This window comes from Eutrigla gurnardus (genome assembly GCF_963514095.1).
Source record: "Eutrigla gurnardus genome assembly, chromosome: 15".
Taxonomy (NCBI): Eukaryota; Metazoa; Chordata; class Actinopteri; order Perciformes; family Triglidae; genus Eutrigla; species Eutrigla gurnardus.
This window is the reverse complement of record NC_139938.1, coordinates 8,964,679-9,170,653: the sequence shown is the minus strand read 5'-3', so window position 1 is coordinate 9,170,653 and position 205,975 is coordinate 8,964,679. Positions and strand designations below refer to the sequence as shown.

Sequence of the window (205,975 nt, the reverse complement as noted above, 5' to 3'; positions counted from 1 at the left end):
AATCCACTTCACAACTAAGAAGCCTCATCTTGGTTTTAGTTGGCAAGAAAAATAATGCAGCTGTTATTTTATTTTAGAAGTTTAATCTTGTAAAATATCAATATGTTGCAGCAGCAGCAGTGTGTATGGAAAGGGCTGTTGTTAAATTAACTCCTTATCTGACTTTTATAGTCTCAACCATTTTATTTAACAGCCGAGCAGACATGTCTGTGATAACAGCATATTGGCTGATTTCCCTGTTCCGACAGCACGTGAAGGCAGCACGGAGACAGCGCAGCTCCTCCGCTCCAGTCAGTACTCCGTCTGCACTCCGAGCTGTTCTGCTCTCTCGTTGCACGGTGGACGAGCCAGCGGACCGGTCTTCGGTAGAAATCAGGTCCTGTGCTCCCATGAAAGACCACCCAGTCGGGAGGAAGCGTTTTAAGAGGACGATAGAACCGAACAGAAACAGCTGGACGCGTCTCGTGAGCCTGGTTGTCCCGGATAGCCGTTTTGTTTCGTCTCAGCCTCGCTGTGAGTCCGACACTGGCGCGTTTTCCGGCTAGTCTCTTCTTGTTCTTCCTGGAGCTGTGATGAAGATAGACGTGAACCGCGGCGAAGCGCCAAATTGAAGTTAAACTTATCACGAAGCGACCACAGCCTCAACAAAACAGGTACGCTAACTCGAATTTAGCTCAGCCAGGCTAACTCACTCCATGCTGGTGGTGGGTGCCTAGACTTGGAGCTGGTGTTTGAGGGGGGTGAGAGTGAGAGTGAGAGAAGGGGTCTCCCCTGCTATTCATGGATAATCCTGCCAGCATGCACAAGCTCGTTTGAAAATAGGGCAGTTTAACGTTGCTCGTCTTACAACAGCATCTCAGTCCCCACGAGACGTGGCTGTGAGGCCATGATGAAGTCACTCATTTGTTGTGTTACCAAACCCTACCAACAGCAAGAAACCAGGGTCCTCCTTTCAGTGAACATCCAGTAAGTATGACCTCAATGTCCTCACAGGGAAAGAGTTAATCTAGTATCTTTCTGGATCTAGTATCTGCATTTAGTATCTGGATCTAGTGTATGGATCTAGTGTATGGATCTATATTATCTAAATCTAGTTTATGGATCTAGTTTATGGACATAGTATCTGGATCCCGTGTCTGGATCCAGTTTATGGATCTAGTTAATGGACGTAGTATGTAGTTTATGGATCTAGTATCTGAATCTAGTTTATGGACCTAGAATCTGATTCTAGTTTATGGACCTAGTATCTGGATCTAGTTTATGGATTAGTATTTGGATGTAGTTTCTGGATCAAGTATCTGGCCTTCTCTGAAAGTAGTTTAACTTGATGTTTAATCCTAAATGAGCAGCGATACATTAGGGACAAAGTGAGCCACACCCCCTCATGTTATTTGATACACAGTTCCCATGGTCTTCTGATAACTCACTCCCTGTATTAGATTACTGTTTCATCAGCTATGCATAGAGGCCTCCTTATTTAACCAACTACACACAGGGAGGGCTGCCCTGTAGGCCTGTCACAATAACCCCAATATTGTAATACTGTATTGACAAGCCAACCACAGGGGATGGCATGCAACTCCCACAACTACAGTTTTTCCTTTCTTTCATGATACTAGGCCCTTCTAGTGTTACACTTCAATGTGTGTGTATTGACTATAAGGATGCACCGATACCAGCATCGGGTATCAATCCGATGTTGTGCCTGTGTACTTATACTAGTAATCGTAAAGGTGCTCCAATACTACCACGCTGATACTTTGTGGCAGCGACATAAGGTAGGCGGCGGAGCAGGAGCAATGTCAACTGTGACGTGATTCACAGCTGTAGCGCTGTCTGACGCTCTCTGATGCTCTCTGATGCTAATGGTGGGGCTAACTGCTACATTCATGGCTGTAACGTGTCGGACACCAGCCCTTGTACGCTCCCTTTCACCGTGGAAATATCACTCCTTTTTTCCACCCCGTCTTCAAACGCTATGGAGACAGAAAGGGGTGATAGAATGTTCCTCTGAAGATGCAACGGAGGTCATCACAGAGCGCAACAGAGACGAGGCGAGCTGGCCTCTTTGTGAACGGAACATTGCCATCAAGTCATTGCTGGTTTTTTTGTGATCAAGTTTTTTTTAATTTGACATACAGAAAAAACAATATAATATACTTGTCCATTGTACATAGAAGGGCTGAGCAACATTGAAAAACAAATAGATTCATCAGTATCTCACTTCTATATCGATAGGTGCGGCTGTGACTAAGAGGTAGAGTGAGTCGTCCAATCAGAAGATTGGCAGTTCGAATCCCGGCTCCTCCAGTCTGCATGCCGAAGTGTCCTTGGGCAAGATACTGAACCCCCAAACTGCCCCCGGTGCTGCACCATCGGTATGTGAATGTGTATGAATGACTTAGATCATGATGTGCAGGCAGCTCCTCTGGAATCAGTGTATGAATGTGTGTAAACGGGTAAAAGTTACTGAATGTAGTGTAAAGAGAGAAAATGAGTAGCTAGTTAGCTAGAAAAGCGCTATATAAATGCAGGTCCATTTACCATTTACATAAACCATTGGAGTCGCCCACAAACAGTCCACAGCAAACAAATCAGCGAAAAACCCACAGGAATGAAACAAAACTACACTAATGATAAACTAAATAACTCAAACCAAAGGTGGCCCTTACCCTCAACCCACCCACGCCACCCCCTTAATAGACCTCCTTAAATATACATTGACAAATGTGTATCTGTTTGACAGAAAGAGGGGAAGAAAACAAAAAACAATCCCCCCCCAGCCACTGAGAGTTCCATATTAACAACATCAATAAAAGTATACAGCCAATGAGATAATGGTAGATTACGTGTTGGATTCCAGCGTACTATTCATTTTTTTTTTTTTGGCTGCTGTTAAGCCAGCCAGAAATTTATGTTTTTGTACTTCAAAATCCAAGATCCTTGTTTATATGGTAGAAACGTTTTCCCAGAAGAGAGATTTTTCCTTACAGAACCAGAACATGTGCATAAATGTTCCAACATGACATTCCTTGAATAGGTTGCAAATTGGTGACATAATGAGCTTCATTAGGAATCTTTTGTGGGGATGAGATGAGTTCAGTGTAAGAAATTAAAATGGACTTGCTGATGATTGGGGTTTTTAGAAGTTTTAGTTATGCATTTCCAAATATTATCCTAGTTCAAAAGGTCATTCCCCGTCAGGTGTACACAATCATTGGTCCATGTCCTTCCAATATATGGAGGGTTGTGAGAAGAGAAAGAAAACGGAGAATACAGTGTGGAAACAAATCCTGTTTTTTGTACTTGAATTATTCCAGTGTGCATGTAATGTGCACTCAGAGGTTCATTCCAGGGGACACCGTATGCTTTCAGTGAAGTCATTGCTGTTTTGAAGATGTTACCAGGGCGATGGAGCATTTAACAACCTCAGAAGGTTGATCCGAAGAAGATAAAAAGACGGTAGTTGCTTGTACGAGGTCGCCATGTAATGTACTAATATACATGTATATGCATCAACATGTATATTAGAGCTGTCTCAGGGACGCCAGACACTCGGCAAGGAGGAGCCGGGGATCGAACCAGCAATCTTGCGGTTACCAGCTCTACCTCCTGAGCTAATGCCCCCCCCTATTTCTTCTTCACTATTTGCTGTCGGGGGAAGAAAACACTTTGCTACACACAACAAACCAGCTAAATGTTAGGAGCACTGGTGCGACCAAGGAAAATATTTAGCCGCATGTCACTGATTTTTGGTCGCATGTGCACCCAAAATGGTCGCACTCCGGAGCCCTGTATTCTCTGTTACAAGTGAAGATGCCTTACACGTACGGATGTGAATCTTTGGGTGTCTCACAATTCAATTCAATTCCAATCCTTAGGGTCACAATTTGATTCAAAATCGATTCTCGATTCAATTGATTCTTGATTCAAAAATGTATACAATGCATGGTGTGTTAAGGCAAATTATGCCTTTAAAACAATACAGTTTGTATAAGATAATGTGATTTTTAAATAAACTGATTCCAATGATGTAATCACACAAAGGCAAACTTAAGACAAAAGGTAACATTTATTCATGCTAAACAAATAAAAACGTACTTACTGTACAAGAAATAACTTGCATAAATAAAATAAAAGCTTAGGCCAGCTGCCCCTTTCTTCCAGAAGTAAGTCTCAACTCTGAGTGACTACAAGAATAAGTTCATTTTGATCGCGCTATTCCAGTGTAGGCATGTCAGTTTTCAGCTTGTGTAGCGGCAACTGCAGGAGCCTCTGTTTTTCCTGCAGGGTAGCGATGCTGCTGCAGTGGAAAAATCCGGTGATGCACCTAATCCTCCCAAGCAGCCGCAACACTGAATGTAACTTCAGAGCTCGCTGAGTGGCGAGGTTTAGAGTACCGGTGCGAAACACTTGATGTGTGTCAATCTGTGCCGCAGCAAGCATATTGGCAGCGAATTTGGTGATTGTCACAGATAACGCTAACGTTAGCTTCCATTCGTCGATGACAGAGTGAAACGACTCATTCATGTTCACAGCCGTGTGGCTTTCATGCATCACCCTCGTTTGTAAACACGAGACTCAAGCTGCCAGGCATCCGTGATGTAATGAGCGGTGAATGTAATGACAGCCTGGGTCGCTCTGGATGTCCAGGCATCACAGGTCAGAGCTACTCTGGTTGCTTTGGCCAGGGCTTCCGTGACTTTTGCCTTTGTTTCATTGTAAAGCTCAGGTACTGCTTTCTCTGTAAAACGCTGACGTGATGGTATGACATACTTTGGCTCAATGGTCTTGATCAGGAATCTAAATCCTGCGTTCTCGACTACGCTGTAGGGACGCAGGTCCTTTGACATTAAAACAGGCAATGGATTTAGTTATTTTTTTGGCCCGTTGAGAGTTGGCTGGGAGTTTGTTGACAAATTGGTGTAGTGTACGTTGGCTGGCTGCTGGAGGTGGCTGTTGTTCCGCCGTTGCTCCTTTTAACTCTGGGTTTGTAGTTTCCAAAGTACTTCACTTTCGTTTTGCAAACCTTGCATACTGAATGACTCATGTCGAGCTGCTGTGTCGCAGGGAGATAATAAAACCATAATGAGTTCAAACTCCTGCCTTCACTGAAGATGGGACTGGCTGAATTTGTTGCTCCTCCATAGCTCCTGCCCCTCTTCACTGTACAGTTGCGCTGCGTCTTTTTTTTTTTTTTTTTTTCAAGGTTGTTGCAACGCTGTGTACGGAAGCCCGTGGGGGCACGCAGAAAGACGGGGGAACGCAAATAAAAAAAAATCCACTTTTGAAGTTTATGAATCGATTCAGAATTGTGGATGATTAGATTCATGATTCTTATGTGAATCGATTTTTCCCCCACCCCTACTTGTCCCTAAATGTCTTTTCAATGTGTGTGGAGGACATCATCAGGAAATCATCATGCTGTCATAAACCTGGAATCTACTGAGTCAAAACAAAGCCTGCAAATATAAATCGTAGCCAGCCTGCTGCATCCAACCAAAGTCAGCTGTAGCAATATGCCATCCTGTGCTCCATGTCTGTTCAGTGTTTTAAAGGCTACATACCACCAAGCCTGAAAAACAGTACTAGGGAAACAGTGAGAATTATATCCCAGCCTGTGTTCTTAGGAAAGCCAGCTCTGTCCTGGGCTGCTCGCTCGACCCAGTGGAGGTGGTTGGTGACAGGAGGGTGATAGCGAATCCATCATCCATGTTGGATTTTTTTTGCTGCTAAAACTAGGATTTAGTTGGTGAATAAGTTGTTGGAGGTCATGTTTCTCAGGTCCATGCTAGTGTATTCAGGCACAGTCGTGTTAATGTTCTGTGTTTCTGGCGACATGGCACCACATTTTCGTTACTGGTCAAATAGTGCTGGTAGAGCAGGCTGCTACTGGTTCTGTGTCGTCTTTTCAGACACATTGTCATTATCCTGTTGAATTAATGTCTCTTAACATTAGACAGGTAGGACTGATAGCGTTAGCTGCCGAGCTCCATCATTACGTTACAGTTCTTTATTAGCCGTTAGCTGCTCGTGTAATGATTACTCAACATACGTAACTGTTTAAAGTTTCAATTTGATTGAAACGGGAGCTTTGCTGACTCCCACAAAGTTCCCCATAAAGACTAGGGTGTTAGTCTTTAAGGTGCTTCGCCAACTTTGTTTTCTGCTACTCGACTTTGTCTCCACCACTTTAGCAATGTTAGCATATCGGCTCGTTTACATCCTTATCCTTTCCATGGTCATTAGCCTCGTATGCTAAATACTTCCAAATGGCACTTTTGCTTTGTTAAAGTGATGGTTCGGAGTAATATGCACCCTAGGTAATTTCCACCATGACATCCAGCCAAATACCCCTCAGAAGCATTTGTAGCGATGGTCAACATTGGTCAAGATAGGGCGATCAGCCGAATGGCTTAGTACTAGCACGATTGTACAGTGTGTATATCTTGTAAATTACCCCAGTAATAATGCATGGAATGTTACCAAACTTCTGCAGTAGTACACATAGTAGTACACATAGGGTCTGTACTCACAAAACGAGGCATTTGAAAGTTTGTAAGTACACCACAAGTTTATTTAAAAGAACACCTGCCTGATAGCTTCTATCCTCGGCTGCTAACACTACCGCAGCGTAGACACCACTTCTGTGTTTACCCAGCCAATGCCGTCACGTGAGTTTCACGTGAGAGTATGAAAAAGTATCGCAAAATTTTTATAAATGCTTGTATTATCAGGTCAACACATTTTTATAAATGCTTATATTATCAGGTCAACAAGTGTTGACAAGTGTTGACCTGATAATACAAGCATTTATAAAAATTCAGCGAAACATTTTCTGATAGTACTAACAGAGAAACTAAGTTTCAGTTGGAAGCTACAAAAGTCCTGAGAGCGGAACACAGACTTTTAAAAACGTCTTTGCTGCTCAGATATGAGTCTCTCACAGTGGGGAGAAGGGGGGCTGTCCTGGGCCGCGTCGCCCCACCGCTGTCACTCAGCCCCGCAAGAGCTGCTGCTGACAGACTGGCAGAGACGAACGGAGTTGGTGTGGACTTAATGATAGCTTGTAAGTGCTGCTCACGTCTCGTGTTAACAATAGCCTGTTAATATTACATAAGAAAAACAAAAACTCAGGCCAGCAGCGGGAAACTTTCTGCCACCACTGGACAGGAGTGTGGGACAAGAGTTAATCTAGTTGTTTGGGACGATGCGTTGACACAAATTATTCGTGTCGACGTACTTATGTAGTCGATTACGAATGGAAACAGTCATGCTGTATAATAAGTGTTCTGTTCTGATGGCATAAATTAGGCCTAGTTCTTGGTCGTTGTAAATCTTCTATGTTTCTGCAACCTAGCTTTCAATGCCCTCTCTGTTCACTTTCCTTGTTCTTCATATAAAGGGAAAAAAACGATTAACTATTTTTCACACACACGGGCCAGCCGCGTGTCTTCACTGTGCCTGGGACTTGAGATAAAGATTGTCTTTATGGTGTATATATATATTTTTTTAGTTAATTATTATTTTATTAGTCTAATTGGGTGGGGAGAAAGCCATGCGATAATCAGAAATATATATATTATAGCAAACTAGGCCTAAGAAACAAATGTTAAAAAGTAAAAAAAAAAAAATGCAACACGTGGCTGCTGTACTGTATGTGTATATTGCCAAAAGTATCTGCTCACCTGCATCTGCGCCACCTGAGTCCGTGGCATGCTTTACACCACTGTATCCGACGCTTTGCTGATGTATGGCTTGGATGCAGCGGCTCGGCCATGGAAACCTATTCCATGAAGCCTTCTATGCACTGTTCTTGAGCTAATCTGAAGGCCACATGAAGTTTGGAGGTCTGTAGCGATTGACTCAGCAGAAAGTTGTTGACCTCTGTGCACTATGCGCTTGAGCATCCGCTGACCCCGCTCCATCATTTTACGTGGCCCACCATTTCTTGGCTGAGTTGCTGTCGTTCCCAATCGCTTCCACTTTGTTATAATCCCACTGACAGTTGACTGTGGAATATTTAGGAGCGAGGACATTTCACGACTGGACTTGTTGCACAGGTGGCATCCTATCACAGTACCACGCTGGAATTCACTGAGCTCCTGAGAGCGACCCATTCTTTCCCAAATCTTTGTAGAAACAGCCGTATGCTGAGGTGCTTGCTTTTATACACCTGTGGCCATGGAAGTGATTGGAACATCTGATTTCAATTATTTGGATGGGTGAGTGAATACTTTCGGCAATATAGTGTGTGTATGTTGATGTAGCTAAAGTGCAACATGGAGCTTTAAGATATAGACAAAAAAAACCCAGGAGAATTTCTGAATAAACAAACACACCGTTTCTTACCTGCCCCATATCCTTGTTGCACTATTCATCAAGAGCATTCTTAACAGATTTCTGTCATTCAAACAACTCGCAATTGTAGTTGAAAACGTCCTTAATAAAAAAGGTCTCCTTGCCCCCACCACACCCCGGGACAACTGTACGGGTGTTCCCCCTTGATGGCTGGCCTACATATACATCACCATTATATTATCTTTACCACAACAGGGCTCTTTAATACATGTCAATGAAAGGTACGCATTACAGTAATGAATGCCATTTAGCTAAGCTAGCTTACAGTCATGCATTTGTGACAAAAAGTCATTTAAAAAACATTAAATACTATTTTTGTACCAGACAATGAACTGTGCCACATAATAGTGTTAGTGTACTTTCAAATAAAAGCAGATTTTTTATTAGGTTTTGAGAGCAGCAGATGGTGTAAATTGTTGATAGAACCCTATAAAATGTGTCAGCAAAGGTTATTGAGTCAGTGGCGCACGTGCATTAAAGGAAAGTGACACTGTATGGCGCATTGATGTGTTTTTTAAGAAATAATGGAATTAACCAAAACTGATATCCTTAAGGTGGACAATTAGTTAACAAAAGATGAAAACACTGAGCTGACCATCTTTCCAAGCTCAACTGCTTGTTTATACAATAGAGACAACATCTGATGGTGTCTGCTGGTCACTACATCACATTCCATAGATCCAGCATCAAGTAATGACTAAGTAGGTAAAGGAAAGATAATTAATAACGGCTAGAAAATTACATACCTTTAATGTAATGCAGCCTTTAAAACCAGGAAATGACAGCATGCCTATGATATGTCGTTTTTTTCTCCTGTTATGCAACCAAGTGCTTTTTTTGTTGTCTCACTATTTACATGAAACCTCCTGCACTCTCAAAGGTCTCCTTGTTTGTCTTCATTCTTGGTAGCCATGCACAAAGCCAGACACGACCTCTGACTCTGGCTTTAGATACTGACACATTGTGTGTGGCTGAGCATCCTTTGTTATTCCTTTCCGCATGTTCATTAATTATGCATAATGTGTACGCTACTATTCTCTAGCCGTGTCCCACACATACACAGAGCTGCAGACTGTCATTCATAGAGTGAAAAAGCATCTTGCTCCGAGCTCTGTGCAAAGTCCAAGTCTTCTGAGGATGCCGTGACATTCCCAAAGGAGATTCCATTCCCCTGTAAACAATCCTGGCATTGACATAGGCACTGATTAGTGAGTTGCCAGGGTTTTTCCCTACAATGGCTCAGCAGAGGACAAGAATAATATATTGACAAAATGGGGTACTCATTCAGGACTTTTTTTTTTTGGCAACAAGTTGTAGAATGTGGAGAATATAAAATACAAAGGCCACAACAAAAGTGAGAGATGCACAACCAACTTATAAACAAAAGTAACATTTATTAAGCAAATGTGCAAACATAGAAACAAGGAGGTGTGTAAGTAAGCATCGGTGGTGTATGAAGATGTATGAATGCAATGAAGAATGTGTGGTGCATGTTTTCAGTGTCTAACAGAGGAAAAGCTAAATGAACAAATCATCGTGGTGAAGGGAATGGCACACTGGTCTCTGGGATGGCAGGGTTAAATAGGCTGGGAGGACTGGCCAGGGACCCCCAGTTACTCAATCAGTAAGACCTGCAGAGGAGCAGAGCAACATGCTCTGGGCCGTCACAATGATGAAAAGGTCCAAAAAGTACTGATACATGAACTGAAATCTGGTGCGCTGTCACCGCTTTCTGCTATGTTATAACAAACATCCCGGACACATCATAATTGCAAACGGGAGACTATTGCTAACCGAGTTGTAGTAATAAGAGGTGGGCAAAAACATTGATTCATGAAAAAAAAAAAAAAAAAAAATGTGATTCTTATTATCTATAATTCTAAATCGATTCATAATATCCCAAAATGTACTTTTTAAAACGCTGTTTTCCATCTCACCATGCACTTCGCAGCTTGAACTCTATTAATTTTTAATGGAAAACACATTTTTCACTGCAGATTTTGGGACCGTTGTAAAAAATGCAATACGACCCAAAGGGCAATGCTGTAGGGGGCGGGTATAACCCACACCACTGAAAGCTATATTTCATATCAGCTACCACCAAAAGTGGTAGCTGATATGAAACTTCTTCAGGTGTTTTTGAACTACCTCCACTCTCTGGACTGGAGTCATACCAACCTTGACAGATGGGTCAAATGTGATTTGTGATCACATGTCTTAAATTGCATTTTGATTTTATCTGGATATGAGCCATTTGAAATGACAAGTGTTCATGTGCCTATACTGTAGATGGCAGCTTTCTGTTGTTGCAAATGCAGTCAAAAATAATTGACACAAGAGATGCTACACTTGGGCAGAGGATTCGTTTCAGCTGAACCTGCCAGTATTTTCAGCTTAGCCATCCAGGAGATTTATGTCAACGGGTACTGGATAAATCACTTATTTATTAGTGTTTGTCACAATGAGTCAGCATGCTGTGCTGGGGGCAGGCTGACGTTTCTCCCCTCTACACAGAGGTGGTGACACGCCCCAGCAAAGCACTTCCAGTGTTTCCCATACATAGACCAATGTGTGACGCAGCGCCACAGAATCAACACCGAACCAAATTGATTCTGGGTTTTTTTCAACGTGATTTTTAAATATAAATATTGTTCCGTTCATTCATCTCCGCATAGCACTCTTTCTCCCTGTCATTCTCGTTCACACACACACACACACACACCAGTGTTTCCCATACATTGATTTATTTGTGGTGGCCCGCCAGAATATCAACATTGACCGCCACATATTGATTTTATTTGTTCTAACTATTTAAAATTAGTAAAATCTTAGAACTATTCTCTCACCATCTTATCTGCTTTTGTTCTGCAGTGCCAAGTGATTACAATGAACAGCTGCTGCCAAGTTAACATAGCAATTAAAATAATAGTTTCCAGTAAAGCTGTCAAGTAGGATGAGTCTGTGTCAATAATTCAAACTGCAGTTACAAAAAGCAGCTCTATTTAAGAATTATTCAAGTTGAGAATCTTCACTGATGTACATCGTATAATTTGTTGAGAACAAAATTATATCATAATGGTCAATAGAAATCAATAGCATCAACCCATTAATGGCTGATTGTGGGGAGTATGGCCAGATAGCTTTGTGATGGTAGCGGGCGGACTTCAACCACATTAGCTTAAAGACTGTGTATTCAAGCAATATGTGGATTTTAAAACAAGGGGAGAATACATACTTGATTTGCCTATTTCAACACCGCCGAGGCATAAAAGGCCACAAGGCTCAAAACCTATGTGGATGGCAGATGCTCAAAAACATCTGTCCCAGTCACAAAAAAGTCAGTTGTGTCTTGTCTAAATGACTACCGCTTTGTCTCTTTGACCCCAGTGTTTCGAATGGCTTATGAAACCACATATCGTATCCAGCCTACCTGCATCACTGGACCCACACCAATATGCCTATCGCTCCAACAGCTCTAAAGAGGATGCAATATCTACCACCCTGCACTCAGTACTCACCCACCTGGAACAGAGAAACACCTATGCCAGAATCCTTTGTTTACTTACGCTTTGCATTTAATACAATCATGCCGCAAAGACTGATGGAAAAACTTGGGTCTAAAACCCACCATCTGTCACTGGATACTGGACTTCCTGACTGAGAGACCACAGCCAGTACACATGGGGGAAAATATCTCCAACTCCATAACACTGAGCACAGGATCCCCTCAAGGATGTGTGCTCAGCCCACTGCTGACACATGACTGTGTTCACAGGCACAAGGACAACCTGATCGTCAAGTTTTCAGATACTACAGTCGTGGGTATCTTTAACTTTTTGAGAGTTGATGCAGAGACAACAACGTGCTGCTCAATTTGGACAAAACTAAGGAAATGATCGACTTCCGAAGATCACAACCGGAGCACACACCTCCCTGAATCAGCAAGTGGAACGGGTGGAGAACATTAAGTTCCTGAGAGTACAGATCTCTGAAAACCTCTCCTGGTCAAAGAACACCACTGGGTGTAAAAACACGAAGAGAGCCCAATAGAGGCTGTACTTACAAAGGAAACTCAAACTGCCCTCACTTCTGACCAGCATCCTCACTTAATTTTATAGGAGGGCAGTAGAGAGTGTACTGACTTGCCATCTCCACTTGGTTCTCAAGCTGCAGTGCGGTGGACAAAAAGGCCCTGCAGAGGGTGGTAAGAACTGCAGAAAACATCACTCTCTCACTTCCCTCTGTACAGGAGACATTCCTGAGCCGCTGCAGGAACAGGGTCCGGCATGTTGTTAGACTCCTCACACCCTCTAAACACTCATGTTCTGCTGCTACCCTCCAAGAAGCACTACTGTAGCATAAGATGCTCCACCACCAGGCTGCTGAACAGCTTCCTGTCTCAAGCTGTCTGCTAAATGAGCCAGTCCCTTGAATCTAACTGAACTCTGTCTCTATACATGCAGCACAGTTTTTAAATCGGTTTGCACTTTGTCTATTTATTGTGAATATGTTATATCTATTTATTCAGTATGCCAATTTTATTATGTAACTATCATTGATTCATTCAGCCACACGTATTTTATTATAGAGGGGAATGGAAGATGAATGTGTGAAAGGTGTACCTGATCTCAAGAGAAACGCCTTCTCGTTTTGTTGGTACCAGGTGTATTCCAAAATGACAATAATGTTCAGTTTGATTGGATTGATTTGAATTAATTTACTGAAAATCAAGGTGAAAAAAAATTACATCACAGACTGATCCAACTTGTGTGTATTTTGCCAAAACTACTTATAATGTGACTCAGTAGTGTGTTTGGCCCCTTCGGGCCTGTACGCACTCCTGACCTGGGCATGCTCTTGATGAGTCGGCAAGATGGTGTCCTGGGGGATCTCCTCCTAGATCTGGATCAGGGCATCAGTGAGTTCCTGGACAGTCTGTGGCAGTATCTGATACACCGATACATAATGTCCCATAGGTGCTCAATTGAATTAAGGTAGGTCAGGAATTAGAGGGCCAGTCAATGGCATCAATGCCTTCGTCATCCAGGAACTCCCTACATACTCTATCCATGAGGCTGGGCTAGTCCTGCACCTGAAGGAACCCAGGGCCCACTGCACCAGAAGAAACCCAGGACCCACTTCACCAGCGTAAGGTCTCACAATCACTCTCAGAATTTCATCCCGGAACCTAACAGCAGTCAGGGTTTTGGCTATGACATGGAGGTCTGTGCGGCCCTCCAAATATGCCTTCCAATACCACCAGTGATCCAGCACCAAACTGGTCATGCTGGGTGATGTTACAGGCAGCATAACGTTCACTACAGTGTTTCAGGACTGTGTTTTGTTATAGTTCATCCTAATTTACCTGTAGTGTTGGGACCTTAAGGTTTGTGTCTACGAATTCATAGATAATTGAATTTTCTGAACATTGAGATAGTCCTCTGTGTGAAAACACAGTCACACTCAGGCACAGGGGGTCTGGATGTCCTCTCCTCCATCTCCCTGTTGTCCTGATGACTGCTCAACTAGCTGCGACACCCAACTGTGAACTCCAGATTCCACTGTGATTGGTCCGACTGCATTAGACCTCAGAAGTTGCAAATGGCTGAGCTGATTTCTGCTTCTTTCTGCTGAGCAGACCAACTGTGAATCTCTCTTCTTTCTCCTGGGATCTCGACCGGAAAGGGTCTCCCTCTTTTTCTCTCCTGGACTTCACCTGAGAAGCAAGTCCCACAATCAGCCTCCTCCGAACGATTGGGCTATTGGGACCTGCTTCAGCCTACAAGTGACTGCTACAGAGGAACCAGTGCCATGCATTCAAGGTGATCCCAACTATACCTAGTTGGTACCGCTCACCTCCCGCACCACCTCTGGTTCCTTCTGTACCAGATCCCTAAAGCCAGTCTGCAATTCAGGGGATCAGCACGCCCTCTCTTTTTCAGAATAGAAATACGGAGATCTCCTGTCTCTGGGGAAAATGAAGAAATTATGCATGTCCATTCAAATACTACTGTGTATCAAATGATACAAAGCTTAATGCAAATGGGCTATTCATTTTTAATAATATTAGGAATAGGCTACTATACATTTTCCTATTTATTATCTCTCATGCTGTAATGTGGGCCTTTAAACTTACCCTGTGCGTGTCCATGCTCCACCTCGACATGTCCAATTAACATGTTGACCGGCCTCCCTTTCAGCAAAATGCGGCACTAGACAACGCACTCCTTTGTAGAGACGTCTGCGTCGCCGTCAATCATGAATGACGTGCACGTGGCGTTTCCAACCTCCACAGCTGTCTTGTTCTTCAGTGTGTCGGCTATGGCGCCAATAAACTGGACGCATGCCGTATCATTGCTGTAAATTGGATTTACATTCAAGCCATTTTGCACGATATTATCGGCAAGGTATCGGTACTGGCTGATATTGACATTAAAATGTATTATCGGATATCGGATAACACCTCGATATATTATACCGATAAATAAAGACTGCTGCTTCCTTGATTAAATTAGGGGTCATTCCGTGTCATTTCATCAAATGCCTCCCACCTGACCATCTTAGAATGTCCTGAAAAAATGTGAGTACAAAGACACACTTGTTAATAGGACAAATCGAAAATATTAGGTCTCTACTGTCAACAGTTTTCTCATGAAACATCATTGAATGAAGGGTAGTTTAGACGGTTTTTGGCATCATACTCTGAAAAGCCATTTTTAAACGGCATTATCTGGAAAACTATCTCACCTGTGGCCTTCAAAATTTCTACAGTGTATATCTGTTACTAATAGCCTCCAGACATGAAATATCAGGGGTGTAGCTCAATGATAACCTAGTATGGTAGGTACTTAAAATGAGGCTTGTTGAAATAAAGTAGTACATTTGAAGAGTGGCTGAGCTCCCATTTTTACAGATAAAAGACTTCTATCACTTCTGCCTCTATCTCTGGGGTAAGCTTAAACATTCTACAAAATATGGTCTCTCTTAGATTATTAGTTCAGATATTAAGGCTCAAAAATGGAAGTTAACACATCTTTGCCCAACTTCAGAGTCATATTCCAAAAAACTGACAACACGTATCAGGTCCAACCGTACTTTTTATGAAAGATCATATTCTTGTTAAAATCATATTAAAAAATCAGGAGGGTGTTTTGCCTCATTTTGTCGCAGTGATTTTTTAAAGATCCTGATATTGGTGGGGTTTTTGTGGCTGGTTTTGGTACTGCATGTCCTAATAGCCTTCCAGTAAACATCACAGGAGGGCAATTCAAATGTGTTTTTTACCATTTACCAAAGACTTACATGTGCCTAAATGCTACCGATAAATTTAGCCTTACAAAAACATTCAAATGTAGCACAGTTGTAGTTACAGAGGCAATAAGTCCTTGAATGTGAGTTAAACATGGTGAAAGCAGCTTTTAATGTCTTAAACCATGAACAAAAATAGCATAATATTGAAGACTGTACATTTTGTCATACTTTAAGTATATAAATACCACAACCAAATCAAATAATAATCTTAATTTGAGCATAAGATTTTACATTACAGTACAAAAGTCTCCAAATTTTGATATTGAATAACAGTTTGTCTCTATGCTCACTGTGAGGGATCACACATTTTTCATCTTTTCATTTTTCAGACCTAAAGTATGACAAAATGTACAGTCTTCAATATTATGCTATATTTGTTCATAAGACATTAAAAGCTGCATTTCAGCATGTTCAACTCACATTCAAGGACTTATTGCCTCTGTAACTACAACTGTGCTACCTTTTAATGTTTTCGTGAGGCTAAATTTATCAGTAGCATTTAGTCACATGTAAGTCTTTGGTAAATGGTAAAAAACACATTTGAATTGCCCTGCTGTGATGTTTACTTGTAGGATAATAAGACATGCAGTACCAAAAACGGCCACAAAAACCCCACCAATATCAGGATTTTAAAAAATCACTGCGACAAATTGAGGCAAAACACCCTCCCAATTTTTAAATATGATTTTAACAAGAATATGATCTTTCAAAAAAAGTAAGTTTGGACCTGATACGTGTTGTCAGTTTTTTGGAATATGACTCTGAAGTTGGGCAAAGATGTGTTTACTTCCATTTTTGAGCCTTAATATCTGTGAAACTAATCATCTGAGAGAAACCATATTTTGTAGAATGTTTAAGGTAACACCAGAGATAGAGGCAGATGTGATAGAAGTCTTTTATCTGCAAAAATGGGAGCTCAGCCACTCTTCAAATGTACTACTTTATTTCAAAAAGCCTAATTTTAAGTACCTACCATACTAGGTTATCATTGAGCTACATCCCTGATATTAAATGTCTGGAGGCTATTAGTAACAGATATACTCTGTAAAAATGTTGAAGGCCACAGGTGAGATAGTTTTCCAGATATTGCTGTTTAAAAATGGCTTTTCAGAGCATGATGCCAAAAACCGTCTAAACTACCCTTCATTCAATGATGTTTCATGAGAAAACTATTGACAGTAGAGACCTAATATTTTGGATTTGTCCTATTAACAAGTGTGTCTTTGTACTTGAATTTTTTCAGGACATTCTGAGATGGTCAGGTGGGAAGATTTTCAGAAATTTGATGAAATGACACTGAATGACCCTTAGATTAAACGCCCGAGGGCGCGAGGATTGCGTGTGCATATGACCTCTTCAGTTTAGCGTTCAGTGACACAAAAGGAGAAACATTGTTTATTATTATTATTTTATTATTTATTTTGTGCATTGTCACTCAGGGTACTTTGTCCTTTTTCATTATATTTTCAATATTCCAGTGAATTTCATGGGAATTAATAAAATGGAATGGCTGTTTTGAATGAAATAGTTTTCACTCAATTTGTCCTCTGATCAATATCATCTGATGTACAGGTACTTGTTTTTTCATCTTTATTTATATCGCAATATTGTGATACGTATCGTATCGTGACCAAAGTATCGTGATACGTATCGTATCGTGAGGTTCTTGCCAATACTCACCTCTAATCACTAGTCTAAGCCAAATGATTTCAGGCTCCGTCCTATAGGCCGGTACTGGCGTGTTCATGGTAGTGGGTTTGCTCTGTCTTTTGCTGGGAGCCTCACATATTCTGCTGCCTGTGAGAGAAGTTTCCTGAAGCTAACCCATATGTAGTGTAGTTTGCCAAATCCTCTCCTTCATCTCTTGGTACCCAACCACATGTCAGTGTATTAAACAGGCTTATATGACTAACCAGACACAAGTGTAGCAGTTCACAGATGGAAGCCATTGTTTTCACAACTTCAAAGTCTATTTTTCAACTTATAGTGTCATATCATACCCAGGGACACATTTGACTCTGGTTACTGGATCTGCTAATTTCATGTTCCAACATGAACTGTTCCTTCGTATATTCACTCAGCCTCTCGGCTGCTCAGGGTTTACATTTTACATTTACATTTAGGTCATTTAGCAGACGCTTTTGTCCAAAGCGACTTACAATAAGTACATTTGTCAAAAGAAGGAAACAAAGAAACCACGACGTATCATTGCCGATGCAGTAAGAGCTAAAAATAGAACAAGTGCTAGGTCCTCATCTGAGTAAAGTAGTACTTCAAGAGTAACAGTGCTACTGGGTTTACTGGGAGACGGCTAGGAGATGCTACACTACGTTGGTCCACACTGGCTACAGGTAGCGTTAACTGGCTAGTTACGGTGGCAGCTGATGGAGGAATGTTGGTACGGAGTTGAACTGTTGCCTCCAATGCAAAAAGTGAGCTACGTTTGGAGACAGGGAAGTATCTAAACATTAGACATACTTGACAGTGAGAACAGAATTTTTTTTAGATTCTATTTAATATTTTCTTAATTCAGTGTTTAACAATTTAGGAGCATTTTTTCCAAACAAATGGTGTCTAATCATGTGGTTGATGAATAGAAATTCAATAAATCAAGAAGGAAATATGTGAAATGTATTGAAGAAACATTCCTGTAGTTCTAATTCTAATTCCTTTTCATTCAGAGACCCTGCAAATATGCATAAATATGCAAGTTTATGTGCAATAATTTTGGAGGAGTCACAATATACCACCAACTTTTTAAAAGCATTACTTTCCCCCTCAGCGCTTTTTTAAGTTTCACTTTCAGTTGTGAATCAGTTCATTGTTGAACGGTTTCTGATGTGAGATTCTGTTTGTAGCTGCTCATCACATGGATTCTTGCAGGTCGAGTCATTGTTGACAAAACTCAGAAAAGTTGTTCTGCATCTGCAACGTTTTTGACATGGATATTGAACTGCGTTTGTGTGTGTGTTTGTCTCAGCCCCGCCCTTGGTGAAACAGACAGAAGAGATGGTGGATGAAGCGGTGTGCCCGTTTTATTACACTGAACATAGTAGAGACTCAACTTCTTTTTTTTTTTTTTTTTTTTCCTAAATAAAGTTTTTGGAAGTTAGGTGCTCCAGTGTGACCAATGTAAAAAAGTTAGTCTGGAGCCCTGATCTGTGTAGAAACTCTTGGGCTTCGACTTAGCTTAGCTCAGACATCGTCCTCTCTCAAGGTCGGCCGTATTGTGTTTTTTCTGCTGCATCAGCTATTTGTGTGCAAGCTCAGCCTGCTTGCCCTGCCTAGCATACACAAACACAGAGTAACAAGAGCCCACAGCATGCAGGCGCTGCCACACAAGAAGGCTCACTTCCTGTCAGATGGGTTGATCATGTCCTACTTGTTCATTGATCATTTACAGTAACTCAGGACATGAGACCAGTGTGTGCTATATATATATATATATATATATATATATATATATATATATATATCTAATACAAAGCATTATGGCATTTTAACTTAACACTACACTAACACATTAATTTCCATATATTACTAAACCTCGAAAAAGGAGCTGCTGGAGACGCATTGCTCATATACGCATCTTTGAGTCGTTCATTATAAAGTCCAGAAACACTGGGCTCTATTCCCAAAATTGCTTATTTTATTAGGAGATGGAGGATCTGTCCTGGCCCCCTGGTTGATGACATCACCACCAACCATCAGACTCACCCAGAGGTGTTGTCCAATCAGCGGTAAATGCGTACTTGCTTCAGAACGCACAATAGGCATCTTGAAAAGATGCTGGATGTGCTTGTACACAGCAGGTGGCACCCTGCTTTACAAACATACCTCTATAAATAAAACCGCTGAAAATGGTTTAATTCTTGCCAAAACATTACAGCCTATAGCCGAATGCTGTAGATTTTTTGCTTTCAATAATCATTTTTGGTTTGTAGGTTTGTAGGATAATCATGCTGCGCCTTGAACAACACTGCCATGAAATGCACTGAACCATTTCCCCTTCAGCCACCACAACAAAAGGTTGTGCTCCTTCTCCGGATACAGCATCCGCTGAATGAGTAATAGCATCTGTGCATCTTGTTTTAGTGTTATTTTAGATCCACTACTGACGCTACAGAATATAATAGATAATTTGCTGTTGACTTCCTGCAGCAGTCTGCTTCCTACACTTCAGAGCGACTGAAGGTTTCTTTCATTTGCAGTCCCCTTGCTCTTTACTTTAGTTCTCACTCAACTTTTATGTAAGTATTGCGTGCAGTAGTGCTGGGAATCGTCAATCATCTATTTTGGATTTAAATATAATGAAACCAATTCCTATTTGTATGATACAGTCGCTGTGTTACATTACTTAAAATGTGGGAAGATTGCCCAAAATAAAAGAAAAAATTAAAGAAATCAATGCAGCATTGTGATACATCGCATCAATTATTTCTCTTACCTCTAGTGTGCAGGTTCTGTGTCTGCACACGGCCCTGCAGTCTTATGCCCTTTTATGGGCATTGTGTGGCATTTAAATGAGCTAATTAGGAATAACTTTACATTTTTCAAAGACAATGGGAGTCATCAAGATAAAAACACCGATGCAAACATTTCTACGGTTTAAGAACGCGTCATAAAACCGACGTAGACATTTCTTCACAACTTTCTTCAGTACAAATCTAAGAAAACGTAGGAAGTAGGAAGATATTGGTGAATGAGTCCCAATGATTGTATGAACTTTTATCAGCAGTGCATGAATACAGAGTTAACACAGCAGGTGAATCTTTGTCTCCTTTCCTCTGCCTCTAGGCAACATTGCAACTACTAAAATGGATTCGGCCATATTCTGGGTTGAATTGAGACCACAGGATATCAGGGCAGCCAGTGTTGCTGTGTCACTGTTTATGCCAGAATATGCATGTGTACAACGCCAAAGTATAAAACCTACTTTGCAAAGTTCCACCAGCATTACTTGATCTACAGACTACTCACAGAGTCTTTTTTCTCCCTCTTCTCTCATCTTGCTCCCGTTCATTTTCCTCTTTGTCCTTATTCTACACTTTTCCCCCCTTGTTATCCTCCATCTTGTCTCTACATGTGACTTTGTAAATCTCATTCATATTTCTCCCTCCTCATCTACCTCTTCACATCCTCCTCTCCTCCCTTCCCCTCCCCTCGCTCTCTGCTTCTCTGGCAGGCTGCTCATTGCAGTGAGTCAGTATCATGGAGGCAGGCAGCGGGGCTGCCGCAGCGGTGGGGAGTGCTGCACTCGGACTGCTGGGAGCCACAGCCACATCCAGCCATGACATCTCGGACAGGTAAGATCACTGGACACCCTCGGGAATGGACTGGCCTGATTTCCGTCAGGGTGAAAAGAGTAGGAAGAGTGTGTGTTTGTGGAGAAGGACCACACCTCAGGTTGTAGTTTGAGCATGCTAGTTTGTTTTTAGTCAGGCATTGTGGGATTGTGCGTGTGTGTCTGTGTGTGTATGTGTGTGTATCATGTTATGCTCTCTCCATATGTGTCTTCCTCTATCATTACTCTCACTGTATGTGGGGCAAATGCTCCAGGTTTTGACAGTAAAGGGGGTTTATTGCCTCAAGGATAAATGACACCAGGGTATGTGAATGCCGGGGAAAAGGGGGAGGCGTCGGTAGACATGCCTGAGCGCTGTAGCTCTGCCGATAGCGCAGGTTTGCACAGTCACCACCCCACCCTCTATTTAACCCCCACCCCCACTCCCTCAGCCCATAGCAACTGGGCGACAGCCATCAGTAACCGTCACCGCTGGAAACCCCTCATTCAGATTTACTTTACTGACGGGGGAGCCAGTCAACTCCCAGCTGCCTTCATTGAGGGGCCGAATGTATCAGCTTTCAGCTAGTTACGTCATCGCTACAGCTGTACACCCACATGCCCGTGCACTGTCATCATACACACACACACACACACACACATGCACACACACACACACTTTAACACATGTACATTCACAAACATATGGACTTGTATTCAATGCACATGCATGCTTCACTGGGATGTTTTAAGAGAAACTTTTCACACACACAGGCGATAAACTCTCACACAACAAACAGCCATTCATCATTGTTGTTAGCAGCTTCTCTACATGTTTCCCTCATTCATAGCCAGCTCTCTCATCAGCTGTTGGGAGGAGTACCTATCAAATCTCCATGACAGTTGTTATGCGCTTTACACATTATGGAAATTAAGGCTGTGGATCATTTAGTAATTTCTAATTTAGTCACCACTCACAGTAATAAGCAATAATCCAGGTACCAGGTAGCCATGGCTTCTCTATGTTGTAGCTAAGGCGGCATGATGTGGGTTTATTCCTACTGCTGTGTGTGTGTGTGTATGTGTGTGTGTGTGTCTGTGTCTCACTGGCTACACACCAGTGTACGTCTGTCTCTGTTTTTTTCCTCATGTGTGCTGCTGTTATCTATTTTGGACGTTGGGTGGGGATTACCGTTAAGGCCACTCAGCCCCCCCCACCCCCCAGTCCTGAACTGGGTCTAAATCCTGCACCAGGGTTACCATGGCAGCAGCAGCTTAGCATACATTAGTCCAACGTTACTACTGAGAGTGAGTGAAAAGAAGAGATTTTGAGGAGAAAGAGAAGGGAAAGAGATGTTCTCTTCTGCTAAATGGCTTCATGATAATGTCATACTCAGACATACATATAATATATGCAATAGTGTGTGTGTGTGTGTGTTCAGTCTTTTGCACATTGCAGCAAATTATTTCTTTTTTAGAGACGACAGGGTGTGTGTATGGCTGGGGGTGTATTATAAAAGTTGTCCGGTGAGTCCTGGTGGATGGGTCGGATCAGAGGAACAGCAGGCTGGACTGAGGAGGGCAGATTGAGAACAAGAAGCCCCCCTGGAGGTGATGCAGAGACAGAAGATGAAAATGCTGTAAAACTGTAAACTGTTTGTGATTCCCTAATCCAGCCAGACAGATGAAGTCGATGCCAGTAACTAAATGGAACACGAAGCTGCTAATTTAAGGTCCACACAGGCTGCGTGGGGTGTAGAGTTCCCTGTGTTTGTACAGGCCGTCTTAACATAAGTGATATGTTGTTTTTAGTAAATAAAATGTCAGTAAGCTATGCAAGTTGTTTTTCTTTTACTTTAGGTTAAAATCTATAGAATACAAGATTATTTGTATTTTTTAAACTTAAAATCAAGTCATTATGATTTTTTTACATTTTAGTTTATTAAAGATGTGCTACACTATTTATTTCTTCTATCTTCAGACATGTAAATTTAACACAGAAACCTTGACCTGCAGTTGGAACTGTAGCTCAACCAGTGTGTGAAATTATGGATAGTGCCCTCCAAAGTTAATGTTGGTATATTTTCCATACATGTGTTTTACCTAGGTACCTCATATACTGCATGTGTGAAAGAGAGAGTAATTAGGTTGCTCACATACAGTTCTTCTATGTTTTGTTCAAGACCAGCTTACCCACTGTTTAGGTATTTCATTAAATTCAACTGCAGAGGAATATTTATAGACACAACAAGGCATGTAAGAGCCATTTTCAAGTATGGTGTGTGTGTGTGTGTGTGTACACTAATTGTCCACTAGGCATCACCGTTGTCTTCACCTGTATTTAGATAGGAACCTTCAGACAGGTAACAGGTGTTGCTAGTCAGAGGAGCTTTAATAATTTTTGACTGCTATTGAATGCAAGGGTGCGCTGCTCATGTTTGTTTTGTGAACACATGGACACTAAGGGATTATTACCGTTGAGAAATAAATCAACATAAAAACTCAAAGGACGAAGTTGGATTGTATTTTTTCTAACCTGTTACGGGGAGCGGTGAAACTATGAAACGATCGCGTCCGCTGAATAATTAGCCAGTTTTTTATCATTAGCCCATCTAGCAGCCCCTCAGTGGCTTCAAGTTTTAGGCTTAGCCATTATAAGGCGTATTGTAGTTTAGTTTGGCTGGCTGAGCTTTGTCTCATTGGGGAGGACACAGGATATTTAGGGGTATATAGCAGTCAACAGTATGTGTCAAATTGAAGTGGTATACACAATTTTAGAGCTGTTCTCATCCTCAAAATTAATAAATTAGAATTCATTGTGAAAGCCGTATACAGACTTGAAACATTGTGATGGAACTAGATGATGGCCATTCCCATGCTCAGCTGAGTTTTGGGGTGTGTTCTTTGATAGATCTGAAGACATAACAAAAATGGAGCAGGATATTGTGTACATTGTGTTTGTGTCAAGAATGGGAGAGTTTTCCTCAGATTGCCTTGAATGAATTCATCCGGGTTTTGAGTGATCTTCACAGGACACAGTGAACGGATTTGAGCAACTATTCCATGCTCGTGGGTTAGGAGATGGATTAATGGAAGAGAAAGGGATTTCCTTCCCGAGACTAGGAAACTTTCACAACATTAGATGGTCTGCATGGACACAGGAGACTCATTGAGAATTATGGAGGCTATTACCTGCCATTGAAATCCAATTGGCTATTAGTGATGACAATGCCCTGAAACATGTCTGCAGAGAATGCCTTCAGTGTTTCATAGCCAACATGCTTTACATTGGAAACATTGTACGGCTCACCTCCCTCAAGTTCCAGCAAGATAGACTGAATATTGGTGAATCCAAAGATGAGCTCATGGTAGCTACAAATGACTGTTCTAAATGCTGATGCTGACAGGGACAAGGTTGATGTACTGAGAGGTTTAAGTCAGGAGTTTGAAAGCAGATATGAATCCCTCAAGTCATGTGATATTTAATTAATTGATCGTTTTTTTGACCCTTTGACTAGATGTGGAAAGTGCCCTGAAATAACTGTTGTGATATGACACTATAAATAAATGTAATTTAATTTTGTGGGACTGCACAGGGGTGTAGTTGTTAACACTGTTGGGTTTCTTCTGTGTGGAGTTTGCATGTTCTTACCGTGTTAGCGTGGGTTTTCTCTGGCTTCTCCTTCCACAGTTCAAAGGGGGATGGGTATAGGTTCATTGATGACTCTAAAATGTGAGTGTGAATGTCTCTATGTCAGCCCTGTGATAGACTGGTGACCTGTCCGTCTCTACATGTCAGTCCGATACTGATACAGTATCTGCAATAGGCTAAATCGGTCAGGCTCTAATTTATACAGCTGGAAAGTATATAAAAAAATAATAAACATGTAATAATACATGGTGAATAATTCTAGGAAGAACCCGGAAGATGGTTCCACAAAGGAGGAGCTTGATGACTGAAAGCTTTGACACCTGTTTTAATGTTGAGACTTTAGGAACTACAAGTAAGCCTTTATTCTGAGAGCGTAGTGCTCTAGTAGAACAGTAGGGTTTAATGAGCTCTTTAAGATGTGATGGTGCCTGACCATTAAGAGCCTTGTAAGTGAGGAGAAGGATTTTAAATTATATTCTGGATTTTACTGGCAGCCAGTGCAGAGAAGCTAATACAGGAGAAATGTGATCCTTCTTTCTAGTTTTAGTCAGAACTCGGGCTGCAGCATTCTGGACCAGCTGGAGAGACTTGAGAGATTTATTGGAACAGCCTGATAGTAAAGAACTACAATAGTCCAGCCTTGAGGTAACAAAGGCATGGACTAGTTTTTCTGCACTTTTTAGAGACAGCATTGGCCTTATTTTAGTAATGTGACGCAGGTGAAAGTAGGTTGTCCTTGAAGTTTGTTTAATATGCAAGTCAAAGGACAGGTCCTAATCAAAGAGACCTCCAAGGTTTCTTACGGTAGTATTTAAGGCAATGGCATCCCATCAATAGTAGCTATATCTTTAGACAGCGAGCTTTGGAGGAGTTTAGGCCCAAGTACAATAACTTTCATTTTATCTGAGTTTAACATTAGGAAATTGCAGGTCATCTAGGTTTTTATATCATCAATACATGCCTGGAGTTTAACTAGCTGATTGGTTTCTTCAGGCTTGATTGGTAGATATAATTGAGTATCATCTGCATAACAATGGAAGATTATAGAGTGTCTTAGAATTATATTGCCTTAAGGAAGCATATACAGTAAGTTGAAAAGACTTGGTCTGAGCACAGAACCTTGAGGAACACCGTATTTAACTTCAGTGTGCCTGGAGGATTTACATACACAAACTGAGATCGATTGGATGAATATGACTTAAACCAGCTTAATGTGGTTCCATTAATGCCAATTATTTTTTCCAGTCTACATATTAGGATCTCATGGTTAATGGTGTTGAACGCAGCACTTAGATCTAGCAGGTCAAGTACAGAAACCAGTCCTTTGTCAGAAGCAATGAGAAGGTAATTTATAATTTTCACCAGAGCTGTCTCTGTACTATGGTGTTCTCTAAATCCTGACTGGAAGTCCTCAAGTAGACTTCACACAGCTGAGGCGACTACTTTCTCAAGGATCTTAGAGAGAAAATATATATAGATAGATAGATTTATATAGGTCTGTAGTTTGTAGCCTTCCACAATGTTTAGTAGTGTGTTTAGGGAAATTTTTGACCATTCTTCCAGAAGCGTATTTGTGAGGTCACACACTGATGTTGATGGGAAGGCCTGGCTCTCAGTCTCCACTCTAATTCATCCCAAAGGTTTTCCATCGGGTTGAGGTCAGAACTCCAGCCAGTCAAGTTCATCCAACTCTCTCATCCATGTCTTTATACCTTGCTTTGTGCACTGGTGCACAGTCATGTTGGAACAGGGAGGGGCCATCCCCAAACTGTTCCACAAAGTCCCAACATCTCTTGATATGCTGAAGCATTCAGAGTTCCTTTCACTGGAACTAAGGGGCCAAGCCCAGCTCCTGAAAAACAACCCCACACCATAATCCCCCTCTACCAAACTTTACACGTGGCACAATGCAGTCAGACAAGTACCGTTCTCCTGCCAATTGCCAAACCAAGATTTGTCCATCAGATTGCCAGTTGGAGAAGTGTGATTCGTCACTCCAGAGAACGTCTCCACTGCTCTAGAGTCCAGTGGCGGTGTGCTTTACACTAGGGATGTCCCGATCCAGCTTTTTGCACTTCCGATCCGATACCGATATTGTAGCTTTTAGTATCGGCCGATACCGATACCGGCCGATCCAAGCATGTGGAATAATCCACAATGATTGGTAATGAGAAGCTGACCTGTTTATTCTTAACAGGGTTAAATAAACACAAAATAGACAAAATAATAAATAGTCAATTAACCACACAAACTGAATTGGCATCAGTGCTCTGCTCTTGAACAACAAGAGTGTAAACCAAGGCTTAAAAAGCCATCAGTGCAAATATTGTAAACTGTATAAAAAAAGCAAAACACACAGAAAACCTGAGTAGAAAATAAATAGTCAATTTACCACAGACAAACTGAATTGGCATCAGTGCTCTGCTCAAGAGTGTAAACCAAGGCTTAAAAAAACACCTTCTACAGTATTGCTATCTCCTCCACACTTTACTGCTCCATCTCCATCTCCACACTGCCTTCAATTTCTACTGTTTGCCCTGGCTGCAGTCTGAGTATCATGGGGAGATTCTTCTTCACATAGGTGATCATTTCAACATGCTCAGGTGTCAGCCTGCTCCTGTGCTCATCAATGATAAGTGAGACTGCACTAAAAAGCCTCTCAGTCTCAGCACTAGTGCAAGGAGCACAGAGGAACTTGGCTGCTGTTGCTGCCAGGGTGGGTAGTTGAGCCTGATTGTATCCAGTAATGAAAGGGATTGTTCTTACGTCCAAGTGGAGCCTCGCTGAGGTAGCTCTCCAACTGAATCAGTGCCCCTGGGGTGATCTGCTGCTCAGACGGACCTGCTACTACTGTGCTGCTCTCCTCCAGTATTTTGTCGAAGTAGCTGCCCAGGCTGCTGGTTGCGCTTTCAGCCTCCATTCCTGGTGTTTGCCTTGCTGGCTCAGCCTCAGACACATCTTCTCCAGATGGTGGCATGGTCTTCTTCAGCTCTTGTTCCATTTTCATCACCTCTGCCTTTAGTGCCTCCTTTGCCTGATCCAGTCATAAAGATGTATCAATTATTTTACATTGTTTCACCCAGTCTCCACATGTTCATGTTCAATGACAACAAGTAACACACACTTTTCTATTTTTTTTTTCTTATCTATATGAGAATGATCTAGTGGATCGTTATTGAATATTGAAGTACTGACAAAGAAATAAATACCAGCTGTACAGTAAAATATTTTCAATAATAATATACTAAAGCTTAAAACATGCCCAAATAAATATAAACCACTTACTTGTCTTTGTAGCGTGGATCGAGCAGTGTTGCCACGGCGTAGAGGGGTTCAGTTTCCACATGGTAAAAACATGTGTGAACGGCATCGAGTAGTGTGGCCTTCATGGTTTGAATCCCTCGGTGTGCTTCGCTCTCAGTGTCCAGAAAGCATGTCAGGACACGGACAGAGGGGATCACATCGGCTGCTGTGGCGGAGGCTGCACTGACCTCGGCTGTCAGCTCTTGGAAGGGTTTAAGAACTGTCGCTGTTTTCTCCAGCAGCGACCATTGGTTGCCTGTTAAGGTGGCTGGCAGATTGCTGTTGCTATCCGATGCATAGGCCTGCAGTGCCCGCTTAGCATGCAGTAGGCTGTCGATCATCATCTTAGTACTGCTCCATCTGGTTTGTACGTCCTGTTGCAGACGCTTCGGTTCAATGTTCAACTCTTCCTCGACGTCCTTGAGTTCCGAGTAGGCCTTGGGGGAGTGTTTGAAGTGCGTCACAATTCTTCTCCTGTTGGCGATGGCATCGCTTACAGCTCGCTGTGCCAATAGACCGTGGTGGACAACTAGCTGTAAGAGGTGCGCAAAACATCCCAGGCTTGGCACTCCAAGCTGATCCATGGCCTTTTTCATATTGGCCGCGTTATCTCTTAAAATTACATGGAACTTCTTTTTGTCAATCTTCCAGGCACGCAGCATATTTTGCATGGCGTCTGTGATGGCATTCGCTGTGTGTGAGCCTCTGAACTCACGCGCATGTAAAACAGCTCTCTTTGGGGTGAAGTCGGGCCCAATCCAGTGTGCAGTTAAACTCAATAAAGATAAAGGGCGGTGATCACAGCTCCAGATATCCGTTGTGAAACTAAGTGCATTTGCACTCTCCACTTGTTTGGCAATGTAACCTTTAACATCTTTGTGTATCTGGGGGATAGTCTTCTCAACGATGATATGGCGGCTGGGCATGTTGTAGCGTGGTTCAAGGTGTTCGATGGTGCGTCTAAACCCGACTTTACTCATGAGAGATAGTGGCTCGTCATCCAGTATTATTTCCTCGGCAATGACTCTTGTTATTCCCTAGGCTTTGGCACTGTTTTGTGGCAGTTTGTCACGCTTTGCAAAAGTTTCTGCCAGTGTTGGTTGTGTAGGACCTTTCTTTTTCTTGTCTTCGGTTTTCTTTAGAAATTCTTCATGTTGTTTTTGGTGGTATTTGGTGAATGCTTGATCAGGTTGGTCGTATTAAAATATCTTACCGCTTTACCACCACGCTTGACTTTATTGTGGCAAGTATTGTACTCCGCCTCTTCGTCTTTTTCGTCTTTTAGGTAAAATAATCCCACACAGCTAACATTTTTATCGATAACTTTAAATTCTTAGTGGGACATGCACAGACAAGTCCATCTTGTTGTTGTTTAGGGGATGCTGGACAGGTCGCTAGGTGTGCGCTAGGTGTGCTGGAAAACGCGGACCGGAGTTTAAAAAAAGAACTGGATCGGGAGACCGGATTGGGATTTTCCCGTGCAGGCCGATCCGATATTGATATGCATTTTTTTGCTAATATCGGCGGCCGATCCAATCCAAATATCAGATCGGGACATCCCTAATCCTGATGTTATTTCAATTCTTCTTCTATTTCATCTGTAAATAACCGTATATGACATTTAAAGTCATCATGCTCGACTGGTGTATGTTTCATGACATTGGGACTGTAGCAACCCACTGGAAACATCACTTCCTCTTATATATGTTGCTGCGGTAACAGTGTTCAAGGCATCCATCCTCTCAATCTTCAACAATAAGCGTCAGCAATGTCTTGAAGCTTTCTGATCAAAGCGAGGTGGATCAGGCCAATGCATTAGGGGGAGTGCATACAAGAGTAAAAACATGACATTTTCTGTTACCAGTAGGTAGCGCTTTGATTGTGAGTCAATATTGTAGTGCAGATGTGTTCAGGGTTGGACTCTTGTCAAATGTGAAGTTTGGACCAGATTGAACAATGCACACTGAAGTTATAACAGCTTCCAGTATTGCAGTGAAGCATGAAATTAACTCGTGGTAATGGCGCCGGCCTGGCCACGCCCCTTTTACTTATGTAAGAGCTTTTGATAATTTTTCATCTTTGAGGCCTTTAGAACAGGCCCACAAAGTTTGGTAGGAATCAGATCAACAGTATAGGAGGAGTTTGTTAAAAAAACACTGCATGAAAAAGGCGAAAAATTGCTTAAAATTTCACATAAAATGCAAAAAGTTCCTGTTGGGTTTAGGGCTAAAGGTCAAAGCTAAAGGTGATCAATCTCTTAGAAGGAGCGGTAAAAGTGTAAAAGCATGACATTTCCAGCTACCATCAGGTGATCGCAGGTCAATATTGCAGTGCATACATGTTCAGGGTGAGACTCTTATCAATTTTAAGCAGATTGGACATTGCATCTTGAAGTTACAACAACTTCCTGTATGAAAACACCACACACTGGCCACGCCCTTTGACTTTTGCAAGACCTTTTGATAATTTTTCATCAGTACCTGCTGACCAAGTTTGAGGTGAATCTGATAAAGCTGCTAGGACGGGTTTGCCGAAGTATAAAACATGACATTTCCTGTTGCCAGTAGGTGGCACTTTAACTCACCGTGAGTCAATATTGCAGTGCTATGTGTTCAGGGTGGGACCCTCATCAAACAAGTTTGGACTAGATTGGGCAATAGACAATGACATTATAACAGTTTGCAGTTTAGTGGCGAAAGAGCGAACTTCATGGCAGATTGGATCAATGGGGTAGGAGGAGTTTGTTAAAATACAAACCTTTCCTAAACTTTCAGGATATGTTCCAGGGAGATACGTCAACACATGCTGCAAGTTTCGTAATGGCCAAACGGTTATGGAGTTATGGGTATTGATTACCAGAGCCCTGCCGCTCTAATATTCATTGGCTAATAACTCCTGGGGCTGCACGGTAGTGTAGTGGGTAGCACTGTCGCCTCACAGCAAGAGGGTCCCGGGTTCGATTCCCGGGTCGGGTTCGGGTTCGGGTTCGGGTTCCTTCTGTGTGGAGTTTGCATGTTCTCCCCGTGTAAGCATGGGTTCTCTCCGGGTTGTCCGGCTTCCTCCCACAGTCTAAAGACATGCAGGATGGGGATAGGTTAATTGATGACTCTAAAATTGCCTGTAGGAGTGAATGTGAGCATGAATGGTTGTTTGTCTCTACATGTTTACCCTGTGAGACCCCCCCCCCCCCCCCCCCCCCACGACCCTGAATACAGGATAAGCGGTAGACAATGGACGGATAATAACTTCTGAATGCAATGGCCTAAAAAGTCGTTAGGTGGTGCTAGTGAGCCACTTTTTTGTTGCCGAATAGGAATACTTTAAAATCCAGAATTTTCTCACCACCAGTCCCCATGCGCACACCAATTTTGCTCAACTTCAATTTTGTTTCAGTATGACAAGGCGCCTAAAAAGGCGATGGTTTGCGTTAAAATATAATTAGGGCCCAAGCAATGACAACGTCACGACCGACAAGGCCTAATTGAAACTGTGTCGTTTCTTATTATTATTATTATTAGGGCACGAAGCACCAACAACTTCGGTCGCGAAGGCCCTATTGCAATATTTATTAGGGCCCAAAGCACCGACAATGTCAGGGCCCAAAGCACCAACAACGTCAGCTGCAAAGGCCCTATTGTAATTTTGTTTTAATTTTTCTCCTTTTTCTGTTGGATTGCCTTTTTGGGGGCCTCATCATATTCAGAAGTTGGAAAAATTTTGTGTGCGCATGGGGACTGGGGGAAAAAAAATATTATTAAAAGATTTTAGAGGTTTCATAGTTGGCCACAAATACGTGGCTCGCTAGTGCCACCATAACTCCAATTGACACAAAATTTGGTGCACATGGTGAGTGAATTTTGTGAAAAACTCCTAAACTGTACATCCGATTCTCATCAAATCTTCTGTGGATCAAGCTAATCAAGAGTTATCAAAGTGTACATTGTCTGATCTGCTCCAAACTTCACATGTTTGATGAGACTCCCACCACCACACGTCTACACTGCAATATTGACTCGCAGTCAGAGCGCCACCTACTTTTGTGCACTCCTCCTCATGTCTTACCCTGATCCACCTCAAATTTGGTCAGAAAAGCGTCAAGACATTGCCAATGATTCCTGTTCCTGATTGGGAGGATGCCTTGAATGCTATTACCTTGGCGATGCTTTTTCGCTTTTGGTTTCCAGTGGGTTACTACAGTCCCAATGTCATGAAACCTTGTACACCAGTCAAGAATGATGACTTTAAATGTAAAAATTGAAAATTCAGGCACGGGACGACCAGCAACAGGGCGGTGGCCGGGTAGGTGACCGCAGCAGTGACAGGCAGTCGTAGCACTCCCGACTTGCGTGTCTACGAGGGCCCGTGCATCACTGCTTGCTGTTTTAATAATCCTTGCAATTTCAAAAGGTCCTCGCTGGTTCCGATGTTGTTGGTGCTCTGGCCATTATTAAGTTAAAGAGGCCATACTAATATATTGTGAGCTGTCTTAAACATTTCAACAGAGGTTAGGTGTTCAATAATTTAGTACGGCCCCTGAGGGATGAAACATTTAAATGGCCCTTAAGGTGATTAGTTGTTTGAGTCATTCTATATGAAGTTAGTGATATCTCTGAATATTGGACGGTTGGACAAAACAAGCAATTTCAATGTGTATGGGGCCCGGGAAATTGTCATTGTCACTTCTTACAATTTTTTGACATTTACTCAAAAAAACCATTCATTGATTGATCAACACAATAATCACTGGGTCAATGTTTGTGTTGGCTGTAGGGACCTGAGGCCTGGACGTCACCTGGAAGACGACGACATTGTGTCTGAACTGGCTAACATCCATCCCAGAGAGAGACCTGACTGGGAGGAGACCATCAGTGCCATGGTGAGGCACACGCGTGCACACACAGTCATTCTGCTATTCATACATTTGCCGACATGAGCCAGTCCCGGTTTTTAATACATATAGTACATTCAATTCAATTTTATTTAGTGTTATATGATAAAAGAAGTTATCTCAGGACACTTTACACATTGAGCAGGACTAGAACAAGCTCAAGAGTCATATTCAAAATCCCAGCATCACCAGGAGCAAGCATTTCAGCCACAGTGGTGAGAAAAAAAATGCCTTAAAAGGCATTTAGGAAGAAATCTGAAGCAGACCAGGCTCTTGGGTTCTTTGACCCCAATTTTTTCTTTGACCAATAGTCAGGCACCATAAACATGCTAGCAGTAAGATTAAAACCACGGTGTTGGTGCAGTCAGGATCAGGTTCCACCATGATCCAGGGAGACCTGCAAGACAAAAAAAGCACAGGGACCCTGCAAGTTTCAATCAAATCAACCACTCGGGGGCGCTACAGTAAATCAGCCATTTTGTTCTGTTTTGCAGTTTTTGGCCAAGTTTAAGAATTGTTTATAAACAAACTTCTCCTACACTTTATCCGATTGCTGCCAAACCTGCTGAGCCTGTTCTAAAGACCTCATCAATCAAAAATGATCAAAAGCTCTTACATAAGTCAAAGGGTGTGATTGGGCCGGTGCCATGACCGTGAACAAATTTCATCTTTCGCACAAAACTGGAAACTGTTATAACTGCAGTGTACATTGTCCGATCTGCTCCAAACTTCACACGTTTGATGAGAGTCCCACCTTGAACACGTCTGCACTGCAATATTGACTCACAATCAGAGTGTCACCTACTGGCGACAGGAAATGTCATGTTTATACATGTTTATGCATTCCTCCTCGTGTTGGCCTGATCCACCACAAATTGGGTCAGAAATCAATTTTGATTTTATTTGGTGATTGCACAGAAAAGAGCGCATAAGCACTTACACACCTAGTCATCATCACCGAGGATAAAAAACACAAGTCTTATTTCCATTGTGGTCATCATTGCTAATTACTATTGAAGATTGGGAGTGTAGGAGGCAAATGTTGCTTTGTATTCAGCTTGTAATTTCTTTTGTGTAACACTGGCTGCCGCTTGTCTGCAAATTGGTCTCAGGTATATGATAGCAAATACAATGTTGTTGGGAGGGGTTTTGACCTGGATGGGCAAAGGGTTTTTGACCGCTTGAGCAGACGCTTCGCTTGCTACTGGGAGTACTATGCTTGTGGGAACTGCTATGGACAATGTGCTGTGTGGGAACAAATGGGCCACTTTGTATCTCAACATCAAGATTTGTTTACATGTTAGTTTAGCAAAGCCAGGCCTTCCCCGGTCTCAGGCTCCTCAGTAGTTCTGTATTACACCAAACTACTTTAATATTAGTCAAAAACCTGAGCTGAACACATTGATTGCAAGGTAGGTTGTTGATAACATGCTACCCCTGTCCACTCTGCGTCTGAGTCATTCAGAGCTATCATTGCTAAAATACCAATACGAGGAGGAGGAAAGGGGGTTGCCCCATGCCGAACCACTTCAAATTCATAGACGGTGAATACGAAAAAAAAAAATGAATGTTGAGCTCAAAAAGTCATTTGAGGAATTGAAGTACATTTCAACTACAGCAGACATCTGGACTGCACACAATAAAAGTTACATGGGTGTGACAGCACATTGGATCAATCCAAATAACATGGAAAGAGAGAAAGCAGCTCTTGCCTGCAGACAGTTTAAGGGGTATCATACTCATGACGCCATTGCAGTTGAGCTTGACAATATCCACTCAACATATGGGATAACACACAAAATCACAACAGTGACTGATAATGCCTCTAACATTGCTAAAGCATTTAAGAGGGACCAGCCACTTGAGGAGAGTGATTCTGAAGACGATGAAGATGAGGTGGCATTTACAGACATTAATGATGCTCTACACGCAACCGATGATAATGATGGTGATGTTGTGATCACTTTGCCCCCCCCCCACAAGAGATGTGCATCACACACACTAAAGACAAGTGGCTGCTGTCAAAACCTGCAACAAAGGCTATTTACAGAAGTGCTACTGCCCAATGTACAGCCCTATGAAACAAGATGAGTCGATCAACTTTGGTTAATGAAACAGTGGATGAGGTGGTGTCATAATATAATAGAACAATGGCTTTGACTCCTGAACACTGTTGTAACACATTACAAATGGCTTTAACAAACCTTTACCACTAGACCTAAGCCGCCCGGTGCTTCGCTTCCAGGGAAATGTGCAACAATACAACAGTGGCAGACATGTAATTCTATGCACCAGTTAGATGTCTGTGTCTGTTTGTGTATTTTAGGCAAGAAGTGCAGAGATCCCCGAGCTGAGGACGGATCCCCTTATGCGATCATGCAGCAGCAGCACCGCTAGCATGAAGGTCAAGAATGTGAAGAAGTGAGCAGCCACACACACACAGACACACACACAAATCTGCCAGTCTCACATCTCTCTTTCCCTCTGCTCATCTCTATTGAGCGCTGTAGCGCTGTTTTGAGTCTATTTCTGCATCTCCCTCCTCATTTCACTCCCTCTGTTTGCACTGTACTTTCCTTCTAATCCTAGTCAAACACACTCACAATCGTGTGTCATGTTTTCAGACTTTGCTTCACCAAGGGCCACTTCCCAAAACTGGCAGAGTGCGCTCACTTCCACTACGAAAACGTGGACTTTGGCACAATTCAGGTAAAGACCTTAAAGCTTTTCTCCTTAATAAAAATGAAACCCACACAAAATGAAAGTAGTACTGTACAGGGCTCCAGACTACCTTTTTACGTTGGTCGCACTGGTGCAAAAGTTAGGTGCACCCAACATTTTTCCCGGCACCACGATAATACACCTATTACACTTTTTCTTTACAGTTCCCATATACATGGGTAATTTCTTCACACATTATATCAATAGCTATAATTGTGCATGAAGATGTTTTTTTCATTTTAATCTCAACACAAACAATAAATCACAATAACCTCAACTGTTTAAAAATAAACTTAAAATGCTCTTCTTTGTTAATAATAGTGTTATTATCAGTGTTGTTTGAACATTTTTGCTGAACTGGCTGATTGAAATGAAATACAGCACCATGGATGTCAATGATGGTGTACACTGCAGTGTTGGGTAGGAAATGGAGAGACATGTTCATAAAGACTGAAGTATGATTCGTATGTCTCTTCAAATTGACATCAAGCAGAATTAATCATTTTTGCTGTTGATATTATGATGGTTGTTTGATGTATTCTTGAATGCCCAGTATGCTCCAGCATGGTCAAATTTTTTCAGACTTCACACTCAGCTGACTGAGGCTCTTTGTGTAATATCAGTTTGCATTCACTTGTAGGCTACTTCGTACTGCCTGGCAGATTTAGCCTCTTTTCATTTATATTAATATTGTTAACTTAACAATACATCAAACAGAAAATCACTTTGAAACTTTAATGTCATCACATTCAGTTTCTGTCCTAAACTATGCCCAGATTGTTACCAGTCCTTGAAGAAGGGTTGCTTGTTCCTCTGAAGAAAGGTTGCTGTGTTCAGGTTCCTGTGAAGGAAAGTTGCTGTCCTTGAAGTTGTGGATGGAGGACTTTCTAGTGAGATGCGTCTCGACTAGCAATTCTTGTCTTTGTTGCAGAAGCAGGCTCCAACAGCCAGCTTGTTGGCTGTTTTGAGGGCGCTGCTTGGGGACTTGAGACCTGTGGTCCAAATCCCAGGAGAAACAAGAGACCTCTGTTCAGGTCGAGGTCCCAGTAGAAAGAGGGACGAAACCTGTGGTCTGGTGGACATCTCGGTAGAAAGAGGGATGCTTATCAGTCAGACCAAAACGGATTCACCCCTCTGACTTTTTTTATTCACACAGCACTTTACCAGCAGATTATTTCAGTTGCATATAGAGTGTTCAATTCCTTTCCCATCGATGTGTTTGGCCCTTTCACATCTACCATATAAATTATAGGTGTGAAATCATCCTGGACCAAACAGCCGAACCATGATCTGGCGAGTTAAGCTCTCTGGTCCTTATCAAACTAAACTTGCTAGGTTCTGGCAGCCAGGCTATAGTCAGAGGTGGAAAAAGGGAAATAACTCAAAAAATAAAATGGATAACACATGGGGACACAAAATAATGTGGTCCGACATCAGACTTTAACTTTACAAACCAATTAATTGCAAATATAGGGATGCAGCTCACATAACTTATGACAAAACCGAAACTAACCAGATAAAATGTTTGGTGTGAAAGAATGTTTTTTCTATGAGGAAGGGAACTAGATAATAACTATTTTAAAAGTTTTGTGTTTTTCTAGTTTCTATGATTATTGATAACTGTGGAGGTGGTTAAATTATATTTTCCTGTACTCTGAGTTGAGGGATAAGTATAAGTAGTTAATAGTGGGATATATTTGATCCAACACTGTGAACATTACGATTTAGAATAAGTGAGATGAGAACATTTACACAGCAAGTCGGTATTTCAACCTGAAGGTGCGGGATATGAAAGAAGCAGACATTTTTGTGGGTCTGATTGAATACACTATTGAGTTGTATCATGACACGATGTCGGATCCATTGTTACGGTTGCTTCAGCCATTCTAGAGACTAAAATCCTCTGGTACTCTGATTTTGACCATCATTTTCTGTTGCTATTTGTGATCACTTAACTTTTTGTAGGTACTAAGATGCTGGATGGTTATTGGGCTTCTACTTACTATGGTTTTAAATCAACTTTAACTTTAAATTCTTGCCATCAAGTATTGCAGTTTTGTCACTCAGACACTGTTGTCATTATATTATAAACCAGTAGGGGTCAGCTGTCTGTTACATTTATTACACATTGCTGTCAGTAGGGCAGAGAAAGAGAGAACATTTTTTAAAAAGCTGTCAGCTGCAGGTTATTTGTTGATGTTAAGTTAGACCACAGAAACCATCTTTTCATTCCCTGCATGCATAAAGGAAAGAGTTCAGCTAAAAGGAATCGTCTATATAAGTAGGTTGGTATCCCAGCTCTCATACTCACACTGAGCAGCACACCGGTCTTCCTCTAGCTTTCATATTGCTCTTCAAGCTGCTCTGTCTCTCTCCTTTTTTTTTATACCTTTTATAATAAAAATGCCTATACGTGTCTCCAGCTAAAATCGTGCCGAGGCACATATTTAATGGCCCTGGTGTGAGTGCGCCCTTAAGGTGGGCTGACCTTTCAGGTGGACCAGTGCTATTCTCCTTTGAGTGACAAGGTCTCTGAGCTTTTTTATCTTTTAATATATATTTATATATATTAAGTCCCAGTCGGCAACATTTTTTTGATCATATTCACTGAAGCCAACACTATTCTCCGATATACGTGCACGTAGAGCCTGTTGTTTGTTTTGCAAAAACCCAGCTACCCTGTGATTTATCTGATTTAAAATATTTAATCGTTTGACAGCCGTACAAAAAAGCATACATAAAAGCCCCTGAAAACCATCAAAGTTAAAGTTTGGGGGGAAAGTATCCTTAAGTGTCATTGAGTCAATAACTCGTTATCAGGTCTCTTTGTCCCCCCACTTTGAAAGTGGGTAGTGCTGCAACGGTGAGGATCACAGAAACATAATCCATTTTTCTCCAGACCGGAAGACACAAACATAGAGAAGAGCAGACATGAGTGTAATGAATGTCATTTTTGTCAATGCACTAAAACTGAATATAGATGTATGTTTAAGTCATATTCATGTTCTCCTTCAGTAAATTCAGACATTCAGCGAGACAGCAAAAAAACATTACCGGTACCAAATCTGTCAAAAGTACTCGATCTTGGCAGCTTCAATAGATAGATAAATTTACTTCCCTTTCCCCCTTCACACTCGACAAACTGTCCTCTTATCTCCTACCTGAGCTGGCTGTTGGAGGAACAGCTTCTTTCCCGGAGCTCTGAAAGCATTTTTGGAACACCTTACCCCCTTCTGGCTTCCTGAAAATGTAGTTGGGAAAGAAAATCCTCTTGACATTGAGATGCTTTCGGTGTTTCTGCATTCCGTTCATTCTGTAAAACTTGAATGTTGAGTTATCTTGAACATAGTCCATCAACAGCGAGGTGATATGACAGCAGTGTGCAGATTAACCTAAATTAGTAGGATTCCCATATTGACAGTATGATCTCTGCACTAAGGTGGAAATCCATTTTGAGCCCTGCTAAGTGCACGTTCACCTGGGAGGTTATTAGGTCACTGCACTTCAACTTTACATGTGTATGTGTGAAGTCTGTGTGAGTGCAAAAACTCTCACTCATAATGGGATTTGAACCTGCTCAAAATCATGATTTCATCGCCTGACAGCAATCCCTCTGTATGTCCCAATCCCGTTGCCCTCCTCATTGACTTAGTGGATTCATTGTCATAGCTTTAATAATGATTTGAGGTCTGAAGTACTGCAGCAAAGCCCCTCAGGCTGTCCTGCACTCAAACCCCCACTAGATCTGCAGTGTGGCCGAAATATCTCAGCGTGAAAATAGTGCCATGCCATCTTCTCCCATTTTTCTGCAAACTTCCATCTTCAACCAAGGCTTCAACCTTGCTTCTCTGAAATTATATTTCACCATGGAGGATATTGTTGAGTCAAAGTCATCACATTCTTTCTTCTGACTAACTGGTTGAGGTCTGTTTAAATTAGAAAGATGAGAGATGAGGAAGTGTTGAGCTGAGTTGGCCAACCAGCTCTCTTATGTCTCAGACTCGTGAGGAACACCATGGAAGCATTTAAAGGCAGAAAGAGTACGATTTATCAGCTGGGTTAGTGAACACAACATTGAAAGTTGTCCCCTCCCCCCTGGCTAAGCTAGTTAGGGTGCTCTCCAACGGCCCCTTCCAGCTTTCTCTTGGCTGCATGCTAACAATCTGGCACCTGGTTGTCTAGCAGCGACCTTAACACAGCAACATGAGAAGAGGAGGGAGGGAATTTCTTCAAGTTTGGCACAAACATCCAACTGGTCAAAGGTCACTGTGTTCTCGTGAGCTCAGGAACGCCTTCATTTATTATTATTATTATTATTATTATTATTATTATTATTATTATTATTATTATGCTTCTAGTAAAAAAATTTTTTTGTGCATTGGTTTTCTTTTTTTCTGTATCAAGCAATACATAATTTAATAAGGGTTTCTGCGTTTTGCGTTGGAGGCTTTAACTTCAGTTGCGCCATAGCAGAGCAGAGGACTGAATGAACTGGGCCACCATTGGATTATCATTTGATATTCATCACACAGCCTTGAATCAGAGACTGATTTGATGCTCCACAGCAAGACATCCCAGGTAACCGAGGAAGTTTGGGACTATTTTAGCTCAGTGGTGACATGTTCTTCCTGTAAATGTTTAGTGGAAGCAGTTCTAATCCGAGTCACTGCAGGAATGACGGTTGCAGCCATAAAAGTAAGTAAGTAAATTGGTTTGAAGTTGTAGTTGGATTGAACTATGTGGATTCTTAAATTCTTCTTATTTTCGAAAAGAGGTTGAGTGAGTCGTCCTCCAATTGAAAGGTTGGTGGTTCTACTGACCATTAGATCTCTTTTTTTTGAACAGACATTGCAGTTTTTCTAGCAGCACAGGGAGGAATCGCTGGAGTTTGCCTCTCCAGCAATAGGTCTTTTTCATCCATCTCACATGTGGATGACAGATATGAAGTCATCACAGCTGATGCAGCTTTCCCTTTCATATTTGAGCTATTTGGCTGCAACCTGAGAGCTGGTTCTCAAACAGAGGGGAGGCAACAGTTATAATGCAACCTTGCAACTAGACTGTGAGCCACCAGACTGCGTGGTTATTTATCATGTTGTGAATTTTTAATTTCAGAATTTGGTTGCCAGGGTTGATGTAGTTTGCCATGTTTTTGCTGCCCTTGCAATGGATTGTGTAATTGTGTACTTGCAAGAACTGCGGGTTTCCTGAGCTGAGCACTTTGAATGAAATGCCAGTGTGGAAAATGACAGCAGAGGAAGGACTGTGGAAGGAAAGCAAACGGCTCTCCTGTGAGTGCATCTCCTCCCATTTTTTCTCTTCCATCCCGTACTCTCCCTCTCTGCTTCTTTTTAAGCTCCCTCCATCCCTGCTCTTTGTCCTGGGAATGTACCAACCAGCGAAGGGGAAGAGGAGGAGAGAAGGGGGAGGGGTGGGCCAGCATGTCAGGCATGGGAGAGAGAAGGGAAAAGGGAGAGAATAGCATGTGGCGGAGAGGAAAGCAGTCTGTGAGGACGGCAGAAGATCTAGAAGACAAAAAGGAAATGGCTTTTCTTTTCTTTCTTTAGGGGGGGATCTGGTTGTTCTTTCCATTATTTTCTGCTGCTAATTAAAAAGTTCAGTTGGGTCCCAGCCATCAGAGAAGGGAAGAAAAAAAGAGAAAGAAGACGAGGGGATGGCAGGATGGGAGAAAGGGCAAAATGGAGGAGATGAAAGCGGTCCTGTTGTGAAATCCACCAAATAACCACCTGCTGTCATCCAATTCCACCACCACCACCGCCGTTGCTACTACTTTGTCGCCTCCTGCCCTCCATCTCTGAATCCCACACTGGGAGAGCTTACATTGTAAGTGAAAGAGAGTGGAGAGCTCACATTGGCATCCTGCTGAGGGGAGCAGGAGTCTGCAAGACGGGATGTACATTGTGGACAGAGAAGTAGACCAGGGACAGGTGTTGGAGTATTACCCAGGGGCCACTCTGAGTGTGGAGCTGCACAGCATGAAGGGAAGACAATTGCAGGAAATAAAAGGAGTGAAAACCAGACTTAAACTGCTGTGAGTAGAAAAGTCTTTTTGACTGTTCTTTTTGGTTATTTTCTTTCATGCTATTATCCTGATGAAACCATCCGTCCCCTTTTGTCCCTGTGTGCCTGCAGGACTCATTAAAACCGCTTGTGTCAAAATTGTAGCTGTTGGATTTGGCTTTTTTTCCTCTGCAGGAACCTTTGTTAGAGTGACAGTCCAACTTCTTCTCTGTCTTAATTTCTCTTGATTTGGGGAATGTAACAAGCCTGCTTCTATGATATAAACAAGAAGAAAATGCAGTCCAGCCATTATTTGTGTATTTTTTTGCAATATGACCTTAAATAACAAAGGAACAACTTCAGTTTTATTAGTGAAGCTAGAGTGCATAGGAAAGGAGGGGGGTGGTTGTTTTGTTATCTTATGGGAACTTTGCATCCTTTGAATACGTGGCTCTTCAGTTGAATTCTTCTTCCCGAGTTATGTTCCTAAATGTCTACAGGCCACATAAATACTATGCAACCTTTTTGATGATTTTTCTGAACTACTGTCTTTAATCTGTATTGACTTTGACTGTGTGGTTATTGTTGGTGATTTTAACATTCATGTTGACAAACTCCATGACAGAGGGACTAAAGAACTGTGTCATTGTGTCATTGGTATCTATGGACTGATTCAGCATGTGACGGAGCCAACTCATAACAAAGGTCACACCCTGGACTTGATTATGTCCAAGGGTGTTAGCATTTCTAAGGTTGTTGTAACTGACGTTGCTCTTTCTGATCATTCCTGTGTTTTCTTTGAGAGTGCTATCTCTGTGCAGACAAACGATCAAAAAAAATTAATCACAAAATGGTTCATCACAGGAAACACCTGTGAAACATTTATTTAGGTGTGTGTGTGTGTGTGTGTGTGTGTGTATATATATTTGGGTTCCTCCTATGTCGAGTTTGCATATTCTCCCCGTGGGTTCTCTCCGGGTTCTCCAGCTTCCTCCCACAGTCCAAAGATATGCAGGATGGGGATAGGTTAAATGATGACTCTAAATTCCCCTAGGTGTGGATGTGATTGTGAATGGTTGTCTGTCTCTACATGTCAGCCCTGTGATAGACTGGCGACCTGTCCAGGGTGTACCCTGCCTTCGCCCAATGACAGCTGGGATCGGCTCCAGCCCCCCGTGACCCTGAATACAGGATAAGCGGTAGACGATGGATGGATGGAACGTGTGACGGCATTCCACCTGTGAATGTAGCAACTGGCTCAGGAATAAAGTTTAAACTTTTTTTTTTAAACTCTGGCTCAGCAACACTTCAGGTGGGCTGACCATTTAAACTGGCTGACCTTTAAGGTGGACCAGTACTCTGAGTCTCTGAGTATTTTTATTGCAAACTCTGCTCTGTTTGTATCAGGAAAACACAAAGTTTAATGTTTGTCTGATCACCATGTACAACACGAATCACTTATCTTTGTATGCAGATGACATTCTTATTTATGTTGATGACATTTCCACTCAGCTCTCCTTTTTCCTAGAGATTTTTAAAAAAATGTGGGGATATCTCAGGCTATAAAATGCATTGGTCCAAATAAAGATAAATTGGTTATGGTAGATTACTGCATCTAGTGTGATCTGGTCCACGTTGTTTTCACCTGTTTTGTTTGTCTTCTACACTCCAACTGGTCTGCAGTTTGTTTTTAATCAAAATACAAATCGGATCTCACAAAAAAAGGAGTTCTCACACTGGGAAATCATCACAAAAATAATTTGCATTAGTGGATTGGATACAGTTTACTATCCACCTTTTAAGGTGTAAAATAATGGCATTACGTGACTGTAGCTGCTAGTAATAATATAAGAGAACACAAGAATTCTACAATTTGTGGAGATGATTTTTATAGAAATAATAAACTGGATTACATTGAAGGTTCAGTCTAACGTGTGATTTATGTACTGTACCTGAGTTGACTGAAATATGAATTGGACTGATCTTTTGAGAATGGAAGAGTCAAATGTTCAATCAGTTAAAAACTGGTTTGATTGATTTTTTTTAGAATGAATACCATATGAGAGAACGTTATTAAAAAAACAAGACAGAATTTTAATTTATGAAGGAATATGGAATTAAGTTATGTTCCATCTCAAGCGAGCATTAAGGGAAGTATGAGGAAGAGCCTGCACTCAAAACATTACACAACAATACAATCCCATTTAATGGGAGCTTCTTGGGGTGTGGATGTATCTGGTTTATTCTATTAAGATATTTCCTTCATTTAGCACCCATCTTAAAACACTGAATGCATGGATCTTTTCAATAGTTTTTTCATCCAATTTCTTTGATAATGTAGTGTAATGAATCTGTATGTTATATTGTTGTTGGTCTTTGGATTGTGGGCATACAATGACGGACTGATTGACTGCTGAATCATAATGTGGGTTAATGAATTGTGATCCAGGTACACACTGCAGGTACACAACATGTTAGTTTGATGATAATATTAATAAACAAAGAAAGATGCAGTCGTTGCTCATCTCAATCTTTGGGAGGGATGAAGGTTTGACTTGAAGTTTTTCTTTGAGGACATTGCTAAGTGAGATTTGCTCTTAAGATGAAGCTGTAAAAGAAGGCACATCTATCCATCATTCAGTTGGGATCGCTGCCACAGCAGGAACGGAATACTTGTTTCCTCATCTACATTTCATCATTATGGGGACAGTGAGCACTGTTCCACTTAGAGCTTATGAGTGTACACCATTTTAATGCTTTTTAAGGTTACAATTGACATTCATTCCCAGGACAAATTATTCTGCAGTAGCCAAGAATATTCTCCAGCTCCAATTTGCAGTGATGGGAGACGTGGCATCTCATCTCTTCCAGTGGGATGCCATGTGACGTGCGTTGAAGAGAATATACAGCATACTAAATTAAATCAACAGGGATTTTGACAGTTTATAAAATCTATGATTATTATGCTGTCCTCAAATCCACCAGAGTTCAGTTTACCTTGCTGATCATTGAAATGTGGTATTTGTAAGTCTTTCCATTGTTCCAACAATCACCAACTCAGCAGATGTTAAGGTTTGAAAGAGACTGACTGAGGAACCCGAATCGCATGCTAAGAGCACATTCCCCTGTTCAAACAAACCCACATTTAAGCTCTCATTTTGGTGGGAAAATTTCTTATTTTGTTTTACTCCATTTTCCATGTAGTATAGGTTCATCCTCACTTTGTCACTATGGGCAAAAGTGTAGGTTTCCTTTGAATACTGAAGTAAAGGCAATAGTAAAACCTAATATTGCCTTTTCCTTTTTTTTTACAGCAGCTTTTTTTTCAGATTTATTTTAAATATGCTGTAGGTTAAATGATGTGCTGGCACAATTCTCTTTAATTTAATACAATGAGAATAATATTTGTTTGTTGTTTTATGCACATGTCCCTGCCTGTCTGACATGTTTGGCAAATCATGAATAGAATTTCAAATGGAAGTTTTGTACTGGCTATACATGAGTCTGATTCAGACCAACACTCTCGTTTTCTGTCTTTCAGTTGTCCCTCGGGGATGAACAGTGTGAAGTGACACGGAATGGCTATGAGTCCAAGGAGTTGGTGTACTTAGTTCATATTTACTGCCAGGTAAGTGGGCCGTCATGCAGAACTGGATACTATACATACCTAACCTCCCACAGCATTCATACACTTATCATCATATGGTAAATTATCATTATAGCAAACTCCCACACAGATTCCACTCCATGTTTGCAAAAATGTACTGTATGATTTCAACTTTTATCTTAAAAAAGTTTAACACTTTGTGTTCAACCCGTTGACATATCCAGCAGTGCTCCTGTGTGAGAGCAACACATCCAAACCTGGTTATGTGTAGTATGTGAACTTTAACTGAATCATTCATTACAACAATATTTTTGGCAGCATCCACCAGCGTGGTTCTCTAATAATATGGACAGAGGCCTTTCCTTCCTGAGGCACTGGTCTGTCCATGGTGACCTTCTTCTTACAATTAGCTATGCATTCCTTTCTTTGTGTCAAATTGGAGGATGAGAAAAAATCAGTTATGATGACCAGCTGCTCCACCTCCAGTAACATTCCATTCTGTTTTCATGGATTTCCTTCGACAAACCTTGGCAAGTGTAAGGCTGTGTACGTGGAAATTCCGACTTCTTACAGCCATTGGAAAACTGCTAAATGTGGGGTGGGGGGGGGGCAACGTCTGAAAGTGGGGCAGAACAGCATAAAAAGTTCCCTGAGCCCTCCCAGTGTGTCTATGCTAACAACCAGTTCTCAAACAGCACTAGAATCAGCCAGCTGAGTGGTGCACTGCAGTCCCAGTCGCACAAGCCCTGGCCTCAGTACAGACAGATCTTTCTAGGCCAAAGCAAAGCGCTAGTCTCCCAGTGGGTTTTTAAGTTTGGAGGCCAGTCTTACTAGGTGCAGAAGACATAAAAAGTCTATGGAACGACTCTTGACATTGAACGTGATGGATTGAAGAGGACATTATCTCAGTTTGCACTGTTGGCATTTAATCACTCATTATTTTTCAAAGAAGAGCTGAGTAAACATGATGTTCTTTGTTTGTAAAGACATTTCCAGTTTTAAAGTCCATGGGAGACTTCAGAGCCTTTTTTTCTTTGTGTCTTTGTATTAGAGGCAGCTGAGACAATCCCAGTGACAAAAGGGAAGACATCAGGGTCCCAGTAGGTTTTAGTGGGCTTGTCTTTACAATAAATGCAATCCTAAAATAATGTTAACAGTAGATGAGAATATAGAATGGCAAAAGTGGAACTGCACAACCAGAGGAAACAACAGCATAAAGTGTATGGCATAAAAGCATGTATACCATAATGTCAATCACCAGGGAATATAATACAAGAGATTTACTTGAGATAAAACAACACAATATTATAAACTGTTGGTGAACTAGCAGGAGCAGATTTGGTTATTGACAGATAATTATTAATATCAGTAGAATTATTGATATTATTATAAATATAATCAATAAAACGGGGCACCACCCTGACATAAGGGAAACCAAACCTGTACTTGGTCTCAATATAGAGGGGTTTGTACGCAAGTTCCAGAGAGAGAGAGGGAGAGAGAGCGAGAGCGGGCCGGTTGGGCTGCAGCCAGGTGGCGCTATTCTTCTGGGCGTCTAGAAATGGAACAGCTGAGAAAAGGAGGAGGGAGGCCCCAAGTGGACGATATCTTACGAGCCTACTTTAAAGGGTTTGCTTACGTAGAGCCGTAGGTGGAGGCCTCTACGCAATCCACAAAGCTTACAACCTCTCTCTCTCTGTCCATCTGTCTCTCCTATTCTCTCTCTCTCTCCTACGTCGAACTTGTTTTAATGTGATCGCATTCAGTTTCTGTCCTAAGCTATGACCAGATTGTTACCCGTCCTTGAAGAAGGGTAGGTTCTTGGTTGTTCCTTTGAAGAAAGGTTGCTGTCTTCAGGTTGTGGATGGAGGAGTTTCTAGTGAGATGCGTCTCGCCTGGGAATTCTTGTCTTTGTTGCAGAAGCAGGCTCCAACAACCAGCTTGTTGGTTGTTTTGAGGGCGCTGCTTGGGGACTTATTGACAAATAAAAAGTTGAAGTTGAAGTTGCCATGTGATCCATTGTTGAGTGTTGGATACTACCACCAGTACCTGAACGCACCAAGACCAGAAGGGTCTTCAAAATAATCCCACATATTCAGCTAGTTGATCTTGTTTTATGGAAATGAATTGAACAAAGTTACTGTCTGGAAGTTAGGGAAATGTGTTCATTAAGCTTAAACATGAATACGCTGAGAAACACTAAGCAACAATGTAAAGTACACGGATTGTGTAGTATGGGTAATGACCATGGTCCTTAATTAGGTCTCTATCTTTCTGTTACTTGTATAGAAATGTATGGTTGTACAATGATTGTTTATTATCATAACACTCTCTCTTCTTGCTGTCATTCTGAAGGGTCGCAGTTGGATTGTGAAGCGCAGCTATGAAGATTTCCGTATCCTGGACAAGCACCTGCACCTCTGCATCTATGACCGACGGTTCTCACAGCTGCCTGAGCTGCCTCGATTGGACAGTTTGACTGATCAGTCAGAGGTCAGCACTGAAAACACATGTACACACATTTAGTGTATGTTTCACTGCAAACTGAAGCATTCTGTGCTTCAAGCTAAATAATATGGATCAGATTTAGATCCTGTTTTCTTCACTTTTGATCTTGAAAGCAATCCTTATTTGAAGACTATTCTCACATCTATTAGCAGGATTAAATCTCTCTTACTGGAACGTCCAGTACTTGAATGAATGATAACATTTGCTGCCCCTTATACTTTTAGAATTCAAGCTCAGACGATCTCAGTTATCAAGATGAATCCTGTTACTCTGCTCTGATATCCAATATGATCCATTCCACATGGCTTTTATGGTTGGACTTTACAGTTGAAACGCTGCTCCATCACCCCTTCAGTTCCCTGGATTTTCTTTCCCTCCAGTTTGATGCAGCATGAGTCTGGCCATGAGGGCCCTGTAGTGAGTAGTGATAGTACTGCACTTTTAGAGAAGAAGAGCTCAGTTCCTAAAGCCTGGATCTGCACCTGTTCTCAGTTCATGTCATCATGAACTCAAATGTGCAAATGTTTATAAAAACTAAGAATGTGAATAAGAAATATCTCCCAGTCCTCCACTGGGGAGGATGACCAAAGGGGCACCGAGGAGGAACCCATCCCATCCCTAGATGAAAATGAACTGCTAGGGCTATTCCCACAGGACCTGGAGGACTTCCCCCTTCTGGCTCTATAAAAAATTACTTAAACACTCATTCAGCTGTGTAATCAGGAAACACATAACACAAGCAGATAACGCTTTTAATGGGAATTGTACCAGTTGTAACAAGAATGAGTTTAGTATTCTAGACATTACTGCAGTAGCAAGTGACACCATCTGAAGTAAATCTCATGACTGGACGTGTTTTCTGCCATGTTAGTCAGTGTACCAGATGTTGTTGGCTTACCTCTCCCGGCTCTCGGCCATCGCTGACAACAAGATCAACTGTGGGCCCGCCCTCACGTGGATGGAGGTGAGATTGCATTGTCATACTCATGCCTTTAAAAGATCTCACAAAAGGACTGCAAAATTAAGAGAAAAATCAATTAAATTCAGTTTTTTTTAATATAGCCAAATATCACAAATTTGCCACAGAGGACTTAACAATCTGAAGAACATCCTTGCATTAGATATGGAGAAAGTCCTACAACAAAAGTCTTTTAACAGGGAGGAAACATGAAGAAACCTCAGGGAGACACTGGAGGGATGAGCCCCTTTTAGACAGATGATTCCAGCGTAATGGTGGAAAGGTGTGTCAAAATATGCCGCAAACCGGACCGTTTATATAGAACTTTGTAGACCAGTCTGTGTTTAGATAGCACCCCGGCTTTGCAAAACGAGTGAGACATCCCACGCCGGACCGCAGTCTCGTCTATGGACTCGTCGGCCGTGTGACAATTCAATGAGCTTCGGAAATCTCATTAGCTCGATGCATCTTTGCATCTTTGCTCGTCTCGCATATTAACATGACTCTTCAACCGCAAGTGAAGTTGATAAATGCCCTTCCGCCTTAGCGAGCGTTTAGACTGATGACGGGGCAAAATATCAGCGGAATATTCCCGCAACAAAAAGGCAGTCTTAAAGGGACTATGGCCAGAAGGACCCACAGAGGCTAAAATGCAGCCATCACTATGCCACCAAGCTAATTGCATCTCGGTGCTCCTCTGCAATTTGCATGAATTTAAATTAGGTGAATTTTGGTATGAAAAGGGTCACTTTCTATGCAAATGAGTCTCAATACAAACGGTCCAATTCACGAACAGAATTTTAATGTTATCAAAAGAGGTGTTAAATAAGTAATGTTTGACCAATAATGATTCCTTTCAAATTCATACAGGGACCTGGGACTCGAGAGTAGAAATACAATAGTATTGTGGTTACTAGAAACTTGTTATAGATATTGGCAGCAAGTCTAGTGTCATGTTTCTGTGTCTTCCATAGTCATTTGTAAGGGTTGTGTTTGTGTGTGTGTGTGTGTGTGTGTACTAGGTTGACAATAAGGGAAATCATCTGTTGGTCCATGAAGAGTCGTCCATCAATGTGCCAGCTATAGCTGCTGCCCACGTCATCAAGCGTTACATCGGCCAGGCGTCTGACGAGCTGTCCTTCGAGGTGACAACAGTCCACATGCTCTGTCATATTACATAGAATATAGACCTGCACAAGAAATACCACTCTCTTCCTAGTTCTAATGGTAAACTGTCAAAACCCTGCATACCCCGATATATTTTACTTTTTTTAAATATATATATATTTTTTTCTTGCTTTTCTCTTTTAGTTTCTCTACTATGTTTTTGTTATGCAACACACACCAAGGAAAATTACTTGTATATGAAAACCTTCTTGGCAAAAGACCTGATTGTCATATCTGGTGTTCAGCAGTTCAATAGGTCCAGTTTTAGCTCAGTTATCAGCTCTGGATGAATCACTTTACTATCCTCAACACCACAGCTAGTAACTTTAATAAATCATATATGTCAGATATCATATTTGCTCAAACTGTGACAATATTCTGACTGCAGTATGAGACAGATTATCTGTAATGTCTCTGCCTTCTAGTGGCATTTCACCAGGTGTGAACAACCAATCAGATCTGCAGCTGTCAATCACTCAAACTTTCCACCTAGGCAGCGCTGATCAAGTATGAATCCAGATAATGTTACTCTGTTTCTTCTTGCCTCAAACATATTTTAGTGAACTGTTCAGCTGTAAAATGAGGTCAGTGGGCGGTGGCAGTCGGGAAACAATCTTTCTCATTTTACAAAACAGTTAAACGGATCCCGATCCTGTGTTTTAGTTTAGAGAGACGCCTCGGTGCTTCTTGATTTCTGCCATTACGAGCACTTTCACAAATTATCCAGCAAATATGACAAAAAGTTACTTTTATTCAAGTTACCAACTGTTGCTTTAGAAAAATGATAATCCTGCAGCTGAACATTAGCATTCTTGTTGTTTTCTATCCACATGAGTTAAGGGGACAAATCTTCTATGTGCAGGTTGGCGACATCGTGTCTGTGATCGACATGCCCCCTAAAGAAGACACCACATGGTGGAGGGGCAAGCATGGCTTTCAGGTACACCGCTAGTAAAACACTTAACAGGCTGGGAGCAAAAACACCCAAAACACACATTTCATCTTTCTCTGTATTTTCCTTTGGCTGTAAACATTTGTACTTGAGTGTTTCAAGGACAGGGAGAGAAAGTTGCTTTGTAAAGCAGAGTTCAAATCCTCTAAGTTAGTTGAAAGACAAAGCAAAATATGAATCCTTTCCTGTGAAGCTTCTGAGCCGATGACAGGCTGTGTGCCGCTCCGTGTAACGCTGGGGAATTCCTATTTCTACAGCTTTCGGTACAGTAACACATTGAAGATTGTGATGGTTGGGACTTTTGTATCATGTAGCCTTTATATCCTCATGGAACATCATCACACATTATTTAATTTTTGGTAAGAAAACCAACCGTTACATTAACAGCATATTGTATATTACAAGTTATTTTGAAATGAAGGTTAATAATAATAGATTAGGTATGTCAGTGTTAAGTGTGGGAGCATGATGTTTAACGTACTGGTTAGACATTAAAGATGATCCAGGAAGTAACAGATGAATGCGTTTAAAGGCTAATCAGACAACAACATGCACACCAGGACCCTCATTTATCAACAGTGCGTAGAAAAGGTTCTAAATGTTGTTTTACGAATCAAATTTAGAATGTGCGTACGTATAAAAGAAATCCAACATGCGCACACCGGTCATACGCACAGCAGCGTTGTTGAATCCCACATGTTCTAAACCACCATGCTTGTGCACATTTGGGGTCACTTGCATTCAGAAACGCCCCCAATTAACCATATATGGTAACACAACATCTGTTTAAGAAACCACGTGAAAATTCCTTTTTTTCCCTCACTGGCATAACAGAGAGGGAAGAAAAGAAACTTTTCTGCAACAGAAATTGAGGTGCTTGTTGCCGAGGTTGATCCAGCTGTTGTTCAGTTCACTTGGTGTATTATTAGTTATTATTAATACATTGATAGAATGAAACACCTTTCTGTTGACATGATTACATTTGTTGTGTGACAGTATTTTTTATTGCTATGTGGGTGCAGTCTATCGCTCCTATTATATGTATAAATCCAGTGTGAAATCCCTGTGTGATCTCGACTTGTTGTGGATTTGTGTAAGGGAACTGGATGTAGTTTGTGCTCCAACCTCACACTGGAACGTGCTGGTGGCCAGAAAGTACGGTGTGAACCGGACTTGGATGTGCACAGGAATGGCTTTCGTTCATTTCGCTTCTCGCTCCAACATCGGTCCCAAATCACGGCATGAATCTAGCAATATCTGTTTCGGGAAGCAGTTCCTACCCAGAAGTCACTCTGTTCTCTCACCATATAGATTAGCTCTCTCTGAAAACATGCTGCGTAGCCATGCAAGATGAGCCATGTTACATTTTCATACCTGTCATAGGTGTCTGTAATGCATGCTGTCTCGCAATGCTTTCTATTTGCAGTACAAGTTAATGAACTACACTTTTAGTAGGAACGATCGTACGATCCCATTATGCACACAAATGTGCATACGCACTGTTGATAAATGAGGGCCCTGAATTGTTCTCCTCTGGGAAGAACCCACATGTTATCTGGTGTTTTAACACAAAGGGAGCTAATGTGTGTTGCATTTCTGTGACTGGCCACTGCAGCGCCTTGCCGGATGACTGCATGTTGCCTTGCAGCGAAAGTTATGTCACATTCCTTTCCCTTTCATTGGACGACCCTGGTTTTTCTGCATTATGGTTCAGGCTTGTCTGTGCGTCTGTCCCAATGTCTCAAAACACCTGGAGGGAATGTCGTCGTCTTTTGGTACTCAGAGGTCACCATGACATCACAAAACACTTATCGGCCCTAACTCGAGAATAGGTATGCCAATTATGAAGTGAAAGCATGAGCTGTGATGCAAGCACAGAAATAATAAGAGCTATGTAAAAGTATGACTATGAACACTAGGGATGCCATGGTTCTCAATATAATATTGAACTGACGGTACCCCCCCCCTAATACCGACAGCAATAGAGTCCACTACGTGTTTTCCTACACACACGCCCACCCGCAGCAAGAAACCGAACCGAAACTGTAACCCAAGAACCGAGGGGTATTGAACCGTGGGCCAACGGTATCGTTGCGTCCCTTATGAACGCAGGGTTAGCTGTATCATGGAAGTTTCTGTATAAATAAAGTTTACATTTTCAATCTTAAAGTCTAAACAGAAGCAGCGCTGCCAGTAGGCCCATGCTGACCACTTCGCTTTCAGATGAGTGGATTACACAGCTTCTCCCTCTCAACACCTGAAAGCTGTCGACTATGGGCCCATGATTTCCTGCTGCAACTTTTATATACAACAACTACACCTTGTAGATTCAAACTGAAGGGTCACACATCTTGTCCTCCAAACAGGACATGTGTTGACATAGGTATAGTGTCAACATCCCCAATAAAAACATGAAAGTAGCAGCGACTCATTGATGCGTAAGTAGGGGGGAGAATGCAACCCCAAAAGCAGGTTGCAGTTTGCCATGAAATACAAGGAAGAAGGAGATAGCGGCAGAAGCAGAAAAAAAAAACCAATTCTAGTCCCCGAGCAAAGAAAATGAAAGAAATAATAATAATCTGAGATTTAGATAATTCACAATTCATAGTAGAAGTCATATGTGCATGTTTTAACATTTTCTGACAGTTATTTCCTGACCTGTCCTCTGGTGAGGAGGAGCACAGCCACTTACCTAAACCAGAGTTCTGTCTCCCGTCAGATGGCCTGATACCACCATATCACACACACAGACACACACCGCTGCATACCACCTTTGTCCATCAGGAGGCAGTCAATCAGCCCGTGATTAGAGGTTGTGTGTGTTTGTTTCAGAGCAGCAGGTACAAAGAGGATCCACTTGTACATCTGTACCTTTTATGTGTGATGTGGTCAGTTCCACACCACCTGCACACTAAATGTCCAAACCATCTTTGTCGCAGCGTGATCGTATTTCCTGCCACCTCACCCTGCCTGTCTGTCTCACTCCCGTACTCTCTCCAGGTTGGCTTCTTTCCCAGCGAGTGTGTGGAGCTCATAAATGATAAAGTGCCACAGTCCATGACCAACACGGTGCCAAAACCAGGTACTCCTCCTCCTTTTAAAAACTTCACAGGAAAAGTGATCAAAGTATCACCGATGGCATGAATGTCTCACTGATATGGTGGGAGCTTCTGTGTCACACCTTGCCAATAGCTTTCATTATGGTGTCATGAAACTGAATTTCGATCCAAAAAAACCCCAAGAGCGCTAAAGTGGACTTCTGTAATAACGTTACACAACATGAGTGAAGTGCAGTAGACATGGATATTTTCCAACCTGAACATTAGATGTACATGTTAAGGGGCCCCACAAGAAGTCTTTTTATAGAACTGCATCACAATATATATCATTAGTATAAATTAGGGCTGTCAGTCGATACAAATAATAAAAAAAATCTGATTAATCACAAGGTAGCTGTAAGAATATTAAGCCTCTACAAATACCCACAGGGGCACAGATACCCCTTTTTACCAGAGTAAGTAGAATACTTGCATTTCAGTGCAGTCACACTAATATGATTACTTAAAAATACTATTACAGTTCTAACAATAAGTAACACCATCACACACACTCTCCTTAAGTGAGCTGGAGCTGCTGACTTGACACTCACTGTCATGCTCTCTCTCCCTCCACCGGACACTCGCTAACGTTAAGTCATTTATTGATTGTTCCATCTTTGTTTTTTTATACTTGATCGTCCCATCCAGAGAACCAACAGTGTTAATGCATTAAAAAAATGAATGTGTTAACCCCAGCAATTGATCGACATGTGTTAACACGTTAATTTTGACAGCCCTCGTATAAATACAATAGAACTTGAATTAATGAGTATGTTACAGTGAAAAGACCCATAATTCTGACACATCATCTGCTTCGTCTGCAGCGAGAGAAAAAATAGCTCATCTCATTTTGTTCTGACCGAGCCTCTTGATCAAACCTCGTGTACAAATCGGCGTCTTTCAAATGCAAAGATTCATCCCACCAGTATGAATCAGCGTCCCAACCATCCAGCTGGCTTTGGGTGGGCTAGTGGAGCCTCCAACACTCTGGGTTACTCGAGTAGTGTCGTTAAAGTACTGGTTCAACGTCTTTACTCAAGTAAAAGTGAACATGTATAAAGTAAAAAAGTATCCCAATGTCTTTGCAAGGCTAGTTGAATCTCATCATATTAATAAGAAAAGAATTATCAATAATTCCCCTGAAATGCATTAAAACTATAACAAGCCTGTTTTGAAGACGTTAGGAGTAGAAAGTACAGATATTAGTTTTAAGTTAAGTACAGATACCTGAAAGTTCCCCTTAAGTACAACAAGTAACGTATTTGTACTGCACAAGTGATGACACAGCAACAAACTCACCAACCCCACAAGATCAACAGGGCTTGGGTGGCCATGTTATCAAGGTTGAGACTGGGAAGGTGTTTGAGCCTTTCTGACTGCGGCACCGGCCACCACTTCATCCACCTTGTTTGTACATAGCAATAGCAATAGTACGTCTAATATTTGGGTTTATGCAGATGACTCTAAACGATCCAGATCCTAGATGAAGTTCATAATGAACAAACCGTGTGTGCATGTTGTCTACTGAAGCATCATTAATGGCGTTGTTGGATGTGAAGCAGTTTCAGCATGTGTCTTGATTTGCTGCATCTGACTGTGACTCCTCTGCCTCAGCCTCCCCCTGCTCTGGCCTGCAGCCTGCTTCTTGGAGTCTCTTCCCTCCCTGTGCGTGTTGGTATACGCACCTCATTCACCTTTCCACTCACTCACTGGCGCACAAAATGCACTTCATGACATATTATTCATCTGAAAACGATTTCTGGGGGCAGTACACACACAGAAAAGCAACTGTTGCTACTATTTGCACTAGGTTGCTACTGTTTGCACTAGCGCACAGAACTTTTGCATTGTTTTCAATATTGGTCAATAATTTAAAAAAAAATTCTGTTGTCTTGTTTGGTGATGAGTGAGCACTAACCCCATTGACACACCGGCGTTTCCTGTGAGTCACAATAAAAGCAGGAAATGTTAGGTTAAAGGGATATTTTGGAAGGGCGGTTGTTTGAGGTTCTCCATATTCAGTGTTTTACCTGCAGTAGATGCAGTTTAGAGATGGACAGAACGACCAACACAGGAGACACCAACAAAAATCTATATCAGTTTATGTGTACCCTAAATTTAGAATATTTTCAGCGCTTTACCTTGCAGTCATACAGGGGACTCCTTTACTCCTGTGTAGGTCCTCCTGTCTGGTTCTCCAAACTCCATCTAATGTAGGTCACACTGACTATGGATATTTACACCCAAGCTATCCCTTTAATAGAGCTCTGACACCCTATTGCCAGTAAACAATTATGCTGATATCAATCAGATCAAATTACAAACAGTAATGCTCAAAGTTCCTTTAATTGAGTTTATAAATCTTGATATTGTTCTGCATGTCGTGTCACGAAACAGGTTAATCCTTTAAGATCCATATATCATTTCTTTGCAAAGCTACTGAGCTGAAACTGCTCTGTTGTCTAACTTGAAGTGCTTCTCTCCCTCTGCCGATTCTCTCATGTCGCCATCATCCATCCGTCCATCCATCCATCTGTGGGTCCATCTGTCCGTCGGGCTGCATGCAGACTTGGAGATGGAGAGTGTAATACAGGACAGTGCATGGGTGGCCGACCCGCTAAACCACTACAGCCTAAGTTCAGGTAGACAAACATCTTTTGGTGTGCTGCCCCAACCCCCCCAACCAAGACCTAACTCCAGAACCCGAGTGAGGTGTTTGTTTGTGACTCTAACATGACTGCTCTGTACCTGTGATTGGAGCTTCATACTTCCTCATACTTGTTCAAGTTCATTTTTTGATGCAATGTTTTGTTTTTGCAACATTGAAATATATGTTGCAAATAAAAGTCCAGTACTTTAAGACAGTTGTCTTCCAGCTTTTTATAATTCTATGACTTGTCTCTCACAAAAATGACTCGAGACTTGCTTGAGACCTGAAGGTTGAGACTTATTTGAGAGACTTGCACATGTGTGACTCACTACCACCTCTGGTATATAATAACAGATGTAGTAGTATTAACAATAGTAGGAGTAGTAGTATTAACAGTAGTAGTGATATTACGTGTGTGTATATATATATATATATATATATATATATATATAAATACTGCCTAAAAGAGTTTGGGGATTAGACGTAGTGCTGTAAAAATTAAACCCTGAAAGCTGACAGACCACGACACCGCTGACGTGGCGCTAGGTCTAGATTTACTTAATCCTTTTACAATGAGGGGGGCTGTAACCCCACCCATTGAGTGCTAAGCTATGTCCTGCATCAGCCTCCCTGTCCATGGTGACTGAAAGAGCACATTCCTGCAGGGAGCCACACAATGTTGGAAAAGTAGCTCTGGCTATGCCTTGATCCACTCTGCTTACTGCTAACTTTCTGCTGTTGTCCAGTAAAACTATGATAATTGATACCATGCTGCAGGGAGACGCTAGGAGTTCTACTTCCTTCAAAGCTCCATGTGCTTGTGTTGTGTCTCAGTGGAATCAGAAACCAGAGACTGCTGGTGGCTAGAGAGTGATTCCTCCCCAGACAGCCCAATAGAGCAACCAGTTACTGACCCAGATGCAGATCCCCACCCCCGTTCCCATCGTCATCACAGGGTTAGGTCACGTCTGTGGACCAGTTATCTGGGCAGCTGCGAGCATACATGAGCCCAGACAGCTGGCTATGTGAAGAAGAGAAAAAATGGCAGGCATTTGTCCTCCTGTTCCCCAGGATCTCAGACCATTTCCTGGTGCTGGTTTCTGGACTGGGAAACTATGCAAGGCCTCTTGTGTAATGTTTTATGTTCATTTTTTTTGTTGTTGCAAAGCTCTAAAGTGTACAGACATTTAACCAGCAGATTAGGATTTACAGCAAAATCTCAAAAGAGCGTTATCCTGATGTTTCAGACAGCATGCCGGTCGGCTCCAGTATATTGAACATGGCATGCATAATATACTTCCTCTTTCCTTTTTCATTCCGGGATTGACATAGATTGACAAAGCTCTCATCCTGCTATTTGGTATAAGACATCAGGGCAGTAGCTCACTGTGTACAAGTATCTGGTGTATTTCAGCATGTTGCTCATCGTCTCCAGTCCTAAAGGCATCCTCCACATGCTGCGTTACCCCACAGTTACCACATTATTTCCCTATTCAGTTTCCCTCATTGGGTCTGAGTAGTACCTTAGAATTGATCTTAGGTGTTACACTAAGTACGGTACATCATTAAATGTATGCAGAGCCCAGGGACATTTATCTTTGTGTAATTGTTGTTAGTATGTCAAGTTAAGCAATCACATGAGTCTGACTCGTCGTCTTGTGATTCTGTACTTTAGTGTGACTCATGTCTGCTTAGGGACTAGTTAAGGAATGAATCAGGTCATGCTTTTCTGAGTCTGCGAGTCTGCAGTTCTTCCGGTCTGGTCGGGTGAATCAGTGAGTGATCCCAGTGATATACAGTCACAAAACCTCTGCTGCTTCAAGCTACGGCAGAAGTTTAACTCCGCGGAAGTCATTGAACCCACTTCTCTTGTCCGTGTTAACTTCAGCCACTTGCTAGGGTAAACTGATGAACTAGATAATGTTAAAATGTGATTTTACAGGTTTTAAAGAGAGTAGCGAGTCACGCAGTAAATCGTTTGAATTGGTATATTTTGACTGGCAGACTCGACTCACCCGGATCAGTTAAAGGATCCGGGTGATATGAGTGGGTGAGTGAATCTTCTCCCATCTCTACTCAGGAACACTCCTGGCTCCCGATTCACGTTTCCACATCGTTCCAACAGAGGAACTGGTGGAACAAGCTTGGACGTTCTACCAGTTCTACCATACTGGGGGACCATTCAGGCCTCGGCCCCTGCTGTCCTCTCTCCCCTTTGCCCAAGTTGTGGCTGCCTTTTGCCTTCACTGGATCAGAAACAGACAAACAATAGGAGCAGTCTGTGATCTCCCAGAGATCTATGTTAGAACCTCACCTCACCTCACCTGCGCCTTACGCCGCAGCAATAATACACATTTCCCCCCTCCACCACACACACGCACATGTAGTATTATTTGATTCTCTTGAAAGTATTTCCACAACTCTCTAAGGCGGAGAAAATGACTGCTGGGTACTGTGTAGTTTAAGAAGCTTGCAAATCTTTCCCAGACATAGTATGGGATTCATTTGGTTCAAGTTTTTAAGTAGGTATATTTTTTGTCTTGTTTTAAAGGGGAGCAGAGGGTACTGGTATTGGATGTGGAGGGTTTCTAGTTGCCTGGGAGATGGTATTTAAGAATGAAGCATTTGCCTCAAGAAAACTACACATGCATAAAAGGGTTTGCATTAGAGTGTAATTGAAATGCACAATAGAAGAGGCTTGAGCAGCTTGTTTTCACTCTAGTCCACACACGTGTGTGAAAGCTAAGCTGGTGTCAAAGCCACACTTGCTGCTGAGTAGTAAACAGTTGTGGAAGATATCTAAGATGTGTCCTTCCTTCCTTCCCTCCACCCTCAGTGTCTAAGAAGCATGGGAAGCTGATCACGTTCTTGCGCTCCTTCATGAAGTCCAGGCCCACCAAGCAGAAGCTGAAGCAGAGAGGCATCCTCCGGGAGAGGGTGTTCGGCTGCGACCTGGGAGAACACCTCCTCAACTCAGGACATGATGGTGAGAAACATGCCGACGCACCCGAGTGCAGTAGTACTTCCTGAGCTATTTAACTTCAGTGTACAACATGTTATTTAACATGTTACCACCCCAAACAAACCTGCTGTTCCATCCATTCTGTTTTCTGAGCTAGTAGTTTTTAGATGAAGGTCATTGTGTCCCTTCTCAGAGACACATAACACCTGTATGGGAGCAGCGGCTCTGCCAGACCCTGCTGATAGGAATTAACATATTTGCTGGATGTAAGTCCTCACCTACATGTAACTGCTGTCAGCAGCAGCAGGGCATCTGGTAGGGAAACAGACTTTATCCTCTCATTCGTCCTCATTACACCGTGATATCAATTCCATCAGAATAACGTAATGATGCTTGATACATAACTTAATTTCAGTTCATGTTGACACATAATGAAGAGCCATTTAGTCATGTTAACCCTTTTAGTCCTATAATTATAACAGCCTGCCTAGTCCTTTTTGTCCTTTGTTTTTGCAATAAATGTCCTTTTTGCAAATTACTTTGCTCCTTTGTTTTTTCGAGAAATGTAGCTTTCAAAAGCCTTTAAACTTTAAACTGTGTAAAAACAAAAATGTACTTGTATTTTCCTCTGGTTTCTCTTCATAAACAATTGTAAATGTACACGACAAACATCTTTGAGATTGCAGAATTGAAGTTGAACCTGTTGTACATATTCTCCAACAGTTTTGTTTGCTCTGAGCTTTCAGTGTCCACGTTACAGGTTGTTGATTTGTCTCTGCCGAGCTGTTTTTTTTACCTGCAGTGGTATTCCCTAAAACAGTTCCTGTCTTGCTGAAGACAGAGCCCAACATGCACTCCTCACACGTCCAGGGTGTGCTTCCTTAGCAGAGAGTGCACTGTTTCCTCCCCAGACCTGTCTTCTGTCTATTCTCAGTGTCTTTCCTTGGTGTGGACAGGAAAGTGGCCTTGAGTGGGGGGCTTAGGTGGGTCATTGGTGTCTGCTGCTGCTCCTTGTGCACAATAAGATGCTGAAAAACTTCTAGGCCTCTTGGTGATGCAATGAGTGGCCAGGAGGTGCATCACCAGCAGCATCAGTACCTCCTGTACCACTGCTGGTACTGATGGATGGCCCTTCATCAGAAGTATTTAGAAAGATATATCATAAGATTTATCATGCAGACATTTTGGAAATAATCAACTGAGAAATAACTTTATACTTTGCTGCCTGAATTGAAAACATTACAGCAGTGTGAGACAAAGCCAAAAAGAAAAACAACTACAACAAATACGATCAATAAACTATACAAAACAACAGAAAAATACGGAGGATTCAGATCCAAACAATGGGTGAACACAGCTGAAAACACGGCAGAAAACACTTCTAGAACAATCAAAGAAGACTAACACTATTATATATTATGTACAATACTTATTCGCACAGAAACCCCTGCTAAAAGTCCACCATTATTTATTGTTTTTTGCACGTTTGCAAGTCAGACAACTCTTTAAAAGTGTTGTTATTGATGTTTCTTTTGTTGTAATCTTCATTTTAAAAAGTCAGCCCCTCTCTCCCTGTGGTATCCAAAATGGTATTGAGTATTTTCCCGGGTATCGAATTTGAAATTCTAGTATCATGACCACTCTACAAGAGACATTTCTAGGTAGAGCACTGAAACTCTACATAGACAAATCTAGGATGTAGGTGGAGGAAGATGAGCCACCACTATGTAGTGGTACTTTATTTTTGTTTCACTTTTGAAGTACCTTTGCCAAGAAATTCAACCTAAAAAATAAAGTAATTTAAACAGACTGCTAGAGGCGTCCGCGCTGTTGTCAGCTGCCTTAGCAACAACCTTAGACTTGGTGTGAGGAATGGAAAGTAAAGGCCAAAAGCCTCTGGTCCTTAAAATAAATGAAATTCCATTAAATAAATCTCCATTAAATCCTCATGTTTCTAGTGGCAAGCCGACAAAGGACAGGAAGGTCAGGGCTTCTGCTGACATGGGGCCGATGGTGAGCTACCACCCTGCATAGCTTTCTAACTTGGTACTACAACACTCCTACACGGTGTGTCTTTTTTAGATATGTATTAAATTCCAAATATCTCCAGATTACAATACCTGTTAGTTTGGATTACTGTAGCTCCTCGAGCACAAACAGAAGTGGTGAGTTATTGTTCCAAAAGCCTGAGTCATAACCAATTTCAGGCAAACTCCGTCGCTTTGAATATAGTTGTTAAAACTAGAGTGTATTGTTGTGTCCAACCCTGACTCCACATTCAAACACATGTTGTGTGTCTTTGTGAAAAGTGGAAGTCATAGGAAAATCTTCCTATGTGAAGAACCTGATGAGGATTCCTCCTTACAGTCCTCTGCTGCCTTTTCTCTTTTGCTACGTGTGGAATTGGTGTGAACAGCTGCTTGGGCGAGTGTCCCTCTTTCTGTCATCCTCTGAAAGATGTAAGAGGGCTGGAATCTTCCACCCCATCCTTATCTCCTCGACACACACATGCAGCCAGACAAGGAGCATGTGTGGGATTTGGTTGCTATAGGAGAATTAAGAAGCTCTGTGTTTTTCTGAGGTTTTTGTTTTGTTTTGTTTTGTTTTGTTTTGTTGTTTTTTTGTCTCTCCTACACTCAATCGCTGGCGTTGTGCTTTGAAGCAGAGTTTATGTGATTAACAGGTTTTTGATGTAGAAAATTAGTTAAAGGAAAACCAAATGCACCAGTTAAAGAAATAAAATGTTTTGCAGGATATATTGGCCAATACTTTACATGTTTACACCCTCAGCTCTTCTTCCTCTGTGCACTAGACATTTAGTTCTTCACACTCAGTTTAGTCTGACCACTCTCTGCTTACTGAACAAATGTTGACTTGTGTTACGTGCTGACATGCTGTTTTTCTCTTTGTAGTGCCCCAGGTCCTCAAGAGCTGCACTGAGTTCCTCGAGAAGCATGGTGTGGTGGACGGCATCTACCGCCTCTCTGGAATTGCCTCGAACATCCAAAAATTGAGGTAGGAGAAACCTGCCTGGTCATGATTTATTTCACAGGCTGATTACATGTGAATTCCATCCAGGATTATTGCATCTATAAAAGAGAGGAAAATAAATTAAAACTGCGAGTGATGACTGGTGTACAAAGTTTGTGCTTTGAGATGTAAAGACCCTAATTAATTCAATTCAATTGTATTTAAAGTGTCATATCAAAATAAAAGTGATCTCAGGACACTTTACACATAGAACAGGACTAGAAAACGCTCAGGAGTCCCACATCACCAGGAGGTAGAGTTACAGCACCACATAGTGGAGAGAAAACAGTCTTTACAAACTTTTAGGCAGAAATCTAGAGCAGACCAGGATCTGGGTTCATCTGCATTTGGGTCTTGTTTTAATTAAACTAAATGTCTTAATTTTTATTAGAGCATATAGAAAAGTAGGCTGAATTTCTACTTGTTTTGTTTGAATTATAGAAGACCAGATTCATGAAAATACATCTACATCTAACTCTAGTGTACGTTGAATACATTCACATAAAAAGTTCCAAGCTTCATTGTGTCTCCCTATGTTTTCCATTTCTCGCATCCATTCATCAAACTACAGTAATTGATGCATCTTTGTTCAGAAGAAGTAATTTTGGTGCCCTCTTTGATTTCATCAGGCATGAGTTTGACTCTGAGCAGATCCCTGACCTGACCAAAGATGTTTACATCCAGGACATCCACTGTGTTGGCTCGCTGTGTAAGCTCTACTTCCGAGAGCTGCCCAACCCGCTGCTCACCTACCAGCTCTACGAGAAATTCTCCGTAAGCGAAGCCTCAGCAGTACCAAATACACTTATGTGTGGAAACAAGTCTGTTATCTATTACAGCTATTTGAGCTTCTGTGCCAGTGTTTAATTCCCAGCTACTTCAATCAGTCTTTAGGCCAAAATTCAAAATAGTTTAATTCACATTTTAGCCCTCTTTTATCATTCATAGTTTTAGTCTAGCTTTGGTCGACGAAAAGTCAACTTTTAGTCAAAATGTTTTCTGCTTTTTCAAAAATGTATTATAATGTCCTTTTTTTAGTCATCAAATTAAATTGATTATTTCAGCTAATCCAGTCCATCCCAAACTCATGATTTAGTCATTTTAGACACATTAATATCTGATGAAACACAGGTTGAATGGTTGAGGATACAGCTTCACTATTCCGAGTCCTCCCAACCATGCTCATTACTGATGGTCAGTCCAGTTGCTCCCACCTGACATTGTCAGGACTGAGGACGCCAGAAGGACGAAGATGTACTGAGCACCACTGCTGCACTTACTGATGCCCCACAAGGACACTGATTGGGTGTGGCTGAAAGTACTTGTGCCTGATCTATATAGCAAAGAAAGGAAATTCCTCTGATTTATCTTATAGGACGTCTTCTCATTAATCTTGCACGTATGAGTCACAGACACCTCTGACATAATAGCATTTGTACCCATCATTACAAATGTATCAAACCACTGTCACTTGGAATACAAAGCTCAACCGAGGCATCCCTGTAGAGAAAGTCACCTATTCCACTATTAATCTCCCCATCTCTCCCTTATTTTCACTCTGAAGGATGCTGTTTCAGCAGCAACAGACGAAGAACGACTCATCAAAATCCATGATGTCATCCAACAGCTTCCTCCACCACATTACAGGTCAGTGTAAATGCACACTGCCACTGTTTGGCAAGGAACTGCCAGATTACCAAAGCACACTCATCATCATTTGGAATCATTTAACACATTCCAACTATACTTAGCATTGATGATGACGAATCAAATTGAGTGAAAGCAGACAAATGCTTATTTCAGAGCAAAAATATTCAGTATCAGTAGATGCCAATTACATCTGAATAAATTAATATTTGTTTCCTAGGACCCTGGAGTTCCTCATGAGACACCTTTCCCACCTGGCAGCATTCAGCTACATCACCAATATGCACAGCAAGAACCTGGCGATAGTCTGGGCCCCAAACCTGCTGAGGTGAGAAGCTGTCCTGCTGCAGATTCTTTGTATATATATTTGTCATTGTGGTGAATATACTGTCAACCATCACCTAAAATCCATCCCGGCCACCGTCCCGTCACTGGACGTCCCGTGCTTGAATTTTTATCTGTTTATAACCATATCAGACATAAAGTCATCATGCTTGACTGGTGTACAAAGTTTCACAACATTTTGTGTGTTCGGAGAGGCGTCTGTTTTGAGATCAAATACTTATTTTGTTCGATCAAATGGAAATTAATTTATAACTTTATATCATGTGTTTTTTCTGGAATTTTCTGTTGATATTTCATCTCTATTTGTTCAAATAAAAGTAGCTAATTTCTTTGCAATCGGGCAAACTAAGACAATAATCAGGGGATCAAATAATTATGTCCCCACTGTATATAGTTATGATAATGGCCATTTAGCAGAAGCCACTGTGTCTCATTCTGCCTGAATGTAAGGATTTAAGCAGCTGTTTTTGGGAGTGTGGTGATCAACACAAGTGCAGGAAATCCATTTTAGTAACTCAAGATCTAACCACTTCAGCATATTCAGTGACTTGCCACAAAATAGTTTTCCTTAATTGATTCACTGCCTTTAAATGACACTCGTTCCAAGTGGAGCACTTAAATAAATCAAGCATTAATCTGCAGGTCTAAACAGATCGAGTCCGCATGCTTCAGTGGAACAGCAGCCTTCATGGAAGTCAGAATCCAGTCGGTGGTGGTGGAGTTCATCCTCAACCATGTGGATGTTCTCTTCAGCGCTAAACTCAGCTCATTAATACGAGAAGGAGCAGGTACGTACAGGCGTCAGTTAGATACTATTTCAGGTGTCCTTCCACTACTCACTGCTACTTTCTACTTGGGCAATAAACACTGTCTCACATTACCAGGTCACATGTCATTGTCGCGGCCCAAATCCCTGCTGATTTCATCCCCCTCCACTAAACTTCTGAGCTTGGAGGAGGCCCAGGCCAGGACCCAGGCTCAGATCAACTCTCCTGTCACTGAAGACAGCAAGTACATCGAGGTGGGCGAAGGTCCGGCTGCCCTGCAGGGAAAGTTCCACACGGTCATTGAGTTTCCCACTGAGAGGTTTGTTCATTCCTGATAACCTAACCTCCTTTAATGTTAGCTGTGACTCCATCTGCTGGTTGCTTGTAAGACATTGGCTATGGCTTGGTTTCAGACTTTGGCAGATATCCTAAAAGTGGAGATGGTGTTTAAAAAGCAGTTTATAACAGATACATATTGATTATTTTGCCCCTTTTCTAAATCTGTCAACAAGTTTTGTATTGTGTATTATTTGTGTGTGTGTATTATTTGTGTGTGTATTAGTGAAAATAGGGGTGGGCTATATGAACTTAAATGAATATCACAGTATTTTTCACCTATTGGACTTTGACAGTATTATATCACCGTATTCGTCTTTCATATTTTGTGAGGAGTCGCCTGGCCTGTCTCTTTTATGTAAATACAGTCATAATTTGGATAATATAATAAGCAAATGGCATGTATCCTTATCAAACAAGTCAAACAATAATATTTGAATGATAGTCGTGTTATTGCTTGCGGGTCAGTTGAAATCAAATGTATGCATATTAGTCAAATGGTAGATGCAGCGCTGCTGACCACAGATACCTGTGTAAGTGGAGAACGGACACGTAGTTGGTGCTGGAAGAGTCGATTACTCATTTTGTCTTTATTCACTTTCATCATGGTCTGGTTGAAAGAACCCACACATCACTCTTGGGAGTCCATTTATTGTGCAAAAAGATCTTCAAGATCTTGAAATTAACAGGATACAACCAAATTAAAATTATAGTAATAATTGTTTCTATGTTTGGTCTGTTTTTACTATTTTAATTGCACATCTAAGGTGACCTCAAGTGTCCTGAAAGATGCCCATAAATAAAAAGTAGAAGTAGTATTATTATTATAACACGAGCAGTGATGCTGTGTAATTTTGGGATGTGCTCCGCTCGCCTTGGAACCAGAGTTTCCTCTCCTGCGGCCTCGGTCTCCCAGTCTGGTTCCGACACTCCACTCATCTCTTTTCAGACAGTATAGGTTACGGGTTGTCCGACCTTTCTTCACCACGTGTTTAGCCAGTTGTCTCTTTATTGATAGCTTCGGCTATCTTGAGTGTAGGTAATTTAATGGCCACTCCCTTTTTTTTCTACATCGCTGATGTAGTGAATATGTTTTCCTTTTTCATTTGCAACAAGATACCTTTGGACAAGAATGCACATCACAACTGAACTTTCAGAAAATGAAATGCCTTTTTTTATAATTAAGCTATTACGGTACACACCAGTGATGACTCTGAAACCGCCGTACCTCACACCCCTAAGTGAAACTTACTTTTCATTGCCTGTTATCCACATCCTTTGTTTATCATAGGAAGAGGCCTCCGACTAAATGCAAGAAGTCTCCTGTGGGTAGTTGGCGCTCTTTCTTCAACCTCGGCAAGTCTTCCTCCATGTCCAAGCGCAAGCTGCACCGCAACCCCAGTGAGCCCAATGAACTGAAGGCCATGGCTCTCACTGGTGAGTCCTTCCTCCACAATTGCTATAAATTGAATTCATTTTGACCTGACAATTGACTCTGGCTAAGCCATAAATTCATTATACCTTCAGTAGCCAAGTGCTAACACAAGTTACTGGTGTGCTCACATATTCTGCTTATATTTGCTCCAGTACGTAGAAATTTAATGATTTAGAAACATATATCTCCTTCCCATCTACCCAGATAATGAGTATCACTATTACACCATGTTTAACCATGACCAGCTCCAAAGCCACAAAATCAGCCTGAAAATGAAGAAAGAGATGAGGATGACCAAAATCCAAGATGGCGGTCAAATACAAGTTTACAAACCAATGTGTGAAATGTAGAGTTCTGTGTAGAGGGGCAGAACTCAGCAAAGGGCCAATAGTGCAATGAGAAGAGCTTTATTGACTAAACCAGGCTGATACCTTTTAATTGCTGTTTTTCAGGAGGCAGAGGAGACACCGCAACATTAAGATCAGCCAAAAGTGAAGAGTCACTAAGTTCCCTGCACAATGTTGAAGGTAATCATTTGTGTCTTTGGTTCACTTTTATTCCTATTTCAAATGCTGTTACTATATATATTTATATATATATATTTATATATATACACATACACTTTTTCTCGTTCAGGAGAGTCCAAGGTGTACCGTCCTCGGCGGCCTCGCTCCAGCAGCGATGCCCTGTCAGCCTCATTTAATGGTGAACTGCTGGACAGCCGGCAGCACTGCAACTCCTACGATAACCTGGGCGCCACAGAGGACAGCAATGGAGAAGACGGGCCCATCTGTGTGCCGGCCCTCATCTCGCCTCCTCGCTCAGCAGGTGAAGATATGGACCTCAGCCCACCAGACATTGGCATGGCCTCTTTGGACTTTGACCCCATGTCTTTCCAGTGCAGTCTCCCCGACAGCTCTTACGCCTTCCCCCTAGATGACTTGACCACTGGGGCTGAGGGTTCCATGTTAAAGAGGAGCCCCGGCAGCATCTGTGACAAGACCAATGGCTCTGCCCCCTTCCTGGGCAATTTGATGCCCCCTTCGTTGTCCACAGACTTGGCTGCTGGAGAGAAGGTGGCAAGCAAGAAACTGACCACTTCCTATTCTTACACGGATAAACCCACACAGGCTGTGTCACCTATTAAATTTGGAAAGACCACTAGCTTGACACCATTTGCCACGTCAGAGATTTTCTCCACAGAGATTCCTGACAAGAATACAGCTGGACAGCATTTCTCTCCACAAACATTATCTCCTCCTTCAGTAGCCAAGGACTCTCCTCATCTGGTAGTCAATGTGCTGCCGAGGGCAGCCGAGCCACACCTAAGTGAAGCTTTCCAAGGTGAGCTGCACTCTAAGCTGACGGTTGACAGTCGGGAGCTGAAGGGAGAGGACAGCATACAGCAGGTTCAACCTGCTGGCAATCAAGAGCATGGTAAGTAACAGAGGAACTGGTGTTTGGCCCATTCCTGACTCTCACCATGTACATTAACATTACGGTTTTTTTTCTAGGTTTAGTTTGCATGGATGTCATTTAAATAAATCTATTCATGTGATGCCCGAGCATTATGCTTAACTTGAAGCACCTCATGTCATTTTATTCTTTACCTGCTGCTCTTATTTGTTCTCACTTGTATTTTTGTGTCCCTGCTAGGAGTCGTACCTCCAGACTCTTCAAAGGAACTCACCCCTCTTTCCCTCAGCTCTACAGCTCCCACTACTGCTCCTCCTCCCCCTCCTAGAAATGCTGCCTGCATGTTGGCCCTGGCCCTCGCAGAGTCTGCCCAGCAGATCTCCATTCAGTCTCAGTTCCGTTCCTCTGAGCCCTCCACACCGGTGTCGCGTGTGCAGACACAGGACTCGCCACATGCACCGGTCCCAAATTCCAAGACTTCTTCTGCAGAGGCAGCAGAGAGGGGAAGTTCCCCACCACTGAACAGCAATGCTCCGACTGTCATCCCAGTCCCATTTTATCCCTGCACATCCAGTCCTACAAACAAACAGCAGTCTCTAGAGTTTGCCGACATCATTACCAAGCCATCCTCTACCAAGTCCTCTATAACTCCACCTGGAACTCAGCCAGGAACAGCTACCCCACCAGATGCTCCTTTTCACAAATGTGCCCCACTCGCCAGTTCAACCAGCCTGACTTCTCCAACGAAGACCAGACCAGAAAGACAGCAGCCAGTCTCAGGAGTGCTCCCAGTCCATACCAGCTCATCTAGTATCTCTCCACTCACCTTCCTAGGTGGCAGCAGCAAAGACACTGGAGTCTCACCACAGCCTGTTCCTGAGGTAACTGTCATATCACTTTCATATGTAGACTTCAGAGTTATATTGAGTGCCGTACGCACAATCCAAATTCAGTAATAATTTATATGCATATGCGAGTAGCAATGAAGACAGAATTCAACATTTTCTTTCTTGCCTTGTCTCTGTCCATTCGATATCAATCTACAGCCAGGAGACGGTTAGCTTAGCTTAGCATAAAGGCTGGAAACGGCTTGCCTGGCACTGTGCAGTGATGTGCGACTAAATATTTTTCTTGGTCGCACCGGTGCGCCAAACATTTAGCTGGTCTCTTTACGTGTGTAGCGAAATGTTTTTTTCACACCAGCATACTGCAAAGAAGAAATACCACGGTCTGAGCCAATCAGAGGCCGAGTAGGGGCGGGCCTTCATCTCTGATTGGCAATGACCCCGGTCTCTTCTTTGCTGAATGTTTTGTAGAAGCCTTAATATACTACAAGTGAAACTGAAGTTAACCTCTTCAAGCGACAACGTTGAAGAGAACTGTCCCAGCACAGACACAACATCATCGGCGTTAACCACTTCACCTCCTCTCTCCCCCCGCACTGTAAGATGCCGGTCCGGTCTCATTGGGCACCGAGCCGGTTGGTTGTAGTTTTAAGAACTGGTCGTTTGAGTCGGTCTCTGGTTTGCCAACATTATGCATCTACTGCAAAGAGTACGAGCAGAGCCTGGCTGGGAACGCTGCTTTTATTGTTGAGCATCGACCAGAAACCAGAAGACCAGTGTGACCAATGTAAAACGTTAGTCTGGAGCCCTGCAGCACCTCTAAAGCTCACTATTTCACAGGGTCTATCTTGTTGGGATGTGCATTGGCACTGCCCTCACAATTCGATTCAATTACGATTCATGTTGTCACGATTCTATTCAATTCGATTCTACGATGCATTGCGATGCATCACAATTCTACTGCACACAAGGCAAATTTTTCATCAGGCATGAGGCAATACAAGCAGTCAGATACTGTATAACAGATTTTATTGGCTGCTATGTGTGTATTATCACTCTCCTGTATCTTTGACATAAATGTCATTAAATAAAATAAAATTTAATGGTACAAGGTATTGAATATGGCATTTTCAAACCTGAAAAAGAAAACATAAATCACTGCTTTCAGTGCTTTGAATGAGAAATATTTCTCTTATCCCTGCTTTTGATCATATTCACTGAAACCGACACTATGCTCCGATGACCCCTAAACTGTAATATAGTGACTATATTGCCAAAAGTATTCCCAGTCTCCACTCTAATTCATCCCAAAGGTGTTCTATCGGGTTGAGGTCAGGACTCTGTGCAGACCAGTCAAGTTCATCCACACCAAACTCTCTCATCCATGTCTTTATGGACCTTGTCATGTTGGAACAGGAAGAGGCCATCCGCAAACTGTTCCCACAATGTTGGGAGCATGGAATTGGCCAACATCTCTTGGTATGCTGAAGCATTCAGAGTTCCTTTCACTGGAACTAAGGGGCCAAGCCCAGCTCCTGAAAAACAACCCCACACCATAACTTGTGGGGTATTGCCTCCACCAAACTTTACACGTGGCACAATGCAGTCAGACAAGTACCGTTCTCCTGGCAACTACCAAACCCAGACTTGTCCATTAGATTGCCAGATGGAGAAGTTCGATTCGTCATGTTATGTCGTGGAACACACTGGAGAGCATGAGATGATAAACACTTGTGCCATTGCAGCAATGCTCAACTAGTTTTTTCTCTGTAAATAAGGGTCTTTTTTATTGTGTTTGTCTTCAGGTCAAACCAGAGGAGACTGCACCACCCCTTATCCTTCCAAAACCATCGGAACAGCCACCTCCAACGAGTCAAAAGCCCAAGAAGCAGGCTGTCTCACTGCCCCAGCATCAAACACACATTCAACAGCAGAGCCAAGCTCAGATACAGTCTAATGTTCCCACACAGACTCATCAACAGACTCATCTGCAGCAGGCACAGCCTCAGACACAGGTCCAATCCCATATCCAACCACAGCTTCCCTCAAAGGCCAGCGCAAGAGTGGCCCCCACCTCTGCGGAGAAGCCTTGGGAGGCCATCAAACCGGTACAACCCTGTACAGAGCCTGCAAACTACCATGATGCCTACGGATCCACACCTCCAGCTCCTCCAATGCGCACCATAGAGAGCAAACTGGCCACAGCAGCACTCAGCCAAAGCGAAGCCTCCTACAAAATCCTGGGTGAAGGCCCTGTGCCTGGTCATCTGGAGGATGTGTTGTCTCACCATCCTCCTTCTCCTCATAAATCTTCCATTCAACAGCCAGCCTACTTGTACCACCCTAAAGGAGAAGCTGCATACTACCACCAGAGGCTTGTTCCACTGGGTCCACATACAATGCCACACCACTTCCAGGCAGACAGCTTACCCCCACACCTCTCCTATGTGTCCAAATCGGAGCCTCAGATACCTTACAGTGCCCGAAGAGACAACAGATACAGCACTTTAGGCCCCAGGTCCTACCACCACTCCATGAAGTCCAGAGAAAACCCCCGTGGGGTGTACGTGTCGCCAGGGTCAGGGCATCAGGCTTATAGCCATGATAGAAATCAAGGCTATCCCACCATTCGCAGAGTACATTCACTGCATGTTCCTTCCACTATTCGCTCAGCGCCCATCCAAAGAACTGAAGTTCCTCCAGATGACGATATGTTCTTCTACCATCAGCCTGTGTATCAATGCAAAGCCTACCAGCAGCCCCCGCAGCAGTCCTCACAGACCGACTACCACGTCACCCAGCTGCAGCCTTACTTTGAGAATGGACGGGTTCAGTATCGCTACAGTCCATACTCTGGTTCAAGCCCTTTGGAGGCGCCTTACTATGACATTGACCATTATGGCACCATCCGAGTCCGGCATGTCCACTCCCATGCCAGTCGAGACCCTGGAGCCACTGCTAGCCGACCAGGTGGAAAGGCGACTGGGTACCACTACCTTGCTCGCCATGTTCTCCCACCTGGGAAGGAGCACAGCTTTGTGAGCAGGGACATGCCCCCTGGACATGGGACCAAGGAAGCTGCTGCTCACCTCACTTGGGACCCCGAGGAGTCAGAAAGGCTCCGCTTGCACTCCATCCGCAGGGAGAGCAGGACCAGACAGAAGATTAAAGGCCCCGTCCTCTCTCAGTATGACAATGTTGGCTTGTTTGCACCAGCAGATCTATCAAGCTATGAAACACTGCACCTCCGCAGTAAATCCGACCCGGGTAAAGCTGTGCTGATTGCAGCCGAGTGCAGAGATGGGCACTACCTCCCGAGACACATGGTGTCAGACTCTGACGTTCTCATGTATATGGAGACTGACAAGCACTTCCAGGGCAGCACAGCAGGCGATAAAACAGGTGGATTTGCAAAGAGAAGCAGTACAAAGAAATACCAATCCTCTCACTCACTTCCAGCTACTCTGAGCCACAGTCTGCCCCATCAGCAGGAGTGCAGCCGGCACGAGGCCAAGTACGAGACTGGAGGCGACCATCTGGGTGTAGATGGCAGCAGATCTAATCACTGGCAGCAGGACTATCCCAACAAGAAGAACTTCCAACCACGCTACGAGTGTCCTGATTCTGACCACCACCAGAGTAAAGGGAAAACATCAAGCGCCTACCAGAGTACAGATGACCAGCTATCAGCCCCCAAGGAACATCGCTCCAAACTGGAGCGATCACATAGCATCCGAGAGCAGCAGCACTACAGCCAGGACAACCCTGAACTGGACAGAGACTACTCATATCAAAAACATCCCACCAAAATTGTGCAGTCCCACTATGATAACTTGGACGATTACCACCCAGTACCTCAGCCCCAGGGCCCACTTCAAAAGCGTGGAGGCTCCAGCTCGTATCCAACCCCAGGATTTACAGTGAGCCAAAGCAACAGAGCGTACTCCACAGCACTGGGCCAGGGAGCATTTATCCAGACTGACCTGGCCATACAGAGGCCAGAGACAGAAATATGTACAGAATAATGCATTTAGGGGGCAAACAAATGAAATTATCTTTAAATATGTAGAACAAAGACTCCATTGTGCTACAGTTGCAGCCTCTGCAGGACAGTGGACTGTTGTGTCATATTTTTGCTCCTCTGTATTTTTAATGAATTGTAAAGGGTATGAGCATCAACTGGGATTACAGTTTGCATTTCAAAAATGCATGCACTCTATCTTACAGAACAGTTCTGTGTACTTCACTATCCGTTGCATTCTTTGTTGATGTTACAGCACAAGTTAACGAAGCAGGATACATGTAGGTCGGCAGCGGCGTGGTGAGTCCAGTCCTAGAATCCAGCTTGGATTTGAGGTTTGATAAGGAGCATTCATTTTAGTTAATATAGTGGTTATCACTGTCTTATTTTCTCTGTGACTGTGCCATTTTATGTAACTTGGCTATGAACAAATTTCAGTGACTTCTACCAGAAAGTTTTGGTACTTTTTGTTTTTCATTGGAAGAGGGACCAAACAACTCTGTGCAGTTGTTGCACATAATGGGATAAAAGAGTGGAATATGGATGAATGCCTGTAATTTTTTAGATGTATACAAGGCTTATTTTTATTTCCCTTTTTCATCACATTCACAATAGTTTCATGAACTGGACTAACTCAATAAAGCTGAAAACAATATTGTCTCAAACAACCTGATGAAGGACGTGTTGCCACTGCTTTGTGGGGGAAAACACATTTTCCTTAGATATTTTGTTCACTTTATCATTGTCATCATGATGCCCACATATATTGTGCTATCTAGATCTGTGATCATTTTTGCTGATTCTTGACAGATCAGTTGACAGGTAAAGTACTGGGATTATTTAGTTCTGTATCACTTCACTGGTTCTGAAATTAAAACAATCAGGGGTGGGGGGGGGGGGGGGGGGGGGGGCTGGAAATCGATGAAGAGTACATTCCCTTTTGTTTCGCCATAATGTATGGATTACAATTGTTCCAAATCCAGGTGGTTTGACTTCTATATTGCTTGCCGGTTTTACTCCTCTTGCCTTATCTAAAGCTTCTACATTTTCAGATGGAACTGAAGGAAGGCCCTATTTACTTGAATGTGAAACACCCCTGTCTCAAACCAGAGGTATCTATAGTTAGACATGAAATTAATAAAACTGTTCAGGAATAGTTATAACTGATGTCTTTTAATATGTGCGTGATGTACTAAGTTAGTCAAGTGATGTCAAAGTTACGTGAAAGACGATCCCAGTCACTTCCACACAATGAGCGCATTAATTATATACACTGGTATCAGATCGGTACTGGTTATGAATATTTACAAAAAAAAGTCAGTTGACAAAATTCATAGAATGTCGTAAAAATTGGTTTAAGAAGTCATAAATACAGCAGAGTCTGAGTAAGTAGTAAGTCCAACATAGGGATGAAAAGCCAAAGTCAAATTTATCAAAAAAGTCAACTGTAGTGGTTTTAAGGGCTGTTTTTTGCAGAAAAACATATAAAGAGGCTGTTTCTAGCATAACACTTCAAAAAATCCTGTTTGTAGCATAAAACAGCTGTTTATAGCATAAAACATAAAAAAAGCCAGTTTCTAGCACAACATCTAAATAAGCTGTTTCTAGCATAAAACATCTAAAAAAGCTGTTTATGGCATAAAAAATCAAAATAGGCTGTTGTTTCTTGCTGGAAAGCACTTATTTGATATTCAGAAGCCATTTTGTTTGAAAGGCCAATGAATTCACACTTCCATGAAAGATTATCCACTTAAGAATGCTTTTCCAACTTGAATGTGTTGATAGCAGTAGGCACATGATGACACCACTATATGACTACTGAAACGACTGTTTCTTGCATAAAGCATCAAAAGAGCCTGTTCTTACCCATAGACATCTAAAAAGCCTGTTTTCTAGCATAAGACGACTAAAAAAAGCTGTTTATGGCATAAAGCTTGTGAAAAGCCTGTTTGATGCTCAGAAGCAATTTTTTTGTGAAAATCCACTGAAATTCAGACTAATATGAACGATTAACACTAGCCATGAAGACACCACTAAATGACTACTGACGCTGTACTAATGATAAAACGGCTGTTTCTTGCATAAAGCATCTAAAGAGTCTGTTCATACCATAAATTATCTAAAAAAGCTGTTTATTGCATAAAACATTCACACTAACATGACAGATTATCCACTTCAGAGTGCTATTCCAACTTGAATGTGTTCATAGGAGTGCACACATGAAGATACCACTAAATGACTACTGATTCTGTAATAATGGTTCAAACGGCTGTATCTTACATGAACGCATCTAAACAGGCTGTTTCTACCATAAAACATCTAAAAAGCCTGTTTCTAACCTAATACATCTACACTATATTGCCAAATTCACTCACCCATCCAAATAATTAAAATCAGGTGTTCTAATCACTTCCATGGCCAGCAAGCAACTAGGCATGCAGACCGTTTCTACAAAGATTTGGGAAAGAATGGGTCGCTCTCAGGAGCTCAGTGAATTCCATAGTATTGCGATAGGATGCCACCTGTGCAACAAGTCCAATCCTGAAATGTCCTCGCTCCTAAATATTCCACAGTCAACTGTCAGTGGGATTATAACAAAGTGGAAGTAATTGGGAATGACAGAAACTTAGCCAAGAAGTGGTAGACCATGTAAAATGAGTAGACCATGAGTCAATCGCTACACACCTCCAAACTTCATGTGGCCTTCAGATTAGCTCAAGAACAGTGCTTAGAGAGCTTCATGAAGTGGGTTTCCATGGCCGAGCAGCTGCATCCAAGCCATACATCAGTTGGTCATTAAAGACAGCAGGACGGTGGCCATGGAAGTCGGAATCCGCTAAGGAGTGTGTAACAACTCACCTGCCGAATCAACTAGCCCTGTAAATGGAGGGTGGTGGAGCGTCGGCCCCATACCAGACCGTCGCCTGCAACAGGAGCCTACTCTTCGTGGCATAGCCTGCGAGGAGTGGGAGGGCCGCTGCGTTGAGCACGGAAGCCTAGGGGGGCGGATCTGGGTGGAGCCGCCGTGGGTGCAGATCTTGGTGGTAGTAGCAAATATTATAACGTGAACTTTGAAGACCGAAGTGGAGAAGGGTTCCATGTGAACTCAGGGCCATAGAATAGAAACAGTTGGTTGAGCCACACCTCCTTGCGGTGGTCTGCTGGCAACATCAGACATGATGGCTAAGAGGCTCTTAAATTCCCCACACCTTAAAGGTCAGAATGGGTCGGTACGCTCGGTGATGGGGCTGGTTCTCGTCGCTGAGCTCGAGCTGCTGCCTGTCCTGATAGGTGAGTTGCATTCCCTGGACAGTCGGAGTGGGTTGGTCACTTGGGGAGGGGGCTGGTCCTCCCCCCTGGGGTGTAGCTGTGCATGCTTTGGTTGCAACAGGAGTTTCGTCTGTAGCTTTTTCTAGTTCCAAACTTTTACTACTTCTTTAGTTTCGTTCATCGTTTATTCTTTCACTCCTTGCACGCAAGACATTTTTTTCAACTTTAAATCAACCGACAGCCGCAAGATTTAGCATATTGATTGGTGCTATTTGACTAGTCATCCACGGTCAGGCTCACGGAGAAGACAGCTCATCAACTGAGACAGATTTCGGCGGGACGACACCCGCTGAAGCTACCCGCAGATCGGCGCTAACGGTTCCAAACCAACCCTCGTTAAACCCTTGTTTAATCTTTAGTTAGTCAATAAATTCATTGTCAGGCTTGGACAAGGAGAGGACTCAGTTGCAGATTAGGAACGGGTTGAACAGGCTTTTATTTAAAAAAAAAGTGTCAAAAACAACTTGGCTACAAACTTAAACTTTACTATAAATTAGACTTAAAAAGGGTACAAACAAAAGATTGCTCCACAGGGAGGAAAAAAAGACAAGGCTATGAAATGCTACAAACTTAAACTAGACTATTCTTGACTACAAAATATACAAACTTAACGGAGCTTGGCAAGGCTATGGATCATGGCTGGAGGATCTCAACATGAGACGAGAAGCACTGGCACAAGACAAGGGGAGACGCAGACTAAAATACACAGAGGGATAATGGGCAACAGGTGGAAACAATCAGGAATCAGGGATGACATCAGACCAGGGACACATGAGGAAGGGCAAGTGACCTGAAATGACAGAGGAGTTACTCTTTCAAAATAAAACAGGAAATTTCACAAGACAAACCTCAATGCGGCGTGACAGGCCGTGGAGGCCGGGCATGAGGGTGACAGTGATTCTTGATGTATCTGAAAACACATTTGTAGCCAAAGTATTTACCAATGGTGTCAAACTGAACACATGTTCTTTGATTAATTACACACCTCTAAACATCGCCCTCTACATTGATACAAGATTTTACCAGTTGACTTTCAACATTGATGCAGGAAAACACTTTTGGATGATGACCACAGGCAGGGTTGCCAACTCTCACGCTCCTGGCGTGACACTCACGCTTTCACAATCAATCCCACGCTGTCACAGCAAGCGTGAGTGTCACGCCAGGAGCGTGAGAGTTGGCAACCCTGCCACAGGTTGTCGTATGGTTTGGACAGCAATGGAGGACATTCCTGGACAGAGGAGGTGAAGAAGTAGGAGGAGGACAAGGACAAGGAGTCTTCTTTTTGAAGAGACGTCTAATGTCTTGCGGGTTTGGTTTGAGCATTAGGAGTTTTGTAAAAATAGCCTTCAGTTTCAAAGATATGGACCAGAACAAACTGTAAACTGCCCTGATATAAAGTCTGCATTATAAAATGATTGTATTTCCTAAACACCATGGGAATTATTAAAATATAAATCAGGTCACATTTTACTAAACCCTTCATCCAAACCATGAATTTCATCATCAACAGCAGCCCCTCAGCATTGGGTTTGGTCCTTTATTGTGGTCAGTTGTTGAACCCCAGACTTTGTTGCAGTGTGAGCGTTGATTTTAGCTGCAGTTAGTAGAATGAGGGGACTCTCCTGTTCTTGACTCTGGCAGCCTGTTAGAGATCATTTTTATGGAGTGTGGCTCCTTTTTGTAAACTGTTTGGTCATGCATTTCTATTTTGAGCAACGTCTCCCCAGTTAAAGCTGTATGTTGAATCTTTGAGGCTGATCCTGATGTTGTTCTAGGAAAGCTTTCTCTGACCTTGAGGTGCTTGTTGGCCAGCTTTTAGTTCTGACTAGACATCACAGTCTTTCCACAGTTTGTGAAACAAATGCAATGTAGGCTGGAGGACTTTTGACACCAGTGGTACATGATGCTCTGCTTCCCTCTAAAGGCTAATTGCTGTAATCACATGGTCACTTGACTGGGTCTCTTATTGATTTCGCCTGCTGAGTCATGAGAGTAAAAAATGCTTCTCTGGTGTGTTGTTGTTTATCTGAAGGTCTTCAATTGGATCATAGAACCGAATCAATTCAACATCAGTACCTCAGGAGTTTGAGTACTTGGAATGAACTAGATATCCGCTGATGGTGTAGGATGATGGTGTGAGGGCACCTGCATGGAAGCTGTTGTTATTGGCATCTAGTGACATTGTGTACACTTTGCATCCTGTATAGGGCTATTACACAAGACCTATATGGGATTATGCTCAAGGTTGAATTTAGCCGTGATCTGGTTGCATCAACGCATGTCTCATATGTAATGGTATGAGTTACCATGGAGATTTATCCTGTGGAGCTAGCCTGCTTCAGACCAGGCTAAGAGCCAGGATATATTTATCTTATCCTGTTTCTCAGTCACTTCGCTAGGAAACCAACATGTTCATTAAAATTATCCCACTGCTCGTTACATGTTACCATCCAGAGAAGTAGCCTGCTGTCATTATGTAAACGCTGTGACCATTATTTTACATTCGTTCAGCCTATATGCAATTAGACTATTTGCAGATGCACAGCCTGGTTTGGCCTTTGTGCAACCAATTAAGCCAGACTGCTCTCGTTGGGATATGTTGAACCCAGCTTAGTCATTTATCCTGGATATCTGAATAAATGCTTTTGTGCAATAGCCCCCTGTGCTGATCTCTGTATAGTCTAACACAGTCTCACAGCAGTTTGTGAGAAAGTCACCAATTGAAATACAACTTTTAAAATTATGTATTACAATTGGAAGTATAATTTAAGCCTGAGCCATGACTTTTTTTCAATGTCAAGTTTCGACAAAAAAAAAAGTTAGCTTTAGACAACAAAATTAACATTAGGGTACGGCAACAAAACCAACGTTAGGTTTAGACAACAAAACCAACGTTAGGTTTAAACAACAAAACCAACGTTAGGTTTAGACAACAAAACCAATGTTAGGTTTAAACAAAAAACCAACGTGTGAATGTATCACTTCACAACAACACTTTGGGACATGCGCATGTTAAATAGTTCTGTAACAGTTACCGTTTTTTCTACACTTAACATAATTTGACATAAGGAAAGTTTGCATGAGAACCATGTGGAAATGAATGCAACGCTATTGTTCATTGTTTATTAAACAATATTGAGCCAATCAGAACTGGCAGGACAAAACCTAAAAGAGCACTAAAACAGAAACACTCAGCTTTATCAAAGCATGTACTTTTTTTTTTACAATATTTCATCACACTCAGGAATGATGGAAATACAATTGTGAAAAACTAAAATGATTTATAATACTTCAGAAATGTAAATATGTTTTGCAAAGAAATAGCAGCACACCAAACATCTTTGGTCGTAAAAACAATCAAACAGTCAGCTTCTACATTACACATTATAGAGTATACGATACAATTTACTACATAGTAGCTGTATACTATATACTACAAAGTATACAGCTATGATGTTTTTCTTAAATGTAAGTGGATGCAAGTATACAGCAGCATTTCAGTAAAAATGGAAACTTTATATACAGTAAATATTAAAATTAATTCAGGCAAGTAACATTGCCTCAATTAATTTTAATATTTTAAAGGGACTTCACACATGTATTCAATAAATAAGGTCATTATAACCGTTGCAGTAAATCGTTTAAATTATGTTTGTTTAAATTTAGCACTGTAAAATTACATCATTACATTACACTTAATTTCACAATATTCAACGCTGGCACAAAATGAGCTCATAAACACACTGATCGAATTTTGTTCAAACCATCTGTATTTTTCAGTATGTATCATTTTATGGTATTTTTCCTTCCTCCTCATCCCACATCAAGAGCTCCACGTCTGCTTGAATCCACATTTGATCACCTTTTTTAAGCAGTCCTGCCTGTTCGGACGTGTCTCGTGTGATCGTGGCATTGAGTCCCAACCCCCATAGACCACCTTAACTACAACTGCTAATCTTGGCTGGTCTTTCATACTAGTATTAAACAAATTGGGCCTGATAGTCATTCATCACAGACCTATTTTCTGTGGGGTGAGATTTGTATCCAAACGGATAACTCCTGCAGGTTGTTGCTACAATCTCTGGTTACCTTCAGTCCACAGTGTCAGAAACAGTACCAGAACCAGAACTGTAGCAGGTAACCACAGAACATTTGAAACTCGAGGTTTCAATACAAAAATAGCAGCACTGGGATCAACTTAGTATTAGTTATTTAGTGCAACTGTTTGTACATGTGTAGTCATATCAACCTTTCACCAAATGGGTTCTCTTTTATTGGGAAATTCAGAGGTTAAACATTATAAAAGTACTGGATACAGTATTGGTTCAGCTCCTTAGGCAGGGTGGGGCAGCCTCAGGGGGAGTGGGGGAGGCAGGTGGGGTCAGCCGGGAAATGGATAGCTGACTCTGGGACATTCCAATAGAAGACTTCCTCCCAACCAAGCTGCAACACACACATTCAGGTCACATTACATATACGTGTTAAAAATTCTAAAACCTTTAGAATTCAAATTCTACTTTAATATAATGTCAATGTCTTGAACTATAGTTTTAGCTGGGAAGTCTCTAGCCTGGAAATTCCAAAAATGCCTGTAAAAAGCAGAATCAAATGTAATAGCACCACAGTGTCATTTCAGGTCACTGACCCTGACCGACTGTGATTCTGGCAGTCTGGACCTTACCCTTCTTCTGTCCCCAAGTCCTCCTGCAGCTCTCTGTCCACAGAGCTGTCTGTGTGATCAATGCTGCTGTTCTCTTCCTCCTCCTCCTCCACGTTATTGCTAGTCAGTCGTCGAGGAGACCAGCGCTCCCTATTCTCCACTTCACTCTGCTCTGTCGGCTCCACAACGATGGAGGGGAGACGCTCCCTCCTGTAAAGAAAGTCTACAGTATCGGAGCTGGAATCTGACTCTTCATCCACGTTGGCTTCAGGGAAGATCTGGTCCAGAGAGAAGATATATAATGTAATTTATATTGGCCTTAACAAATGAACTTAATAATGATTATTTAAGTTATGCCAGGTAAAATCATGCAATAACAAAAACAGAACTAACTAGAGGTTATTAACGAAACATTTAAAACAGTGCTATCTCAGATTTTAAAAGAGTTTGAAAGAAGTGTTAAGACAACAAAATTACATAGTAAGGTTTAGATAACAAAACCTAACTATTCAAAAAAAGTTCCCTTGAAATTAATTCACAATGCAGGTTGAGTGGAAAACAAGACTCTAAAGCAACAACCCCTTTACAAACCTTATAAAATAAGTAGAACATTGTAGTCTTGTACTGAGATATTATAATAAAAACAAACAAATCTTTATTTTAAGAGATGCTATTTAAAGAAGGCAACATCTGGCAGGTCAGTGGACTAAAGTGAGCTCTAATACACTGAAGTAAAGATGTCTGTTGTACCTGATAGGCTTTACTCCCTCTTCTCTGTCCTGGATTATCTGCCATCTGAGTGTCCACTTGACTGAGAATGGTACTCATACTGCAAAAGACACCCACACACACACACACACATTTTGGGTTAATTTGGGTTATTTTGTTCATAGCATGTCTATTACACATCTCTTCACTATCCTGACTCACTAAATTTCAATGACCACGAATCGATTTGAAGGTTTCAGAAGTAGATCTGCTGTCCAGCGTGTCTGGGAGATTGTCACACATTTTGGACAATAAATGTATTTAAATGTAAGTTTTGTTAAAGACATCCATCCGTCCATTATCAATCATCGCTTATCCTGTTCAGAGTCGCGGTGATTGATCAACCAAGGGAACCCGGAGACAACCCACACTAACCATGTGAGAACATGGAAACTCCACACAGAAGGAGTCCAAACATGGGCTTCACCTCTTGCTGTGAGGTGACAGTGCTATCCACTACACCACCTTGCAGCCCTGTTAAAAACATCCTCTATAAATATTGTCTGTCTTACTTACTTGTAATATAAAAACCTGTTCTCCTGTACTGAACTGGATCACAATTAAATGTTTAAAGGAGGAAAGAAATCTGCATTACTTGTATACAAGTACAACACAGATCTTTAATGTCCCAGCAAGGTCTAAATGTAGACCTTCCACCTGGGCCCAAACCCAGTCCACATAGTCATCGTGGCGTCACCCATTGGTTTGTGGACTACAGTTTTGATGCCTCGAGTTCAATATTTTGGCTGTCGCCATCTTGGATTTTGGCTGGATTTTGGCTGTCGCCATCTTGGATTTATTTGCAACCAGTGAGAGGAAAAGTCCATATTTGGACTGTGGAGGAGCGAGGATAAACAAAAGCTGCAGAGCAGCAACCTTGTTGGATCTGGATCCATCTGGTTTCTGGTGTGAAGCTGCTAACAAAGTTAGCTTCATAATTCAAGGTAAACTTTACAGCTAAGTGTGAAGTAATAATAGCTAACTGCATTGGCAGGAACGGTAGTGGCACCATGGTAGTGACCTGTCAATCACAAGGTAGCCCCACCTTAAAGCATCCACCACTTTATAGTCAGTTTGACTCTAAATGGATCATAATTATTAAATTAACATCATGCTGTATTGAATAAGACTTGAAACTTCGAGGAGCTATACAGATGTTAAATTAACAGGTTTATCTAAGGGATGAAGAACTGTGTTCCCATGTATTTAGGGATGAGGAGAATGGAGGCAGGTGAGCACCATGTTAATCTGCAGGTGAGCACTTAATGACATAATAGGATTAAACAACAAGTGACTCCTCAACTCCAGGGATGGGTGAGTAATGAAGGAGGCTGTATAAAAAAGGAGGCCCTCTGGGAAAATAATTCTGAAGAAGTACATTAGAATTCACCAGATAAAATATATAAAAGTGATTTCCCAGTTGATTACTTCCCTGTAATATGATGGAAGGATTTCCTACAGGTAGGCATACATACATATGTGTAATACTGTACACTGATGTTAGCATCTGAATATAAAATGTGACAAGTGTAGTTTCAGCCTTTATGTTGGCCAGTTCACTTCATCTATATGGACTTGAGTCATAAACACTACATAGTAGACTGCATTGCAGTTCTAAAACAATACAATTTGAATTCACTATTGAAATGATCAACATGATGTTTATCTCAGGGTGTTGGTGCGTAATCCTGTTTCTACTTCAGGGTTTGAATGGATTTAATTCCAGGCACAATAATGCTCCTGAATGTTGTTATTTTGTTAAATCAACAATATGATACAACACACTTTGGTTCTCACATCTATGCAAGTTTGACGTTGTGTAAAATGTCTCTGTAAAGCATTTGAGTCGTGTTTCTTACCTGTGTGAAGCAGGAATACAGCTCATCCTCAGTGGGACTTAAGAGGATCCAAACAAGGAGGTATTCCAAATGTCTTCTTTTACAAGAAAACTATTTGTCTTGAACTTCGGTGACACTGTCACATCAGTCACTTTATCTTTCTTTCTTTCATCTGCCACAGCTTCCGTTGTTCCATCTCCCCAACCATCCTCTTTCAGTGTTTCTCCTCCCATTCCTTTATTATCCCACAGTGTCCCATTTAGTGACGCACATGATGCTGCACGTTCATACTGACGTGGAAACCTGCTGTACAAGCTGACTACAGGCTTAATGTCGCCTTCAATTACATACAAAGCCTTGATGTAACATGTGAGTGTGCAGCAGCACAGGGCCTTCTATACAGATTAGCAGGTGAGCTGACCCGGCTGCACACACCAATGATTTATTTTACTTCATCATTAATGCCAGAGGGTTTCCTCTCAGATAAGACTACCAAACAGAGAATCGACAAGATTATAAAGTACATACATGTCTTAGTAGCCATTATTATAGCAGAACTAATTGCAAATGTCAGAAGAGAGTTGTGTGTCCCCAGGTGAAATAAATATACTTTAGTCTATTTCTCATATATTTACATTTTTAAAAGTATATTTCAAATACATTAAGAAAGAAATGCACTCTCTGGAAATATATTGACAGCATACTAACATCATAATAATTTTCCCCCTACAATAACACTTTTAAATAATTGTTCACTAAATATATATATATATATATATATATATATATATATATATATATATATATATATATATATGGACTGAGTCTTCAGATGTTGTTCCTGGGATCTGTTGGAGCCACTCTCCCAGTTTGGGGGTTACTGCCCCGAGTGCCCCCACTACCACGGGGACCACGCTAGCCTTCCACATCTGTTCCAGCTGCTCTTTCAACCCTTGGTACTTCTCAATTTTCTCGTGTTCCTTCTTCCTGATGTTGGCGTCAGCTGGGATCGCCACATCTATCACCACCACTGTCTTCTGCTCTTTGTCCACCACCAGTTTGTCCAGTTGGTTAGCCAGGAGCTGTTTGTCAGTCTGGAAGCTGAAGTCCCACAGAACCTTTGTTCTCAGTCACCTTCTGTGGTATGGCCCATTGGGATTTGGGTACTTCTATTCCATACTGGTTGCAGATGTTCCTGTGTACTATCCCAGCCACTTGGTTGTGCCTCTCCATGTACGCTGATCCAGCTAGCATCTTACACCCTGCTACTATATGCTGGACTGTTGGAACTTTCTAGTCCTGATATCTATGGCTTCTATCTCCTCCTTTGGCCAGTTTATGATACCAGCGGGGTATCTGATGACTGGTAGTGCGTACATATTGATGGCTCGGACCTTGTTCTTACCATTCAGCTGACTTTTCAGGACCTGCCTTACTCTCTGGAGGTATTTGGCTGAGGTTGATTTCCTTGTGGCCTCTTCATGTTTTCCATTAGCCTGTGGGATGCCAAGGTACTTGTAGCTGCCTTGAATATCACCTATGTTGCCCTCTGGTAGGTCGATCCCCTCAGTCCTGATCATCTTGCCTCTCTTTGAGGCCATCCGGCCACACTTGTCCAATCCGAATGACATCCCTATGTCATCGCTGTAGATCCTGGTGGTGTGGATCAGTGAGTCTATTTCTCGCTCGCTCCTGGCGTACAGCTTGATGTCATCCATGTAGAGCAGGTGGCTGATTGTTGCCCCACTACGGAATCGGTACCCGTAGCCACTCTTCGTGATGATCTGACTGAGGGGGTTCAGGCCTATGCAGAACAGCAGTGGTATATGCCGCACTTGATGTTGACTTGGGCAATCGGCTTTGAATTGGCCTCTAGGGTTGTCTTCCATATTTCCATCGAGTTCTATATATATATATATATATATATATATATATATATATATTTGTGGATCTGTACATCAATAGGGAATATGGATTCAAAATATACGTGTGTGTGTGTGTGTGTGTGTGTGTCTCAAATTTGTAAAAGAAAAAAAATCTCTAAATTCGTATTCAGATTCACAAGTGAATGTGCTGACAAATTTGTAAATGTCAGTCATTCATTCATATTTTATTCAACGGCAGCCGGTCCCTCATTCACAAAACCATAGTGCAGCGCTACAGACCTAACATTAATTGTGCTCCACATCGTGCAGAGCTGCAGAATCAAGTAGGAAGTACTCCGAGAAGATGGAGCCAGCCTTGTTGGGAGTGGATCAGTATGTTATAAATGTTCTGCATCGAAGCACCAACCATGTAAGGCTGCTTTATTTGTTCTTCTCATTCCAGACATTGAAGTTTGACTCGTCTCAAGTTTGTCCTCCAGTGTTGTGATATGAAGTATGCTAGCTAGCAGTCATATAGCAAGCACACCATTTAAAGTCAACTCAGTCATATTTTAACTTTAGTCAAACATGAGTCATTTTCCACTAAAACCAGCAGGAGGTGGTAGCGTATTTATTTGCAGGCAACTGCTACATACTATGTATGTTACATTTGGACGGTCTGACCTGGAATTGGGGCTGCACGGTGGTGTAGTGGGTAGCACTGTCTCCTCACAGAGAGAGGGTTCTGGGTTTGATTCCTGGGTCAGGTTCGGGTTCCTTCTGTGTGGAGCATGTTCTCCCCGTGTGAGCGTGGGTTCTCTCCGGGTTCTCCGGCTTCCTCCCACAGTCCAAAGACATGCAGGATGGGGATAGTTTCATTGATGACTCTAAATTGCCCGTAGGTGAGAATGTGAGTGTGAATGGTTGTCTGTCGCTACATGTTGGCCCTGCGATGGACAGGCGACCTGTCCAGGGTGTACCCCACCTTCACCCAATATTACCTGGGATCGGCTCCCCCCGCGATAAGGATAGGATAAGCGGTATGCGGTAAGCGGATGGATGGATGACCTGGAATTGATTTCATAGGTGAATTTTTACTGAAGGTGGTGACCATTTGATTGGACACCACCTACAAGTCTAACATTAGCTTGATACACAGGTTGAGTGGGTCATTTTATTCAGAAACACTTTCTGTTCAAGTACTTGAAATCCTTGTAATATGCTTATAGCAATAGATTCTCTGAGATTAAAAAAACATTTTAAAAATGTCATCTGTGGCCATGGCAGGAATGTAAAAACCCCGTACAATCAAAAAAGTCGGGCCGGAGAAAATAATTGGACGGCCTGCCTTTCTGTCAATGCTTCCTTCCAGATTGCATGCACTTTGCTGATCTCGATCAATCGTTTGGCTTTCTGGGGGAGCGCCTTTAAACAGAGGTCTGAACGAAGGGGGCGGGAATTTTTCGGTTTGGCGATGCATTCAAAGTCAAAGTCTCTGTGGTTTTTCCAAATGACCTACTCTGCCTACTGCTGCAGGCATAAACCACATACAGGAGCCCCGTCCCACCAGCAGAAACAAATTCTCCCAACTTGCAAACTTGCACCACTGTTCATTCCCCTCCAGCACACCAACAAAAAGCCCTCGTAGTAAAAGAACAAATACAGTTGGCGCACTAGAATTTACTCTTTTATTCCAAAAGCCATGAGAAAGCAAGGGAAGTACATCATTAATAAAGCCTTGGAGGAAGGACGTAGATGAACCCAAGAGTAACCTCACTTTGGGAACACTAGTAAAGCAAACGCACCTGCAACGACGAAGGGATCTTTTCATTGGCCAACATACACCTGCCATTCTATTGGTTTGGGGGATTTTGACAGAGTTAACAACACACAGTGATAATATAAATAGTGCAACATGCAGAGAGCAGCAAAAGTTACCCCAGGAGATAGTGTTCACTAAATATCAGATAATTGGTCAATAGTGTTGCTGGCATCACATTTTAAAGTCTTCACCCAGACAGTACTATTCCCTTGGCATGCATCAGTGGTTGGCAGGCTGGACTTACCCAGAGTTCCGTGCTTCAGTATGGCCAGCAGCACTTTCTCTAAATACTGTTTGGACCACACACCGCTGTATGGGAGTCAATATTCATAGAAGTAATGGAGCATCTATTTATCCACAGTGGTCCTCTACAGCCGACAGACAAATTTCTGATAAAATAGTTATTAGCACTCATAAATATTAATGATGCAATTTATAACAATATTATAACACATTATAAGGCACTTAATAATGAATAATAAGGTAATAATTGCTGGTCACTCACTGACAAGGATCATAGTGTATTATAGTGGTCAAGTGAAATATATCATTAAATCTATGCATCTCAAAACAAAAACAACAACATACACTTTCTCTTGTCTTCATAACTGATAACTTTCTCCGCCACATGTGATCTTGAACACCAAGACTCATAGACTCCAGTCATAGACCAGTTTGAGAAAAACACAATAACGACTCACATGGAAGGTGCCAGCAGCAATAGTTTAATGCTGAAGATGCAGCGCTGAAATTGAGATTATGAAGTTTAAGGCGGTGCTGTGTGGCAGCTGTATTTATAAAGAGAGAAGAGGAAGGAGGCTGTTCACTCAGTAAGAACAGAACAGAAAAGTCGGGGAGGAGAGAGAGAAGAGAGCTACGCCGCAGTTGGTGAGAGGAAATTATCTACTGCATCCTTGACAGAGAGGGAGAGCTGAGTGAGGCAAAAAAAAAAAAAACAAGGGAAGTAAAAGAGATCCCGGGACAGTTGGCAAAATAAGAGATTTGCGCTCTTCAAAACAAGACAGAGTGTTACAGCAACAGCTAGAAGTGATTCGGGTCAGTAGTTCCTGTTTCTGTGACGGAGGGGGAAAAAGGGTAGAAAAGCAAACAAGAAGCGGAAAGACAAAATGAAAGACTGATAGCCGGAAAAAGGAAAAGAGGTTTTGTTTCAGATCATGTACATGCTTCTCTCTATTAGGTCTGAAAGTCTGGAGGACGTTGGATAGAGGGAGTGGGGAGAGAGGGAGACTCAAACACCAAAAAAGGTCTGGAGTCAGAGCTGGAGCGACTACAGACTTGACAGATGCTGCACAGCCACGAGGTGAGACGGATAGAGAGACAGACAGAGACAGAAGAGGGGACAGGACACATAAACACAAACAGGACAGAGACAACACAAAGTCACAGTAAACTAGACACTGGAAACTAGTGGTGGGGTTCCAAAAAGACTTCCAGAGGGGGTGTGGGACTGAGTGGTTGGGTGGGGTGGTACAGTCCAGAGAAGACAGTGGGGGAGGACGGTTACTGTAAATGTGATTCCCAAGAGACCAAGCAGAACCAACAAACCCAGAGGAGAAGAGTCCAACGCACCATGGACAGCAGGGATTCACCCCAATTCTGAACAGAACGCTCATCCACCGGGCGCCATGTCGACGGGCCCTGGCCTTGGTGCACCTGACCTGGCCGAGGGCCCCCTGAGCACCGGACCTGTTGGGCTCCAGACCCTTTTGGACCTACTTGTGGGTGTCTATCAGGAGTTCTACTCTACGCCCTTCGCAAGGGAGAAGTACGTCTCTGGTTTCCTGCAATGGGGTGAGTGTTGTTCTCTTATGTCTAGGTGTGTGTTTGTGTGCGTGTGTTTAATTGAATTAGTAACATGCTGAGCTGAAGTCATAGAACATCCCATTAGTGGTTGCAAAAATCCAAAATGGCGACAGCCAAAATAACCCAACTATGTGGGTTATTTTTATCTTCGTACAGAGAGGCTTTATTGATCTCTCTTCAGATTGTGACTGGTGTTCAACATTGTTCATGAAATTAAAGGCAGGATAGCATTTATTTTATGATATAAATGTTCCTTATCGCACTTGTTACACAAAGTGTGATCAGAGTGTGGATGAAGCATTAAGTTGTTAAATGTTACTCATGTATTCTTTCTCTCTCTGCTTTGTTACATTACTACTCCCCTGATAGTCTTTACTTCATACAGAAGTGGCCGCGATGGCAACGGTAAAAAGGGCCGCCACCTTGAACATCCTGCTACATTGATTTGAATGGGAATAGTCCGTTCTACTCCTTATTTATTTCTATGAGACAAACACAAGTTCACATGAACTCCATCACTCATAAACTGTCTCAGAGTTAACACGTGAAGTCCACTTCGTTCACCTGTTCAAGAACGGAATTCCTATGCAGAACGGAAGCATTCAAAATAAATACAACCACGTCACCTCTGGTGTGTAGATACAGCATCCACTGTAATCATTGTGAATGACATTCAAATTAGATTCTTCAGCTCAGGTTTCGAGCATTTGTGATGATGGTTTTGTTTAATTTTGTTGTTGTCCAATGAGCTCCACGAATTGTCGATGTTTGATTCGTTCCTCATCACCATTTAAGTTGTCTTCGACAGATTGTCCTCCTTTCTCTAATTATACGACGGTCAGACAGAGTTGAGACAAACTCATCATACAAAGAATAAAGCAGGTTCCTTTGCTGGTCATGGTGAAAAAAAAACAATGCCAAACAACCAAATAGATAATAAAATCAAAGGGACAATGCTAGTCTATCACACAGCGTTGATTAGAAGTGAAGTCCGCTGCTCTTACTCCAACCCCTGCACTTTGCTATTAAATGTCATTAATTAATCTAAATTCACACTGGATTCCGTTTAAAGACGGACTGACTGGCAAGGTCGACATTTTCCAGGGATTAATGTGCCATGAAAGCGCCGGGCACCACAATCTAAAATGAGCAACAGCCGACCACAAGGTCATGCCTTTCTGCCGTCCCTCAGGAACCTTCCAGAGACTTTTCAGCTGGAGTCACACCACCAAGAAAACTGTGACTTCATAACAGATGTTCTGTCGAGAAAACACAAGATTTACTGCTCACAATCAGTGGTGGGTTATTTCAGATGGTGTCTTCCTGCCATACTGAACACCTCCGTATAATGTATGCTCTACTGTAAAATACTTCATCATCACCTTTCAGCCCATCCATCCTCCCTCGTTGGTGTTGTCATGCATGTGACTCTTTGTATCTACTCTATTGTCCCGTCATAGTTCTCATGTGTCCCCAGGATCCAAATTTAACTCCAGCACATGTCCAGAGATGAGGATCAAGTGTCACAGTTGACCGAGGACCGCTGCCGTGTCTCAAGTTCCTGTTCCTTCACTTTTCTTTTTGTTTCTTTTGTCTTTGACTTTTTTTGCAACTTGCTCACTGGACAAGGAAGCCAAATAAACAATTTGATAGAAAACTAGTGATTTCACAACGATTAACGGAGAATAGGGAATATCCCAATGGCACCGTCTCTGAAATACGGAGGAGACACCGGCCTCCTCTACCCAGTACTAGCAAACGTCCAGTCACAGGTTAATACGATGGATGAACTCAGAAACAGGAAGAGGATAAAGACTGCAAGCTTGTGGTTTTCACTTAACCCTCAACCATAAACTGTATATAAGAACTGGATGTAATCATCGTGATGTCACATATTGATTTGTGGAAAATGGTTTTGAAGCCTCGAGTTCGGCATGTTGGCTATTGCCATCTTGGATTTCCTTACTGGATCTGGATCCATCTGGATTCTGGTGTGAAGCTGTTACTTAAGTTAGTCTCCTAATTCAAAGTCAACTTTACAGCTGTTGAAGTGTTGAAGTCATCTTAGTAGCTAATTACATTGGTAGCAACAATCACAATGTAGCCCTGCCCCTAAAGCATCCTCTGCTTTATGGACTGTTTGATTCTTAATGGACCATAATTTACTAAATGATCATCATGCTGGATTGAAGAAGACATGAAACTAGAGATTGAGACCATAAAGTCATGTCAACAATGTTTACTGATATAAATATATAATAAATGAAGTAAGAAGTACGATTATTTTCTCTTCTATACAATCTGACTTATTTTGCAACCAGGGGAGTCGCCCCCTGATGGCCAGCAGAGATATTGCAAGTTTAAGGCACTTCAGTATTGGCTTCAATTTTCAGAAACGAGGTTCTGGACCCTTTGATGCCAGGCACAACTGTTGCTCTCATCCTCAGCACACTGTCACACATGTACCTAAGACTTTCACACCATCGTACTGTAAACTGATCTGGCACAAAAAACAAATCTCTTAATAACTGTAATTAATTATAATCCCCATAATCTTGTTACTGCAACATTGGTGGTATCTCACCATGCACATAGTTTTGGCGTTTTTAATTTTCTGTCTTATTTCTGCCTCCAGTACGGAATGTTCTAGTCTGGTCTGGTCTGATCAGTCATCAACATGTGCAGACATATGATATGATTGCAATGCGCGTCAGCTAGTGTCTCACTGTTCCATGTCTCATTCAGAACTGTGCCTTACTGTCCTACTTTACCACATCTATATGCTGGAGATTAATTATGGAAATGACGCTCCAACTTCTAAACTGACTGTTCACCAACACAGCTGATTCATTTTTTTTATTATTCCACCTCTTTGCTCTGTCGTTCTTCATGAAGAAGGGGGGGTCATTTCCATTCAAGATGACAGGAAGCTGGCAGAGAGGTTGGCAGAGCACTTAGGGTGATATTGTTGAATAAACACATGCAGGCACAAAGACAGGATATACGCACATACTGTATATACAGATATGCACACGCATTGTTCCATGGGCTCTGCTGTCTTTTGGTAGGATACAACTTTCCTGCCGCTCAGCACCAATTGCAAACTAATGTATATTGTGCGATTTCGGTGCATACTGCTTAAACATTTCAGAAAACTCCATAATACATCCGTTACATGAGACACAATGATTTATACGGTTATGTAATGTAGAGTCAAAGGTTCACAAAGGTCAGCGTGATCTGTAGAGCAACAAAATGAATGCTGTCCATTCATCAGTCTATTTCTACAGTATGTGATCACAGTCGTCTGTGACTCAGCACAAAATAGGTCACATGACTGTCTACTGACAGTGTATGTTGCTGTGGAAGCAAAGAAGCAAAGAAGCAAAGAAGAGAGATAAGCTTTTTAATTTTACCAGCCACTCAATACTTAATACTCAAGTTTAAACAACACTGATTTCCCACCATTTAAATATTTTATTTTATAAAGTATGTATCTGAATGTATTGGTTCTGTATTCACCTCTTTGACATTTAAATATGACATTTTTCAAGTGAAATTTTGGATTGAATTTGGCTGATATTCTATTATGTCAAACTCAAACCTAAATATTCTAGTTGAAAAAGAAAATCAAACAAATTTGAGCAACCTTAATACATTTGTATTTATATTATTATGAAACTTGCACTTTTGCATCTGGATTTTGTAATATTGGAAATAATATGTATTCAAATTCAGCTTTTGAAATTGTAAATCGTTTATTTTCATATTTTTTCAAAAAGATGTTGGTGGTGCTTACATCTCAATATTAAATATTCAGTGGCTGTTAACATTCAAATATCTCTTTCTTTTACTTGCTTACATATCTTTGTCAAGGAAAACGTTTGTATCCTTCAGTAAACTGAGGTGACGGTGAATCTGTGTTTGTCTGAAGTCTCTCTTACATTCCTCTCAGTGAGTGAGGAGGTGGGGAAAGAAAATAAAAATAAAGGGCTGGAAAACTTTCCTCAATTCATAGCTGCTATTTTAAGCTTCACATAGCAACTCTGATTCAGACAGTTGCTGTGTTGAAGAGGAGCTCCCTTTATGGCAAATATCATCCTCTGTTCAGATGAAAGGACACAGAGCAGCAACATGAATGTGTTCACGTGTGGTTATTAGAGAGCTAAAAATATATAACATCTAAACAGAAAGAAAATTCAGAGATTATAGCATCCAGAAGGTCAGATTTGACCTTGAGTTTAAAAACACTAAATCAGGGTCAGAATAGTCAACTCTTTCTCCTACAAAACAACGTCCCCATACAATTCAACTTCACATTTACGTTTCAAGGGACTATTGTTTTTTTTCTGGACCTAACAGTCACAATTTGAAACAGGAAGGCAACCTCCAGTTCTGAAAAGGGAAGCCAAATCTGAAGTTCCTTGCATTCTCTCTGCTGGCCTTAGGGGGCGACTCCTCTGGTTGCAAAAATAAGTCAGATTGCATGGAAGTCTGAGACAATCCCCCTACTTCTCCCTGGATTCATTACATCAGTAAACATTGTAAACATGAGTTTATGGTCTCAATCTCTAGTTTCAAGTCTCCGTCAATACAGCATGTAGTTCATTTAGTAAATTATGGGCGACCTCGTGATTGATACCAATCAATTACTTCGCTGTAAAGTTGACCTTGAAATATGAAGCAAACTTTGTGAGGCTAGATGGATCCAGATCCAGTAAGGTTGCTGCTAGGGGTGCCACTCTGCCGCTTGTGTTGATCCAGATAGGAAATGAGAACATAATCAAATGTTAAACAATATATTTATTGATGCAATAAATGCAATATTTACATTACTTCTAACTGAATGTTTCTAGTTTGATTTCTTGATTTATGTATTTTAATGTGTTTAATCTTGGCATCAGACATTCAAACAGATATTCAAGCATGAGGGTTTTCCAGTAGATCAACTCAACTTCTGTTTGTTGAATCATATTTTTAAGAGAAGGCGGATCAATTTCTTTCAGCTAAATATACTTTGGAATAGCCTGTTAAAGTTTTGAGTTTTTCATTTGTTGCCTGCCATGTATTTATTTATTGAATAGTGGGCACTTAATTTTAAGTTAATCTAAAAAAAGAAAAACTTTAAAACCGCGTCTTTGAAATTGTCTCATGGAAAAAATACCCACTTAAACTACTTCAGAGTCAAATATTTCAGAGGTCAACAGAGGGTTTTCCACTTTACTATTCAGTTGCTTAAAGATGTTAAAGTCCTTCCATCCTAAAATGTACAAAACATCACCATTACCACATCCAACTCTCTTGGTCCAGAAAAACTCAATTCTTTCTAAAGCATTATTACTGACAAATATTGTCCTTTTCCTCCTCCAATGACAGCGGAGCCCCTCGTGAAGCAGGTGAGAAGGACTCGCATTAAAAGAGAAGACTTTGACATCGTGAAGGTGATCGGCCGGGGCACATTCAGTGAGGTGAGCAGGACTGGAGCTGAATTTTTAATATTGTGTCTGCAATCAGAATGGTTTGATGAAGTATTAATTGACACAACACTTTTTTTTAAATTATTTTTACTATTCTTTCTCTTTATATTGGGCAATGGCATGGTATTTTTGTTAATCATTTGTATCTGAACGTTACAGCATTGGAGCTGCACATTAAATACCTTTTTAAACCCCAGAGATTTAGCTGAAGTGTTTCTCATCTCAAAATTATTTAAAAATCCTCTAGACGGTGAAAGAAATGTGCAGGTGTAGAGATCAGTGTCTCATTGCATATAGCTAGTGTATAATTACAATCACAGCACAGGTTATTCTCTCTTTAATGCGAAAAAATACACCAAATGAAATTAAATCTGGTGAATCAGTGTTATTGACTAATTATCTGCTGATAGGAATGCGCTTTCCTACATTGGGACAAGAGTGTGTGGCTGAAGCATTAAGTTGTTCAGTTTTACTCATTTATGGGCTGGCTATTCAGCTAGCTAACTTGCTATTTCCACGCTACAGTTACAGAACATTAAAAGGACCACTTGAACTGCTGGGCTTGGTCTACATTACACAGTTTTTGACATACTGGTCATGATGGCCCTTTACATGAGCTTATGCTAATAGCTAATGCTAATCACTAGTGTGCTGGCTATTATTATGAAAGTGCTGTAAATATCTGTTATAATGACAAAATCCAAACTCTTATAAACATTTGTTTACAAGGCTGAGAAATGTGTATGCTAGCGATTATCATTAGCAATTAGCAAAAAGCAATTCCCAGGCTATAAATTATATTTCCATAGAACTAAAGTACAGTTTCACGTTCCAACCATTACTGCATTCATTGTATATGTATAACACAATATGTAAAATTCAAATACTTTGATTTAAGGTCCAAATTTTAACATTTAAGTGCAATCAACAACACAACTAATAAAAAATGGTTTGGGGCTTTACTTAATTATCCTCATGACACATATCTTTTAACTATCGCAGGTTGTCGTGGCAAGGATGCGAAGCACCCAACAAGTGTATGCACTGAAGATCATGAATAAGTGGGACATGCTGAGACGAGGAGAGGTATACAAACAAAGAATATGAGCAGTTTTCTTACCGCAAGTGTTGTCCTGAGATGGAAGACAAATTCAGGCTCTTTGATTTAAACTGGATGTCCTTCAGCTGTTTGTGATTCAGCGTGACAACTATTTGGCTTTCTACTTGTGGCTTTTTTCCAGTTGTTCTCTTGTTGGTGTCTTCCACAGACAGCATGTTATCAGGAGGAGAGGGAGGTTTTACTGAGGGGTGACAGACGCTGGATCACAGAGTTGCACTATGCCTTTCAAGATGACAACTATCTGGTGTGTATTAATCAAATCTGTCTCCTGTTAAATGATGCTTCCATATGAATAAACAACATTCTCAATTAAGTTAAGTAATTCATCGCAAAATCTGTTTTCCTTGGAATGTAATATACAATGTAGTTTAGTTGTGTGGGAACATTTTAGGAGATGTTGGTATTAACATGGTCAGTCAGGTAAAGGTTTTGTACAAATGTGTCCTGTTCATCTATAGCATGCACTGTAACTAAAGTTCTGCTGCCAATTTCCTCACTCATCCCCCACCTCCTCCCTCAGTACCTGGTGATGGATTACTATGTAGGGGGAGACCTGCTGACTCTGCTCAGTAAGTTTGGAGACCGGATCCCTGAGGAAATGGCTCAGTTCTACTTGGCTGAGATGGTCATGGCCATTGACTCTATCCACAGACTGGGTTATGTACACAGGTAGATGATTCTTCTTTATGGCATGGTATTCATATTGTTTTGATTAACATATTTGTTTCAGAGAGTTTCCAGAGAAATTGTAACAAGTATAAACATTGGTTTTCATATGGTTCAAATACAACTTGTCTGAGTAATAAGCTTAAACCCAAAACATAACATGCACTCTGTCCTGGAACTGTGACCTAGATAGAAAACCCTGCAAACAACCTGTTGTTTTTGATTAGTACAATCTGACCTTAAGAGATGACAATGACCTCCTCTACCACACGTCTTACACAGAGACATTAAACCTGACAATGTCCTGCTGACTGCTGATGGACACATCAGACTGGGGGACTTTGGTTCCTGTCTGAGGCTCCTAGAGGATGGGATGGTGAGAGTTTACACTTTTATACAAGTTTCACACCGGCGATCCGTGTTTAAACATTTCTTCACATCAGCGGTAGTTTCACACAAAAAAAAAACAAATATTTGAAAAATGGGTCTTAACCTTTCAACCCAGTCTCACGGCTGATTGTGAAACAGTGACTAAATCATATATAGTGATAAGTCTACGGGTAAACAAACTAAAGCAGATTTCATGTTGGTTTTATTGTCTAAAACTAATGTTGGTTGGCTGAAAAAAGGCATGAAATATACTTTCATGTTTGATCAATCCATGTATACAAATCAATAGATTCAAATTTTGCACCTGTTTCACAAACAGCATGAGACTTTGTCGGACCTTGAAGCTTTATTTGTTCATGAAAATCCACCCTCACCTACTGATTTCCTGCAGGTTCACTCGTCCCTAGGAGTCGGGACCCCTGACTATTTGTCTCCAGAGATATTAAGAGCAGTAGAGGGAAGTGGAGGTTACGGTCCTGAATGTGACTGGTGGGCTCTAGGTATCTGTGCCTATGAGATGATGCAGGGGACCACACCCTTCTATGCAGAGACCATCACTGAAACATATTCCAAGATCATTCACTTTCAGGTACATAAATATTCTTTCAGTATTCATATACGTCAAACTGGCAGATCAGTCAGTAAACAACAAAATACCACAGCTTGTTAGTAAAAATGGTGCAGAATTGTCTGTTACTGATGGAATTCCAAGAGATACTGGGATCAATATGCTTTATCTTTATGTTTAGCAGTATGAGCACTCAAAGTAGTACAGCAGTAACACTACTTGGGATATCAGAAGAAGTGACGTAAACACCAGGCATTAACAGTTATTTTTTTATCTGCAGGACTATTTTGAGTTCCCTCCTTCTGGCCCTGAGATTTCAGACAAGGCTCGTTCCTTCATCACCGGGCTCATCTGTGAGAGGGAAGTCCGTCTGGGGAACAAAGGCTCCAGTGACTTCAGGAGCCATCCCTTCTTCTGTGGACTAGACTGGGGTTCCCTACATAAGCTCCCTGCCCCCTTCCTGCCTGAAGTATCTAATCCAACTGACACCTCCAACTTTGACATTCTGGATGACTGTCTCGGTGAACTGGTATCATCTTCAGAGAATGTTACTCTTCATGGCATGCACTTATGATGGTCCCTAAGTCTATTTCACGTTAAAAGAGCAAGCAAAAAATCAGCCTTAGAAACGTTAAATAGTGTGGCTCCAGGCTAAATGTTTGCAGCTTCTAACAAAATAACACCAGCTGGTGGTTATTAACATCTGCTGTGTTCTGCAGGAGACGCTGTCTGACGTAATGGACAGAGCTCCTATTGGAATACACTTGGCTTTTGTTGGATACTCCTACACCGCTACATGGTAAACTTCAATTCATGCTTACATGTACATCCAATGATTGTACCTGACTTTGATATAAGTCTTCTGGGTATTGTTTAATTGGTCTCTTTTTTTTTTTTCATAGTCAGACTGGTGCAATCGACCGCAGTCAAGACATAATGATGCAAATTGACCACAGAAGGCTCAGGGACTGGGAAAGTCTTTACACACCGGAGAAACTGGCAAGACATCATAAAGTATGTGCATATCAGAACTTCCATTGGTACATTCGTCAGGTACAGATACAGCCACTGAGAATTTTGGCCTTCTCAGGCTTTTTGTGTGACCCCCTGTTCCCAGCCAGTTAGAGCCACTGGAAGTCTCCCACGCTCCTCCTGTTACCTGACTGGGTGTGCTTATATGACACTGCAAATACACATTCAGTTAACTGCCAGGTGTCACCTTGAGATGGGCTTCCTTCATAAAACACATAAACCAACTGAAATACACTGAAGAATCATGCTTCTTTGTTTAGGCCATGGTTTGCACTGTATGTTTCCCAGACTTACAGTATTCACAAGAATTTGTATAATGATTGCTGTCCCTCAGTTATCAATAGTTATTATTCACATATTTGAACAGTGTAAACCATTGTGAATTGGAACTAACTACATTTAGTCAAGTACTTCACTTAAGTTTGAGGTAGTTTTACTAAGTAGTATTTTCCATTTTATGCTACTTGTACACATTACATCTCAAAGGCAAATACTTTTGACACACTCTGTCACAACACATATTCTTCATTTTCATCATTCTCATTGTCTTTGTGTTTCCTGTTTTATTTTGTTATTTGTTACTTATAAATTATATAAACCATAAGTATTCTGTCTGTTGTTTTCACTTGGTCTTTGTACCTTTGTTTCTAGCTTTACAGCATTCTTCTTTGTGTCAGTTTACTCAACCTTTTTTAACCTAATTTTCTTGGACCTTGATTTTTACCTCAACCTTGCCTCCTTTGTTATACTTGCCACATGGACTACCCGCAAACACACTCATCTGGTTGGACGGAAAGCAGGAAGCATTTGCTGTCACATGAAAGGAAATGCTGGAATATATTGACACCATATTTCAACTGGGAGCATAGCTTTCTGTGGCTGCTAGCAACTTGGGTAGTTAGGTGTTGGGAATTTCACTGTCGTCTCCCCAGCCTGATGCCCCCCAGAGACACCATCTGCAGTTGCTACTGCAGCATGACATGTGATATCTCTAGCCTTTGTGGGCTCTTGCCAATGCGTCTACTAACCTTTACTTGATCAGGATCAGTGTGGTTGAGTCGATGTTATGTCGCAGGGCGGGCATTCATCGAGCTGCGCCCACTGTACCCCTAGAGTCCAGTAGGGTGTGGAGCCTGTGTGAGTTCCAATGAAGGTTACAGAGTACAGGTGGATCCCTCTCCCATGGCCCCCTCACTCCTATGCCGACTGGCTGAAGTGGTTGTAGGATAGTTTAGCAGTGGCCTTACTGTGGGGTCCACATACGCGTAGGCATGTCTAGATTGGTCTATGCTTGCTTGGCTATGCATCCTAATAATTGGAGGGGAGTATTACCATAGAGTCCAGTAGTGAGCTCCACTTGTGCCCATAGATCTGCAGTAACCTTCATTATATCTTACCCTGTCATTCATTTATCACTTGTATTGCTTAAAATGTCATGCAGTTCTGTTGAATGACGCATCTCTTTGAGCTTTCATGGACACAATAGAAGGTATAATCAGTAACTAGGCATGTGTCTCCCTCTGAATATCACTCCCTATACTAAGCTGGTACCATGGAGGGTCCCAATGGGACACACCGTTGCTCTGCCTGGGCCCCGTCACAGACCAGCTGATAATTCTAGGTGGTTGTAAATGTATATGCAGCCTTTATAAGAGAGCTATGCATTTTCATGTGATTACCCTTGTTGTGCTGGACCTGATCTTCCCTTGGTTTGAATTCAGAGCCAGCAGTGGCAGCTCACAGACATTCTACCAGACGACCTGGTCACTCAGGAGGGAGGCCCTGCTGCATCCACCTACACCACCACAGAGGAGGAAGAGGAGGAGGCGACTGACCAAATATCAGCACTTGATGAAGACTTGCAGAGGTATCAATTACATAATCAGGTTTAGGTAACAAAACTACATTGTTAGGCCCCTTCTTACCCAAACATAATGACCATTCAATCAGCTGGTAACAACTGGGTCCTGTATCACATTGACTGGATCTGTGTTCATGAGAAATGATTACTGTTCCTTAACTGAAAAAAGAACAGGTATAGTTGAATAAGTCATTATCCTCCAAAAAAAGACAGGTATCCATTGCAGTGACACTACATCATCCAGCCTAGTCGAAAAAATAACATAAAAAAGAAGATGTGATGAAGGCTGTAATACTCAGTGTTTCCCTCTGTATCCACCAGACAAGCAGCAGAGAGGAGATATTGTGAGCTGGAGAAAGAAATGGAAAGATTGAAGGGGGAGATGCAAGACTGGAGAGCCCCCAAGGAGACAGGCAAGGGATCAACACGCCTGCTTCTTCATCACACCATCATCTTCATCATCTTCTGCTCCTCTCTGCTTCACTTCATATTGTATGCAATTATGCTATGGCGCATAGTTCAACACAGTCTCACAGCAGTTTGTGTAATCGTCACGAAATTGAAATGGACATTTTCCATGTTTTTCATGTCACAAATTTCAAAGTAATTTATTCAACTGGGAAGTATTGTTCATGTCTGCATCTTATTTTCTTTCCTGTCAGTTGGGACGACATTACGCTACACAGTCATGTGGATGCATTTAATTCATGTTCCACCATGGAAAAGGACCTCAATTGACATTACATTAACACATTTTTAGGGCATTGCAAGGGCATGCAATATTAAACGCCATACAGAGGTAGACATGTGGCTTTTGTTTTCATTTTGTCAAATAGAACCCGGATGATTGAAAACATTTTGAACTTTTGTTTTCAGAATGACAGGTATTTCAGTAACATGACCTCATCACACAGACATCCACACAAGCCATGGACTACTTTAGAGTCCTGAGTTGCTGAAGAACAACATAAATGTGAGGAGGAATGAGCTCCACTCTGAATAAACACAGTGCTGGCAGCATCTGCTTATATTGGAGGCCTCAGTCAGAACATGGTGATAAATACCCGCTCTAAGAATAGCCTTGGTATTCACTAACTTGGATGCCCGTTTCCATAAATCAACAGTGTCATGAGCTTTTAAAGGGGCAGCAATGAGTGTCTTTGTGCTGCTGGACTAATGAGTGATGGTGTTATGAATTATGACCATGATTCCATGTGGACAAAAAGCACGTCCCTCGCTCCATGTGTGATGAAAAAAAACACTTACTTCACTTGACTCACTGCTTTCTCCATTGCTTCCTCTCTCCCTCCTTTCACACCTCTTCATCATCACAAATATGTGCTGGTTTTTGTTCCATTTCTTTTGTGTTACTGCAAATCTGGCTGGCCAGCACTACACCCATGGGCTGAATGCCTGCAGCGCAGCCGCCGCCGCCGCTCATCATGGGCTCTGATGTTCCTCTCTCTCCTCCAATCACAGCACTGAGTATCTGCCCTGCTCTGCCTGCCCACTGTGTGGACGCACCAGGGGATGTAAGCCTATCTTTGATCCACTTTCGTATTCTCCTTCTCTGGCTGACATGGAAACAAAAGCACTTGTCAAACAGCATGTAACCTCTTCGATTCTCTAATTCATTTGCAGAAGCTCTTCAGTTGCTGCGTAAGTAAGGCCAGGCTTGTTAATATGCAAACAGACACTTTCTGTATCACATTACATGCATGCTCGAAATTAATAATCCAACGTATGTTTCTACAAAGCTGCTATCTGTTCACTGGTCTTATGTGAATGTGTTACAGAGGGAGAGAGCGCCCCCAGCCTGCCATTACCCACTAGTGATTTCTCTCCATCGTCACCTGCTCCTGTTCCACAGGGTACAGAAAAATAAAACACTCATCCATCAATTAAGAGTCAGGTGATGTTGGTTTATGAATGCAATATTGATGTTTTTATTTCATCATCAGTGGCAGAAGAAGTATTATCTTTTTTTGCTCAAAAATGAAAGTAGGCCACAACACAGTGATACATCATTTTATAAGCAGCATTTCATTATTTATTTTTGGTGTTACATAAAATCAGACAACACATATTTGAAGAAATAATAAATTCAGTGTATGATTTGATTTCAAACCAAACCAAAGAAATGACCATTGGTGTGCTCTGTTGTTGTTTCCCTTCAGGTCCGCCTGCCACAGGTGAAGAGTGAGTCATACCTGCTGGTGTGTGCAGAGGGGGAGGATCTCCAAGCCTGGGAGAGACACTGTTGTACTGAGCTCTCCTGAATGCACTTTAAAGGTGGCACATGTTGACCTCTCCCACTATAATGGGACAAAGGACTGAGTCCCTGCTCTCCGTAGCCTCCTAAAACACTTCTAATGAGATCTGCTGAGGGTGTCAGTACTGAACCAGACTTTCCAACTGATGTGATGACTAAGGCAAGTCCTACTGGGAGCTAATGAGGAAGAAACGACCTGGCCTGCTGACCCGACTGAATAGAGATGCACTTTCAGAGTTCAGAGCACAGTGAGAGAACCTCTCACTTTAATGTGTGACAATGATGATAATGTTTGAGTGACACAGGGAGGGGCCAGAAACTCTTGTGTATCACGTATGTGCACCTTGGGGTGGTTTGTTCTTGCGTTACACTACTATAGGGATGTGCTTGCTGTGCCTGTTTTAGTATTCAAAAGTTTCTGTATTGTAAAGGCTTCGGTGCGTTCACACCAAACGCAATTCTGACTGCAGGATCATTTGTGTTTGTTTGCATCACTCGCATTAGACGCGCTGGAGAGGAGATGGGGCTTACCTCTATGCAGACACCAGGTTTCATCAATCATGGCTGAAAAAACGACTATTGCTGTTTTGTACATGATGTGAAGTCCCAGATACACCAGGGAAACAAACAGTGTCCTGTCAGCGTCCATAGTTCATAACGTCATCCAGACAATTTTGCTATATTTAACCGATTAAACAGATAAAAAGCATGCTGAAATAACTACATAATGATGGTGATTTGTGAAAATTCTGAATTTGTGATACTTTGTTAGGTCTGTCTGCAAGACGACAAGCAAACAACTTTTAAAATGCTTGTTTTCTGAATGGAGTCTGGATTGATGGGTGCTAGGCTATGCTCACATTGTAGCTGCTCCATCAACACTCCAAGTTAGATCATCTAAATATAAATGTGGCAGCAAAATTGTTGTTTGAACCTGAACCTGAAATCTGGATTCTCCACATGGTCTGGTCTGGTCTCTGGACTTATATGAGCTACTATCATACAGCTCTGGGTGACATTGGGACCAGGTTTATATTTGGTGGTGCTCAAAAGCCAATGTTCTGTCTACTGGCCATCAGTAAACGTAGAAAATGACCTTACTTCCCACTTGATTTATGTTTTTTATTTGAACATTGTAAACATGACCTTATGGTCTCAATCTCTAGTTTCAAGCCTTTTTCAATACAGCATGATGTTCATTTAGTAAATTATGGTCTATTTAGAGTCAAACAGACCATAAATCAGGGGATGCTTTAGGGCGGGGCTACCTGGTGATTGCCAGGTCGCTACCACGCAGTTAGCAACTAAAATGACTTCAACACTTAGCTGTGAAATTGACCTTAAACTATGAAGCTAACTTTGTTAACAGCTTCACATCAGAATCCAGATGGATCCAGATCCAGTAAGGTTGCTGCTTGGGGTGCAGCTCTGCTGCATGTGTTCATCAGATTCACCTGTTGCTCCTCCACAGTCCAAATATGGTAACTTCCTTCACTGATTGCAAAAGTTCCATGATGGCTCCAAATTGAGGCTCCAACGCTGTAGTCCACAAACCATAAAACATATACAGTCTATGGTTTTTACACAGCAGTAACCTGTGAGATTACTGGTACTGCATCGTGTTAGAGCCCATAGCCGATAGCCCAAATCAATCTCTCAAGTTGATATCGCTCAAGATGGTGGTTCTCCTAGCCCTGATGTGTTGGTCTCACCGTCTTGCCTTTCTGTTGGAGAGGATGGAAGCGTGGCCAAATCCCTCATTTACACCTGAAGTATTTCACTCCTTTAAATGTAGGATCGTTTCTCTCATCAGGATGAGACAGATAGTGTCTCACCAACTCTGCATTGTTTCAGTATGTTGTATGCATGTAAAAGGAGGATGTATCAGCTGTTTGTCCATCACAGAGATCACACACTTATCCTCATCCTTGGCCCTCCTCAGAGGGACGATAGTGGCAGACATATGTGTCCTTTCATTTGTTTCCATCTGCAAGATGTATCTGAGTCTTCCCTGACTCATTCAGTGTTTAATGTGCTAGAAGGTAGGTAAAGCATTGCTCATCCAGTATCAAAGCTTAGTGGTCTTCATTGGGACCCTTGGGTATAGAATCAACTTCCCGACTCTTCAGTAGCAGCAGCAGTGCTGTGCAGTGTAGAGAGGGTAACTGATATGGTGTTAACTGGGACATAACCAAAGTCTCTTTGTCTCAACTAGAATCTATACGGCGTAGTAGACCTGGGATCTGTCTGCTCATGTGGCTCCAGCTTCGCTAGCAGAAGAAATACTGGTTTGAACAGGGAGCAGAACTGTGGGATGTGCATAGATGAACCAAATAGAGCCAGCTCTGAAAGAGTTCATAGAACCTGGAGTTACAATACAAAACTAAGGTTGGCAATAATGACCATGATATTTGTATAATACCGGATGGAATAATGGACCACAGTGTGAAAGGTGTGAGCATACATAAAGACAAACTTAGTGGAGATGTAGGGTTGAAGATATGTAGCATATAAAGGCTTATATCAGGCATTGACATAATTCAGGCAGAACATTAAAGTCACGCTTGTAAAGTGGTGAAATTGTATTTTGCATTCAAACGAATAGTGCTCTCTGGCGCATCGCTTTGTTGCAACTACGGGAGCCGTTATGTACCAAGAAACTATGACAACATGTCATCCAATACCCCTTCACCAGTATTCTTTCAGGTGATGAGGTTGATATTTCAAACAAGTGCGTAGTTACTGCTCAAGCAAGATAGTGGTTTTTGTTGCCATGTTTATACTGGTTTGTTTTTGGTAGCCTTCCATTACTATGGCGTAGCCTATAGCATCAGCTAACAACTAGACACACAACAAACATAATGCGGTGCTTATATTGCTCTACAACACTGACTGTAAAAGGCGAGAGGTCGTGTCCGAGACGTCCAAACGGGCGGGTGAAAAAGCTCCGTAAAAGTCGCTGTCCGCCCCGGGGGAGGGCTGGTCCTGCCTGCACCCTGTGCGTCCGGAAGTGTCTCTCTCTCGCTGATTTGATCTCTTTTCAGTCACGCTGGCTCTGAATGAAATCGCATTTAGGTGTTTTGTCCCTCTCCGGCGGTTATAGTCTTCAAAATGGCGGAACGACATGGAAGCCTCTTGAGGACTTACCCGTCCAATGTAAATACAAATAAGAAACTCTTTGCTTACGAGGATAAATCAGATTATTGATAAATCAGATTATTGAGGTAATTATACACTTATGAGGACCTATTTATGAATTAAGATATTGATTTTAGCTAATAAATTACTTAAAACGTTACACACTGTCCCTTTAAAAAAAAAGACATAGAGAACAACTTTTGATCCTTCATTTTTATTTTAACAGTAAACAGTGCAAGAAAAAACACTAAAAGTAGTAGTTAAAAAGCAATCGAATCAACTGCATAAAGGTATAAGTGTGACACAGCTGAATACAAATTCAAAAATGATTTTCAATCCTGAAAGGCTGATGGAAAAGCTACACTACAATGTAGTTGTGAGTTAGACTGAGTGCTACATGTAGTATGCAGGGGCTGAGTACAACAAATAGGGGTTGAGTTTACAGTCTGCTGAATTAAAGCTGCTGTTTTCATGGGCCTGGCGGCGGTAGTACCTCCGGAGGGCAGGACTGCCAGGGTGGCACTGTCTCACATGGAGGAAGTACTCATCAGGGCGGTTTGAGGTGAACCCACAGTCTTCACACACAAAGATCTTGGAGCGTCTCTGGCGGTAGGCATACTGCTGGTGAACGCCGTGAATCTTCCTCATATGGGACTCCAGGGAGCAACGCTGCGTGAAGGCTTTCTCACAGAGCTCACATTTGTAGGGACGAATACCTGCAGAGGGGGGACGAAACAGGGTTGTTGGTTCCTGCGCATGTTCAGCCTGGTCTCCCAAAAATTGACCTTCACACATAACCTGCATTGTGAATTATAGTTTGATTACGTTCGCTCTTTATGTATTACAAATTAACTTCAAATAATCCATGTAGGTAGAAGGTCTGGGTGGTGGACAGGGCAAAACCGTAAGAACCTCATAGTTCTTAACTATGTAGTTTAGATGTCTAAACCTTAAAGACGTTGCCACAGTGTATTTTCTCAGAAAGTTTATAGGCTGCAGCAGTGTTTGTGTGTGTATGTGTGTGTGTGTGTGTGTGTGCGTGTGTTCCTTGCATACCTGTGTGTGTTCTCATATGTCTCTTGAGGTCGAAGGTGTCGTTGAAGCCTTTGCCACAGAATCGACATGGATGTCTCTTCACCAGACTGTGGCACTTCAGGTGTCGAGTCAGCATGCGCTGCAGAGGGAAGATCTTGTGGCACACTGAGCACACAAAGTCCCCTCTGCTGGGGGAGGACCGGGGACGGGGCTGGTAGGAAGACAAAAAATATGACAATATGGATAAAACTCATCAATCAGCATCAGGGGTTTTCGTTGCATTACACAAGTTTTGTCACAATTCAGCATCCATACTTTCATTTTATATCATGATGGAGGATATGCTTCATGATATATTTCAGGCTGAGAGTGTATTCTGTGTATTATGTGTTGATTCAAATCCAATCATCACCGACACACAATGAATCTTGGGATAAATTGGGGCCTGAAGGATCCATCAGTTGGACCCTCTGAATCAGGAAAAGAAGGCTGTATTCCTAGGCTACATTTGAAGGAGTCTTTATAATTTCACAGCATTGTCAGCTGCTGTGACGCATTCAGACTTCAAACGCAGCCTCTGAGGGATGGATGCTGAACAAAACAGCCTTTAAAATGATATATTACAATAAGAACAATTGCAATTGAATAAGCTAATGAAATGTTCAGAACTTTTCATTTGATTCAGTTGTAAATATATTTCTAAGCAGCAGAAACACCAAATAATACAAAATAATCAAAAACTACTAACAATTAGCAATGTGGTAAGTTTCCTGACTCCTGAACACAGTGTAGCCACTCCTAAAAAACCCCACCCTAAATGCTGCTGACTTCCGAAACTACAGACCTGTATCTCTTCTTTCATTCCTCTCTAAAACCTTGGAACGTGCCGCCTACAAACAACGGTCATCCTATCTCTCACAGAACAACCTCCCTTGACCTGATTCAATCAGGATTCAGGACTGCTCACTCCACTGAGACGGCCCTCCTCACAGTGACTGAGACCCTGCGAGACACCAGAGTCCGTTCTCATTCTCCTCGACCTATCTGCTGCATTCGACACAGTCAACCACCAAATCCTCCTCTCCACCCTGGCTGAATTTGGCATAACTGACTCTGCTCTAACCTGGTTCACGTCATACCTGACAAATCACACCTTTCAGGTCACATGGAATGGCTCTATGTCCAAACCCTGTTCTCTGGACAAAGGTGTCCCTCAAGGCTCAGTACTAGGACCGCTTCTGTTCTCATTATACACCAGATCACTGGGCTCTGTAATCACATCAAATGGATTCTCCTACCATTGTTGACACCCAGCTGTTCCTCTCTTTTTCCCCAACCTCTGACACCCACATTGCAACTCGCATCTCGGAATGTCTGGCAGACATCTCTGTCTGGACAACTGCGCATCACCTCAAGCTTAACCTGCATAAAACCGAACTCCTCTTCATCCCGGGGAAAGACTGCCCTCGCATGGACCTGTCGGTCACTGTGGAGGATATCACAGCATTGCCTTTGTCAACTGCGAGTAACCTGGGTGTAATCCTCGACAACAAAACCAACGTTAGATTTAGGCAACAAAACCAATGTTAGGTTTAGACAACAAAACGAATGTTACCTTTAAACAACAAAACCAATGTTAGGTTTAGACAAAAAAAAAACCATTAGGTTTAGATAAGGAAACCAATGTCAGGCAACAAAACATTAGGTTTAGGGAAAACCGTCATCAACACGTCACTTCACAACAACACTTTGGGACATGCAGTGTCCAACACTGAAAGTCCTGTGTTGTTGGACCCAATATTTAATACTACCTCACTAGTTCTGGATGTTGCATAGTCACATGGATGTTTTTAAATCATGTGTTTACATTGGCATTTTCTTAGTGATGAGAGACACGAAAGAAATGCACAATTCATACCCCTGAACATGAAATTTGTGAATTTTGAATTTAGTGATGACCTGCCATGAGACTGTGTTTACAGATTTACGAAGTACGCCTCTACCTCCATAGCCCCTGTCAAAGTCTTTACTAAACAATGTCTCAGCAGAACAGCTGCATTCGCTTGTTCCCCTTTTCCTTTATCTCTTCAGAGTCTGTTTCCTTCCTTCCTTCTTTCTCAATAACACATCTGTAACCCTCCTCCACTGCCAGTTCACTTTCTGACCACTCAATCAATGTTCTCTTCTACCTGTTAAAGTTCTTCCTCTCACAAACCCTAAATCCATTCAGTGAATAAATCTAACTTCTTTTAAACTGTCCCTTTCAGCACCTGACTAGGTCTGATTAAACAGTTGCAAATATGCTCTTCGTTGTTGCCCTTTGGCTTTCTGTTCAACTACTCTCACCACTCTCCTGCTATTCAGCGATACCTTCTGCTTCCTCTTTCTGCCAGATATGCTGACATCCATCAATGTCATACAAACTGTGTTTGCCATTGTCTTTGATCTGATACTGTGGCTTCTGCTCTGTTCTGTTCTAGTTCCAAGTCTTCTGGAATCCCGCATGATGTTCATTTAGTAAATTATGGTCCATTTAGAGTCAAATAGGCCATAAAGCAGAGGATTTTTTAGGGCGAGGCTAACTTATGATTGACAGGTTGCTCCCACAACCTCGCTATCGTCACTTCCAATGCAATTAGCTACTAAGATGATTTCAACACAAGTTGACCTTAAATTATGAAGCTAACTTTGTTAACAGCTTCCCACCAGAATCCAGATGGATCCAGATCCAGTGAGGTTGCTGCTCAGGGTGCTGCTTGTGTTCATTAGATCCACCCGTCGCTCCTTCACAGTCCAAATATGGTGACTTCCTTCACCGATTGCAAAGAATTCCAAGATGGCGAAGGCCAAAATTTAAAACCGCAGTCTGTAAACCGTGAATACATGTATGAGTCTAACACTAAGCTGCTGCCACCATGGACACCAGTCCATGTTTTCCAGTCCAGTCCATTTCCTCCAATCAGTTGTTTGTCGACTGTCAGCTGCTCTGTTCACTAGCTGATGGCGGTTATCAATACACAGTAAAAAGTTGGGTGAGCATTGGTTAACTTGTTCATATTCTAGCAGCAACTCTACTGACCTTACCTTTGCTCTGCTGACCAGTGCCAGTGAATTGGGATGGTAGAAGGAGCCCCGTAGCATTAGTGTAGGCCAGTCTGGCCTGAGGTCAGACCCTGGTCCTCCTTGTCCTGCCAAAGGTCCTGACAGTCTCAGTCCTAAGGCAGCTACTGACGGAGACACACCCGCAGACTGCTGGGTGTCAGGACGGCAGGGTATGTGTTCCATAGAGAGTTCATTTGCTAAATGGGGAAAAAGGGAAACAATTGTTTGCTTTATGGGTAAATAAAGAAGGTCAAATGTATAACAACATAAAAATGCATGTGTATGTATATGTATATATATGTATATATATATATATATATATATATATATATATATATATATATATATATATATATATACACAAATGTAACCCATAATATAACCCATATTAAAAAAAGGTGCTATATAGATACATTATTTATAAAAATTATATTATATTATAAAGAAAACACAACACAGCTTGACAGGGATAAACTAACCTGGATGACACTGCTTAGTAGGAGTATCTGAAGATAGTGTGTTATCTTCTTTCCACTGCCATGCTCCACATGTCCCACGTTTTTTTTTCACCAGGAAGGATCTCGGCATCCTTGGACTTCTTCCTGTCTGGGTCCTCGTTGATCTGTCTTCTGTCTCACCCTCAGACTCTGATCCTTGAACCCACGCTGCTTTTACTTTTATGGTGACAACCACTTTACCTCCCACCCTTAGCAGCTGACAACCTGTAGCTACAGTATCCTGGCAGAATCACAGCGCTCATTTCCATACCTCTCTTTGGGAAGAGTGGTGAAGGTTTGGAGGGAGGGGGAGGGGGGAGCTCAGTGTTTTGACTGGAGTACACCTGTGTGGACTGTGCATCATTTTAACTGGTCCCCCACTGGTTTTGCATGTCAGGTAGTGAGAATCCGGGGAGCGTCACATTCAAGTGGCCCTTGGCATGCAAATGTTCCCCCGGACCAAGCCCTGGCCCCAGACAAAGGGCCCGGTCTGAGTAACAGGAGCAGGTAGACATCAGCCACAGCCTTAACTGCTACGTAAATTAGCCCTCCCTCTTCTGTAGCCCCTCTCTGTTGCTATTGTTTGATGGGAAAATGGAGCTTCTAGGAATGCAAACAAAAGCCATTCACACACATTCAAGCACTGGCTCATACATGATGGTACCTTTCACCACTCTGTGCATGCTGGGATATGCTGGCAACAGACCCTGAACAGAAAACAGTTGACTAAGATTGTTGAATGTGACTGACAAACCTCGTTTTGTAAAACTTTTTGGTTGAACAATACTTCGCTCTGCTATAAGTTGCCACTCCTCCATATGAATGCTGTCATAATGTTAGCTAAACTGTTTACATGCTATATCTGCTAACATGCTAATGTTGCTAAAGTTGATCAATAGTGTTTACTATTATAAAATAGCCTACTGAGAATGTTACTAATTTATGGTTATTAACTCTGTCATTGATTTATCTGTGTGTGATAAACAGGAGAAAACTGTTATGAAATGGGCTGCAAAGAACAGAAATCAGGATGATTTTGTCAATGAGTTTAACGGCTTTAACCATCAACATTTTGCTTCAAAGGAAGTTTTCTACGACGGATGCGACGACCACTCCAAAATGGTCTACAAATGCTTTTTCAAACAATGTCTGTGTCCTTTGGTTTGTTTGTTTGTTTTCTGGTGTGGTTTTGTTTTCTGAAAATGCACCTCTTTGTTCTCTCTTTCTTTTTGAGAAATGTTATTAGTTTGGTAGTATTTTGTATTTTTTTAAGGAATGTTTCTGAGTTTGTTTTTATGCATTTGGGTAATGTAAACGCTAAGAAAGTAATCTTGTCTAATTGTTTGCAGTCAGGAAAATGAACTGCATGCATCTTATTTCACTAGACTACATGGAAAACACAAATGCTGCTTGAGACTAAACCCCATCATGCAAATAACAATAGAGGTCACTCCAAGAACACCAGGGGATCATGTAGTACAAAGTGTACAGTAGCATTAACACACTGCCTTATTCAGCCAGTGTTTCTTCTTCCCACATTTACTTTGTCCATGTTGGCAACCTGACGTGGTCATCACATATCTCCACTCTGGTGGGAAAAGCATGTAAACTCTTCAGGAAACTGGGAACATTACAAACTGTCATGTGATGTTCATGGTCTAGGACAGGAGGACTCGACAAACCACCAGAACATCATTGGTACCATCTACCAGCATCAGTGATACAAGAGTAGTATTTTGTATGTGGAAAGGTTTGCTTGAAAAATATTCATCATTACACATTACATTGTGGATTGTGGTCAGAAAATGTCGCAGCCAGAGCCAACATCAGAATCAGACAGAATGTCATTTAATCCCTTTATTGTATTATCAAAGTTATTTGTTTGCTTGATTGTTGATTTGAGTCCAGTGTTTTGGTTCATTTGATACATTAGGCTTCTTAAATGAAACAATTTGGTTTAGTTTTTTATGGGTGCACAGGATGTTGTGGTGGATCAGCTACGGAGTGTTAAAAGGTTTGTCTCATTATGCTCGTTGGAGATGAACTGCATGTTGTCTGGTAAATGGGTGAGATCGGGTGGCAGCAGCAGGAGGCGGAGACTAAAAGCTGCGGTCCAGTCAGACAGTTTACCGCAGCGTTCAAAGAATCAGGAAGTCACAGAAATAGTTACATCCTGATATGGCTACCTGAAATGTGTTGACCTCATTCAAAATGATCTATATCTTTCTATCATTTGTAGCCTCATAAAGCACGTTGTAATTGCTCATTTATTATTATTATTATTATTATTATTATTATTATTATTATTATTATTATTATTATTATTATTATTATTATTATTATTATCAAGCACACAAGATATGGTTGTTAACAGATTGAATTCATTCATTGCACAACATGAGACTAACTACCTACACTCTAAAGTTCAAAAATTAGAATTACACAGGAATTAGCATTTTCTACTATAAGCGGTGTTTGTTGTTAAAACTAAGAGCCAATAAGCTCTTTGATCAGATTTCCCATCATGCCCTGGGTCTTGCAGTCATCAAAGAGCACCCACAGCGCCGCAAATTTGTGAGGTTATTATTGCCCAAGTGTGCATGATGTCAAAGCACAGCAGGCTCTTGTGCCCAACTAAGAAATGAACGTAGTCATGGTGACGTCACCATTTTAGGATTTGATCGTTGAATAGCATCCACCCGTCACTCCTCCACAGTCCAAATATGGTCACTTCCTTCACTGGTTGTAAACATTCCAAGATGGCGACGGCTAAAAGGCTGAACTCGAGGCTTCAAAATCAAACGTCACCATGACTATGTCCACTTCTTACAGTCTGTGCCTCTTCAACATCCCTTTCTAAAGATGTTTAGTGCCAAACAACCTCGTCTGCCCTTGAGGTTGGAAGGTGGCACCTCAATCACATTACAGGGAGAAACTCTTGATCATATGAATCAGTGTTGAAATGGAGTCATTGATATGAATCTGTTCAGTGATACTGTGTGATGACCAGTAGTGCTGCCTGCGGAGACTGTTGACTTTACTGTGTGTTGTTGCCCTCTGAGCTGCTCTCTAACTGTATGTAAATCACCAGCAGTATGGAAATGAAATGGTAAAAAAGGCAGCTTCACTTTTCTTTGTGCTCAACACTAAACTGGACTTCAAGAGGTGCAATCTGATTCCCAGCTCTGTGTCCGTGATTTATGATTTCACATAAATCATTAAAATAACTTAATTCGAAGGAAAGTCCTTTCTTCCTTCTGATGTCTTGATGTGATTGTATGATCATGGGTAAAAAAGTGATTTGGTCTACAACGGACAAAGCAAAGAAGTACAAAGATAAAACAAAATTTGAAGTTGAAGGGAAATCATAGATTCCCCCAGCTGAAGTGCAAACCACGTTAAAGTCCCAACATGAAGCAATGTTTTTGGCAAGTGTGCCTGCAGGCAGTGTAGGTAGACAGAAAGGTTGGAGATATGTGATGCCGGTCACTGTTTTTATGAGTGGAAATTATCATGCATGATGTAGTCGCTGTGTTACAAGGAAATACAGCGTTAGGCAACAGACAGAAAGCAGGAAAAAATCTATACATGACCATGGTGAAAAATCAAGTGGCTCAAATGTCTGCCCGAGCCCTCCTCTGGAGGAGGAGTCAGACAGTGACGAGACACACACCGACACAGAGGGTGCTGCAGCAGCGTGTATGAGCACACACACACACATATCACTAATAGGGAGGTCATGCAGATACACGATCTGATGAAATTCCCAAATTGCAAGCAGCAACTATTCGCCTTTCTACAAATCCGTCACAAGAACCTATTTTGCCAATTGCTGTCGACGGTGCAAAATGGACTTAATGGTAGATAGCGGTGCAACTATTGGTGCAACTATTTCCACAGTAAAAGCTATATCAATTGTCACATGCACAACAGCAATTGTTTAATGTTAACAGCTCCTATCCACACCGTTGCTGTGACGTTGAGTTTATGGTCTCATTCTCTAGTTTCAAGTCTTCTTCAATCAAGCACTATGTTCATTTAGGACATTATGGTCCATTTAGAGTCAAATAGACCATAAAGCAGATGCTTTGGGGGCGGGGCTAACTTGTGATTGACTGGTAGCTATCAATGCAGCTACACTTTTTTAAATAATTGCACTGCGTTTAATGTATTAAGCTGTGTTGTGTTCAGCCTTGTAGGCAGTAGGAGAACGAAGTACAGAAGGAAATGACTATTTAAGGGATGCAGCTAGTTATTGTAGTCTTCACTCACCCATCCAAATAATTGAAATCAGATGTTCCAATCACTTCCATGATTAGGTATCCTTCCACCTAGGCATGCAGACTGATTCTACAAACATCTTTTATGAAATAAGTTGATCAAATGCATTTGCCCAAGAGTCAATGTAACATCTACCATTAAAACAATCAGTGAAAATCATACTGACAAAATGACAATTTTTGTTTTGCTAAACTGTGGCATCCTTCATCTAAAGTGTATATAGTATATATACTATATATAGCCTATATATATATAGTTTGTTCGAGCAGAAATAATGAAGTTGACAGTTCTTCTTTCATTGCTCAACGCTAAGAGGAAGTGAATAGGTATTGTGTGCGAGGCATGTATGACTTCCTGCCTTCATAACAATCAACAACAATGCTTTATAGTTTAAACTAGCTTCAACATTTTGAACCTTAATTGTTACTATAATAGTTCAAAGCAGCTTTCATACTTGTAAATGTAATCATTACTTTAATGGTTTAAAGCAGATGTAATATGTTTAACTTTAATATACTTAAATAGCAGGTCTGTCTATTTGAGATGGTTCGGCTACCCTTCAACTGTCCTTCACTAGCCCTGAGCCATATACTGTAAAATGTACAGTTACTACTACTTCTACTACTGCTGCTGCTACTGCTACTGTGGGTGGTGTGAAGCTGTTCCTCATTTTTACATTAAATTCTACTATTACTAGTACTGTTTCTAATACTGTTTTGAATCAGTTCTTTTACAGACCTTTTAATTACAACTGATGCTGGTGATTTTCATTCTTGGTTTCAGCTCAGCCTTTGACACTGTTGATCCTACTGGATAACCTTGAAAGTGGTTTCTATCTTAACAGTTTTTTCCCAGTAGACATGGATAACACCTCCTCTGACCCGCTGGGTTCCCAAAGGCTTGATCCTTGGCTTGTTGTTATTTTGTATATGCATGCTGCTACTGGGACAGATCATAAACAAAAAATAAATTCACTACCATTGTTATGTAGATGACTTATACATCTATGTCATATTCAAAACCGGTGAATGGCAATTATATGCATCTTTTATCCTGCCTGTCAGATTTAAAACCTTCCCCATTTAAATGAAAATAAATGTCAAAAGTCCATCCCTATTTTACAGAACCATCTTGGATCATTGTCTTCAAATGTCAAAGCTGCAGTCAGAAACCTGGGTGTGATATTTTACAGCAACCCTTTAAATACATTTAGCAGATGCTTTTGTCCAAAGCGACTTACAATAAGTACATTTGTCGAAAGAAAGAAACCACAACGTATCATTGCTGATAAAGTAAGAGAGAAAAAATAGAAACAAGTGTTATGTCATCGTCTGAGTAAAGTAGTAGGTGTTCAGCAAGGATACCTAAGTACAACAGTGCTATGATTTAAATAAATAATAATACATATTATTAAATATAACGAGCATCTTGGGTCTTTTCTCTCTCTCCGCCTGTTCTTGAGAAGGTCATCCAATGCTTGTATCTCTTTTCATTTAGATTATTGCAACCCATTGTACTCAAGGTTGAGTCAAAAAGCTATCTCTCCTCCAACTGGTAAATAAATGCAGCTACTCTTACTGGCCAGCATTCAATGAACTAGTCGCCAGCCTCCCCCAGACCAAACCCTGGCCCTGGAAAGGCCTTGACGTCTTCAGGCACTTAGCCGTCAGCCAGCAACCTTCCTTTTTGTCCTTCGGAAGCGGGGTTGTAGACGGGGAGACGTTGATTCTCCAAGCTACCCAGCAATCCAAAGTCTCCGCTGCCTGGCAACTGAGGGGATCAGCTGTTAGCGCCAAGGCCAGTGGCAAGCCGGGGTTCCTGGCCAGGTCCAGTGTCAGGGGATCCCAGTCAACGCCAAGCCAGTTATGGTGTCAGGGCGCCCGGTTCACGCCAAGCATTTTCCTGTGTTGAGGTCCCACTCCACATTTCGCCAGTTCCTGGGGGATGCCAGCTCCACATTTCCTGTCGGGGGTATGCCCAGTCGAGACTACACCCTATCCCAGTCTGGTGTCTGAGTCCCTGCATTTCCCCTCATGTTCCTTGTGTCATCCTGCCTGTCTTCCTAATGTCTTACTGGTTTGTCCTCAGTAAGTCAGTCAGTCCTGTTTGATTATTTTTCCTTTGTACTTTGCACTGCCTGTTCCCTCAGTTTGTGTTGCCTGTTGGTTTTTGCACCAGGTTTTCCTTTTTAAATCTTGTATTTTGTTGAATTTGACCTGTCTGCACCGTGTCTGCATTTAGGTCCTCTTTTGAATTAAAACAGTGACTCACACAAACACAGACTCACACAGACATAGACACAAAACAGGGCACCACTTGTAATAAAAACTCCCCGGCTCCCCAAATGAACCCACCTGTAAGGAAGGAAGACAGCGGACAGACAGCAGACAGACAGCAGAGCCACAGGAAGACAGAAAAGGGGGAGGTGTGAAAATAAAAAATAAAAAAAAAAACCTGTGAAAGAGACGAGAACAGGAAGAGAGAGAAAAAACGTCTAGGAAATGAGATACAAAGGCAGAAGTGCAAGTGGTTGGTGTTAAACGCCGCCATGAGACGATGGAGGTGCTCAACATCTAGCGGCAGCTGGTCGGACTGAATAGAAAACGAATGTACTGGTGAGAAGAGGATTCAAGCTGATGACAAGAAGCATATTCTTAAAAAGCAAGTGAATCTGACTACAGCTGAAATATGAGGTGAGTCATTTTTTAAATAACACTGATCAAATTAATCCACTCAAAATGTTGTTTCTCTATCAAATCATTTTGACTTTGTTTCGGATAAATAAAGTATGCAGAACAGGCTGTTGCTTCACTGTCAACTCTACACTTGACGTTGGTCAACGAGGCGTTAATAAGCGCTTTAGTTCTGCTTTACGTCTGGAGCTCACAGACAAACAAAATATAAATGAACATCACAGCTGGATTATCTGTATTTCGCGATAAGCCCTAAAACAGATTTTAAGAAGTTGGTTTGTATCACTGCAGGTGAGATAAAGTAGTCCATATTAGGTAGCATTGTGCTGAACACAGGAAGTGGTCAAAGCCGTTGTGGCAGGAAGTAAAATCCTGTAGTTCTCACAGGCTGCAGACTCTGCAACAAGTCACCACGAATGAATCATAAACATAGAAATAAGTAAATCCGCAAACATGAAAAAAATTCAAACTTATCAAGACAGATACAATTAAGTCTCGCAAAGGCCTGAAATAGTCCATAAAATATATGAATAATCTTTGTCTGGTAATTTTACACTGGTTGAAGTATTATTATAATGGTATGAGGTACTTCCACTTTACTTTATACTTCTACCTCACTACATTTCTAAAAGAAATACTGCAGCATGTTCAGATTTTGTGTGCTGTGTGACCTGTTTAAAGGTGTATGCTCCTAACTCAACTCCACTTCCAGGTTCAGACAATCTACATGTACAGTCAACAGTTGTTTAAACAGCCATCTACTCAGTAACAGCAGGGCAAGAGCACTACATTTACAGCACAATACATTGATAAAACGTGTTTTATTATGTTCGATCATTTTTTTAATTCTGGGCAGGTCTTACACATTGAACTTTAAAAAGATATGATGCATTGTTACAGATGATCCTACCCGAAAGTATTAAGATATGCTGAATTGTTGTTGCTTATATCTATGTAACAATCATCAAATAATATCATATAATTGATCAGTGAAGTGTAATTTTTAATGCACGATTCATACCAGGAATGTAAATCTACAAAATCCTTTATTAACAAAAAAGCCAGTTCTCAAATGTTATATGTTAATTTAAGTACCTTCCTATGAATAAGATGCAGTCTAGGCCTATACAGTCAAAATATTATTAAATCAGGAATTATTATTACTTGACACACCAAGGGTGTGTCTTTAGTCTCCACCCTGGTGTTTTGTGGTTTGCATGTTTCCTGTTTGTCTGGAATAAACAGATGAACATTTAGCCTCCATGTCTGAACAGACAAATCAAAGCTTCCTATCAATCTCAGGCCAGTTTATTTACAAACCTCCTGTGTCCCCCATGGGACTAATTTTCAGAATAAATCTGTACGGTAGTCGAGAGATAGAGACAAATACTTTTTTTCTGTTTTAATTGTGCCATTGTGCCACACATATGACGTGTGTCAATTTAAAACATAATTTTACATGTCATATAACTGGTCATATAACTGGTGAGGTATAGGATTGTGAATAGAAAGACATCCAAAAGTGTGTTTAGTGGCGTCTCTCTGAAGCTTGTCTCTCACTCATTCTTGCGTTGTGTGAGACAAGAGATGTAGTTTTACAAAATACGTAATACTATGACAAATATGTGTAAATTGTGTTACAATTCAAACAGGATGAAAACATTTTTTGTCTCTTGCCGTTGACTACTGTGTAAGGAACACGGGAAGGGGCGGGATCCTAAATATCCCCACCAATCGACATGCAGTCACTGTTTGACTGTGACTGTTTCATGAACTGCCGTGAGACTGTGTTGTTCGGTCTTGTACTCTGCATCTCATCATCGTTTCCTCATAACTTCTCCTTCCTACAGTGAGTCCAGTATTTGCCAGGTCAGGTCAACAGTCATGATGTATGATGACGCCAATAAGCGCTGGGTGCCGGTGGGATCTGATAGTCCTTGCTTCAGCCGCGTCCAGATCTACCACAACCCTGCGGCAAACACCTTCAGAGTGGTGGGCCGCAAACTACAGGCCGACCAGCAGGTACAAGACAAGCGGACACACATGTAGAGTCTCTCTGGTAGATGGTCACACACGCCAAACTTTGGCAATACTTTGTTTGCATGTAGAGTTTCTAAAAGTTCATCGAACAGATTTCTGAATTTTTGCTGCATAATCTTGTGCAATAAAAGCTCAAAATATCAATCTATGAAAATGGAGATCACAGCTTGTTCGTACTCTTTAAAATGTTGCTGACCTGCCGCTGCACTGCATTGTGGCTTCTTACTTCCTCCCTTGACACTTCATAGCACAAGTGAGTTTTTAGCTGTTGATCTTTTCATCAATGCTTAAAGAGAACGGTGCGTCAGATAGGTGCAATGTAGAGGTGTGGGTATCGATTGCAATCAACTACCCCTCTGCTCACTCGGCGGAGTGCAAAGCCATGGTAACATCGTTGGCCTCGCTCAGAGGCTGTTAACCAACACTATTATAGGAGCAAAGGAAGTTAGAAGGTGGCTGGCGGTACCACAATTTTATATTCTGCAGCTCACATTACCGCAGTTTCAGAAGCATGTCGTGGCTTGCAGACAACATAAGCACTCAGGTTTAGACAACAGAACCAACATTAGGTTTAGACAACAGAACCAACGTTAGATTTAGACAACAGAACCAACATTAGGTTTAGACAACAGAACCAACGTTAGGTTTAGACAACAAAACCAAGGTTAAGTTTAGACAACAAGACCAACGTTAGGTTTAGAAAACCAGACCAACGTTAGGTTTAGACAACAAAACCAACGTTAGGTTTAGAAAACCAGACCAACGTTAGGTTTAGACAACAAAACCAAGGTTAGGTTTTGACAACAGAACCAACGTTAGGTTTAGACAACAAAACCAAGGTTAAGTTAAGACAACAAGACCAACGTTAGGTTTAGAAAACCAGACCAACATTAGGTTTAGAAAACCAGACCAACGTTAGGTTTAGACACTTCATAGCACAAGTGAGTTTTTAGCTGTTGATCTTTTCATCAATGCTTAAAGGGAACGGTGCGTCAGATAGGCGCAATGTAGAGGTGTGGGTATCGATTGCAATCAACTACTACCCCACTGCTCACTCGGCGGAGTGCAAAGCCATGGTAACATCGTTGGCCTCGCTCAGAGGCTGTCAACCAACACTATTATAGGAGCAAAGGAAGTTAGAAGGTGGCTGGCGGTACCACAATTTTATATTCTGCAGCTCACATTACCACAGTTTCAGAAGCATGTTGTGGCTTTCAGACAACATAAGCACTCAGGTTTAGACAACAGAACCAACATTAGGTTTAGACAACAGAACCAATGTTAGGTTTAGACAACAAAACCAAGGTTAAGTTTAGACAACAAGACCAACGTTAGGTTTAGAAAACCATACCAACGTTAGGTTTAGACAACAAAACCAACGTTAGGTTTAAAAAAACCAGACCAACGTTAGGTTTAGACAACAAAACCAACGTTAGGTTTAGGCAATAAAACCAACGTATCATCACCATATCGAGCAATTTTAAAGTCTAATGCAAATCAAGCATGAACAAAATAAACTCACAAATGATTATATATTTGAATCAATCATCTGGTAACTCTGTTTTAATTGTTACAGTTATTCATGACCTCTCAAATCATCAGTACAGTCACTCTCCTTCCTGTTCATGCCAGGTGGTGATCAACTGTCCCATTATCAAAGGGATCAAGTATAATCAAGCCACCCCAACCTTCCACCAGTGGCGGGATCCCAAACAGGTGTGGGGGTTGAACTTTGGCAGTAAAGAGGATGCTGATCTCTTTGCCAATTCCATGCTCCATGCATTAGATGTTCTCACTGCAGCGGCTGGCACAGGTACATACAGCAAGAAGGCACACTCACACTAGGCAATCCTCCTGTGTCCAGGCACATTTTACCTCCAAAGTCCAGTTTGCTTGACTAGTGTGAGTGCTCCGTACTGTGCTTGCACGAGCACAGCTCGGAATATGTAGAGACGTGACTTGCCAGTAAAGTTGCAGTAAAGTTTCTTTGTTGTTCTCTTTTATGATGACTTTGAGAGGGGCTTATTGGAATCTACATAAAACCTAATGCTTGTGTCGTATTACGACGTGATGACGTATGTTCAAGAGGAACATGATGACGTATGTTCAAGGAGAACTTAAGCCCGCTTGGGACTGGGGCGGGGGAGCAATCATGCTTCAGCATGGTGAGCCTACTGTGAGTGCAGCCATATCATGTGTAATTCATGGAACCAGCTTTATGGTCTATTTGACTCTACATGGACCATAATTTACTAAACCAGAGGAATTGCTATGGTCAGTAGAGAGAATGCAGGTAAAAGGCTCTCCAGCATCGACTTCAAATTTCAGAACCGGAGGTTGCTGCTTGTTAATGAGCAATATCAAGTTCATGTACAAATAGAAATGTTATCATCTTGATAATACCTTCTACCATGTATATGATGATGAATGTGAAGCTCTAGTTTAGTTGGGGATTCTCTGCACCATAACCCTTCTGTTATCTGCTGCTTTCTTTTAAATAGCCTAGATTCAGATCATCACACTTGTCGAAACATTGTTTTTACTCAGGTCCGACTCAAAATGGACCCTCTGCACAGGAGCTGGAAGAACAGAAGAGGTACTGTGAATTTGAGGCTTTTTTTTTCTTTAAAGAATGGACTGCTCTGTTGATCAGTTTTTTCAATTAACTTTGAACATGTTCATACAAGTATGAAAACTGTCACCAAAGTCCACGTTTTTTTCAGATTGCTTGTTTGTTTTTTCTTTTAATTAACTTAAAGACCTGATAATCCTCACATTCAAGAAGCTGAATCACCCTGCATATGCAGCCTGTGTATGCTGTTGTGTTTCTTGTGGTTTGATTGAAATGATGAATCAGCGAATCTGCAACTTCTTCCAGTACTAAACATAATACAAACACTGCTCAACCTGATCATCTGAAAAGTAAACTAAAAGTGTTTCGAGGGAAATGTATTTTTGTTGTGGATTCCATTTAAATTAGACGTATCACAAATTCTACAGACTCTTTTGAGTCTGTAGAAGTCCGTGTAGGGAGGAGGTCTGGGTAGTGGACTTTGAACCAAGTAGTTTTGTCATGTCCTTTGTTATGTTTAAATTTCATGGACATTTTAATCCAAACCATGAGGTTTTTTGTATTACCAAATCTAACCAAGTAGTTGCCTAAATCTAACTTATTGTTTTGTAATCTAAACCTTACTAATTTGTAGTAAACCATTAATCTGGAAAATGGTTTGTTGTAGTATAATTGAGTTGTATGGGAATATTTAGTTGGAGACTGGGTTGCACTTTTTAACTGTGGTAAAATCATAAACATGAAACTACTTTTAAAAGCCAACATTAGAATGATCTGTAAATCTCTGTCCAGACTGGAGCGCCAGAGGCAGGAACAGCAGGAAAAGGATCGGCTGGAGAGAGAGAGGCAGGCCGCCCCTGCTCCCCCAACTCCTCCTCCAACTGCTCCTGCTGCTCCTCCTGCTCCTCCTGCTCCTCCTGCTCCTCCTGCTCCTCCTGCCCCACCAGCACCACCACCACCCCCAGGCCCACCACCTTCCTCAGGACCATGTCCACCTCCACCTCCCCCTCCACCACCTCCTCCAGGGGGTTCGGCCCCACCTGCACCACCTCCACCCCCTGCTGGAGGAAGTGGAGGTGGAGGTGGCGGTGGAAACGATCTAGCAGCAGCTCTGTTGGGAGCCAAACTACGTAAAACAGCCAAGGTAATGTACAAGCATTTCTCCTTTGTGTACTTCATCAATGAAATTACCATGGTGCTCTTGACTGTTTAAAATATGTAGCAGAGATGGGGTAACAAGTCAATATGGCTTAGTATTGCAGTATTTTGTATGGCAATCATATTGATAGACAGACGCCAAGTATTGATTTTGTATAATATAAACTATTAATATTGCCAGTATTGCAGGAAGTTGGTCAAAACAAATGAAGTGTTGGTCAGTCAGTCTGCTTGACCAACCAACACATTTTGCTGCATTAAAAATTAGAGTGAGATGAACCTAGCGAAAACTCTATCTGATTACATAAAACATGTTGATAAACTGCGTAATTTAAAATCATAACAGTTAATATATCAGAATATATATTATGGCAACACTCATTTCGTGTTTGCATATCGTAAAATGTTTCAAATTGCAATAAGACCATATCTTGACTTAAAGGCTGAGTAGGTGATTCTATTCATAAACCCTTTATGTAATATTACTTGAAATCCTTGTAACATACCAATAGCAATGAATATATTAAATGCTCTGACATAAGAAAAAAAAAATGTCATCTGTGTCCATGGCAGGACTGTAAAAACCCTGTCCAAACAAAAAAGTTGGACTGGAGAAAATAATTGGATGGCCTGCCTGTCTGTCAATGCACTATGCCAATCTTGAGCACTTGTTTGGCGTTGACAGCTGTGAACTGAGGTCTGAACGAAGGGGGCGGGACTTTTATGGTTCTGTTTATGCGTTCAAAGTTTGTTTTTTCCAAATTACCTACTCTGCCTTTAAGTCTCGTGATAGTATCGTATCATAACTTAAGTCTTGTGATAATATATTTCATGACTTGAGTCTTGTGATAATATTGTATTATGACTTAAGTATTATGATAATGTCATTGTGATAATATTGTATCGTATGGTCTCTGGTGATTCAAGTTGCACCAATGATGGATGTTTCCATGCTATGCAACTAAATGAAAGAGTGAGTCAGTTGATCATAGTGGAGGGATTTTGTGTATCCAGGATGAGGAAGGAGCATCAGGCTCATCCCCAAAACCAGCATCCTCATCTGGTGGAGGTGGAGGTGGAGGTGGAGGTCTAATGGGAGAAATGAGTGCTATGCTTGCTAGGAGGTAAGTTCTTACTTCAGGGATATGTACACAGATCTGTATGCGATGATTCTGAACATCTATAACACAACTATTCCAAATAGGAGGAAGGTTTCTGATAGTCCTGCTCCAAAAAAGGTTGAACCCAACAATGTAAGTCTCCTGTCAGTGATTTCTGTAATATTTGTACAATGAGCAGCATGATTTAACCTTTGAGTTGATGATGTCTGTTCATGACTACAGGAGGATTCTGACTCTTCACAATCAAAAATCTCAGGACCAGGAGGTGAGTACTGTCACAACTTTAGACTTAATGCATGCTTTCCTTTGGATTAATATGTTCTCAATCCCATAGTACAAAAAACTGTGATTTCTAACAGAAGCACTGGATCCATTTAGGAATAAAGCTTCCTATATATACATATCTATTGCATTTAATGTGATCTTATGTACAGTAATTTATAATCATATTTCATCAGACATCAACGGAAAGCCCAAAGATAAATTAGCTACCATTCCAAGGTAAGAGACTGATCCATGAAGTTGATTGTTATGCTGTGTTCACACCAAACGTCAAGTGAATGATGCATTCATGCCGGGTGGCACGGATGATGCAAATAACCCAACACGAATGCACAAATTAATTTTGTATTTGCGCTAGTTGAAATATTTCAACTCAAGCCAGAAATGAAAAAACCCTATCAACGTTGAGATCCTCCTCCTGTCGTCGCTGAATCAGAAATGGAGGAAATAAATGTTGTCTCCTGTGTCCGTGGTCCACCAGAGCTCTACGATAGTAGCTCATATTAGTCCGGAGACCAGACCAGACTATGTGGAGAAGCCAGAGACTGTCTATGGTACAAACAACGAGGTAGCTGCTGTAATTATGTATAAATTACCTTATTTGGAGTGTTGATGGAGCAGCTAAAATGTTAGCATAGCACCCATCAAGCACCCATCAATCTAGACCTAACAAAGCCTGACATAAGACTTTTTACAACTCATCATCACAGATTAATCATTTATTTTGGGTTCATCAAGCTGTAATAAACCAGCTGATGTGTGTTTTATAAGATACAGTGAATACAGCTTGGTGAAATTCACTGAGCACCTCTGAATGATGTTATGAACTCAGACAGGTATCTGGGACTTCACAACATGTAGAAAAGCAGCAATAGTCATTTTTTAGCCATGACTGATTAAACTTTGTTGGTGTCTACATGGAGGGAAGCCTTGCCTCATCTCCGGCACAGCTAGCAAATAAACACAAATGACCCGGTCAAACTGAGAAACTCGCTTCCCTTTTGGTGTGAAAACAGCATTACATCATGTTCCACAGTCAACCATCATATCTAAGACGCCCATACAAATTCAAACACTCAATCAGCAGCTGCCTTAAAATGATCTGCATGTTTTTGCTACAGGCCCAAATCCTTAACCACCAATCAAAAGGGCGCCCCCCCTTCTAACTCCACCACAAGCCCAATGTCCAGGTATCTGTCCTCACGTGTCCTCAATGCTCTCTTCTTTGTATGCTGACTGCAAACCAGTGGAAGGAGCTCTGCACTGGTATCACTGCTGGTTTCATTATTGGTGTGCTGCTGGCAAATGTCTCACTGCAACAACAAAAACACTCCACATTTGGTGGTTTCTGTCTGAAGCTGTAAAGAGACTGAAACTGGTTTCTATGCTTCTCTGGTCACAGTCTTCTGCTTCACTGCGCCATGTTAGCCTGATAGAGCCCTGCAGCTGCATCTCATACACGTTGTACATGAGGGGAGATATTCATAAAATCTGTGTTAGCATTGGACTCTCATCAGTCTTTTGTCAAGCAGTACAGGACAGTATGCTACTTTCTGCTTGTAATGTCTTCATAAAGACTTGAAGATGTCATTGATCTAGTTGTAAGCAGTTGTTGGGATGGTGGGAGATCTATTCACTGCTTTATCTGCAGCCCGTCTCCTTCTTTCTCTCACTCTTCTGAGACTTCCTACGACACTTGCAGTGCTTTTGTTCTTTCTGACTGAAATTAAGATTTTCTTGATATCAAAGAGTAAACGTTATTTAATGTCTCAGAATGAAGGTAGTGAAGAGCAACTCAGATGCTGCAGGAAGTGATGGTGATTTGGAAAGAATCAAACAGGTTGGTTGCCTTATTTGAACTTACAACTACTACAGTAAAGCTGTGTGGTACCCCTGGTGAAAAATAAATATACAAGGTATATTAACTGTTAGTATACTTGCGTGTAGTTGCACACACTAATCATCAGAATACTTCAAGTGTGTCAATAACTAGGTAACTTGAAGTTTGCTATTTTGGAACAATAACTTGTATCAAGTGTATGTTAGTTGAATTAACTAAGTCGAAAAGCAACATTTGAAGTGTATTTAGTGAACTTTCATGAAATGGACTTCAAATATCCTAAGTACACTTAAGTACATAGCCATGTATGTACTAATATACATGTGTGTTCAATAAAATCCAATTTTGTTCTGTTACGAGTACATAAAAATGTAATTAAGTATATTGCTAATATATATGTGATATACCATTAATATATTCTTGTTTTACTAATAGTATGCTCAATTATACTTCTGGCTTATTTTATTTTATTTTTTAAATGCAGTGCATTGTTACAATAATAATTTTTAACATATATTTTAAAAATATACCAAAAATATATTTAGTTTTTTTACACATAACTTTCACTTATACTTATATAAAGTGTACTATAGTATAATAATTATTCTGAATGTGTGTTAAATATTTTTCCATTTCTTTGGTATATATGTGTGTGTGTGTGTGTGTGTGTGTGTGTGTGTGTGTGTGTGTCTGTGTGTATATAAAGCTATATATATATGAGCTTTCTCATCCCAGAATGTTAAATTTGAATTAATCAAAACCCGCAGAATGTTCTCTGTGGGGCATAGGAAACGTGGCTGTCATTTATGATTAACAAAGATGTTAATAAACAATGTGATGGTGTAAGAACCTGCATGTGTTTCCTAATCGACCAGGGAGTGATGAAATTGACAGCACAATGGACTGCAGATGCAATGTTCTAGCTTTTTGTCCAGGATGCCATCTTTGAGATCGTCATTACGGAGTCTTAAGGCTGTTTACTGATATAATGATTGACTTTAATAATGTTAAACCTTTTGATAACATGGTCTAATGGTGTTGCACATGTTTTTATTTGAAGGAAATTCTTGAAGAAGTGAAAAAGGAACTTCAAAAGGTGAAGGAGGAAATCATCACAGGTGAGTCCGCCCATTGTCAAGAGATTGATTTATGAAGTTTCTGTAACGGATTGAAGGGAAACAAAGGCCCCAATTCACTTCTTATCAGCTGAAAACCAATGTATGTGTGCATTTAGTAGCATTGTTGATTGATGCAGGTCGAAATCTTGATCGTGTTAAGTTAAATTCAACACAGTGTTATAATTACACGTAGTGCCTGCCCTCTAATGGTTAAAATGAGGCTATTGCAGTTGCATTTTGCTATTAGCTGATCTGGAGTCAGGTGACGAGGCAACTTTAGTCACAAACGCACTCTGTTTTTCTCTTCCAGCACTGATCCAGGAGCTGCAAAATGCTCAGCCAAAGACTGAAGACTAAAAGACTGAAGAATGTATCAAGAGAATAATGAATATATGTTTATCATGCAATGATTGGGCTTTTTTTAACTGATTGTGCTAAATTGTGCTATTTTTACAAATGTATTTATCTTAATTTATCATTGTGTCTTCTTCATATTTCCCTGAGGTACATACTGGATTTCTGAGGCCAATATGAATATTGGTATTCAAGGGTAACACAAAAAGAAGGTGTTTAACGGATTGTGGTCACACAATGTACTAACGAGGACAAATTGCATTGGAAAAATTCTTCCAGGTTTCTCTGATGGACAAAAGTTGTACATGAGCTCAAATGTATCTTTAGCACTTCTGCACCACAATCTCTTATTTCCCAGTACATTACATGTAACAGGAAGATCAACAAACTCCAGCTTACCTCTTGTAAGATTCGAGAGCTGCTGTGCTCATTTATCTGCTCACATCTGCAGAAAAATTATTACTGCAATATTTGAGTAATCGTTTACAGGTGGAGGAATGACTTTGTAAATGTACTAAGTTTGGAGTAAAAGTCTTAAAAACGTATTTTAAATGTGCTGTAGATGACGTTGTTAATATTCACCTGCTAGATGTAGAAGTCCAATTAATTCACAACACAACAAGTTCTTGCCAGTTTGCTGCTGGACCCTCATATTCTATAGTGGACTGAGACTCAGACAGACTGAAACTTAGACAGACTGAGACTCAGACAGGCATGTCAAGTGACGAAGCTTTTCATGGTGGAATAATTAAGTCATTTTACATTAGTTATAGATTTAGGTAACTTTATGGGTAGTGTTTGTAGATTCATGTAACATAATCTATTGTAATCTTAGGATATAGCTGATCTAAGGAAACATTTAGCTTGTCATCTGAGCAGTGGAATAGTGCAGGACATACACTGGTATACGTCGTACCTTCTTACTTTTCATTCAGCATTGGGTTTACTCACTTTTAAAGTCATGTTGACATGACAAATGCCTTTTTAAGCCTTTTGGATGGTAAATGGTAATTGGACCTGCAGTTATATAGCACTTTTCTAGCTTATAGCCACTCAAGGCGCTTGATACTATACATTCAGTCTCTTTTACGCATTTACACACATTCATACTGATGGCAGAATAGCTGCCTGCACATCCACACAATCACACGCCGATGGCACAGACTTCAGGGGTAATTTGGGGTTTAATATCTTGCCCAAGGATACTTTTGCATTCACTTCTGAGTAGCTGAGATTCAAACTGTTGCTAAGGTTGATCAGTGGTGTTTACCATTATTAAATATCCTACTGAGAATTGGGCTAATATGTTTGGTTATTCTTATCAATGTATCATGTTGTGTGAAAAATACAATGTTTCAGTCCCTAGACCTTAATCAGATAAAGATGGAGAATTAGGAAGTTTCCAGACAAATTTCGTCAGCACCTCCTCAAGTGAGGCCAGCCAATCAGGGACCATCTGCTGTCAGGTAGTAAGCATGGGCCGTACATAAGAGGTGGAAGTCACTTTTGGTTTCTCGCAATTAAAACCGGCCGTCAACATGGATTTGTCACCTGTTAACAAAGTTAGCTTCTTAATTCAAGGTCAACTTTACATCTAAGTGTTAAAATAATGTTAGTATTTGCATTGGTAGCATGATATCGACAGTAGTGACGTCGTTGCAAAAACCTGTCAATCACAAGGAATCCCTGCCCTAAAGTAGCCCCCTTCTTTTTGATGTATTTGATCCTAAATGGACCATAATTTACTAAGTGAACATCATGCTGTATTGAAAAAGACTTGACGCTAGAGCTTGAGAGCATAAACTAATGTTTACAATGTTTACTGAGATAATAAATCAAGTGAGAATTAGGGCCATTTTCTCATAGACTTCCATACAATCAGACTTCTTTTTGCAACCAGAAGAGTCGTCCCCTTGTGGCCAATAGTGATAATACAAGTTCAAGACATTCAGTATTGACTTCACTTTTTAGAACCAGAGGTTGCCTCCTGTTCAACAAAACTAAAAAGAGCAAACACATTACTTTGAGAAGAACCTGCGCCATGTTGCCCGTAGGGGGCGGTGTGTGTCCAGAGATTAGCAGCACTCTGTCTAATACCAAGAAGAAGAGAGTCCATGGTGTTTTCCTGGGTGGATGGCCTGCTCTGGATCTAGCCTGTTAAAACTGCACTGAAACGAGAGCAACGTGGGATAAAGTCAGTAAAATGTGCGTTAAATCTCGTTGTGATATAATTAACTGTTACATATATCGGATTACGAGATGAATTGGCGAGCCTGTAAGTCATACCTAATAATAATTATTATTTGACTAACGTTACCTCGCTATTAGCAAGGCTACGCCAGTAACCTAGAAGAAGGCATATGGTCGCTAATGTAAGATAGTGTTTACTAATAAGAAACAAACATTTGTGGGAGGTAAAATATAATTTAGTAACATTGCCGTAGCTAGTAAAGTAAGCGTATGGAAAGCGATGTGTCTTTTTCACTGTAAAACACGTAATATGTGATACCAAGCTTTAACTTGAAGTAGCAAAGTTACTTCTAATGTAACACTAGATGACATTTAACGTTAAGTTATTTGGAATGCGTGGATCATGGCGTGTATGTGCTTCAGGTGCACATTAAATATAGATATTTTCCGATGTTTGTTGAGTTATGACCTAGATTTACATTTCCCAACTTAATCGTCCGTTGAAAGTTAACTCATCACTGTTAGCATACAGCTAACAGCTGTCAGCGTTTAGGTGCTAACAGCTAGTTAGTTCGCTAGCTAACTAATGGTAACTGGCAGCCTAGCTAACGGCTAGCAAAAACAACAACAATACCGAGATTAGCTACATGTTAGCCGTGGCGTGGTTGGTGAAACTGAGCATTAAACTAGGTTTTGAATAACGTGAAAGTCTCTAACTAACTTGAGCCACAACGTTGTGTTTTCCAGTAGCCTCGATGCGTGTTATTTTAACATTTACAGTACGTTGCCCTGCGCTGTTCGCTGGCCAGGTGACACAATCAACCCGGGGTGAAGGTACACGCTCCTCCAGAGTTAGAAAGAAATGTGGCAACGTTACAGGTTTTGCAGAGGTGCTTTCACGTTCATTTTCTGCTCAATTTGCAAACAAACCCACATTTAAGTGCCATGTTTGTGTTGATGAATCATAGTAGTAGTTTGATGAGATGTGAGTGGACAGCAGAGGAGCGAGAAATAAGTGTTAACACTCGTTGCCCCCCATTGGATAACATTCACCACAACAACCTTGTAAATATGTTTAAATACATATTGAATAACTACAGTAGTTCATTTGAATGTTTTTTTTTTTTTTTTGTATTGCTACAGAATACATTAGGCAATACATTAGGCAATGTTCTTTTTTAGTTCAGGTTATTTGAAAGATATTATTACTGATATTAAAATCAAGTCAAGTGATCTCTGACATTTATTGTCATGATATAGATTTGTAGGCTAGACATCCAATTAACTTGTTTCTGGGCAGCTTCCCTGGTGAAAAATAAATATACTAGGTATATTTGTTTTTAGTGTATTTGAAGACACACTAATCATTAGTATACTTCAAGTCTGTTCATGATAATTTAACTTGAAGTTTATTACCAAGTGTATTTTGTAGAAAAGCACAATTTGAAGTGTTACTGAACTTTTATGTGCTAAAATGGAACAACTTCAAGTATACTTAGTACACTTAAGTACATGGCCGTGTATGTACCAATATACATGCTTGATTACTGAAATGCTCAGTTATACTTCTGGCTTATTACAATCTACTCATTAATTTTTTTAAATATTTCTCCAGTGCATTCTTACAATAATACGTTTGAGCATATATCTTTTTTAAATGTACGCAACTTTATATTTTCCTATAATACATTTATAGAACATGTACTTTACTACAGTTATTTGAAAGTGTGTTAAAAGTGTTATTATGAAAATAACAGGCTTTGTAGATAATTAAAAGGACTTGAGATTCATCGTAAAAGGTTTCAGGTAGCCAGCGTAGTGATGAGAGCAGACCGGTAATGTGATCTCTGTTTCTGTATTGGTCCGCATCCGACTGCAGGAGACCAGAAAAAGGTGTTAATGGTAAACATACAGAATCACACAACTTACACATATCAGAAGTATGTACTGATTAAATCCTTACTATTAGTTAGTCTTGATATTTTCCCTTTATTTTTGACATTCTCATTTTTAAATCACATGGTAATCAAAACAAGAGTTAGCTGCAGCAATGCTGCTGCTGTTGTATGAAATAGTGTGGCCACGTGACTTCACTGTGAGGTGTGCAGGTGTTAGAAGTACTTAATTCCATTAGTTTAAACTGTTTGTGTTTTTTAAAGGTTTCACAGATTCGTTGTTACCCAATCAGATTACAGTATCTATAGTATTTATCAGGTAACACATTTTTTGTGTTTAAGTGAAATGAATGTTCAGTGTAAACTGTGCAATCGTGGCATATTGAGGGGTTATCTTTCCGTGATTATGGCAGGATATCTGTAAAAATGCCTTTTAGTTAACATTTATATACAATTCAAGTTTGATTGTCATGAGGGAGCCTGAATGTTTATACTGTTCTGATAATTATAGCCTACTTATATCAATGAATCTAATATGAAAGGCAGGCGTACATTCTGATTGACTGTTTATTCCTAGAGAGTCTAAATGCATTTGTTTGGTCATTTATAAAATGTACATGTTTTCAATAAGACGCACAAAAGTAAGTTGTGATTAATCAAACATAAGGCTGGTTCATCTATTCAGATGATATGAGGTTACGTGGAAATGGCAGTGAAATGTCAGGAAGGTTAATTTCTACATAAATTGTCTGATAAAGATTTGTCATGTTTTTACAGTGGGTCCACTGTAAAAAAAAGTGTAACTTCTCTGATATTCTGCTTTGAAAGTATTTGAAGATGGTCCTATTTTCTTTGTGCTGCTTGTTTCATTCAGCAGGTGCTGTTCACAACTGAAAACTGAGACTTGACTGGGCCAAGAGAGAAGTCCACTGTTCCCCTCCCCGACCTCCTGATCCTGACCCTCTCTGAAACATATCTGTCACTATGAATGAAGTCAATGTAGTCAGAGAGGGCTGGCTTCACAAGAGAGGTGAGCATGACCTTCACAAAGTTCCCTTCTGGAGGTCCTCTTGTTAGCCAGCACAGACATGATGTCCTATTGTTTTCTGAGGATTCATTAGTTGTTTACTAATTTAACCTTCTCGTGAGGTGAAATCACACACTTACCCTGTGAATATGCACCAGCATTAATGGTGTGTAAGAGTGGACTTATACAATGTAACAGGACAAACAGCAGCGGTAATCCTGTCATAAACCACAGAACAGAATCAAAAATTAATAGAATACAATCCATCAAATCACACTTCAGTATGTTCTTATACTAATTATTACATTCAGAGTGACGAAGTTCATTAAAAACACTGTGTGATGCAATTAACTCCACGCTGGTAAAAAAAAAATATATATATACAATTGTACAAGGAACCCTCTAACCTGGTGCATTATTAAAAATATTAATGTGTGCGAAGAACCAAAGGCTGGCCACGCGAGACCAACGACAAGACTTCATGCATCCACAGAAAAAGGCATTTATTAAAAGACGGATCCTGGGATTTCATTAATCACTATCGGAACATTCAAATGAAGATGGATTTTATTCAGAAAATCAATTATTTGAACCAAGCCCTACTATAGTAGTTATTTAAAAGTGTGTTGTATTTGTTGAGAGAGTATGGTGTTATCATACTTTCAATATACTATATTTCTTTTTTAGAATATTTGCAATATACTATAGATGATGTAAATCTATTTGAAATACACTAAAGTACATGTATTTTTCACTACTGTGAAAAAGTAAAAAGGCTCTCAGATACTTTTTTATGGTTAGTTTGATGTTTAGTTCAGCAGTTATCAGGTTTGTACAGTCTGTCATAGAGTAGGAGATTGTTCTGTCAGATCGATTGTTTTTGTTTTTTATCGGTTGTCATGCTGATAATTCACAGGGTTATTAAATGGTTATTAAATAAAATCCTCTGGTTCAGCATGATTAACATCTTAATAACCTGTGCCAACTGATTGTTTGTTCTGACTCAGGAGAATATATCAAAACATGGAGGCCCAGGTATTTCATCCTGAAGAGTGACGGTTCCTTCATCGGCTACAAGGAGAAGCCTGATCTCAACGACCAGGTTTCACCACCTCTCAACAACTTCTCAGTGGCGGGTCAGTCCTCCACACACAACCGTTGTTTACTACTTGTCAATGCTAGTGGTCTGGTTTAACTTTAAATGTGACAACGTTGTGTGACTGAAGTAAAACACGTCATTAACTCCACCCTCCTGAAAATAAACATACTCAGTATATTACATTTTAGTATGCTTGGGTGTACTTGCAGACCTACTCATCATCAGAATACTACAAGTGTGTTATTGATTAGTTAACTTGAAGTTTGCTATTTTGGAGCAACTAATTTTGAAAGAAATAGAAAAGCACAATTCGAAGTGTATTTAATAAACTTTTATGTGCTGAAATGGAACAACAACTACAACAGGTATACTTTACTATACTGTGTATCTACTAATATACATGCCTGATTATTAAATATATTTCAAATACACTTAAGTGTATGTATTAATCATACCATTTATCAGTTAACCACCAAGGACGTGTTTGACTGGTTATACATGTCAGTCTATGGGTTAATTTAAGTCTATGTTAATCAGTTGAGATGCTCAGACAGGATGCACAATTCTGTGTGTCCAGCTGTGTCAAGGGAATTAAAAAACAGGACTGAAAGCATTTTGATTCAGAATCAATGTCAGGTACTCAACGCTTCTGATTGGCCTTTAACAAGATCAAAATTTAAAAGCTGATATCAGCTGATTATCGTTACCTGCACCTGTTACCAGATCAATAAACTCAAGATCAAAATTAAAGCATTAAAACTAGATATAGCATTTTGAAATGCAGCATCTCATTGTGTCAGTGGAGAAAGAAAATGGCCTCTTGTATTTCACGTCAATTTACTTAAAAGTTAAGCAGTTAGTTGTCGGTTAATGGGAGTTGGGCGAAAGCAAAATGAACCAAAGCTGACATGACGAGCCGATACATGGCTAGATAGAGACAGTGACTCCGGTCTGTAAACATCAATCTTCATTTTGTTTTCCAGAGTGCCAGTTAATGAAGACTGAAAGACCCCGGCCCAACACATTTGTCATTCGTTGCCTACAGTGGACCACTGTCATTGAACGCACCTTTCATGTGGACAGCAATGAGGAGAGGTAAGAACAGGATCAAATGTTTTCCTGCCAGGCTTGGGTCAAACTATGAATGCTCCATTCACACAGTGTTCAGTAAGTCGGAGCTTGCTAAATCCTGGACCTGGAGTTTATATTCTGACGATGCAAAGTTAAAACTGCCCTCTTGTGGATCCATTCAGTTCTCTAGCAGCAGGCAATCCTGGGTTTGGATTATGCTGCTGTTGTTTGGTTCACTTTTAAAAAAGCACTGGCGTTGTAACAGTGTATCTTTGTGTGAGGGCTCGGGGAAAACATTTTAGATGATTCCCCGAATGTCATTCAGTGGTGTGTTTGCGTGGAAGACCTCAGAACTTGGTGCATTTGTTTGATGTCATTTTTTCCTTTCAGAGAGGAGTGGATGCGGGCGATCCAGTCGGTGGCCAACAGTCTGAAGATGCGGGAACAAGAGGATGAGGAACCGATGGATATGTTTGGCTCGCCCAGCGAAAGCAGCCTGGAGGAGATGGAGGTGTCGATGTCCAAGAATCGCTCCAAAGTGGTGAGAGGACATAGACGATAGTGAGCTTAAGTCTGAGGGTGCACTCACACTAGGGCCATTTGCAAAGCGCCATTTTTATTATAAATGTACCAGTCCGGCTCCGCTCTGCTACCGCTCACACCACGAGTCTAAAGCCCAATCCCGACCCAGAATCCCGCTGTGTCCTACACACTCATCAACAGTATTTTCAGTCAGAAATCGACTCGTTAACGGTGGGGATTGAACACTGAGAGATAATGAATGGGATGGCCTTTCGATTAAAGCCTACGTCATGCCCACGTTGCGTGCACGTGCACGTGCATGAACCATACTGTACTTACATCCATCTCTTCCAAGCGTGCCGGGGCCAAGGAAGCGTACTGTTCTTAAGTACGGAACGGATCGTTCACACGGGCCAAACATCTGGACATTAGGCTCAATCGGGCGGTACGGTTGGTGTAGTGTGAGTGTGCCCTAAGTCTATGATTACATATAGGTGTTTTTGAGAACCATCTCTATTATTTGTTGTAAAAGAACATAGTATATGAGATGTATGAGTCACTGTCTAAAGACTTCTTTTCAGAGACGACTTGTATATGTTTAGGTTGTTAAAAAAGAACGAGTTAAAATGTTTTTCCCTAATGAGTTGTGCACTTTCCAGACAATGAGTGACTTTGAGTACCTGAAGCTGCTTGGGAAGGGGACGTTTGGGAAGGTGATCCTGGTCAAAGAGAAGTCCACCGGAGTACATTATGCCATGAAAATACTGCGCAAAGAGGTCATCATAGCCAAGGTAAGTAAGAGGTGTAGATACAATTGGTTTTACTTACACTTACACCACCAAACCTTCATCTTACTTCAAACAAGGAAGCTCTGTCCTTTACACGTCTCTACACCACTTACCCCAGTCTACTTCACACTTTATTATTGTATTCATTTATTTTGTATTTTTACAGTTTAAAGTTACAGAAGCGGTGCACGTTAGTAGACATTTCTGTAAATGTGCAAATCTTTTTTACTTATAACTGTAGCGTGCAGGTGTAATGGTAGCTGCATAAAGACACAAGGAATACATTCAAACAGGAACAGCAATACTTATATCACACAGTGAGTGTGGTCACATAATTGTCTTTTAACCCCGACACCACAACCCCTGGGTGTTTAAATGAAAACGGGAATGAACTTGAGCGCCCCCTCCTGGTTCATGGGTGACAATGGTAAATTTTTGGGGCAGAGTGGAAGAATAAATAAAGGGACAACTGTATGTAACAGCCACCTCATTCTTGTAGCCCAGCTGTTTGAACAGATTCCGTCAGATAGTTAAGTGCCTTTCATATTTAGCATGTTTTCAGTGTTTGTGACAGTAATGTGTTTGTTGACAGGACGAGGTGGCCCACACAGTCACAGAGAGCAGAGTGTTACAGAACACACGACACCCGTTCCTCACGGTAAGAACACAACATGATAGGACTCTGACGCTGAGGTCAGAAGCTCCTCGACTGATGTTGTGGATCATGAACATTTTGCTGTGATATTACAATGCTTTTTAAATATTCACACTCATCCAGTGACACAGCCAGAAGGTACTTTGCTGGGATCGTACATGTCTGTCATTGTTGATGGTTTTCTCCCCGCAGACACTGAAGTATGCCTTCCAAACCCACGATCGACTCTGTTTCGTGATGGAATACGCCAACGGAGGCGAGGTGAGACGTCACGGTCACATGGGATGTCTCTTGATGTCGTCAGTGTGCCGTGCACAGTGACCCTAACCCAGATCTTCTTTGTGGTCCCTCTCAGCTTTTCTTCCACCTGTCACGGGAACGAGTGTTCACAGAAGACCGGGCACGCTTCTACGGCGCTGAGATAGTGTCGGCGCTCGAGTACCTCCATTCACGGGACGTTGTTTACCGCGATCTGAAGGTGAGTCCTGCTATTACTTCTAAAATAAACAGAATCCATCCAGGTTTATATCCTGACTTCAAAGAAGATTCTCATTTTACTTTTTACTAGAACTTTCAATAATGAAGACACCTTTAATAAGAATAGAATTTAAGCATTTTAATGAGCTTAATAGCCGTTTTTATTGATTGAGTTGCGAAACTCAACGCACAAGAACCTGTGAATATTAAAAGATCATACAGTCATTGTGGGTAATTACTAGCGATGGGATGATATAGGATTTTATCGTGGATAAAAAAAACATTCATAATCTCTTCAGTGTTCTTCAGACCTTTGCAACACTAAATTGAAAAGCCTTCATGGAACTATGTTACCGTGGTGACAAAAACGTGCATTTTCCCATAAAATAACAAAGGAAAGTTGTAACTTTGATGTAACTCTGTCCAATCTGTTCCAAATGTTAAGACATTTAAATCATCTAAACAGCAATATTGACTCATATTTATAGCACCACCTACTGGCACTAGCAATTGACATGTTTTATACTCCTATATGCTCCTCCTTAATCAGATCAACTTCAAATTTGGCCTGAAAAGCCTTAAGACAAGGGTGATGCTTGGCAACGTTTCAACATTTCACCTTGAAAAGACAAACTGCTGTAATGATGATCAGTCAGTCAAAGGATTTTCACTCCAAACATATTTGGTGATATTTGACTGTGGCTCAGTGAAGGTAGAGCATGTAGTCCTTTAAAGCTGCAGTTGGTAACTTTAAAAAAAAAAAAAATTACTTAATATTTGCTCAAACTGTCACTATATGACAGTAGTCACTATATGACCATATGACTCTGTCACTATATGACAGTCGTACATGAGACAGATAATCAGATTCCTCTCCCTCTTTGAGTCTCCTAATGATGTTTGCATGATTCTACCATACCCATACAAAACAATTAATCAGAGCGGAGGAGTCTCTAACGCAGCTGTCAATCAGCTTGTGAATTCAGATCAAACTGTGAAACTAGCCAGCGCAGATCAAATATGAATCAACATTCCCTGGATGATTTTATGAACTGACGGCGTTTAGTTTAGATCTTACCTGCGAAGCAGCAATACCGGTTATTTAATCTCTGATTGATTAAACCTTTGACCAACGTTTTAGGATTACAATAAAACAGTCTTTATTTAAGTCTTTGTTAACTTAAACTGAGTAAGTGACAGCAGTAAATCTCCTCGTCATGGAATTCCTCACCATCAGTCAAAGGTTTATAAAAACATGGATTATTATCCCACGATTGATCCTAAAAAAACATCTAATGTGTGTATGTCATGTTACTCTCTCAGCTGGAGAATCTGATGCTGGATAAAGACGGACACATCAAAATCACTGATTTTGGTCTTTGTAAGGAGGGCATTACCCCCGATGCTACCATGAAAACTTTCTGTGGTACTCCTGAATACCTGGCACCTGAGGTAAGGTACTGAAGGGTGGCTCATAATAACAACACATTTAGAGTCTCCACTATGTATGTATGTATGTGTGTGTATAAATATATATAAATATATAGATGATAGAGAAGTGATGTGTCCAAAATCTAAACTCTACATCTCAGTGCTGTTGTTGTGGACTGTAATCAGACCCATGTGTGTTTGTCAGGTCCTAGAAGACAACGACTACGGCCGGGCGGTGGACTGGTGGGGTCTGGGCGTGGTCATGTATGAGATGATGTGCGGCCGTCTGCCCTTCTACAACCAGGACCATGAGCGCTTGTTTGAGCTCATACTCATGGAGGAGATCCGCTTCCCCAGGAACCTGTCCCCTGAGGCCAAGTCCCTGCTGGCTGGTCTGCTCAAGAAGGACCCCAAGCAGAGGTACTGGACCCAACTCGTACTGTCTGCGTGTTCAGTTTGTGAAATACCGACTGACGTTATCTGCTTTGGACTGACAGGTTGGGTGGAGGTGCCGATGATGCCAAAGAAGTAATGAGCCACAAGTTCTTCATCACCATCAACTGGCAGGATGTGGTCCAGAGGAAGGTAAGACGTTCTGATGTTAGTCAGCGTTCATATCTGTCATTCAGAGGAAACATGCTTCCGTCTTTCTCACGATTGTGAGCTGACAGAAATACCATGAATCAGAATCAAAATAAGCTTCTCTTCTATACGAGTGTTTGTCCGTGTATGTAATTTTATTTCCTGAATCTGTATTTATTCATTGTGCTTTTTCAATTCTTCATCAATTAACAACATAGTAACCAAGTTGTGTTTAGTTATGAACAATGCTACATGAAGTGATGTTTTAAACCCAGTGTGTTCCCAACCTTCTCCCTTTCCTTCAGCTCACACCACTCTTCAGACCACAAGTGACTTCGGAGACAGACACCCGGTACTTTGATGACGAGTTCACAGCGCAGACCATCACGCTCACTCCTCCAGACAAGTGTAAGTGTCTTCTGAGTGGACAGGAGACACTGTCAGGTCCTGATCCACCACAGTCCATGATCACAGTCTGGCTTGAACTTAAAATTGGTTTTCTCATTAATTAATGCAGTAACATTACGTCTTCTATACTTGAGTTTGTCATTTCTTTGATATTTATAATCAGATATCACATTATTGTAGAACATGGATGCATGAAATCCAACATCGCTGACTTCCTGTTTGGTAAAAATGCGTCTTATTTATATTCTCAAAGATCATTGATCCCACTGAATTTCACAAAACTTTATCCTGAAACTGGGGTGCACTGATCAGTAAAGTAGTAAAACAATAAACAGAACTAAAATAATTAAAAACCGATTGCACATTAATGACACAGTTCAGTGTCCTGATGGTCTACGGAAAGAAACCGTTCTTATCTTTTAATGCTCCTACTTGTGTCTTGTTCCTACAGATAACAGTCTGGACTGCGAGGACCCCGGCCAGCAAGCACATTTCCCTCAGTTCTCCTACTCTGCTAGCATAAGAGAGTGATAGCATCTCCACCACACACACACGCACACACATAAAACACATGAGGCATAAACACCTTGTCCACATCCTCCGAGCTGTAAAATGACCTGAACCTCGGTCTCCGTCAGGATCTAAGTGCCTATCGTTGTGTAGAAACGGAGCCTGGCCTCACTGGCTGCTGCATAGAACTGGACTCACATGGTCACCAACACAACGTCTGCTGCTGTTTCAGACCGTAGACCGCCATCATGTTTACGGTCTTTATGGAAGCCATACAGCTCCTCCGTGAAGTTTCCAAGTGCTCTTGTTCAGAAGCAGCCGTGATACGAGGGAGGAAGAGGCGGGCTGCTCTGCTGGCTGTTTCTCTCTCTCTCTCTCTCTCTTGCTCTCTCTCTCTCGCTCTCTCACTCTGTGTGTGTGTGTGTGTGTGTGTCTGTCTGTGTGTGTGTGCCTGTGTGTGCTTGTGCCCGCTTTCTTGTGTTGAGAGAAGGGCGGCATCAAATCCAAACCGAATGTCATCAGTTGTGAAAGCGTGAGGTTTTGTGTGTGTGTGTGTGTGTGTGTCTTAATACAACGCTTGAGAAATGGATCAATCGATAACACGTGACGATCAACGTGTCTCCGAGCTGACGAGCTTAGACGCTGTCCTTTCTAAAGTGTTTGCAATGAAAACAAATCACTTGTTTATTAGTTTGCTCTCATCTCAGATTTGATCTTTGTAAAACGGATCTGTCAGTGTGACACATCAATTAATGGGAATTGGGAAAACCTTAATGCACAAGGTGTATATGTTATTTTTATAAAACTCATCTTTTTCTTTCTTTTTTAATTCTAACACATTTTTATCTTTCTCGATCAGCAACATACACACCCTCCATGTGATTAGAGAGACTCCGATAGACCATGTTAATGGAGCTGAAAGCTTCCCGTTTGGTGTCGCTGCTGATTATTGTTTTTATAAACAGCTGACATCAAATGTCTGGTAGGTTCATCGTCCTGATTCACATCAACCATCAAGCACATTTACACTATTTAATTTAGACAGTTCTTTCCACATTAAACTCTCGCTTTGATTTTGGTTAAATGAGGAGAAAAAAAAATGTATAAAACCTCAAAGAAAGGTATTGAAAAGTATTGTATCTGTACTGAAACTGTATCAGCACTACTAGTGAAACAAACAACTTCACAGCACTTTGAGAGTACAAGTTCATCTTTGGACCGTCATCCTTTTTTTCATTCAAAACTACTTCTGTAATATTTTCTGCCTCTTTTCCGAACAGAGCTCACCTTGTTCTGCTCTACTAGTTTGACCTTTCATTGACCTTTCATTGTCCTCTCGTCGTCGTCTCATTGTATGTCCAGACTCGGACCCTCCAGAGAGCCGTGTTCATCATCAACATGGTCCAGTTTGGGTTTGAGTGCAATTAGGATGTCTTTTTATCGTTTCCCGTCTATTAATAATGGCTGCACAACATTAAAAGGGGAGGTGCGCCGATAAGATTTGCAGTACTGGTTTTATGCTGTACATGAAATGGTTGTACTGGTGCTACACTGTTGCGTCACTGGTGATAAATGCACAGAGCCTCCATCACCTGAGCTGTTCACATCAGTTCAGTTCTTGTTGTTTTTCTGCTGGTTTTACTCCTGAACCTCCTTCACCCATTCAGATTAAGGAAATTCATAACGGTTGACAGAATTGTATGCATTTGAAGTTTCATATACTGTTCAAACAATTCATTTCTACTTGTCTATGAATGTAATTATGAAAGACAGTGATCCAATACACGTTTTTAACTGTTAATACGTTCTCGTGTTTGTCTTCATCCTTTCTCTCTCCACTCACTTTTAGAAGGAATATAAAGCAATGCCTTCGTGTGTCATTAGTACCGTTCGGGGCAGTGGTTCCAGTGTTTTCTTCAGGACTGAACTCTTCTTGTGATGAACTCACTCTTACTTTTCATCTTGAGCGAGACGTTTTTTCTTTGTATGTGCTTTTCTGATTTGAAATTGGAGCACTCAGATGTTTGTGTCACCTATTTGCTTTTTTCCCCCGCCACTTTTGACTTTATGATTTATTGATTTTCTCAACAAATGGAAAAGAAAAACAACATATATTTTTTATATGCCGTACAGATATGGAAACCCATTTGCACCAATTTCTTTTTTATCAGAATAATGACTTATTATAGCATGTCAGTATTCTGAGATTCTAAATCATTATTTTGAGAAAGTTTCTCTTTTTTCTGACAGTAGCGGAAATCTGCTTCCATCGAAACACAAGGTGAAAACAAAAACTTAAAGTTAACCCAGAACTTTAAAATACATAAATTAACTAAAAATCTAAACTCTCTCACCTTTCTTATTTTTGTAGTGTATTAGAAAAATATAGAAAAAAATAGCATAATTTGTTTAATCTAAATGAAAAAAATACATAAATAGAAATAAATAAATTGAATAAACAAATCTATCATCTATTGTCTTTTATTAGAAAGCAGTATGTTTTGCTTATATACCACACAGATGCCTACACAAAGTGAAGAAGTAAACTAAACTAATAACTATTGGTTTTCACAGCAGAGAGACGGAAGTGTTGTGTAGGTGTTCAGGATGACACAGACAGTGACGACGATGGTGATGGAGTACCAGAGAGAGACGGTGCTGTCATGTTGGCAGGGTGAATGAATGGCGATTATATAAGCAGGTTGCTTCTTGTCAGAAGCAGCTCTGACAGTCACACAGAGCCTCAGGTGTTTCTCCACTCTCCCCCAGCAGAGAACATGTGCTGTCCACCGGCAGCCACGCCTCCGCCTCCCACCTCACATGTTGCACTGGGTCATATGTGCAGCCTGAGCAGACACACACTCACATGTTGTCTCCGACTCCGGCTTCATGTCCGAGTCTAACAAAGGCAGTCTCTGGAAATGAGGCGAAGGAACCCAAAATACTGACTGATCAGCTCATGATGAAGAGATGGGCCTCTTCAGGACACCATCACAGTTTTCATACATCATCATCATTTGGTCATTTTCAGTTGCTTTTCCAAATCAAAGAGGAAGAATGACTGATTCTGAAATCATTTTGACTATTGATTCATTGACAAATGGTTCATGTGCAATAACATTATCAATATTCTGTGCAGTATCAACATTTCATATGTGCAATTTTTGAACTCTATTATATTTCATATGTAGTGTTTTTGCGCTGTTGACCAATTTATATTTGTTGTGTTGTGCAGCCATTAAGGATTCTCTTCTGTTCATTGAATTAAACGGGGACATTTATGTTTTGATTCCTTTAAAACACATTGCTTTGTGGGCACGCGCATCCTGTTTGCTGTTTAGGTTCCTCACCACCATTGAAACATGAATGACACATCGTGTTTATCTCGGCAGCAGAGGAGATGACTGTTACTGCGGTTCAGCCTTCACGTTCAACAGCAGTAAAAGGCAGTCGTCAGCACGCCTCACGTGGACTGTCCGACGCCATCGCCTAAACACGTGTCTCGGCACGGGATTGGCTAACCGCTGCCGTTATGTCATCAGCGGTGACGCGTTGGTTTAGACAGCAGGGGAGGGGGGGGCGCGGTGAAGGGGGCGTGGCCACGCGGACCCGCAGCATGGACGCTTCCAGTACGGATCAGACCGAGAGGCGACAACGGACTCTAGATGGATCTGGTTAACGAGGAGTTTGTTTATTTCTCTGTAGACTAGAGACTAGAAGACTAAAACCTGCAGGTCATCGGAAGCTCCTCCAGTCCTGCACTTGGGGTTACTGGGAGGACTGGGGGAGTGGTTTCCCTCCCGTCTCAGATGCGAGGTTCCACTGACAGGTGAGTCGACTGTTACCTGGAGTTTTAAGTGTCTAAACTTTAGTCCAGATTAATGTGTCCCAGTCAGCTGCTCTGTTTGATTCACTTTTTGTTGTAAACTTTGTCACATTTTGGGTCAACTAATCATCTTTATGCAATAATAATAATAATAATAAACCCGCACAAATGATATCTACATTAATCTGCAACAAATTCTGATCTGATTTACAAGCCGCATATGAATTGTCACACACATACAGAGTGTGTATGCGAGTGTTGTTATAGACATACAGAGTGCATGTGAGTGTTGTTATGGGATGGCGTCCACATGAGCAATGTCTCCCTCTTCACCACTCTTGTCTCCGTCCTGGCCTGGTCTCTCAAAGACATCGGTTCATGTGATGCTGCTGTTTAAGCTCCGTGAAGTATTTTCTTATTACAGGCTGATAGTGTGCTGTGCACCACTGTAGCCTATTACATAACAGTGTTGAGTCATCCAGTCTGCCAGGGACCGCTATCTGTAACCGCTTATCCTATTCAAGGTCTATGGCAGGCGGCAGCATCCCGGTCTGAAAAGTGAAGCCAACTCTGAAGAGCCTTAAACTTGCAGTATCTCTACTGACCATCGACTTCACATCCGCTGGTTCAGATAAATACCGAGTTTAACTGAACCAGTGATCATGTGACCCAGACATAGCAAGTTTGAACCTTAGCCCAGAGCTAAGCTAATGACACGCATGTTCAATATTCAATAACTACAGTATGTGATATTAAAGTTTATAATCAACAATGAAACACCTTCTCAGCTCATTGTGAAAAGTTATTTTATTCTTTTATTATAACAGAATGTATTACATGTCTGTTTTTTTCTACTGGGAGATTCCAGTTTTGATGGGTTTCAGATGCTTGAAACCTCAATGGAACATAGCTGAGTTAGCTAGCTAGCAAGACAAGCTAACTGGTGTTGACATACATTGTGTGAGAGGAGAGATGTAGCTCACTGAGCGGTTTCACACGAAAATAAATGATACTACCACAAAATGATCTCTTAAATTGACACAGGATGGGGCGGGACTTAGTCGCTATGCGTTTAGTCTGTATTCATTCATACAACTTTGTGGGTCCACTTAGTACAGATTCTACAGAGATGATATTTGGTCCTAAACTGTTAATTTCTTGTATTAATATTGTGACGTTATAACGATGCTGTGCTTTGCCACAACCTGGCAAAACATCAGTATCAGACAAACATAGTCATGTCCTGAATATCCATTGTTAAACATGTGTTTCTTTTGCTTTCATGTTTGAAGGTCTGGGATGCCAAAGGGACAGGGACACTCTGGGGGGCGGGTCGGCCGCAGCACCTCAAAGACCACCAAGGACAAGAGAAACAATGCCACTCTACGGGCGTCCCAGAGGGTCACCCACAGGGACCAGTCTGGGATGGGGGACGTCATCAACCACATGCGGCGCTGCCACTCGGAGAAGGACTCAGAGAAGGACTCTGGATACTCAGGTGAGACTCGATTAATTATACCTGCAGTATGTCAGAGGTTCATGTTTAACTGTCAGAGAAACTAATGTTGGTTTGAAAGGGATGACTCGACACTTGATAATTTATTCAATTCTGTATTTATTTGGTCTTAATCTTGATTTAACTGGGAAGTAACAGTACTCCTCTGGACTGCCTTGTTCAGGGGCACGTCAGTAGTGTTAATGAGGCCTCTCCACTAGTCATAGGATTATGGAAATCTTTATTGTCTCTTTTACTCTAAATGGTACTTGAAACTAGATTGAGACCATGAACTCTGGCAATCAGACTTCTTTTTACAACCAGAGGGGTCGCCCCCTGATGGACAGAAGAAAAAATGCAAGTTTAAGGCCTAATGGTTATAATTTTTTATGATACTTTATAAATTATGATTTTATATATGGAGGTATATGTGGTATATACATGTATATATTAGGGATGGGATGATATAGGATTTCGATAAAGAACACTCACAATTCAACAGTTGATCATGGTGAATTTCCATTATCAGGATAAATGTAAATACCTTATCGAGTGATTTGAAAACATTGATTAGCTCGCTGTCATTTAACTGAAAAAAAGATGCGCGTCTTATCTGTTTATTTGTTTTTTAATAAAATGTATGTTTTAGTGCCATTTGTGCCATCAGGATAATATTGTGAATCATGCCTATTATTTTGACCTGGATAATCATGATGTTAGTCCAGGCATGGGGTCCTGAGCGGTGAAGCATTGGGTTCTTCCATGTTTACAAATACCAATAAGGTGTTTTTTAGAAGTAGTAGTTGAATATCCGTGAACAACATTTATCACAATGCTGAATCTCAGGAGTAGAAAACTGATTTGAGAAAAGTTTGTTAGACACAAACACATATGCAGCTAAGATAAGGTCTCAGGTGTTAAAATTTCCTTTCTGTGGAAGAATTGTGAGTTTGTTTCCTCTCTGTCTTCTTACTGTCCTCCAGAGGCCGGTTCTATCTCTGCAAACACTGACGTAGACGACCAGCGCAGCAGTTTCAGCGAACCTCACAACAACAACAAGCATGTGAACGCTACAGGCCTCCAAATGCCTCCTTTTGAGGAGATGACGCCTGTTTACGTCATCAAAAACCTGGTGGTAAAGCCGGTGAGACGCTCACTGACATTCGATTGTGTTGCATCAAAAACAATGTATGAAGGAATGAAAAGCCCACGCAGTCACCAGCCAGGACTTTAAATATTTATTATAAAATGTTCAGCAGTGCAATGCGTCAGTGCTCATCAACAGTTACACTATAGTATCATTTGCGTTGACAAAAACGGATAATATAAAAGATACAGGATTGTATTTTGAAAACAAAAAAGTCAAAAATAAACTAAAAGGGAAAATCCCAAATGAATACAGGAAATAGATAATAAAGTAAATAAGGCTTACAGCAGACTGATCTCATGAAGTGGCGTATGTATGACACACCAACTCGTATGCCATGTGTGTGTTATCACTATGCACAATCGCCTTTTCGCGTGTTTATCAACGCCGAACCCTAACCCTAAAGGGCATTTACATACACACGGATGTGATGGGTCGTTTCGCTAGAGGGCGCTGACAAACACGCGGATGTGATAGGTCGTTTCCCTCAGAACGTACACATACACGCGCATAGCTCGAATTGCGTACAGATAACACGCCACAGGAAATGGCGTGTATATTTAAGAAAAGTCATGATGCCACGTTGCTTACAGAGTTAAAATAAATAAAGACAGACTAAATAAAAAATAAATAAATGATTAAATGTGATTCTTAGAATAACAACATATCACAGATCTTCGTTCCTTCAACAACCCCTTTCTGTTTCCCTGTCCCCTTGCCAGAACTGAATAAAAATAATAATAATCTCATTAGTTGTTGACAGAAGTACCTATCTTTTAATTGACAAACTGAAAACCATTTAATTAACCATGTAAAACTACTGTATAATAAGAGAAACTCTCATATTGAAGAGGCTGGAAGAAGACAACATTTGGTATTTGTCTTTAAAAATGACTTAAAGAATTAAGTGATTGCTGATTACAGCAACATATGTGGAGTGGAGAAAAACACTGCAAGTAGAGAAAATGTTGCAAGTACGAAAACACAGCAAGTAAAGAAAATGCTGCACATAGTGAAATTGCTGCAAGTAGAGAAAACACTGCAAGTAGAGAAAAACCTGCAAGTAGAGAAAATAGTGCAAGTAGAGAAAACACTGCAGGTATCCCTAGTAATAATAATGTGGCCGAAGTCACCGCGAAAACACTTGATCCAGGCTGGTGGACTCCATCAGTGTGACCGCTGTAAACAGACGATGCTTCCTGATGGATGGACTCAGTGGGAGGGTCTTGGCCTTCCTCTCATAAAGAACCATTGATCATCGGCTCATTTCTAAGCTTCAACATTCGTGAGGTGATTTGCATCAACCATTGATGGTTGAATGTGTGCATGTTAAGGGCTTATATGAGGCAGATATCAGATTTATAAAAGGAGTTTTAGCATACATGTATTTTCATTAGATATCAAGCTACCTAGCTAACTAGTCAGACATCTGTCTCCAGAGCTGTATCCTCTGTTTTCCTGGTGAGCTGTGACAATACTTTACGGCCCTACTGGACATGTGCTGTCACAATAGTAACGATTATTTTCTTTTGTACCACTGAAAACAGTCCAATGTCAGTTCTACTCCTGTTGTATGGTCCTTCTTCTTATCTATTATCCTCTCTTTTGCTCTCTTCTTTACTCTCTTAACTTCTGCTCACATCAAACCCTTCTCCCAACCTCCTTGTGGCACAGTCTGGACCGGAGCAGCTTCTGTCTTGGGGTGGCGGTTGGCACAGCCTTGCCAATGCCAAAGCAGCCACCCAGCTCTTATTGATCCAACAGCCAACGATGCCCACCCCTCCCTCCTCTACCCAGACTCCTTCAGGTCCAGTTGAGAAAGGAGGCAGCCACAGTAGCAAGAACTCATATTTGCCCATCCTTAACTCTTACCCTCGCATCGCCCCCCACCCCAGGAAGGAGAGCCTCGAGGCCAAGTCTGCCACATGGGTGGGGGAAGTGAAGGAGAGTGAAGGCCAGAGCCAGAGCAAGAGAGTGTGCATCGAGGAGGAGAAGAGGGAGGCAGTGGCTTCCTACAGCCACCTCCTGAAGCCACGACAACAGCATTACAAAGAGGGTCGAGTACATTCCCACCTCCAGTCTAAAGGCAGAGGAGGGCCCAGCTCCTTCCCCAGCCACGCCACCACCACCACCGAACACAAGTCCCACCACCGCCAACAAGGCTCTGACAGCGTGGGCGCCCCCTCCATCTCCTTCCCCAGCCACGCCACCACCACCACCCAACACAAGTCCCACCACCACCAACAAGGCTCTGACAGCGTGGGCGCCCCCTCCATCTCCTTCCCCAGCCACGCCCCTTCTACCACCCAACACAAGTCCCACCACCACCAGCAAGGCTCTGACAGCATAGGCTCATCCTCCATCTCCTTCCCCAGCCACGCCTCCTCCACCAACCAACACAAGTCCCACCACCGCCAACAAAGCTCTGACAGCGTGGGCTCATCCTCCATCTCCTTCCCCAGCCACGCCACCACCACCACCCAACACAAGTCCCACCACCGCCAACAAGGCTCTGACAGCGTGGGCGCCCCCTCCATCTCCTTCCCCAGCCACGGCCCTTCTACCAACCAACACAAGTCCCACCACCGCCAACAAGGCTCTGACAGCGTGGGCGCCCCCTCCATCTCCTTCCCCAGCCACGCCCCCTCCACCACCCAACACAAGTCCCACCACCGCCAACAAGGCTCTGACAACGTGGGCGCCCCCTCCATCTCCTTACCCAGCCACGCCCCCTCCACCACCCAACACAAGTCCCACCACAAGTCCCACCACCGCCAACAAGGCTCTGACAGCGTGGGCGCCCCCTCCATCTCCTTCCCCAGCCACGCCACCACCACCACCCAACACAAGTCCCACCACCGCCAACAAGGCTCTGACAGCGTGGGCGCCCCCTCCATCTCCTTCCCCAGCCACGCCCCCTCCACCACCCAACACAAGTCCCACCACTGTCAAAAAGGCTCTGACAGTGTCGGCTCACCCTCCGTCTCCAGCTCCCAGATACCCTCACCACCTTCTTCCTCTCTTCCCTCTTCATCCCCCTCCTTCTCGGCGGCTCACAGCCCACATTGCCTGGACAGCTTGTCCACACATCATCAACGTTTCCTGAACACGACCGAGGTCCTTAATCAGTCGGGCCTGCTGGCCATCACACTGCGCACTAAGGAACTGCTGAAGCAGAATGCCACCACTGAAAGAGAGATCGCCCAGCTCCGTCAGCACACCGACTTCCTGTGCCAGGTCGCCCAGGCCAACCAGAACGGCTGCAACAAAGGTTCAGAAAGCCTGGATGAGCTCCTCCTGGCCATGACGGAGACAGGCTGCTACCCTGACTTGGACGTAAATCACCTGAATGCTCTCAGTAGCAGCAGCACTGGAGGTGAGAAAGACATTGAAAAGGACATGGGAAGCACTAAGACGCACAGCACCACAGCGTTGGTGGGCTCTGTACACAACACAGATGATGAAACATCACCACCTTCTCCGCTGTTTGCCCCCTCGCCAGACACAGAACAAAGGGACCCTCTTCTGGACCCCTTTCTGTACCCCATGTCCTTCCTCTTTCCTCAGCTCTGTCCCTGAACAGGGATGCAGAAAAGCTGTAATGGAAAACGTTTGTTGTGAACACACCCTAATGGTTCCTCTGCCACACTCCCTGTCAATTTGGAGAAGGTCAACATACCTAGCTAACTAACTTACTATATACTGTATCTAGTTAACTAGCTATCTAACTAGCTAGCTAGCTGTCTATATCTAGTTAAATATATACCTAGCTATCTAGATAACTAGTCAGACATCTGTCTCCAGAGCTGCGTCCTCTCTCTTCCTGGTGAGCTTTGACAACACTTTATGGCCCCACTGATGTGTGTTGTCACCATAACAACAAACTCCAGCTACCATTTTTTCTACTAGTCACATGGCCACTGAAAACTGTTCTATTTCTATGGTAACATGTGGACCTAAGAGAGTAGGAGAGAGAGTGTGGGTTTAGTTTGAACTGTGTGGTTTAAAGTTGAAAATCATTATTATATTTTCCCCTCAAGACAGTCAGACAAACAGAAGTTTACAGAGAAACAGAGAAAATAAGTCATCACTATCTGATCTGTTGATTTACAGCATTTACAGGCTCATAACACTTTTGCTTCTTTCTTTGACAGAAGAAAATGTGAAAATTTAATTCCCACAAGTTTTCAGCGGTTATTGCCCTATTTTACAAATGGTTTAGCAGTTTTCACCAAGTTCCAGTGTGCAAAGAGACTGTGATTTTCTTAATTGGTCACATTTTACATATCTCCTCAGAACACAGAGTTTCAATAAACACACAGTCAATACTTACTGTAGTTTACTTTATTTTAGGGCATTACATTTACATTTAACTTCCATGTCATATAAATATCAAAGTTTTTAATACATTGAATGAAGTAATTTTACTCATTGCACTTCTGATAAGAATTATCTACCATTTGTTATAATTTAGTGAGGTACTCATATAAACGCATATCATAAATCTGGTGTGTGGCCTAATGTTTGATGCAGATGTTTTGTTTCCCCCCCCCCCCCCCCCTTTTTTTTTTTTTTACCTCAGTCATATTTGAATGTGTGCATGAAGGTGTGTGTGTGTGTGTGTGTGTGCGTGCGCGCTGATCTGTGATGTATTAGCTTGTAAACATATATTTGCTTCTAGAGATTTTATTGCAGATTTAATTATATCTGATTTATTATAAATGTGCGCCACATAAAGTCCAATGACTCTGAAACACAACCTCAAAAAATAAATCTGCTCCCTTTCATGAACACATCTATTGATATTGTGTCTTCCGTCCTAATGTTGTTAATGTTGGCTGTGTATTTGATGGACCCCTCCCAGATAAAATGCTGGGAGGAATAATTGTGTATATATATATATATATATATATATATATAGGCTACATATATATATATATATATATATATATATATATATATATATATATATATATATATATATATATATATATATATATATATATATATATACACATATATATATATACATATATATGGATGGTGTGTGTGTGTGTGTGTGTGTGTGTGTGTGTGTGTGTGTGTGTGTGTGTGTGTGTTTATATACTGCGTTGTTGCTTTGTTTGGATTAATACACACTGTTGCACCTTGTCCTTTTTGCCAGTTCACCATGCTTTTTTAGGTATCAGATCTAAAGCAAAAGCAATGCCTTATTAAAGTTAATAAATCATTTACGCAGTTATTAAAATTATTTTTGCTACTTATCTGGAATGAGAAACAAAAATGTGTGGATAAAATGTGAATAACACATTATGTATAAATACAATAAATATTTTGGTGGTGAAGGACAAAGACACAATTTCAGAAAGACATTTAGAAAATATAAACTATTAATGATTGATTGCTAATAGTATTTTCAATAATACGTTTAATAGCAGTGCATCCCAGTCTGTAATCTGCTTTTTATTCTGTATAATTGATTGTTTGGGTTGCCATTGTTTTCTCCTTTTTGAAAGAGAATACTTCAAAAGTTGCACATGTCAACTATTCTCCTTGTTGAAAGAGAATAGTTGACATGGGCAAAACAGAAATATATCAATAGAAATGTTTAAGCACTGTTTGATGGAGTTTTTTTTTCAAACTAAAGCCTGCCTCAGTTTTTCCTTTTACCTTTTTTAATGTGTTGATTTGTTTTAAATCATTCTCAAAATACCTTTCACAATCTACAATTTACCTCAATGTTGAAAGACACTGCAATTGTACTAACTAGAGAATGCAATGACTGAAGAAATTGTGGTGTGAATGCTGTTGAAACATTGAAATGCTGATGCTACACTGCATCGCTAGCTTAAAACGTTTGAATGGGAATTCAATATTGAAAAGCAGTGTGAGTGTATGAAAGATGTAGAACGTAAAGTTTGATGCTTCATAATTCACACCCATAAAGATTTGGATCTCAATACTTTGAGTGCTGCTGAATCAGCATTGACACAATAGAGGAAGCAGCAAGGTTCAACATTAGTAGCAGTAGTAGTGGTAGTAGTAGTAGCAACATTCCTAGCATTAGTAGTAGCGGAAGCAGTAGTGGTAGTAGTCGTAATTGTAGTACTAGAAGCACGATTAGCAGTAGCAACAGCAGCAACAGTAGGAGCAACATTAGCACTAGCAACAGTATTAGGAGCAGTAGCAGCATTAGTAGTACCAGACGCAGTAGTAGTAGTAACAGTATAATTGTAGTAGAAGTAGCAACATTAGTACTAGCAACAACAGTCCTAGTAGTTCTAGTAGCTACTAACTAGTAGCCAATTCTCAGGTTGTCCATGTCTTAGTGGGGACAGCCGGACCTCAGGTTGTCCATGTCTTAGTGGGGACAGCTGGATCTAAGGTTGTCCATGTTTTTGTGGGACAGCTGGACCTCAGGGTGTGCATGTCTTAGTGCGGACAGCCGCACCTCAGGTTGTCCCTGTCTTAGTGGGGACGGCTGGACCGCAGGTTGTCTTAGTGGGGACAGCTGGATCTCAGGTTGTCCATGTCTTAATGGGACAGCTGGATCTCAGGTTGTCCATGTCTTAATGGGACAGCTGGATCTCAGGTTGTCCATGTCTTAATGGGACAGCTGGATCTTAGGTTGTCCATGTCTTAATGGGACAGCTGGATCTCAGGTTGTCCACTGGGCCAAAAGTCCATGTGTGGAGCAGAAAGGATATAAAAAAGAGTAACACAGACAGCAGAATGAACAAACAATACGGAAGTAACTGATGGAGACACCCAACACTCGATGTTAACTAGTCGTAGGTTGAACTCAAATGATGAAAAACCAGGAATACAGCAAACTGTGGTACTACTGGTCACATGTTATTTCTACAGCAGTATATCATACATATACAGAAGACACCACACAGTCAATACGAAGCTTGGAAATATGAGTAAAATGTTATGTGTTCTGTCTCTGATAGCGGCTGATAATCGCAGTGTGTCGCTAGAGATGTAGACGAACAACAAGCAAAACGTTGCTGAATGCTGGTGTTACTGTAACAGTGTCAGTGTTGAGCCACCAGATGTCTCACTCTCCCAATCCATTCCACTGCATTTACTTCACAACAAGTGGTTGCTGTGTCCAGGATGTTTGTATTGTGTGTGCATCTTTACTTCTACAGTTATGTTGTGTATCTGCGGTTTGACAGAACTGGCAGAGATTCAGGAAGTAATGTAAATGTAGCTCAGCCCATGTTCTGCACACTTAGTAAATAAATTAGATTAGCCGACAACAACCTTCTTATTTCATAGTGGAGTGAGACACAGACAGTCATGTCAAGTGCTGAATCTTTCCTGGTTGTGTAAGGAATGCATTTAGCATTTGACAGTGGTGTAGCTCTGGACATGAGGGAGCTGATTCATTTTTCAGTCTTGTGTTACATGTACATGTAATGTGTGTTATTGCTTATATAAGCAATATGCCATTTAAGTAATCTTGTTTAGGTAATAGAATGCTCAGTTATACTTCTGGCTTATTCCAATTAACTAATTATTTTTGAAAATATGCTTCCAATGCATTGATACAATAATAATTTTGAGCATATATTGAAACAATATACTAAAATATATTTAACAACAAAGTTGACACTTTAGTTATAACACATAACTTTCACTTAAAGTATGTTTTCCTATATTATATTTATCGAAAGTGTACTACAATTACTTTAAAGTGTGTTATTTCTATATATTTCCATATATATATATATATATATATATATATATATATACATATATTGGAAAGCATGTGACACCAACATCATTATTGTTTTTTTATTACCATACAAAGATGTGCTGTTTGACTTTTATTATGTCTGCAGCTCCGAAAGTAAACAATACTATAATATGAAGATTTTTATACATTTCACATCCACAAAAGTACATTTTTTGAAAAGCTTTTATAAATGAAAATGCAACAAAACATGCAAACTATTCAACCTTCTTCAAATCCCAAAGCCTTGCTAATACATTTTTATAGTTTGATTTAGTTCTTAACCCCTGGTATACTCTAAAGTCTATGTTTAATATTTTGTTTGTTTATTTTTATGTCATTCTATAACATTACTGCAACGTTGCAGAACAGTGTTCATGAGAAGTGGTTATTTTGTGACCATGGAGCTCCGCGGAGAAATGCTACACTGGTTAGAATAGAAAAGAGGGAGTATTGGAAAACAAATATCCATGTTAATTTTGAAATCTAATAAGAGATATTGCATTCAGAATTCGGAACTGAAAAACTCAAGATGGTCCTTCATCTCCGATGTCTGATGTCATCAACAAATACAATAATAATGCATGAGCCTTTGCTACTGTCAACAAAATAACAATACCTCCTGTGTCAGTAGCCTCTGAACTTTTATCCAGAGCCTAGAATGAATTTTTTCTCCTTTACTGACAAAATTCAGGAAATCAGATAAGCAGTCAGTGCCTCCACTTAAGGCACAGGACATGTGTTGTTCCAGTGTTCAACTAAAATCAAATACCTTAACACAATTTTATCTCATCACCTATAAAAATCTGGCAGACAACATCTGAACCTCAACTCCCGTTGTCTTGATAGTCTACCAACAGGCTTATTCAAAAATGTTTCAAATTGCATAGCCTCTGATCTTTTACAAACACGTTTCTCCCCACAGGCCCAAAAAACTGAAGTCATCAAGCCAATCGATGAAAGACGAATTTAGACACATCACTAGTGACTAGTTTTTTCAACAGCCAAACAACTTATTGGCACTAAACAACAGTTTTGATGTCTTCAAATCAGGTTATCCACCACACTGAGACGGCTCTTGTTAAGGTCTCCAATGACATCAACTAAAAACAGGCAGTGGCAGAATTTCAATCTTAGTACTATTAAATCTCAGTGCTGCATTCTCCACATTTGACCACAACATATTTCTAGACTGACTGGAAAACTGGATGGGACTTTCTGGTCCAGTACTGAACTGGTTTAAATCCTACTTAGAGGACAGTGACTACTTTGTGTCAATAGGTAATCCCACATCTGACTTTTGAAGTCCCCTAAGGCTCCATTCTGGGGTCCTGTTTCTCCTGTTTAAAAATTAAATTCCACTGGCTCAGATTATGAAAAACAATATTACTGTAGACTTGACTATTGTAAGGGTGTCTTCACAGGTCACACTAAAAAATTATTAGTCAGCTGCAGCAAATTTAGAATGCTGCAAATCAAGTCCTTACTAAGACCAAGAAAGTGGATCAAACCTGAGGTCATTACACTGGATTCCTTTCAGTCTAAGAATTACTACTGTTAGTTCAGAAAGCACTGAATGATTTAGGGCCAAAATACATCCCCGATCTTCTGCTGCATTACGAACCATCCAGACCTGTCAGGTGGTCTGGTTCAAGTCTGCTTACTGTCGAATTTGAATGCCCCATTTATCTGGAACAAACTCCCAGAGAAATACGCGTCTTTAAATCAAGACTGAAGAAGTTTCTGTTTGCTATATAAATACACTTTAAGTAACAGCAGGACTAGTGATAGCCATAATAGCAGTAGCAACAGTATTAGTAGCAGTAGTGGCTTTTATTTTGGTGAGAAAAAAACCTCATCCTGGGTTGCCAGTTAAGATACAGTTAACTTATGGAGCTTTCATTTTAAAAAAAGAGGTCCATCCCCAGTTTCCTGTTAACATACAGAGGAGACATCTCTACTCATTTAATGGTTCAACTCATTGAACCCATTCAAAGTCCATATGAACTCTATAGCTGAAAGTATGCAGACGCAATAGCATTTCAAAGTAGAGTAGCTTTAAGCGGATTGGAAGGTTTACTCCAGTGAGTTGTTAAAACATAGGAAAAGACTTAATGGCAGAACAAGAAAACTCACAGCAGGAATGTCCTTAAAGTGTGTGTGTGTGTGTGTGTGTGTGTGTGTGTGTGTGTGTGTGTGTGTGTGTGTGTGTGTGTGTGTGTGTGTGTGTGTGTGTGTGAGGGGTTTAAAGCAATTCCTTCACATTTGATTGGACTGCTAAAAAATGGGCGGGCTTAGAATGTAGCCTGATATGGAGCTACAGAGGACAGTGGCTCCACACACACACACACACACACACACACACATACATACACACAAACACACACCTCCTTGACATTAAAAGGTTCAGATTAATTAATGGATGGATGATAGTATTGGTTGAAATTGGTTGGTACTAGTTTATGAAAGCTAATGTCTACGAAATAGATATTTTTTTGGCCTGTATTGTTATACAGATGCATAATATGACAGTGGATGTGATCTGAAACAGTGTTTCTCAGACTTTGCTTCTGGGGACCCACTTTTTACGATTGCAAAACCATCATGACCCAGTTCACAATAGGCCTCATTCATAGATGGAGAGAAGAGCACATTTGTGTGTAAATTAACCTTCCTGACCATCGTGATCCATCTACTGACATTTCTGCATCACCTTATATTATCTTAAACAGGTAAACCAGCCATTTTAAAGAGATTTACGTTTTATAAATCACAACTTTATTAAATGTGTGTTATTGAAATCATATACACATGTTAAATATTTTCATAAATGACTAAATAAATGCATTTAGGTAGATGTAATGGGTTCCTGTATGTTCCCTCTTATCAGTGGAACAAACAGAAGGTACGCTGGCCTTTCGTATTAGATTCAATGTTATATAACATTCAATAACATTCAGTCTGGGCTGCACGGTGGTGTAGTGGGTACCACTGTCGCCTCACAGCAAGAGGGTCCTGGGTACCAATCCCCGGGTCGGGTGCAGTTTGCATGTACTCCCCTTGTGAGCATGGATGGATGGAACATTCAGGCTCCCTCGTGTGGCTCGAAGGTGTAATGCAGACTTTAACAAAGTTAAAGACTATGGAAGGTATTCTGCAAATGTATTTGGCTACCCTAATAAAATGTCTTGCCTTGTCTTTGGGTCCTGACCTTTGGGAATGACTGATCTAAAAGCCTTGGAAATTAAATGTTTAATTTCATGTCGACAAGCTCTCAATCGAGTATCTATCTTCTCTATAGTGACATATTTCCCAGTGAAACAGGGCCGACAGGCGCAACATAATAATGGGAGGAGTTTGATTTGATGGTTGAAAAGATTTGCTCACAATCTTCTTCGGCTCTGTGTCCCTAAAATATGTAGCCTACATTGATTGATGGATGGATGTCATGATATTATTGGTACAAACTAGTTGGTACAATAAGGAGTGGATGTGGTTATTATTATGTCAACTACTGGTTTGTGGACTACAGTTTTGAAGTCCCAAGTTCAGCATTTTGGCTGTCGCCATCTTGGAATTTTTCCAAGCATACCCTGCTTCATCATCTATTTAATTATAAATGAGACATTTAGACCATCAACTCATGTTTACAATGTTTACTGAGATAATAAATCAAGTGCGAAGTGGTTGGTACTAGCTGATGTAAGAATACATTATTATATTATATTTGATTTCCTAGGAATAAAATAATTTGGGAATTTTTATATTAAAATACAAAGAAATTTATTTTTGTGGGGTATTCTGCATAATATTGTTTAAACAGTGAATAGTACAGTGGATTTGATCTAAAAGGGTTAAAAAGGCCATTTTCATTTCATGTCGACCTTAATTTATTGTGGCATGTAACTTGATTGTTCACGATCGAAACAATAACGCTGTTAAAGCGTTCAGAAACAGCACGATAATCGATGTCTTTTGGCAGGCTGTCACTCTTGTGCTCCTCCTTCTTATCTCTGCTGACTAAAGACAACTTGATAAAGTGACACTATTGTGTGTTTTACTCCAGACGTTGAGAAAAAGGTTCCGCAGACAACGTGATAACCACCCGACTCCACCGTTAAACCCCTCTGGATTCAAGCGTCCGCATACTTTACACCGTTCTGGACATCAATCAATCGGCACGTGCGCCGTTGTTCGAAGTTGCGACATTTCCGACAACACATAAATGCAGCAGAGGGGCCGACGGTCTGGGCTTGAACTCACAAAAGCCCCTTTGTCATTTCTCCTTTTTACTCCTACATATTCTCTTTTCATCTTCGTCTTGTTCCTCACTGTGAGATGGGCCTCAAAGCCGAAAGTAGTCCGATGAACTGTATAAACGTTGTCTCTGTCAACGTTATTCTCCAAAGGGTCACGTTAAAACACGTTAAAAGTTAGCATAAAAAGTTAGCCTGTCTGAACGCTGACCATACAACAATAACTATTTTATTTCATATTTGGGTTATGTCTGTGTGCTTCCAACCTACTTACTGCCTGGATACAACTTCTAGTTTAGTCTTGTGGGCTGTTGGTGCTTCAACGGGCTGCTCTGACACGCTACTGTTTTATAATAATTAGATTTATTCGATTATAAAAACAGACCAGAGAAGAAGGGAGGAGGAGGGATTTCCCTGCTTTTCCTCCAGTTTCCATTAGCGGGAGAAGGGCGACGAGGAGGGGGAGGCTGGACATTCTTCTCGGGGGGAGCTTCCTGCCACTTCCCCGTACCGCTTCTTTCTTTAAGTATGAGATTTACGGGGAAGGACGAACACTTTGTGGCCGCGAACAAGCTCCTTTTCCCGGAGCAAGGATTAAAAGTGACGGCGAGGGGCACCGTGGACCGCCGGCAGCGAGTTTTCTTGTTGTAGGGGGAGATTTTCTGCAGCTGGAGGAGCCGCTTCAGTCCATTAGGAACGGAGAAAATACCAGAGAGGGATGTCTGGCTGAGCCGAAGGAAAGTCCACTGCAAGGTAAAAACTGCGTTAAAAAGTTTCTGTCCAAGTCGATGACTTGAGTGAAAACTCTGGAAGACCGTTTTCATAGAGAATGCTGTGATGTTCCAGTAGGAATGTTGTTAGAGCCATTTTTTATTTTGTATCATGAAGGCTACCAGGACAGTTCAGTGGGCTTTTATCCAACGTGTTTGAACGTTAGGCCTCTTCATGTCAGTCACTGGTTAGTGTTTTCTGGATGTACCGGTAACTGAAGCTGGGACTAGTGAAGTGGAGGTGGGTGTTCCCTTCACTGCATCCCTGTCAGTGGGATCACAACGACCTCTGTTAGTTGTGTTTCGTGGAAAAAACTTTAGTAGTTTAAGTTGCACACAAGGATCTGCTGTTCATGTGCCCACTGTAATCTGTGGATTTCTATCAGTGTTGACACAGTTTACTCTAACTGTAGAGACTGAAAACACTGCAACACTTTTGGGTTTGTTAATGCAACAGGCAGCTGAACTTTGACCTGTAGGGAAACGTCATCTACATCACTGATTGGAAGCAGGCAGCAAACTCTGGCTCTGAAAAGTGAAGCCAATGCCAAAGTGCCTTAAACCAGACTGTAGATCTGAAGTGGACGCAGTCAGCCATTGGACTATGGTTTGAAGCCTAAAATTTGCCATTTTAGCTGTCGCTATCTTGTAATTTGGCCGTCACCATCTTGGATTCTTTGCAACCACTGGAAGGAAGTGACCATATTTGGACTAAAGAGGAGCGATGGATGGATCTGATGAACACAGCAGAGCTGCACCCCGAGCAGAAACCTTACTGCATCTGGATCCATATGGATTCTGGTGTGAAGCTGTTAACAAAGTTAGCTTCATAATTCAAGGTCAACTTTACAGTTAAGTGTTTTGCTTTATGGTGGTATTGACTCTAAATAGGACCACAATTTACTAAATGAAAGTGCCTTAAACTTGCATTCTCCCTGCTGACCATCAGGGGGCAACTCCTTTGCATGGATGTCTATGAGAAAATTACCCGACTCCTCACTTGATTTATTATGTCAATAAACATGAGTTTATGGTCTCAGTCTCTAGTTTCAAGTCTTCTTCAAGTTACCATCACTACCTATTACCTATGCAGTTAGCTACTAATATGGCTTCAACACTTAAAGTTGACCTTAAATTATGAAGCTAACTTTGTTAACAGCTTCACACCAGAATCCAGATTGATCCAGATCCAGTAAGGTTACTGTTCAGGGTGCCGCTCTGTCGCATGTGTTGATCATATCAACCCTTTGCTTCTCTAAAGATAAAATATAGTAATTTATTTCACTGGTTGTAATAATTCCAAGATGGCGACGGCCAAAATGCCAAAGGCTTCAAAACTATAGTCCATGGGCAGGCCTCTTCAACCAATCAGTTCCTTTTACAAATAAATAAAATGTAAAACCCGCAGGGAAAAAAATCCCACAAATAACAGACATTTCGCCAGAATTAAACCTTCATTTTCTCTCGCAGTGACAAACAAATGCATTACTGATAACTGCATGTAGATAGGCTTTTCTATATCCATGATCCTGTCAGTGGGACAGCGCAAGGATCATAGAGTAGAGTAAGGCATGGACAGCATTCATGTGAAAATAAGAGATGGAGGATTGTCTACCTTTTGTTGACAACAATCTTCAGTTTATTGAGAGGAAAGAGCTCAGCTTTATTTAAAATCAAATTGAGGTTCAATTTGTTTTAGAAACACCAGTTGCAGTACTTTTGGTGCATTTATTGTCCACCAAATGATGATATTGGTATCTTTAATGATGTTCCGTCTTCTACGGTGGAAACATCTCAAGTCAAATTTTATCGCAGATCGGGATTAAAAAACACACACAATAAATTACATAGTGTTGCAATTATTAGGCCAGGATAATCGGGACATGAAGTTAACCGATAAATGTATGAAATAACACGTTGCTTTTTGCACAAAAACGTTATTTGGCCCGTGGAGGAGTGACCTGTGGATCTGCTGAACACAAACAGCAGAGCGACACCCAAAGGAGCAACCTTACTGGATCTGGATCCATCTGGCTTCTGGTCTGAAACTGTTAACAAAGTTAGCTTCATTATTCAAGGTCAACTTTACAGCTAAGCTAAGTCATTTTAGGAGCTAATTTCATTGGTAGCGTGGTTGCGACCTGCCAATCACAAGGTAACCACGCCCTAAATCATTTATGGTCTGTGTGACTCTAAATGGACCATTATTTACTAAATGGACATCATGCTGGATTGAAGAAGAGTTGAAACTAGAGATTGAGGCCATAAACTAATTTTCACAATGTTTACTGAGATAATAAATCAAGAGAGAAGTAGGGTAATTTTCACATAGACGTCTTCTTATTACAATTTAGAGAAGTCACCCCCTCATGGCCAGCAAAGTTTAAGGAACCTCAGCATTTGCTTCACTTTTCAGAACTGGAGGTTGCCGCCTGGTTCAGAAGTGTAAAACTAATTTTGTTTCATTATGAAACTGCCGGAACAAAATAGACGTTGGCGGGTCGCCACACGTTGTCCATTATAGCCTTATTGATGCTGGAGTCATGAGGCCGATACGACAAGGAACAGCTGTAAAAACAAAACGGAAGCATCATGCAGAGCTCTGCTGTTTAGCTTGTTTGGCCTTGGTTTGTTAACATAAAGAAGGAAGACGTGAAGTGGTTAAACAAAAAAAACGTAGAGGCTTTTTACATTTCTGGCAAACCTCCAACATGAATTGAAGATGAGTCAGGGCTACACACCGACATACAGAGAGGAACTGTGTTACTGGAGTAAGACTAGATGGCCATGAGTGTGTCTGCCCTCGGGCCAAGGCATAATCGGGACTTGAATCAAGTCAGAGTGAACATGAAGCAACTCATTTTTCCAGTTAATATGAATAATTTCCTGCTCCACAATAATTATTAAACAGATCCTTTGAAGAATACATATACATTAACACAACATTGTGTCCTCTGACTTCTGCATCAAATGACTGTATACAGTTCTGTGAAAAAGTATTTGCCCCGTTCCTGATTTCTTAGGTTTTTGCATATTTGTCACACACAAATGTTTTAGATGATCAAATCAATTTTAATATAAGACACAGACAACGTGAGTGAACACAAAAAACAGTTTTTAATATGATTATTCCATTTATTGAAGGTATTAAATTATTCCAAACCTATATCATCCTTGTGAAAAAGTAATTGCCCCCCTAAACCTAATAGCTGGTTATGCCACCCTTGGCAGCCGCAACTACAATCACACGTTTGCAATAACAGACATGAGTCTTTAACATCGCTGTGGAGGAATTTTGGCACAATTCCTCTTTGCAGAATTGTTTTAATTCAGCCACATTGGACAGTACTGCCCATTTAAGGTCATGCCACAGCATCTCAGTGGGATTTAAGTCCGGACTTTGACTAGGCCACTCCAAAACCTTCATTTGGGTTTTTTTTTTTTAGCCATTCAGAGGTGGACTTGCTTGTGTGCTTTCAATCATTATCCAGCAGCCTAACCCAACTGCACTTGAGCTTCAGGTCACAAACTGAAGGGCGGACATTTTCCTTCAGAGTTTTCTGGTAGAGAGCAGAACTCATGGTACCATCAATAATCGTTGAAAAGTTGTCCAGGTCCTGAAACAGCAAAGCAGCCCCAGACCATCACACTAAAACCATGTTTGACTGTTGGTATGGTGTTCTTATGCTGTGTTAGATTTCCACCAGATGTAATGGGACCCATGTCTTCCAAATATTTCTACCTCATCAGTCCAAGGAATCTCATCCCAAAGGCCTTGGGGGTCATCAAGATGTTTATTGGTAAATGTAAGACAAGCCTTTGTGTTCTTTATGGAGAGCAGTGGTTTTTATCTCGCAGCTCTCCCATCTTAGTGCCATCTTAGTGTCCTCCTTATTGTGGAATCATGAACACTGACCTTAACTGAGGCAAGTGAGGCCTTTTAGTCCTTTTTAGATGGTATTCTGGGTTCTGTTGGGACCTTGTGAATGAGTTGTTGATGTGCTTTTGGTGGAGTTTTGGTGGCCGGTCGGTCCTGGGACGGTTCACCATTGTTCCATGTTCTCTCCATTTGTTAATAATGTGTCTCACTGTGGTTCTCTGGAGTCCCAGAGCCTTAGAAATGTCTTTGTAACCCAGACTCATAAATGGCAATGATTTTTTTCCCCTCATTTGTACTTTTGATTGCAGCGTCATGTGCTGCTGTTTGAGACCTTTTAGCTTCACATTGCCGGACAGGTTCTATTTAAGTGTTCAGATTGAACAGGTCAGGCAGTAATCTTTCCTGGGTGTGTCTTGTTCTCAAATATAACCCAATTATCAATTCAATTTGGTCATTTGGTTGATTGAGTAACCAAGGGGGCAATTACTTTTTCACATAGGGCCCGATAAGGTTGGATATTTCTTTCCCTTTTAATAAATAAAATAATAATTTACAAATTGCATTTTTTGTTTACTCTGGTTGTCTTTGTTTTATATTAAAACTAGTTTGATGATCTGAAACATTTAAGTGTGACAAAAAATGAAAATATGAAAATGAAAAGAAATCAGGGGGGGCAATACTTTTTCACAGCAAGCTGTTGGTCATTTGACTGTCTCTCATATTTCCCTGTCATGTAAAGATTTGGTGACATTGTCCAAACACATCACATTAACACACTGGGGACATGAAGAGACGAAAAAGATAGGAGTCAGCAACAGAGACCTAATTCTTATTTTATTTTTTTAAAAACTGTCTTCCTTCCAGTGTATGTTTTTAATCCCAGAGAATCTCAAAACAAACTTTACCCAGCAGTTTGAGTTCCCAACAGTGAACGGGGAAGTTTTAGTCCCTAGTATTTATGTCATTGACGGTTGGTAGAGTAAACGCTGGTAAAGCAGTTACACTAGTGCATAGGTATGAAGGAGTGGCTCAGTGCTGAATGGCTGCCAAATCCACCTGTCTCTATGTCCCAGCCACACCTGTCGGAATGAGGGAAAGGGTGGGGGGGGGGGACATGGAAAGAGAGGTGCGCTGCCTCAAATCTGCAGTAGGACAGTAGGAAGATCTTTTAGTGAGAAACAGTCAGAGAAAGAGACTATTGTTGGATTACCACCTAGATTTTCACTTTTAGGAGAAGAAACAGGGATATGAAGAAGACACTCAGGTAGGAACAAATAAAAGGTGAGCCAGTAGTGACTCTGAGAGGAATAACTGAATTCAGGTTTATGTTGTCGAGATGAAAACAGGTTATAGGTGACATTTAGTTTGAGGAATAAGTTGTTAAAAGAAAAAGGAAAAAAAGCCCTTCATTAAGCGGTTTTGTCTATGAAGAGATTAAAACACAAAATCAACAAGTTTTAAATCAAAGACATGCAGATTAAAGCAGAACTTCCATGTTTTCCAACAAAATAGTAATTTCCCAGCACAAGCCAGACATTAATTTAACACCTTTTGAACTTGGTTAAAGACGAATTTCTCTGAATCCCTGAAATCCTGAAATCCTGCTTTGTTTCACTGTTTTCACTTTATATTGTGGGTTAGGGTTATTTATTCTTACATTCCTCATTTCTTATTCATAAATGTAATCTTTTTCAGGGGAACTTTTGTTCTTTGTTCTCAGAAAAAGTGTCTGCTAAAAGACTAAAACGAAAATTCAGTTTTGAAGAGAAACAATAACTGAACAATAAGCCAAAGATTAAGTGAGTGATGACCAAAGAATGTGGTAGTGTGGAAAATCATGTGCATACTTGCAACTAAAGGCTAACCGCCAATAGACTTTGGTTTGACATTTTAGATTCTAATAAAGTTGCATGTTTGTGTTTCTGTAAGCTGTAAACTTGTTTATGGACACATATGTACATTATGTATACATGTCTTTACAGAGTAAAACATAGGATTTGTACACACGGTGAACTTGCAAACATTTTAAAAACAATGTACATTTTGGCCTTTACTTTATAATGGAAGTCTGTCGATCTTTTAGTGTTACAGGGTTATTGCATGTCTATTTATTTATTTATTAATTTATTTTTGAGCTGTTCAGCTGGACAAGATTTTATCCAGGGAGTGAAGGGTCTGCAGTTCCCGACTCTGAACATGTATAAGTCCTGAATAGAGGGCAAGTTGGCACCAGTAATTTTTTTTTTTCGTCAATCCTGTTGTGTTTGGTGGCTGATCCAAACCAGACTGGATGATTGTGGTTGAGAACTGGAGTAGGTTGAACCCTGTGAGCTGGCACAGGAAGCAATCCCTGCTAGGCCTTTTTCCCTGATGGTGTCTATGTTGGAACAGGTATAGTTTTAGGAGTTCAGCTCCAGGTTTTTCTGAGCACACGAGAGGACCAGCTCTTCAATGTCCCGTCTTTATGCCGACTCATTATATCCCGGATAAGGCCGAGGACCGGTGTCTCCTGACATTCAGTGGTTGTTGTAGATGGAGAAGAGCAGTGGGCAGAGCACACATCCCTGGGGAATGCCTGTGTTCTCCACAGCCCAAGTGATCTGTTAAAGATCTGTGTGAAGATGCTCGACAGCAGACGTTCAGACAGGAGGGACACACTCATTGGTTTCTACCATGTCCTTTCTACCGGCACACTACCAATGCAGTTAGCTACTAAGATGACTGTTAATCTCTTTGCTCCCAAAGTGCAGCAGATTGATGCATTTAACTTTGAAATGTAGAAAACTATGAACCCACCTAGAGGGTCACAGGTCCACCTGCAACAGTCTCATTAAATCCTGTGGCACTGATGTATGCAGATTATCTACAGTAATGCATTGTATGGTACTCAAAAAATGAGTCTAAGCCTGGCCGGTCTCAATTAAACCAATTTTATCAGACAGATGTTCCATTTTAAATTCAACAGTAAAGCTACTGCGTGACCTAAATGTAGTTCAATATCTTCTCCATTTATTGTGTCTGATGTAACAGCAGACCCAAATAGTTGTTGTGTAGTTGTGATTGGCTCGTTATTTAACAGCCCCCTCATTTTAACAACACCCCATTGTACACCCCCTATTGGGATGAATGTATATCTATTTTTATAAGAGACTTTCTTCACTCATGACCTGGTTGATACCCACCAGTTAATACTTGTATAAATACTGTTATAGCCCCAGCATCGCTCCTCATAATATCTGTTCATATGTGGTCCTTTTTATGAACTGATGAAGGATTTATATAACTCTCACATAAGACTGTGATTTCTTCAGATCAAACTGGGTTTGTGAAGACACTTGTCTTTATACTATTATCATACTCCATCATCTCTGATGCCTGAATTTGCTGTTTTCAAAGTAGAGGGAGTGATTTCTACTCTCTCCCCTACGGTTTTTGTTATCGATCAAACCGTTAGCAATTAAGCTTCGAACAATGGTCCTGTCAGCACGGCGACAGATGGAGCTCTATCAATGATTGACGGCAGCTGTTGTGACAACAGGCTGGGTCTGGTGGACTGGGTCTAGGGGACTGAGTGGACTGGGTCTGGTGGACTGGGTCTAGGGGACTGAGTGGACTGGGTCTGGTGGACTGGGCTGGTTCTGTCGGCGTGGCTACAGATGGAGCTCCATCAGCGATGATGAAAAGCAGCTGAGATAAAGAACAGGCTGCACATGGAGGGATCAGTCCACTGTATTTATCACCAGGAAGCATTGACTTGTTGACATTCAAGTCATCTGATTTGATTGTTACTGATACTGGACTGTATGTGGCCCAGGAACTAAAATGGTTTGACACATCTGGTCCACAGAGTGAGGGGAGACCAGAACCAGGCTACAAGCACCTTAGACTGGATCATCACCACACCATCATCAGCCCACACCAAGACCCACCCAGCCTCAAATGGGCCTGACGCAGCATCACAACATGGGCAGCTGTTAGCACTGACGCCACCGGTAGAACGCCACAAGAGCAACAGACAGGTAGGTATGAGAGGGAGACGTCTTATTGGGTCTCAGACAGACAGACGGGTGGCATATTGTAAAGCTGTATATTGTATTTTTAAAATGTTTATGTATAATGGAAAATGTGTCTCTTTAGTTAAGTTTAGAATGGGGGTTTTGGGCATCTGAATTTCCCATTTCACTCCATAAACCCTTTTTTCTCTTCTCTCTTCAGCTTGAAGAGAATTGACCATGTGCTGACATTTTTCCCTTTGTCTTATATGATTTTATTTATTTACAGATGTTTCGGAAAAAAGCATCTTCCTCCTTGAGAATGAGAAGAATAACAGAAAGCACTAGATGTAATATTTTTTTCTTTACTCTGTAGGTGTAAATCGATGTAGTTGTTCACATTCAGTGTTGTCAGAGGAAACCACACCAATATCAATGATGCCTGAAAATAAAAAAGAGACCAATGTGAACCAATTTAAATGTATAAAAGTACGATAACTTTATTTTCACTTATTTTTCTATTCTGAAAAGCAGACAGGCTCCTGTAGAACAGGAAATTCATGGCAAATATATCCCGGTGGTTTTAAATCTGACAACATTGGATACTCAACTGAGAACACATTGCTTCTGTCTTTAACGCTGTATGAATATTTACACTCACTTTTCTTTAGATCAGCTGTGATATCAAAATCACTGGCCTCAGTTTTATTGCAAATGTGTACAATTGTCTTTTTATGTCATAGCCAGCAGATTACAGTCTCATATTTTTATTCTATCCTTTTGTGCTGTGGTGTAATGGGTGATGATCTATTGTGCTTTTGATTCTGGGCTTCAAACACTTGTTATTTAATATTCATATTGGCCCTGGTCATGATGGTACACTTGAATATTTAAATGTAAAATTAATTCACAACCTATTTTCATTTAAAGCTAATTTCGATTAATTATTTGGTCCCACCCAGGCGGAAACGTCCGGTTCTGAAAAGTGAAGCAAAGGCTGATGTGCCTTAAATTTGCATTCTCTCTGCTGGCCATCAGGGGGCGACTCCTCTGATTATTATCTCAGTAAACATTCTAAACATAGTTAATGGTCTCAATCTCTAGTTTCAAGTCTTCTTAAATCCAGCATGATGTTCATTTAGTAAATTATGGTCCATTTAGATTCAAATAGACTAGAAAGCAGGGGATGCTTTAGGGCGGGGCTACCTTGTGATTGATAGGTCGCAACCACGCTACCAATGTAATTAGACACTTAGATGACTTCACACCTAGCTGTAAAATTGACCTTGAATTATGAAGCTAACTTTGTTAGCAGCTTCTCACCAGAATCCAGATGGATCCAGATTCAGTAAGGGTGCTGCTCGGTGTGTCGCTCTGGTGCTTGTGTTCATCAGATCCACAGATCCTTCACTGGTTGTAGAAATTCCAAGATGGTGACGGCCAAAATGCCAAAAGCTTCAAAACCGTAGTCCACAAACCAATGGGTGGGTCACCATGACTACATCCACTTCTTATATACATTCTTTGGTCCCAGCTTATCCAGTGTGGATTGTGGGTTCGACAAAACAAAAATTGATTTCACCTTGAGCCTTATGGATTTATGCTAGGCAATTTTCACTAGTTTTTGCTATTTTATTGATAAAATCATTAAAGCAACACTAAAAGGGTTTTTAGTGACTTAAAATAATGTTTCCAAAATAGTTTCAGTGCTTCATCACCTCAAAACCGGGTGAACGGCACTTCCGCATTATTTTCGACGGCAGTCGTAAATAATTTAGTAATGGACAATTCCGCTTCCAACCTGTAGGGGGACCGAAGAGAAAAACTTCTTAAGTGTTGCTTTAATGGGTCAATTTAAATAAATGTCAGTCAAATAATTTATAGGGAACATAAATAATAACATGGAGGCCTACTAGGATACTAGTGTAGTGCAGGTTTGCTGAGGTCACATTGTTGAGGAATTACATTTTTTATTCAGATAAAGTTTTTTAACATCATGTTATGTCCATCATTTTCTCCTACAATCAATAGGTGCTCATCAAAACACAGCAGTAATTATACAAATAAGACTAAAATGTGTTCTGCTACTCTGTGTGGCTGCACTGAGACCCTTTTATTATCGGTCTCATAATGGCCGATTTAACGAGTTCAAACTCTTAGTTGATCTCTTGAGAGTACATGTTTTACCATCACACTACTGTCACAATCTGCATTCTTTGGTTGAAAGCGTTATTTCCTTCATATTTGTGTTCTTTGTTGGGGATTTGTGTTTGATGCTTCAGGGTTTTGCTGATGGATTTGACCTTTTTGTCTTTTCTTGGATGGTGTCTTTCAATTCCTTCACATTCTTCAATCTTGTAAAACTCTAATTCCTATCCCTTTGTCACACTGCTTCCTTTTCCACTATCTCCTCCTCTTCCTCCTGCTCACAGGGAGTATTGACCGTGGGCGGAGCTTGTCCTTCCATGAGGTGCGTGGCCAGCGGGAGGCAGAGATGAGGGCCGCAGCTGAGGAGTCTTCCAACAGCAGCAACAGTGTAGGAGGTGGCAGTAACACCGTCCTACAGCGCCTCCTGCAGGAGCAGATGAACAGGAATTATGTGCTGCAACAGCATCAGCAACAACAACAACAACAACAACAACAACAACAACAGCAACAACAGCAACAACAAGGAGGTGGAGGTTACTCGGGACAGGGGCAGGGAGGTCCCTCTGATGATCACTCCATGACCCCCCACAATGCCCGTCAGGAGCCCCAGGGACAGGAGCTGCAGACAGACAGTGGCCTGGAGAAGCTCTCCACTAGAGTAGGAGGTGGTGGGAGCAGTGGAGGGGGAGGAGGTTTAGGGCCTGGAAGTGGAGGAGCAGGAGGAGGCAGCATTGGGGGTGGTAGTGGCCAAGGGCAGGGCCCGAACCCTGAGGACCTCCCTACGTACGAAGAAGCCAAAGTGCAGTCCCAATATTTCCGTGGGCATCCTCCTCCTCCTCAGCAGCAGAACAATCAGCCCCAGCAGCCTCCTCACCCCGCCTCGGTGGGCACGGCCTTCTACGTCACCGGGGTCACCAATGCCAAGGTACGCACTGAGGGTCGCCCCACGGTTCAGCGAGTGAGCGGGACAGGGAGGGTGCACCAGGATGATGGGCTGAAGGATCTGAAGCAAGGACACGTTCGGTCTCTCAGCGAACGACTTATGCAGCTCTCCCTGGCCACCAGCGGCGTGAAGGCCCATGCTCCAGTCACCAGCGCCCCGCTCTCCCCCCAGCTGCCTCCGCCAGGGCCGCCAGGTGACTACTACAAGCCACAGCACCGCGGCCCGCCTCCAGACTACCCCTTCAAAGGAATGGGCTCTCCTACCAAACAGCAGGAGCCTGGAGGCCATTTTTACCAGGAGCAAAGAGGGAGGGAGCACTCTAGGGAGATGCTCCACGTCCGATACCAACCTCCACCTGAATATGGCTCATTCAGGTAAAGAACACACACACAGCCTTCATCAACACACACATATACCTACTTTAATATGCTTGAGTAATGCATCTTTTTTAATGTACATTAACAGTGAATCCAACCTTTACATGTAATGTGAAAAGGGTCACACAGCTCTGCTTGGTGAATGTTTTTGTTCATATGCTCCTACTGCTAGGGCTGGGCGATATATTCCCACCAAATTGATCGATATCTATATTGATCAAGACATATAATTTGATAATGCGGCCAGTTTGATGAGGACTATAATGACTGAAACCTGAAGAAACCAGAGTTTTTTTTTATTTGAACTTGAATTCAATTCAATTTTATTTATAGTGTCATATCACAACAAAAGTTATCTCAGCTAACTTTCAACAAAGAGCACTATTTCCAACATTTGACCTCTATTTCCATAGAGCACACACAACTAGAACACACTCATGATTTTCAGTCAGTGAATTTCCCAAACATGAGTCCCAACATCACCAGCAGCAAACACTACAGCCGACAGTGGTGAGAAAGAACTGCCTTAAGAGACTTTTAGGCAGAAATCTGGAGCAGAGCAGGATATTGGGTGTATTTGTTGTTGTTGATAATATTAGTAGTGGTGGTAATATTAGCAGTAGTAGTAATAACAACAGTAATATTAATATTCACAGTAGTAGTAATATTAGTAGGATTATTATTATTATTATTATTATTATTATTATTAACAGAAGTAGTAATATTAGCAGTAGTCGTCCATGGTGGCAGGCACGGCCAAGTTTAGATGTTTCATAGTTTCACGACTAGTTTATTAACAAAAAATCTTAATGTAAATATTTTAAATGTGCAAAAAATATGTATCTGCCTTAACATAGCAACTCAAGTTAGCCTGCTTTGTAACGTTCAAATAATTAAATAAAAGCTGTGAGTAGAATCATTAATTATTTTCGTGGATTTTGAAGGACATGGCAAGTAGAACTGAGATCAAGTAAAGTTAAAAACATATTATATATATCAAGGCTGATACCAGTGTTACTACATGTCATTGTCCATCGACAACATCGGCCACCTACTTTACATTAACCTTTACCACGTTAACCAATATTGCTTAATTTTATTTTGTTTGTTTACATTTTGTCCAAATTCAATAAACGATTCAGAATGTAGCTGAAAATGTTTGTCAAGGTTAGTTAAAAGTCACCTCGTCGTTAAAACCCTCCTTGTAGCTCAAATTCCAATTAGAAATTCAGTTCTTGTAAGGAACTATGTTTCCAGGCGTAATAACATTCAGCTCAATGGCTCTCTTGGCACTGTTGTGATTGACAACTCAGAGGGCGGAACCAATTATAAAGGAGGTCAATGATTGGCTGGAAGTTACACCTCAGACTTTTGTGAATTTCAGGCTCGTACTGATACGACTCAACAGTCTCCCAGTACCTCTTCATCATATTCATTCTGGGACATTCTGGTTCTCTGACCAGTATCTTCTTCTCTACATTCAATTGCGGATTGTAAACCAAGGTTGAGCACATCTCATACAAGCTTGTTTATCTCACCACTTCCTGTTTACAAAGTCCAATCAGAGCCAGATAACTTTTGACCAAATAGATGCAGCAAAGGGAACACGTATTCCTTGTACCGCGAGAGTGTGCTTGTTATTGAGGTTGGCGTACACCAAAATGAGACTCTCTTGAACTTGATATTAACGACTAGCTCCACCCGGGCCACTTGCGTAAACTGGAAGCAGCCGGACATTAACAACAAGTGCACTCAGAACCTGCTTCTAGCTTCGGACGCAGATGGGATTTGATTGCAATGCACACATTTTAATAGCTTTTATTAGAGTAATACAGTCATTTTAGATAAAATGAACAACGCTGTGATTTTCACCCTAAACCCAGAGACCTATCAGACTTGTAGTGTTTTTACTGACCATTTCAACATGAATGGCAGTGAACGGAGGTTAAAACAGGGAGGCTGAGTTCTACTAAAGTAAACACTGATGCACACAAGATGTGTTGAAGACTTCTGTTTTTCGTTGATAGCGTTCCTGGCTGACGTTTGGTTAAAAGGTTTCAGAGATTTCTGCTATTTCCACAATATTTGACCTATAGTTCCACATCTGGCATAATGGCTTTGCTTTTGTCCAGCTCTCCTCTGTCCTCAGATGTTTTAAATCTAGCTACTGCCAGATGTCTACCTTCTGGCTTGATGATGCTTTTGATATCGGATCTTTCAAATGGAGAACAGATACAAATACAATAAATTGCCATTTAAAAACATTACAATGGTTTATGACTGAAAATATCTGTACATTTTCAGACATTTCAGTTTTATTGAATCATTGGTAAAAAAAAAAATAAGAAGATTTTTTTGTAAAATCTTTTTTTGTTGACACAGATTGAATTGGACACACATGTTCATGTGGAGTTTCATTATTCAATGAGATGTAAATCAGCCGAATGTTTAAGGTTAAAGGTCCCAGCAACTTCACCTGAGTCACATAGGCGAGCCATAACGATACATCCACGTAAACATTGGCGCATGCTGCTACGTAAGCGGCATCGTCTCCGTGGCTCTCCAAGTAGGTGATGACAGATGGAGCTCATTAGCATTTAAAGATGCAGGCACAGAAACGGACTGTTCTCAGGAGAGCTCATTTGAGAAACTTTTAGACAGCTGAAATTCAGGACCATGGATGGGTTTGGGGCAATGCATATCGAATACAGTGTTGTTGGACCTCTGACAGCTGTGTGAAATTGATGAAAAAATGTATAATATGGGATCTTTAATTTTAATTTTCTTGACAAGCAGGTAGAACATAGTAAGCAGAAACATTTAAAAAGATTAGATGTGAGAACCTTTCATGGTTTCCCCGATAGTGTTTTTCCAAAATGCGAGGGGGAATCCTGTCGGGCCTGTTTCACACCTCCAAGGCACCAGATTCAAACAGCCATGAATACAGCAGAACTTTAATAATCAGCCAGGGCGAGTCAGGACAGGATCCACTTGGCTTTGATTGTGTTCCCACGAGGACGAAGGGCAGGAATGTTTGACTGCTGGTGTTTTCCCACATTACTCAAAAACAGCAGGTGAATCAGACGGTCATGTTAAAAAGCACTCATTTTATCGTCTCTCACAAATCAAACACAGAAAAATTAAAAGTTTCCCATCACTGTTTTAAACGCTCACAATGTGACGGCCCCTCCTGAGAGACAGGAAACAATGAACTCATATTTTACATTGTAGGATCTGATCAACAATGCTGAATGTAATGTCTCGCCTGTCTATCCTGTTTCTCAGGGAAATACGTCACCGGCAGATAGATACTTGTTATTATGTTTCAGTTCAACTTTAAATGCGTGTTTGTAGGATTTGGCGGCATCTAGTGGTGAGATGGAGATTACAACCAACTGAAACTTCTCCTGTGTGCCAAGTGTAATAGACAACTTCTGTGGCCTAACAGAAAAACACCATGTAATCACATTCCACGTTGGCCAATAGCTCCCCCTAATTACTACACACATTCATTTTAACGTTTTACTGTGTTTGTCAGCTCTAAACTGACATGGATTCTTTTCTAGTGTTTAATTGTGGCGTTATTACCATGCCTGGGTTTTACTCTCAACAACAAAATGATCCATATCCATGGTTTTCTACAAAACCCTTTTCATGTTGGACAAAGTGGCACAAACGATCTACTACTACATAGGTACATTCTACTACATAGGTGCAATCTACTACTTCAACATTGGTACAATTTTTAGTACTACTACTTGGGTACAATCTTCTACTACGACTACTAAGGTACAATCTTAATATGGAGCAGCCTATTGTCTCCATCAGTAAACAAAGAAAATCAGCGAGCTGTTCTCTCTGACAGAATAAATAAAAACAATCATTAGTGATTTGTTTTGGTTCTGTATATCAACACCATGTGACCACTCAGCTGATGTCCCCTCAGGTCCAGTAAGGAGGGTTCAGGTCACTTCCAGAGGTCCCTTCATCAGCACAGTCCCACCTCCTCCGTCACCTCTGTGGGCTCCTTGTCCCGTACCCAGTCCTCCACCCTCAGTAGCATGCTCAGCGCCTCCCACTCCTCCCATCCCTCCTTCCCTCACCAGCACCCCCAGAGCCATGGAGAGCCCCACCCTATGATGGGCCTCCGCGGTCCACAGAGTCCCGGCTCCCACCAAGCAGGCGAGGCCTTCATTCACCCGATGCAACCAAGAAGTCACGGCTTCCCTAACGACCATTATGGCTCCACGCCGAGGATGCACCATCAACAGCACCATCACTACCAACAACAGCAACCGCCGCCGCCGCAGTTCCAAGGACCGCCACCTCCACAGCCACCAGTCCAGGCCGGACATGTCCCCCACCCCCACTCCTACTCCCAACTGCAGGGGGAGCCGTTTGCTATGATGGTACGCGCCCACCAGATGGTGGACGTGCTAACGGAGGAGAACAGGATGATGAGGCAGGAGATGGAGGTCTGCCGCGAGAAAGTCACCAAGTTGCACAAGGTAACGTCTCTGCCACCTGTAAACCTTTAAAGCTGTTCTGCAGTGTGTTAATGTCAAATGTTCAGTGTTTTAAATCCTGCCTATAGCGTAAGCGGCATCGTCTCCGTGGCTCTCCAAGTAGGCGTTGACAGATGGAGCTCATTAGCATTTAAAGGTGCAGGCACAGAAACAGCCTGTTCTCAGCAGAGCTCATTTGAGCAACTTTTAGACAGCTGAAATTCAGGACCACGGATGGGTTTGGGGCAATGCATATCGAATACAGTGTTGTTGGACCTCTGACAGCGGTGTGGAATTGATGAAAAACAGTATAATATGGGACCTTTAAATAATTTAAATAATTCACTCAACCATTTTGTTCAGACAAATAAGATTTAATTTCTTATCATCAAGATAATCTATCTCAGCTATAATTCTGTATGACTTTGAATTCTTCACTTGTTAGCCCAACGCACACCAGCAGCGTGAATATTAAAGATCAGGTTGAATATAATGACACAAGAGAAGGTTTGATGCATTTCCTTCACCTGGTTTCCCTTCATTCCTCCTGTGTCCAGTTGGAAACGGAGATCCAGCTGGTGTCAGAGGCATATGAAAACCTGGCCAAGTCCTCCTCCAAGAGGGAGGCCCTGGAGAAAACCATGAGGAACAAGCTGGAGCTGGAGGTTCGCCGGCTGCACGACTTCAACAGGGACCTCCGAGGTAAGAGAGCGAGAGACCGTTAACCGTTGTAATTACAGTCCTTTTGAAAAGTCCAGCATGTTACCGGTGGAAACAGCTTCTAGAATCATTCATTCTTAGATTGAATTGGGAAAAAAAAGCAGGCTGACGGGTTCAATGTGTCCATACATGACAAACATTCCCACTGTTGTTACCTTGACGGAGCTGCTTGGAAGGTTTGTTGGAAAATATGTGATGAAAAATAATGATCTAATGTTCACAATCTCCTGTTCTTACAAGATGCATTTATTTTAGCCTAAACTAAATGAATGAAAGTCTTGCCTTTTGTTTAAAAACGCCAAACGTTCTCCAAAATAACACACTCCCTGCAATTAGATTTATCACCTGCAATCTGTCGACCCGACCTCCTAACCTTCACATTAGGCTCGTTCGGGATGGTCTTGGCTTGGCTTGACTTGACTTACCACGCCGACGAGAGCTGCAGGTGTCTGAGGGGGCGGGCTATAAAAGAGACCGTAGCCAAACGCCGTCAAGTCGGACAACAAAGTCAACGTGACTATGGTGCTCAAGCGATAGAACACAGCAGCAAACCAAAGAGGATATGTTTTATATATATATATATATATATATATATATATATATATATATATATTACACACACACACATATATACATAAATACATACATACACACACACACACACACACACGCAAGGCAACATGTGGAAGGCATTATTTTTTCCCAGTATATTTGTACTATCAGTCTATGTTTGTATTAACCAGACCTCACATATAATAGGCCTACTCACAGCACAATGCACGGAACTTAAGATCAAGCCATGAGATCAATGCGACCAAAATAAAAAGTATCATTTCACCACAAGGTGGCCCCCGAGTGCGGACCTGAACACACGTCATTGAACTTTCAACCAATGAGAACCATTCCGCTGTAGCGGAGGTGTGGACAAGCCAGTTGCAGCAACCGTGGACCGCGCTGCCAAGCGCCGCAAGAAGCGCCTCTTAAAAACTTGTTCCCGCGATGTTTTGGGTCACGTGATATGGTCGCGACCCTGTGACGTCTTTGCAGTCGGCTGCTAAGTCGGACACAATTCTAGCCATCATGCATCGCTTTCAACCCACAATACATCACGTTAGGTAGCGCGCTGCAGGCGGCTACATCAAGTCGAATTCGCCTATTGATTCAGAATATAGCCAGAGAAGGATGACTTTTACATTAAATATCAGCAATTATGCATAATAATCCGTCATGTGCTTCAATTTGTCCGAGAAACATTGTAAATTTGTATGCGGCAGTAAAATCGCCTGAAATGGTTCTTTGCGAGAAAGCCAGAAAAATATAGTATAGGCCCAACAGTGTCCCCCGAAGGCCTTAAACCCTGAACCCTCAGGTTGAGAGGCTGCGAAGGCTGAAATCATTTAAATATGAATGGACGTCTCTTCACATGTTACTTTATTTCGATGACACAGAATCATGTGGGGTTTTATTTTTGTTTTTTCTGCCAGATTTGAACGTCTTCCAGGCTCATGAGGCGTTTCTGTCAAATCATTTATTTACTTGTTTTAGTTAAAACCGCTTTGATAAGCAAAATGAAAAGAAATGGTTGATGAATAGTAACACAGCCCAAGTGTTTAATGTTCCAGATTAAAAATCTGTAACATTAGTGGTTCTGTGTAAATGTAATAAGACTTTTTATTTTCTTTATTTAAAGTAAAATTATTCCTCCAGGCTTCCCATGTTTAACGTCAAAACGGTATGATTTATGGGTAATTCCCTCATGCAAAATCTGCAAAGCCCCGATTCTTGAGAAGCTAAAGGACCAAGAAGACCAACAGTGTGTCTTGTTGTTTTAAAGAGCGCATGGAGACGGCCAATAAGCAGCTCGCTGCTAAAGAGTGCGAAGGCTCTGAGGACAACCGCAAAACCATCTCCCAGCTGCATACCCAGAGTGAGTACCACACACACATCACATGTGAAATGTGATGGATTATGTGCCTAACAGTAACCTTACGTTGTGTTCAAGACAAAGAGACTCAGCGTGAGAAGGAGAAGCTGGAGATGGAGTTGAACGCGATGCGCTCCACCACGGAGGACCAAAGGAGACACATCGAGATCAGAGACCAGGCGCTCAACAACGCCCAGGCCAAAGTGGTCAAGCTTGAGGAGGAGGTAAGACCGTCGCTCTCACTGGATAGAAACCTGGTCCTGGACTACGGTTAGCTCAGAACTCCGGTTCTGAAACGTGAAGCCAAAGCTGAAGTGCCTTAAACTTGCATTCTCTCTGCTGGCCAGAGGCGTTCATAAGCATCGTTTGTGGCTAAGGCCTCGGCTGTTTTGTGCAGCTCACGCACACAGAGGCTAGATCCCAGTGTCTCCCCCTTAAGCCTGAAACCCTGAACCCTCAGGGACTTAACTGACGTCACGTGGTAAATGGTTGAGTGTGAGAGCTGTGAGGGCTTGAAATGGTAAATACAAATGGAACAGCACTCAGCTTTCTGACACTTCTTTTGATATTTGATGAATTGCCATCAGGGGGCAGAAAGAAGTCTGATTGCATGGAAGTCTATGAGAAAATGGAAGTACATGTGGTCACACAGCTGCCATAGTAACACTATGGGTTCTACGTAGTTGACATGGGCTTCCTCAAAACCAGAACTAAATGGCAGCGCTACAGATTTTCTATCCAGTGTGTTACTAAAAACACTCGATGTGTTATTAGTGTGTGGCTGAGGTTTGTCACCGAGAACAATGATGTGGGAGTCTTGAAGATTTTAATAATCTGCTGTCACAAAACACCTGGCTGCTAACATCTGGCTTTTGTCTTGAGTTGCTATGGCTACAATGACTGATACAGTGACTAGTCCTGTTTTTATTGGCTCCATATAAATTGATGGAAACATGAGACCTGGCTGGAGATGCGGATGTTCTGCCCTTTTTTGGTGCAACGAGTTGGCGTAAATGTATCATAAATAAAAGCAACAGAGATTTTGACAATTATCAAAATTAATGATTGTTTTATGATCATTGTGTGTGTGGTGTGTGTGTGTGTGTGTGTGGGGGTTGTGTGCAGCTGAAGAAGAAGCAGGTTTACGTGGAGAAGGTGGAGAGGATGCAGCAGGCTCTGGCTCAGCTGCAGGCAGCCTGTGAGAAGAGAGAACAGCTGGAGCATCGCCTCCGGACCAGACTGGAGAGAGAGCTGGAGTCCCTACGCATGCAGCAGGTAACATGACCATCACATGGATGAATCATCAATCATTCATTTATTTTGGCTGACTAAGTTAAATCCTCATTAGCCTTCTCTGGTAATCCACTAGTAACTTCCTAAATCTGTTTTATGTTTGAAAGGAACCTCTTTTACAATAGCTGATAATATTTTGTACCATAAGTAATTAAACTGTATGCAAACATTCAAGGCTCCTCTAGCTGTCACTCAGCTCAGATGGTGAACATAGAGCAGCATTTGGTGGAGAAGCTAAAATATTGGAAATGCATGCATACGATGTTCAAACATACACATCCTGAGGTCCACCCATCAAAGTCAGCTCGATTAGGGATGAATTCATGATGGAGCTAGTTTTCTGTAAAGACGTGGGACCATCAGTCAGTGACCAAAGCCTTATTTCATCCAGACATCAGTCAATGTCTGGTTTTTAAAATAGGTGCTTGAGCTGTTACACTGATATGCCATAGCAGACGATTACTACATTTGGAAGGTAACATAGCTGGCAACGTGTTTCATTTCACTCCTTACCGTCTCTTCCTGTCTCCTTCATCCCTCCCAGCGTCAGGGAGGCGCTCACAGCAGCGGTGCGGCCCCATCGGAGTACAACGCCACAGCGCTGATGGAGCACCTGAGGGAGAAGGAGGAGCGGATCCTGGCTCTGGAGGCTGACATGACCAAATGGGAGCAGAAGTACTTGGAAGAGAGCGTGATGCGGCAATTTGCCCTGGACGCCGCTGCTTCTGTCGCCACTCAGAGGTACGTTTTCAAGACGCTTATTGACATTTTATTCTCTGGATCATAGTTTTAGATACTGATGTGTCTCCTGTGTTCACGGCCCATTGATCATTCATTTACAACACCCTTTATGCTACGTGAGGAAGAACAAAACTTAAGTGTTATGAGTACGGAGGTTGAATTGAGGAGTCTCTCAGCTGCTCTGAAGTCTTGTGGCTCATCAGCTGATGAAAAGTGTCGCAGGGTGAACAGGCTGTCTGGGTGGGTTTTGTCTTTTAATATCCTTCGGGCTCTGGGCAGGCTCCTCTGAACACTATCCCTTTTTACACTGCCTTTTTGTTGCAGGATTATCACTTCTTTTTTCCACAGCATTGTTAGTGAAAAAGGTACAGAAATGTAATGGGGTGTCGGAATCGTTCCTCCTCTGAGCAGCAATGAAGGTCTCAGAGCCGTAAAAGAGGAGAAACGAGGCGAGACGACTTTAGTGTGAATGGAGACGTTTTTAAAGACGTGTAGCATACGCAACCCGCCACCAGGGGGATTTAACAAGCTCAGAACGTTGATCCGAAGAAGATGGAAAGCCGGTAGTTGCTCGTGCAAGGCCGTTGGGTATCATCAACACGTTGTATATGATGCACAGCAACTTCCCTTGTGCTTGGAAAAGTTGCGTAAATGTGCACGATGAGCATATTTTGCATGCACTATAAGAGGCAACAGAGCTGGTGCCATAGCTCAGTGAGTTTTGAACGTTGTCCTGTTCTGCAGGGACACGTCTGCAGCCATGATATGCCATTCTCCCAGCAGCAGCTACGACACGTCTGTGGAGGCTCGGATCCAGAAGGAGGAGGAGGAGATCCTCATGGCCAACCGGCGGTGTCTGGATATGGAGAGCAGGTAAATGGACGATACACCCACTGAGCTTTTAGAAAGGTGCGGGATGAAAGTCTCTCTTTTCAGGATTGGGGATGTTTCTTTCAACCAATCACAATGGTCTTGGGCGGTGCTAAGCTTCGGAAGCCGCTGTGACGCGGTAATGGTGAAATCCATTGACCATCGGTGGCTAATTAGGCGTGGTCACTCAGACCCAGAGTCCTGTCACTTAAGAGTGTCCGACATCTTTTGGAGTGTTCACGTATTCATAAATAATGCTGACTAATCATTTTGCATTTGTTTTGAGGGTCCGTAGTCTGAATATGAACTGAACTAGTGGTATAAAAGCTCTCGGGTGTCCTGGTCCTGCTGTAACTCTGGCTCCATGATGGTCCTCCCTCTTGTTCTTCCTGATCCAGAATCAAGAACCTCCATGCCCAGATCATAGAGAAGGACGCCATGATCAAGGTGCTTCACCAGCGCTCCAGGAAGGAGCCCATCAAAGCTGATGCACAGTCTGCTATGAGGCCCTCCAAGTCCCTGATGTCCATTTCCAACACTGGCTCTGGTGGTTCTGGACTGCTATCTCACAGCCTGGGCCTCAGTAGCTCGCCCATCACCGAGGAACGCAAGGACAGCAGCTGGAAAGGCAGTCTGGGTAAGAACCAGAGTATTTACCAGCTGAATGGTATGGTGGCTGACAACTGTGGGTAACGGTTGACCTCTTATGTGGTCCTCCCAGGGGTTCTGCTGGGTTCAGAGTTTCGTACAGAGTCTCTCAGGACTGAGTCAATCTCGTCATCCCCCTCCCCGGTGTTTCCTTCCACCCCGATGACCACGGGCCACTCGAAGACCGGCAGCAGGGACAGCTGCACGCAGACCGAGAAAGGACAGAGTCAGGACACCAGCAAGCCCAGCACTCCGGCCCTACAGAGCATGACGCTGCCCGCCCGCCTCTCCAACCCCAGCCCAGTCTACATCCCGGACCGCATAGCAGGTCGGTCAGAATGAGGATAAAAGACAAAAATGTCACGCATCATGAGAAAGTCTCGGCTTCAAATGTGCTTCAGTCTGTGAAACTGCTTATAGTTTCACTGTTACTGTGATTGTGTCCTTTACCTTATATGCTTATAGCTAATGCTATTTGTGAATGCTAATCGCTAACATGCTACCCGTTGTTTGAGTATATTCAGCTTAGTACTGTTAAGGTCTGTTGTCGTGACAGAATCCAGTGTAAACTCCTAAAGGTGAGGTTAACCTGTTTCTCGTCTCTGTCCAGATGTGCCAGGGTTTCACAGCAGCACTCTGGAGCGGAGGCTCCCCCTGCAGGCCTACCCACAGCAACAGCCCCCCCACCCTGCCCCGTCCACCCAACAGGAAGTAGACAACGACATGGTGGAGATCCTCATCTGACCCCATGACCTCCAGAGAGACGAGTGACGGGTGGGCAGCTCTGTCAGACAAGCACATGATCCCAGTTCATCATGGATGTTTGACTGAGCGTCACCAAGAGACACTTTGAGACTCTAGTGTTTACATTCATTCAAAGACTTCCAGCCTGACTGGAGTCTCCACACATCTCCTTCACTGTCCATCATCATTGTCATCATCATCATCATCATCGTAGGAAGAGCCCCAGTCTCATCTCAGCTTCTGCACTTTTCCTAAACATGTTAATATGAAGTAGTGACTGGAAGCTCATTGCCTCATATTTATTTTTCTGATGCTTTGGAGCGGCCTTTGGCACTTTTGTTCACAGTGATGGATTCAACTGTTTGAGGTTGAACGGACGATTTTTTTTTTTTTTTTTCCACTTCAGTCTCTGGTGTATGTACATCAGAGTTGATCTAGCATTTAATGAGATGGAGAGAGTATAAACAGGAGTTTTTCAAACCTGGAAGCCCAAATCTTCAAACAGATCCACACATACTCTAAGGTGAAGGATTTCTCTGCTTCGTTCAGGGACTAAGGCTTTGATTAAATGCACTACTTGTTGTCCTGTGGGGTTGGGAGGGGGATTTCAGCACATCTGTAAATGTTTATGAAGCAAGCAAATGGTGAAATGTGGCCTTGAGGGAGCAGCATGTTCCGTGGACCCGTGATAGAGATGTGTAAACTGTCCCAGTGTTGGTGGAGGCTGGTTGGACCAAATGTATCGACTACCTTTTTGTTGCATTTATTGCACTACTTATTTTTTAAGAGTGTTTCCTTACTGCTACAGTAGCTACAGTAGGTGTTGTATTTATGTTTGTAGTTGGACATGGCACTTGGGTAATCAATTAACTTTGTACATTGCTCTGTAAAGGCCTGATTAACTGTGATGAGGAATCTGAGAGCCTTTCCTTCCGTTTCATTAGTGAGTCGCCTTTCTGATTGCAGGCTCGTTCTGCCTCTTACTAAAAACCTGTTAAGTTCTGACACAACCATCACATGGCTACTAGTACCAGGATGTTGGACATGTGGTGTTTGGGACCTTTTGTGGCATGTTGACTTGAGGAAAAGCTTCCTGCATAAAACTGCAAAATCTGCTCTCCCTTTTTTTGTTATGCAACTGACTGAACCAAAACTGAACAGTCCAGAGGTCTCACTTATAAAACACTAAATGTTTGTGTACGTAGAAATGAAGAAATGCAACATAATCTGTTTTCTAAAACCTCAAGTTCGCCCGCCGACTTCCACGCCCACATTCAACCATCAACCGTAAATGCAAAGCACCTCATGAATGTGAATGCGTAGAAATTAGTCAATGGTTCTTGATAAGAGGAAGGCCAAGAACAGGATGTTTGTGTCAGGTCCCTAAACCTGGTTCCCTCTATTCGCCGACTCCATCAGGCAGCATTCTGTTTACATCCGTCACACTGATGGAGGCCAGCCTGGATCAGTTTTTGTCATGGTGACATCACATGACCACCCCATTATGATTAGGACTCATGAGGATATAGCTGTCACTAGGGATGGGATGATATGAATTTCATCTCATGATCATCCTGGCTAAAACGATTCACAATATCCTGATAATCATTAAAGTATGATTTAAAACTCATATAATGGAGCTAAAACATACTGGCATCAATGTACTTTTTGTTAAGAAGTACATATTTTTATTATGTCACAGAGAAGACACATTAACATCCTTTTTGGTAATAATTATCTTAAACAAGATGGTCATAAATCGTCATAAAGGTCTCCCTGCATAAATAAAGAATAATCCTTTTTATTTAAATCGGGCTATATTAAGCCCTTTTTAAAAAAAAAAGAAAAATGTTCGTGACAGCAAGCTAAATGGATGCCTCTCCGGCCAGGTTTTCTGCGTACACATAAACCAGCCAACGTTTACAAATGAGATCTCTGGATTAGCAACGAATCTGCTCATGTGACTGGCAGGAAATGTCACAGTCACACCTGCACTCAGTGTCAAGAAATGTACCTTTCCTTGACGGAGATGCATTTGAAAATACTAACGAATGAAAACACTTTCAGAAAAAGATCTTCTATTCGAGTCATTTCAAAAAAAGGTGATCAGACAGAAACTTTCCACGTGAAGTGATGCAGTTCAGGTTGACTGTGTCATGAAGGGCTTTCTCACCGTAAAACTGTTTGCTCTCAGTCTGGACATGTTTGACTGATAACAATCTAGTACAGTCACTCATTCACCATTTCACCTCCCATGTTTGAATAACGGGGGGGGACTAATCTGTACGAATGATGCACATCATGTCATAAACTGTATTATGAATATTTAAAATTGCATATTAGCCAACCTGCCATCTGAGTCGCGAGATCAAAACAAACCGGGACAAGTACTAACATTACGCTATGCATAGTAAATGACTGTGAATGTCGTCCATTAGATTAAATCGCTTGCTTTGGACCAAAGGTGATAGAATAGATAGGTACTCGTCCCTGTAAACCAGATCCTTCTGTGAACTCCTGAAAAGCATCCATCAACATGGTCAGGCTTAAAACCAGCTGAGATCATTAACTGCGTTAATGGAATGGAACCAGGAAGCAACCTCAGGTTCTGAAAAGTGATGCTAAAGCTTAAGTGCCTTAAAACTGCATTCTCTCTAGTGGCCATCAGGGGGTGACTCCTCTGGTTGTAAAAAGAAGTCTGATTACTGAAAATGTCCCTACTTCTCTCTTGATTTATTATCAGTAAACATGAGTTTATGGTCTCAATATCTAGTTTCAAGTCTTCATCAATACAGCATGATGTTCATTTCAGAAGTTATGGTCCATTTAGAGTCAAAAAGACAATGCAGTGGATGCTTTAGGGCGGGACTACCTTGTGATTGACAGGTCGCTACCAATGTAATTAGCAACTAAGATGACTTAAACACTTAGCTGTAAAGTTGACCTTGAATTATGAAGCTAACTTTGTAAGCAGCTTCACAACAGAATCCAGATGGATCCAGATCCAGTAAGGTTGCTGCTCGGGGTGCCCCTCTGCTGCTTGTGTCCATCAGATCCACCTGTTGCTCCGTCACAGTCCAAATATGGTCACATCCTTCATTGGTCGAAAAAATTTCAAGATGGCAACGGCAAAAATGCCATTATTCGAGGCTTCAAAACCGTAGTCCACAAACCAATGGGTGACCATGATTACGTCCACTTCTTCTATCCAGTCTACAGGGGACAGACTAGAGTAGACATACAACATAACTCTGCTTTTAAATCATGAATATCTGAGTCAAGAGTCCAGAATATCTGAACCTTTAATCTTATATTAATGTGGATTAATATAGTTGGATTGAAAACCAAAAATATTGGACCAAAGAAGCTAAGACTGGTCAGCTGGCAGATGTCACTACTCAACCACATTAGCCAAAATGAATGGTGTGATAGAAATCTACAAGCATGATAATCAAGTTGCTTTGCTTTGCTTCCTGCCACACAACATGAAGCACTCTGTATTTTGACTGAAACATATTGTTTAATCCACTGTTGTGATCGTGTCCAGACCCATGTTAGTGTTGGTGGATCCCATAAAAGACACTTCCTGGTAACGATCTGTAACATGAGTAAGTGAAAGTCTTGTAGAACTGAATGCTAAAAGCACAATGCCAGTGTTAATAAATATATTCACCAGCACACATAACATTAAGTGTCCTTTATGCTGGTACTGTAGTTTACATGTGTATGAAATCGTAAAGACTGTGGACCCTGTGGGACCTGTAAAGCCTCAGGTGGTCTCTCCACTCCGTCTCCTACAAAACTGCGTCCTCATACAACTGGGCGGCACTCTCGAACCGAACGGTCACAGATTTAGGCAGTTTGAAAAAAAAGGCTCTTAACGAACAAAACGCTATACAACTACATAGTTAGGTTGAGACAACAATACTACTTGATTAAGTAAAAAAACATCATGGTTTGGATTAAAATGACTGAAATTGAAACAAAAGAAAAACACCCAAAGCTACGTAGTTCTAACAGGACACTAACAGGAGGCCCATCCAGACTTCTAGGTCTTGTTTGACACTCATTTGTGATTTGTCAAGAACAGATGTAATCCATGACAAAATATGTTTCACTTGAAACGTAATTCACAGTGCAGTTTAGTTGTGTGTCCTGCAGGTTTCTGATGGAACACGAGACCTCCACAAGTCATTGTTTTTAGTTTTATGAGCCCACTACCACGTGAAACGTTCCCCTTCAAATAGAAACTAAAATCTCAATGTATATTTCTGTGGCTGGCATTCCCAGCCTTGAAACACTCGTCACAGAATATTCTCTGTATTAGTCAGACCAGAATATTTCAAGATACAGATCTAACCTGATGTGACCTTCACCAAAGAGTGCCACAGCTCCCAGTCCAACTACACACTCTGGAGGAGGACCATTTCTCCATGCCATAACAACATACTGCTTCAGAAAAGACAAACCATGTCACAAGTGCCTCTAAACCATCCACAAAATTAGACAATGAGTGTGTTATTATGGATTTGTAGTTGAAGTTGAGCCTTATTTGTCTCATCATCACTCGTCATCAAATGTTTCTGTACTGACAACAAAGTGTGCCTCTGCTGTCATTCACTGAACCTCCTGGCTTTCCAAACAGTTTTCCCATAATGTGACGCCTGGCAAAGAAAAGCTCAATACAAACTGCTATAAAGTTTCTTCGACAGGACTGATGACTCCAACTTGAAGCAGTTTGTAATGTTTACCAGCCGTAAACATGTCAATGTCTATAGTAGTGAATCTTGTTTCGGTCTGTTCACACATGCTGCTTAACTTTGTCATTGCTGTACAATCACAATTGTATGATTAATCATCTAATATTCCCTGTATTATGGTATGGAGACATTTAGTTTTCTTTCTCTATATCTTTTCTTACAAACTCCCAAATAACCAGTCTCCAAATGTTTGTTTCACAAATGAGTTGATTTGATTGATGAGTATAAATTTAATTATTTTGTTAAATAAAAGAATGCTGAGACTTTAAGGTTCTTGTTGTTCAGTTACAACGTCTAAAGGAAGTCACTGAGTGCAGTCCACATGAGTCATCATCACGTTCCGAAAACTGGAGGCAGGAAATATTTGGAAAAAATTAATTGATTACACAAAAATACAAAAACATTAAATGTGACATTGCCTTTTCTCTCCTTTTTTTAATTATTTGTTAATGAATCAATACACATATACGCATGTTACCATCCCAGTTCACACAGCCAATGTTCTACATTGAACCCACATTGTTAGATATTCAGTTGGTTTTGTCCATGATGTGAATTCTATAACCAATGGAAAACTGCAGCCGACCAATGGTTTAACTTCATCAGTCACTCACTCAGTGACGGACCTTTGCATGTATAGGGCTGGCCACCACCTCCTTGAACTCCAGCCAAAAAACAAATCAGATAAATGTGACGCTAATATACCCTCAGTCATATCTATGACAACAAAACACAAACACTTACCATCAGCAGCATAGCAGGCTGAGGTCTGCATCACCTCAAGCTGCTGGAGGGAGCTGAACAGTTTCTCCTTGGTAGCTGCCAACTCCTTCCACAGCACAGCCACCTAACACTGCTCCGCCCTCCTCAACCCAACCTGCCCACCAGGACCTCCATGACAGGAAGGGCACCACACGACCGGAGCATGAATACTGCAAGTACAAAACAAGCAATGAATCAACCATAGAAGCACTTTAGACAAGTTGATCATTGAGACGTTGGACAAAACACATGCAGCACCTGAAACAGCCACTCGGTCTACAAAAGCAAATGTTTTTAATTCTATATCTCATGAGGGATTCATAATAAAATGTATTTAACATAAAAAAAATCATCATATCAAATGTATAACACTTTTACTCTTCTGACTATTGTAGCTTTAACACTGTAACAAACAGCCCAAACGCACATACTTTAAAGATGTTCACATTTTTTTCAGTGTAATCTGTTATGACTGCGAATTTGACTTTGAAAGAGACATTCCCGCTTTAACATTGATTTCTAGACTGTTAAAGTGTATGAATTAACAAAAATGTAAAAAGACATAATGCATGAGTGGATTCTATCACTGTGGCACGCACACAACCAAATTAAAAAACATTGAAAAACATGTTTTCAGCTCTGTGCAAATTGTGAACACTCATTCTAAGCAACTTAAAGGTTAGGTGATTCTATTCAGAAACATTTTATGATATATTTATTTTGAAATCCTCGTAACATACCGATAGCAATGTATAAATTAAAAAAATGCCATCTGTCCAATCAAAAACATCGGGCCTAAGAAAATAGTTGGATGGCTTTCCCACTCTGCAGATCTCGAACACTTGCTCGGCCTCTTTACATGATTCACCATGAACACAAAGTTCTTGTTACTCAAAGCCTGAACACCAATATTAACTAATATACTGTTTTTTTACTAGTTATTTTTTTGGCATTTTGGCCTTTATTCAGATTGGATAGCCTCAGAGTGAAAGGGGGAGAGAGAGGGGGGATGACACAGAAATTGCAAGTCATTGGTGTGGGTTGAACTGTTTGCCTACTTTTGTTGTTTAAACCTAACGTCTTGAATATGGAAATAGCCAGGAAAAATGTAAACTATATATTATTTGTAATAATCTAAAAATTGCAGGAAGAAGCTGACATCATGCGAGATAAAACCCTAAAAGAGACCTAAATGATTCCATTTTAAATGATTAAAATGGAACTACTAGAATGATTCTTCTGTATATGTCTATTTTGATTAATCAACCACATGATTAGACACCATTTGATGGATGGCTAGACAAAAGCAAAGCCTTGAAATATCCTAAACTGAATTGATAGTGAATCAAATTGAATGGGAGATTAAATCGATTCCGGACCTTGTGAATCAAATAAATTTGGGAAATCAGTGGCGGTACCAGCCCTATTTGTAACCCTTGCCAGCTTTATGTAAATCAACAATTCTTGATCATAGATCCTCTGAAAGCTCTTTTGGGCGAAGCATTGTGTAGAGCAAACTCCAGAAGTTTGATGGTTTTTTATCGGTCAAAGTAGCTGTAGTCCACACCTCTAAACTTATCATCTTCACGAGATCCAGGTGTGCTAAAAGCTGACTCCAATTAGCTTTTTTGAGGTCATTAACTCAAACGTTCACATACTTTTTCCACAAGCACTATGAGTTTTTTTGTTGTTGTTGTTTTTGTTCTCAATACAGACATGAATGTTAAAAAAAGTCGTTATTATTTCAGACACATTATATTTTCTCAATACCGTTGACTTAGATGAAGATCAGATCACATTTTATGACAAATTTATTCAGAAAACCATGACATTCAAAAAGGTTCACATACTTTTTCTTGCCACATGTTTGTCTGGATCTGGATCAATAATCATCTTCTCAAACAGCCGTGTGTGTGTGTGCTTGTGTGTGTAAAAATCCCTTGCAACTATTGGTTCTTTTCTTTTTCAAATGAATTTCTCTCTGAAGCCAACAGTCCAACACCCAAAGATATTTAATTTACAAAGATATAAAACAGAGTAAAGCGGCAAATCCTCAGAGGTGACACTGAAACAATCAAGTGTTTGGACATTTAGGGTAATAAATGCACACAAATGACTTATCACCATAGATGTCATGATCATGAGCCCAAGAGGTGGGATTGTTGCCCTGGTTATAACGTAATAATAGCAAGGTCAGGGTAAGCCTGGTGGTCGTAGTAAGGTAACAGGTATTGTGTTCACACAATGTATTTTTGGCAACAAATAGCTCCCTCTCTATGGAACATATTACTAAGAACTCACATGTGAAGCCAAAGAAGTAAAACAAGTGCAGTACTTGGCTCAACACCATCTTCCTTTCCTCTCTGTCATCACCATAACGCCACCAGCCGTTCCCCCAAGGCTTTTCATTTGAAATGAAATATTCATTCAGGCCGGCCTGTCTGAGGTCCATGACAACCAAACGACCGTCCACACAGCACATGACGAGTGCAATCGCTAACCAGTGAGTGTGTGAATGCAGGGATGTATTTGAGATAGCACAAGTATAACAGTTAGTGAATTAGTGAAAGGGAAATTTAGCAGAAGAAGATGAATGTGATGGGTCTTTCATTGAAACGTTGAGACGTTTCTATCTGTGAAAACCACACTTGTGAAAGATCAAAGAACATCCAACTAAACCACAACGTTGGAGTTCCAATACTTCAACTATTGACTATTTATGTACAGTTTAAACAGTCATATTGTAAGCACACTGACAGATAAGGAAACCTTACAGTGCCCCCCCCCCCCCCCCCCCTTCCCCATGTTGTGCACAGAAACCCAAGGTGTCTGCCGTTAAATGAAGAAATGATGGTGTGACATCTCATTATGTAATAACACATTATTCTGTAATAACTCGACAGGATGGGATACACTTCATTGTAAAAAATATTTTTTGATGAAAATGTAATTTTGCATTTTGTAATAGCCACATAAAATAACATTATATTTAATTAATCTGTACATGTTGTATTTTTTAACAATAAGCTATATTAAACTTCCCAAATATGATATTAGACCTTTGTGACCTGTGGTGTTCACCTTGGTGATCTGAGTCTAAATAAACAGATAAAAACATTAACAAGCAAGTTAGACTGAGGCAACTGAGTCCACTGGCTCAACCAGACTACATTTTAGTTTGGTATTACATAATGTATTATGACATGTTCATGAAAGAAGTGCGTCTCCCACATTTTGTATTAACCACTGCAATGTGTAATAATTACAAAATGCAGAGACATTCATTACATGTTGCTTTCTGGCTGTTTATTACAAAATGCAGCGTTTATTACATAATGTAGTGAAACATATATTACATTCTGCCTAGTGATGACAGTGTTATTACATAAAGTGTTGAGGGTAAAGTATGAATAATAATCCTGGGTGTAACTCATAATCATGGGTCTGACTGGCTTTAGTTCGGAGCCATGAGTGAAACGAAGGTATTATACGGTGCAGAAACAGGGATTTATGGGTTTCATCAATCAACTGAGCGGCTCTTTAAGGCCCGACCTCCTTCAGACACAGCAGGGCAGCATCGTTTCATTTCTCCTTCATCATGATCTCCTCATATTTGGGCGGCGGGTCGCTGTATGAAGGTGCTGCGGTCTCATCACCGCTGCTCTCCAGGTGTCCTGTCACCTCTTCATAAGATGGAGGCGGCGTGGCGCCAGACAGTCGTGAGGCCACTGAATGGGAGGCGTCCTGTACGTAGAGGGCACAAGTGTTCTGTTGATGGAGGCCGTGGGAGTCCAAGTGGGACCCTCTATCGGGACCACTCACCACCACAGTGGGACGTGAGCTGGACTCCTGGTGTGAGCTTTCACTGTGAGCTTCCCGGTGAACCAGGATGCGCGGCAGGCTGCGGGTGCTGCGGTTGTTGGCCAGGTAGCGGTTTTGGGTGTAGGCAGGCCGGCGACGAGTTGCCTTCTGAAGCTGGCACCTCCAGAGGAGGAAGAGGCCGATGATGATGAGCAGGGCAACGCCCAGCAGAGGAACCACCATGTAGACGGTGTCGGCACGCTCGGAGCGGCCCTCGCCGTTGCTGTTGACTGTGTAGACGCTGCGAGTTTTCCAAAACTCCATCTAGAAATCACGAAGAAGATAATAAACATGTTTACACCTCTGGTTCATTTTAAGCTGTCGGCTAAAGGCAGAGTCAGGCTAAACCTGAAACGGACACTAAAGTCACAACTTACTGATCAGCTGCTTGTATGGATGGACTTTACAATAAAGCAATAAATAACAAATCTACATCACACATTGATAATGGGATGCAATTAAAGGGAAATTTCCCCACATTTTATGTGGCTGTCACTGCTGATCATCAGAATCATTCCTTTTTTCCACCCCGTCGTCTTTGCAAACGCTACTGAGACGATACCAGAATTGTGACTTTGATATGATACCCCGCCCATAGCAAAAAGCAAAAATAGAAAATGTAAAAGGAAAAGTAATGGAATACTAGATAACAGATCATGGAAATTAAATTGTGTTTTCTTATTAATTAAAAATATAAAATGTATTAATTAAAAATGTGCATGTATGGAGTACTGTGATGCCCCCTTTACTTGTGTTTATGTGATTTATTTGATAGTTAACTTACAACCAGATGTCACATAATAATAATTTGATTTTTTTTTTTTGTAAAACAGCGCCCCTGCTGGTGCATGTTAGTTCAGGTGGAGAGTGGCAGCAGGGGAGATGGAGAGAGACTCTTCCAAAACAAAAACACACTAAATGATCACACATTTAGATGAAGTTCTGTTGATGAGGGAACGCTGCTAAAACGAGGAAGACACCACAGTAACTGTAGAAAGCTCTGAGTTGAAGTGGTGTTTGTGAAGAGAACGTCTAAGAGTCTAATTTTATCAGAACATTTGGTCGATAATTAGAGCTGCGTTGTTATTTTTCCTCTGTTTTTGAATGGAGTTCTGCTGATAGATGTGGGATTGTGCATGAAGCAAGAATAATCCCTTAAGTGTGTCTCCATGTCTTTACACAGCTCGCCTACAGCCAGCTATAACTTGTGTCAGAAAACACTGAGTCCTTGTCCAGTTATGAATGCAGATGACTTTCACAGTGTCTGATCCACTGTTAGCCAATCAGGTTTCCACGTCAGATTTCTAACAGGTAAGAGCCTGCCTCAGTAGTCCTTCGAGGGGAACACAGACTGATTAAAAAACTAATTTAGGATTCAACGCCTCACATTTCTGCTGCTCAACACTTAATGTGAGAGCAGAACATCAGAGCACCAACAAGTCATTCTACTCTTGTTCTTCCGTGGTGACGAGCTGACTCGAAGTGTCTGTAATCTTTTTAAGGATGTTTGAGTTCGGCTTGGGCCAGTTTAAACATTTTCAAACCGGTCTGATACTAAGCCAAAGACCAGACGGAACCGGTTATACCGACCTTTCCCACTAGGCGTCGCACTTGCCATAGCAGACCCTCCCAAGTGATACATTTGTTTTTTTTACAGAAGATTGCGCTGTAATAAGGAGAGTCAACAATATGCTGCAATCGTACCATTTTTAAATAACTTTGTTTTGTGGCATAACACAGCAATGGTGTCTCTGTTTACAAAACATCACGGCTTCACAGAACGAGAGACGGATACGGCGCCGCAGGCCCGGTAACGCAGGCCGTGTGACATATTCAATTTTACAACTGAGAAAGGTGAACTTTTGCTTGTCTTACATATTTACACAACACTTCAACCACAAGCGAAGTTGCTGTGCATCATATATGTGTTGCTGCGTACAATGGCGACCTCGTACGAGCAACTACCGGCTTTTTATCTTCTTCGGATCGACATTCTCAGCTCGTTAAATGCTCCGGTGGTGCGTTGCCTTTTTTAATCACTTGATGTTATTGCTGCTTATTACTAATGAACAACACATTGGATGTAGTGCCATGATGCCATCGCCACAGCTCGCTGATGTTTTTCATTTTCCCAGAACGTGTCATAAGGACAGATGCCGGTTCAACCGGTTTTTGCATAAATTAAACCGGTTTAGCCCAGTATACCGAACCGAACCAGTGAAACTGGACATCGGCCTAGTTTGAGTTGTTGGCTGAAGTTTTCTTGGCCTTGTTGTTTCACATCTTCATTACCATCAACTCACAGTACAATACATCATATATTAGTTGATGCAGCTACAAACATGTCACATAAAAAGCAGATCACACAGTGGGCCATGATTGTATTCAGCTCCAGTGTGCATGTGAATCTGGCTGTTTTATCAGAACAGAATGCTAAGAGAACGCTTACATAGTTGGTGGCTCTACTCCAGCCATCTCTGGACTAATATTATGCTGCCAGAGTTGGCGGAGGCTTTGGCTCACCGTTCTCTCTTTGTTCTCAAACACTTCGTTGGCTTCTTCGAAGCTGCAGCTCTCCTCGCCACACTCCCTCTCGATGTTCCCCTGTCTCAGCTCCTCCAGGAAGCCGTTGGCTCGACGGAAACGCTTCAGGACGGAGTGAGCATCCCGACCATCGAGGAACGCTGCAACACAAAAGTTAGTTATGTAGCACGATGGTGACAGAAAGATTAAGATGTTGAAAAGTGATTATGAATTTATTTATTGATTCCTGAAGCTCAGAGACCCATGGTTTTATGAGCCAACATTTCTTGTTTAATGACCATCTGCATTCCCGAAGAGCAACTCACATTTGACATTGGGCGAAGGCAATCAACCAACAACACACCTGAATATACACAGATACATTGTTATTCATCGGATAAGAAGTATTTGGGGGATTTAGTGAATCAAATTAGCCCACCTCCAGCAGAGAGGTCCAGAATGTTAAACTGGTAATAGTTTACTTAATCAGGACAAACATAAGCCGGCACGGGGAAATACATTTCTGAATTCTGCATAAATTTGTCATAAAATGTGATCTGATCTTCATCTAAGTCAAGGGTATTGACAAATATAATGTGTCTGAATGTCTATGATCAACCAAAAAACCTCAGAGTGCTTGTGGAATAAGTATGTGAACCCTTGAGTTAATGACCTCAAAAAAGCTAATTGGATTTAGGTTTTAGCACACCTGGATCTCGTGAAGATGATAAGTTTGGAGGTGTGGACTACAGCTACTTTGACTGATAAAAACCCCTCAAACTTTTGGAGCTTGCTCTGCACAAGAAGAACACGCTTATGTGAGCCATGCCTCTCCAAAAAGAGCTTGCAGAGGATCTACAATCAAGAATTGTTAATTTACATAAAGCTGGCAAGGGTTACAAAATTATTTCAAACACTTTAGAAAGTCACCAGTCTGCAGTTAGGCAAACAATCTACAAATGGAGACACTTTGGGACTGTTACAACTCTACCCAGAAATGGGCGCCCAGTCAAAATGACACCAAGAAGACTCATCAGTGACGTAAAGAAACAACCCTGAATGACAGCCAAAGATTTGTAGGCATCATTGGAACTTGGAATCTCTGTTCATGACACAACACGTAAAATATGCTGCACGCCAGAAGTTTGCAAAATAGCACATTGACACTCTACAGTGGTATTGGCAAAATGTTTTGTGGACTGATGAAACTAAGATTGAACCAATTGGAAAAAACACACAGCACTACATCTGACGTAGAAAGGGCACGGCATATCATCATGAAGACATCATCCCAACCATAAAGTATGGTGGAGGAAACATGATTTGGGCCTGCTTTGCTGCATTAGAGCCTGGCCAGCTTGGAATCATTGAGAGGAAGATGAATTCCCAAATCAATTCCTCAAAATAATGTGAGACTGTCTGTACGTCAGCTGAAACTGTGTAGGTGAGTGATGCAACAGGACAACGACCAAAATCACCCGAGCAAGTCCACAACATACTGGCTTCCGAAAAACAAAATCTGCCTTTTGGAGTGGCCAAGTCAGAGCCCAGACCTCAACTCAAGGGAGATGCTAGGATTGACTTGAAGACGGCCATACACATGAGACGTCCAAAGAATGTGACAGAGCTAATGCAGTTCTGCCAGGAAGAATAGGCTCAAATTCCTCCTCAACGATGTGCAGGTCTGATCCACAGCTACAGGAAGCGCCTGGTTGAGGTTATTGCTGCCAGGGGGGGTCAACCAGTTGTAAGGTTTCACTTACTTTTTCCACTGCCATTTTGAATGTTGAATGTGTGTGTTCAATAAAGACATGAAAGATCAGATTGCTTTTGTGTTATTTTGTTTGTTTGTCAATACCCTTGACTTAGATCAGATCACCTTTTATGACAAATTTATTCAGAAAACGATGAAATTCCAAAAGGTGTGCATACTTTTTCTTGCCACTGTAGCTGGAGAACACACCAGTAAATCTGGCCCTGAATCAGGTGGGGACAGCTAGTCTGGTCTTGGTTTTCTGGATGCTATACGATCCACCACTAAACCTTTTCCCATTGATGGACTCTGTTGCACACAAGACTGATGGAAGGCAACAGCTGTTTGTGTGTGACAAGAGTTTGGCCTGTTGGAAATACATTAGCAAGCCAATGAACTGAACAAATATTACTGCATGTGTGTTTTGTGCTCACCTGCAGCCATGCTTCTGCCCCGTTACTCTGAGAAACAACCGACCTGCAGGGAGAAAACAGCAAACATGAGTCACCATGAGGACTGGATCCCTGGGCAAAAGGTCGATGCCAGCAAGCTTCAACGACACTTTCACCAGCTCCACTTCATACAACAATGCAACTGTGTAACGGCAGATCGTGAAATAGTAGCCAAACTTTCACTTACTGATTCATGTACATGGACACATATTTTAAATTGTTTTCATGTCACTCAACACGACTTTCAAACTAATGTATTTCAATTTCAGTTAATTGAAGGAACATTATGGTTTTTCTTTTTAACCTAGTTATGTTTTAGTAGTTCTCAGAAATGTGTAGTTCTTGACATTCCAGTTGGTCACAACAAGTTTTCTGTTATCATTTGAAGATGAAGAAATTCTATGATTGTAAAATACAAATATTTGTAGCTTCCAGCGGATGTTTTGGAGGTCGTAGTTTGGCTACTGACCAGCGATGGAAAGTGTCATGGTAGTCATATATAAAAAGAAATGTTCATCATCGAAGAAGCATTTAGTGCTCTTCCTGACATTTTGGGGGAGTTTCTCCTCATCAGAATAGAGCTGAAAGAAAGGGGATGCTGTTTTCTGTATAGATTCTGAAGTCAAATGTATGATTTGTGATATTGAGCCAAAGAAATTGACAAAAAATTGAAATTGGAAGAATTGACTTAACCAATGTGTCATCCAGCCTACACATGCTCTCGGCAGTGTTTGACTCTATCTACATATTGTTGGACAAAGACAAATCACCCAGAAACCTTGAGGAGTCTTGACTGACAATCACATGCACTCAACCAACGGCTGCTTTATACACATTGTTGATTCACAGTTAACAACACATACACTCAATACTTTGAATGCTCAAATGCCCCACACAATATTACAACACAATATTATCCCAACACAATATTATCAAAACACAATATTATCACGTTGTGATATCATAACAATCAATATTATCATAATCCAATATTATCACAATATGATATTATCATAACTTTGTCACAATGCAATATTACCATGACATGATATTATTACGATACGATATTATATGATTAATATCTATCACAGTGTGATATTATCATGCTTAAGTCCCAATATGATCTGCATTGTGATATACTGAGATATCTTATCCTTTTTCAAATGAAAAGTATATAATTTCTTTGTTTTATCTAATATGATTATGTTTTTACTCAGTTTAAAGTCCATCTTTGATTTGACCAAATCCCTGTCAATCAGCTGACTTTAACCATGATCACCAGAAAAAAACTCAGCACCACCTAGTGAACTGAAGTAGCAATTTAAACCAAAAGGCTTCATTTGTATTTGCAACGTGATACTTGGCATCGATACAATATGGCCGCACAAAATATTACTATGCTGTAATTGATTTTTCCCCTATACGTCTAAAATGGAGTGAATTATACTTTACAGAACGGACGAACATGTTCTGACTTCAGACAAGGTGGCTTTTACACGTTTTCATGTAATCCAGGTTTTCAGGTAAAGGGCTCTTCTCTTTCCAGATGCTTGACATTTTGTCTTTCCTCACATTTCTGCATCTGTCTCACGCTTTCTTGCTTATCATCACTGTTGCTATTATAATGGGTAACTGCCTGCTGACATGTATGACAGTTTTAGTCAATGCAGGTCACTGCTATCTAAAATATTACAGGAAGTTGTTTTTTTTTCTCCATTGTGCCCTATCTCCGGCAAATATAGGCTCCTATAAATATAGATGGAGAGAGATGGGGTGGGGGTTTCCATAGCAACTGGGACAGGGATAGGGGAGGCTTGAATCCAGACCAACTTGAGTAATTACGATACATGGGGAGCACTGTTTTAAACGGGATAATAATAATACTAATACTAATACTACTACTACTTATAATAATAATAATACACACACCCGTTGCTTCTGTCTGGGAATACAACACGCGCGCGCGCGCGCGCGCACACACACACACAAACAAACAACACTATTCATCAAGTAGCATCCTGTTTCTACAGCTGAAAGCCCAAATACTATATATGTAGTTAAATGATAGTGAAGCCAAACACAACAGGTGTGTGTTCGTTTTAAACAGATTGATATAAAACATCTTCTGACGACGGTAAGACCTCAGCGTCTTCTCCTGCTTCTCTAACTGGATATGAAAAATTCATGTTTACTTTAAGTCATTTTTCTCCAGCGACACATAATGTCCCAGTCTTTCAGACCATGTTAACTAATAAATTAACTGACGCACGTGATGTTTGGTCACGTCTCTACTTTGTTAAGGGGACGGATATATAAACTAATCTTGCTTACCTTCATCCCGCCTGATAAAAGCCTTTTCCCTTCCATCTCCAACTCCAGGGAACTCCCACACGAGTCATGAAAGTCACCGTGAGCGACGTAACTACGAGCCAATAGGAGAGGAGGGATCCCTGCGAGTGGCCAATCACAGTCCTGGTGAGTACAAAGTGACGTAGGAGAAGGGGCGGGGAGAGTTGTAGTGAAAAGAAAAAGAAAAAGAAGTGAGGTCTCGTTCGGAGAGCTGCCGGAGGAAAAGCATGTCTGAGACGGACACGAACGGAGCAGCGACACTGAAACCGAAGAAGAAACCGTAATGTGAGCCCGTCCCAGGTTTCCCGCCTCTGGGCTGAGGAATGTGTGGACCACGATGAGACACACAATAGTCCACAAAGCCACACCTTACACCGAAATACTCAGCTTCCCAACATGCTCAGTGCACGTCACGTCACGTGGTTTTATCACGAAATTAAAAAATAAATACATTTTCACGGTCCCATCACATGTATTCCCGAATTTAATGATCACATATGTGGACTGGGTCTCCACAGTCGTTTCAGACAATAAAGTTTGTCTGACCACAGTCACATTTAATGGACGTTTGCCTGATGTTGAATGTTTCATGCAATGATGTCGGCCATGTTGACCAGAGAATTATCCTTGTTGCTGTAGTATACATTCCTCCTGATGGAAGTTCAAAAGGGGGCTGCACGGTGGTGTAGTGGGTAGCACTCTCGCCTCACAGCAAGAGGGTCCCGGGTTCGATTCCCGGGTTGGCCCGGGCTCCTTCTGTGTGGAGTTTGCATGTTCTCCCCGTGTAAGCGTGGGTTCTCTCCGGGTTCTCCGGCTTCCTCCCACAGTCCAAAGACATGCAGGATGGGGATAGGTTAATTGGTGACTCTAAATTGCCCGTAGGTGTGAATGTGAGTGTGAATGGTTGTTTGTCTCTACATGTCGGCCCTGTGATAGACTGGCGTCCTGTCCAGGGTGTACCCTGCCTTCGCCCAATGACAGCTGGGATCGGCTCCAGCCCCCCCGTGACCCTGAATACAGGATAAGCGGTAGACAATGGATGGATGGATGGAAGTTCAAAAGATGAACTACAGGAATAAACTACTGGTTTTGTTCTTCATGTGTAGTAAATTAGCTACAACTGTTCTATTTGTGGACTAGGGTTTTGAAGCCTAGGAGGAACTATTACTGTTACTATCTTGGAATTGTAGCAACCATTGAAAGAAGTGACGATATTTTGACTGTGGAGGAGCGACGGGTGGATCTGATGAACACAAGCAACAGAGCAGCACCCATAACAGCAATCTTAGTGGATCTGGATCCATCTGGATTCTGGTGTGAAGCTGTTAACAAAGTTAGCTTCATAATTCAAGATCAACTTTACAGCTAAGTGTTGAAGTCATGCACGTGTCAATCACAAGGGAGCCCGGCCCTAATGCATCCCCCGTTTCATGGTCTGTTTCACTCTAAATAGACCATAATTTACTAAATGAACATCATGCTGGATTGAAGAAGACTTGAAACTAGAGAAACAGTTGTTCATTGCAATGAAGTTGTTCAGCTGCTTAAAAACTGCTTTTTCGATGATTTTGCTCAGAAATGGGAAGTTTGGTATTGGTCTATAATTGTTCATTAATGTCTAAAGTGGGTTTTTTTAAGAGAGTAAGAAAGTATTTCTTTATAGATATCATAGTGAACCTGGAGATTTGTTTTCCGCCACCTGCGTTCAGCTTTCTGACACTCTCTTTTTCTGTTCTTACCGACGTGGCATTTCTCCATGGAGACCTTTTTATTTGCCAGGGACCATTTTCACCTTAGTGGGCGCAATGGTATCAATAATATTTGTCATTTTCACATTGAAATGATCAACAAGCTAATTTACTGAGACCCAATGAGGGTGGGTGTGGAGGAGAACGTCTGAATACGTGTTCCACAGGTGTTTTCTGTGATACACAAAATACACTTCAAATTTTGCTTTTCTGCTGTTTAAATTCAAATTAAGTACACTTAAAACTTTGTTCCACAACAGCAAACTTCAAGTTAAGGAATAATGAACACACTTGAAGTATACTGATGATTAATACATATTTATTCTGAAATTGGGGTTTGATTGTAGTGGGGAAAGGTCGGCCTTAGGAAGTGTTAATTGAATATTGTTGAAAAATAAAGAAATACATTATGGTATATTAAGTTACCCAGCAGTATAATTAAAATAGGTGCAACAAGGAGATAGTTTTCATCAACAAGCTTTATTTTGGTGTCACCTTATTTTGATTCAATGTATGTAAATCACTGGAAAAATGAAATGTGTACCGCAAAAATTGTTGAATGAGTTCAATTAATTGATTGAATGATGAATTGTGCTGTTAAAATATTATGGTTATGAATATTGCATTCCATGTCTGCCAATAAATCTGACAAACTGTGCCTTTAAATAAAAGTTCAGTTTTTCTGTTCCCTTTGTTAATTTGTCACATAGCTGCGATCCCACCAATCAGAAGCTCTGTATACATCAACAGGTTGTAGAGACAAAGCAGATGAGGATAAATAGCTTATTTTATTTCTTCATACAAAAGGAGACTGATGCACAGATGTATAAAAATAAGTCAGCATAAACGTGTTTTTGTACAATGTGCATGATAAATTATACATTTGTGTAGATTACATTCTATATACACTGAAAAGGATCAGACCTTAAATATAACAAACATCCCAATATGGGAACAAAATAGCAGATACTGCATACCAGCTCCATGTTAAAGTAATGTAGACCAAGCCCAGCAGTTCATGTGGTGCTTTTGTTCTGTAACTGTAGCATGGAATTAGCAAGCTAACTAGCCAGCCCCTAAATGAGTTAAACTGAAGAGATTAATGCTTCATCCACATGCTCTTGTCATAGTGTAGGAATGCACATTCCTACCAGCAGATAATCAGTCAATAACATTGATTCACCAGATATTATGTTCTGATGTTTTCATGTTCTACAGTAAAGAGAGAAAAGGTCTGTGCTATGATTGTAATGATACACTGGTTATGAAATTAGACACTGATAGATGTGATTGGTCTCTCTCTGCTGGCCATCAGGGGGCGACTCCTCTGCTTGTAAGTCCGATTACATGGAAGTCTCAAGGACTATGAGAAAATTACCCTACTTCTCTTCGTCTGATTTATTATCTCAGTAAACATTGTAAACATGAGTTTATGGTCTCAATCTCTAGTTTCAAGTCTATTTCAATCCAGCATGGTGTTCATTTAGTAAATTATGGTCCATTTAGAGTCAAACAGACCATAAAGCAGGGGATGCTTTAGGGCGGGACTATGTGATTGACAGGCCACTACCACGCTACCAATGCAATTAGCTACTAAGATGACTCTAACACTTAGCTGTAAAGTTGACTTTGAATTATGAAGCTAACTTTGTTAACAGCTTCACATCAGAATCCAGATGGATCCAGAACCAGTAAGGGTGCTGCATGGGGTGCCCTCTTCTACTTGTGTTCATCAGATCCACGATGGCGAGATGATCCAAGATGGCGACAGTCAAAATGCCAAACTCGAGGCTTCAAAACCATAGTCCACAAACCAATGGTTGACATCATGATGACTACGTCCACTTCTTATTTACAGTCTGTTCTCTGTCCTCACTGAGTCTTGAAAACCTTCTTCTCTTTGCTTGTTTGCCACGGACCACAAAGTTCAGTTCATTTTTGTCTTTTGCATCTTTTAAAATGCAGTATCAAAGTGTGTACAAGTGGTCACTGCAGGAAGACAGAAATGCTGCAACTGTCACTCAGTTGTAGGAGGTGAAATGAGACGGCTGCATTAGAGACTCCTAAGAGTCGTCGTCCTCCTCCTCATCCTCATCTTCACTGTCAGACTCGTCATAAAAGCTGATGGTCGCCTGGACGGGGAAGTTCCTCAGCAAAGCCTCTCCGTCGCTGTACAGATAGTCAAACGACTTGGATTTGGGCCAGAACAGCCTGTTGGAGAGAATGAACAATATACCTGTCAACACTCTGGTACTCATGGTCTAAAATAAAGGAAACTATTTCTAGTCAGTACATGTTTGTCAGTTGTGTCTAACCAGAGATCGAGTGCAAAGAACTCTGTATACACCTCCTCTTGTTTGTGTTGCAATAAAATATATAAATAAAAGTTGTGGTGTGTTGTGGATTGAATACATGTCCGTATGTAGGAGTGGACCCAGAGGACACTGACCTGACAGGGTGATGGAAGCTCTGAGGTTTCCCTTCTGATGAGGAGCAGCCTGGCTCGCTCGGTCTCAATGAAGGCTGATGGAATCAAAAACAATGACTTCAGTATTTTGGTGTAAACAACAATATCATTTTACTTTTAGGTTAGTCTTGCAAACACTGTCACCATGCTGAAAGTTATGAAACATTCTGGACATTCAATTATTGCATTTGAGAATTGTCCTAAGTATATAATAAGTATGCTATGACAATGTGAAAGGGGTTTCTCATAGAGAGTAACCTAAAGAAATGCATCACCTGCATCTTTACAGAGCTTTAGAGTGAGTTTATGGATTTGACCAGCAACTCTGTTCTGGTTCACTGTTCTGGTGACCAGCAGATGCCACCAGAGGTCATCTCTATATTAACAGGTATTTGAGCTGAGAAAGATGGTGACTAATTTCCATCGTTTGTTGCCTTAAAAAGCTGATAATCAAACGGTCGTGACATAGAGGCACTCCCTGACCCTCTGCTGTATGAGATGTCAACTAACCGACCACACAGGAGACTTTTTATTGTTTGCTTTGTCAGAGATTTTGCCTCTTAATATACCTCATGGTAACCATGACTGTTAAACCAAACACTAACTGTGAGTGAACCAGTGATCTTATATCCATGGAGGTGTTGTAACTTACACAGGACGGATTTCTCCAAGTGCATCGCTCTGGTCCATCTCTGCTGGACAACCACGGTCTCCACAAGGAAGTCTGGCTGCAAGGAGGGGGACACAAGAGGTTCATTACATCCAAATACTACTAAAACAGGTCTACGTGGAGTCAAACTGATCCTAGGATACTGCAAAAACCCATCAGACACATATGGATAATGACTCGATATACAGATGCAACTGTTTTCTTTCTAGTGACAGACTATGTCACTGTTTTAGCTTAAATACTTTAACTAACATTACAGTTCATTTAGCTAGCAACAGTTCTTCGACACAAAAGACAACGTTGCTGTAATTAAAGTGCTTTTGCGTAACGTTATGTCAGAGTCTGTCAGTGAAAGCAGCTGCTGTAACCGCCCGGACGCACATTGATTCAAGCTACAGTCAATACGTTGGCTACGACGTTAGCTAACAGCCCCGCCAGGAACCGGTACCAACCTGCCGTTTGTGTCCGAGTTACAGCTCACGGTCAGCGGCCGCGGTGCTGCGCTGAAGGACGGCTGCTGGAGGACCAAGCAGGCGGAACTCATCTTCTTCGCTTCTTCTCAGAAATACTTGTTGTTTCCCTTGGATTGGATGTGATCGCTGGTCGGAGGACTGCGGGTTGTTGTTCCTGTGTGGACCTCAGTACTACAGCTGGAGATTATCAGCGGGGCTGTGAGAGAGAAAGACGCCGTCCGACAGCGACGCCAGGGCTTTATATAGCACTGCTGGTGGGGGGGGGGGGGGGGGGGCATTCCTCCTGGGTGACAAATGTTGTCGAGTGACAAATGATGGACTCATGCATGACTATCTTCACTCGTCGTGAATAAAAACAATGAAGGAGAATGCGCTGTTTGTTTGTTTGAGGTGAAAGGTCTTACTGCTCTGGTGAGTGAAATCAATATATAAAATAAACTGCAGTAGCCTACAATACAATATACTAATTCTATTACATTTTACTCGACTTGACTGTACTTGCAGACACACAAAAAAACAAAGCACAATTTGAAGTGTATTTACTGAGCTTTTATGTGGTTTAATGGAACAACTTCAGTATACTTAGTAGAAGTAAGTAAATGGCTGGACATGCTTGATTCATTAAATTCAAGTTTGCTTTGCAATATAACATTAATATGTTCTTGTTTTGATAATAATATGCTCAATCATATGCCTTGTTTATTCCAATGAAACAATTAATTAAAAAGAATATATGCTTCAAGTGCATACAATACAATTTTAAACATTCATTTTAAAATTAGACCTAAAATATATTTAACAACAAAGTTGAAAGTAAAGTATGATATTGGTACTATATTTCCAGATAGTGCATTTCTTTGTTGGTATATTTGAAATATGCTATTGCAAATTGAAATACAATTGAAATACACTTAATTTATTGCTTAACTGGGTGTTGAGAATGAATCAGTGAATTAGCAGAATCAAAAACTTTTTAGAGGCAAACCTGGAGGAAATCTTAATTTGAAGCAAAAAGCCTCCCAAACCCTATTTAGAGACATTTAACTGTGCTGTGTATCCTGTTTCATGGTGGACATCAGAAATGGATGTATGGATGTAGGATGTATAAAAAGATAAGACACAAGCTAATAAGCCTGCAGAAAATATATCATAAAATAATCACAACAGAAGAATAAGAAAAAACAACAGAGTAGAATGACTAAAGTGCATCGGATAATAGGGTCTATGGAATTTAAGATACATTCAATTCAAATAGAAAAACATGATTGCCAACGATAATGACAAATGAGTAAAACGTAAACGTTTATTTCCTCACTGATTGATTGAGGATTATTTCCCACATGGACCTTTACTATACATAATAATAGTCTTTGGCCTGAAGTGCTGCGCTATAATGAACCTGTAGTGTAGGTTTATTACGCTCCTTCTAATGAAGCTGTAATTATCTATGACACTCATTTTGAGAGA

General features: G+C 41.4%; 10 protein-coding genes across 23 annotated transcripts; 6 read left to right on the top strand and 4 right to left on the bottom strand.

Annotated features, from left to right (window-relative positions):
• The first annotated feature begins 311 nt into the window (after window positions 1-311).
• arhgap32b (Rho GTPase activating protein 32b) lies at window positions 312-74,114 on the top strand. Of its 3 annotated transcripts, XM_084029136.1 has the most exons (25): window positions 312-653; window positions 20,858-20,978; window positions 32,682-32,787; window positions 35,126-35,220; window positions 35,424-35,508; window positions 45,083-45,169; window positions 47,504-47,641; window positions 48,528-48,620; window positions 49,637-49,759; window positions 50,644-50,721; window positions 53,734-53,815; window positions 55,446-55,496; window positions 56,399-56,473; window positions 59,318-59,467; window positions 62,356-62,458; window positions 63,103-63,247; window positions 64,038-64,120; window positions 64,341-64,448; window positions 65,108-65,253; window positions 65,350-65,551; window positions 66,860-67,005; window positions 67,456-67,530; window positions 67,640-68,440; window positions 68,660-69,300; window positions 71,070-74,113. In XM_084029136.1, exons 2-25 carry the CDS (start codon window positions 20,884-20,886, stop codon window positions 73,287-73,289), a joined length of 5,928 nt encoding a protein of 1,975 aa, XP_083885262.1. In that variant the 5' UTR covers window positions 312-653; window positions 20,858-20,883; the 3' UTR covers window positions 73,290-74,113. The 3 variants fall into 3 exon arrangements, with proteins under 3 accessions (XP_083885262.1, XP_083885263.1, XP_083885264.1); XM_084029137.1 differs by lacking the exon at window positions 55,446-55,496; XM_084029138.1 differs by lacking the exons at window positions 55,446-55,496; window positions 56,399-56,473 and having other exon boundaries at window positions 71,070-74,114.
• A 5,960-nt stretch (window positions 74,115-80,074) lies between these two features.
• LOC311025587 (uncharacterized protein) lies at window positions 80,075-84,104 on the bottom strand. The gene is made up of 4 exons (XM_084028561.1): window positions 83,906-84,104; window positions 82,029-82,107; window positions 81,300-81,556; window positions 80,075-81,061 (listed from the first exon to the last, which is right to left on the bottom strand). Exons 1-4 carry the CDS (start codon window positions 83,929-83,931, stop codon window positions 80,944-80,946), a joined length of 480 nt encoding a protein of 159 aa, XP_083884687.1. The 5' UTR covers window positions 83,932-84,104; the 3' UTR covers window positions 80,075-80,943.
• A 4,305-nt stretch (window positions 84,105-88,409) lies between these two features.
• Window positions 88,410-103,550, top strand: dmpk (DM1 protein kinase). Of its 5 annotated transcripts, none has more exons than XM_084028309.1 (17): window positions 88,410-88,459; window positions 88,770-89,383; window positions 94,772-94,863; window positions 95,875-95,958; window positions 96,141-96,236; window positions 96,513-96,661; window positions 96,941-97,034; window positions 97,440-97,637; window positions 97,897-98,145; window positions 98,336-98,415; window positions 98,519-98,630; window positions 100,370-100,515; window positions 100,831-100,922; window positions 101,989-102,041; window positions 102,151-102,168; window positions 102,306-102,380; window positions 102,687-103,550. In XM_084028309.1, exons 2-17 carry the CDS (start codon window positions 89,218-89,220, stop codon window positions 102,786-102,788), a joined length of 1,806 nt encoding a protein of 601 aa, XP_083884435.1. In that variant the 5' UTR covers window positions 88,410-88,459; window positions 88,770-89,217; the 3' UTR covers window positions 102,789-103,550. The 5 variants fall into 5 exon arrangements, with proteins under 5 accessions (XP_083884435.1, XP_083884436.1, XP_083884434.1 ...); XM_084028310.1 differs by lacking the exon at window positions 88,410-88,459 and adding an exon at window positions 88,513-88,627; XM_084028308.1 differs by lacking the exon at window positions 88,410-88,459 and having other exon boundaries at window positions 88,677-89,383.
• Window positions 103,551-106,260: 2,710 nt separating this feature from the next.
• On the bottom strand, window positions 106,261-110,128 carry LOC311025420 (transcription factor Ovo-like 2). The gene is made up of 3 exons (XM_084028313.1): window positions 110,039-110,128; window positions 106,976-107,165; window positions 106,261-106,635 (listed from the first exon to the last, which is right to left on the bottom strand). The coding sequence occupies exons 1-3, from the start codon at window positions 110,093-110,095 to the stop codon at window positions 106,313-106,315; spliced, it is 570 nt and encodes a 189-aa protein (XP_083884439.1). The 5' UTR covers window positions 110,096-110,128; the 3' UTR covers window positions 106,261-106,312.
• A 7,202-nt stretch (window positions 110,129-117,330) lies between these two features.
• On the top strand, window positions 117,331-129,306 carry LOC311026190 (uncharacterized protein). Of its 2 annotated transcripts, XM_084029577.1 has the most exons (13): window positions 117,333-117,527; window positions 119,378-119,549; window positions 121,200-121,380; window positions 122,115-122,163; window positions 122,932-123,283; window positions 124,312-124,421; window positions 124,502-124,550; window positions 124,641-124,683; window positions 124,877-124,919; window positions 125,822-125,890; window positions 126,474-126,540; window positions 127,601-127,658; window positions 127,969-129,306. In XM_084029577.1, the coding sequence occupies exons 1-13, from the start codon at window positions 117,523-117,525 to the stop codon at window positions 128,013-128,015; spliced, it is 1,245 nt and encodes a 414-aa protein (XP_083885703.1). In that variant the 5' UTR covers window positions 117,333-117,522; the 3' UTR covers window positions 128,016-129,306. The 2 variants fall into 2 exon arrangements, with proteins under 2 accessions (XP_083885704.1, XP_083885703.1); XM_084029578.1 differs by lacking the exon at window positions 125,822-125,890 and having other exon boundaries at window positions 117,331-117,527.
• A 792-nt stretch (window positions 129,307-130,098) lies between these two features.
• LOC311025920 (RAC-beta serine/threonine-protein kinase-like) lies at window positions 130,099-142,468 on the top strand. Of its 4 annotated transcripts, none has more exons than XM_084029082.1 (14): window positions 130,099-130,217; window positions 132,975-133,127; window positions 134,132-134,260; window positions 135,207-135,318; window positions 135,685-135,835; window positions 136,476-136,607; window positions 137,197-137,262; window positions 137,452-137,520; window positions 137,615-137,737; window positions 139,060-139,188; window positions 139,373-139,587; window positions 139,665-139,752; window positions 140,055-140,157; window positions 140,609-142,468. In XM_084029082.1, the coding sequence occupies exons 2-14, from the start codon at window positions 133,082-133,084 to the stop codon at window positions 140,686-140,688; spliced, it is 1,443 nt and encodes a 480-aa protein (XP_083885208.1). In that variant the 5' UTR covers window positions 130,099-130,217; window positions 132,975-133,081; the 3' UTR covers window positions 140,689-142,468. The 4 variants fall into 4 exon arrangements, with proteins under 4 accessions (XP_083885208.1, XP_083885210.1, XP_083885209.1 ...); XM_084029084.1 differs by having other exon boundaries at window positions 130,112-130,217; window positions 132,972-133,127; XM_084029083.1 differs by having other exon boundaries at window positions 130,117-130,206.
• A 1,807-nt stretch (window positions 142,469-144,275) lies between these two features.
• LOC311026217 (uncharacterized protein) lies at window positions 144,276-151,894 on the top strand. Its single transcript, XM_084029615.1, has 4 exons — window positions 144,276-144,496; window positions 145,786-145,991; window positions 146,972-147,132; window positions 148,810-151,894. The coding sequence occupies exons 1-4, from the start codon at window positions 144,477-144,479 to the stop codon at window positions 150,712-150,714; spliced, it is 2,292 nt and encodes a 763-aa protein (XP_083885741.1). The 5' UTR covers window positions 144,276-144,476; the 3' UTR covers window positions 150,715-151,894.
• A 7,735-nt stretch (window positions 151,895-159,629) lies between these two features.
• amot (angiomotin) lies at window positions 159,630-187,719 on the top strand. 4 transcript variants are annotated; one of them, XM_084029264.1, is made up of 14 exons: window positions 159,630-159,888; window positions 167,633-167,804; window positions 168,067-168,127; window positions 170,210-171,242; window positions 175,192-175,753; window positions 176,308-176,452; window positions 178,305-178,397; window positions 178,473-178,618; window positions 179,520-179,669; window positions 180,232-180,428; window positions 181,173-181,301; window positions 181,697-181,935; window positions 182,020-182,274; window positions 182,557-187,719. In XM_084029264.1, exons 3-14 carry the CDS (start codon window positions 168,067-168,069, stop codon window positions 182,688-182,690), a joined length of 3,144 nt encoding a protein of 1,047 aa, XP_083885390.1. In that variant the 5' UTR covers window positions 159,630-159,888; window positions 167,633-167,804; the 3' UTR covers window positions 182,691-187,719. The 4 variants fall into 4 exon arrangements, with proteins under 4 accessions (XP_083885390.1, XP_083885392.1, XP_083885389.1 ...); XM_084029263.1 differs by lacking the exon at window positions 159,630-159,888 and adding an exon at window positions 164,946-165,049; XM_084029265.1 differs by lacking the exon at window positions 159,630-159,888 and adding an exon at window positions 164,973-165,066.
• Window positions 187,720-190,519: 2,800 nt separating this feature from the next.
• Window positions 190,520-199,197, bottom strand: prrg3 (proline rich and Gla domain 3). The gene is made up of 4 exons (XM_084028821.1): window positions 199,133-199,197; window positions 196,784-196,826; window positions 194,597-194,757; window positions 190,520-192,337 (listed from the first exon to the last, which is right to left on the bottom strand). Exons 2-4 carry the CDS (start codon window positions 196,791-196,793, stop codon window positions 191,795-191,797), a joined length of 714 nt encoding a protein of 237 aa, XP_083884947.1. The 5' UTR covers window positions 196,794-196,826; window positions 199,133-199,197; the 3' UTR covers window positions 190,520-191,794.
• A 2,058-nt stretch (window positions 199,198-201,255) lies between these two features.
• Window positions 201,256-204,730, bottom strand: LOC311025758 (protein ripply1-like). The gene is made up of 4 exons (XM_084028844.1): window positions 204,488-204,730; window positions 204,018-204,093; window positions 203,348-203,421; window positions 201,256-203,109 (listed from the first exon to the last, which is right to left on the bottom strand). Exons 1-4 carry the CDS (start codon window positions 204,577-204,579, stop codon window positions 202,962-202,964), a joined length of 390 nt encoding a protein of 129 aa, XP_083884970.1. The 5' UTR covers window positions 204,580-204,730; the 3' UTR covers window positions 201,256-202,961.
• Window positions 204,731-205,975: the final 1,245 nt, after the last annotated feature.

What these genes read in the sequence shown, in the direction of transcription:
- arhgap32b (XM_084029136.1), top strand. Translation starts at nt 20,884, where the DNA reads ATGGAGGCAGGCAGCGGGGCTGCCGCAGCGGTGGGGAGTGCTGCACTC. An exon ending in AAGGTCAAGAATGTGAAGAA is followed by an intron (nt 35,221 to 35,423) that starts GTGAGCAGCCAC and finishes TCATGTTTTCAG; the next exon opens with ACTTTGCTTCACCAAGGGCC. An exon ending in CAACACGGTGCCAAAACCAG is followed by an intron (nt 53,816 to 55,445) that starts GTACTCCTCCTC and finishes CCTCTGCCTCAG; the next exon opens with CCTCCCCCTGCTCTGGCCTG.
- LOC311025587 (XM_084028561.1), bottom strand. Translation starts at nt 83,931, where the DNA reads ATGAGCTGTATTCCTGCTTCACACAG. An exon ending in GAGGGAGTAAAGCCTATCAG is followed by an intron (nt 81,557 to 82,028) that starts GTACAACAGACA and finishes TCTCTGGACCAG; the next exon opens with ATCTTCCCTGAAGCCAACGT. An exon ending in GACTTGGGGACAGAAGAAGG is followed by an intron (nt 81,062 to 81,299) that starts GTAAGGTCCAGA and finishes TGTGTGTTGCAG; the next exon opens with CTTGGTTGGGAGGAAGTCTT.
- dmpk (XM_084028309.1), top strand. Translation starts at nt 89,218, where the DNA reads ATGTCGACGGGCCCTGGCCTTGGTGCACCTGACCTGGCCGAGGGCCCC. An exon ending in ACATGCTGAGACGAGGAGAG is followed by an intron (nt 95,959 to 96,140) that starts GTATACAAACAA and finishes TGTCTTCCACAG; the next exon opens with ACAGCATGTTATCAGGAGGA. An exon ending in TACTCCTACACCGCTACATG is followed by an intron (nt 98,416 to 98,518) that starts GTAAACTTCAAT and finishes TTTTTTTCATAG; the next exon opens with TCAGACTGGTGCAATCGACC.
- LOC311025420 (XM_084028313.1), bottom strand. Translation starts at nt 110,095, where the DNA reads ATGCTACGGGGCTCCTTCTACCATCCCAATTCACTGGCACTGGTCAGC. An exon ending in CACTGGTCAGCAGAGCAAAG is followed by an intron (nt 107,166 to 110,038) that starts GTAAGGTCAGTA and finishes TCTTCCTACCAG; the next exon opens with CCCCGTCCCCGGTCCTCCCC. An exon ending in ACATATGAGAACACACACAG is followed by an intron (nt 106,636 to 106,975) that starts GTATGCAAGGAA and finishes CCCCCTCTGCAG; the next exon opens with GTATTCGTCCCTACAAATGT.
- LOC311026190 (XM_084029577.1), top strand. An exon ending in AAAAGGTTGAACCCAACAAT is followed by an intron (nt 124,551 to 124,640) that starts GTAAGTCTCCTG and finishes TCATGACTACAG; the next exon opens with GAGGATTCTGACTCTTCACA. An exon ending in ACCACAAGCCCAATGTCCAG is followed by an intron (nt 125,891 to 126,473) that starts GTATCTGTCCTC and finishes TTAATGTCTCAG; the next exon opens with AATGAAGGTAGTGAAGAGCA.
- LOC311025920 (XM_084029082.1), top strand. Translation starts at nt 133,082, where the DNA reads ATGAATGAAGTCAATGTAGTCAGAGAGGGCTGGCTTCACAAGAGAG. An exon ending in AAGAGGTCATCATAGCCAAG is followed by an intron (nt 136,608 to 137,196) that starts GTAAGTAAGAGG and finishes GTTTGTTGACAG; the next exon opens with GACGAGGTGGCCCACACAGT. An exon ending in TTGTTTACCGCGATCTGAAG is followed by an intron (nt 137,738 to 139,059) that starts GTGAGTCCTGCT and finishes TTACTCTCTCAG; the next exon opens with CTGGAGAATCTGATGCTGGA.
- LOC311026217 (XM_084029615.1), top strand. Translation starts at nt 144,477, where the DNA reads ATGCGAGGTTCCACTGACAG. An exon ending in GAAGGACTCTGGATACTCAG is followed by an intron (nt 145,992 to 146,971) that starts GTGAGACTCGAT and finishes ACTGTCCTCCAG; the next exon opens with AGGCCGGTTCTATCTCTGCA. An exon ending in AAAACCTGGTGGTAAAGCCG is followed by an intron (nt 147,133 to 148,809) that starts GTGAGACGCTCA and finishes CTTGTGGCACAG; the next exon opens with TCTGGACCGGAGCAGCTTCT.
- amot (XM_084029263.1), top strand. An exon ending in AAGTCACCAAGTTGCACAAG is followed by an intron (nt 175,754 to 176,307) that starts GTAACGTCTCTG and finishes TCCTGTGTCCAG; the next exon opens with TTGGAAACGGAGATCCAGCT. An exon ending in CAGCTGGAAAGGCAGTCTGG is followed by an intron (nt 181,936 to 182,019) that starts GTAAGAACCAGA and finishes TGGTCCTCCCAG; the next exon opens with GGGTTCTGCTGGGTTCAGAG.
- prrg3 (XM_084028821.1), bottom strand. An exon ending in TTGAGAACAAAGAGAGAACG is followed by an intron (nt 192,338 to 194,596) that starts GTGAGCCAAAGC and finishes CGTGATTTCTAG; the next exon opens with ATGGAGTTTTGGAAAACTCG.
- LOC311025758 (XM_084028844.1), bottom strand. Translation starts at nt 204,579, where the DNA reads ATGAGTTCCGCCTGCTTGGTCCTCCAGCAGCCGTCCTTCAGCGCAGCA. An exon ending in AACTCGGACACAAACGGCAG is followed by an intron (nt 204,094 to 204,487) that starts GTTGGTACCGGT and finishes CCCTCCTTGCAG; the next exon opens with CCAGACTTCCTTGTGGAGAC. An exon ending in AGCTTCCATCACCCTGTCAG is followed by an intron (nt 203,110 to 203,347) that starts GTCAGTGTCCTC and finishes TCTCTCCAACAG; the next exon opens with GCTGTTCTGGCCCAAATCCA.